Source organism: Pongo pygmaeus, chromosome 23 (assembly GCF_028885625.2).
Source record: "Pongo pygmaeus isolate AG05252 chromosome 23, NHGRI_mPonPyg2-v2.0_pri, whole genome shotgun sequence".
Classification (NCBI taxonomy): Eukaryota; Metazoa; Chordata; class Mammalia; order Primates; family Hominidae; genus Pongo; species Pongo pygmaeus.
The window spans coordinates 35,320,056-35,604,664 of record NC_085931.1 but is presented as its reverse complement, the minus strand read 5'-3'; the positions used below and the strand labels follow the sequence as shown (position 1 = coordinate 35,604,664).

Sequence of the window (284,609 nt, the reverse complement as noted above, 5' to 3'; positions counted from 1 at the left end):
CCCTTCACAATGATGATACTAAAAGAGGAAAGAGGAAATGGGGCACAGCTACCAAGAGGAATGTATGCAGAGGAAAGAGAATATAAAAGAGACACCAGTGGGAAAAAAAAATAACATGCAGATTGCTGTTGTCTGTATCTTCATCTTCTATATCACATGCCTTGGCATGTATAAGAGCTGTGATAATGGGGTGGTCTTGGGGAAAGAAAGGGTAGGGTTAGAGTTGGGATGGCAGCTTGGGCCCTGACGCTGCCGGCAGTTTAAAGCCCAGCTTGAGAACTCAATTCTCCTTCACCTCTGTGGTGCTATCTCAGGACCTCATCACTTCACCTCTGCAATTCAGGACAAGGATCCCAAGAGAGGGAAAGATGGAATGGGACAGAGCTGCAAAGAGATCATCAGTAAGAAAAAGAGAAGTTAGAAAATGAGGAAGAAAGAGGAGGAAAAAGACATGAAAAAGAAATGACAAGCAGATTGTTGCTTTCACGGTCAGAGACTTCAGTCTGCAAAGTAATTTTCTGAGCATCCAGTTGCAGAAATGAGGTAGCGTTGGGAAAGGAAAGGGCAGTGTGAGCGTGGAGGTGTGACCTGGAGAACCCAGTGCTCTTTGCAGGATACAGCCTGACCTTAGATTCTCTTCTGTCCTCATCTCAACGCTCCTCTCCCAAGGCCTCCACAGCTTCACGTCTGTGATGAGGGAGGAGGTCTAGGATTTCTGGGGCTTTTCCAGCCCTCAAAGGCAGTAACTGTAATGAGGCAGGAATCATACCTTGGACCCTGAACCAAGAACTCTATTTGGGGTGCTGTGATTCATGTTAATGACTTTTCTCTTCCCCTCACCGAAGCAGCTCACAGCATTCTGCCTCAGTGGCCCATATCCTTCAGTGTTTGGAAAAGCACATAGAAAGCGAATCTATGGCCACATTTTTAAAGGAGGTCTCAGATTCCTTCTGGCTTGTCTTTCTCCTTGACACAGACAGAAGAGGGGTCCCTTGGTGCTGAAATAGAAGCCACAGGCCCACTCAAGACGTCTGGAGAGGCTCTGGTTGGTGTTCATTCATTCAACACACACATACAAAACACCTCATTTGTGCATCGCTTTTCTTGTGGCTTGGCATAATTTATTAAACAAAGCAGATAACAGTCCCTGGGCCTGAATTCTACTCAGAATCAGGCACTCACAGTAGTCAGAATAAACAGGCCATATCTACAGAATGTTACAGGTGAAACACTCACGGCCTCCTCTACCTATGGTGGCATCCTCCCAGATTCTGACTAGAATGACGGAGCCCAGCAACAAGTATAAACCAGATGGATTTAGGGTTCTGAAAGGTCTTTTCACCCACAAAACATGGGGGAAAATATGTGGACTCTGGCTGGGGAGAGACTCAAGGAGCCCTGGGGCTCATACTTCTTATAATTCCCACCAGAAGGCTGACATCCAGGGACTTCCGCTGCAAGAGGCAAATAGTCAATGAGTTCTGTAAATGAATATTTAGGTCCCTTGCAAAGGGGACAGTTTATTTCAAGAGAGGAGACATGGGTTGAATGCTGGTATGTTTTAACTCCGCAGTACGAAGAGTTGCAACAAGTGTGGTGAACTAATCACCCAACGGCCCTTTGCTGCCTTGTCATTGTGCCTTAAGTGTAAGTGAATATATTGAATGCCACTGCGTGCACACTTTGGTTAAAAGGTTCAAATGAGAAATATTGTGTTATGTATATTTTCCCACAATAGAAAACACGCACAGCCAAGCCCAGATGCCAGTCTTGCTAGCAGCCTTCCTTTAGCTTCAAGAGTAGGCCGAGGCTCATCTGATCGCTCCAGGTATCTTGGAAGCTTATGATCGAAGTCATCTGCCTTGGAAGAGAAATTAATGGAAAGAGGAGAAAACTTGAGAATCCACACTACTCACTCCGCAGGGCCAAGAACTCTCCCTCCCGTGCACTGCTGATCCATCTCAGTATTTCCTGTGGCCACCTCCTTTTTCAGCTGAAGACTTTGCACCTGAAGGGGTTTACAGGTTTTTCACCTTGGCCCGTGTCAGGACTGATCCTCTCAGCTACTGTCCATTTCACCTCCATTCATGTCCATGCCACATCAGGCTGTGTTGTCCAGATGGAATGAATCCACCCCAAATATCCCTTTCTGGAAGAAGCCACCATTATGCTGTACCTCCAACACATCCACATACACCGAGGCACCTCGCTCAAGCAAGGTGTGTGTCCTCCAACAAAGTTTCACACTGTAAATCCAGATAACTTTTGAAACCCAAGTTTTGTTGATCCCCTACTTCAGGTGCTCCACAGATGCTCATTTGTCTACAAAACACTGCCCCAGACAATTAAATAGTCCAACATGACCAGCAGAATTTTTATGTTAATTCTGATACTGTGTTGAGAGTACAAGTGTTTTTCCCCTTAAAATTTCTGACGTTGTTATTGATAAAAGTATGTAACTGATAATGCTTTTTTTAGCTATGTTGCCAAGCACATTTACATAAAAATATACTTTTAGATTGTTTTGACAATTTGACAAAGATGATAGCAACAATGATAATCTTATTTGTTTTATGGTAATGTTTATGTGTTACTTTCATCATTTCTTCCATGTTGGGGCCTACCATACGTTGTACAGTGAAATTAGTGCTATGCATCATGATCAGAATATAAATTGGCAAAGGAAATTTAGAAAATAGTTCTCTTATTTCTTAAAAAAATTAGACCGGGTGGCCGGGTACAGTGGCTCACGCCTGTAATCCCAGCACTTTGGGAGGGCGAGGTGGGCGGATCACGAGGTCAGGAGATCAAGACCATCCTGTATAACACGGTGAAACCCCCGTCTCTACTAAAAATACAAAAAATTAGCCGGGTGCAGTGGCAGGTGCCTGTAGTCCCAGCTACTTGGGAGGCTGAGGCAGGAGGATGGCGTGAACCCAGGAGGCAGAGCTTGCAGTGAGCCGAGATAGCGCCACTGCACTTGGGCCTGGGCAACAGAGCAAGACTCCATCTCAAAAAAAAAAAAAAATTAGACTGGGAACAGTGGCTCACACTTATAATCCCAGCACTTTGGGAGGCAAAGGTGGGTGAATCACCTGAACCTGGGAATTTGAGATTAGCCTGGCCAACACAGCAAAACCCTGTCTCTACTGAAAATACAAAAATTATCCGGGTGTGGTGGTGTGTGCCCGTTGTCCCAGCTACTCAGAAGGTTGAGGCACAAGAATTGCTTAAACCTAGGAAGCGGAGGTTCCAGTGAGCAGAGATTGTGCCACTGCTCTCCAGCCTGGGTCTCAAAAAATAATAATAATAATGACCAAAATGTCATTATGCATTACATGACTGTATATGATGCTCAAAGCTACATTACTCATCATAGAAAAAAACAAAAATAACTAACTGTCCATTAACTGATAAATGAATAAACACTATCTGTATGAATACACACAGCAGACTATGAAGGAAAACACACGACCGGCATGTGCTAAAGCGTTAACTTCAAACATAGTATGCTAAATGAAGGAAGTCAGATTCCAGATATATATATGTGTTCATTTCTATTAAAGAAGGAGGAAATTTATGGAGATGGAATATCGTAGCAGTATTGCTTAGGGCTGGAGATGGGAGGGGGGATTAACTGCCAGTGGGCAAGAGAGAACTTGCACACAGTATCAATCTAATAAAGCATCAAATTGTATACTTTTCCAGTGGGTGAACTTTATGATGAGTTCACACCCAATAAAGGGCATATCTCTTGCACCCTGCCCTCTGCGGGTGGACGCCAGCTCCCAGCAGCTATCAGTGACTGAAGGTCCTTGTGATTTCCACGTGGTAGCTTCCGTCAAGGGCCCGGTGGGCAGTGGCCCTGGCTGAGTCAACAAGGCTGACAAGGCTCATGGCTGTGTTCTGGATGCAGGCCCGGCAGATGTTTGAGGGGGAGTTGGCGAGCCTGGAGGCCCTCCAGAGCACGGGCCTGGTGCAGGCGCCGAGGCCCATGAAGGTCATCGATTTGCCGAGAGGTGGGGCCGCCTTTGTGATGGAGCATTTGAAGATGAGGAGCTTGAGCAGGTAAGCATGTGTGAGAGACCCATAGGCACACATGTGTACAGGCAGCGAGAGACTCAGAGAGAGACAGGGTGACACAGAGAGACAGAGATAGGGATGGGGGGGGAGTGAGACAGAGAAACGGAGCAGCCTCTGGCTGAGCCATCCACACAACTGCCCAGTTATCAGAGGCAGGACCAAGAGTTCTACCCTGCCATTCTTAATGGAGATAAAAAGTTACTGCTTTCTGATATATGACTTTTTTTTAAAGATTAATTTGCTATAATGAGGCTGCATAAAGTAACTATATATATTATATATATATATATTTAAAACACAGTCTTACTCTGTTGCCCAGGCTAGAGTGCAGTGGCGCAATCTCGGCTCACTGCAACCTCTGCCTCCAGGGTTCAAGTGATTCTCCCACCTCAGCCCCCTGGGTAGCTGGGACTACGGGTGCCTGCCACCACAACTGGCTAATTTTTGTATTTTTAGTAGAGATGGGGTTTCACCATGTTGGCTAGGCTAGTCTCAAACTCCTGACTTCAAGTGATCCACCCACCTCGGCCTCTCAAAGTGCTGGGATTATAGGCATGAGCCACCGTGCCCAGCCTGCTTTGTACTTTATAGCACATTAATGCCAGCTCACTTTGGGCAGAATGAAGCTGATCTATGAATTATCTGGAGTCCTTACATTTTTTTTATTTTTTCTTTTCTTTTCTTTTTTTTTTTTTTTTTTTTTTTTGAGACAGAGTATCACGCTGTTGCCCAAGCTGGAGTGCAGTGGCATGATCTCAGCTCACTGCAACCTCCACCTCCTGGGTTCAAGCAACTCTCCTGCATCAGCCTCCCAAGTAGCTGGGACTACAGGCACCCACCACCACGCCCAGCTAATTTTTGTATTTTTGGTAGAGACGGGGTTTCACCATGTTGGCCAGGCTGTACTCGAGCTCCTGACCTCGTGATCCACCCACATCGGCCTCCCAAAGTGTTGGGATTACGGACATGAGCCTCCGCGCCCAGCCTCTACATTTTTTTCTAATTATTTAAGTCATACATAGTCATTGTATAAAATGTGGAAAATACAAACTCATGTGAAGACATAAAGCCACCTTAATTCCATCAGCAAAGAATAATCACTGTGAACATTTTGGCATATGATTATCATCCCAGTGTTTTGTTTTGTTTTGTTTGTTTTTGACATGGAGTCTCACTCTCTTGCCCACGCTGGAGTGCAATGGCGTGATCTCGGCTCACTGCAACCTCCCCCTCCCAGGTTCATGCAATTCTCCTGCCTCAGCCTCCCGAGTAGCTGGGACTACAGGCACCCTGACACCTCACCCAGCTAATTTTTGTATTTTTAGTAGAGACAGGGTTTCACCATGTTAGCCAGGCTGGTCTCAAACTCCTGACCTCAGTGATCTGCCCCCCTCAGCCAGCCAGCGACCCTCACTGAGGTGCAGCTCCTGGAGCAGCACCGTGTGGTGAGACCCCAGCTCCTGGGACTTGAGCTTCCATCGTGGGCACAGAGCAGTCCCAGTGGGCTTCCCTGATGTGCCAGCCCAAGGAAACCCCCTGGTGCCCACACTGGCATTTTCTGGCACCTCCAGGGGCTCGCTGGTGCTCACCTCACAGCCCTCCCATCTGCGGGGAGCCAGCCTGGCTGATCCCAAGCAGCAAATGGTGCTGCTGCCAGGAAGGCTGCCCGCAGGCTTGGGCAGGGTTTGCAGTCTTGGTCTTCTCCCCGGGCAGCAGCTGACCTGGCTGTGGACTCCTGCACCCAGTGCAGCAACCAGGGGTGCGGGGGAGAGTGGCCTGGAGGGTCTGTTCTGAGAAGGGCCCAGAAGCCAAAGATACCATAGCCCAGCCCCACTCAGGGCTCACCCGGGCTCTTGGGTGCTGCGTGTGGTGTTATTCGCCAGCTGCTCAGCATTACAATTCAAGGCTGCTGCTAAAGCTCAGGCAGATCCCAGCTGCAAAGGGCAGTTCCTTCCTCGAGCTGCAGAACGTGGCTGGAGGGGCTGGCTCGGCCCAGGGCGAGCGTCCACACTGGGGCTGAGTCCAGAGATGAGTCGTGGGAAGGTGCAGCAAGGCCTTCAAGGGCCCCCAAAGGCCCCAGAGCCCCATGGGGGAGAGGCTGGATCCAATGCCCTGGTCCAGCACCAGGCCCTGCAGGGCTGTTGGGCGGCCGCACCAGGGCCAGCTGGGTTTTGCCTGAGTCCTGGCAGGGGCATGTGTGATGTGGTTGGGCAGTGGCCCAGCAGTGGTCATTGGGAACATTCCCCAGGAGTCTCAGGGGGGTATCACAGAGACCAGCTGTGCCCTGAGGCTCTCATGCCATTGCACAGGAGGACACCAGATCAGGTAAGGAGCTTCAGCCCAGCCTGGCTCAGCTTCTGCATCCTCCCTGGAGGGTGATCCCCCGCCTGTGCCCCCAGCTTTTGTTTGGCTGAAAGTTGGGCCTTGAGGCCCCAAGCATCTGAGGGCTCTGGGTCTCTCACCCCAAAGTCCAGGCTCAGTGACCTCCCAGAGGACCCTCCTCCCCCAAAACCCCACAACAATTCAGGCCAGGACTGTGCGGTGCCTTGGCAGCCTGCGAGGGAACAACTGGCTTCTCAGACACAGTACCAGGAGCTGGACCTGGGAGTGTCCACAGGGTGCCTCTGACTGATGTCTCTGTCCCACCTAGATTGCTGTGGCCTTGGAAGTGCCCCTCAGGAAGTCTTTGTGTGCCCCCATCCTAGACAGAATCAGCCCGTCTGTCCCAGCCCTGGAACCTCCTCCAGGGATCCTGGGCCTCTGAGGGTACGGGTTCCAGGGAGATAAGGAGCTGCCCCATCTGGCCACCCCTACCCCCACAGGGTCCTGTGCCAGGCAGGTGGGAACTGGCAGGTGGCTTTGAGCCTCAGTGGTGTCTCGAGGCGGCAGGTGCCCTGCCCCTGCGCCGGCCTCCAGGCTTTTGCATGCCTGGGTTCCACCCTTGACAGCCCCTCCCTCTACACTCAGAAACCAGCTCAGGGCTGCCATCACAGGAGCCCAGAGTGTGCCCAGCCCAGACCTTGGTCCTCTGTCTAGGGCTATTGTGGGACCCAGCAAGTGTCTGTTGAGCACCTACTGTATATGCATACAGTTGAAGGGGAATGTTGCTCGGCCTCCACATTGCACACTAGTCTGGTCTAGAGAGCTGGACCAGTTTAGGGGCATCGGGGCCCATCCCCCAGGGAATCCCCACACCCACTGGGCTTTGCCCTTGCTGGCTACTCTCACGCTGCCCCCTGCTATGCACGCTTTCCAGGCCCTGGGCAGCGCTCCCTGCCGGCCTTCTCAGAAGGCCTCCCTGACCTTTCCACTGCACCTCACGCTTCCCACAGTTGTCCTCCCTCCCCACCCCCTCGCATCACCATGCCACCTTGTATCAGCCTCAGGGGGCCGCCTTTCCTTGCACTCTCCCAGGGCAGCACACAGGACAACAGCCAAGGGGACGGGGAGTGGCCAAGAAGATAATGGCCCGGTCCCCAGTGGTCTGCTTTGCCCATACTGACCCGAAGCCTGGGATGACCCCTCCTCACCGGAAGCCAAGGGAGGGCTGGATCGGCAGAATCCATCACCCAGGGGGCAGCTCCCACACACTGACTGTAAACAACTGTTAGCTTTTTGAAGAGCAAAATTGTTCTAACAGCAGAGCAGTTACTCTTTTCTGCGCTGCAAGCTGAGGGCCCCGGAGTTCCTACACCCTGCTAGCTGCCCCTCAGCCTGGGGCTGGCCCCAGACAGCTGTGGATGCCCATATGCCTGAGGCCCGGTCAGGCCTGGCACCAGCCTGTCTGGCATCCCTGGACTCAGATGCCTCCTCCAGGGAGTGACGGATCCGACCCAGGCCTGGCCTGGGGTCCCTGATACCCTCACAGGGCCCCAACAGGCCTGGAGTGTTCCTGCCCCCACTCCATGGAGAACACAGGGCAGCCCTGCAATGCCAGCCTCCTTCTTCCCCATCTTCACATCTCCACTCCCCGCACTGCTGCTGCGCTGGGGGACCTGGAGACGTGCAGGGTTTGCGGGGGCCTAGGCATGCTCGGCCAGGCCCAGCCTCAGGGATCACATGGTAGAGTCCCGCACCCCACGGCCCCTGCTTGGGATGCTCCCTGCAGGTCCCAGGAACCACTGGAAGGTGGGGGCGGGGCCTCAGAGCCCTTCCCCAGAGCTGGGGGCTTGCAGCCACCCTTTGGCTTTGGAGAAGGTGAGCCAGGCCTGTCTACCAGGGACTATTTATTTCTGCAGCAGCCGCTTTGCCTGCCCGGCGCCCTCGTTGTTCTCACCGCAGGCCCCACGGCTTGTTCTCAGTGTGCCTGTGTGTGTGCACGTGTGTCTGTGAGCATGTTGCCTCATGTATGTGTGCTGCACGTGTGTGTATGCTCGTGTGTGTGTGTATGCTCGTGTGTGTGTGCTGCCCACATGGGTGTGTGTGTGTGAGCATGCTTCCCATGTGCAAGCATGTGTGCATGTGTGTGAGAATGTGTGGCCCACAATGTGCATGTGTGTGTATCTATGTGCTGTCCATGTGCACGTGTGCTTGTGTGTATGTTGCTCATGTGTGGATGTGTGCTGCCCGTGTCCGTGTGTGAGCATGCTGCCCATGTGTGCCTGTGTGTGAGCATGCTGCCCGTGTGTGTGAGCATGCTGCCCATGTGTGCCTGTGTGTGAGCATGCTGCCCGTGTGTATGAGCGTGCTGCTCACGTGTGCATGTGTATGAGCATGCTGCCCATGTGTGCCTGTGTGTGAGCATGCTGCCCGTGTGAGCATGCTGCCTGTGTGTGTGTGAGTGTGCTGCTCATGTGTGCATGTGTGTGCTGTCCATGTGCACATATGTGTGGTGCTTATGTGTGTGTGTGTGTGAGCGTGCTGCCCATGTGAGCATGTGTGTGTGTGTGAGAGAGCACACTGCTGTATGGGCATGTATGTCTGTGTCTGCCTGCTGTGCCATGATGTGTGCCCTCCTGGGCTTGCCTGCCCCTTCATCTCCATGATGCCCTCTGGTCCCTGGCTCTCCCCCTGTACCCAGTTCCTTTCTCTCCCCCACCCTGGGCCCCCACCCCACTCCTCAGCCCACCCAGTGCTGATGGGGAATCAGGTACCAGAGTGTGTACCTCTCCCGGCCTGGCTGTGTGACTAGCAGCTGAAGATCCCTCTCTGAGCCCACTGCTGCTGCACTGTCTCCCAAGTGAGGTCTTGTGCGCCTGACACAGGCTGAGCTCAGCAATTGTGTCACAGTTGCTCCAGCCCTGAAAGGGGCCCTGAGGATAGACCCAGGGTCAGGGGTAGGCTCTAGGCTGGACAGCTGCCCACAGCACAGGGCGGGCCCAGCACCCACGCCAGATAAAGAGCCGCCAAAGGGAGCCATGGAGTGACAGGCGAGATGAGAACCCTCAACTCTGGAAGGTTTGGGTCTCCCCGGCCCCTGACCCCACAAACGAAAATTATCCCTGGGCCTGACCGCTGCTCAACTCCTGCGCCTGGCCGGCACTGCGGCTTCGGTGAAGACAGGAAATCCACACCAGGCTGAAGGATGCTTCCAGCGAGGTCAGACCCACTGTCGGGGGAGGGCATTGCGGGCGGCGGCTGGGTGGCAGGCCCGCTGCCTCCCCTCACCCGCTCCCAGGCTGAAATCAGGCCGAGGTATCCAGGCCGGCTCCTCGCGGGCCTTCTGAATACACCCAGCTGGGCCATCGCAGGGCCAGGTCCCGCCAGGCTCTGACCAGCTTTGCCGGGTCTCCGGCACACAAACCCTGAGCCTGGGGCCCAGCCGCCCGGGTCCTCGCACACGGGCAGCGGGGATGCAGGTTCCACTCCACATCCCAGGAGCCAGCACAGGGGCCAGGACACAACAGCCCTTGCTAACCAGGAAGGAGCCGCCCAGCAGAGAAGGAGCCTCACCCTCCGATCGCCCCCGCGCCTGGCAGCCTCTCCCCTCTCCCTGACCTGCCCCAGGGGCTGCCGGAGCTTCAAAGGCCCCTGCCAGGGTTCCACTTCACCACCTCAGGGCAAGGCTCATCTCCCCCTCCCAGGAGCTGTCGCCCTGGATACCACCTGCACCCACGGCAGCTCAGAGAGGCTTCTTCTGGACCTCCCAGACCCCCGGCCAGGCAGGCGACTAATGGGATCAGCACCCCCTTTCCCCAGGAGACCAGCTGGGCCAACTCGGGGACATTTGTGGATAAATAAATGAATGAACAAAAAAACAAATGCAGCCTGGCGCGGTGGCTCACGCCTGTACTCCCAGCGTTGGGAGGCTGAGGCCGGTGGATCAAGAGGTCAGGAGATTGAGACCATCCTGGCTAACACGATGAAACCCCGTCTCTGCTAAAAAAAAAAAAAAAATACAAAAAAATTAGCCGGGTGTGGTGGAGGGCACCTGTAGTCCTAGCTACACTGGAGACTGAGATAATGGCGTGAACCCGGGAGGTGGAGCTTGCAGTGAGCCAAGATCACGCCACTGCACTCCAGCCTGGGTGACCAGCGAGACTCCGTCTCAAAAAAAAAAAAAAAAAAAAAGAACAAATGCTCCAGGCCTCCCCACAGAGCTACCGTTGCCCCAGATGACTGCAGGAGGAGCTCCTGGGCCTTGAGGATGGGGAGCTCAAACCACAGGGCTCTGGACCCAGCTTTGTTCGGGTTCCCATCAGTGCCCAGGATCAGCGACAGGACAGCGATGGCCACTGTGGGCTCAGGTGCCCAAGGCCTGGCGCCAACTTCCCCACTGCACACGGCTGGGCAGGGTGTGCCATATGGTCTGCTGGAGAGGTGGAGGCAGAGGAAGTGGAAGCTCCTGGCGCTGTTTCCCAAGTTGCTCCCATCTGCCCCTGCCTGGCAGGCCGGCCCTTTCTGGTGTGGCATCACCACGTGGCTGGTTCTGGCTGGTGGGGCACGTTAGGAGTGAGGCACAGCACGTCTGGGTGCCACACAAGGCCTGAAAGCTCCCTCTCTCCCTCTGGGATCCAGCAGCATCTGAGAGGGTGGCTGGGTCATCAAATGACTTAGAAGAGGGCCTCACCCACCCACCATGTGGGGGTTTGCCGGGCCTCTGGCCTGGGTGCCCAGACGTGCAGCCACTATCCTCTGGCACCAGCCAGGGTGGCCTCTGTCCCTATTTCTCTCCTCCAAGAGGTGGCTCTGCTGCCCAGCCAGCCCCTCCTGCTGCCCCCTCCCTCTTATCTAGGTCAGACCCCCAACCCATTCCCCAGGCCTGACTGTAGAGGGATGCAGACTGCCCCCTGTGCCTGCCTGGTGACCAGTGCCCACTGTGCACTCCCCCAGGCCAGCAGAGCCTGGCACACAGTGGGTGCTCCCTAAATAGCCATGGAGGATATCACAGCCACCCCCATTTTATTCAGGGGCCACCAGCTCCCTGCCCTTAAGGCCAGCCTTTCCCTGAGCCCTAGTCTTATTTGGACGGAGGGGGGCCGTACCAGCAAAGCCATGTTTTCATTAGCAAGAGATGAGTAATTAATGCCACGGCGACTTTGAAAACTGTTTTGGTTTTTATTTTAAACTTTTTTTTTTCTATGTATAGAAACAGCACTTCCGTTAGGCACCAAATTTATTTTTTAATAAACGTGGCAGTTATTTATTCAATCCCTGGTGCTCCCTGGGGTGGCTGGCACAGGAGTGAAGAGAACTTGCCAGGGCTCCACTGGCAGGCTGCACCATGTGCCTGCCCACCCCCCAACCCCTGTGCATGGCCAGGGTGGAGGACACAGTGCAGAGGGCAGAGGTTGGTGGGCAAGGCCTGGCCAGAGGCCAGAGCTGTGGTGCAGTTGCACAGTGGCCAAGCCCTGTGACACACTGGGGCCCTGCCCGGGTCCTCAAGCTTCCCAGCGTGGAATGGGGTGATGGTACAGGGGGCCCGAGGTCTGATCACACTGCCCAGGTATTCTAGGCAGAGGCTGGGAGCTCCCCTCACAGAGATGAGAGGAGGCATGGAGGGCCCAGCAGGGCCACCTGTCCCAGGAGGGAGGGCTGAGCCAGCCATGAGGTGAAAGGCCAAGCTCCGCACCACCCACCAGGCCCACCTCTCTTTGTGCACAGAGCCTGGGACCGGAGCTGAGGCCCAGAGAATTCATGGGCTCTGTAATTCTCCAGGTCGAGAGGCAGCCAGTGTTGATTTCTTGGCTCTTCAAGTCCATCCACAAATCCCGTTACTTGGTGCTTTCTCAGAAATTAAGTCAGAAACACTTCTATTTTTAAATTACAAGTTGAGGAGAGTTTGGGCAGCAGAAGACAAACAGTATGTTGCAAGTGCACCTTCCCTGGCCAGCTGCCACAGCGCCTGAGCCCTCTGGCCCATCCACAGCCAGGGATCAGGGAATGGACCTCCCAACTCATGCCCACCTGCCACTGCCCAGCTGCATCTGCCTGGCTTGGACACAGTCTTTTCTTTTTTTTCGCGACGGAATCTCGCTCTGTCGCCCAGGCTGGAGTGCAGTGGCGCGATCTCGGCTCACTGCAAGCTCTGCCTCCCAGGTTCATGCCATTCTCCTGCCTCAGCCTGCTGGAGGAAGAGTCCCACCTCACAGTAAGAAAAGATTGCCTGTTTTTGTCCAAAATAGACATGATGCTTTGTTGTTTTATTTCATTTCAAATTGGTTCATATATGAAAATCTGGCAATATACATAACGTGATACATACCGTTTCCTGACAAGACAGTGTCAACCATGAATGGCAGCCTCAGCTTATAAACAAACTGTCTGGGAGAGGGCCTGTCCTCAGCACCTGTACTTCTTTCTTCTGGGACTAAGAATTTTCCAATTGCCAGCCAGGCGCGGTGGCTCACGCCTGTAATCCCAGCACTTTGGGAGGCCGAGGCGGGTGGATCACAAGGTCTGGAGTTCAAGACCATCCTGGCTAACACGGTGAAACCTCGTCTCTACTAAAAATACAAAAAATTAGCCAGGCGTGGTGGCAGGCACCTATAGTCCCGGCCACTCGGGAGGCTGAGGCAGGAGAATGGCGTGAACCCGGGAGGCGGAGCTTGCAGTGAGCCAAGATTGCGCCACTGCACTCCAGCCTGGGCGACAGAGTGAGACTCTGTCTCCAAGAAAAAAAAAAAAGTTCTTCCTGCTGCTCGACTCCCTCCGGGCCATCATTGTGTTTGCGTAATGAGAGAGCATGATGACTTAATTTCCCGTTTCAGACTCATAATGCTCAATACGTGTCATATGCTTATTCGGCATTTGCACAGAATCTCTGGCCAAGGGGCCGTGTGGCTCCCTTCCCACTTCTCTCTGGGCAGTCCCTCGTGGTTATGCCTGCGTCGCTGCTGCTCTTCTTCCTGCGTCCTCCACGCCAGGCTGTATGGTGCTCACCAGGAACAGGAAAGACCTGCAGGAGCAGGGTCAGCACCTGGGACCCCAGCAGGCACCTTGAGCCAGGCTCTGCAGAGCAAGGACAGCTGGGAAAGCTCCTCCAGGCCTGGGTACCATGAGTTCATGGTGGCTGATGTGCAGCAACTCAGTAGCAGAGACTGTCCCGTGAGTCCCCTAGAGGGGAGCTCCTCTGCCTGGAAGCTCCTACCCCGCAGGGACCTGGTGTGACCCCAGGAGCAGGGGGTGGCCCTGCGGGAGCAGGTCTAGAACAGCACTGCCCTGGGCCGTCTACGCCATGGCTGGGCTCCTCTTCTGCTCATGGTCCAGGCTGCCTGCACAGCTTCTGCACTGGGGGAGGGCAGGCAACACTGAGGCTTCCTGCCCTGTCTCCTCTCCTGACCTTTTGGTCTCGCATCTGTTTTCAGGAGCCGCCTCCCAGGCTGTGGTGACTCAGGAAGCGTCACTGTCCACAGCTCCTGGAGGGCTGGCACACTCCCCTGTGGCTGCAGTGCTGGGGTCATCAGCAGCAGCCGCTCTGCCCACTGCATCCAACAGAAGCCCAATCTAATCTATTAGCCCAGGGTCTCATAGGTGACACCAGCAACCAGGGCCCAGGGGTCCCTGTCTGATTTTAGGCTCCCTGCTTGGTGACAAGGCTGCCCTCTCATCATGGGGCCCAGCCCAAGCAGGAGGCAGGGTGTTACTGTGCTCCGTGGCACAGCGAGTCTGTCCATAGTGACGCAGACAGTCCATGCTGAGTGCTGTCGTAAAATTCCGTAAACTAGGTGGCGCACACACAACAGAAATTTACTTACGCTGGGAAGTATGGAGGCTCTGGGTGAGGCCATGCCTGGTTGAAGGCAGCTTCCTCCTTCACGGGCCGCTGTCTTTTTGCTGTGTCCTTGCAGGGTGCGCGTGGGAGAAGCTACGGGAAGCACTTTGGTGAGGGCTCAGCCCTTCTGACCTAATCACTGCACAGAGGCTGTGCTTCCTGAGGCCATCGCACTGGGGGTTAGGATGTCCATACATGGCTTTGTGGATGCACATTCAGTGTCTGGCAGAGGCAGCTTGAAGGGCAGTGGAGGAGGAGGGCGGCGAGCATCAGTTACAGCTGGAGACCAGCAGGGCCTGTGGCTCCTTCCACCGACAACTTCTTGACAATTTTTTTTTTCTGGGAAAAAAGGCCAAACAGATTCCTGGAGAAACTACTCCATGAAATGAGTGTGTCTAGGCAGTGCAAAGGGTGGACACTAGTGGATGTGACAGTGTCCATCACGATGGCTCTTCAGGGCTGAACGTGCTTTCCCAAATGCCTAAATATTACTGGTCAACCAGTGTCATCTGAGATGCCTTATGGGTCTTGCAGTTGGATTAGGGTCACTCACAATTGCTCTTCCAGGGACAGCCGGCATTCCATGGTCGAGTTGTGTGCAGTGATGAAGGCCGAGCCCCTCACCCACTTCAGGACTTGGAGGGCCCGGCCCAGCTCCAGAGGTCATCATAGAAGGGACTGAGTTTGCTATAACTGCTCCACACCGAGGCTGATTCTTGAAGTTCCACGACCACAGGAGTGTTGTTAAACCAGAAGTAAGCAGAGGGGACAGAAACACCAAGTTGCTGCTACAAGACCTGGGAGTGCAGATGGGAGAGGTCCACATCCAACCCCCACCTGATGCGCACTGGGAGAGCTGGGTCCCCAGGTTCTAGTGTCTGCGAGAGAGCTGTGTCCATGGATATCCTGCAGTGCAGGCCAGAACCAAAACCCAGCCCAATCGCTCTATGCTCAGTTCTCAAGAGATGATAACCAACAAAACCAAGTGTTTGATATTTGGTGGAGGCAGAGGCAGAAAAGAGCAGGTCATGTGGGAAAGATAATGTTTGAGAAGCAAAGCAAGAACAGATGATGGCAAACCTGACACTCAGAGGCCACAGGCATAATCGCTTTTTAAATTGTATCACTAACATTTTACAAATTACACCTATTTCCGTTTTTTCTGATTTCATCCCCCTCTTCCTTCCTCATCTCTGAAGCAGCAGGCCTGGCTGGGCTGCCCCTGGGAAGCCTCTTCCGTGGTGCCCTCTCTCCAGTGTGTACATCTACCTGGAGTGTCTTCATTGTCACTGCTGGAATCATGTTTCCTGTGGCCAGTCAAGCTCTGGAGACACAAACACCAGCAAGAAAGGTGTTACCCAGAGGCTCACCCGGCCTCCCTGCTGCAGGGGAGGCCATACCGGCTCCCACAGCAACTCCCTGCTCCATCCTCTGCCTTGTCAGAACTTACCTGGGCTCTCTGGAGTCAGAGGCCTTCAACGAGTCACTGCTCACATTTGCAAACTTTCACATCTAGAGAGGACCCCCTTTCAACCTACCACTCCCTGTCCTCCGGATCATTACAGCTTTCACCGCCAGCCTTATCAACGTGGGGCTCCAACCACAATGGGCAGGCTTCAGGTCCGTGATCCAATAAACAGACCTTGTGCCAAGTCAGAGCTGTTGCTGCAAGACTGTTCTGTGTGGATGGGAATGTTCTCTTTGCATTGAGTGAAGGGCTACTGGGCACTGGAAACGTGCCTAGTATGATGAGGGACTAGATATTACATTTTAAAAAAATTAAATAGACACCCCTGGCTAATGAGTGCCACCCTGGAGAGCACAGCGCTGGGGATCCAGAGATGCGGGAGACATCACCTCCCCTCCCCTGGATTTTCCTTGCAGGGTAGCTATCAATGGACAAGTGTTACCTTTCATCTAATAGAAACTTCCTGTGCACAGGCACAAGTACTGGCCACTCCGTGAGGCCCTAGCAGGGGCTAAACAGTGGATTCACATCCAGGTCCTAGAGGGCTTCACAGCTGGGGGCAACTTGTAAGCAGAGTGAAGAGCATGGCCCTGCAAACCCTGTGCTGGAAAATTAGGGAAGCCGCAGCAGAGGGGAGGGGACACCTCGCTGTCCCCAGGATCCAACCCTCGTCTCCCCTGGCCCTGGGCCACAGCCTGGAGTGTCATGAACTGCACACATATTAAGTGTAAAATTGGATAAATGTTAAATATCTCTTTATATATGTATATACTTACAATCATGGAGATGCGAGTTTTTCATTTGGAAACTGACAATAGTGGCTGTGCTGCTAGAGGGGAAATGAATCCAGGGACTACTACATAGACACACTCAGAGAACAGTGGACACATTCACACACACAGCACCTGCCCCGTGCACCAGCCTCCCACTGTCCGCAGGGGAGTCTAGCTGCTCCTTGAAACATGCCCGTCACTCTTTATCTGGAAAATCAGCTTCCATCACCACTTCTCTGATCCTCACCCTCAACAGGAACCCAAAATCAAGGGGGCTTTTCCAACTAAAGCCGAAAGGAAAGTTCCACTTTGCCTGGCTAATTTTTTGTATTTTTAGTAGAGACGGGGTTTCACCGTGTTAGCCAGGATGGTCTCGATCTTCTGACCTCATGATCCGCCCGCCTCCACCTCCCAAAGTGCTGGGATTACAGGCCGGCTGGCAATTGGAAAATTCTTAGTCCCAGAAGAAAGAAGTACAGGTGCTGAGGACAGGCCCTCTCCCAGACAGTTTGTTTATAAGCTGAGGCTGCCATTCATGGTTGACACTGTCTTGTCAGGAAACGGCATGTATAACGTTATGTATATTGCCAGATTTTCATACATGAACCAGTTTGAAATGAAATCAAACAACAAAGCATCATGTCTATTTTGGACAAAAACAGGCAATCTTTTCTTACTGTGAGGTGGGACTCTTCCTCCAGCAGCCTCTCAGGGAGGCCAGGAGGACAGAGTGGCTGGCTGGCAGTGTATTGGTAGTGCTGCTTATGGATGGCTCGGGGCCCTAGCTTGAGATGGACGCAGCACTGGCATGCACAGGTGTGGTGGGTTTGCCGCATGGGCTCAGCTGCTGCTGGGCCATCCTCCTGGGTGGGAGAGGCTTGGAAAAGAGGAGAAGGACTGGGATGAGGTTCAGAGTCCTCAGCTGTGGAGCTAGAGGCCACCTAAACCAACAGGAAATGGGCCGGGCGTGGTGGCTCAAGCCTGTAATCCCAACACTTTGGGAGGCCGAGGCGGGCAGATCACGAGGTCAGGAGATCGAGACCATCCTGGCTAACACGGTGAAACCCCGTCTCTACTAAAAATACAAAAAATTAGCCGGGCGTGGTGGCGGGTGCCTGTAGTCCCAGCTACTCGGGAGGCTGAGGCAGGAGAATGGTGTGAACCCAGGAGGCAGAGCTTGCAGTGAGCAGAGATTGCGCCACTGCACTCCAGCCTGGGCAACAGAGCGAGACTCTGCCTCAAAAAAAAAGAAAATATCGACAGGAAATGCTCAGTCTCCCCTGTGCCCAGCTGTACACTGTGATGCAACAAGAGCGTCCCTCACCTCTCCCGCCACGTTGAACTGCCGCTGAATTGCCAGTATCTCCCTGACCTCTCCCTAGACCACCTCAGCCTCCAGGGACCTACATATGCCGCCGGTGCATTTCTCCTTTGTCACATAAGGTTTCGTGATTGACGAAAAGCAATCTTACTTTGGGGGCCTGGGTCTATACAAAATATTGTGTTATATTTATTCACTAAGCCTATTTCTTAAAGATAATCAGTTACAGATATTTTGAAAATACAATGTCAGGTCACTTAAAAATACCCGCTGTTTTCCATGCGGTAGCTCTGCTTGCAGGCTTGCGTTTCTATCCCACGTGTGTGCTCCTTGGTCAGAGGCACTCCTGCTCACACAGGCAGGAAGGGCGGCTCCTCATAGAGGGAGGTGTGGGCCGGGAGCTAATGCTCTAACTCTGCTGCACCAGGGAGCTTCAATGAGGCTGATGGGCCTCACTGACCACCAGGGGTCCTGCTGGTTCTAATTCATCAGTGTCCATGGATAGCTCACAGAATCTGAGTATTTCTGAGGATTTTTTTCTGGCTTTATTGAGGCATAATTGAAAAATTCAAAAATGTGTATGTATAAAGTGTACAATGTGAAGTTTTGATATATGCAAACTGTGAAATGATGACCGCCATCAAGCTAATGAACGTACCCATCGCTTCACACTGCTGCCATTTGTTTGTGTGGTGAGGATATTTGAGGTGCACTTTCTCACAGATCTCGAGCGTGCAATTCATCACTATGAACTACGGTCACCATGCTGTGTGCCAGGTCTCCAGAACGTACTCATCGCATCACTGAAACTTTGTGCCCTTTCACCGTCTTCCCCATTTTTTTTCACTCTCCGACACCACCCTTCTACTTTGTTTCCACGACTTGGACATTTTAGGCTAATGGCTGGGCGAAAATCTGTGGTATATACACAGAGAGACGACATCAGCTATGTAAGCACAGGGGCTGCCTTTTAACCATGAGTGGTGTCTTGGAACTCCATATGCCCAGGTACTCCCAGGCATATACATGGGGGTGGATCACCCCTGCACTGTGACCAGTGAGCCTGCTGCTGAGTGATGAATGCCACCCAGTAGTCTTGAGCTTCCACATGCCCCGCCCCCCACCACTCACCCTGCAGCTCTTTCACAGAGAAGCTCAGGAGCCTGGGTCATTCTCTGTACCTCATTTTCCGAGGCGTGGGGCTGGAAAGCCCCTGGGCGAGGCTGTGGTGAGCCATGAACGCGTCAATGTGTGGAAAGCCCACAGCGGCGGTGGGGTTCCCTTGGAGAATGTTGACGAGGCACCTGTGCTGTGTAGGTGGGACACTTCCCCTGAGGAGACACACTCCCACACACATTCACAGTCACACCACACGACACCCACGCAGACCCCCCCAGAGCCCCATGCACACAAACCCACCCACCTAGAGGGACATGGCTGCTCCAGGGACTGTACAATGGGGCCACAGTTCTTTTTTTTTTTTTTTTTTTTTTTTTCTGTTTTTTTTTTTTTTTTTTTTTTTATTTTTTTTTTCTTATTCTTATTATTATTATTATTATACTTTAGGTTTTATGGTACATGTGTGCAATGTGCAGGTAAGTTACATATGTATACATGTGCCATGCTGGTGTGCTGCACCCACCAACTTGTCATCTAGCATTAGGTATATCTCCCAATGCTATCCCTCCCCCCTCCCCCCACCCCACAACAGTCCCCGAAGTGTGATGTTCCCCTTCCTCAGTTCTTTACCTGCAAAAACCGCTCCTTCCACCACCCCTGCCTCGTGGCCAGCAGGAAGCTGGAGTCAGATTCCAGGCTGAAGCCAGCAGGAAAGCCCCGCCTTTCTTTTCATCTGGATTTTTCAGCAGCAAGTCAGTGATTGCAGAATACAGACTCCTTTCCTGAGGCCACCTACAATTACAGGAGAGAAGAGACCATGAAGACCAAGTCACGTACGTGGTGTTTCTCAGGCCTTTTGTTCCCCCTGTGAACACAGAATCCCAGATGGAAAGCAGTGGTCAAAGGCCCCAGAAGCCAGCACAGATGACACCTTGGGGGAGGTGCAGGCTTTCCCTGGCGGACGCGTCTCTCTAGTTCACTGCGGCTGCCAATCACAAAACTCTTAATCCAGAGAGAACTTGCTGCTGAGCAAAACTTCTCCTTTCACACAGCTTGAAGCCTGATGTTGCCCCTCTTGACTGTCCTCTCTAACCAGTGTCTTCTGCAAGAGTCGGCCAGAGTCAGTGCAGGCTGCTAGAACAATACCGGCTGGGCGTGGTGGCTCCTGCCTCTTATCCCAGCACTTTGGGAGGCTGAGGCAGGTGGATTGCTTGAGGCCAGGAGATCAAGACCTGCCTAGACAATATGGTGAGACCCCCATCTCTACAAAAATAGAAAGAAAATTAGCCCGGTGTGGTGGTGTGTGCCTGTGGTCCCAGCTGAGATGGGAGGATCACTTGAGCCCGGAAGGTCAAGGCTGCAATGGACTCAGAAGGCACCACTGCACTCCAGCCTAGGCAACACAGTGAGACCCTGTCTCCAGAAAACAAAAACAAAAACAAAAACAAAAAAACCCAATACCATGGGCTGAGTGGTTTAAACAGCAGATTTTTCTTTCTCACAGTTCTGGAGGCTAGGATGGTCACCAGCAAGGTGCTGGCACCATGGACCAACATGGCATGATCTTTAATGTCTATTGAAGAAGCTACATACTCTATGATTCAAACCATGCGTCATTTTGTAAAAAGGCAAACTCTAGAGACAATTTAAAAAATCAGCTGTTTCCAGTGGGGTGCAGTGGCTCACACCTATAATCCCAGCACTTTGGGAGGCCGAGGTAGGCGGATCACTTGAGGTCAGGAGTTTGAGACCAGCCTGGCCAGCACGGTGAAACCCCGTCTCTACTAAAAATATAAAAATTAGCCAGATGTGGTGGCAGGAACCTGTAATCCCAGCTACTTGGGAGGCTGAGGCATGAGAATCACTTGGACATGGGAGGCAGAGGTTGCAGTGAGCTGAGATCACACCACTGCACTCCAGCCTGGGTGACAGAGTGAGACTGGTCTCAAAAAAAAAAAACAAAAACAAAAACAAACAAACAAAAAACAAACAGCAGGAAAAGGGAGAAGGAGTAACAGGTGAAGCACAGGAGTTGTCAGCAGCAGAATGATTCCCCATGAGTGCATGCAAGGTGGAGCAAGACATTGCAAATTAAAAAAAAAAAAAAAAACTGGAAAATGCACAATAATCCATAATGCCAATTAAGAAATTTAGTTAATAGGCCGGGCGCGGTGGCTCACGCCTGTAATCCCAGCACCTAGGGAGGCTGAGGCGGGCGGATCATGAGGTTAGGAGATCGAAAACATCCTGGCTAACACGGTGAAACCCCGTCTCTACTAAAAATACAAAAAATTAGCTGGGCATGGTGGCAGGCACCTGTAATCGGGAGGCTGAGGCAGGAGAATCGCTTGTACCCAGGAGGCAGATGTTGCAGTGAGCCGAGATCGCGCCAATGCTCTCCGGCCTGGGTGACAGAGTGAGACTTCGTCTCAAAAAAAAAAAAAAAAAAAAAAAGAAAGAAAGAAAGAAAGAAATGTAGTTAATAATTTCTAAATATTGTTTCATTAACCATAACAAATGCACCATACTAATATAAGATGTCAATGATGGGGAAAATGGAGGAAAGGGGCACGTGCTAACTTCAGTATCTGCTCTATATTTTTGCTAATGTAAAACTTATCTGAATAATAATGTCTATTGAAGAATCATTTGACAACACTATTTTAGGGGCAGATCTATTTCAGCAAATGTTTAACAATCAGTTAATGTCTAAACATGAGCTTCAAATGCATTTTGCTATTAAATGTGAATCAAAGCTGAGCTGTGAATGTATCTTTATGTGGCTGAAGCACTACTGATTGAATCATAAATTAAAATTTTCTTACATGAATATTATATGGCTCAGCATTTTTATTTATTTTAAATATGCAACTTTGGAACAAACCTGCAATCATTATTCTTGAATCAACGTAAGTGTTGAGTATCCACAGTGCCGTCAGCTCACCATCTGCAGGTGCACCTGTGCTTGGTCGGGGCCCTTTGTTGATTTGCTGCTGGACTCGGGCTGTATAGACTCTTGAAGGAGGAAAATGCTTTTCTCCTCAAATTCATCAGCTAAGATCCTGGGAAATACACTCACAGCAAAGAGAGCTGCTGACATCTTGTTGGCAGAAGACCAGAGAAAACAGACCATAATTTATGCAGAGCTCAAATGGTAGATCCCACTGTTCACTGACTCCCTGACAGAGCCTCTGAGTCAACACTGGGCTTCAGGAAGATCTTGAGTTTCCATGTGCACTAAAAACACCTAAGAGAAAGGTTGTGTGGAAAATGCCTTTATGTAGATGAGACGGTACAGAAAGGCAACTGAGCAGAGTGACTGAGCATGGGGGCCGGGGCCTGAGGGCCTGGGCTCAATCCCACTTAGAGCCACATGGACCAAGGAAGGTCCTGCAACCCCTCAGCCCCTGGTTCACTGCACTGCTGTCTAAACACTTTACTAGGGTCGACTTATTAGCATCATGAGGCTGAACATCATTGAACAGAGTTAAAGCTTTAGAAAATCTGGCTGATTCTTCAATGCTCCACGACCTCTCCATCATTAAATGCCTGAGAGAAGAAACTACACACTTGCTAGCAGGTGACCAGAGAGGGAACATGGATGTTCCAGGGCAGGGGAGGATGGAGGCTGGCTTTTCTTCGTTTGCCTCTGTGGGAGGCTTTACAGCTCATGGACAATATGTGCCATCGTCTCCCGTGATCCCCACGTCAGCCCTGTGGGCAGGCAGAGCAGGAGCTGTGGCCTGCCCTTTACAGTTGAAGGCATTCTCTTTAAGGGGGTCAGGCAACTTTCCAGTCACTGCACTGGTGTGTGATGCACCTGAGGCCTTGGAGCCACAGATGTCTTTACCCTTGAGACCTCCAGATCGTGCTCTGGACCCCCGAAAACGTGAACTCCCCTGACTCTCTCAAGACGTCCTGACCCAAGGTTTCAGGGAGGGCCGATGCCCTGGAATAGGTGCCTGAGCCCGGAAAAGAGCTTGGACACATGACCCGGCCTCTGTCTCTTCCTTTCCATCCCAGACCCAAAACAGGATGCGGTTTATCTCAAATGAAGCCCCTTTGAAGGACGAGGGTGATTCAAAACAGGGCGATCCTTTCCTAGCAGGCTCACAGTCAGCTGCCATGGCCTACATGTTCCCAATGATCATCAGTTGTCTGCAACGGACCCCTGCAGCCAACTGACACCTAACTGTACTAGACTTTCTAATACCCAACTGTATTAGAGAGCAACATTCCAAACTGTCACATGACCGCTTAGCTTCCCTCCATTTGACCAACCCTGGGTGAGCAGTTAATGCCCTTTAATTGATAAGTGGCACCTGGGCTGGAGTGGTGGCTTAATGGACTCAGTTTATAAAGCTTCCCGCCTCACTCAATATTGATCTGAGCCATTGTCTGTGCAGCTGGACTAAGGCCTGACTGAGGATGGGCAGTGGCTGTGCCAGCACAGAGTGGACAGATCCCTGTTCATTTCTTCCAACCAAAGATCAGTGTCTTCAGACTCCTATTTCATCCCTAGGCCCTGCAGGGACAATGCACAGAGTCAAGTCCTTTCTCCTCTTAGAGGGACCCCTCCATAGCTACAGCCTGGAGACACCACCCCAGGACTGTCCCTGAGGACCACCCAAGTCCTCCTCCCCTCTTTCACCAAATGTTCATTCAACTAACCTGATGGGTCTGTCCCTTCTCATCACTCTCCCCAGCAGCACCCTAAACAGTAGGGGTCCTGTCCTCATCCCACCGCATTTATATCCACATCAAAAACCCCAGCCTTTCCTTTGAAAAACCAAAATGTAGCACATATACACCATGGAAGACTGTGCAGCCATAAAAAATGGTGAGTTCATGTCCTTCGCAGGGACATGGATGAAGCTGGAAGCCATCATCCTCAGCAAACTAACTGAGGAACAGAAAATCAAACACCGCATGTTCTCACTCATAAGTGGGAGTTGAACAATGAGAACACAGGAACACAGAGAGGGCAACATCACACACCGGAGTCTGTCGGGCTAGGGGGCAAGGGGAGGGAGAGCATTAGGACAAATACCTAATGCGTGCAGGGCTTAAAACCTAGATGACAGGTTGATAGGTGTAGCAAACCACCATGGCACATGTATACCTATGTAACAAACCCACACATTCTACACATGTATCCCAGAACTTAAAGTAAAATTTTAAAAAAAACAACAACCTGGGAATCAACATTGCTAATGTATTGTGTTGGATTTTGGCGACAGTATTCAGAAGAGTTTGGCTTCTTTTTTTTTTTTTGAGACAGAGTCTTACTCTGTCGCCCAGGCTGGAGTGCAGTGGCGCAATCTCTGCTCACTGCAAGCTCTGCCTCCTGGGTTCACGTCATTCTCCTGCCTCAGCCTCCCGAGTAGCTGAGACAACAGGTGCCCGCCACCATGCCTGGCTAATTTTTTTTTTTTTTTTTGTAGAGACGGGGTTTCACCATGTTAGCCAGGATGGTCTCAGTCTCCTGACCTCGTGATCCGCCTGCCTCGGCTTCCCAATGTGCTGGGATTACAGACGTGAGCCACCGAGCCTGGCCCCGAGTTTGGCTTTTAATTCACGTTTCTTGACATGTCTTTTACACAATTTGCTATCATGATTTTCCCAGTTAAAAGAGAGGAGTGTGAGTGTGTTCCTGCCATAAAAAAATTGAAGTTATTTCTATTTAAAATATGAGATAGAGGCTGGGTGTTGTGGCTCACACCTGTAATCCCAGCACTTTCGGAAGCCAAGGTGGGCTGATCACCTGAGATCAGGAGTTTGAGACCAGCCTGGCCAACATGGTGAAACCCTGTCTCTACTAAAAAAATACAAAAATTAGCTGGGAGTGTTGGTGAGCATCTGTAGTCCCAGCTACTCAGGAGGCTGAGGCAGGAGAACCGCTTGAACCCAGGAGGCGGAGGTTGCAGTGAGGCGAGATCACGCCACTGCACTCCAGTGTCATAGGACTACTTATGAAAATAATGAAAATTGGTCCCTGTCTTATCCCAAATGCAAAAATGATTTGAATCACACTCTTCATATAAGATGAAAAAGCATAAAGATTCTAGAAAAATATAAAATAACATCTTTAAATCCTAAATAACATATATATATATCCTTTATATATATATGTGTGTGTATATGTATATAGTGTGTGTGTGTGTATAGTTGTTTTAGGAGATAAAAATACTAATCTTGAGAAAAAAAAATTGGTTTACATAAATATTGAAACTAGCTGGCATAGCAAAAGTCCCCTTTAAGAAAATGACTTACAAAGCACAGAATGTCTAATGTTGGCCCCGGCTGTCAACATTGCCACTGTTGCTGCTGTCCTCGTGCAGACAACTGTGGCTTTTGTTCAGAACCCTTGGATGCTGAGGGTGGCTGAGCTGGCCCTGCCTGGGCCACTGGCCCTAAACGGGACAGAGCGGGGAGGGACTGTGGGTCAGAATCACAGCCCGCTGAAGAGAGGGAGTGTATGGAGCCAGAGAAAGGGTTTAGAGACCAGCCAGCCAGGGACAGGGGCAGACAAAACCTGTAGGTTCCCGTGGATGCCCTAGAACTGGGCAGTTACTTCTGAGTGAGGCATGAAACCAGTGAGTGCTGAGCTGACAACTAATGTTGCAATTTAAAAAAATAAAAATAAACTTTCAATTAGGCTGTGGAGCCTCAGAAGGGCTCACTCACAAATGGGATATTAACAAGGTCAGCCATCCGGAGGGAAGTCTCTAAGCACATAGAACATTAAGTGTACACCCCCCACGCAGCAAGTCCACTCTTGCTGAGATGGAGGGAAATGCATAGGAGGAAGTCCTCACTGGCAACATTGTATCCACAGCAACCAGGCTGCTGAGCACCAGGGTCTATAACTAAAGTGTAGTTTAAACAATGCTGACCTGTTGGAAGTAATGGAAGAGGTTCATATGCACACATGGATAAAATTAAATGTTTAAGCCTGACAAAAAATAAAAAAGAAACCAGATGAGGCCTAAAGAGGAAAAATTATTTACTTAAATGATGCAAACACACTATGAATTCTTTAAGTATCTGTAGACATGATTTGAAAGTCAGAGTGAAACCACATTATTTACACTTGAGTTGATGACTCAGAGATGGAGGGAAACATGATCTGAAATGGTTATCAAGAAAAAAGTATAAAAGAGAGGCCTTCAGGTGGCTAATGACAGTGTTAATAAGTGTGAGTAAACTCTGTGCTTCTGGGTCTTAGGAAATGCCGACAGAAAATGCCACAAGTGCTCTACAGCCTCTTGCAGCCAGAGGGACACCTCCCTTCAACCCACACCCTCTTTGTTTAGGATTCCCAGCGGCCCTGTTACCTCTCTAACATTGTGAGCAGCTTTAGAAAGCAGGGTCAGGACAGTCACAGGCTTCCACCTGAGATGCCCAGGTGTGTCAGAGAGGCAGGAAGGCTTTGGGGTCTGAGGACAGTGTGGGACAGTGGCGGACACTCCTGAGATGGCCTCTTCCAGCTGGGAAATGACTCAGAGCCTCCATGGGAGTTCGGCCATCACGGTGCCCACTGAGTAGGTTGGGTGGCAACGCTGACCTGCCAGGACACACCTCCCACCCACTGGGTCAGCTGCGAGAACGCAGGGTAGAGAGGCCAAGGAGCAGACAGGTCACAAGCTCTTATTTAAATGCAATGGTTCTGCCCCCATGAAAGTTTTGGGACATGTAAGGCCGCTTCGGGGAGCCCAGGCTCCACAGCAGAGCATCAGGAAGCAGAGTCACATCTGAACCATACCCTGGGCTCCTGTCCTGACCCTCCTCACTCACTGCACAGGGGAGGGGAGACTTCACCTGGGGACAGGGGATCCACACTTGGCTCTGCTCCATACACCCCCTCTCCTCAGTGGGCTGTGATTCTGACCCAAAGTCCCTCCCCTCTGTCCTGTTTAGGGTCTGTGGCCCAGGCAGGGCCAGCTCAGCCACCCTCAGCATCCGAGGGTTCTGAACAAAAGCCACAGTTGTCTGCAGTGAGGACAGCAGCAACACTGGCAGTGTTGACAGCCGGGGCCAACATTACACAATCTTCACATGTACGCGCTGTGAGCATTTTCTGTCATTCTGTGCTTTGTAAGTCATTTTCTTAAAGGGAACTTTTGCTATGCCAGCTAGTTTCAATATTTATGTAGACCAATGTTTTTTTCTCAAAATTAGTATTTTTGTGTCCTAAAACAACTATACACACACACACACACACACACACACATACTCACACACTATATATTTATATCATATATATGTTATTTAGGATATAAAGATGTTATTTCGTATTTTTCTAGAATATATTTTTTCATTTTATATGAAGAGTGTGAGTCAAATCATTTTTGAATTTGGCATAATGCAGGGACCAATTTTCATTATTTTCATATAGTAGTAGTCCTGTGATATTTTTAAGATACAAAAAAAATTTGATAAAAATTCAACATTTGTTTGTAATTTTAAGAGTCTCAATAAATTAGAAATCAAAGGGAAATTCTTAAACTTGTTAACAACTATAAAAAATTAAACACACATGATAAATCACCCTAATGGTTTTATATAAGAGGTGTTCCATATAAACCAGGAACAAATCAAACTTCCTTCATCCAATGATGCAGTCTCTTGGAGTGGCTGGTGAGCGCATTTCACTCAGATCCCTGCAAGGAATATGCTGGTTTACAAGAGCTACGGCATATTCGGGAAAGCCCGTCTGTCCTTTCCAACTGCTGTTTTTATTTCTTATAAAGTCTTCTCCATCCACATGAAATTTGAAAATCAAAGTTGTCTTTTTTTTGTATTTACTCCTTGGAAATCCTGTGGGAGTTTTTTTGTTATTCTTTCTTTTCTTTCTGAGACAGTCTCCCTCTGTCACCCAGGCTGGCATGCATTGGTGCAATCTCAGCTCACTGCAACCTCCGCCTCCCGAGTTCAAGCGATTCTCCTGCCTGAGCCTCCTGAGTAGCTGAGATTACAGGCACCTGCCATCATGCCCAGCTAATTTTTGTATTTTTTGTTTTAGTAGAGATGGAGTTTCACCGTGTTGGCCAGGCTGGTCTTGAACTCCTCACCTCAGGTGATGCGCCTCCAAAATACCGGGATTACGGGCATAAGCCACTGCACCTGGCCTGTTTCTTTTGTTTAGTGTTTTTGTTTGCTTTGTTTCATGAGCTATTTTGACTACAATTTTAATATTTTTAGCAATTTTTTGGATATGTAGAAATTTCTTACTCGTGAAATATATTTTTGTATTTTGTGTGTTTTTTAGATTTCCTTTTTTAAGAGTGTTTCCAACCATAAACTGCCAAATAGAAACACACACACACACACACAGAGGCTATGAATAGGCAACTCATTTAAATAGAAAAAAATTGATTAATTCAAGCACCTATGGGATTTTTCACCAAATTAGGATTTTTATTAAAAAAATCTTTTAGTGTTACTTAGCCTACATAGGAAGAGGCTTACTTAGTTGATAAGAGTGTGAATTGATCAACTTTTTGGAAAGTAATCTGCCAGTTTAATTAAAATTATAATTAAAATGTATCATAGGTCAGTTACACCACTTTGAGAATCCTATACTACAGAAAAGAAGAAACATAAACAAAAACATCAGTGGGATCCATGTATATTGATGATTATTGAAAAGTCGTTAGTGGTGGGAATTTTTAAAAACACCTTTAATATCCATCTAATAGGGAATAGTTAAAGAAATCAGAACTTATCTATAATGTGCATTACTACACAGAAATTCAAATGATACATTTGATCTACATTAGTTGGAATTAGTGATGTCCATGTACTGTAATGGGAGAAAGTAAATTACTAAATAATGTAGGAGTTGAGCACATTCTTTAAACAAATCAATAAAGTCCTAAAAGGACATACTATTGAAAGCAAGTCACAAAATCCAGAAATGATAGGGAAAATATTGAACAATTTGACTATGTAAAAATGAAAGTATCTTCAAAACAAATATAAACAAAAGTGATGACACAGACCTTAAGAAACTTGCTAATTATGTGAAATAAATTTTTAGAATATATAAAGAATATCATTACATGAATTAAAAAAACTAGTAAAACATATCATTATGAAATTCTCAGCGAGAAATACAAATGGCCAATAAACATATGCAAAAATGCACAATCTCTCTAGTAAGTGGAGAAATCCAAATTAAAAGTGGAAATATTTCTTAATCTTAAAATTGGCCAAGATTAGCATGGATAATTTCCTCTGTAATTAAGAGTGTGTGGAAATAGGAATTCTCATATACTGATGGTGGGAGTATAATGTCATTACATTTTTTTGAAACAGATTTTTAATTTTTTATCAAAATATTCAATATTCATACTTTGCCTTAGTATTTTATTTTTAGAAATCAATCAGAAAAGAAAAAACCCACTTAGCTAAGGTACCAAAAAGATGAATATACAGGTATGCCCAGGATAGTGTAGGTAACGGTGACAAATAACTGAATCCAACTTAAAAATTCCACAGTGAAAAAGTGACCAAATTATGGTCAAATACCCTGTTGAATAATGCTGCAACTATAAATAAGAATGAGAGAGACCTATATGTACTCATAAGCAATGATCACCACATTCTATTTTATATGGAAAAGCCAGTCAGGGAACAACACACAAAGCAGGATTACGTTACGTAAAAACATGGGCATGTCTGTGTGTAAGTGGATGTGGATGACTGAGTGGGCTGGACGCTGGCGGTGATACATTTCATTCTATAGACCTAAACATTCTATAACACTAAACATTTCATTCTATAGACCTAAGCAGTATTTCATTCTATAGACCTAAGCAGTATAACAATAGCATATGTGTTTCTTATGTGATTTACTAGAAACAATTTAATTTCTCGAGTTGTAAAAAGGTGTATTTTAAACCTGTGTAAAGGTACCTGGAGATATCATCATTCAGAATAACAAAATAAAACAGCAATATAAAAACACAGATATTATTATAGTACAATGTTAAATACTATAATATTCAAGATGATATTAAAATTACATATATCTACATCTATATGCATGTAAGGATGTCAATAAATGATATTAATGCCTAAAATTAAATCGTGGTAATTTTTGCAGACCTCTGTGAATATATTAGAAACCATTGAATTGTACACTGTATGGGGGTGAAATTTATGGTATTTGAATTATATCTCAAAGTTCTGCTAAAAAATGAATGGCTTGATATTCTAGTGCTAAGGGATGGTTTTATTTAAAACATAAACTAATAGTTTCCAGTAGATTCTATTAAAAATATTACAGCAGGGATTTCCAGATCACACCCATTCCCACCTTTTTAGAATTTTTGACTACTTTCCAAAGTCTTGAATTCAATGAGGTGCAGGTGGAAGAAAGCGTTTACAAAGTCAGTGGGTTACGGGAGAGCTGGTGTGGGCTGAGGGAGAGTGGGGAGAGAGGCTCCTTTCAAATGGAAGCCTCTGGAACCCGCAGAAAGCAAGTGTAAGGTGGGGCAATCTTCTGGAAAGCTACCAGAGAAAGGCTTTAGACCCAACACTCCCATTCACAAACACAGACAGGGGCATCTCAATGTTTTCTTAAATCCACTCTTTCTATATAGACACAAGGAAATAATTAAAAGGGGATAATTCTGGTTTAGTTATTTCATTAAATTATCAACAAACAACTTTTGAAACAAAAACTATAAAAAACAAAAACAACAAAAGTGGAAGTCAATAAAATTATTATCTGTTTAATAATCTGTATCTGGCTCAGATACAGATCAGGCAAACCAGCCAAGGATGAAGCCCCCGCTGTGGATGAAGTCTCCAGCAGTAGATGAAGCCCCCAGCCTATGGATGAAGTCTCCAGTTGTGGATGAAGCCCCCAGTCATGGATTAAGCCCCCAGTCATGGATGAAGCCCCCAGCCCATGGACGAAGCCCCCAGTCATGGATTAAGCCCCCAGTCATGGATGAAGCCCCCAGCCCATGGATGAAGCCCCCAGGCATGGATGAAGCCCCCAGCCATGGATGAAGCCCCCAGCCCGTGGATGAAGCCCCCAGCCCGTGGATGAAGCCCCCAGTCATGGATGAAGCCCCCAGCCCATTGATGAAGCCCCCAGCCCGTGGATGAAGCCTCCAGTTGTGGATGAAGCCCCCAGTCATGGATTAAGCCCCCAGTCATGGATGAAGCCCCCAGCCCGTGGATGAAGCCCCCAGCCCATGGATGAAGCCCCCAGCCCGTGGATGAAGCCCCCAGCCTGTGGATGAAGCCCGCAGCCCGTGGATGAAGCCCCCAGCCTATGGATGAAGTCCCCAGCCCATGGATGAAGCCCCCAGTCGTGGATGAAGTCTCCAGTCGTGGATGAAGTCCCCAGCCTGTGGATGAAGCCCCCGGCCGTAGATGAAGCCTCCAGCCATAGATGAAGCCTCCAGCTGTGAATGTCCCGTGTTCTCCAGGAGGTTTCTTGGGTGTGTCCCGCAGCTGCTCCGTCAACGTGGCAGCCCTGTCTTGCTCATCTGGGGGCATTTTTCAAACCTGAGAAGAAATCATAAGCCCTGTGGAGACACTCAATATATTTCTCAGGGTTATCTGAAACAAAGAAAGATCAATTATTACAAAACATGGGAGACACTGGCTGCTCCTCATCAATGCCGCCCATATTACTGTAGAAAGTCAACAGCAGCCTTGAAAGTGGTAGAACCACCCCTGAGAACACAATGAAATTATAATGTATTATTACATACAAATAGAAGACCTCAGTGTGACATGAAGTTCAATAAAAAAAAAAGTACAAAAGATACATGGTAAACAGGAACAGGAAAAAAACACGGCCAGGCATATCACAAAGGTTTTAATATACTTAAAATATAACAAGTCTCTAAATATAGGGAAGAAGGCTACCAACAATCACATGTAAGCATGTTAGAGACATGAACAAACAATATAAAGGAAAAAAAACAGAAATGGCTTTTAATCTCATTGAAAAAATTTAAAAAATCACCTTAACACCACTTTAGAGACAAAATTTTAGAAGTTTCACATGTAACTATGTTAGTGTGGCTGTACACACATTGTTGCTAAGAAAGCCCCATTAGGCACCTGCGGAGAGGAATTTGGCAACATTTAGCAAAGTTGCAAAGCAGTTAACACTTTGACCTACAATCCAGCATCTTAAAATCTATCCTAAAAGAGACTGGCAAAAAATTGAAAAGACTCGTGCACAAGACCATTGGTTGCAACATTAGAAAATGTAGAGCATACTTCTAGACTTGAATGTCAATAAAAACCATAATGCAATTCGATAATTCTTATGAATAAATAATAAAATGTGTGCAAACTGAAAATTGTGAGATGCAGCAAAGAGCATTATGTGAGAGCAATCCATAAGCTTAGTTATTTACATTGGAAACTCAGAAAGGCTGAAAGTTAATTAAGCATACAACTCAAGTTAGAAAAAAGTAACATCAGAATAAACGCAGATAATGTAATGGAAGGATAACAGATGAGAAGAGAAATTGATGAAATAGAAAATAAGGACAATATTAGGGAGAAGTAACAAAGCCAACAGTTGTTTTCCAGAAAAGTCTAATACAAAAGTCATTAGTGAGATTTATCAAGAAAAAAGGGAAATAATCAAAATTCATATCAGAAATTCACAGGAAGACATAAAGAAGTAGCAGAGATTACAAAACAATCAGTGGATATTATGAATAAATATATGTATTCAAATCTACATATGTATTCATTATGTATGTAAACATATATGAATATGGATATCATGCCAATACATTTTAAAATGTGTACAAAATAGATAAAATCCTAGAAAGTATAATTTTCTAAAATGAACTCATGAAGAAATAAAAATCCTGAATAGTTCAGTAGCCTCTATGTAAATTTAATCAGTAATATAGAAGTATCGGTCTTTGTCTCTTTCTCTCCCTTTCTCTCCCTTTCTCTCTCACACACAGAGTCCTAATAGTATTATTGGTTAAATCCAAAATTACAATGGAGTTGTCATTCTAATCCGATTAAAATATTTCCATAAAATTAATGAAGGGGGCTATTTTCAATTAATCTGATGAGAATATTATCTCAATACCATACAAAAAATTAAGTATAAAAAGAAAAATGGTCTGCCAATCTTATTGAAGAGCACTGGCACAAACTCCCCAGAGGAGGAGAAGGCAATGACCACGCCTCCAATTGGAAGAATCAATACAAACAAAACAGTGAGCCCAAAACAGCATATCCTGACGCGCTCAACCTTATAGCCAATATTTTAAAAAATCCGGAACACACAGGGCCATAAGAGTGCTGTTGGAGAAATTTTCGTGAAGGAAGAAAGATTACAACTAAGTTTTAAAATGCTAGTTTTGTTTGTTTTGTCTTGGAGAGGAGGTAAAAGTGGGAGTAAAAATAGGGAGTTTGGTGTAAGGTGGGAAAAGCAAAGAAAACCCGCATGGATGGGCTGAAGGGTATGATGGGAGAACAGTGAGAAGTACCTTTGGGGAAGCAATTGGAAATAGCAGCTAAGCTTAGTCACAATGTATCAAAAGGGATTTGCTGAAGAATTAATGTGTGACTACAAACAGGGAGGTTATGGGCTTGTCAGCTCGACAGTGGGCACCTCAGTTCCACTAATGAATGATGCCGGTGTGGACAGACAGAATGAAGGACAGGCAGATGAATGCGTGGGCTTTATGTGAAACAGGTCCTCTTGGTTGTTGACAAGATACTGTTTTCAAGTTCCATTTTGCCATACTTCGAATAGCTTTTCATTAGCTAAATTTAGCCACATGTAAAATCACTAAGGCAGACACCCAGAGTTCCCACATGAAAATCAAATGTAAACCAGCTTTGACCTACTCCAACGTGATCATTGGAAGTCAGACGTTGAGATCTTTTTTGATGTTTAAAGCCTGCATATTTGCTGTATTATTATTCAGTGTATTACTATTTCTTTTGTGATGGAAACTTGGTTTGCCCCAACTTTCTATTCTATCAAAATGCTGCTACATAGAAAATCCCCATGCACATATTTCTCCTAATTGTGGAAATATTTTACATAAAAGACTCTAGACATGGGATGAAATTCGCAGGTTATTGGAATTTTAAAATAGATAGGCACTCCCAAATTGCCCTCTTACAAATTATATGAATTCATAAGCTTCCACCTGTTATGGAGTTGCCCATTTTGAGAAATCTGTGCTAAAAGGACCCAAACAATGCTGATGACAATGATCAGGATAATAAGTACGCTGGGAAGACAACAAAATGATTTAGATCTTACACAAGTCATTCTAGGTGTCTCCACTGTTCATTCTTGGGCTTTTTCCTTTTACCAAATAAAATAGCTCCTTGACGTCACATGAGTCCATGCTATGCTTAATGAGTATTGGTTAGTAAAATGCCTATGACTAGTCATCTTCATCTATGCAAGTAAATATTAATTCATAAAACACTTCAAATGTAAACAATTAATAATTAGTAAATGAAAAGTACATAATACATCAATTAGAAAAAAATCACTATTAAAAAGACATTATTTGTGTGATAAAAGAGATTGCCATTTTTGTATTTTTCTACTAGGTTAAAGAAAACTAAGTCAACTTATACAAGTGAGTTGTAAAAGCCTTTACGCCAGGCGTGGTGACTCATGCCCATAATCCCAGCACTTTGGTAGGCCAAGGTGGGCGGATCACCTGAGGTCAGGAGTTCGAGACCAGCCTGACCAACATGGTGAAACCTCATTTCTACCAAAAATACAAAAAATTAGCCAGGTATGGTGGCATGAGCCTATAATCACAGCTACTTAGGAGGCAGAGGCAGGAGACTCACTTGAACCTGGGAGGTGGAGGTTGCAGTGAACCAAGATAGTACCGTTGCACTCCAGCTTTGGGCAACAAGAGTGAAACTCCATCTCAAAAATAAACAAATTAATTAATTAAATAAAAGCCTTTAACCCAGAATGCTGAGTAAATTGGCCAAAAATGCTAACCTATGCATTTCAATACTATAGGATTCGCGTTAATAGAAATAACCAGATGAAATACTTCTGGTATTTCACCTTCCCAACCCACACGAGCCAGTGTTTTTTTCTGTGAATAACAAAAACAGCAGAATTTACTTGCCTATCCATAAGAGGTTACCACTTCTGTGTATTGCCCTGAAACAGGTGGTGGCTGGGTGAGAAGGGGGACAGCACTAGGGCAGGAGATGGGGGCTCCAGTATCGTGGGCGAGCTTCCTAAACCTCTGCAACTTTCAGCCCCTAAATGGGATGAGCCACGTTTCGCACAATGCCCAGAACAAACTAAGGATTTGACACATGACACCTCTCTGCATTGTTCTGTCATCAGCCACCACGTCCTGCACCTCCAAGCCCACTGGGGTCTGGCTGTTTCCAACACATGGAGAATGACCCAGAGCCTGGCCTCCAGCCACCATCCTGGCCTTGCTGCTCTCACTCTGCCACTGACTCCCCACGGACCAGCCTGGGTGTCCTCAGACATACCACACCCTTCACTGTGGGAGTCACGCAGCCCTCCCTGCTCCTCCCCCAGGAAGCCACAGGGCTTTCCTGCTCAGGAAGACTCTGCAAGCACCTGGATGAAGGGCCCTCCCATCCCTCATCCTCCCTTAATTTTTGTCGCAGCTCTCCTTCCTTCCGCTCAGTGCAGCACACACTGATTGATCCTCCATCTTCCCCAAAAGACAGGAACAGCACGAGCAGTAGAGAGTAGATCCCAATAATAGAAACGATAGTCAATGATTTCTCATTTTCATTGATCATCAATGAAGAAACTGTATGCTGAAGGTCATGTACCTCCTATGGGACTGCTGCATCCTCAGCCTCCTGAATTTCAGCCCAGCACCTTCCTCCCCAGCACTGCAACAGGTCAGCCCTTACCAGCATCCCTCTCTTATTGCCTTTGTGCAGAGCCAGGACCAGGGCCAGGTGAGGCCTTGGGATTGTCCCTCCCCAAAAATCTGAGAAACAATCCTTTACGTCACCAACAAAACACAGCCTTATGCATTGGTGGTCAGTCCCTCCCAACACCTCTGTCACTGTAAAGCTGGCAGCACCCCTGCAAGGTTGGCTTTCCCAGGCACTGGACCTCTAGGTGACAGAGTGTGTCCTTACCTTGAGGCCTGGGCGCCCAGTCTATCCTGTCCAATGAGCGAGCTGTGGAGAAGGGGGGATTCCAGGTTAAAGGGAGACTAGCAGGGCTCCTGCTTTTATGCTGCCCTGTTGGGAAGGCTGTTGAAGCAACACAAGGTGCAAAGCAGTGAAGATAGAACATGTTTTCATTACTTAAACCAATACATTCCACAGATGGAATAATAAGAAATGCTACATCCAAGCTAACTGAATCCAACAGTATATCAAAAAGATCATTCACCATGACCAAGTGGGTTTCATACCAGGGATACAGGGATGGTTTAACATATGCAAGTCAATAAATGTGATACATCACACAAATAAAATTAAAAACAAAAAATCATATGATAATCTGAATAGATGCAGAAAAAACATTTGAGAAAATACAGCATTTCTTTATGATTAAAACCCTTCAGCAAAATCGGCATAGAAGGGACATATCTTAAGGTAATAAAAGCCATCTGTGACAAACCCACAGCCAACATTATCCTGAACGGGGGAAAGTTGAAAGCATTCCCCCTGAGGACCGGAACAAGACAAAGATGCCCACATTCACCACTTCTACTCAACATAGTGCTATTCACTACAGCATTGGTTGTAAAACGCAAGACTGGAAACAGAACAAATGGATACCCATAATGGGTGCTTAAGTAATTTTGGGAATAGTCATAGGGTGCAGTACTTTATAGCTCTGAAACAATACAGTGGATTTACATTTGAAATGTGGAATGATAACTAAGGTGCATTGCCCAGTGATATATGCAGAGGGGCAGAGGACTTTGTATAAACACGATCATGCATCAGCATGCATTCCAGGCGCATGTTTCTATTTGCACATAGATTGTAGAAATGATATGCAAGCAAAAATGTTGACTTGGTGTTTGGAAGTTCAGAGTGGAAGGGATACTTCCTTGCTAACCCTTTTATGATATTTAGAGTTATTTCTAACCGTGAATATGTAATACATTTAGAAATCTTAGCTAACAAGAAAAGCCTCTGGTCCTGTCCTCCTGCTGGCACATATCAGGTGGACATGGCGCTGTCATGCTAATGTGTGCAAACTGAGAAAAATCCAAGAATGGGAGTCTGCTTTTTTCATCATACAAATAATTGTTAATAGAAATAGTATGATAATTATTGCTCATTGATATACCATGCATATTCTATTAGATAATAATAAATTTCTGACATTTGAACTATACTTACACATGGAAATTGAAATACATGGATGAAATATTGTGGCTTATAGAGGCAAACAATTGTTTTATTGGCATTTTACAAACTGATCATCATTCCTCAAGGCACGGGGGTCCATGTGATATTAGGTAGCTTTTTATGTTTGGGAAGGGCAGTGATGACCACAAGAATGACTTCAACTACTAAAGTACAGTGGAGATTTCAACAATGTTTTGTTTAATATTTAAATATTTCATTGTGCTCCCAGGTTTTTTCTCACCCTATTAGCTCTCACCCATATCTTGTGTGTCCCATTAATACAGATACCTCCAAATGCACCGCTCTTCCATTATATCCAGTCAATTGCTGGTTACCCTGGGCCTACAACTGGGGGAGGGCAGGGGCTGCTGGCCCCCTCCTCATCTACAGTAAGAGTCAATGAGCAGTTAAGTGGATACTGAAAACCATTTATCCTGCTGGAGTGAGAAATAAATGGTTTCTTTCTTTCTTTTTTTTTTTTTAGATGGAGTCTCGCTCTGTTGCCCAGGCTGGAGTGCAGTGGCGCGATCTCGGCTCACTGCAAGCTCCGCCTCCTGGGTTCATGCCATTCTCCTGCCTCAGCCTCCCGAGTAGCTGGGACTACAGGTGCCTGCCACCACGCCCGCCTAATTTTTTCTTTTTTTTTTGTATTTTTAGTGAAGACAGGGTTTCACTGTGTTAGCCAGGATGGTCTCGATCTCCTGACCTTGTGATCCGCCCATCTCAGCCTCCCAAAGTGCTGGGATTACAGGTCACCGCACCTGGCTAAATGGTTTCTTTCAATACGGTAATAAAATGCATCTTTTCCAAACTATTTATATGACTCAAGGCCGATCTCAATTTCAGATGTGATTAGCCTCAATTCCTGATTCTCACCAAGGTGTGTAATGTCATCCACGGCCCAGTGCAGAGGAACACAAGTGTTGCCGTCAGACTGCCAGGGTCCGATCCCACCTCCGTCACTCACCCCGGGAACTCCCTTTAAGCTAGGAGTCAACAGCAAGGATGGAAACATGAGTGCTTTTTAAAATCCTAAAAGTTCAGAGGCCGACTGTCAATTTCTCCTGCACCCCTGGGCCCACACCAGGAGAACTCTGTCTCCAGGTTGAAGTAAATGCCTGTGAGAGAGTTGTGTCCCTCAGATTCTGTTCACCACAGGTGACACTCGATGCGACCCCAAACCTCTTCCACACAACCCCAGGGGGTGCTGACTAATCCAACCCAAAGGCTGTGATGTTTGGCAGAGGCAGAAAAGAAAAGGCCAGGTGTTCCGGGAAAGACCACCTTCAAATAACACAGCACCCTCACAGCCCAGAGAGACAGTTCTTACTATTATGCCAATAAACCTGGAAAAGACCAAATCCAATTTGACACATATTTCCTTTTTCGTTTTGATTTCACGCCCCCTCCCTCAACCTCTCAGGCAGCATGGATACCCCAAAGGCCCTGGGAACTCTCTCCCATTGGATCTTACATGGAAAGTAGTTACCTACCTGCAAAATCCTCATCATCAGATATGCTCTCCACAATCAAATCTTTGGAAACACAAACATCAGGATAAGTCATTAGAGAGAGGCCCATCCACTCCTCCGACCCCAGCTGAAGCCCCAGTGCTTCACACAGGATCCCCTGGTGTTTCCTCTGGGCTCACAGATATCCCTACAACCTCTCTGATATTGTTTTATACTTGCAAAATCATTTGCTCTCACCAGACCCCAAATCCTCCTTCCCAAAAGGAGCCCAGAATCAGGTTTCTGTACCCTAGAGAGAATGTTTTTCCCTCAGGAAGTGAGTTATTTCAGGGTACGTACCATTCTCCAGTGTCAATGGCCCCTGCAATTACAGAATAGAAAACATTAGGAGGGTGAAATGTTGCCATGCGTGTCAGACAGATCTGATATTCTCTCAACAACTTGAGAAAATTAGAAGGGGTATAGTGATTGAGTCAAAGGTCGAAGTCCCCCAAAACTAGCATGGAGGACACCTGTGGAAAAGACAAGACCTTTTCCCACAGAATTTATCTTTAAAGTGCATTTAGATTGGCAGTTTCACAACTCTTAATCCACGGGGGAAAACTGCTGTGGAGGGAAACACCTCTACATTGCAGTGGATCATGGATGCTGCCATCTACCACGCCCCAGTGTGCCTGGCATGGGTTGGTGAGAGGCTTCCAATCAATAGCACCACACCAAGGCAATTGCAGAAGTCATAAATAATCCACATTGGCAGATGTTCATGTCTACATCTGATTAAACTGCAGATGACATTGATAATGCACATTGGCAGATGTTCATGTCTACATCTGATTAAACCGCAGATGACATTGATAATGCACATTGGCAGATGTTCATGTCTACATCTGATTAAACCGCAGATGACATTGATAATGCACATTGGCAGATGTTCATGTCTACATCTGATTAAACTGCAGATGACATTGATAATGCACATTGGCAGATGTTCATGTCTACATCTGATTAAACTGCAGATGACATTGATAATGCACGTTGGCAGATGTTCATGTCTACATCTGATTAAACTGCAGATGACATTGATAATGCACATTGGCAGATGTTCATGTCTACATCTGATTAAACTGCAGATGACATTGATAATGCACATTGGCAGATGTTCATGTCTACATCTGATTAAACTGCAGATGACATTGATAATGCACGTTGGCAGATGTTCATGTCTACATTTGATTAAACTGCAGATGACATTGATAATGCACATTGGCAGATGTTCATGTCTACATCTGATTGGAAAGAAGCCAGGAAAGTAACATTTCTGTTCAAGACAAAGGAAAGTGTCTTACCTTGGCAGTGTCTTCTTTTTTACAGATGTCTTGTACAGCATCCTGATTAGCAATGTCATATACAGCGTCCTCATTAGCGATGTTGTACACAGTGTCCTCATTAGCGATCTCATATACAGCGTCCTCAATAGAGATGTCACGTACAGCGTCATTAGCGATGTTGCGTACAGCGTCCTCATTAGTGATCTCGTATACAGCGTCATTAGTGATCTCGTATACAGCATCCTCATTAGCGATGTCATGTATAGCGTCCTCATTAGCGATGTCGTATACAGTGTCCTCATTAGCGATGTCACGTACAGCGTCCTCACAGGGAGCTAAGAGAACACAGAGTAAAGGTCAGTGCCCTGGTGGTGGAGACTGAATCACCCAGGGAAATTGCTTGCTGTGGTGCATGGAGGTGGCTGATCACACCATGGGCCAAGCTGATGCTGGGCCATCCTTCTGGGTGGACCTGCGCCAGTGAAGCTAAGGGACACGACTCAGAACACTTTCTGCAGTGGGAATCAGTTTCCAGGTTCAGATATGCATTATCCAGTGAAGTGGGGAAATATTAAAAAAATAGAAATTAACAAATTCATGAAAAGCCTTCCATGAGTGCAAGTGTGATTTTTTTTGTTAACCACCTTACATTCAGTATGCATTCACACATACACAATATTTTTACAAGAAATCAGAAATTTTAATTTTTGTCAGTTATGTTAAATCTAACTTAGCTGTCAACATAAAGATTCCATCTCATTTACTCTGTGGTCTCCAGAAAATCTAGCACATAGTAAGTAGACCAACATGTTTATTAAATGAAAACACAGAGCAGAGATAGGGGGGCTGGTAGGCAGACCGGGTTGCACCTGATTACCTGGATGATAATAAACTGCACAAAACTTCAGTTAGATTAATATTGAAACTGCCTTTTGCTCGGGCTCTTTTCTCTTGTGGAAGAAGGATGAGCAAGAAGATGAACATGGAAGAAATGAGAAACAGATGCCTTTGCTTACTAGCTAAGGGTCACCTTCTGTAACATGCAATAGTCTACAAGTGGCCTTGAACTCTGCCATGATTCAGTGAGAGTTTCCCTCATGTCTTCTACCCAGGTTGAAGTCCAGCGGAATTGTAACTGTCCTCTTTGCAACTTGCAAGACCACGCTGCTTCTGCATTTGCCTGTTGTATGAGATTTACACTTGTTTTAAAGCAACGTTTTGTTTCAGTTGGGCTGGTGGCCATACACTGCACTAGCCAGTCAACAGTGAGATGGCTCCTCATGGAGGAGGCTTGGCTTGAGGCTGAGAGTCTTAACTCACATGCACAAGAGAGTTGCCACGAGGGGTTGGAAGCCAGGCTAATAACCACATGCTGCACAGAGTTCCTATCTGTCCCTCCTCATCATTTTTGGCTGGCAGGATCTGAGCATTTTAGGGCTTGGGAAGATAGTATTACTAAATCTACTAAAATACATCACCCATCCTTATAGGCTTTGGCCAGTTGCTGAGCAAATTAACTTCACAACTGAAGTGGGCCACACTGGCCTTTGTGGTCCCCCACTCCTCTTAGAATTTGTGAGCGTGGGGCCTACTGGAGGGTGGGAGGTGGGAGGACGGGGAGGATCAGGGAAAATAACTGATATTAGGCTGAATATATGGGTGACGCAATAATCTGTACAACAAACTCTCATGACACACATTTACATATGTAGCAAACCTGCACATCCTGCACATGTACCCCTGAACTTAAAATAAAAGTTAAAAAAAAAAAAAGAATATGTGAGCTAACCCAAACACCTGGGGATCTTTGTGCTTTTGACACTGATGACTACGCCGGTCTGTGTGGAGATGTGTTTATAACTGCCCTGGGTTGTGTGACAACGGAGGCCACTTTACGATGATGGGCACTGTCTGAGGCCTCTTAGGCTCTGTGCTTTAGGGCTTATACATGAATGCTGGACTCCTTGCATGGTGGTGAACACCCCATGACTAAGTGCATGCCAGCGTCAGCACTGGCCTACGCTCCTGGGTTCCTGTTTTCACTTTTTCATTCAGGAACTCGGGAGCTGGGGCCACCCCCTTGGCCCTTCAGGTTCTCCACCTGAGCAGTGGGGATAAGAAGCCAGACCCAGGGATGGCTCTGGTGAGGGTGGAGGAGTCACTGTAGAGAAAGAGTAAAGGAGGGGTGGATTTTATTTTTAGAAGCGGGCACTGGCGATTGGGCTGTATAAATGGGAAATCTCTTCTGAGAAAACACACAGCCTCACCTGCACAGAAACACACACATTCACACCACACGATGCAGCCTCACACAAGACACCACCAATCCTCAAGCACCCAACTCAGCACCACCCAAAAGGGAGCACAGCTGCTTCCTCAAAAATTGGCCATAACTTTTCCCTGGGGAATTCAGGTTTTTAAAAAACACTTCTATGCTTATTGCTATCACAATCCCAGCATCAGGGTGGCTCTTCACATTGAAACCTGCAAGGATGCCACACCTTTCTTGGCATCCAGATTGTTTTCTTGGCAAGTAATTCCAGAATACTTGCTAGAGCCAAACCTCAGAGGGGCCACCTGCACCACCTGCAATACAGAAACAAGACTTTATGAGGGGTACGTCGTGTTGTGGATTGTTTGCACAAGGCTCTGTTTCTCTCAATGAATATTGAAAACTTGATCAGAAAGTGCAGTCAACTTCAAGACCCCCCAAACAAGGGTAGGATACACACTAGAAAAGATATCAGCTTCTGGATGGTGGATCTCTCAGGTCCACGTAGGTTGGCAAGTGCAAAATACTGAATCCAAGGAGAAGACATTGCTTCCAAGGACAAGGACCCCAAGGATACGGTCTACAACCTGAAGCCGTCATAGCTAAATGCCATTTTGGATTACATATCAGTTGCTAAGAGTCGCTTCTTCTGTCCCCTCAGAAAACTGCATTTACTATCTGTAATGGACATTGTCATTTTTTCACATGTAAAGTCAATTGAAAAAGAAAGACTCCAAGAAAGGAACATTTCTATTTCAAGGAAAGCAAGGCAACCTTACCCTCGCGTCGACCGGCCTGTCTCCATCTCCTCTGCCCTTGTGAGCTGGAGACTCCCCAGAGGCTAGAAGGACACAGAGCAACAGTTAGTCATAATGCTTTTGTTCATGAGATATTCAGGGAGCTCTGCTTAATGTGGACAACAGGAGTGTGTGTGCAGATGTGTTTCATTACAGGCACAGCTTGAGCTGCTGCTAGAAAATCTTCCCTTGTGGAAAGACAGGAAGAACAAGGAGCTGAGGAGCAAGAAACAGAGTCCCTGGCATTTTGCTGATGGCAACTTAAGGCAATGGGAATGAGTCAGTCTATAAATGGTACTGAAGCGCACGCTATAATTTTTTTTTTTTTTTTTTTTTTGAGATGTAGTCTCGCTCTGTCGCCCAGGCTGGAGTGCAGTGGTGTGATCTCGGCTCACTGCAAGCTCCGCCTCCCAGGTTCACGCCATTCTCCTGCCTCAGCCTCCCAAGTAGCTGGGACTACAGGCGCCCACCACCACGCCTGGCTAATTTTTTGTATTTTTAGTAGAGACGGGGTTTCACTGTGTTAGCCAGGATGGCCTCAATCTCCTGACCTCGTGATCCACCTGCCTCGACCTCCCAAAGTGCTGGGATTACAGGCGTGAGCCACGGCGCCCGGCCAGCACACACTATAATTTGATGAGAGTCTCACTGCTCACACTGTGAGGTTTGAAACCCAGCTAAATGGTTTTCTAAACCCTGTAAAACAATATTAGCTGTAGGATTTATGTCCCAAGACCATTTTTACCTCTGTGGATCCACAGTGGCTATCACTGCAGTTATGTGTTTTAGCACTTTGCACTTGAATAAAAGCAAAGTTTAGTAGACAGATTAGATTCAATTCTAGGCAAAGCAGTCTATTGTATTCATTCACTAATCCTTTGCTATAACTGCTGATGGGAGAATTAGAAATACTGAAATTATATCCTTTAAAATTAAGTAAAGCACAATTATTAATCACACAATATTTTTCATCCAGACCTCCTTTTCTTTGTCATGCATGCATATTAATTGAGTATGGAGAATATCTATGCTTGTTCAGGCTAGCCAACATAGGACAGTTTATTTCAAGAGAGGAGTCATGGGTTGAATGCTGGTATGGTTTAACTCTGCAGCACAAACAGTTGCAACAAGTGTGGTGAACTAATCACCAAACAGCCCTTTGCTGCCTTATTTGTCTTTGTGCCTTATGTGTACCTTGCAGGATTTGATTATGCCTATGTTTTGTGGTGATAATACTTTCAAGTATTCCTAAAATATTGCTTCAGTCTTATCTGTTTGGGGCCAACTGCTGAGGATTTCATACAAATTAATGAATTTTGTGCATCTAAAGTTCTACAAAAGGGGGAAATATTTGCAAGTCATTTATATCTTGTAAGAGACTAAAATGTAGAACATATTTTAAACCTCCCAAAAATCTAAAACAACAAACTAAATAAAAATCAGAGAACTTTTTTTTTTTTTTTTTTTTTTTGAGACAGAGTCTCTCTCTGTCACCCAGGCTAGAGTGCAGTGGTGTCATCTCAGCTCACTGCAAGCTCTGCCTCCCGGGTTCATGCCATTCTCCTGCCTCAGCCTCCCAAGTAGCTGGGACTAAAGGCGCCTGCCACCACGCCCGGCTAAATTTTTTTGTACTTTTAGTAGAGATGGGGTTTCACTGTGTTAGCCAGGATGGTCTCGATCTCCTGACCTCGTGATCCGCCCACGTCGGCCCCCCAAAGTGCTGGGATAACAGGAGTGAGCCACCGTGCCCGGCCCCAGATGACTCTTTAAAAATGGGCAAAAGACTTGAACATATAGTTCCCTGAAGAATATACACCCACAGATAGTGGCACAGGAAAAGCTGTTCAGCATGATTAGTCATTAGAGAAATGCAAATGAAAAACACAAGTAGACACCAATATACACCTACTAGGATGATTTAAAGGAAAGTAACTGTGAACAAGGATGTAAAGAAATTGTAACCCTGATACATTGCTGGTAGAAGTGAATAAAGTTGGCTGGGTGCGGTGGTTCACGCCTGTAATCCCAGCACTTTGGGAGGCCGAGGCAGGCGGATCACGAGGTCAGGAGATCAAGACCATCCTGGCTGACAAGGTGAAACCCTGTCTGTACTAAAAATACAAAAATTAGCCGGGCGTGGTGGCAGGTGCCTGTAGTCCCAGCTACTCGGGAGGCTGAGGCAGGAGAATGGCGTGAACCCAGAGGCGGAGCTTGCAGTGAGCCGAGATTGTGCCACTGCACTCCAGCCTGGGCGACAGCGCAAGACTCTGTCTCAAAAAAAAAAAAAAAAAAAAAAAAAAGAAATGAATAAAGTTGCAGCCACTGTGAAAACCAGTCTGCAGTGGCTCAGAAGGTTCAATATAGAACTCCCGTTAGTCCCAGGAATTCTACTCTTAAAGAACAGAGAACAGAAATCAAACAGATATTTGTATACTAATGTTTGTAGCATCACTTTTCACAGGAGCCAAAAGGTGGAAATAATCCAACCATCAATGAACAAATGAATGTAATAAAAGCAAGGTGGTCTACATTCAATGCTACATCATCCATCTGTAAAAAAGGAACACAATTTTGATAGATGGTACAAGATGGGTGGACATTGAAACCATTGTGCTTAGTGAAATAAGCCAGACATAAAAGGAATATATTGTCTAATTGTACTTATATGAAGTGCTTAGAATAATCAAATTCATGCAAGAGAAAGTGGGATAGGAATTACCATGAGCTGGAAATAGGGGGAAGGCGCTATATCGCTTACTGTGGACAAGGTATTGTAAGAAATCATCAAAATTGTGGGTGTAGATAGTGGTGTTGGTTATGAAACACTGTGAATATTTTGAATGCCACTGAGTGCACACTTTGGTTAAAAGGTTCAAATGAGAAATATTGTGTTATGTATATTTTCCCACAATCGAAAACACGCACAGCCAAGCCCAGATGCCAATCTTGCTAGCAGCCTTCCTTTACCTTCAAGACGGGGCCAAGGCTCATAAAATCTTGGTAGCTTGTGCTCAAAGTAGTCTGCATTGGAAGAGAAATTAATGGAGAGAGGAGAAAACTTGAGAATCCACACTACTCACTCTGCAGGACCAAGAACTCTCCCTCCTGTGCATTGCTGATCCATCTCAGTATTTCCTGTGGCCACCTCCTTTTTCAACTGAAGACTTCACACCTGAAGGGGTTCCCAGGCTTTTCACCTCGGCTCTTGTCAGGACTGATCCTCTCAGCTACTGTCCATTTCACCTCCATTCATGTCCATGCCACATCAGGCTGTGTTGTCCAGATGGAATGAATCCACCCCAAATGTCCCTTTCTGGAGTAAGCCACCATTCTGCTGTACCTCCAACATGTCCACACACACCGAGGCACCTCGCTCACGCAAGGTGTGTGTCCTCCAACGAAGTTTCACGCTCTAAACCCAGATAACTTTTGAAACCCAAGTTCTGTTGATCCCCTACTTCAGGTGCTCCACAGATGCTCATTTGTCTACTAAACCCTGCCCCAGACAATTAAATAGTCCAACGTGACCAGCAGAATTTTTACACTAATTCTGACATTGTGTTGTGAGTACAAGTGTTTTTCCCCCTTAAAATTTGTGACTTTGTTAACTGATAAAAGTATGTAACTGATAATGCTTTTTTTCAGCTATGTTGCCAAGCACATCTGTATAAAATATATTCTTAGATTGTTTTGAGAATTTGACAAAGATGATAGCAACAATGATAATCTTGTTTTTGTTGTTGTTGTTGTTGTTGTTGTTGTTGTTGTTGTTTGAGTTGGAGTCTTGCTCTGTCGCCCAGGCTGGAGTGCAGTGGTGCAATCTCGGCTCACTGCAAGCTCCACCTCTCGGGTTTACACCGTTCTCCTGCCTCAGCCTCCCAAGTAGCTGGGACTACAGGTGCCTGCCACCATGTCTGGCTAATTTTTTGTATTTTTAGTAGAGACGGGGTTTCACCGTGTTAGCCAGGATGGTCTCGATCTCCTGATCTCGTGATCCGCCTGCCTCGGCCTCCCAAAGTGCTGGAATTACAGGCATTGAGCCACCGTGCCTGGCCGATAATCTTATTTGTTTTATACTAATGTTTATGTGTTAGTTTCATCATTTCTTACATGTTGGGGCCTACCATACATTGTACAGTGAAATTAGTGCTATGCATCATGGTCGGAATATAAATTGGCAAAGCTAATTTAGAAAATAGTTCTAAAGGAACCAAGAAAACAACATTTACATCTTAGGCAAAGACAGGCTACTTTACCTTGGTAGTAGAGTAGGGCTTCCTTCTCACACACTTTCTGGAAGGCTCGAAGGAGTCACCCAGGGGATGTGGAAGAACACAGCATGGCTGTCAGTTCATTGGTGGTGCTACCCATGAATGACTCAGGGACTAGAACTTAGGGGTGTGCCTGGTTAACAAGCATGGATTGAGCTTCTCCTGGACCATCCTCTTCATGGACCAAGGAAGGCAAAGAAAGAGCAGGAAGGAAATGAGTAGAGCCCTTGGCTTTCCAGGTAATGGCAAATGAAAGCAACATGAAATAAACAAACTCCAAATGAACAAATACTAAAATACATGCTAGGATTCAACCACAGTGTCCTTTCACTTCTTCAGACGCTTTAAAAGCCCACAGGACTATCACTACCTTCTTGACATCTACCAAGTCCCTTTCAACCTCCACAGACCCACATACACTGCTACTGCAGTTATCATCGAGGGTATGGGGTTCTGCTCTTGTTTATGTGTGAATTTTTTAAAAACTAGATTTAATTCCATGCACCAGCATTAATTATATTTATTTATTTTCTTTGTTATAAAAATAATCGGTCAGGTGTGGTGGCTCACACCTGTAATCCCAGAACTTTGGGAGGTTGAGGTGGGCGTATAATTTGAAGTCAAGTGTTTGAGACCAGCCTGACCAACGTAATGAAACCCCATCTCTAGTAAAAAAAAAAAAAAAATTAGCCAAGCATGGTGGCATGTGCCTGTAATCCCAGCTACTCAGGAGGCTGAGGCAGGAGAATCTCTTGAACCCGGAGGCAGAGGCTACAGTGAGCTGAGATCATGCCACTGCACTCCAGCCAGGGCAACAGAGTGAGACTCCATATCAGAAAAACAAAACAAAACAAAAAGACAGGCAGGGCACGGCGGCTCACGCCTGTAATCCCAGCACTTTGGGAAGCCAAGATGGGCGGATCATGAGGTCAGAAGATCAAGACTATCCTGGCTAACACAATGAAATCCCGTCTCTACTAAAAACACAAAAAATTAGCCAGGTGTGGTGGCGTGCGCCTGTTGTCCCAGCTACTTGGGAGGCTGAGGCAGGAGAATGGCGCAAACCCGGGAGGCGGAGCTTGCAGTGAGCTGAGGTAGCACCACTGCAGTCCGGCCTGGGCGAGAGAGTGAGACTCTGTCTCAAAAAAAAAAAAAAAAAAAAAAAATAGGATTGCCTGCGCCCCTCCCCCCCAACCATGCCCCAGTGACCTCCTTGTGGATTTGTGCTTCTTGTCCCTGCAACTTTAGGTTTGTCAGATGAGAGGCCCCAGCTATCTGGGACAGGGGAGAGGCAGCAGGGGAGAAAGGAAGTAGGGGAGGGCTCCACTGGGCACAGTGTGGATCTCATTGAACTCAAACCTGTGACTTCATCTGTCACACTGGGGCCTTTGTGCCAGGGACCAGGACTAACAAAGAAAGGGGTTTCCACTCAGGGTGGGTTCTAAGCTCTTCTTGGTCACCTTCTAGCATGAAGTCTTTGAAGGTACTGCAGATGCCAGCACCTCAAAGGGGACTCTGATGGGTGGACCCAGTTGGTGGCAGGGGCGGGGCTGAATGCTGCCAGGCGGGGACTGTGTTGGGCAGCTCGCCTGAATGGCTTCAGACCTCTTGGCTTTACCTCCTAATCCAGGCCCAGCTGCAGTAAACAGACCTCGCAGGCCATGACAAGCTCCATGCGGCAGTAAGCTGACAATGGCCTGCCCTAGGCCCCCGTGCTTGCCTCTCGCTTCTAGTCCGGGACTTTGCTGATGCCACAGTGTGGGATCCCCCAGCCTCCGCCCCTCCACAGCAACCCACTCAGCAGTTACACACGCTCAGCTGCAAGTGCAAAGGCGTGAACACCCTACAGGCCAACGCTTCCTCAAAGGCAGCAGAGCCCTGGAAGCAATGCTCCCTCCTTTCTTCCCCTGGGCGGATGGTTCTGAGATGCATTTTGTAAGGCAGCTCCGGTGATCCTGGGGGATCTGGCACCCCGGCTTCCATAATGGTGAACTCAGCAATGCACGTTTGCATTGGCTTTTTTTTTTTTTTTTTTTGACACAGTCTTGTTCTGTCACTCAGGCTGGAGTGCAGTGGTGTGATCTTGGCTCACTGAAACCTCCATCTCCCAGGTTCAAGTGATTCTCCTGCCTCAGCCTCCCAAGTAGCTGGGATTACAGGCACCCGCCACCACACCCGGCTAATTTTTGTATTTTTAGTAGATACAGGATTTTGCCATGTTGGCCAGGCTGGTAATTTTTGTATCTTTAGTAGAGACGGGGTTTTGCCATGTTAGCCAGGCTGGTCTCTAACTCCTGATCCCAAGTGATCCACCCGCCTCGGCCTCCCAAAGTGCTGGGATTACAGGTGGAACCACTGTGCCTGGCCTTTGCATTGGTTTTCTTGCTGCTCCTGTTTTGCTCTCCCCCTCCCCATCCCTCACTCTTGCCCCTGGGAGTACTCGTCTCAAACAACCTCCAAGTACAACAGCCTTTCTTTGAGGCCTGCTTGCAGGGAGCCCAAACCAAAGCAGATGTTACAGGCTGAATTGTGCTCCTCCAAATTCATACGTTGAAGTCCTAACCCCAGGTCGTCAGAATGTATCTGTATTTGGAGATAGGGTACTATGGTCTGAATGTTTGCATCCCACCAAAATTCAGGTTGGAACCTAATCTCCAATGTGATGGTATTATGAGGTGGTGGCATTGGAGAGGTGAGAGGCTCTGCCCTTACTAATAAGACTAATGTCTGTATCAGTCCATTCTCGAATTTCTGTGAAGAAACACCTGAGACCAGGTAATTTATAAAGAAAAGAGGTTTGATTGGCTGACGGATCTGCAGGCTGTACAGGAAGAATGCTGGCATCTGCTCGGCTTCTGGGGAGGCCTCAGGAAGCTTCCAATAATGACAGAAGGTGAAGGGAGAACAGGTGTCTCACATGGCCAGAGCGGGAGCAAGAGAGAGTTGACAGGGAGGTGCCACACACTTTTAAACAACCAGATCCCACGAGAACCCACTCAGTATCAGGAAGACAGCACCAAGTCATGGGGCCTCCACCACCAACCAAATACCTCCCACCAGGCCCCATCTCCAACTCTGGGGAGGCTGAGGCAGGAGAATTGGTTGAACCCAGGAGGCGGAAGTTATGGTGAGCCGAGATTGCACCATTGCACTCCAGCCTGTGCAACAGAGCCAGACTCCGTCTCAAAAAAAAAAAAACAACAACCAGAAAAAAGAAAGAAATGATGGAGCACCTATTACCCTTCTTGCACAGGTTCCTGGGGAGCTCAGAGCCTATCTTTTGCAAGTGTCCTGATCCTCTTGCAGGCCTTTCACATGTGTTTCCTTCCTGGTTTCCTCCTATTTTTCTCACACCTCTGAACCTGCTGTCAGGTGAAAAATCAAGGTGGGCCCAAAATGTAAGAGCTCATGGATTTGATGGTGTTGGAGTGTCCCGGACAGTCCAGCCCTCAGGGGTGGGGAGTTGGGCAGAGAGGAAGGAGGGCATTCCAGGGGCCAGAGTAGGATTTCCAGGCTGAGGAAAGAGAGGCCGTGGGTGGGTAGAGGGTCCAGACCAGGACAAGGACAGAGGGTGTATCTGGAGGCTCAGCCAGAAATAGCTCCCTCCGGAAAGCAGGCAGGGAGTCGGGGGTTGAGCTGCAAGGAGGAAGGGGAGGAGGGAGAGAATGGAGGGATTGGTGTCCAGTGAGCCGACTCCTCCTATCCTGGCCTATCCCTAGGGGACACCCGTGGGAGACTGTGATCCTCTCCTCCAGGCTACTTTCCTACTGGTGCCGGGATTCCCCCAGCGCCACACTGAGAACCCAGGAGAAGCATCACATTATATGAGAGATAAGAAATGAAGAGAGGGAACAGGATTTCTGGTTGACAAAGAGGATATTTATTGAGGGTTTACTGGGTACAGGGAGAAGGGCTGGATGGCTTGGGATGCAGAGAGAGACCCCTACCCTGGGATCCTGCAGCTCCAGGCCCCTGTGGGTGGGGTGGGGGCTGGGAACCTATGAACATTCTGCAGGGGCCACTGTCTTCTCCACGGTGCTCCCTTCATGCGTGACCTGGCAGCTGTAGCTTCTGCGGGACCTCCACTTCTCGGGCGTCAGGCTCAGGTAGCTGCTGGCCGCATACTTGCTGTTGCTCTGTTTGGAGGGTGTGGTCATCTCCACGCCCTGGGTGATGGGGGTACCATCTGCCTTCCAGGTCACCGTCAAGCTTCCCGGATAGAAGTCATTCATGAGACACACCAGTGTGGCCTTGTTGGCTTGGAGCTCCTCAGAGGACGGCGGGAACAGAGTGACCGAGGGGGCGGCCTTGGGCTGACCTGTGTGGACAGAGGAGGGGGTGAGAGATGGCAGCGGGAGTGTGGGGTGTTGAGGAGCGCCTCTCTCTAAAGTCTCTGGGAGGGTTCATGGTGTGGCCGTCTGGTCCAACCAGGGCCTCTCCTTCCCTCCTCATTCCTTCCTTTCCACTGGAGCCCTCTGGAGAGCAGACAGCCCCGAGCCTTCCTAGGAACCCTTCCCAAGTCACCTTTCCCAGGTGTCCTGGCCCAGTCCTTTCCTCTGCAGCCTCGGTTTCCCCCTGTGTACCCAGGGCAGGCTGTGCTCCCTCCTTCCTGGTTTCTGGAGTCTGAGTTTGGAATCTAGGGGTCCCCCCGACAGCACACAAAACTGACCTGGCAGGGGGTGGGGAGGCCCAAGCCTGGCATGGCCTGGAGCTTCCCGTCCCCTGAGGCACCAGGCTGTGCCCCAGCCTGGCCCACTCAGCTCTCCTGGTGAATTGTGGGCCCCACCTAGACACACCCTGGAGCTCTGCCATTGCCCCTGTCCCCACCAGCCCGACCACAAGACCCTTCACAGCAGCTGGGTTCTTGGGGCTGCTCCCCCAGACTTTGGGGGACCACAGCCCCCATGCCCACCCCAGCAGCCTCTGATGCCCCTGGACTTCACCTGGCGGCCGTGGACTTCTCTGCACCCCCGTTTACTCCCCGCTAGTCACCTCCTGAGTCTAAGGTGCCCTTCCCCAAATGAAGGCGGGAGGTCGACCCGTGAACAGAGACACACCAGGCCCCAAAGGTGACAGGGCTCCAGGAACAGACACATCTCTGCCCTAACAGACCCTCTCCTTTCTGGTGACTGTACTGGGAGGGCTGGGCTCTGGGACCTCACCCGTCCCTCTGTGTCCCCATGCCCTCAAGACCCAGCACAGGCCACAGAGCTGCAGCCTAGACCCAGAGCCCTCTCTGTGCCCTCCATTGGTCTCCCCTCGAGGTGACCCCTGCGTCCCCAGGCCCCCGTGTGGCCCTCCCAGGCTGGATGGGCATCCAGCCCTCAGCCTAGACCCTGGGGTCCCGGGGACTGTCTCTAAGGCCACTGCAGGGCCCCTCATCAGAACCGGCCTCTGTCCCTCACTCAGACATGTGCCCTGGGAGAGGGGAGGAGCCCTGACCCCACCCAATCCCAGCCCAGGCCCCGGGACCAGGCTGTGTCCCGCTGTTGGAACCTGAAGGCGGCTGCTCCCACTGTGGGGGCCCTTCCTGCCATTACCCCGAGACTAACGCACCTCCTCCAGGCCCCATGGACAAAGGTGGGGTCAGTGCTTAAGGCTGGGAGGGCAGAGGGGAAGAAGCCCCAGAGAGAGAAAACACATTTTCCAGAGACAGGGAGGGTGGGACAGGCTGGGGAGTTAGAGCCACTTACTTAAAACGGTGAGCAGGGTCCCGCTGCCAAACACATGCATCACTGAATTATGCTTGGATTGAAACCGCCGGGGCCAGCACCTGGGGCCAGTCCAGGAGCCGCGCTGGAGCAGGAACCTGCTGGGAGTGAGGGGCACAGGGCTGCAGTGTGTAGTTTGTGACCTGGGCACAGGGCAGGGGGGTGGCCAGTCCCCCAGTAGTGTCTCTGTGCCTGTCCCTTCTCTGAGGCAGGGGCCGCCTACAGCCTTGGAGTCACCACAGCGTGTGTCCCCCTCTCTGATGCTGTTGGTGCTGATGGCAACGCTGGCCCAGTAGGTCCCAGCAACTCCCTGAGTGACACATCCCCTCAGGCAGCTGTGCAGTGTGGCTGAGGAGTCCTCAGCTGGCTCGGACCTGCCCAACCTCACTTGGCCTCATTTTAAGGGCCTCCAAAATCCGCCACAAGTGTCCCCAGTCAAGCCAGGCTGACTTCCTCCCTGGACCAGGACACTGGGTCATTCTTGACTCAAGAGGAGAGTCCTCTGCTTTTATATCTACCCATGGAGATGCAGCTCAGTCTCACTTTGTTCATGAAGCCTTTTCTGATCATTCATTCCATCTGTCCATCCATCCATCTGTCCATCTATTCATCTGTCTTTGCATCCATCTATCATCTGTCCATTCGTCCACCCATCGACCTGTCCATCCATCCATAGATCCATCCTGTCTACAAGGCACTGTTTCGTGTGCTGGGGACATGGTGTGGTCCCCCAGGCTCTCACCCCCATATCTCCCAGGTCATGGCCAACAAGGCCCTCCTCATGGTCATGTCCAAGGTCCTTCTGCTGTACCTGGTGTCTCCGCTGGATGTGACATGGGGCTGGCCCCTCTTTTCAGTGACTCTTTTCCCCTTGGGGTCTGACTCCCCTTTCCTCTTCCCCTGGCATCTGTTTCTCCACGGCCCATGCCTGGCTGCTGACTCCCCAGACCCCCACCCAGACCTCTTTCTTGGCCATCTTCACACTCTGTCCCCCACTACTGCCCACACGGTGAGGCTGGAGCCTATCCCAGCTCCAAATCCTCAGCCCCTCAACTGCCTACTGACCATGCCCAGTGGGCTACCCAACAGGAGTCTCAAACTAATCCCATCCAGAGGAGATGACCACCTTCCCCCAGCCCAGCTCATTTTCTGTCTTCATCTCATCACAATGACCATGGACGGTCTCAACCCCTCAGCCAGAAACGTGGAGTCCCTGGACTCAGTCACCTCGCCTCCCACACTGAAATGGCTTCTGCGTACTTAGCTACTGCATCTAGACATTCGTTTTTTTTTTGTTTTTTTTTTTGAGACAGAGTCTCGCTCTGTTGCCCAGGCTGGAGTGCAGTGGTGTTATCTCGGCTCACTGCAACCTCCGCCTCCTGAGTTCCTGGGTTCAAACAATTCTCATACCTCAGCCTCCCAAGTGGCTGGGACTACAGGTGTGCACCACCACACCCAGCTAACTTTTCTATTTTTTATAGAGACAGGGTTTCACCATGTTGGCCAGGCTGGTCTCAAACTCCTGACCTCAAGTGATCCACCCACCTCGGCCTCCCAAAGTGCTGGAATTACAGGTGTGAGCCACCATGCCTGGCCCCCCAAAAATCTTTACTCTTTTAAAATTATGAGAATATAATATTTAAGATAATTAAGCAATAGAGAAGTGCATTTAAGAAGTGTAATATTGGGCTGGGCGTGGTAGCTCATGCCTGTAATCCTAGCACTTTGGGAGGCCAAGGCAGGTGGATTGCCTGAGCTCAGGAGTTCCGGACCAGCCTGGGCAACGTGGTGAAACCCCATCTCTACTAAAATACAAAAAAAAAAAAAAAAAATTACCCAGGCGTGAGTGTGCGCCTGTAGTCCCAGCTACTCAGGAGGCTGAGGCAGGAGAATTGCTTGAACCCGGGAGGTGAAGGTTGCAGTGAGCCAAGATCGTGCCATGGGACTCCAGCCTGGCAACAAAGCAAGACTCCATCTCAAAAAAAAAAAAAAAAAACAAAAAACTGTAATATTGGCTGGGAGCGGTGGCTCACACCTGTAATTCCAGCACTTTGGGAGGCCAAGGCGGACAGATCACGAGGTCAAGAGATCAAGACCATCCTGGCCAACATGGTGAAACCCTGTCTCTACTAAAAATACAAAACATTAGCTGGGCGTAAGTCCGGACGTGGTGGCTCACGCCTGTAATCCCAGCACTTTGGAAGGCCGAGGTGGGCGGATCATGAGGTCAGGAGATTGAGACCATCCTGCCTAACATGGTGGAACCCCGTCTCTACTAAAAATACAAAAAAAAAAAAAAAAAAAAAAATTAGCCGGGCGTGGTGGTGGGCACCTGTAGTCCCAGCTACTCGGGAGGCTGAGGCAGGAGAATGGCATGAACCCAGGAGGCGGAGGCTGCAGTGAGCTGAGATCATGCCACCGCACTCCAGCCTGGGCGCCAGAGCAAGACTCCGTCTCAAAAAAAAAAAAAAAAAAAAATTAGCTGGGTGTGGTGGCATGCACCTATAGTCCCAGCTACTCTGGAGGCTGAGGCAGGAGAATTGCCTGAACCCGGGAAGCAGAGGTTGCAGTGAGGCAAGATCGTGCCACTGCACTCCAGCCTGGCAACAGAGCAAGACTCTGTCTCCAAAAACAAAAAAACAAACAAAAACAAAACAAAAAAAGATGTGTCATATTGATCTCTCCCTCTCTCTTCTGCTACGTATAGTCCCATTTCCTTTTATTTTTTGAAACGAAATTTCACTCTTGTTGCCCAGGCTAGAGTGCAATGGTGCCATCTTGGCTCACCACAACCTCCACATCCTGGGTTCAAGCGATTCTCCTGCCTCAGCCTCCCAAGTAGCTGGGATTACAGGCATGTGCCACCACACCTGGCTAATTTTTTGTATTTTCAGTACAGACGGTGTTTCTCCATGTTTGTCAGGCTGGTCTCGAACTCCCAACCTCAGGTGATCTGCCCACCTTGGCCTCTCAAAGTGCTGGGATTATAGGCGTGAGCCACCACACCTGGCTCCATTTTTATAATTGCAGTAAAACATACATAGCATCAATATTTCCACTTTAACTATTTTTAAACGTACAGCTCCGTGGCACTAAGTACATTTACACCGTTGGGCAACCTTCACCACCATCCATCTCCAGAACTCTTTCATCTTCCCAACCAGAAACTCTAAACCCATTAACTACAGTCCCCCATTCTTCTCTCCCCCTCATCCTGCTAACCTCAAATCTACTTTTTGTCCAAGTGAATTTGCCTATTCTAGGTACCTCATAGAAGTGGATTCAAATGACATTTGTCCTTTTGTGTCTGGCTTATTTCACTAAGTATAATGTCTTCAAGTTTCATCCATGTTGTAGAAGATTTTTGAAATTAATTTTAAAATAATTAACATTTAAAACCTATTAAGACCTATTAAAAGTAGTACAGGCTAGGCAGGGTGGCTCACGTCTGTAATCCCAGCACTTTGGGAGGCCGAGATGGGTGGATGGCTTGAGCCCAGGGGTTCAAGGCCAGCCCAGGCAACAAGGTGAAACCTCATCTCTACAAAAAATTATCCCGGTGTGGTAGTGCATGCTTGTAGTCCCAGCTACTGGGGACGCTGAGGCAGGGATATTGCTTGAGCCCAGCAGTTGGAGGCCAGCCCGGGCAACATAGTGAGACCTCCATCTCTAAAAAAATAAATAAAACAAATAAATTTACAACTAAATATAAAAAGTGATACACAATCTATTTCTTAAAAACAATGAAAATATCTTTTAATAAGCTATGAATAGAAGAGTCATTTATTTGATAGGAGATGTTTACCAGAATTCTACAGTAATAATCAGTCTTTTTTTTTTTTTTTTTTTTTTTTTGAGACAGGGTCTCCCCGTCACCCAGGCTGGAGTGCAGTGGTGGATCTCAGCTTACTGCATCCTCAACCTCCGAGGCTTAAGCAATCCTCTCACCAGCCCCCTAAGTAGCTGGGACCACAGGCAAGTGCCATCATGACTAGCTAGTTTTTATATTTTTTGTAGAAATGGGGTCTTGCTATGTTGCTCAGGCTGATCTCAAACTCCTGGGCTCAAACAATCCCGCCTCAGCCTCCCAAAGTTGTGGGATTACAGGCATGAGCCACTGCACCTGGCCCATAGTATTTCTAAAGATTATAAAAACTCATATTCATATCCCCCCGAGCATAATACCTTTTTTTTTTTTTTGAGTGGGAGTCTCGTTCTGTCGTCCAGGCTGGAGTGCAGTGGTGCAATCTCAGCTCGCTGCAACCTCCACCTCCCGGATTCAAGCGATTCTCCTGCCTCCCTCCCGAGTAGCTGGGACTATAGGCTCGCGCCACCACACCCAGCTAATTTTTGTATTTTTAGTAGGGACGGAGTTTTGCCATGTTGGCCAGGATGGTCTCGATCTCCTGACCTCATGATCTGCCCATCTTGGTGTCCTAAAGTGCTGGGATTACAGGCATGAGACACAGCAACCGGCCCATAGTATTTCTATAAGATTTCTAAAGATTCTAATATAAAAACTTATATTAATAGCCCCCCAACATAATACCATTTTTATTATCTGTGTCTCCCTCCACCTGTCACCCATCTCTTGTGGAGACCCCTTGGGCCTTCCCCATCCCAGTCTCTGTTCTGTAGGCATCACCCTGCACGTGGCTGTCTCCTCACCTGGCCCCTGCTCCTTGTAGACTTGAATTGGGGCAAATCTAGATCCTCTGGGACCTCAGCCCCAGCACAGAGCCTGACTCTGATGTGGACTCCTTGCCCAGAAGTCCGTGCAGGACACTGACACCCGGTCCCGGCCTGCCACCATGCTGACCCCGCCTCCATGGCCGGGCTCCTGGTGTGGGTCAGGTCGGCTGCCACTGCTGGAGCTCTCACCACAGCCACCCCAGCATCCTCTGGGTGGGTGGGAAGCTGAAGGCCCTCACCAATCAGGGCCCCTCAGATTGCAGAAGGGGAAACTCAGGCCCAGTGTGGCGGCTCACGCCTGTAATCCCAGCACTTTGGAAGGCTGAGGTGGGCGGATCACCTGAGGTCAGGAGTTTGAGACCAGCCTGGCCAACATGGTGAAACTCTGTCTCTACTAAAAAAAATACACAAAATTAGCCAGGTGTGGTGGCAGATGCCTGTAATCCCAGCTACTCCGGAAGCTGAGGCAGGAGAATCTCTTGAACCTGGGAGACGGAGGTTGCAATGAGCCGAGATCTCGCCATTGCACTCCAGACTGGGCGACAAGAGGGAAACTCCGTAAAACTTTGTTTGAAGAAGAAAAAAAAAAAGAAAAAAAAAGGAAACTCAGGCCCCAGAGGTGCATGTGTCAGATCGATCAGCTTAGAGGATGGGACAGAGGAGAGCTAGAGGGGAGAGCTTGGGCCTTAGAATCTGTGCCCATGAGCTGAGTGACTTGGACGGGTCGCCTCACCTCTCTGGGCTCTATCCCCATCTGCACAAAGGGGATCACAGCAGGACCTGCCTATGGGGCCACCGAGAGGGAGGTTCTGCCCCTGAAATGATAATCGCCTGTGGGTATAACATGCACCAGTGATGAACAGGCTGTTGTGTCCCAAATGCTCATAAATGGACCCAGATGCTTGGTGCTTTGTCCGGGGACCTCCCACCACATGCAGAGTGGTGGCAAGGGCTGAGGTCACACAGGGAGTTGTGGCCTCCCTAGAGCCTCTCCTGGGCTTTTTCTTTGGAGGCACTTGCACCCTGGATAAGCTTGGGTCTCCTAGGGGCTGGTTTCAGGAGGCGATGCTGGCTGAGGTCTAGTGACCCAGGGACTCCAGGAAAGGCCCCTCACACCTCAGCTGGAGCTCCAGGGAGTGGCCCCTGCCCAGTGAGGGTGGGAGTGGACAGGTGACATAAGCCAAGGGGAAAAGAGGAGGGGGAGGAGGAGAGAGGAGGAGGAGGAGTGGAGGAGGAGTGGGAGGAGGAAGGAGAGGCCTGGGCACCCTTCAGGGATAGCGGCCACCACTCCTGTGGACGTCCTGCCCCTGCCTCCAGTCCTGCCCTACCCCAAGGACTAGGGGGAGGTGAAGGAGACATTGGCCTTGGTGCCAAATGTAAGTGGGGGAAGAAATCTCACGAATCAAGATAAATAATATTTTAATATGACATTAAGCAATAAAAATTAATTCAAACAAAGATGGACAAAATCTTAACACTTTAGTTAAAGTCAGTGTGTCTGTGGCTCCCCTCCAGGGATTAACCTTCCTCCTTACCCCTCTGGCTCGTCTCCCCTTGGTCATCCTTTCCCGCCTCTGCCACCCAGACCCCACATCCCCTGGAATCTCTCACCCATTACCTGCCCCACCGGCTCCTCAGGCTGGACCGGCTGCTTCCTCCAGGGGCTCCAGGGCCCAGGGCCCTGTGCTGCAGTGCAGCTGTTGGGCGCAGCAGGCCATGGGTTACCACGGCCAGACCCAGCAGCAGCAGGGGCCACCGCTGCCTGAGGTTGGGGCCTGGCTCACCAGGGGCCTCAAGGCCCCCCTGGCCTGTCCCTGGCCTCATCGGCCCTCACGGTCGGAGGTCCCTGTGGCCTCACTTGCAGCGTGGGCTCCCTAGAGAGTGGTGCCCTGGTCCCTCTCGCTGGCAGCAGCTATCCCAGTGCACCCCAGTCCATGTGGCCCCATCCTCATCCTCTGGTCCCTGCCCCCAGCCCCCAGCCAGGCCCCTTCCAGAGTCCATGACCGTTACCCCTGGGGTTCTGTCCCAGAGGCACATCTGCCAACTGCCCTGCTGTGGTCAGGATCCAGGGCTCAACTGCCTCCCACACCTGTCAGCTTTGCCTTGCCCCTGGGGCTCTGGGTGCTTTTTTTGGGGACCTCCCACCGCAGGCAGAGGGTCGGCAAGGGCTGAGATCACACAGGGAGGTGGGCTGCACCATGGCCCCCCCAAGACCCTCCCTTGGGGCTTTCCTTTGGAGGCACCTGCACCCTGGATGGGCTTGAGTCCCCTTGGGGCTGGTCCCCGGAGGTGATGCACCTGACTTCCCTCCTTCCCCACTTCTCCGAGGGTGCCCTGGGTCTGTGCAGCATCTCACTGGGGTCCAGAGAGCTGCCCAGCAGGAGTCCCCCAGGGCTTGAGCTCAGGGGCCTGGGCTGAGGCTCCTCCAACCAGCCCTGGAGGGAGGTGTGGTTAGAGAGGAGGAAACAGGTTTGGGTTTAGCCAGAAGCCACTCAACAACGGTTCAAGTCCAGGAATCATGAGATAAGAATGAAAATGCTGTTTAATGCACCATGTTCAGCACCTCACGGACCTCACATCACACAGACACACACACACACCAACCACCCCAGCTTCCTGAAGGTGTAATTGACAAAACTGTATATATTTACCACCTACAATGCGATGCTTTGCCACATTGCGAAACGATTAAATCAAGCTGACACACACATCCGTCACCTCACATACTTATGCTTTTGTAGTGAGAACATGGAAGATCTAATCTTAGCAATTTTCCAGTATACAATACATTTATTAACTGTAGACTCCATGTTGTACGATACATCTCCAGAGTTCATACTTACCGATTTCACTCAAAGGCCAGTAGCTTCCTCCCGAGCGGTGAGTGCATCATGTCATGGCTTCTGACAGGCCCCCAGGCCCTCTCCCAGCCCAGCATCCCCCACCCTCTCCCAACATCTCAGGACCCCGTGCTTTGGTGTTGAGGGAGCAGTGGCAGTCAGGAGGGACTGAGCACCTATGCTGGGCGGCCAGGGCCAGGCTCTTTTGCTGGTGCTGCCAGAGACACCTCAGGTCACCCAAGAGTCTCAGGTTCCTCTCCTTCCTCCAGAGGTAGGGCTGGAAATGCTGCTGGCTCTGCTCACTTTCCAGGGCTGGATTGAGGTTGGTGTTGGGAGATAATGCATGTCAAAGAGTTGTTTTCTTCATCTGTAAAAAAGTAGTAACACACACAATCTAAAATTTATTATCTTGACTTTTTTTTTTTTTGAGAGTCTTGCTCTGTCGCCAGGCTGGAGTGCAGTGTGGCTTGATCTCAGCTCACTGAAACCTCCGACTCCCTGGTTCAATCAATTCTCTCCTGCCTCAGCCTCCTGAGTAGCTGGGATTACAGGCGCACCACCACGACAAGCTAATTTTTGTATTTTTAGTAGAGATGGGGTTTCACCATGTTGGCCAGGCTGGTCTCGATCTCCTGACCTCATGATCCACCCGACTGGGCCTCCCAAAGTGCTGGGATCACAGGTGTGAGCCACCGCGCCTGGCCCATCTTGACCATTTTTAGGTACACAGTTCAGTGGCATTTAACTACATTCACAATGTCATGCAACCATCACCACCATCCATTTCTAGATTTTTATTTTTTGAGAGTCTTGCTCTGTTGCCCAGGCTGGAGTGCAGTGGCGCAATCTCAGCTCATGGCAATCTCTTTCTCCTGGGTTCAAGCGATTCTCCTGTCTCAGCCTCCTGAGTAGCTGGGATTACAGGCGCCCACCACCATGCCAGCTAATTTTTGTATTATTAGTAGAGATGGGGTTTCAGCATGTTGGTCAGGCTGGTCTCGAACTCCTGACCTCATGATCCGTCTGCCTCGGCCTCCCAAAGTGCTGGGTTTACAGACATGAGCCACTGCAACTGACTTTTTCTTTTTTTTTTTTGAGACGGAGTCACACTCTGTTGCCCAGGCTGGAGTGCAATGGCATGTCTGGATCTTTTTCATCTTGCAAAACTCAAATTCTGTCCCCATTCAACATTAACTTCCCATTCCTCTCTCCCCCAGCCCCTGGCACCCACCATGCTAGTTCCCATCTCTATATTTGGCTGCTCTGGGTACCTCCTATGGGTGGGACCATATACTACTTGTCCTTTGAAAGTCCTTTTTAAACTGGAAAGTGCTGCATGTATAATACCTTCAGGGGCTTATTATTATTATTATTATTATTATTTTGAGATGGAGTTTCACTCTGCTGCCCAGGCTGGAGTGCAATGGTGCTATCTCAGCTCACTGTGGCCTCTGCCTCCTGGGTTCAAGCAATTCTCCTGCTTCAGCCTCCCAGGCAGCTGGTCTACAGGGGCCTGCCATCATGCTAAATTTTTGTATTTCTAGTAGAGACGGGGTTTCACCATGTTGATCAGGCTGGTCCCGAACTCCTGATCTCAGGCGATCAGCCCACCTCAGCCTCCCAAAGAGCTGGGATTACAGGCGTGAGCCATCGCGCCCGGCCGATTATCATTATTATTATTATTACCAGCTGACCCAGTTAGTGTGGCCTGGAAAATGTCAACCATCATAAAATCAATGAATCCTTGATACTGAGCTTCAACTGCCACTCTTCAAATTTTGCACTGCAACTCAGAGGGTATAAAATTAATTCCAATGGCTGCAACCAGCATTTTGTTAAAGTGAGGGAGCCCAGAGCTGACTCCAGCTGGAGAGCGAGCTGTTCAACGGGAGGGATGGTGAGGGTTCCTGGAATGTTGCTTCAGTTACCTGAATGAGTAGATATGCTCTGGGTAACGATGGAAGATCTACTTCTTGCTGGAAGTTTGGATGGAAAATCTTTTGGAAAGTGCTGTCCTGGAACACCTGGCCCAGCTGTCAAATCCCCTCTGGCATTTCCCCAGCGGCTGATCTGCTGTCATGTCTGAAGCCACCCTTTGCCTTAGGTCTTCCGTATCCCTATCCACGCCCCTGGGTGTGTCCCTGGGGGCAGTGCCATCCGATGGCTTGTCCAGTGCTGTGAGGCTCTCCCCAGCTTCCCTCAAGTTGAGTTTCATCCTGGAGCTGGGCCATCTCACATATCCCCTTGGCATCTGCCAGCCATGGTTGTGGGATGCTATAACAGACAGAGAGACAAACAGAAGACTTCACGTTATCTCATGGAGATCACGAGAGCCATAGTGAGCTCAGGCTCCATGGACTGATGCTCAGATCCCAGTGTCCCACAAACACTGAGAGTCCCCTCAGCGCCAAAGGCTGCATCCCAGACAGCTCCCGATCCTCGGGGAGATGGGCAAGGTGCTGAGCAGTAATGGCATGTGGACACCCTAAGAAACACTGATGCAGGTACAGGGGAAGCCTCTGGGAGGCCCCAATCCAGTCTAGCTTCTCCCCTGTTGGGAGCCTTGGTCCACTGCTGCCCCTGCCTCTGGCTCCTCTCACCTTCAGGGCTGGAGCAGCACCTGCCCTGGGGGTCTGGGCTGAAGCTGCTCCCTCCCCAGCACCCCCCTTGAGTGTGACACTCATCACTGCCTGGGACTCAGAAACTGTAGTTCTCCCAAGGACAGCCCCAGGTCTTGGGAGAGGAAGGGACTGTTTTAAATAGTGCCCCCAGCTGCTCCCTTTCAGGCCCTGCCTGACCCTGTACCTGCCATGGCCTCTCAACAGAGGCAGCCTCAGATCACATCCTTCTGTGGCGGGAAATCTGGGTCTGGCTGGATCCTGGGGACCCTGCAGGGCTGGGCTGGGCCGGGTCTCTCCAGCAGGTGCAGCTGCAGCTCTGACTACCCAAGCTCACCTCACCCCTTCCTGGACTGAGATGTGTCCAGGCCTGGGCAGAGGAGGCTGGGTCCTGCTGTCCTGCTCAGTGCCCTCCATTTTTAGGGTCCCTGGTGCCTCTGCAGCGTTCTCTGGGTCCTGCCTGGCTGTCCTCTCTCAGAGCACAAGTGACTGCCCCATCCAGTCACCTCTGCCCTGCTCCTGTGTTTGTGGGTGTCCCCCATTCTGGCCTCCTGCTGGTCAGTCCCCTGCCCAGTCTCTATGCCCCAGGCCTCAAAGACTCCGCCTGCACCACCAAGGATCCCTCTCTCTCAGGCTGTCTCCAGAGGAAATACAGGACCATTTTCCTCAGGACCCAGAAGTGAAGGCTCCAGAAACTCTCACGTTTTCAGGGTCACTGGAAGTGGTCTCTGTTATTTTGGCAGCATCAAAATATTCTTCCAAGCCCAGAAGTCTTGAGGTTTCCTTGGACGTGAGGATGATGATGTACCTACCATTACTTACGGCCAGGGTGATGTTTAATTTTATGTGTCAACTTGGCAGGGCCACGGTGCCAGATATTTGGTCAAACATTATTCTGATGTTTCTGTGGCATTATTTTGTGGGTGGGATTAACATTTAAATTTTACATTTCATAAATTTGTGAAAATTAAACAACAGTCTTTTTTTTGAGACAGGGTCTCACTCTGTTGCCCAGGCTGGAATGTAATGGTGCAATCACAGCTCACTGCAGCCTCAACCTCCAGGGCTCAAGGAATCCCTCTCACCTCAGCCTCCCAAAGGGCTGGGATTTAAGTTACCAATTTCCCTCTATGTGCTGATTTATCTGTATCCTACAAATTTTTATGTGGTGGTCTCATCATTGTTCAGTTTAAAATGTTACCTAATTTTGTTTTTTGAGTTCTCCAACTGTTGGCTTATTTAGCAGTTTCTTTTCCCTCTTCCTTTTTTTTCCCTCTCTCTCTCCTTCCTTTTCCTTCTTTCTCTCCTTCCTTCCCTCCTTTCTGTTTTAGAGACAGGGTCTTGCTCTGTCAGCCAAGCTGGAGTGCAGTGGTGCAATCAGAGCTGACTGCAGCCTCCAACTCAAGCGATCTTCCCACTTCAGCCTCCCAAGTAGCTGGAACTAGAGGAACATGCCACCACACCTGGCTAAATTTTGTTAAATGTTTTGTTAAGAGAGAGGGTCTTGCTATGTTGCTCAGGCTGGTCTCAAGCTCCTGAACTCAAGTGATCCTCCCGACTTGGCCTCCTGAAGTGCTGGGATTACAGGCGTGAGCCACCATGCCTGCCTGGCAGCGTATTTCTTAATTTCCAAATATATGAAGATGTTCTAGTTATATATTTGGTTTTGGGGGATATTTTGTGGGTTTTCTTTTTTTTTTTTTTTTGAGACAGTCTCACTGTCACCCAGGCTGGAGTGCAGTAGTGTAATCATGGCTCACTGCAGTCTCCAACTCCTAGGCTCAAGTGATCCTCCTGCCTCAGCCTCCTGAGTAGCTAGGACTACAGGCACATGCCACCACACCCAGCTACTTTCTCTTTTATAAAGATAGGGTCTCACTGTGTTGCCCAGGCTGGACTCAAACTTCTGGCTTCAAATGATCCTCTCGCTTTGGCCTCCTAAAGTTCTGGGATTACAGGGATGAGTCACTGTGTGCCCGGCCATATATTTGTTATTGATTTCTAGTTTAACTGTATGTGTTTAGGGCGCACACTCTGAATAATTTCAATTATTTGTAATTTGCCTTATGGAGACTTGTTTTGTAAATCAATATATAGTAACTTTTTGTCAATGATTCTTGTCTGTTTTTATCTTTGAAGAGAATATGTACTCTGCAACCCTTGAATGCAGTGTTCTATATATAACTCCATTAGGTACTCATTATTGTCTTTCAATCTTCTATTTATTTTTGTTTTTTAGGGTTTGTCTGCTGCGAAGGAATCATCTCCCTCAGGGACTGTGAATTTATCTGTCTCTGTAGCTCAGCAGTTTTTGGTTTCATATTTTTTGAAACTACATTATTAGATACATACAAATTTAAAACTGCTACTCTGGCTGGCGGCTTACGGCTGTAATCCTATCACTTTGGGAGGCCAAGGCAGAAGGATCACTTGAGCCCAGGAGTTTGAAACCAGCCTGGGGAACATGGTGAAACCCCATCTCTACAAAAAAATTAAAAACTAGCTGGGCATGGTGGCTTGCACCTGTAGTCCCAGCTCCCTGGGAGGCTGAGGTGGGAGGATCATCTGAGCCCAGGAGGTCTAGGCCGCAATGAACTGTGATCACACCACTGCACTCCGGCCTGGGCAACAGAGTGAGACCCTGTTTCAAAAGAAAACCAAAAAACACCATTACCTCCCTGATGTTCCCTGATGAGGTTTTTGTTTGTTTGTTTTTGAGACTGAGTTTCACTCTTGTCACCCAGGCTGGAGTGCAATGGCAGAATCTCGGCTCACTGCAACCTCCTCCTCCCAGGTTCAAGTGATTCTCCTGCCTCAGCCTCCAGAGTAGCTGGGATTACAGGCGCATACCACCATACCCGACTAATTACTGTATTTTTAGTAGAGACAGAGTTTCACCATGTTGGCCAGGCTGTTCTTGAACTCCTGACCTCAGGTGATCCACTTGCCTCGGCCTCCCAAAGTGCTGGGATTACAGATGTGAGCCACTGCATTCAGCCGAAATAAAACTTTTATTGGCATAAAATAGCCCTATTTATTCCAGATGACACCTTTTACCTTAAAGTTTCTTTTGTCTGGTATCTATATAACTACACCAGTTTTGAGTAGGAATTTCACGGTATCTTTTTCCATCTGTTTACTTTCAGAGCCATTCTCTATCCTAGCCCACCATTGCTGCACACGGGAGCTCTTCTCTAAAAGACTTACATGTGCCCTTATCATGCAAGAGTCATGTCTGTTCTCCCTGCATTTCCAACAGTTTAGTCGCATCTCTATGATGGGATTTCTAGGCCTTTTCTGTGCTGTATCTGGGGCTGGGATAGCACTGCCGGGTGCCCCTCCCCCCATGCTTCCAGGGTACATGTGCAATGTCTGTTATAGACCATGTCAGAGAGCCATCCTGTGGGTCCCAGAAACCCAACTCAAATGGCCTCAGACAAGGAGGGAGTTACCGCCTGGCATAACTGGGAATCTGGACGTGGGGCACCTAGGGTCACACGATCCCAGAGCCCTGCTTCCATTCCTGTGGGTTTCTCCCTGCCCTTTCCTCCAGTTGGCTGGATTTACTCATGGGAAGCCTTATCAGACCAAAATCCAAGGGGACAGAGAGGCCTTCTCCATCCAGGCAGAGGGGCCCATCCCTGAGGACCAGGACCAGGGCCGGGGCCTGTCTGCCTTCCCTGGGGCACAGAGAAGGGAGGGAGTGGTGAAGCCCTCAGGCCTAGGACAGGCAGCTGACCACCACCCTCCCCTCCCCACCATCCAGGCCAGGGACAATCTAAGAACCAACTAGCAATCCAGCAAGGGGACACATTCAGCAGAACCCTGGAAGGTGCCCCAGGAACCAGGCCCAAGGCCTCTGATGTCAGGGCTCACAGAAACCCAGGGGTCTACCCACCTGTGCAAGCAGTGTGACAAAGACTCTCTCCTTGAAAAAACTTGAGCCAGGCCCCTCTAAGCCTTCTCAACTAGGCTTTGACCTTGAGCTTCAGTGCCCAGCTTAATTGCATCTGCACTGCACAGTTTTAGCAAGATTCCTGCTAAGTGGGTTTAGCCATAGTCACCTACCCTCAACATCTGATCACCTTCCCTATCTGATCAAATTCCCAATCCCCCAGGTGACATCTGATCACCCTGGCCTGCCTTCTGAGGAATCCCCACTTGCCCATGCTATATTCGCATGGAGCCCAGTCTCATACCGAGGTCTCTTCTCCACTGCAGTAGTCCTGATGAAATCTGTTTTGACCCTTTTGCTACTGTCCAGTTCTAGTTTTCTTTTTTCTTTTTTTTTGAGACAGAGTCCTGCTCTGTCACCCAGGCTGGAGTGCAGTGGCGCAATCTCGACTCACTGCAACCTCCGCCTCCCAGGTTCAAGCAATTCTCCCGCCTCAGCTTTCCAAGTCGCTGGGATTACAGGTACCCATGGCCACACCCAGCTACTTTTTTTGTATTTTTAGTAGAGACAGAGTTTTGCCATGTTGGCCAGGCTGGTCTTGAACTCCTGGCCTCAGGTGATCCACCTGCTTCAGCTTCCCAAAGTGCTGGGATCACAGGCGTGAGCCACCGCGCCCAGCCCGAGCTCTGATTTTCTATAACAAGTTGGGAAGGTGCTCGGTGGGACGGTTCAGCCCACAGCAGAGAAGTCTATTCAGAATCTCTTCCTTCTTGCAGGTCACAACTGAGCTGCCCTCCTGAGAACAGAGACAGCTTCCAGGCAGGGGGCCCTACTGTGTGCCCAGCAGGTGCCTAGGGCCACCATTTAAGAGGGTGCTCACTCTCAGGTGCTGACCCTGTACTCACACAGGTGCCTGCTCCCCTCACTCTGGTCCTGGGCAGGCCCAGCACCTCTGCATCTGTCTTATGGCCTCCAACCGAACAGGCCTGTAATGAGTGATGGCTGTCGCTTCCTTTCTGCCACCCGGGTATCTCACAATTTTTTTTTAGCCAATTCTGACCCCAAATCATATGAAGAAGGGGACTGTGGGAAACTTAGTTCTAGTTTAGCCAGGTGGACACACAGGGCAAAACCACTCCAGCCCACCTTTGTCATTGTGGCATTTCTGCACACTTCCTCTAACCAGATTAACCTCCAAATAAAGCCACTAGCAACATCATGCTTCTGCCGAACATGATGAAACTAGGCTCATATAACCCGAACAAGCTAACCCTCCCACAAAAGGACTCAGGTCTATAGATCACTTCATCCATCTTCAGGTCATGTTTATTACTCTCCCAGCTGATACACACACACCCCCACCCCCACCCCCCCCCCACACCTTTGATATTCTATAACTTAGATATCAAAATAGGTTACCAGCCAGGTGAGGTGGCTCATGCCTATAATCCCAGCACTTTGGGAGGCCAAGGTGGGCAGATCTCTTGAGCCCAGGAGTTCAAGACCAGCCTGGGCAACATGGTGAAACTTTGTCTCTACAAAAAATACAAAAATTAACCAGGCGTGGTGGCCTGAACCTGTAGCCCCAGCTACTTGGGAGGCTGAGGTGGAAGAATCACCTGAGCCCAGGAGCTCGAGGCTGCAGTGAGCTATGATGGTGCCACTGCACTCCAGCTTGGGCGACAGAGCAACACTGTCTCATTAAAAAAAACCCAAAAAACATACGTATGTATGTATGTACATATATATGTGTATGTGTGTGTGTATATATAAAATAAAAAATATATAAATGTTCATATAAAATAAAAAATTTAAAACTAGGTCACTTACTAACATAAGAATGTATTAATCACAGGGAAATGAGGAGAAAGTGTTACTAGTGTTACGACAAATGCAAATACAGTCATATCAAAACAAAGAAGAAACATTTTCATTCTGAGAGTCCTCCTTTCTGTCACTCTCACGTGGCCGCAGCTGGTGCTGACTGTTTCCACTACCCATTGTGTATTCTCTGTGCCCTCAGCAGATACCTTGGTGTCACCTGTTTGGCGGGGTGACTCAAACCTTTATTCCTGAAGGTCTGGGCCATTCACGCTCCTGCCTGAATTACGTGGCTGTAGTTTGCAGTAACTTACCAGAGGACATGAAGGGACCCCGAGGCTCTCAGTGTTCCAGACATACCCTCCCTTCATCCCTCTCTGTGTAGCAGTGCCCCAATACCCTGATAGTTTGGCTCGATCCCCCGATGTCTATTGTTCTCTGGCATAAGGAGCCCAGAGTGGCCGGGCGGGCAGCCTCTTGTGGAATTGGTCGAAGGTTTCCTCTCTTGGGAATTAAAGCCTGTAAAGCAGCAGAGCCCATAGCTGTGTGGACGGGAAGCACCTTCTGTTTGCTGACTTCCAGAGCCATGAATCCTGGCTAGGGGTGAGGTGATGCCACATAATGGCTTTCTGGTTGCATTTTAGTGATTGATTTCTAGCATCGTTGCATTGTACTACAAAAGCATAACCTGTATTTCAGCCCTTTGATTTTTTTTTTTTTGAGACGGAGTGTTGCTCACCCACCCTGGCTGAAGTGCAGTGGTGTGGTCTCAGCTCACTGTAACCTCTACCTCTTGGGTTCAAGCAATTCTCCTGCCTCAGCCTCACAAGTAGCTGGGATTATAGGCATGCAACACCACACCCGGCTAATTTTTGTACTTTTAGTAGAGATGGGGTTTTGCCATGTTGCCCAGGCTGGTCTCGAACTCCTGAGCTCAAAGTGATCTGCATGCCTTGGTCTCCCAAACTGCTGGGATTACAGGTGTGAGCCACTGCACCCAGCCAGCCCTTTGATATTTGGGGACACATTCTTTTTTTGTTTTGAGATGGAGTCTTGTTCTGTCACCCAGGCTGGAGTGCAGTGGCACAATCTCAGCTCACTGCAACCTCTGCCTCCCATGTTCAAGTGATTCTCCCGCCTCAGCCTCCCAAGTAACTGGGATTACAGGTGTGCACCACCACGCTGGGGTATATAGATATAGATATAGATATCTAGATATCTATATATCTAGAGATGGGGTTTCACCATGTTGGCCAGGCTGGTCTCGAACTCCTGACCTCAAGGGATCCGCCTGCCCCGCCTCGGCCTCCCAAAGTGCTAGGACTACAGGCGTGAGCCACTGAGCCCAGCAAGGTACATGTTCTTTATAGCCTGGCATATGTGCGCTTTTGTTCCATATCTTCTTGAAAACAATATGTCCTGCACTCGGAGCATGCTCTGCTCCGTGGATGGCATAAGGCTGTCTACTGTCTTCCTCAAACCTTCTCTAGCCTTTCTCACTCATGGCCCAATTATTCCACTAATTACAGAGATGTGTAAGAATCTGGGAGCAACTCTACATCTATAGGCATCCCACAGCTGGAACGGGTCTCCCCTTGACAGGTCTGGCCTTCAGGCCTGCAGAATGGTTGAGGCAAAAGGAAGAAAAAGACACTGAGCCCCAAGCAGAGATGTGGGGGTCCTCCTCCCCCAGCTCAGCCTGGGCCAGTCTCACAGCACCCCCTGGTGGCCTCCTGCTGCAGGTCACACACTTACACCCTCAAGGACTGCACTGGAGCTTCAGACAAGGAGAGCACTGTTCCAGGCCCTGTTCCTGCTGGATGGGTCAGGTCTCTTCCTCTCCCTCCCTGTGACTCCCCTTTCTCCACCGACTACAAGGAAATGGGCTCCTGCCAGCCTTCTCATTGTCTGAGAACGTGAAATGACAAGGTCTCCTGTTGAGATCTTGAATTACTCCAAGCGCTTCCCACTTCACTTCTATGAACTGAGCTTCCCTCAACATTTCTGCTGACCCCATCCACGAAACAGGGAAGAAACCCAAGGGCAGGCTGAGCCTCAGCCATTGTGAGGATCTATCTGAGGCCTGGGGGGTCCTGTCAAGAGCTAGGTTGTGGAGCACATGGGCTCAGGGAAAATCATAGCTGGGGTGCTTGCAAAATCATTGTTTTTAGGAAATAACGTAAATACGCCAGGCGTTAAGGCAACATGAAAATATAACAGTGAGAAGCAAGAAGAAAATCGTTATGGTTGGACCCTATTTTCTCCTTTTCCACTAACCAAAGGGCTAGCTCAAACCCCAAATTTGGCCTTCTTCCCTGGTTCAGCTGCACCTGACACCCAGAATACAGCACAGGGCTGGGGAGGGGTGTGGAGGGGGAGCAGGCCCTCTGCTTCCCATGTTAGAGTAGCTAACATGGGAACAGGACTCCCCCAAACCTCCAGCCCAGGCTCCTTCTGTGGCTATGCAAGGGGTGTTTCCCAAGGCACGTCCTTCCCTCCAGCAGAAGGCATGTTCAGGGAACACAGGAACTCAATGGGGCTGGAGCATGGAGGGTCTAGAGACGGGGAGCCAGATCAGGAAGGGCCTGCAGGCTAGCCTTGACATTTTGGTTTACATGGGACTCAATGGGGGTGTTTGAGGAAGGGAATGACCCCATCAGGCTAGCAGGGTAGAAAGCACTCTGGCTGCCAAAATCAGAACAAATACAAGGGCAGGCAAGTCAGGACACTGTGCACTGGGCCAGCAGAGGGATGGCAGCAGCCTCAGGTAAGGCAGAGTAATCAGAGAGGAGGTGGCATCCAGTGATATCAAGGAGCAAGACTTGCGGGGGCTCCGTGAATTAGAAGGTAGAGGAGGAGTGGGTTTTTTATTCCAGGCTTAAGAGGAGGAAAGGACAAGAAGTAGAGAGGGCTGAGAAGCACCATCAGTATGCATAACAGGCAAGAGAAAGTCACTTGTTCACACAGCAAGTGCTACTGGGAGGCCTACTCCACAGCCTCTTCAGGGGCAGAGCCCACCCCTCCAGGGCCCAGTCTGCATAGTGGGAAAGGAAGATGGGCAGAGAGAGGCTGATATTGGGCACCTCTGGCGCAGGCCACTGATAGAAGGGAGAGGCTTCAAGCTTTAAGATAAGACTTCCAGCCAGGTGGCTCACACCTGTAATCCCAGCACTTTGGGAGCCTGAGGCAGTCAGATCACCTGAGGTCAGGAGTTTGAGACCAGCCTGGCCAACATGGTGAAACCCTGTATCTATTAAAAATACACACAGACAAAATTAGCTGGCGTGATGGCACGCACCTGTAATCCCAGCTACTCGGGAGGCTGAGGCAGGAGAATTCCTTGAACCCGGGAGGTGGAGGTTGCAGTGAGCCACAATTGCGTCACTGCACTCCAGCCTGGCAACAGAGCGAGGCTTCATCTCAAAAAAAGAAAAAAAAAGAAATTATTCCTGAAGAAACACAGGTATCAGACTTGTTAGAAAAAGACCTTAAAACAAAACCGTCTTAAATATGCTCAGTTAAGGGAAAACATGGACAAAGAACTAAAGGAAATCAGCAAAATTATACATTAATAAAATGAGAATATCAATATAGAGATATAAAAATAACCTAAACAAAAATTCTAGAGCTGACAAATACAATAACTAAATTGAAAAATTCAGTAGAAGAAGTCAATGGAAGGTTCAAGCAGGTAGAAGAGAGAATGAACAAACTTGAAGAAAGTACATTTGAAATTACCTTGTCTGAGGAGCAAACAGAAAAGAGCAAACAGGCTGGGCGCGGTGGCTCATACCTGTAATCCCAGCACTCTGGGAGTGCTGAGGCGGGCAGATCACCTGAGGTCAGAAGTTCGAGACCAGCCTGGCCAACATGGTGAAATCCCTTCTCTACTAAAAATACAAAAATTAGGCCAGGCACAGTGGCTCACGCCTGTAATCCAGGCACTTTGGGAGGCCGAGGCAGGAGAATCACAAGGTCAAGAGATCCGAGACCATCCTGGTGAACATGGTAAAACTCCACCTCTATTAAAAATATAAAAATTAGCTGGGCACGATGTCGCGCGCCTGTAGTCCCAGCCACCCGGGAGGCTGAGGCAGGAGAACTGCTTGAACCTAGGAGGCAGAGGTTGCAGTGAGCCAAGATTGCACCACTGCACTCCAGCTTGGCGACAGAGCGAGACTCCATCTCAAAAAAAAAACAAAACAAAAACAGAAACAAAAAAATTAGCCGGGCGTGGTAGCACATGCCTGTAATCCCAGCTACTCTGGAGGCTGAAGCAGGAGAATCACTTGAACCTGGGAGGCGGAGGTTGCAGTGAGCTGAGATGCTGCCACTGCACTCCAGCCTGGGCGACAGAGCAAGACTCTGTCTCAAAAAAAAAAGAAAAGAGCAAACAAAGGTGAAGGCATCCTAAGGGACTACGGGACACCATGAAGAGGACCAAGATACACATTATGAATTCAGCAAAGGAGAAGATAGAGGAAGGAACAGAGATTATTTGCAAAAATGGCCAAAAACTATCCCAAATTGGAGAAAGACATGAAACTACAAATCAAAGCAGCTCAATGAACTCCAATAGAATTAACCAAAAAAAGATCCACAACAGGACACATTATCATCAAACTGACAAGTGACAAAAAGTCTTGAAAGCAGCAGCCAAAAAAAAAAAAAGTTGGCTGGGTGTGGTGGCTCACACCTGTAATCCCAGCACTTTGGGAGATCAAGGGAGGTGGATCACCTGAGATCAGGAGCTCAAGACCAGCCTGGTCAACATGGCAAAACCCCATCTCTACTAAAAATACAAAAAATTAACCAGGTGTTGTGGCAAGTGCCTGTAATCCCAGCTACTCGGGAGGCTGAGGCAGGAGAATTGCTTGAACCCGGGAGACAGAGATAGCAGTAAGCCGAGATCGCACCACTACACTCCAGCATGGGCAACAGAGTGAAACGCCGTCTAAAAAAAAAGGTGCTTGTCATGTACATGAATTCCTCAATGAGATTGTTAATTGATTTCTCAGCAGAAACTATGGAGTCCAGAAGGGAGTGGGGTGATAGATTTAGCATGCTGGCGGAAAAAAAACCAAACCTGTTAACTGCGAATTCTACACATGTAAAAAAGTGTCCTTTGGTTACTATTAAAAACAAACTAAGATCCCAGAAATAACAAGTGTTGGTGAGGATATGGAGAAATTGGAACCCTTGTGCACTGTTGCTGGCAATTTAAAATGGTGCAGCTACCATGAACAGTGTGGCAATTCCTCAAAAAATTAAAAACAGAATTATTATACGACGTAGCAATTCCATATCTTTGTATATAGCTGGCCCTCTATATCCAAGGGTTTTGTTGTTGTTGTTTTTTGCCCAGGCTGGAGTGCAGTTGCACGATCTCGGCTCACTGCAACCTCCGCCTCCCGTGTTCAAGAAATTCTTGTGCCTCAGCCTCCCGCATAGCTGGGATTACAGAAAGGCACCACCATGCCAGGCTAATTTGTATTTTCAGTAGAGATGGGGTTTCACCATGTTGTACAGGCTGTCCTGACCTCAGGTGATCCACCCACCTCAGCCTCCCAAAGTGCTGGGATTACAGGCATGAGCCACCGCGCCCGGCCTGTATCCATGGGTTCTGCATGTTGATTCAACCAACTGTACATGGAAATTGTAGTTAGGCCTATGATAGACTGTGTCTGTTCTGAACATGTGCATACTTTTTTTTCTATCATTATTCCCTAAACAATACAGTATAACAACTATTTACACAGCAATTACATTGCACTGGGTATTACAAGTAATCTAGAGATGATTTAAAGTATACAAGAGGATGTACACAGATTATACGCAAATACCACCTGATTTTAAATCAAGGACTTGAGTATCTGTGGATTATGGTATCCTCAGTGTGTCCTAGAACCAGTCCCCTGTAGATACTGAGGGATGACTGTATACATAAAATAATTGAAAGCAGGGTCTTGAAAAGATATTTATACACCCATGTTCACAGCAGTCTTATTCATGGTAGGAAAAACATGGAAACAGGCTGGGCGCAGTGGCTCACACCAGTCATCCCAGCACTCTGGGACGCCGAGGCAGGTGGATCACTTGAGGTCAGGAATTCAAGACCAGCCTGGCCAACATGGTGAAACTCTGTCTCTACCAAAAAAAAAAAAAAAAAAAAAAAAAAAAAATCAACAAAAATTAGCCCAGCATGGTGGTGCATGCCTGCGTAATCCCAGCTACTCGGGAAGCTGAAGCAGAAGAATCACTTGAACCCAGGAGGTGGAGGTTGCAGTGAGCGGAGATCGCACCACTGCACTCCAGCCTGGGCAACAGAGTGAGAATCTGTCTCCAAAAAAAACCACACACACACACACACACACACACACACACACACTCACACAATAAGGAAACAATCAGTGTTCATCGATGAATAAATGGATAAGCCAAATGTGGCATATACATACAATGGAATACTATTCAGCCTTAACAAGCAAAAAAAAGTTCAGATGCTACAATATGGATGACCCTTAGGGATATTATGCTAGATGCAATAAGCCAGTTACACACAAAAAATACTGTATGATTCCACTTATACAAGGTACTTAGCATAGTCAAAATCAAAGAGACAGAAAGTAAAATGGTGGTCTCCAGGGGAGGGGTGGAGAGGGGATTGGAAGTTATTGTTTAATAGGTATCTATTTTTTGTTTTATGAGATGAAGGGTTATGCAGATAGATGGTAGTGATGGTTTACAACATTTTAAATATCTTTAATATCACTGGGCTGTACACTTGAAAACAGTTAAGGCTGGGTGAGGTGGCTCACGCCTGTGATCCCAGTACTTTGGGAGGCCAAGGTGGGAGGATCACTTGAACCCAGAAGTTCCAGACCGGCCTGAGAAACATGGTCAGACTTCATCTCTACAAAAATAAAAAAGTTAGCTGGTTATGGTGGCATGTGCCTGTAGTCTCAGCTACTCAGGAGGCTGAAGCGGGAGAATCCCTTGAACCCGGGAGGCAGGGGTTGCAGTGAGCCGAGATCATGCTACTGCACTCCAGCCTGGATGACAGATCGAAGCTCCATCTCAACAACAACAAAAAGGTTTGGCTCCTATCCTGCCTTCTCTGGAAAGCCATTCCTCATCATCTTACAAAGTACTCTAACCTGGTGATACATTGCAGGAGTTTGTTGGTTGTTATAAGCTATACATGGCCTTGTGATGTTTCTGTGATTCTCGCCTTACCCTGTTATGTAAATCCAGGAGTCACTCTTGATTCCAATTCCATCCAATCCATTTACTTCAGTTTTATGCTCACGCAGGATTTCCTGGGAAGAAAATTAGAGGATTTGGTTTTGAGATCATCTTAATTTTTAAATTTTACGATAAGACACAGATACCAAAAAAAAAAAAAAAAACCCACACAAAACATGAGAACTGGCCGGGCCGTGGTGGCTCACACCTGAATCTGTCTCTACTAAAAATACAAAAATTAGCTGGGCTTGGTGGCAGGTGCCTGTAATCCCAGCTACTTGGGAGGCTAAGGCAGGAGAATCACTTGAACCCGGGAGGTGGAGGTTGCAGTGAGCCGAGACAGCACCACTGCACTCCAGCCTGGGCAACAGAGCAAGACTCCATCCCAAAAAACCAAAAACCAAAACAAACAAAAAAACCCATGAACTATAAGGAGATAATTATTATTATTACTGTTATCATTACTATTATTATTTTCTAGAGATAGGGTCTCACTCTGTTGCCTCCAGCTGGAGTGCAGTGGCACAATCATAGCTCATTTGCAGTCTTGAACTCCTGGACTCCTGTCAGTGTTAGGATTACAGGCATGAGCCCCTGCACCCGACCTAAGGAGAAAATTATAAATAAAATGTGTTAATTATAATTCATAGCTTTATGAATTATAAGGAGAGCTTATAATCGTAACTACCACTCAAGGTCAAAAAGTAGACTGGCTGTGGTGGCCTATACCTAGAATCCCAGCACTTTGGGAGGCTGAGGTGGGAGGATTGCTTGAGGCCAGGAGTTCGAGACCAGCCTGAGCAACATAGCAAGACACAGACACTGCCTCTACAAAAAAAAAATCCCAACAATTATCTGGGTATGGTGGCATGCAGCTGTGGTTCCAGCTACTTAGGAGGTTGAGGTGGGAGGATCGCTTGAGCCCAGGAGTTTGAGGCTGCAGTGAGCTATGATGGCGCCACTGCATTCCAGTCTGGGCAACAGAGCATGACTGTATCTTCCAAAAAGAAAATGAAAAGAACTCTTTTCCAGCCACTACAGAAACTTCCCTTTTGTCCTGTCTCAAATACAATGACCTTCCTCCTGCTTAAAGTACCCACAATTCTGACTTCGCAGAAACCACTTACTTGGCTTTCTTTAGTTTTATTACTATCCCTGACCATGATAGTTTTCTCCTGCACTTCTGTTGACTTTCACATGTCTTTTAAGACTCTTTGGCTGGGTACAGTGGCTTACACCTGTAATCCCAAAACTTTGGGAGGCTGAGGCAGGCGGATCACTCCTGACTTGAGGTCAGGAGTTCGAGACCAGCCTAGCCAATATGGTGAAACCCCCGTGTCTACAAAAATACAAAAATTAGCTGAGCAGGTGCCTGTAATCCCAGCTACCCAGGAGGCTGGGACGGGACAATTGCTTGAACCTGGGAGGTGGAGGTTGCAGTGAGCCAAGATTGGGCCATTGCCCTGCAGCCTTCGCGACAAAGCCAGACTCCATCTCAAAAAAAAAAAAAAAAAAGACTTTTCATCTAGAGGATCACCCTCAATTCCTTTCTTTTTACTTTATTTTATTTTACTATTTTTTGTAGACAGGATCTTGCTATGTTGCCCAGGCTGGTCTTGAACCCCTGGCCTCAAGCGATCCTTCTGCTTCAGCCTCACCCCTTTTTATTCTTAGTTTCATGATGAAGAACCCAAAAAGTTTGAACTGTAGAATTCTGCACAGTCCTGGATTTTGCTGATGGCTTACTTTCAGTGCAGTTCAACTTGTTCTCTGTCTTCTGTTTTTCCAGCAATTTAGCAACTGGATCTGTAAGCTCGGACAGATTCACATTTGATCCCTTTGGCAACACTATAGGTCATATTGTGACCTTTTCTCAGGAGGGATATAATGCATCTTTGTGACTTACACTGCAAGATAAAGTTTGTATAGGGCAGGCAAGATGAATGTTTAGATTCTTTCCCATTTTTTGCCTATTTTCAAGGTAATGAATTGGCTTCTTTTTTTTGAGACAGGGTCTTACTCTTGCTGCGCAGGCTGGAGTGCAGTGTTGCAATCACAGCTCACTGCAGCCTCAACTTCCCTGACCCAGCTGATCCTCCTGAGTAGCTGGGACTACAGGCATGCACCACCACGCCTGGCTAACTTTTTGTATTTTTAGTAGAGACAGGGTTTTGCCATGCTGCCCAGGCTGATCTCCAACTCGGAAAAACAAAACAAAACAAAACTTAAAGCTTAGCCTGGCATGGCAGCACACGTCTGTGGTCCCAGCTATTTGGGAGGCTGAGTGGGGAGGATCGCTTAAGCCCAGGAGGTCAAGGCAGCAACGAGCCATGATTGCACCACTGCACTCCAGCCTGGGCAACAGAGTGAGACCCTGACTCTGAAAAAAAAAAATAATGAAAGAAATGTTGCGAATGGAAATGACAAGTGGTGGCAGGAATTGGGCACTCTATGAGACAATAAACATCCTGGATTGGAGAGTCAGGGACAGCCTCTTAGAAGAAACAGGCTTTATGCCGAGTTGAGTTAACCAGGAGGGATGAAGGGAAGAGGCTCCCAACAGAGGGACCAGTCCGTGCACAGAGCTCCCAGAACCTGCCAAGGCCTCCGCAGTCCAGATAGTTTTCTTTTTTTTTGAGAGACAGAGTCTCACTCTGTAGCCCAGGCTGGAGTGCAGTGGCGTTCTTGGCTCACTGCAACCTCTGTCTCCCGGGTTCAAGTGATTCTCCTGCCTCAGCCTCCCGAGTAGCCGGAATTACAGGCGTCCGCCACCTCGCCCAGCTAATTTTTGTATTTTTAGTAGAGACAGGGTTTCACTATCTGTTGACCAGGCTGGTCTCAAACACCTGACACCTCAGGTGATCCACCCATCACGGCCTCCCAGTGCTGGGATTACAGGCGTGAGCCACCGCACCTGACCTAGACTGTTGTTGAAGCCTGTTTTCCTCTTCTCTTTCCTCAGTTCATTTCTTTTCTTTTACACCCTCCCCAGATCATTGCTCTGCCCATCCAAAGGCTGTGGCTGGCACAGAACGGAACAGAACCCCCTAGCCTCAAGTTCCAAACCCACATTCTCCAACAGCCAGCTCTCAGATGGGAAGCTTCAAAGCCTTGGGACAGCCTGGCTGAGGCTCTCCAGCCTGGGCGCTGCCTCCAATTCCTGCCCCGGAAAACAGGCATCTCCTCTGGCCACCTCCCAAAGAAGCCTGTCTGGAAGCCTCAGGCACCTGCTCCTGGAAGCCTGTACTCTTCACCTTTGCAACAAAGGGCCTGTCCACCCAGTCCTGCTGAGCACACCCCTATTTTCCCGAGCTCTGAATTGTCCTTTGCCCACGCTGGGACGACATCTCAGAGCCTTCTGTCTGCTGCAGACTTGGCTCAACCCAAAGCACTCCATGAAATTGGGGTGTGGCATCTGCCTCAAGGAGCATTTCTACAACCTCTGCTGCCTCTACTGCAAATGAAAACTCCACCTCTGGATGCCGAATTAGAACTGCACGATTGTAAGGAAAAAAAGGGGGGTGGGCGTGGTGGCTCATACCTGTAATCCTAGCACTTTGGGAGGCTGAGGCAGGCAGGTCACTTGAGGCCAGGAGTTCGAGGTCAGCCTGGTCAACATGGTGAAACCCCGTCCCTACTAAAAATACAAAAAATTAGCCAGGCACAGTGGCTCACACCTGTAATCCCAGCACTCTGGGAGGCCCACACAGCCAGATCACCTGAGGTCAGGAGTCTAAAACCAGCCTGGCCACCACGGTGAAACCCTGTCTCTACTAAAAAATGCAAAAGTTGGCCAGGCACCGTGGCTCACGCCTGTAATTCCAGCACTTTGGGAGACCGAGGCAGGTGGATCACAAGGTCAAGAGATGGGGCCAATCATGGCCAACATGGTGAAACCTCGTCTCTACTACAAATACAAAAATTAGCCAGATGTGGTGGCACGCACCTGTAGTCCCAGCTACTGGGGAGGCCGAGGCAGGGGAATTGCTTGAACCTGGGAGGTGAAGGTTGCAGTGAGCCGAGATCGTGCCACTGAACTTCAGCCTGAGCGACAGAGCGAGACGTCATCTCAAAAAAAAAAAGTAAAAGTTAGCTGGGCATGGTGGTGGCACACATCTTAATCTCAGCTACTTGGGAGGCTGAGGCAGAAACATCACCTGAGCCTGGGAAGTCGAGGCTGCAGTGAACTGAGATCATACCACTGTACTCCAGCCTGGGTAACAGGAGTGAGACCCCATTTCAAAAAAAAAAAAAAACAGGCCGAGCACAGTGGCTCATGCATGCCTGTAATCCCAGCTACTCAGGAGGCTGAAGCAGAAGAATCACTTGAACCCAGGAGGCCGAGGCTGTAGTGAGATAGCGCTACCGCACTCCAGCCTTGGCAACACAGTGAAACTCCGTCTCAAAAAGACAGAAAAAGAAAACCACAATTTGGGTGGGTAGATATTTGGTTCCGTGAACTGTCCGGGTATGGACAGCCCTCCCATTGGGTTGGATGGGATGTTGATCTCAGATAGCACAAGCCCATCCCAGTGTGCCACCTGCCAGGGTCTCCTTCCTGATCCAGCCCAGGGCAGGCAGAGGGCACTCACTTGATCTAATAGCTGGCAGATTCCAGGTAGGATGCAGGCTCGTTGGCCACAGACCACATCACCACGGCGGGGTGATTCTTGTCTCTGCGCACTGGTTCCTCCATCACCCACAGGTAGTGATGCATAGACACGTTGTTGAACAGCTGTCAGCGGGCCAGGAGGCAAGGGACAGAGGGTCACGGTGTGGCCCGTGGGCTGGCCAGGTAGAGCAGGTGCGCGGCAGGGACTCACGGCAGCACCAGGCCCACAGCGGGACACTCACCGATGACCACAATCCCATACTGGTCACACATCTGCAGCATCTCCTCCGCGTAGGGATAGTGGCTGGCGCGGAAGGTGTTGGCACCAAGCCAGCGAAGCAGGTTGAAGTCGTTCACCAGCAGCAGACAGTCGAAGTCCTTCCCTCGGATCTAGGGGACAGCAGAGCCGAGTGACCCCTGTCCCTGTCGAAGCTGCACTTCCTCCGAGAGCCAGGACCCTGGAGAGCCACCCCATGAGCCCCCTCTCTCCAGCCCAACCACCGGCTCCACTGGGGGGACGTTTGGAGCCATTTGCCTCATTGCCCTGAGCTGCCCTCAACTGCGGGACACAGGGAAGGTGAAAGTGGAAGGTGACCAGAAGCAGCCCCCACGAGGACCCAGGAGCCCCAACGCATGGCCGCATCCTCATGCTTGTTGATGCCGTGGAAATATAAAGGTTTCCCACTGATGAGGAACTGGCTCTCGGTGACAGCCACAGTGCAGATCCCCGTACGGCGTGTAGAAGTCAGAAAAAGGCCCCAGTGACATCTGTGCAGTCAGCAGCACCTACAACAGCTGAAGCGCCAGGTGTGAGCACCTCGACAGCCTGAGCCCCATCTGGCCTGCCCTACCCTACAGCAGGAAGATCCCTCATGCACCCCAGCAGTCGCCTCTGGGCCTGCAGAGAAGCAGCAATCAGAGGCTCTGCCCTTCCCTGGCTGACCCTGGGACCTGCCCTTCAAAATCGGGCCTTCTCCTTGACCAGACGAGATGGCGCATGCCTGGAATCCCCACGCTTTGGGAGGCTAAAGCAGGAGGATCACTTGAGTCCAGGAGTTCAAGACCAGCCTGCGCAACAGAGTGAGACCCCAACTCTGTAAAAAAGGTTTTTGTTTTTTTTTTTGAGACAGTCTCACTGTGTCGCCCAGGATGGAGTGCAGTGGCATGATCTCAACTCACTGCAACCTCTGCCTCCTAGGTTCAAGCAATTATCCTGCCTCAGCCTCCCAAGTAGCTGGGATTATAGGCGTGCACCACCATGCCCAGCAAATGTTCATATTTTAGTAGAAATGGGGTTTCAGTACGTTGGCCAGGCTGGTCTCGAACTCCTGCGGCCTCAAGTGATCCTCCCGCCTCAGCCTCCCAAAGTCCTGGGATTACAGGCGTGAGCCACCAGCACGTGCCCGGCCTACAAAAAATTTTTTTTAATTAGCCAGGCATGGTGGCACGTGCCTGCAGTCCCAGCTACTCAGGAGACCAAGGTAGGAAGATTGCTACAGCCTGGGAGCTCAAGGCTGCAGTGAGCTGTGATCAGGCCATTGCACTACAGCCTGAATGACAGAGTGAGATCATCTCAAAAAAAAAAGAAAAAAAAAAGTCTGAGTCTCCCACCAAGGGTGGGAAACATCAGAAAGCTCAGAGGACCACACCTGCCCATTTACTTGTCCTGGGCTCCTGCTGAAGCCAGGGCTACCAGATGGGGGCAAAAGACCTCCCTTAAGCAAGTCCCAAACCACCATTACCTCCTACGAGTACAGGTAGGCGGGGTGTTCGTGCATCAGGTACGGCCACCAGAGGTTGGCACCCAGCACCTTCAGCTGGCCCTGGGTCCCGGCCCTGTTGTCCACGACTTTGTTTTCTGCATCCAAAAGACGCACTTCCAACTCGAACTGGTTGCTGCACTTGACGGAGATCTGGTAATTCACCAGCCCTGCAGGAGGCAAGAGAGACCAGGGCTTAGGGAGGGACACGACCCAGGTCACACAAATGGGAACGCCCCACAGCGACCAGTCCCAGGCAGCGATTTGCTTCTGTTGCTTTTTAAAAATGTTTTGAGACAGAGTCTTGCTCTGTCGCCCAGGCTGGAGTGCAGTGGCGCGATCTCAGCTCACTGCAACTCCGCCTCCCAGGTTCACGCCATTCTCCTGCCTCAGCCTCCGAAGTAGCTGGGACTACAGGCGCCCGCCAACACGCCCGGCTAATTTTTTTGTATTTTCAGTAGAGATGGGGTTTCACCGTGTTAGCCAGGATGGTCTCGATCTCCTGATCCTCGTGATCCGACTGCCTCGGCCTCCTAAAGTGCTGGGATTACAGGCATGAGTTACTGTGCCCGGCATTTTTTTTTTTTTTTTGAGACGGAGTCTTGCTCTGTCACCCCAGGCTGGAGTGTAGTGCCGCGATCTTGGCTCACTGCAACCTTGGTTCAGGTGATTCTCCTGCCTCAGCCTCCCAAGTACCTGCGATTATAGGTGTGTACCACAACGCCTAGCGAATTTTTCTATTTTTAGTAAAGACAGGGTTTTGCCATGTTGGCCAGGCTGGTCTCGAACTCCTAATCTCAGGTGATCCACCCGCCTCAGCCTCCCAAAGCGCTGGGATTACACGAGCCACCATGCCCGGTGCGTTTTTTTTAGCCAGGCACAGTGGTCACACTTGTAATCCCAACACTTGGGGAGGCTGAGGTGGGAGGATCGCTTGAGCCCAGGAGTTCAAGACCAGCCTGGGTAACATAGGGAAACCACATCTTCCGTAAAAATACCAAAAATTAGCCGGGCGTGGTGGTGTGTGCCTGCAGCCCCAGCTACTTGGGAGGCTGAAGTGGGAGGACTGCTTGAGCCAGCAGTTTGGGGCTGCAATGAGTTACAATCTTGAGGCAGGGTAGGTAGTCAAGGAAGTGACCGTGTCCTTCCGATGCACCAACCATGGTGCTGAGACATGTGATGTGTGAACAAGCATGTACAGCTACAGCCCATGTGCACCCAGAAGATGACCCAGAACATGCTTAGAATAACACCTCTTCCAGCTCCTTAGGAATTCATCATGGAAGACTCCCAGAAAGGGAGTTTCCCCAGTAATAATCAGCACTCTCATCCTTACGATCAGCCTGCCCTGAATTCTCTCTCAGGGTGAATGTATATTTTGCACTTCACTATGTTTTTTGAGATGGGGTCTCGCTCTGTCACCCAGGCTGGAGTGCAGTGTTGCAATCTCAACTCACTGCAACCTCCACCTCCAGGGTTCAAGCAATTCTCTCATCTGGTTTGAACTCCTGAGCTCAAGTGATCTACCCGCCTTGGCCTCCCAAAGTGCTGGGATTACAGGCATGAGCCACTGCGCTCGGGTTATTCTGCACTTAACTTCCAAAATACTTTTTCCTTTGCATTAAATTGCTCTATGCTGCATCACTTTTGATGTGTGATTCTTGTTTAAAATCTTTTTTTGGCCGGGCACGGTAGCTCACGCCTGTAATCCCAACACTTTGGGAGGCTGAGGCGGGTGGATCACGAGGTCAGGAGATTGAGACCATCCTGGCTAACACGGTGAAGCCCCATCTCTACTAAAAATACAAAAAAAAAAATTATCCGGGCACGGTGGTGGGCACTTGTAGTCCCAGCTACTCGGGAGGCTGGAGCAGGAGAATGGTGTGAACCCAGGAGGTGGAACTTGCGGTGAGCCGAGATCACGCCACTGCACTCCAGCCTGGGTGACAGAGCGAGACTCTGTCTCAAAAAAAAAAAAAAAAAAAAATTATTTTTTATTTATTTTAATTATTTACTCTTTTTAAGACAGGGTCTCACTATGTTGCCCAGGCTGGTCTCGAACTTTTGAGCTCAAGCAATCTGCCCACCTTGGCCTCCCAAAGTGCTTGGATGACAGGCATTAGCCACCACACCCAGCCTAAATTCTCTGAAACTTACAACTGCCGCCCCACAACAGCTGTCAATCATCTCGCCACTGCCCTTCAGCCTGGGCGACATTGCAAGGCCTCATCTCAGAAAAAGATGTATTTAAAAAAAAAAAAAACTTAAAAAAATTTTTTTTTCTTAAAGACAGGGTATCCTAGCCATGTGCGGTGGCTCACACCTGTAATCCTTGCACTTTGGGAGGCCGAGGCGGGTGGATCACCTGAGGTCAGGAGTTCAAGACCAACCAGGCCAACATGGCGAAATCCCCGTCTCTACTAAAAAAATACAAAACTTAGCTGGGCATTGTCGCAGATGCCTGTAATCCCAGCTACTCCGGAGGCTGAGGCAGGAGAATCACTTGAACCCGAAGGTTGTAGTAAGCGTAGATCGCACCACTGCCCTCCAGCCTGGGCTAGAGTGACTCCAGCTCAAAAAAAAAAAAAAGGGTCTCCCCCTGTTGCCCAGACAAGAGTGCAGTGGCACGGTCACAGCTCACTGCACCGTTGACCTCCCTAGCTCAAGTGATTCTCCTGCCTCAGCAGCTGGGACTACCCGCACGCATCACCATACCTGGTTAATTTTTTTATTTTTTTGTGGTGATGGTCTCGCTATGTTGCCCAGGCTGGTCTTGAACTCCTGGCCTGAAGTGATCCTCCTACCAGGTCCTCCTTACAAAGAGCTGAGATGACAAGCGTGAGCCACCGCACCCGGCCAAGTTTTTGTTTTTTTTAGCCAGGCGTGGTGGCCCCAGCTAACTTGCAAGGCTGGGGCAGGAATATCGCTTGGGCTCAAAAATTAGGATTGGGCCACTCCGCTCCAACCTGGGTGGCAGGGCCAAACCCAGGCTCAAAAAATTTTTTTAAATTAAAAATAGACATTAAAAAGAACACTGCCGGGATCAGCCTTCGCCTTGGGAGGGGGTTCCGCAGGAGCGCTTCCTCCTCCTCCCTCCTCCGCCCCGGCCCTCCCGGGTCCCCCCGGTCCCCCAATCCCCCAAACCCCGTGCCCACAAGCCCGTTGACTTTTAACCTCCTCCGAGCCCCCAGCTCCGGGGCGCCCAGGGAAAGGAGCCTGCGGGGGGCCGGGGCTCCCCGACTCCCACCGCCGGGCTTCTGGGCGCCTCCAGGCCCTGCCCCGAGTCCGCACCTCCCGCAGCGGCCGCTGGTACCACTGCTTCTCGAAGCCCCCGCGTAGTTGTCGGAGAAGTCGGCGAGGAAGCTCCACAGGTCGTTCAGCTTCTTGCGCTCCACGAGGGGCTCTCCCTACAGCGCCAGCGCACAGACACACAACAGCGGCCCGAGCACCGCCCCGGCCGCTGCCGCCCCCCAAGACCATGCTTCCCGATCCCCGGCTTGGCAGCCGTCTGCGGAGCTACTAGGAGCGTGAGAGGATCTCGGGGGCAGGTGCGTGACACGCCGGCCGTGCGACGCGCCTGAGGTCGTCCGCGCCATCTTTGTGGAGGGCGAGTGCCAGGCCTGGAGGGGCGGGGCGAGGCCGGGCGCTGCCCAGTGTGGCCTGTGGCTGAAACCCCAGGGCTAGGCCTTTGGGTAAGCGGGACCCTCACCCTCAGCCCCAGCCAAGAAGAGCGAGGTCTGTTCCCCACCCCAGCACAGGCTGGACGATCCAGGGCCGCAGGCCAGGACAGAACCCCTGAGATTGGTGGGATCCCCGTTTCTTCATGGGGCACCTCCCCTGCTTTCCCCAGCAGGAATCCGAGCAGGCCCCAGTGGAGCCTCTTCCCTGCCTGTTGGATGGAGCCTCTTGCAGGGATGCATGTCCTTGGGATGCAGCCCTAGCCTTGGCCCTGGGCCTGTGAGGCCCCGACCCTAACCAAGGGGCCAGGAGCTCCCTCTTGGCATTGAAGGCACATGAAGATGCAGGGAGAGAAGACAAGTACAGTGGCTCACGCCTGTAATCCCAGCACTTTGGGAGGCTGAGGTGGGCAGATCACTTGAGGCCAGGAGTTGGAGACCAGCCCGGCCAACATGGCGAAACCCCCTGTCTACTAAAAATACAAAAAGAAAAAAATAGCTGGGAGTGGTAACAGGTATCTGTAATCCCAGCTACTAGGGAGGCTGAAGCTGGAGAATCGCTTGAACCTGGGAGGCAAAGGTTGCAATGTGGCCGGGCGCGGTGGCTCACTCCTGTAATCCCAGAACTTTGGGAGGCAGAGGCGGGTGGATCACGAGGTCAGGAGATCAAGACCATCCTGGCTAACATGGTGAAACCCCGTCTCTACTAAAAATACAAAAAAAAAAAAAAAAAAAAAATTAGCCAGGCTTGTTGGCGAGCGCCTGTAGTCCTAGCTACTCGGGAGGCTGAGGCAGGAGAATGGCGTGAACCCGGGAGGCAGAGCTTGCAGTGAGCTGAGATCGCGCCACTGCACTCCAGCCTGGGCAACAGAGCAAGACTCCGTCTCAAAAAAAAAAAAAAAAAGTTGCAATGAGCCGCGATTGCGCCACTGCACTATAGCCTGGGCGACAGAGTGAGACTGTCTAAAAAAAAAAAAAAAAGCCTCGCGCGGTGGCTGTCGGCTATAATCCCAACACTTTGGGAGGCCGAGGCGGGCAGATCATGAGGTCAGGAGATCGAGATCATCCTGGCTAACATGCTGAAACCCTGTCTCTACTAAAAAACACAAAAAATTAGCCAGCCAGGCTTGTTGGAGAGCGCCTGTAGTCCCAGCTACTCGGGAGGCTGAGGCAGCAGAATGGGGTGAACCAGGAAGGCGGAGCTTGCAGTGAGCCGAGATCCGCCACTGCACTCCAGCCTGGGTGACAGAGCAAGACTCTGTCTCAAAAAAAAAAAAGAAAAAAGAAAGAAAGCTCATTGTTTTCTGCGTTCTGTTATTTCACCAGGAGAAGCACATCCCCACTTGTCTCTTACAGCTTTATTTCAGGGATGCCTCCTCTGAGTAGTTCTCAAAATGTCTGAGTGTTGACACACTCAGTTTTTTTTTAATTTTTATTTAATTTATTTAAATTTTTATTATTTAATAAATAAAAATTTTATTTATTTATTTATTTTGAGACAGAGGTTCGCTCTTGTTGTCTACACTGGAGTGCAATGGCGCAATCTCAGCTCACTGCAACCTCCAGCTCTCGGGTTCAACCAATTCTCCTGCCTCAGCCTCCCTAGTAGCTGGGATTATAGGCATCTGCCACCATGCCCAGCTAATTTTTTTTTGTATTTAGTAGATATGGGTTTCTCCATGTATGTCAGGCTGGTCTCGAACTCCTGACCTCAGGTGATCCACCTGCCTTGGCCTCCCAAAGTGCTGGGAGCCACTGCGCCAGGCCAGAGAGCCCCACTGTTTTATATGTTTTGTTGAGCCCCTAATAGTCACAGGATTTTCTGTGGATTGAGAAGTTCTCCCTCTGTATTGCAAGCCTCTGAAATCACAGAGATTTCAGAAAATCACCAGTGGCTTCGTGCTCTTAAAGCCTGGCAGAGGCTCTTGGGCAGGGTCCTGTGTGTGTTCCCAACAGCTGCTTCCTGCACAACGCTGCTGGGCCTGCACTCAGAGCAGCCCCTCCCTCAGCCTCCTCTGTCCTCAAGTCCCCTCTCAGGCTCCTGAATCAGTGATCAGGCAGGGTCTGAGGGATCCAGGATGGGAGGGAGTGAATTTGCATGAACAGCCCCTTCTTTTCCCTGGGAGCAGGAGGGAAATTAAACAAGCCTGGGACAGCCCAGCCCCATTGTGAGGGTCAGGGGCTGTGTTCACCACGGCCTGGATTCCTCTCCTCCTCATGTCCCTCTCTCTCTGCACAGGTAGGGACAGGCCTCAGAGACCCAGGGCAGCCCCAGATCTGTTTTCATCTCTTCTGGGTCTGGCCCTGAGAATCTTTACCCTGGTCCTTCACCCAGCACCAGTGACTGTGTGTCTGCGGGTTCCCTCTCCAGCCTGTGCTGACTCAGCTGCCCTCCCTCTCTGCAACCCCGGGAGTATCTGCCAGACTCCCCTGCACCCTGAGCAGCGGCTTCAGTGTTGGTGGCTGTGGGATACATGGGAGATGGCAGAAGCCAGGGAGCCCTCCCCAGCATCTCCTGAGCTACCACTCACATTCAAATAAGCCCCAGGGCTCCAGCGTCCCCAGCCGCTTCTTTGGAACCAAATATGCCCCTGAAAATGCAGGGATTCTTCACGTCTCTGGGCCCAGCTAGAGTACAAGGCTATTACTGTATGCCTGGACCAGTGATGCTTCTCACAGCGACCCAGGCAGGTGGGGAAGTGGGACAACACCTGCTGGCCCACCAGATGCTGGCCCGTCTCTTACTTTGTTGATGTTAAAATGTATCTACACCACTGATACCGCTTTGCAAATTCAGAATTTTTTCCCAGTTTATTTTTGTTTACTAAGTATGAAGACTCAAATGACCAAAACACTTTTCAAACCAACACAACTATACACAGACATAATCTTAGAGGAATTTCTGCTGCTAAATTACCCGTGCATCTGGAATTCACATCCAGAGGGCAGCCTACAGTAAGGAATTGTGTCCAGTCTGCAAATGAGCATACCTGTCATCCTCCCCCCGGGAAGCTCCCTCTTGCCCCAGAGACTCCACGGCGGCCCAAAGGAGACCCCCTGCTCTCCCTCCAGGGACTGCAGCGGGGATGGCACCAGGCCTTCTCCAGAACATTCTGGGAAGTGCGTCACTCAAGATTAGAATTCAGTTGTGGGGAAACTGTCACTGTGGGGGTTAAAATGACAGCTTCTTATCATGTTTTAGTTCACATAGTCAAAAAGATTCCAGGGGTTCAAGGTCACTCCTCGATTCTGATGCCTGCCCCAGTGGAGTTTTACAGAAGACAATAAGATTCCCACTCCTAGAAATCCTGAAGAACAGACTTCCATCTCTTGTCAAAGCAGGATGATGCCTTTTTTTTTTTTGAGGCGGAGTCTCCCTCTCTCGCCCAGGTTGGAGTGCAGGGAGGGGCCTGATCTTGGCTCACTGCAACCTCTGCCTCCTGGGTTCAAGTGATTCTCCTATCTCAGCCTCCCTGAGTAGCTGGGACCACAGGCGTGTGCCACCATGCCCGGTTAATTTTTTTTTGTATTTTAAGTAGAGACGAGGGTTCACCATGTTGGCCAGGCTGGTCTCGAACCCTTGACCTCAGGTGATCCTCCCACCTTGGGCTCCCAAAATGCTGAGATTACAGGCGTGAGCCACTGCACCTGGCTGCATTTTTTAAAAATTCAATTTATTATTAAAATATGACATATAAAGGAGAAAAACACACTTTTTACATTCATGGTAAAATAAATTATACATTAAAATGAATTACGGTGGAAAACATCGGTAACTCAGTAACCTTGCTGCTGACCTCTTATTCAGTTAAATGAGAGATAGTCTTAAAACAGCTGGTGGTGGTTCACATTAAAATCAGGGGGAAGGTGCTATTGTATGCAGATTATTTTTCCCCAATGTCGTAGATTTCTTCTGTAATTGCTTAACTCATGGTTGAAATGATAGTAAATGTACTTTTTGTTATTTCCATTTCAAATCAGAAATAGATTTTTTTTTTTTTTGAGACAGAGTCTCACTCTGTCATCCAGGCTGGAGTGCAGTGGTGCGATCACAGCTCACTGCAAGCTCCACCTCCTGGGTTCATGCCATTCTTCTGCCTCAGCCTCCCAAGTAGCTGGGACTACAGGTGCCCGCCACCACGCCTGGCTAATTTTTTGTATTTTTAGTCATTGTTGAAGTTCAAGTGAACAAGATGTATGACAAGTGACTACTCATCTGTCAGAGTGGCAGGGCCACTGAGGATGTGACAGTCATTCATCCACTCTGAAATAACTATTCAGGACCCCTAACATAGAAAGGAATATCTGGCCTTTACATGCTTTGATAAACAGGATCTATTCCTGTTAAAGCAGAGGCTTCGTTCATCTCCAAAGCTCACAGAGGAACCTCAGACCTGGGCCACTGTGGTTTCAGGGCCTGGAGGTGACACCTCCCAATCACAGAGACATTGCAGGCTCAGAGGGAGGAGCCCCTTTGAAAGAGGTGAGCAGAGTCTGAGGCATTTGTTCGAATGTTGATGAGGTCCCCAGACAACTCGCGGGCTCCCAGGGAACCCTAACTGGGGAAGAAAAGATGAGGATAAGCAGAGCCCACCATGGGTGAGAAGAGAGGAAAGTCAGTGTCTCCACCACCCAGGTCCTCAGTGTCCTTCCTCTGTGTGCCCAGCCCTGTCCTGTGTGTGGAGGGTGAGGAGAGGGAGAGAAGGAAGGGCTGGAAGTTTTATAAGAACTGGGGCCCCTCCAATGAGTAGACGAAATAGTTTAATGAGATTGGTTTTGGATTTTCCAGCTTCCCAAGAAGCTGGAATCAGATTCCCAATATAAGCTCTTGGTTGCTGTGGTGAAAATTTGTGTGTATTCATCCCCTGAGAAGGTTCCCTAACCCTTACTGTGTCTTCTGTGTGAAGAGTGCAGCTCTAAGCACTCAGGGTACTGTTTCCCAGTGAATCTTAATGAAATGTTCGGAGAATTTTTATTTCCTCCATTTAGCCTAACCAGAAACGTCAGCTCTAGAGGTAGAAGAGGTCACTCAGAGTCACCCGAGCAATCACTGCTGCATGAGCTGCTGACTCGAGGTCTAAGTGATGGAAAAGTTCACCTTTCTGCCTAGTTGCCTCTGAAAATATATCCTAAAATTAAATAAACACATTGTTTATAGCTAATCTTTCTAGGTGGCTTCATAAATCAATAAACAGACGCATATTTTCCATGTGCAGGTGGTGTGGAAAGTTCTGGGGGTCAGACCAACTCAGGAGGCTGCCCCTGAGGAAATGGGAAAGGTCCCCTGTCCATTAATGAAGTGGCCTTGGCCAGACTTCCAACCATGGTGAGGGAGGAAGGGGGGCATCCATAGCTCCTTCTCCTCCACTCTCAGGAAACCCTAAGCCAGGAAATAATTCTAAAGAGATCTAGGGAGGAGGAACTGAGAGGACAATTTGACTCAGACAGGAAGACCCTAGGACTCTCCATGGGGGATGTTCATAACTGAGAAGAATCATTGCTGGCCAGGGGACTGGAAAACACACCATCTTACATCCCTGCATTCCCGCTCCAAATGTCTGAAATCCCAGGAACCCACAGCCTGTCCTCTCACCAGAGCTCTCAGGGGCACTCCTGCTCTGTAGGAGATAGAAACTGTCCCTTCATTATCCCATTACGTCATTTTTGCTGCACACAGAGTCTTCCACAGTGGGTTCTAGTCATTTCTCCCTGTTTCCCTTCATCTCCTTTCTCCCTTTTCTGAAAGTCTGATTCCATCTAGCACCTCTTCTCTTTCCTGTGAGGCCAGTGCTCCCCGGGTCCAACCTCAGTGGTGCAGTTCAAAGGTTGTCCCCTTCCTCTTCCCCTTCCCCTTTTGACAGAGTCTCGCATCCAGGCTGGAGTGCAGTGACACGATCACAGCTCACTGTAGCCTTGATCTACTGGACTCAAGAACCCTCCAACCTCAGCTTCACAAGTAGTTGTGACCACAGGTACATGGCACCCACCTGTTTATTTTTATTTGTGCAAATGGGGTCTCATTTTGTCCCCCAGGCTGGTTTAAACTCCTGGCCTCCTGCCACCTTCCCACTGTGGCCTCCCCGCTCTACATTTTCTTCTGAGCACTGGTCTCACAGCCTCCTACAAGTTTGGTGTGCTTTGTTTCCATTTTCATTTATCTCAAAGAATTTTTGAACATCATTTGTAATTTCTGCTTTGATTGTTTAGGAGTGTGTTTAAATTTTTATATATTCCTGAATTCAGATTTCCTTTGTTATTGAGTTCTATCTTCATTCTATTGCAGAGAAGATACTTTGATTTTAGTGCTTTTAAATCAATGAGATTTGTTTCATGGTCTAATACAAGGTATATTCCAGAGAACATTCCATGTGTGCTTGGGAAGAATCTGTATTCTGTGAGTCTGTTGTAGATGTTGTCAGGTCTAGCTGATTTATAGTTTTTCAAGTCCTCTACTTCTTTATTGATCTTCTATCTCATTGTTCTAGCCAGTATTCACAGTATAGTACTGCAACTATTATTGCAAAGCTGTCTGTTTCTCTCTTCAATTCCATCAGTCACTACTTCCTATACTTGGGGGTTCTGTGGTTAGATGCACATGTACTAATTGTTAAATCTTCTTGATGAAGTAACTTATTTATCAATATATAATGTCCTTCTTTGTCTCTTGTAATAACTTTCATTGACTGACCCATCTTTCTTTTCCTTCCTGCCTTGCCTCCTTCCTTCTTTCCTTCCTCCCTCCCTCCATCCCTCCCTCATTTAAACTGTTGGCTGGACACAGTGGCTTACACCTATAATTCCAGAATTTGGGAGGCCAAGGCAGGTGAAGTGTGTGAACCCCGAAGTTTGAGACCAGCCTGGGCAACATGAGGAAACCCAGTCTCTACGACACAACACAACAAAACAAAACGTAAAATTAGCTGGTCACCTATAGGCGCAGCTATGCGGCTACTCAGGAAGCTAAGGCCAGTGCATCTATTGAGCCCTGGAGGTCAAGGCTGCAGTGAGCCATGATCACACCAATGCACTCCAGCCTGGGTGACAGAAGGAGACCCTGTGTCAAAAAAAAAAGGAAAAAAGAAAAGAAAAGTACATAAATAAACAGATAAACTGTTGGTTGGGAACCGTGTATGCACCAGGCACTAAGCTGGGGATGAGATGGGATGAAGAGTCTGGAGACTTGGGAAAAGGCTGCATCTCTGGGAGCACAGCTTTTCCTTAGTCAAAGAGGGTTCTGGAAGAGGTAGGTAAAATCCCTTGAAGTCAGGTCCTCCAGAGCTCCAGGACCCAAGGTGGAGCTCAGGGTGTGGCAAGGCAGCCAAGGGGCAGCATCAGGCCTGGTTGGGGGCTGGGGCTGGGAGCGGGTGGGATGTAGGGAGAGGGCTGTTCCACCCTCACCTGTGAGCTGCATGAACACCCAGTGCAGCCCTGAAATATGCTCCCCCTCTCCCTGGCCACATCTGTCTTGTTTTTCTCCTGTCCCACATCCCAGGCGGCAGCCTTGGCTTCTTCTTGCCTTAGTTTTTTCCCTTGTCACCCTGAGTTCTGGTTTAGATCAATGTTAGGATTAACCTTAGCCTGGGGATTCCCACGGTCAGCCAGCTGCAGGCAGGGCCACCAGAGCTGGGAAGGTGAATCCCCAACCCCCATCCCTTGGCCTGGCCCCCACCCTACTCTCACCTCAGACCTCGCTGTCCCTCCAGGCTTCCCTGGCCAACTCCTTCTCCTAGGAATCTACTGGTTTCCTGAATGGCTGGTCCTCAGGTCCCTGACCCAGCTTCTCCTTGACCAGAGCAAAGGCTGGGCCCAGGGAGGGAAAGGCACTTGCCCAGGATCACACAGTGTGTCACCCACAGGTCTGGGCACGAACCCAGGAGACAACAGCAATGGCTGGGGGTAGGTGAGGGTCCCCATGGGCCTGGTACTCCCTAGGCATTCTCGTTTAATCCCCAAAACCAACCTCTGGGGAGAGACTGTTGTTATCACCCCCTGTACAGAGGAGGAAACTGAGGCCCATTGAAGGGAGTCAAACCACCCAAGGTCAAGGGCTGCTGAGGGCTGAGCTTGGGCGGGACCCCTTTTCTGTCTGACCCTGGGGTTGGGGCTCCCACAGCAGAGACTCCACTTGGAAGAACATGCTCTGGGCTCCTGCAGACCTTTGCCAGCTGCCTTCCCTCCTCCTAGCCGTTCAGGGGAGAGGTGGCCATCGGGCTCTGTAGCCCTGACTCAGCCTGATTCTGCTCTGAGGCCTTTTTTCTGCATCCCTGAAATGGGGTCAGAGCTGGGGAATGGTAAAGGGAGGTCACCCCACCTGAACATATCTGGTGCCTGGCAGAGGGCAGTGCTCCATACGGGCGCCCTCCATACAAGTGTGTTCCATACAGGTGTGCTCTGTACAGGTGTGCTCCAATGTGAGCGTGGGCAGGCCCCTTCCTTTCCTGATCTTGGTTTCCCCATTTGTCAGTGAGAGACTCTGGGCTGAAAGTCAGGACACCCCTGAGCTGGCTCTGCCTCATTCTTTGGGATTTAACTGCTCTAGGCCTCAGTTATCCTACCTGTTAAATGGGACCATGATCCTGGCCGTGGGCCCCACAGAATCCATGAGTGGCTCAGCCGGACAAGACGTGTCCCATATTTTATAAATGGTACAGGGACAATAAGGCCACTCAATAGCGTCTCAACACAGGCACAGCTGCCTTTAGGAGGTGCAGATCTGGCCAGATCTGAGGCGTTCAGGGCCTTTATTCTCAGACTTGCTCCCTCTGGGCCCTGTTCCTGCCCCTCTGCAGGGCTCTGGGGCTTAGGACATGTCAGCCTGCTGGCCCAGCCCAGTGTGCGTGTTCACAGCCCTGGTCTACCGTCCACCCCAGAGAATTCCTGTGCAGCCCGCAGGGCCCTGCCCTGGACCTGCCTCCCTGCATCCTCTGCTCATTCAGTCTTCTTTACCAGGTAGTCATTGCCTGTGTCCCATTCAGGGCCCAGACCCCCTCTCTCCCTTGTCCCCTGCCCCTATTAAGGCCTGGCCCAGTGCAGGGCCCAGCCATATGGCAGAATGGAAGGAATTTCTGGGTGGTGAGCAGGGTGGCAGGGCAGGTAGCATGGCAGACAGTTTCTAGGGTCTCTGAGATGATCCTTCAAGGTGCTTTTGTGGGGGCCCATGTGCACCTGCCATATCCCTGTTGAGAGAAGGGGCACTAAGGTCACTCCTGTGCCTTTGCTCTCACCCATCTTCCAGCATGCCCTTCCTCCCTCTGCCCTCCAGCCCTGGTTCAAGCTCCCAGGCCTGTTTGAGGTTGACACTGCCCCCAGGCCACCTTTGCTGACATGGAATCCCCAGTATCCTCTGCCCCTCATCGTCTTCACAGAGGGTCTCATCTGCAGCCTGAGCTCTGGACTGGGCAGGGATAAGTACTCCCAGGGGACCCCAGTGCCACAGCCCCCTTCTCCCACGGTGCATGAGCAGGCACACTTCAGGTCTCACCTGGGGCTGGGCTAGGCTGATCCTGCCTTGCCTGGGACATCAGGAGATGAGGGTCTATATAGGTCAGGCCCCAGGAGGCTTCAGGGGGCTTGTGGAAGGATGGGTGTGTGTGTGTATGGACAGATATATGGACAGATTGATGGAAAAATGGATAAGTAACTGTCCAGTCTGAAGTCCTGTCCATGAAGGAGGGACCCTGGAAGGCCTCTTGGGGGCAGCTGTGCTTCCAGGTTCCTTGTCACTACCCAAGACCTTAGGGTCCCAGGGCAGCAATTGAAAGGGTCCCCATTTCCCTTTCCCTCCCTGTAACTGGCCAAGCCCCCCTGAAATGTCCAAGGTTTGGAGGCAGCAGGTGGGGTGTGACCTGCAGGGACCCACTTCCAGCTTTGGCCAATCCTACCCACCCTGGGTCCCTCTGAGCTCTGAGTGTCTGGCTGTGCCCTACAGTTGGCCATAGCTCTGCACCTAGCATTTTGAACAGTCCCTGGGGATCCCTGAGGAGGGGGTAGGGCCTGCATGAACAGAAGCTTCTGGAGCAGAAGATGCCACTTCTGACCCTTGACTGACTGTGATCTTGAGACCCTGTGTAGCTCAGGTCTGGGCATGGGGCTTGGGCATCTCGGTGCTGGATACAGGCCCATTTTCCAGCTGGGCTGGTGGAGGCTTCATTAATGGAACGCTCCCCTACCCCTATTTCCCCACCCCCACTAGCCTCCCCTCTAAAATCGATTTGGCAATTTTTCTTTCTTTTTTTTTTTTTTTTTTTGAGATGGAGTCTCACTCTGTTGCCCAGGCTGGAGTGCAGTGGTGCGATCTTGGCTCACTGCAAGCTCCGCCTCCCGGGTTCACACCATTCTCCTGCCTCAGCCTCCCAAGTAGCTGGGACTATGGGCACCCGCCACCATGACCAGCTAATTTTTTATATTTTTAGTAGAGACAGGGTTTCACCGTGTTAGCCAGGATGGTCTCGATCTCCTGACCTCGTGATCCACCTGCCTCGGCCTCCCAAAGTGCTGGAATTACAGGTGTGAGCCACTGCACCTGGCCGGCAATTTCTAATAAACATACGCTTATGCATATCAAGCAAACTCTACTCCTAGGTTTTTATCCAAATGGAATGAAAACTTATGTTTAAACAAAAATTTGTTTGCAAATATTTATACTGGTTTTATTCACCATTGGCAAGAAGCAGAAACATCTGGTTTGAACCAACACACACACACACACACACACACACACACACACACACGTGGAAGCAGCCCAATTGTCATTCAACTGGTGAATGGCTGAACACATTGTGATAACCTTCATAAATGGAATCAAGCTCAGCAATAATAGGGAACAAACTATTGATCAATAAGGTAACCCGGATGAACTGCAACATTGTTACACTGAACTCAGGAAGCCAGACTCAGAAGGTTACATACTTAGACTCCTAGTCAGCATTAAAAAGGAACAAACTAGGTTGCAATCGAGCCACCTGGAGGAACACCCAGAAAACTATGCTGAGTGGGAGAAAGCCAGTCCCCAGAGGTCACATGCTGTATGATTCCATGTGCAGAACATTCTTGAAATAACAAAATTATACAAGTGGAGACCAAATTAGCAGTTGCCAGGGGCTAAGGAGGGGTTTGGGACAGTGGGAAGTGAGTGTTCCTGTGAAAGGCCAACATGAGGGATGTTTGGGAGGGAAGTGTTCCCTTCTTGCTGTATCAATGTCAGTCTCCTGGCTGTGATCTGTTACTGTAGCTGCAAGGTGCTACCCTTGAGGGAACTGGCCGGAGTACCTAGGATCCCTCTGTATTATTCCTCACAACTGCATGAAAAGCTACAATTATCTCAAAATAAAAAGTTTAATTTAAAAAATGGTCACATCCTTTATGTTTGCATTTCTATGATATTCTGTAAAAAGCAAAAGTATAGGGTCAGAAAGAGATCAGTGGTTGCCATGGTTGGGGTCCAAAAAGGGTTTGACTATAAAAGGAACATAAGGGCTGAGAGCAGTGGCTCACACCTGTAATCCCAGCACTTTGGGAGGCTGAGGCAGGTGGGTCACTTGGGGCTAGGAATTTGAGACCAGCCTGGCCAACATGGCGAAACCCTATCTCTACTAAAAATACAAAAATTACCCGGGTGTGGTGACACACACTTGTAATTCCAGGTACTCGAGAGGCTGAGGCAAGAGAATCGCTTGAACGCAGGAAGCAGAGGTTGCATTGAGCCAAGATTCACCTCCGCACACCGGCCTGGGTGACAGGGTGAGGCTGTGTCTCTAAAACAGGGGTGCTTAGAGAAATTTGGGGGGGTGGAGACATTCTATATTTCAATTGTGATAATTACATAAGTCAGTGCTTTTTTAAAAATTATACTAGGTTTTATTAGCTACACCAAAAAGAGTAAACTTTACTGTAAATTAAAATAGAAATGTTTCAAATGTTTAAATATTTTAAAATGTTTATTATGTCATTACAGTTGTCAAAAACATATTTATCTTAAGTGTTTAATGTTCCCTACCATGGATGTAACATAGTTTATTTTACCTCCCCCTACTGTTTGACATTTAGGCTGTTTCCACTCTTCCCTCCATGAACACATTTACTTTGTGGTTTTTTTTTTTGAGACAGTCTCACTCCATTGCCTAGGCTGGAGTGCAGTGGCACAATCTTGGCTCACTGCAACCTCCGCCTCCCAGGTTCAAGCGATTCTCCTACCTCAGCCTCCCACACATTAAGAATTTTTCGCTGAAGTATTATCTCCTGAAAACAAATTTCTAGAAGTGGAATGACTTGATTAAAAGGAATGTACATTTTTATGATTGTTCATATATGTTTCTGAAATCCAGTCTCTCTCAGGCAGCCCCCGAGAATGCCCGCTACTCCCCATCAGCCTCTGGTGCCCCCAATTCAGCTTCACCCTCCCATTTCACAGCAATCTGGGCCCCTGGGTGGCTTAAACCTGTGCCTCCTCCCGGCTCCTCACCTCCCCCGGACCTGGCTAACCCCACTCTCCGCCCCGGGCCTCCCTCCTCTAATCTGGTCTACACCAGCCTCTCATCAGAAACACACAAATCTGATGATCAGTCTCCTACCCAAATCCCTCCAAAGACTCCTCCTGGATCTGAGGATAAAGGCGGGCCACAAGGACCCTGTTGTCTGTCAGCCTCTCCCTCCGTGTCCCCCGGGAGCTCCCCGCCACAGCCCTTGGTGTCCTCTCCACTGGCACTGCTGCCTTTGAGGGTCGCCCATCACCAGCCAGTGCTGCTTGATCTGTGAGACCAGTATTGGCATCCCCCCACTGCAGAGGGGGGACCCCCTCCCCCTTTATTGCTCCAAAAATGGGCCATGATCTGTCCTCCTGACTGCACAGTCCCCTTCCGTTTGGCCCATCCTCCCTGTGTCCCCCAGCCTGGCCTTCAGTAAACCTTTATGAGCAAGTCGATGAGTGGATGGCCTTGTGGGAGACCAAGCCAAGCCCTTGCTGCCTTCTGGGGACGCTTTGCAGACCACCACTTCCCTTGGGCATTTGGTTTAAAATACAGGATGTGCTGACATGATCACAGTGTTCTCTTAAACTGTTCATCAAAAAAGCCGAGGGCTGTCCTTGCTCCTCCCTCTCCTGTTCCCCCTTCTCCTGAATCTGTCCTCATATCAGTCAAACTGCCTGGGTCACCACAACACCCTCCCTGGGGTGTCTCTAGTACTGGATTCGCACCCCTGTCCACCCATCCAACTCTGGTCTTGTCAATTCCCTGCAAACAGCCTCCAGGACTCCCCAGATGAGTCTGTCCTCCAGGGATGAGTTCTCTGGGTCTGGGCCTGGCACCTGTCTAGTCTGCTCTCAGACCGCCTTGGCCCCAGGACTCACTTGCTCCAGCCCTGTGGGCCGCCTGGAGCTTCTTGAGGCTCTATGCCTGGGAGTCTCCTGCCAGGTGTCCCCTGCACCTGTCACTAATCCTCTGTGGAGACCCCTTGGGCTTTCCCTGTCCCAGTCTCTGTCCTGCAAGCATCACACTGCATATGGCTGTCACCTCACATGACCCCTCCTTTTGTGGACTTGAGTTGGGTTAAGTCTGGTTCCTCCAGGACCTCAGCCCTGGCACAAAGCCTAACCCTGATGGGGACTCCTTGCCTAGAAGTCCCTGCAGGACACTGAGACCCCGGTCCCAGCCTGGCACCCACTAGTTTTAACCCTCCCCTGACAGAGGGACTGCTGGACTGCTGGTGTTGCACAGGGTCAGCTTTCCTCATGGAAGCCCTCACCACGGCCACTGCAGGAGTGGGCATCAGGCTGCAAGGCCCTCACCAATCAGGAACCCTCACTTTGCAGAAGGGGAAACTGAGGCTGCAGAGGTGCACATGTTAGCTCCATCAGCTCAGGGGACAGGAAGAGGGAAGAGCTGGAGTTGGACTAACTAAAGCCCTATGACTTTCTCAATCACTAGAGCTGCTAAGCTGACACTATCTTTATTACCTGGTTCCTTTCAGAGTTGATATTTGGAATAAAGTAGATGGCCTTCCCTTTATTTCTGTGAAATTACATCTTGATCTAGTTGTCCCAGTCCATTGCATTTGGTGCAATTGTCCAAGGTACTCATGAACTCTGCCAGCTCTGTGATATGAGCTGAGTGACTTGGGCGGGTCGCCTCACCTCTCTGGCCTCTATCCCTATTTGTACAATGGGGATCACAGCAGGACCTGACTATGAGGCCACTGAGATGGAGGTTCTGTCCCTGAAATGATTTTCACCTGGGGTAAAAAGTTCACCAGTGATGAACAGGCCATTGTGACCCAGAAGGTTGTAAATGAACCCAGATGCTCAGTGCTTTGTCTGGGGACCTCCCACCACACACAGAGGGCAAGGACTGGGGTCACACGGGGAGAGGGGCTGCATCATGTCCCCACAACAGGCCCTTCCCAGGGCCTTTCCCTCAGAGGCACCAGCACCGTGTGGGCTTGGGTTTCCTAGGAGTCAGTCCTAGGAGGTGACCCTGGCTGAGGTCTAGTGGCCCACAGACCCCAGGGAGGGCCCCCACAACATCAGTTGGAGCCCACCACCTGGTGCTCGGGGAGGTGGCCCCTGCCCAGTGGGGGAAAGGGCGTGGAGGCGGCACACACACAGTGGGAGGAGGAAGGGGAGAGCAAGGGAGAAAGGAGGAGCCTGGGTGCCCTGTGAGGACAGCGGCCGCCATCCTCTTTGGACATCCTGCCCCTGCCTCCATTCCCGCCCCTGCCTCCATTCCCACCCCTGCCTCCATTCCCACCCCTGCCTCCATTCCTGCCCTATCCAGAGGGCTGGGGGCAGGCCAGTGAGATGCTGGCCTTGGTGCCAAATTTAACAGGGGCCAGAAATCTCAGGAATCAAGGTAAATAATATTTTAATATGATATTTAAAAATAAAAATTAGGCCGGGCACGGGTTAATTATGGGCTCATGCCTGTAATCCCAGCACTTTGGGAGGCCAGGGCCGGTGGATTAGTTGAGGTCAGGAGTTCAAGATCGGCCTGGCCAACATGGTGAAGTGCCATCTTTACAAATAAAAAAATTAGCTGGGCATTGTGGTGGGCACCTGTAATCCCAGCTACATGGGAGGCTGAGGTAGGAGAATCGCTTAAATCTGGGAGGCAGAGGTTACAGTGAGCTGAGTTCATGCCACTGCACTCCAGCCTGGGTGACAGAGTGAGATCCCACCTCAAAAACAAAAAGAAAATTTAATTCAAACAAGTTCATGTTGGACAAAATAATAACTCTTTAGTGAAAGCTAGTGTCTGCTCAGGCCCCTCTAGGGGTTGATGTTCCTCCTCACCCCTCTGGCTTGTCTCCTCCACAGGCCTCCACATTCCATAAAATCTCTCGCCCCTTACCTGCCCCACAGGCTTTTGGGACTGGACCGACCACTTCCCTCCCAGGCTTCCAGTTCCAGCTGGGAGGAGCCAGGTGGGGCCTGTTTATGGGGGAACCTTGCCTCATTGTGCTTCTCCCAGTACCTGTACCCCAGCTGTGCTATGTGATGGCCCCTTCCCATAGAGCCCCAGGTCCCTTCAAGACCCCTTGGCAGAGCCTATGTCTTCCCGTCGGCTTTAGTTGGGGCACAGCTCTTTTTGGTGTGTGAGACACTGGCCTCCACTCTAGGTCTTCCATCTCAGAGTCGAACCCAAGCTCTTCTCAAGGGCTGGTCTGACCAGGCATGAGTCTCCAACTCCTTTGAAATATTTTGGGTGGGGAGGAGGGGATTTCTTGGCTCCCCTACTCTGGGGCAGTGGCAGGGAAGAGCAGAGGGTCTCCTGGTGTGCCTGGGCCCCACAGCAGTGAGCTGCCGGATCTCCCAGGGGTGGCTGCTGCCTCTCAGGCCACTGTGCCCTGCTATGGCAGATGCGCCGAGATGCCAGATACCAAAGGCTGGCGCTCGCTGGGTCCTCTGCGCCTGCCCTCTCAGCCCCTGACATGGCTGTCACCCACAGCCTCCTGCTGGCTTCTCAGGCCCCTGGCCAGGCAGCTTCATGGGGTGATGCAGAACTTACAAGTTCTCTTGTCAAACCCACCAAGTTGCTCTGCAAAATCCTTCCTGAGCCCTGCAGGCCAACCAGCATGGGAGGGGGTGTGGCCGGTCCACCCTCAGTGCCCTTTCCTGTCGTGCAGGGGCCCACGATGTCATCAGCAAGGGTCTGATCCGCTCACTGATGTGGAAGCTGCGGAGGGAGGAGCAGCTCCAGGAGCTCATCCTGGACCCGCTGGCCCCTACCTGCAGGAGGATGCAGGAGAGGGTCTGGCACCTCCTCCCCATGAGGAAGGCAAGAACAAGAGAAGCACTGGTGACGATCCTGACACCCAGTGGTCACTGGGTGCGTCCTGTGTGCCAGACATTGTTTCCAAACCTCACATTTAGACAACCCTCCAGGGAGGCGATGTCTGCCTTCACAGGCGAGGAAATGGAGGCACAGTGTCTTGTGTCTCACTCCAGGTCACATAGGATCACAGTCTACATCCTGGCCTCAAAACTGGGGGAGCACAAAGACTCAGAGCTTGTGGTGGTTGGGGAAGTGTTTCCACACTGGGACCCTCATTGTGAGGATGGGCTGGTCACTGACCCCAGAGTCTCTGCCTTGGCCGTGGCCATGTCCCCTTGCTGGCGGGGCGGGGGGGGGGCCTCTTGCCTTCCCTAAGTCCAGGCTTTTCTTTCTCTGAGAGTCTCATTAGAGGCCCGGGTGAGTTATTTCTCCTAGTGTGGCCCCTGAACCAGACCCTGGGTGGTCTGTGGAAATGCATGTTACCAGGCCCCGTCCCAGCCCCATCATTCTTAGGTTTGCACAGAGGTCCCTTTCCGTGGGACCAGGAGAGTGGCTTTCCAGGAGAGAGCTTTCTCTCTGAAACTGCGGCCTCCCCAGCCTCCCTGCCTCCTCCTGTGTTGACTGTGACCACCATCCTTGCCATCACTTTCTGTGTCATCCCCAAGGGGAGCTCCTGAGGACAAGACTTTGCTTTGTTTGCTGCTCCAGACCCAAAGGTCACAGCAGGGGAGCTTTGGCCCCAAGTTGAGAATTACCTGGCCCAAAAGAGTGCTGAGAGGGGGAAACCCAGCTCTTGCCTCAGCGTCTCACTGCGTGAATGAATCAGGGAATCCCTGCAGCAGCAGGACAGGGTGGCACCTCCCTTTGAGACTCTGCAGGCACGAGGGTCAAAAGAGGGCTAGGGTGAGAGGGGGTGAGAAGAGGCCCCCACAAGCTGTTAGAAATTCCCTGTGTTGGTGGCCTGCCGAGAAGTACGTGGCCCTGGACGCACAAGCCATCAGCCTGCTCCTGAAGCTGCTACACTCACCCATGGGCAGGGTGTGCCTGAAGGCCACCAAGGCCCTCACCATGCTGCCAGAGGCCCCTGAGGGCTGCAAGGTCCTGCAGGCACACTTGCACACCTTCCGTGTCCTGGAGGAGGACTCTGACAGCAAGGCTTATGAGGGCAAGGCCTTATAGAAGGTGACTCAGATCGCCATCGATGTCATTGAGTGGAAACCCTGAGCCCCTCATTGGGTCAGACCTGATCAGCCACCTCTGCACCTGAATAAATGCGCTCAGTCTCTTTATTTCAAGTTGGAATGGCACTTTCTGCTCGTGGAGCACAGTCACGTCTCTTCTCACTCTCTTGCCAAAGGAGAAATGCCAGGCCCAGAAGCACCGGGTCCTGGATGATACAGGCCAAACCAAGTGCTGGGGGTGGGTGGGAGGCGGCCTTGGACTTTTGCTCTCTGCAGGGGCCAAGAGTTTTCCTCAGAATGTAGAGAGGATTGAGACCTCCATGGGCAAAGCTGAGGGTCCTGCAGTATGCACTGGCCTGCCCTTTGGGTCAGCACCCTGGTCAGCTCCACAGAAGGGCTTCACCCTGGATGAAGAGATAATCCCTTTTTAGTGAAAGCAGGTTCCCAGCTTTGTGCGCTATGATATCATCCCACTAAGCAGCCTCTGTGCCAGCATCTCCTGGGCTCCTGCCTCTGCAGTCCAGGCTGAGGAGAAATTAGAGATGCGGGAACTCATCAGCCAGGGACAGAGGTGCCTCTGTTACAAGGGGAGGGCCAGGAACACAGCCTATGTTGGGACCTAGAAGTCCTGAGCACCATACCTTTGCCTCCATTCCCCAAGGCCCATTTACCACACTATTATCAGCCTCTGGGATTTAAGAAGCTGCTGCCAGGAGAGGTATGGGAGCCAGACTGGAAGAGGCAACTGGTGATTCAACTGTAGCCCAGAGGCACAAACTGCCACCCCAGACAGCTGAGGCTGGACAAGAGCAATGGGACAGCCAGTGGCTATAAGCCCACAGTATGGAGGGAGCCTGCTGTGTTGAGACCCCACCTCTACACTGACTGTTTATCTATGGAGCCTGGGGCAAGTTGATTAACTGCTCAATGCCTCAGTTTTCCTAGCTCTAAAGTGGGGATGGTACTTATGCCTATCATAAATGGGTATGATTTTGGCAGTGCTGGGTGCATCATACTGAAAATAAGTGCCTTGTACATTGTGGGTACCCAGGAAGCCAGTTTACAGCCCCTCAGAGGAGACCCATCAGCAGGCATCTGAGGGAGCCTGGAGCCCTGCATCCTGCAGGTGCCTGGGGTCCTATGCCCAGGAGAAACTGCTCCCTCACTCCACAGCAGTCTACAGAGCACCCCCTGACCAGGGTACACCTGTTTGTGCAGGTGTCAGGAGGGAGCCCTGGGCCTCTGGGCTCTGACCTTCTCTGGCAGGACAGTAGAGGGCCGAGAACCCTGCCTTCTCCCAGCCAGGCCCTTCCCTCCCTTCCCCAAACTCACAGCCTCCTCACCACTTTCTGCCTCAGACTCAGGACTAATCTCATTATGTCCTTCATCCCTGTTTGCATCAGGGGCTGCAAGAAGCTCAGCTCACCTCCCCTTCATGGCCCTGAATACTCCTTTTCTGATTCCATCTGCTGAAATCTTTTTTCCAAGCCCTCCGGAGGCCCCAGGGCCTCAGCCTCACCCTGGAACATTCTTTCCTTTCTTGCTTGGACTGAAACCTAGCTCTCCTGAGACCTGCTTCCCCACCCTGGGTGTCCTCCTATGTGGGGCTGCTTTCCTCCCTCCCTATCCCTCATGCCATCACTGGAGTGGGACAGGTCCTTACAGACCATCTCCTATGCCTGTTCTGAGGAGCCCTCTGGTTCTGAATCCCTCCACAGGCTCTGTGGCCCTGGCCCTCTCCCCTCCCCAGCACCACCCCACCAGATTGCTCTTGCAGGGCATGACGTGGACTCCATGTGGCTGAGCCTAACCACCAGTCCTCAGGCCTCATCTTTCTTTGATCATGAGGATTTCCCCAGTGGAGCCTCACCACCTACCCCTCCCTGAAACATTTCCAGGAAATGAGACCACTTCTCTGCAATTTTGGTTGTTCAGTAATGTGCTACTGTGCTCTTTAGGAAACTGATACACATCGTGGTATGTTTAAGCTTTTAGGGAAGTGGGAGGATACTAGGGGCTGCTGTGTGAGCACCTCTATGCCATACCAAGTAAGACCAGTGAGGGAAACTGGACCGCTAAGCTGCAGGGCTACCTCCCCCTCCAGGATGCTTTTCACAACTTCCTAGATCCCCTCACTGGAGACCTTCCATGGCCTGGACTCATCTTAGGCCTCCCTGTTCTGTCCATGTGCTACTGGGGTGCCTACCGATCAGAAAATTGGCGATGCTGTCACTGAACTGACTGCCCGTGGGGACTCGTGGTCTTTGGTACATTCCAGGCTCACAACAGTCTCTGCATCCACAGGCAACTGTGGTCCTGGCTGCTCTCTGCTGTTAGGTTTCCCTTCCATTTTTACTTATTGCCTAAAGAACTTCACACAAAATTCTATTTAAAAGCAGTTTATTCCACAGTCCCACATAGAACACATCAACTATTTTAATTTTTGTCTTCTTTCCTATCACTGGCTAAAAGCATTTTTTTTTTTTTTTTTTTTTTTTTTTTTTTTTTTTTACATAGTAAGACCCACTGCGGTTGACTGTATCTGATTTTTAACCTATTAGATGGGCAATTTTTTTTTTTTTTTGAGACAGAGTCTTGCTCTGGGTAATTCTCTTTGATTCTCTCTGTTCTCATTCCACCACATGCTCTATGGACACATAATCCTTCAATTGCACTCATATAACCTGTCAGTAACTTTTCACTCCCTGAGCCAACAGCTTCTCCAGCCAAGCTTCAGCAAGACCAATTTCTGACCCATGGAGCAATGGGTAACAGCAGCCTCACTGAGCTCACACGCCCAGCTGTGGAAGGAAATTTCATTTTATGGTAATTCTATCTTGCCAGTACAGGTGGTGTAGCATGTTAGTTTATAGAGTAGCCTTTGGTGTTAAAGAGATCCAGCTCTTGGTGTCTATCCTGAGTAATTTACTTAACTGACACCCACGTTCCTCATGTGTATAATGACTATAACAAAACTAATTCTGTCTCAAAGTGATTGTGACACTTCAAGGAGGCAACATACAGAAGTGCCCACATACCCTATTTATAGCTGTTCTTATTTTCATTCTTCTCTTTTCTTTTTTTTTTTTTTGAGATGGAATCTTGCTCTATTGACCAGGTTGGAGTGCAGTGGGCACAATCTTGGCTCACTGCAAACTCTGCCTCCCAGGTTCACGCCATTCTCCTGCCTCAGCCTCCCAAGTAGCTGGGACTACAGGCGCCCGCCACCACACCCAGCTAATTTTTTGTATTTTTAGTAGAGATGGGGTTTCACTGTGTGAGCCAGGATGGTCTCGATTTCCTGACCTCGTGATCTGCCCACCTTGCACCTGCTTATTAACTACAGCCATATGTAGCAGAATGACATTTTGGTCAATGACAGAACACATGTATGACAGTGGTCCCGTAAGATTATAACAAAGCTGAAAATTTCCTTTTCCCTAGTAAAGTCGTACCTGTTGGAATGCCGGCGCAATGCATTACTTACATGACTGTGGTGAGGCGGGTGTAAACAAACCTACTGCGCTGCATCATTACAGTAAAACAACATTTCTTTTTGGTGAGCATTTTAAGTAATATGTTATACAAATGAAAGACTAACCACAGTGATGGAATTTTTAGAAAGAGATAAAACTAAGAGTGTGAGGATTTGGAGAAATGGCTACTCATATATGCTGTTAGAGGAGCAAGAATTGGTGTCATCATTTTGGAAAAAGTTTGGCATTATTTATGATAGTGAAAGATATGCCCCCTTCTAACAGTCTACTCCATAAAAGTGAGTGCCGGTGTTATTCCAAAACCACTGACAAAAATACTCAAAGCACCATTACTTGAGATAGCCACAATTAGATTAAAAATAACCCTGGCCAGGCACAGTGGCTCATGCCTATAATCCGAGTACTTTGTGAGGCTGAGGTGGGCAGATCGCCTGAGGTCAGGAGTTCGTGACCAGCCTGGTCAACACGGTGAAACCCTGTCTCTACCAAAAACACAAAAAACTAGCCAAGTGTGGTGGTGGGAGCCTGTAGTCCCAGTTACTCAGGAGGCTGAGGCAGGAGAATGGCATGAACCCAGGAGGCGGAGCTTGCAGTGAGCCGAGATCATGCCACTGTACTCCAGCCTGGGTGACAGAGCAAGACTCTGCCTCAAAAAAAAAAAAAAAAAAAAAGTCTGGAACTTAAGGGCTGAATATCAACTTAGAGAATAAAACCAAAGCCAAATTTTTGAAGACAGGAAACAGTGTGATACTATCTTTTGTGGGAAGGAACTCCAGGCTTTCCCAAAAATTAGAGAACTGGGGAGAAAGAAGCCTCATCTCAGAATCTGTGATTGGGTTGGGAAGTGGAGGCTGGAAAAGTGCTCAAGGTCAAACTTTCCTCCTCCATTCAAAGGAGACTGGGGTTTTACCAGTGAGCCCAGAGTGAATATCCACTCTGCCATCCACCCCAGGAGATCCCTTTAAACCAGGAGCGCACACTGAGGACAGAAACATTAATGTGCACTAACAAGTCCTGAAAGTTCAGAGGATGATTCTCGATTTCCCCTTGGCACACAGCACAAGGACTGTTTCTCTAGGTTCCAGGAAATGCCTGTGAGAGAGTTGCGTCCCCCAGATTCCCTTCATCACAGATGACACCCAGTGCTTAAGCCTACAACCTTTGTGCACAATCCCAAGGAGTGTTGACTAATCCAAACCAAAGGCTCTGATGTTCCACAGGCAGAAAAGAGAAGGTGCACTGCAAAGATAATCTCTCATGAACGCAGCACCCTCATAGCCCAGAGAGACAGTTCTTACCATGATGCCAAGAAACTCTGAAAACAACAAGCCAGACCTCACACATGTTTCCATTTTCTTTCTGATTTCATACCCCCTCCCTCAGCCCCTCCTCACAAGCAGCAGGGATAACCTGGAGGCTCCTGGGAACCTTTTCCCATTGGGTTTTTCCTGGCATGTAGTTGCCTACCTGGATGAATCTCCTCGTCACTTAGACTCTCCAGCGTCAAGTCTTTAGAAACAAAAACACAAGGATAAGTCATTAGAGAGAGTGACTCACCCACTCCTCCTACTTCAGCTGAAGCTGAGTGATGGGCTATTCTCCCACCCCATGCTGCTTCATACATGATCCCCTAATCTTTCTTCTGGGTCGACAAACCTTCCTACAGCTTCTCGGGTCAGACTTCTACACTGGCAGAATCACTTTCACGAGAACCCCAAGCCTCTTTCCCAGCAGGAACCCAGAATCAGGTTTCTATACACTGAAGCTAGCAAGTTTTTCCCTCGGGAAGTGAGTTATCTCATGGTACCTACCGTTTTCTTTCTGAGCTGTTATCTGCAATTATATAAGAGAAAACATTATCAGAATAAGATTACGCTGTGCGCTTCACACAGATCTGTTATTCTCTGGACAACGATAAAAAACCAGAAGGCAGTATAGTGATTGAGCCGTAGGTCAAAGTCCCCAAAGACTAGCACAGAGGATAACTATACAAAAACAAGACCTCTAATTGCAGAATTTACCATTAAGTTTAACTTTATATGCAAATGCACAATGCTTAATCCAAGGAGGAAAACTGGTGTTGTGGAAAATCCCTCAGTATTCCAGTTGATAATGGATGCTGTCATTTAAAAGCACCCTAGCATACCATGTATCAGCTGGGAAGACACTCCTACTGAATTCCAGCCCCACAAAGAGAATAGTGTTCAGTGTACATAATGTGCATAGCCAGATTTTCATATCTAAATTAATTGAGAAGTAAAGGAATCAGGAAAGCAACATTGCTGTAGAAGACAAAAAAACGGGGGTCTTACGTGGGCATCAAGATCATCATCATCATCTTCTTCATCTTTGCATCGTGGTGAGCATCTTAAAAACGGGCCATCTTTAGACCTTGTCTCTACTAAAAAAATACAAAACAATTAGCTAGGCGTGGTGGCAGGCGCCTGTAGTCCCAGCTACTCGGGAGGCTGAGGCAGGAGAATGGCATGAACCCAGGAGATGGAGTTTGCACTGGGCAGAGACAGAGCCACTGCACTCCAGCCTGGGCGACTGAGTGAGACTCTGTCTCAAAAAAAAAAAACCAACCAAACAAACAAACAAAAAAAAACAGGCCATCTTCAGGACAAGCTGGAAGGACAGATGAAACATCAGTACACTGGAGGTTGGTGACTGTTAGTCACTCGGGGAGCTTTGTGGATGTGATGTATGGAGGTGGTTAATTAACAAGCATGGACTGAGTTGATGCTGGGCTATTCCCCTGAGTGGAAGAGGGATGGCAAAGAAGTGAAGCATGAAAGACATGAGACATGCAGGCCCCGGCCTTGTACTAGAGGCATCAGGCAGCAACACAAAACAGTCACCCCCAAATGGAACTAAAATGCACACTAAGGGTCAATGGAAGAGTGCCTTCCTCCCTCTCAAATGTTTTGAAACTCTTCGAAACAAATAGCATTTTCTTAATGTATTCTTTTCTTAACGTATTCAAGACCGTGTCAGTACACTACGATCTAATTATGCTGATACTACATTTAGCATCTGTTTTAAAGGATTTATTACTTAATTAAGTCTATTTTATTGGTGAAATGGACTCAATTTTACCCAAATTACTCTACTGTATTAATGACACTTTCTTTTTCATAGAGATCATTTTAAAAATTCAGTATTAGAATGCTACAATTAAAAATAGTCATGATTTCCTCTTTGTAAGTCTTCTTCTGGAACAACTTCTACATACCCTTTTGGACCCCTGTGATCAGGGGCTTCAGCAGCTCCTGTGTCACTCTCCCTGAGGAGATTCCCTAAAAATCAGGCTTCATTCAAACAGGCCAGGCTCACACAGCCTGCTCTAACTACACCAGCGAAGCTAAGAGACGTGACTCTGAACACTTTCTGCCATGAGGATAAGTTTCCAGGTTCAAATATACATTATCTACCGAACTGGGGAAATGTATACCAATATAAATGAACAAATTCATGAAAAAAAGTCCACGAGTACGGGGGTGATTTTTAGTTAACTAGCTTACGTAAAAATTATTTTTTTTGGCCGAGCACTCTGGATCACACCTGTAATCCCAGCAGTTTGGGAGGCTGAGGTGGGTGGATGGCCTGAGGTCAGCAGTTCACGACCAGCCTGGCCAACATGGTGAAACCCCATCTCTACTAAAAAATACAAAAAATTAGCCAGGCATGGTGGTGAGTGCCTCTAATCCCAGCTACTCAGGAGGCTGAGGCAGGAGAATCACTTGAATCTGGGGGTCAGAGGTTGCAGTGAGCTGAGATCACGCCATTGCACTCCAGCCTGGGCAAGAACAGCGAAACTCCATCTCTAAATATATATATGTATATTTGATGCCTATTCATTCAGACGTATAAAATATTGGTGTCAGAAATCAAAAATTTTTTATCAGTCGTGTTAAATCTAACTTATCAGCTGTCAACATGAAGATCCTAGGAAGTAAAGAAGGTACAAATAAGTGGAAAGGCATCCTGTATTCACGGATAGGAAGACTAAACCTGACTAACACACAATACTACACAAATGATCTACAGACTCACAACAACTGCTATCAAACTGGTAACAGCCATCTGTGCAGAAATGGAAAAGATAATCCTACAACAAGCCAGACCTCACACATGTTTCCATTTTCTTTCTGATTTCATACCCCCTCCCTCAGCCCCTCCTCACAAGCAGCAGGGATAACCTGGAGGCTCCTGGGAACCTTTTCCCATTGGGTTTTTCCTGGCATGTAATTGCCTACCTGGATGAATCTCCTCGTCACTTAGACTCTCCAGCGTCAAGTCTTTAGAAACAAAAACACAAGGATAAGTCATTAGAGAGAGTGACTCACCCACTCCTCCTACTTCAGCTGAAGCTGAGTGATGGGCTATTCTCCCACCCCATGCTGCTTCATACATGATCCCCTAATCTTTCTTCTGGGTCAACAAACCTTCCTACAGCTTCTCGGGTCAGACTTCTACACTGGCAGAATCACTTTCACGAGAACCCCAAGCCTCTTTCCCAGCAGGAACCCAGAATCAGGTTTCTATACACTGAAGCTAGCAAGTTTTTCCCTCGGGAAGTGAGTTATCTCATGGTACCTACCGTTTTCTTTCTGAGCTGTTATCTGCAATTATATAAGAGAAAACATTATCAGAATCAGATTACGCTGTGCGCTTCACACAGATCTGTTATTCTCTGGACAACAATAAAAAACCAGAAGGCAGTATAGTGATTGAGCCATAGGTCAAAGTCCCCAAAGACTAGCACAGAGGATAACTATACAAAAACAAGACCTCTAATTGCAGAATTTACCATTAAGTTTAACTTTATATGCAAATGCACAATGCTTAATCCAAGGAAGAAAACTGGTGTTGTGGAAAATCCCTCAGTATTCCAGTTGATAATGGATGCTGTCATTTAAAAGCACCCTAGCATACCACGTATCAGTTGGGAAGACACTCCTACTGAATTCCAGCCCCACAAAGAGAATAGTGTTCAGTGTACATAATGTGCATTGCCAGATTTTCATATCAAAATTAATTGAGAAGTAAAGGAATCAGGAAAGCAACATTGCTGTAGAAGACAAAAAAAGGGGGTCTTACGTGGGCATCAAGATCATCATCATCATCTTCTTCATCTTTGCATCGTGGTAAGCGTCTTAAAAACAGGCGGTCCTCCGGCGAAGCTGGAAGGTCACAGAGGAAAGATCAGTGCCCTGGTTTGAGACGGTGAGTCACTCAGGGAGCTTTGCTGGATGTGCTGTTTGGAGGCGGTTGATTAACAAGCCTAAACTGAGTGGATGCTGGGCTATTCCCCTGAGTGGAAGAGGGCTGGCAGAAAAGGGGAGCAGGAAAGACATGAGACATGGAGATCTTGGCCTTGTACTAGAGGCATCATGCAGCAACACAAAACAGTCAACCCAAAATGGAACTAAAATGCACAATAAGGGTTAATGGAAGAGTGCCTTTCTCCCTCTCAAATGTTTTAAAAGTCTTCTAAACAAACAGCATTTTCTTAACGTATTCAACACCGTGTCAGTACACTGCGGTCCAATTATGATAGTACTTCATTTAACATCTGTTTAAAAAAATTGTTATTTGATCAGAAGCCTATTTTATCAATGAAATGGACTCAATTTTACCCAAATTATTGTATTAAGCACGCATCTTTTGCATAGAAATCATTTTAAAAATTAAATATTAAAATGCTACAATTAAAAACAGTCATAATTTCCTCTTTGTAAGTCGTCTTCTGGAACCAGGGTGTGTGCACAAAACCTACTGGGCCCCTGTGATCAGGGGCTTCAGCAGCTCCTGTGTCATTCTCCCTGAGGAGATTCCCTAAAGATCAGGCTTCATTCAAACAGGCCAAGCCCACAGAGCCTCCTCTCCCTACACCAGTGAAGCTGAGAGACGTGACTCTGAACACTTTCTGCCATGAGGATAAGTTTCCAGGTTCAAATACACATTATCTACTGAAATGAGGAAATGTATAATAACAAAAATGAACAAATTCAGGAAAAAATTTCCATGAGTACAGGGGTGATTTTTTGCTTAACTAGCTTACAAAAAATTTTTATTTGATCCCTTTTCAGTCAGATAAACAAAATATTGCTATAAAAAAATCACAAATTTGCCTGGGCATGGTGGCTCATGCCTGTTATTCCAGGATTTTGGGAGGCCGAGGGGGTCAGATCACGAGGTCAAGACATAGAGATCATTCTGGCCAACATGGTAAAATCATGTCTCTACTAAAAATAAAAAGAAATACCTGGGGGTGATTGCTCACGCCTGTAGTCCCAGCTACTCGGGAGGCTAAGGCAGGAGAATCAGTTGAACGAACAACGTGGAGGTTGCAATGAGCAGAGATCACATTACTGCAACCCTGTCTAACGACAGAGTAAGACTCCGTCCAAAAAAAAAATCACTACTTTTTATTACTCATGTTAAATCTACCTTATGAGCTGTCAACATAAAGATTCTAGAATGTAAAGAAGGTGCAAATAAGTTGAAAGGCATCCCGTATTCATGGATAAGAAGACTAAACATGACTAACACACAATACTACACAAATGATCTACAGACTCACAACAACTGCTATCAAAATGGTAACAGCCATCTGTGCAGAAATGGAAAAGTTAATCTAAGACTTTAATGAACTTTTATGTGCCTCAAATAACCATAGTAATGTTGAAAAAGAACAGTGTTGATGGACACACATTCATGAGACTGAAATCTACAAAAAACAGAGAAGTTCAGACAGCATGCTCCTAGTGTGGGGGCACCCATAAGTATCACAGATATAGAATAGCGAACCCAGAATTAAACGCACACACAGAGAGTCAGCTGATCTTCAACAAAGGTGCCAAGAATACACAATGGGGAAAGGAAAGCCTCTTCCAAAAATGATGGTAAAACTGCATATTCTCATTCACGTGAAGAAACGAAATGCTGACAGTGTGCTCAAGGTTGTGCTGCTCCCTCCATTTCCAAGACACTGGAGCTTTTGCAGTGAGCCTAGAGTGAATTTTCATTCTCTCCTCCATGCTCAGGGAGATGTCTTGATACCAGAGGTAAACAGCAAGCACAGACAAATGAATGTGCTGCCATGAAACCTAACAGTTCATAAGGTGAGGATCCATTTCTCCTATGCATCTGGGCACACCGCAGAAGAATTCTGTCTCCAAAATTAAGTAACTGCCTGTGACAGAACTCTGTCCTAAACCAAAGGCTTTCAGATTTTGCAGTGGCACAGGCAGAAAAGAGCAGGTGTTCTAGAAACATCATCTTTAAATAAGAAGAGGTGATCGAAAACACAGGTTACTCAAAAGCCTATAAACATAGTACTTCTCACCGTGATGACACTAAATTCTAAAAATCACAAACTTGACTTATATTTACTTTTTCTTTTTCTCTTTCTATACTCTCCCTAACCTTGCCAAGCAGCAGGTATAACATGAAGGTTCCTGGAAACATTGTATTATTAGACACCACCTGAAATCTTCCTACCTACTTGGAAAGGCATCCTCTTCCCTGCTGAGATTCTCCAGAATCCACTCTTTAGAATCACCAACATCAGGATAAATCAGTGAGAGGTGCACTCACTTCTCCTACTCCAGGTGAAGACACACTGGCTCACACAAAATCTCCTGGTTGGTCCTCTGGGTTCACATACATTTCTACAGCTCCTCTAGTCATAGTTATACACTTGCAAAATCATTTGCTCTCACCAGACCCCCAATATTTTTTAACAGGAACCCAGATTAAGGTTTCTATATATTAAAGCCAGCAAGTTTGTTTCTCAGAAAGTGAGTTAGTTCAAGGTACATACCCTGGACAGGTGATGGTAAAATCTGCAATGAGATAAAAAAAGATGCAATGAGGATCAGATCAATTCCGTCACACCCCTTACACAGATCTGTTATTCTCTTGATGACTTCAGAAAACTACTTGTAAAACAGTGGTGAGTCAAGGTCAAAGACCAAACATTCTTAGAGGACACATGTGGAAAAGACAAGAGCTTTTCCCACAGAATTTATCTTTGAGGTTGATTTAGGTTGGTAAATGCACAATGTCTAATCCAAGGAGAAAAACTGGTGTGGAGGAAAATGCCTCTGCATTGCAGTTGATGATGGATGCTGTCATTTAAAAACATCCTAGTGTGTCACATATCAGATGAAAAGAAACTCCCACTGAACTCCATCCTCACAAACAGAATTGTGTATGTTGTACATAATGTGCCTTCTCATATTTTTATATCAAAATTAACTGAGAAGGGAAGAAATCAGCTCAAGGAAATAATGTATACAGTGGTCCATTTTTAACACAAAGTGCCTTGAATTGGTTTAGGTCAGCAAAAAACAGAAGAAATAGGATATGCTAGGCTCCTGCTTGGATGGGCAATGCCTGCTTGTTGGGCACCTCATCCTCCCCACTTAGGTGCCCTCACTTGAACCAAAGAAGTTTAGTCTAAGATAAAAGTTTACTAGCCTGCAAAATAGCTTGCTTTGTCTGTTCTTATCAGCCTGCCCAGCTACTTAGGTCATAAATCAAATACTTGAAGAGCCTCTGAGCTGACCAGGATGGCAATGCATTGTGGGCTGCAACAAAATGCAGTAAGACAACCCTAGAAAAATACCTAAAGCCTCTCCCCAAAAATCAATAGGCAATACCTGGGAAGACTGTGACCCCACAGTACTCAGCCTATGAGGAACCAGGGGAGGGACCTGCACACTAGGGGATAAATTGCTTGTTGAAACTGTGCTGGGTGTGTCTGCCCATAAGGTACCAGATCTTGCAAGACTGTCATTAAAAAGTCTCACTTTCAGCCAGGCGGGGTGGCTCACACCTGTAATCCCAGCACTTTTGGAAGCCGAGGTGGGTGGATTACCTGAGGTTAGGAGTTCAAGACCAGCCTGGCCAACATGGCGAAACACTCTCTCTATTAATAATACAAAAATTAGCTGGGCATGAAGACACATGCCTGTAATCCCAACTACTCAGGAGGCTGAGGCAGGAGAATTCATTGAGCCCAGGAGATGGAGCTGAGATTGCACCACTGCACTCCAGCCTGGCCAACTGAGACTCTGTCTCAAAAAAAAAAAAAAAAAAAGGAAAAGAAAAGAAGAAATAAAAGGAAAGAAAATTTCACTTTTGCTGTTTTTCCAGCTCCCTGAGTCCATTCTTTGGGTTTGGACTGGTGAGTTTGTTTCTCACATCAGAAAACCGACATTTCCTTAGAAGACAAAGAAAGGCAGTCTTACCTGGGCCTCAGCAACATCATCATCCAAATCATCAACGTCACTTGGTGGTAAGCATACTAAACTCAGGTTGTCCTCAGAAGAACCTGGAAGGACACAGAGGAAAGATCAGTGCCCTGGTTGTTTGTGACTGTGAGTCACTCAGGGAGCTTTGCTGGATGTGTTTTATGGAGGTGGTTGATTAACAAGCATGGACTGAGTTAATGCTGGGCTATTCCCCTGAGTGGAAGAGGGATGGCAGAGGAGGGGAGCAGGAAAGACAGGAGACATGGAGGCCTTGGCCTTGTACTAGAGGCATCAGGCAGCAACACAAAAAGTCAACCCCAAATGGAACTAAAGCACACACTAAGGGTCAATGGAAGAGTGCCTTCCTCCCTCTCAAATGTTTTGACACTCCTCTAAACAAACAGGATTTTCTTAAAATATTCAAGACTGTGTAAGTACACTAGGACATAATTATGCTGGTACAACATCTAGCATCTGTTTTAAATGATTAATTACTTAATTTATTGGTGACATAGATTCAATTTTACCCAAATTACTCTATTCTATTGGTCACACATTGTTTCCTTTTTTTTTTTTTTTTTTTTGAGATGGAGTCTCACTCTGTCCCCCAGGTTGGAGTGCAGTGACATGATCTCGGCTCACTGCAAGCTCTGTCTGTCTCCCAGGTTCACACCATTCTCCTACCTTAGCTTCCCAAGTAGCTGGGACTACAGGCACCTGCCACCATGCCTGGCTAATTTTTTTGTATTTTTAGTAGAGACAGAGATTCACTGTGTTAGCCAGGATGGTCTCCATCTCCTGACCTCATCATCTGTCCACCTCAGCCTCCAAAGTGCTGGGATTACAGGTGTGAGCCACCACACCTGGCTGATCACAATTTCTTTTTCATAGAGGTCATTTAAAAAATTAAATATTAAAATACTAAAATTAAAAAGTCATGATTTCCTCTTTGTAAGTCTTCTTCTGGAACCATGGTGTGTGCACACAATCTTTTGGGTCCCTGTGATCAAGGGCTTCAGCAGCTCTGTGTTACTTTCCCTTAGGAGATTCCCTAAAGATCAGGCTTCATTCAAACAGGCCAAGCTCACAGAGCCTGTGCTACCTCCACCAGTGAAGCTGAGAGATGTGACTCTGAACACTTTCTGCCATGAGGATAAGTTTTCAGGTTCAAATATACATGATTTACTGAAATGAGGAAATGTTTACCAATAGAAATGAATAAATTCATGAAAAAATGTCCATGAGTATGGGGGTGATTTGTGATTAACTAGCTTACATAATTTTTTTTTATTTGATGTCTATTCATTCAGACATACAAGACATTTGTATAAGATATCACAAATTTGGCCAGGCACAGTGGCTCATGCCTGTAATCCCAGCATTTTGATAGGCCGAGGTGGGTGGATGACGAGGTCAAGAGATCAAGACCTTCCCGGCCAACATGGTAAAACCACAACTCTATTAAAAAAACAAAAATTAGCTGGATGTGGTGGCATGAACCTGTAGTCCCAGATACTCAGGAGGATAAGGCAGGAGAATCACTTGAACCCAGGAGGCGGAGGTGGCAGTGAGGAGAGATCACATCACTGCACAAGCAGTATGGTGAGAGAGTGAGACTCTGTCTCAAAAAAAAAAAAAGAAATCACAAATTTATATCAGTCATGTTAAATCTAACTAATCAGCTGTCAACATAAAGATTCTAGAAAGTAAAAAATGTACAAATAAGTTGAAAGGCTTCCCATGTTCATGGACAGGAAGACTAAGCATGACTAATACACAATACTACACAAATGATCTACAGACTCACAACAACTGCTATCAAACTGGTAACAGCCACCTGTGAAGAAATGGAAAAGATAATCCTAAGACTTTAATGAATTTTTATGTGCCTCAAATAACCATGGTAATGTTGAAAAAGAATATTGTTGGAGGACGCACATTCATGACATTGAAATCTACAAAAAACACAGAAATTCAGACAGCATGCTTTTAGCGTGGGGACACCCATAAGTATCACAGATAAAGAATCAGGAGCCCAGAATTAAATGCACACATACAGAGTCAGCTGATCTTCAACAAAGGTGCCAAAAATACACGATGGGGAAAGGAAAGCCTCTTCCACAAATGATAGTAAAACTGCATATTCTCATTCACATGAAGAAATGGAATGCTGACAGTGTGCTCAAGGTTGTGCTTCTCCCTCCATTTCCAAGACACTGGACCTTTTGCAGTGAGCCCAGAGTGAATTTTCATTCTGTACTCCACGCTCAGGGAGATGTCTTGATACCAGAGGTAAACAGCAAGCACAGACAAATGAATGTGCTGCCATGAAACCTAACAGTTCATAAGGTGAGGATCCATTTCTCCTATGCATCTGGGCACACTGCAGAAGAATTCTGTCTCCAGGATTAAGTAACTGCCTATGACAGAACTGTGTCCCAAACCACAGGCTCTGAGATTTTGCAGTGGCAGAGGCAGAAAAGAGCAGGTGTTCTCAGAAAAATCATCTTTAAATAATAAAGCAAGAAGAGGTGATCGAAAACACAGGATACTCAAAAGCCCATAAACATAGTACTCCTCACCATGATGACATTAAACTCTGAAAATAACAAACTTGGCTTATATTTACTTTTTCTTTTTCTCTTTCTACACCCTCCCTCAGCCTCCCAAGCAGCAGGTATAACACGAAGGTTCCTGGAAATGCTTTTATTAGATCCCACCTGAAGTCTTGTTGCTATACACTTGCAAAATCATTTGCTCTCACCACACCCCCAATATTTTTAACAGGAACCCAGATTAAGGTTTCTATATATTAAAGCCAGCAACTTTGTTTCTCAGAAAGTGAGTTAGTTCAAGGTACATACCCAGGACAGGTAACTGTAAAAGCTGCAATGAGAAAAAAGAAGATGCTATGAGGATCAGATCAACTCTGCTGCACCCCTTACACAGATCAGTTATTCTCTTGATGACTTCAGAAAACTAGTTGTAAAACAGTTGTTGAGTCAAGAGCAAAGGCCAAACATTCTAGCATAGAGGACACCTGTGGAAAAGACAAGAGCTTTTCCCACAGAATTTATCTTTGAGATTGACTTAGATTGGTAAATGCACAATGTCTAATCCAAGGAGAAAAACTGGTGTGGAGGAAAACACCTCTGCATTCCAGTTGATGATGGATGCTGTCTTTTAAAAACATCCTAGTGTGTCACGTATTAGATGAAAAGAAACTCCCACTGAACTCCATCCTCACAAACAGAATTGTGTATGTTGTACATAATGTGCTTTCTCATATTTTTATATCAAAATTAATTGAGAAGGAAAGAAATCAGGTAAAGGAAATAATGTATACAGTGGTCCATTTTTAACACAAAGTGCCTTGAACCGGTTTAGGTCAGCAAAAAACAGAAGAAATAGAATATGCTAGGCTCCTCCTTGGATAAGCAACGCCTGCTCATTGGGCCCCCTCTCCTCTCCACTTAGTTGCCCTCACTTGAACCAAAGAAGTTTAGTCTAAGATAAAAGTTTACTAGCCTGCAAAATAGCTTGCTTTGTCTGTTCTTATCAGCCTGCCCAGCTACTTAGGTGATAAGTACTTGAAGAGCCCCTGAGCTGACTAGGATGGCAATGAGTTGTGGGCTGCAACAAAATGCAGTAAGACAACCCTAGAAAAATACCTAAAGCCTCTCCCCAAAAATCGATAGGCAACACCTGGGAAGATTGTGACCCCACAGTACTCAGCGTATAAGGAACCAGGGGAGAGACCAGCACACTAGGGGATAAATTGCTTTTGAAATTGTGCTGGGTGTGTCTGCCCATAAGGTACTGGATCTTGCAAGACTGTCATTAAAAGTCTCACTTTTGGCCAGGAGGCATGGCTCATGCCTGTAATCCCAGCACTTTCGGAAGCCGAGGTGGGCGGATTACCTGAGGTCAGGAGTTCGAGACCAGCCTGGCCAACATGGCGAAACAGCATCTCTACTAAGAATACAAAAATTAGCTGGGCATGAAGACACATGCCTGTAATCCCAGCTACCTGGGAGGCTGAGGCAGGAGAATTCATTGAGCCCAGGAGATGGAGCCGAGATTGCATCACTGCACTCCAGCCTGGCCAACTGAGTGAGACCCTGTCTCAGGGAAAAAAAAGAAAAAGAAAAGAAAAGAAAAAAGAAGGAAAAAAAAGGAAAGAAAATTTCACTTTTGCTCTTTTTCAGCTCCCCGAGTCCATTCTTTGGGTTTGGACTGGTGAGTTTGTTTCTCACTCAGAAAACCAACATTTCCTTCAAAGACAAAGAAAGGTGGTCTTACCTGGGCCTCAATATCATCACCATCATAATCTTCACTTCGTGGTGGGCATACTAAATTCAGGTTGTCCTCAGAAGAACCTGGAAGGACACAGAGGAAAGATCCGTGCCCTGGTTGTTTGTGACTGTGTCACTCAGGGAGCTTTGCTGGATGTGGTGTATGGAGGTGGTTGATTAACAAACATGGACTGAGTTAATGCTGGGCTATTCCCCTGAGTGGAAGAGGGATGGCAGAGGAGGGGAGCAGGAAAGACAGGAGACATGGAGGCCTTGGCCTTGTACTAGAGGCATCAGGCAGCAACACAAAACGGTCAACCCAAAATGGAACTAAAATGCACACTAAGGGTTAATGGAAGAGTGCCTTCCTCCCTCTCAAATGTTTTGAAACTCTTCTAAACAAACAGTATTAATGTATTCAAGGTCGTGTCAGTACACTAGCATCCAATTATGCTGGTACTACATTTAGCATCTGTTTTAAAGGATTTATTACTTAATTAAAAGTCTATTTTATTGGTGAAATCGACTCAATTTTACCCAAATTACTCTGTTCTATTAATCACACATTCTTTTTCATAGATACCATTTAAAAAATGATATTAAAATGCTACAATTAAAAATAGTCATGATTTCCTCTTTGTAAGACTTCTTCTGGAATAATGGTGTGTGCCCACAACCTTTTGGGCCCGTGTAATCAAGGGCTTCATCAGCTCTGTGTCACTCTCCCTTAGCAGATTCCCTAAAGATCAGGCTTCATTCAAACAGGCCAAGCTCACAGAGCCTGCTCTACCTGTACCAGTGAAGCTGAGAGACGTGACTCTGAACACTTTCTGCCATGAGGATAAGTTTCCAGGTTCAAATATACAGGATCTACTGAAATGAGGAAATGTTTACCAATACAAATGAACCAATTCAGGAAAAAATGTCCATGAGGAAAAGCATGATTTTTTGGTTAACTAGCTTACATAGTTTTTTTTTTTTTGTATTTGATGCCTATTAATTCAGACATACAAGATATTGGTATAAGATATCACAAATTTGGCTGGGCACGGTGGCTCATGCCTGTAATCTCAGAACTTTTTGGGAGGCCAAGGCAGGTGGATCTCGAGGTCAAGAGATGGAGACCATCCCGGCCAACATGGTAAAACCACGTCTCTACTAAAAATACAAAAATTAGCTGAGCATGGACGCACATGCCTGTAGTCCCAGCTACTCAGGAGGATAAGGCAGGAGAATCACTTGAACCCGGGAGGTGGAGGTGGCAGTGAGCAGAGTTCACATCACTGCACCCCAGTATGGTGACAGAGTGAGACTCCATCTCAAAAAAAAAGAAAAAGAAAAAAAAAGAAATCACGAATTTATATCAGTCATGTTAAATCTAACTAATCAGCTGTCAACATAAAGATTCTCAAAAGTAAAGAACGTACAAATAAGTTGAAAGCCTTCCCATATTCATGGATAGGAAGACTAAGCCTGACTAACACACAATACTACACACATGATCTACAGATTAACAAAAACTGCTATTAAACTGGTAACAGCCATGCGTGCAGAAATGGAAAAGTTAATTCTCAGACTTTAATGAATTTTTATGTGCCTCAAATAACCATGGTAATGTTGAAAAAGAATAGTGTTGGAGGATGCACATTCATGACATTGAAATCTACAAAAAACACAGAAATTCACACAGCATGCTTCTAGCATCGGGGCACCCATAAATATCACAGATATAGAATCAAGAGCCCAGAATTAAATGCACACATACAGAGTCAGCTGATTTTCAACAAAGGTGCCAAAAATACACGATGGGGAAAGGACAGCCTCTTCCACAAATGATGGTAAAACTGCATATTCTCATTCACATGAAGAAATGGAATGCTGACAGTGTGCTCAAGGTTGTGCTCCTCCCTCCATTTCCAAGACACTGGACCTTTTGCAGTGAGCCCAGAGTGAATTTTCATTCTGTACTCCACGCTCAGGGAGATGTCTTGATACCAGAGGTAAACAGCAAGCACAGACAAATGAATGTGCTGCCATGAAACCTAACAGTTCATAAGGTGAGGATCCATTTCTCCTATGCATCTGGGCACACTGCAGAAGAATTCTGTCTCCAAAATTAAGTAACTGCCTATGACAGAACTGTGTCCCAAACCACAGGCTCTGAGATTTTGCAGTGGCAGAGGCAGAAAAGAGCAGGTGTTCTCAGAAAAATCATCTTTAAATAATAAAGCAAGAAGAGGTGATCGAAAACACAGGATATTCAAAAGCCCATAAACATAGTACTCCTCACCATGATGACATTAAACTCTGAAAATAACAAACTCAGCTTCTATTTACTTTTTCTTTTTCTTTCTACACCCTCCCTCAGCCTCCCAAGCAGCAGGTATAACATGAAATTTCTGGTAAATGCTGTTTTATTAGACTCCATCTGAAAGTCTTTTACCTACCTGAAAAAGCATCCTCTTCCCTGCTGAGATTCTCCAGAATCCACTCTTTAGAATCATCAACATCAGGATAAGTCAGTGAGAGGTACACTCACTTCTACTCCATGTGAAGACACACTGGCTCACACAAAATCTCCTGATTGGTCCTCTGGGTTCACACACATTTCTACATCCCCTCTGCTCATAGTTATACACTTGCAGAATCATTTGCTCTCACCACACCCCCAATATTTTAAACAGGAATCCAGATTAAGGTTTCTATATATTAAAGCCAGCAAGTTTGTTTCTCAGAAAGTGAGTTAGTTCAAGGTACATACCCTGGACAGGTGATGGTAAAATCTGCAACGAGACAAAAGCAGATGCCATGAGGATCAGATCAATTCTGTCACACCCCTTACGCAGATCAGTTATTCTCTTGATGACTTCAGAAAACTACTTTTGAAACAGTGGTGAGTCCATGTCAAAGACAAAACACTCTAGCATAGAAGACACGTGTGGAAAAGACAAGAGCTTTTCCCACAGAATTTCTTTGAGGTTGATTTAAGTTGGTAAACACACAATGCCTAATACAGAGGAAAACTGGTGTGGAGGAAAATGCCTCTGCATTACAGTTGATGATGGATGCTATCATTTGAAAACATCCTAGTGTGTCATGTATTAGATGAAAAGAAACTCCCACTGAACTCCATCCTCACAAAGAGAATTGTGTATGTTGTACATAATGTGCCTTCTCATATTTTTATATCAAAATTAATTGAGAAGGAAAGAAATCAGGTGAAGGAAATAATGTATACCATGGTCCATTTTTAACACAAAGTGTCTTGAACCGGTCTAGGTCAGCAGAACACAGAAGAAATAGGATATGCTAGGATAGGAAATGCCTGTTTTTTGGGCCCTCTCTCCTCCCCATTTAGTTGCCCTCACTGGAACCAAAGAAGTTTAGTCTAAGTTGAAAGTTTACTAGCCTGCAAAATAGCTTGCTTTGTCTGTTCTCATCAGCCTGCCCAGCTACTTAGGTCATAAGTCAGACACTTGAAGAGCCCCTGAGCTGACTAGCATGGCAATGCATTGTGGGCTGCAACAAAATGCAGTAAGACAACCATAAAAAAAAAAAATTCCTAAAGCCCCTACCCAACAATCAATATGGGACACCTGGGAAGATTGTGACCCCATAGTACTCAGCCTATGAGGAACCAGAGGAGGGACCTGCACACTCGGGGATAAATTGCTTGTTGAAACCATTCTGGGTGTGTCTGCACCCAGATCTTGCAAGACCATCATTAAAAGTCTCACTTTTGCTGTTCTGCAGGCCTCTGAGTCCATTTTTTGGGTGTGGATGGGTGAGTTTGTTTCTGACATCAGGAAAGCAACATTTCTTTAGAAGGCAAAGAAAGGGGATCTTACCTTGGCATCATCGTCTTCCTCACTTGGTGGTAGAAATTTTAAACTCAGGCGGTCCTCAGGGGGACCTAAAAGGACACAGAGTTAATGTCAGTGCCCTGGTGGTTGGAGACTGGGAGTCCCTCAGGGAGCTTTGCTGGATGCGGCATATGGAGCGTGGGACTGAAGATTCGGAGACATCTCAGAGAAACAACTGTGTTCAAGTAGTGAGCATGAGGGAGTCTCACCAGATACCTTACATCTTAGCCAGTGCCCAGACCTAATAAGACTCTTGCATTCCCAAGTCCCAGAAGATACTAACCAATCAAAAATCAGGGCTTTGATGTTTGCTGTGACATAGGAAAAACTGGTCTTCTGGGAAAGATAATCATTAAATATCAGGGCAAGAAAAAAAAAATGGTTACAAACACAGCACACAAAGCCCATGAATACAAATTGTCTCATCTCTACCTTATTGAAATACAAAAGGCACAAGTCAGACTTCTACACATACTTCCTTTGGTTCTGACTTCTTCGCCCTTTTCCTAGGTTCCAAAGCAACAGGTATCACCCAACTGCTCCCAGAGATCCTCCTAGAGTATCATTCTCTAGCTGCAGATCTGCCTCATTGCAGCTGCCCTCATGGATGCTGTCCATTGGCCAATCATTAGAGACAAAATCTCCGCAAGAAGTTATTCCAGAGAGCAACTTGCCCATTCTCCTACTCCAGGTGAGGCCACACTGGGTTACACGAGATCACTCTGCCCTTTCCTCAGTGTTGTCAGTCTTGCTGGTCTCTGTGGAGTCAGAGGTCTCTAAAAAGACATTGCTCACACCTGTCAGCCTTCAAGTGAGAAAGAGGAACTGAAGGAACCACCTTTCAACTGTTTCCTTCCACTGGCCCATTACAGGTCTCACCTCCAACCTCGCAGCCCTGAGATTCCCCTTTGATGTGCATGCTTGGAGTTAGAGGAGTTCAACAATTGGTCCCTCAGCCAGGCTCACAGCAGATGTGAAAGAGCATTCTGTGGGGATGGAAATGCTCTCTGCTGCATGAAAAGAAGGCTGCTGGGCCATTGCACGGTGGCTGTTGTGATGAGGTTCTGATTTTTTTTTTTTTCAAGACGGAGTTCCACTCTTGCTGCCCAGGCTGGAGTACAATGGCATGATCTTGGCTCACTGCAACCTCCACCTCCCGGGTTTAGGTGATTCTCCTGCCTCAGTCTCCCAAGTAGTTGGGATTACAGGCATGTGCCACCACACCCGGCTACTTTTTGCATTTTTAGTAGAGACGGGGTTTCACCATGTTGGCCAGACTGGTCTTGAACTCGACCTCAGGTGATCCACCCGCCCTGGCCTCCCAAAGTGCTGAAATTACAGGTGTGAGCCACCACGCCCGGTCCTGAAATTTTAATTGTAAATATTTAAATGTATTTAAATATGAGGAGGCACATATATGACTGAGAACCACACTAGATGGCACAGGAGATCCAGGCATGAGGAAGACGTGACTCCCCTCCCCTGGTGTTTTCTTGTGAAATAGTTTGCAGCTCTGCTCCTACCATATATTTATGGTTACTTCCTGAGCATCTGCACAAGGGCCAGTCACTGTGTGGGGCTGGGGATATGACAACAATGAGGACAACATCCAGGTCTAGAGGGATTCCAGCAGGGGGCGCATGTGCACACAGGGGAAGAGCGTGGCCCTGCACACCCTGTCTAGACAGGATCAGAGCAGCAGCAGCCGAGGGGCAGAGGCACCTCACTGTCCTCAGGAGCTCAACTTCATTTCCAGGGACCCTGACTCAGAAGCTGGGACAGCCTCCAGGATTGGTGTAGAGCTCAACAGGCTGGACAGCCTGAGAAGGGAACATTTCCACACCTGCGCTAGATCCCAGCCCAGGAGTGACCTAGAACTCATCCCAGGGATGTGTTCATTACGATGCCCATGGGGCCTAACATGTTCTCCCCAGGATTGAGCTCTGGGATAAGGACTAATGAGGAAGACACAGTCACTGCCCTGGCAGGAAACACCCATAGCCAGGGCTCCTCTACCCACCCTATGGGAAGACACAACACAGATAAGAGTTTGACACTGAAGATTCCAAACCTTCTATAAAATAAGTGGAAAGTGGTATGTTCTGGATTCCACAGAAGAGTTGCAAGGATGAGCTGGACTCTGGAATCAGTCCCCATCACTTTGCTGAGCTCCTGCTGCATGGGCACTCGTGTCCCTCCCCACCTCCCCTGCTACTCAGGAATGCTGCAGCTACAGGCCCAGTGCTAGGGGGCTCTGTCCAGCTGAAACACATTTCAGCCAGGCATGGTGGCTCATGCCTGTAATCCCAGCACTTTTGGAGGCTGAGGCGGGTGGATCGTCTGATGTCAGGAGTTTGAGACCAGCCTGGCCAACACGGAGAAACCCCGACTTTACTACAAATACAAAAATTAGCTGGGTGTGGTGGTGCATGTCTGTAATTCCAGCTACTCAGCAGGCTGAGGCAGGAGAATCACTTGAACCTGGGAGTTGGAGGATGCAGACAGCTGAGATCGCACGACTGCACTCCAGCCAGGGTGACAGAGTGAGATTCCATCTCAAAATAAACAAACAAAACAAAAAAAACCACACACACACATTTCTGGGCCAAACAACCCTTGGCCAACAGTGTCTCCTCAAGGACCATTCCTCAAGTGACTTCCAGAAGAGGCGAAAAAGAAAAACTCATCTGTCCTAGCCCCAGGAAGATCAGGCCTGGGACCTGTCTGTGTCTGTCCTGACCCTAAAGTCCATCCCTGCTGACTTGTGGCTGTCTGCTCCGTGTCAGGGAAGTGGGGACCTGATTCCTGTTCTGCCCCCTCACCAATTTCTGCTGAGTACTAACCCTGTGATATTTCTCCTCTGTTCTTCTCTTTCTTTTTTTCTTTTTTTTTGAGACAGAGTCTCTCTCAGTCACCCAGGCTGGAGTGCAATGGCTCGATCTTGGCTCACTGTAACCTCTGCCTCCCAGGTTCAAGTAATGCTCCTGCCTCAGCCTCCCTAGTAGCTGGGATTACAGGTGCCTGCCACCACACCCAGCTAATTTTTATATTTTCAGTAGAGACGGGGTTTCACCAGGTTGGCCAGGCTGGTCTCGAACTCCTAACCTCAGGCAATCCACCCACCTCAGCCTCCCAAAGTGCTGGGATTACAGGTGTGAGGCACTGTGCCCAGCCATGGATTGGAGCATTTCTAAGGCTTGAGGTAGTCATGTTCCTCTTCCTGATCATGCAGTATCTTCCTGATCCTTCCCTGGTTTGATCAAGTGCTGAGGAATGACGCCAGTACTGACAGATGTTGACCTGCACTGTTCCATGTGAACTCTTATACTTCTCAGAATCTGTGAGCTGACCCAGAAGCCTGTGGGCTTTCTATGTGTATTTCACAGTAATGTTCATGCCAACATCTGTTGTTCCGTGTACCTTTTGCTATCCAGGGTTATGTGACCAATGGGGCCCCATTTGATGACGGGCAATGTTTGGCATGCTTATAGGCCATCCAATACCACTACCAGGGGCACACATAGGTGCTGGAACTCCCTGGTATGGGGTCATATCACCAAGCCTGAGTGATGACACAGTTGAGTAATGCAGACCATCAACATTGGGACCCATTTCTAGGTTCATTTTTGCCTCTTCCATTCAGGAGATAAAAATCTGGGTTCACTCCTTTCTGCACTCTCTCTAAGGAGTACGGATATTAAACTGACCTTCAGGTACAGCTGTGGTGAGGGAGTCATTTATGTAAAGTGTATGGTGGTGTTGAAGTTTTTCTTCCTTTTTATTAGAAGAATGACATGACTCAGGAGGCTGAGATGAGAGGACCACCATAGGCCAGGAATTCAAGAAAAGTGACACTTCTACTGTGCTGGGCATGTGGATCCACATTTTTGGGGGAAAACATACATTTACAAACACACTCACAATCACTACACATTAATTCACCCCTAGCTACCTCCCAACCCTCCTGCACACAAACCCACACCATCTAAATGATACGGCTGTTTCCAGGGACTCTAGTGGATGATCACAGTTCTTCACTGAGCCATCTGTTTCTCACACTGCACTCCAGGTCCTCACTCCTATCAGGAACCTGAAGCCAGGCAGGTTCTCCAGACAAAAGCAGGCAAGAGAGCCCCCCACAACCCATCACTTAGATTTGTCATCAGCAAGGGAGTGGTCTTAGAATATATACGGTGTTAAAGAGAACAACACATACTCGGGCCTGTCAGGGGGAAGGGGAAGGGACAGCATCTGGATAAACAGCTAATACATGCAGGGCTTAATACCTAGGTGATGGGTTGACAGGTGCAGCAAACCACCATGACACACTTTTACCTATGTAACAAACCTGTACATCCTGCACATGTATCTCGGAACTTAAAAAAAATTAAATTAGGAGCTGGGCGCGGAGCCTCATGCCTGTAATCACAGCACTTTGGGAGGCTGAGGCGGGCAGATCACCAGGTCAGGAGACCGAGACCAACCTGGTTAACATGGTGAAACCCCGTCTCTATTAAAAATACAAAAAATTAGCCGGGCGTGGTGGCGGGCACCTGTAGTCCCTACTCAGGAGGCTGAGGCTAAGAATCACTTGAACCCAGGAGGCAGAGGTTGCAGTGAGCTGAGATCACACCACTGCGCTCCAGCCTGGGCAACAGAGCGAGACTCCATCTAAAATAAATGAATGAATGAATGAATGAATGAATGAATGAATAAAATTTACAAAAAATAAGCTATCTTGAATGATGGAAGAAAACAAACAATCTGACTCTTACCAAACCGGCTGGATAGGTGAGGCGAGAGAATGGGATGGGGACTCCAAAATTGGGGTATTTGAATTTTCATTGAGAAAAGGGCTCTCCCATTTCTAGATCAAAAAGCCTCAACGACAGAGATAAGAGGCAGAGTCAGCCTTTGTCTCCCATGCCCCAGACCTGGGAAAGCTGGCTATGGGCAGGAGGGAACTGGAAGCTGAGGATATCTCTGGGGATGAGGCTATTGGAAGGGGGTGGGGGTGGCCAGAGGTGTGCCAGAGGTTAAATGGCACCAGTGCCTTTTTTACCTGTGGGCGTCTTTTGGTTGCTGATGTGCTGCAGGTCTTGGCCCTCCGTGGCTCCCACATCCAGCTTGCCAGGCTCTACAGTAGTGGATTCTGATGTTGCAACAGCCACAGCCTCATAAATATCAGATTCATAACAGGGTGCCTCCTTCCCCCTGCACCAGCCACAGTTGGAGCTGATACAACAGGTCAGTATATTCCCCATGGGGCCTCTCCACGCCTCTCCACTCCTGCCTCAGCCTTCAATGAAATTGTAACTATGTTGCCCTGGCAGCCATACTACTGAGGGTGGCCTTGCACTTTTAGAAGCAGCCTGACCCCAGGCAGATCTGGGGCCTCAGCCCTTATTCTGCCACCACCTCCCAAACTAGCTGGTCTACGAGGTCGGGGACCTGCTGTCTTCTTTGAAAAATAAACGAACACAAGTGCCGAGAGGCACAAAAACTGCCGTCAAAGAGCACAGTCGGAGCTCCTCCTCCCTCCATTGCCAGCTGACTGAGGGTTGCTGGCCCTGGCTGATGCCTATAATCCACAAAGCTTCCTATGTCACCTGGTTACCAGGAAACAGCCAGGTCAGGCTAGTGTCTCACAATGTCCAGCCCCACAGCACCCCCCCAACGCCTCACAATACCCATCCCTGCTGCTGCCCACCTTGTGGCCCCCCCCCGCCCCTCCATGGGAACTGCACTACTCAGGCTTTTATTCACCCTGCGCTGCCTGAGCTTTCCAGTCCTAAGCAAAGTGCAAGGGGAGGTTGTTATTGGAAGTCACCCTTGGCAAGAAACTCAATAGAAAACCCTGGTACAGCCAGGTGCGGTGGCTCATGCCTGTAATCCTAGCACTTTGGGAGGCTGAGGGGGGTGGATCACCCAAGGTCAGGAGTTCGAGACCAGCTTGGTCAACATGGTGAAACCCCGTCTCTACTAAAAATACAAAACATTAGCTCGGCGTGGTGGCGGGCACCTGTAATCCCAGCTACTCAGGAGGCTGAGGCAGGAGAATCACTTGAATCCAGGAGGTGGAGGTTGCACACTGAGCCAAGATCGCACCGTTGCACTCCATCCTGGGTGACAAAGGTGAAACTGTCTTAAAAAAAAAAAGGAACAAAAGAAAGAAAACCCCAGTTACTAAAGTCAGTTCCACCAACATTTCTGTTTTTCTGAGTCTGACAGCTTTCATTTGCTCACCAAATGTAGTTATACACAAATTTTTGACTGCTTTTCTAACTAAATCCTTCTCTCCTGTCTTACAAGTGTTAGTTCTTGTCTGCAACTTGACCATAGCTACCCACAGGGCGCTGGTCCCACTCTCAATAGAGAGTTATGGCTGTGTATCCTCAATGAAACCCTGGGACACATCACACTTCCCTCCTCGTCTATAAAATAGGGACTGAACACATGCTTCCCAGTTCTGTAATGCTAGGACCTACCAACTCCCTTTTCTCCCTCTGTTTCTTCTTTCCATGGCAGGGGTACTCAGAAATTTATTTACTTTTTTATTTTTTGTGATGGAGTGTTGCTCTGTCCAAGGTGGGGTCTTTATAAGGGAAAGAAGGAGGCAGGAGGGTCAGAGAGCAGGTGTGGGGGTGGAGGAAAAGAAAGGGAGAAGAGGGGGGAGGGTGAGAAAAGATGGTGGGGAGAGAGGGAGAAAGAGAGAAGAGTGGGAGAGAGATTTGAAGATGCTCAGCTCTGGCTTTGAAGTTGGAGGAAGGGGCCAGGAGCCCAGGGCGTCCTCTAGAAGCTGGAAAAATCCTGGAAACGGATTCTCCCCAGAGCCCTCAGAAGGAGCCTGGCCCAGCTGGCACCCTGATTTTAGCATGCTATGATTCATTTTGGACGTCTGATCTCCAGACCAGGGAGAGAATCAACGTGTGATGTTTTAAGCCTCTAAATTAGGGGTCACTTGTGACAGCAGCCACAGGCAAGTCACACAGCAGCCATGGGAGAGACTCCCTAGGATGCCCCGAGGGTCCCTCTCTGACCCCACCCACAGAAACACAGGCCTGACCACTGCCGGTGCCCCCCACCCCTCTAACACCCTGCTCAGCAGGAACCATGCAAGAGGGGCTGGGTGTGGCTGGGCCATATTTTCTCCCCTGACATCTTCTCAGAAAGCAGCTGGAGCCCCAGACCCAGGGACCTTCACAGAGAAATTCCCAACACAGGACCTGGTTTTCTACCTGAGGCTCAGGATCCAATGGAGAAGAGTTTCCCCAAAATGATGCTTCCTCCAAAAATGGCCAGTGACACTCTGTGCCAAGCATCTGAGAAACTCTCCATGTCCCAGGGCTGCCAGGCAGTCACCTGTGCACATGTCGGAGCCCAAATCCCGTCAATAGTGAGGCCTTGGGTAAAACACATCCCCACTTTTATTTATGAGGAGATGCCTGGCCTCAGCATTGAGAAAACCAACTTCCCTCGAGCAAAGACCTCTTTAATCTCTTAGAAATGATGGAGCACACCAGCCTGAAGAACATGGTAAAACCCCATCTCCAATAAAAATACAAAAATTAGCCAGGCATCGTGGCACGTACCTGTAATCTCAGCTACTCAGAAGGCTGAGGCAGGAGAATCAGTTGAACCTGGGAGGTGGAGGTTACGGTGACCTGAGATTGCACCATTGCACTCCAGCCTGGGTGACAGAGCAAGACTCCATCTGAAAAAAAAGAAAGAATGGAGCACCTATTACCCTTCTTGCACTGGTTCCTGGGGAGCTCAGAGCCTATCTTTTGCAAGTCTCCTGAGCCTCTTGTAGGCCTTTCATGTGTTTCCTTCCTGGCTTCCTCCTATTTTTCTCACACCTCTGAACCTGCTGTCAGGTGAAAAATCAAGGTGGGCCCAAAATGTAAGAGCTCATGAATTTGACGGTGTTGGAGTGTCCCGGACAGTCCAGCCCTCAGGGGTGGGGAGTTGGGCAGAGAGGAAGGAGGGCATTCCAGGGGCCAGAGTAGGATTTCCAGGCTGAGGAAAGAGAGGCCGTGGGTGGGTAGAGAGTCCACACCAGGACAGGGACACAGGGTGTATCTGGAGGCTCAGCCAGAAATAGCTCCCTCCAGAAAGCAGGCAGGGAGTGGGGGTTGAGCTGCAAGGAGGAAGGGGAGGAGGGAGAGAATGGAGGGACTGGTGTCCAGTGAGCCGACTCCTCCTATCCTGGCCTATCCCTAGGGGACACCTGTGGGAGGCTGTGATCCTCTCCTCCAGGCTACTTTCCCACTGGTGCCAGGATTCCCCCGGCGCCACACTGAGAACATCAGGAGAAGCATCAAATTATGGGAGATAAGAAATGAAGAGGGGGGCAGGATTTCTGGTTGACAAAGGATATTTATTGAGGGTTTACTGGGTACAGGCAGAAGGGCTGGATGGCTTGGGATGCAGAGAGAGACCCCTACCCTGGGATCCTGCAGCTCAAGGCCCCTGTGGGTGGGGTGGGGGCTGGGAACCTATGAACATTCTGCAGGGGCCACTGTCTTCTCCACGGTGCTCCCTTCATGCGTGACCTGGCAGCTGTAGCTTCTGCGGGACCTCCACTTCTCGGGCGTCAGGCTCAGGTAGCTGCTGGCCGCATACTTGCTGTTGCTCTGTTTGGAGGGTGTGGTCATCTCCACGCCCTGGGTGACGGGGTTACCATCTGCCTTCCAGGTCACCGTCAAGCTTCCCGGATAGAAGTCATTCATGAGACACACCAGTGTGGCCTTGTTGGCTTGGGGCTCCTCAGAGGACAGCGGGAACAGAGTGACCGAGGAGGCGGCATCGGGCTGACCTGTGTGGAGAGAGGAGGGGGTGAGAGATGGCAGAGGGCGTGTGGGGTGTTGAGGAGTGCCTCTCTCTGTCTAAAGTCTCTGGGAAGGTTCATGGTGTGACCTTCTGGTCCACCCAGGGCCTCTCCTTCCCTCCTCATTCCCCCCTTTCCACTGGAGCCCTCTGGAGAGCAGACAGCCCCATGCATTCTTAGAAGCCCTTCCTGTCACCTTTCCCATGTGTCCTGGCCCAGCTCTTTCCTCTGCAGCCTCGGTTTCCCCGTGTGTACCCAGGGCAGGCTGTGCTCCCTCCTTCCTGGTTTCTGGAGTCTGAGTTTGGAATCTAGGGATCCCCCCACAGCACACAAAACCATCCTGGCAGGGTGTGGGGAGGCCCAAGCCTGGCATGGCCTGGAGCTTCCCGTCCCCTGGGGCACCAGGCTGTGCCCCAGTCTGGCCCACTCAGCTCTCCCAGTGAAGCATGGGCTCCACCCAGGCACACCGTGGGGCTCTGCTGTTGCCCCGTCCCCACCAGCCCAACCATAGGGCCCTTCACAGCAGCTGGGTTCTTGGGGCTGCTCCCCCAGACTTCGGGGCACCGCAGCCCCCATGCCCACCCCAGCAGCCTCTGATGCCCCTGGACTTCACCTGGCGGCCGTGGACTTCTCTGCACCCCCGTTTACTCCCCGCTAGTCACCTCCTGAGTCTAAGGTGCCCTTCCCCAAATGAAGGCGGGAGATTGACCCATGAACAGAGAGACACCAGGCCCCAAAGGTGATGGGGCTCCAGAGACAGACACATCTCTGCACTAAGAGACCCTCTCCTTTCTGGTGAATGTCCTGGGAGGACTGGGCTCTGGGACCTCACCCAGTCTCATCTGTCCCTCTGTGATCCCATGTGCTCACGACCCAGCACAGGCCACAGAGCTGCAGCCTAGACCCAGAGCCCTCTGTGTGCCCTCCACTGGCCTCCCCTCGAGGTGACCCCTGCATCCCCAGGCCCCCGTGTGGCCCTCCCAGGCTGGATGGGCATCCAGCCCTCAGCCTAGACCCCGGGGTCCCGGGGACTGTCTCTAAGGCCACTGCAGGGCCCCTCATCAGAACCGGCCTCTGTCTCTCAGTCAGACATGTGCCCTGGGAGAAGGGAGGAGCCCTGACCCCACCCAATCCCAGCCCAAGCCCCGGGACCAGGCTGTGTCCCGCTGTTGGAACCTGAAGGCGGCTGCTCCCACTGTGGGGGCCCTTCCTGCCCATTAACCTGAGACTAGCCCCCTTCCCCCAGACCCCATGGAGAAAGGAAGGGTTCTGTGCTTAAGGCTTGGAGGGCAGAGGGGAAGAAGCCCCAGAGAGAGAAAACAGATTTTTCCAGAGACAGGGAGGGTAGGACAGGCTGGGGAAAGTTGTGAGAGCCACGTACCTAAAACGGTGAGCAGGGTCCCGCTGCCAAACACATGCTTCAGTGAAGTATGCTTGGATTGAAACCCCCGGGGCCAGCACCTGGGGCCAGTCCAGGAGCCGCGCTGGAGCAGGAACCTGCTGGGGGTGAGGGGCACAGGGCTTCAGTGTGTAGGCTCTGACCCAGGCACAGGGCAGGGGGGTGGCCAGTCCCCCAGTAGCATCCCCCAGTAGTGTCTCTGTGCCTGTACTGTCTGAGGCAGGTGCCCCCACAGCCTTGGAGTCACCCCAATGTCTGTCCCTCTCTCTGAAGCTGTTGGTGCTGATGGTAACGCTGGCCCAGTAGGTCCCAGCAACTCCCTGAGTGACACATCCCTTCAGGCAGCTGTGCAGTGTGGCTGAGGAGTCCCTCAGCTGGCTCAGACCGGCCCAATCTCACTTGGCCTCATTTTAAGGGCCTCTAAAATCCACCACAAGTGTCCCCAGTCAAGCCAGGCTGACTTCCTCCCTGGACCAGGACACTGGGTCATTCTTGACTCAAGAGGAGAGTCCTCTGCTTTTATATCTACCCATGGAGATGCAGCTCAGTCTCACTTTGTTCATGAAGCCTTTTCTGATCATTCATTCCATCTGTCCATCCATCCATCTGTCCATCTATCCATCTGTCTTTGCATCCATCTATCATCTGTCCATTCGTCCATCCATCGACCTGTCCGCCCATCCATAAACTCATCCTGTCTACCAGGCACTCTTTCGTGTGCTGGGGACATGGTGTGGTCCCCCAGGCTCTCACCCCCATATCTCCCAGGTCATGGCCAACAAGGCCTTCCTCATGGTCATGTCCAAGGTCCTTCTGCTGTACCTGGTGTCTCCGCTGGATGTGACATGGGGCTGGCCCCTCTTTTCAGTGACTCTTTTCCCCTTGGGGTCTGAGACTCCCCTTTTCCTCTTCCCCTGGCATCTGTTTCTCCATGGCCCATGCCTGGCTGCTGACTCCCCAGACCCCCACCCAGACCTCTTTCTTGGCCATCTTCACACTCTGTCCCCCACTATTGCCCACACGGTGAGGCTGGAGCCTATCCCAGCTCCAAACCCTCTCAGCCCCTCAACTGCCTACTGACCATGCCCAGTGGGCTACCCAACAGGAGTCTCAAACTAATCCCATCCAGAGGAGATGACCACCTTCCCCTAGCCCAGCTCATTTTCCGTCTTCATCTCATCACAATGACCATGGGCGGTCTCAACCCCTCAGCCAGAAACGTGGAGTCCCTGGACTCAGTCACCTCGCCTCCCACACTGAAATGGCTTCTGCGTACTTAGCTACTGCATCTAGACATTCCTTTTTTTTTTTTCCTTTGAGACAGAGTCTCGCTCTGTTGCCCAGGCTGGCATGATCTCGGCTCACTGCAACCTCTGCTTCCCAGGTTCTAGCCAATTCTCCTGTCTCAGCCTCCAGAGTAGCTGGGATTACAGGCATGTGCCACCAAACCCAATTAATTTTGTATTTTTAGTAGAGACTGGGTTTCACCATGTTGGCCAGGCTGGTCTCGAACTCCTGACCTCAGGTGATACACCCGCATTAGCCTCTGAAAGTGCTGGGATTAGAGGCATGAGCCACCACACCTGGTGACACTTCTTTTAAAGCTAAAAGAAGGCTCAACATGATTAATAAACAATAAGACCACCTTCTGAGACTCCAAAACCACAAGAAGCATGAACTTTGCTTTTCTGGATTTTAATCTCAAACTCTCTTTGGTACAAGGATGTAGTGTTCAACTGGGGCTTATTGGGTGCAAGTTCCCTGCCACAGGTTCAGACCAGAGTGTTTCTACCTTAGAAGCTGGTCTAGTAATTGGTGATTGGTTTTGTGATGTAAATATAAGATTTTCTTTTGTTTACTTGATTATTTATTTGTTGAGACAGGGTCTCGCTCTGATGCCCAGACTGGAGTGAAGTGGCGCCATCACAGCTCACTGGAGCCTTGATCTCCTGGGCTCAAGCGATCCTCACACCTCAGCCTCCAAGTAGCTGGGACTACAGGCACGCATCACCACACCCAATTATTTTTGTATTTTTAGTAGAGACAGGGTTTCACCATGTTGGCCATTATGGTCTTGAACTCCTGATCTTGTGATCCACCCACCTCAGCCTCCCAAAGTGCTGAGATTACAGGTGTAAGCCACTGCCCGTGGCCTTTATTTTTTTTTTGAGATGGAGTCTTGTTCATTAACCCAGGCTGGAGTGCAGTGGCAGCATCTTGGCTCACTGCAATCTCCACCTCCTGGGTTCAAGCAATTCTCCTGCTTCAGCCTCCAAGTAAGCTGGGACTACAGGCGCACACCACCATGCCCGGCTAATTTTTGTATTTTTAGTAGAGACGGGGTTTCACCATATTGGTCAGGCTAGTCTTGAACTCCTGACCTCGTTATCTCCCCGCCTCAGCCTCCCAAAGTGCTGGGATTACAGGCGTGAGCCTCCATGCCCGGCCACACATTCGGTAATTCTTATAATAATATATTTTTGAGATGAAGTCTTACTCCACTGCCCAGGCACGAGTGCAGTGGCTCCACCATAGCTCACTGCAACCTCCTCGGCTCAAGTGATCCTCCTGCCTCAGCCTTCTTTGTTTTTTTTTGAGACGGAGTCTCGCTCTGTCGCCCAGACTGGAGTGCAGTGGTGCGATCTCGGCTCACTGCAAGCTCTGCCTCCCAGGTTCACGCCATTCTCCTGCCTCAGCCTCCCGAGTAGCTGGTACTATAGGCGCCCATCACCACGCCTGGCTAATTTTTTGTATTTTTTAGTAGAAATGGGGTTTCACCGTGTTAGCCAGGATGGTCTCGATCTCCTGACCTCATGATCTGCCTGCCTCGGCCTCCCAAAGTGCTGGGATTACAGGCATGAGCCACTGCGCCTGGCCTATTTTTATTTATATTTTTTTGTCCAGACGAAGTCTCACTCTGTCGCCCAGGCTGGAGTGCAATGGCACAATCTCGGCTCACTGCAACCTCCGCCTCCTGGGTTCAAGTGATTCTCCTGCCTCAGCCTCCCCAGTAGCTGAGATTACAGGCATGCGCCACCACGCCTGGCTAACTTTGGTATTTTTAGTAGAGACACGGTTTTACCATGTTGGTCAGGCAGGTTTCAAACTCCTGTCCTCGTGATCCACCCACCTTGGCCTCCCATTTTGCTGGGATTACAGTCATGAGCTACTGTGCCCGCCCCTGCCTCAGCCTTCTGAGTAGCTGGGATGACTGGCTTGTGCCAGCATTCCTGGCTAATTTTTAATTTTTTTTTTTTTAGAAACGGGATCTCACTATGTTGCCCAGGATTGTCTCAGACACCTGGGTTTCGAGCATTCTTCTCACCTCAGCCTCCCAAATTGCTGGGATTACAGGCGTAAGCCACTGCTGTTTCTTTCTTTTCTTTTTTTTTTTTTTGAGACGCAGTCTCGCTCTGTCACCCAGGCTGGAGTGTAGTGGCACAATCTCGGCTCACCGCAACCTCCACCTCCCGGGTTGAAGCGATTCTTCTGCCTCAGCCTCCCAAATAGCGGTGACTACAGGTGTGAGCCACCGTGTCCGGCCCGGCTGTTTCTTTTTCCTCCTACTCCTCCTCCTCCATTTGTTTCCCTCCCCCTCCTCCTCCCTTTCCCCCTCCCGACCCTCCTCCTTGGCAAGAGCCCTGGCCTGGCTGTTTCTGTTTCCTCCTCCTTCCTTTCCTCCTCCCTCCTTTCCTCCTCCTCCGCCTCCCAAATTGCTGGGATTACAGGCATGAGCCACTACACCTGGCTGTTTCTTCTTCTTCCTGCTCCTCTTCTTCCTCCTCTCCTCTCCTCCTCCTCCTTAATTTTATATTTTTTTGATATGGAGTCTCGCTCTGTCACCCAGGCTGGAGTGCAGTGGTGCAATTTGGGCTCACTGCAACCTCCACCTCCTAGGTTCAAGCAATTCTGCCTTAGCCTCCCAAGTATCTGGGGTTACAGGTGTCTGCCACCACGCCCAGCCAATTTTTGTATTGTTAGTAGAGACGGGGTTTTGCTATGTTGGCCAGGCTGGTCTCAAACTCCTGACCTCATGATCCACCCACCTCGGCCTCCCAAAGTGCTGGGATTACAGGCGTGAGCCACCGCACCCGGCTCATTTTTTCTTTTTTTTCTTTTTTTCTCTCAAAATGGAGTTTCGCTCTTGTTGCCCAGGCTGAAGTGCAATGGTGCAATTTTCACTCACTGCAACCTCCGCCTCCCAGGTTCAAGCGATTCTCATGCCTTAGCCTCCCGAGCAGCTGGGATTACAGGCACTAGCCACCACGCCTGCCTAATTTATGTATTTTTAGTAGCGACAAGGTTTCAGCATGTTGGCCAGGCTGGTCTTGAACTCCTGACCTCAGGTGATCCGCCCGCCTCGGCCTCCCAAAGTGCTGGGATTACAGGCGTGAGCCACTGCGCTGGGCCTACAGCTCATTTCTTACCACATAAAGCTTTGCACCTCTCCACAAAACTGCCATCAGGGATGCCCCCAGAAACCATTCATCCCAGGTGCCACGCAGAGAAGAGTTTCTTGTTCTCCTTTTCCCTTTACCTCTTCCCTCTCACCTCATCATGTTCATTCATTCATCCCTTTTCCATTCTCACTTTTAAGCCTTAACCTTTCAAAAGCCTGTCTTCCCCTATAAGTAATGTATTTTAACTCCCGCTATCACCATATTCTTCTCCAACCCACCAAACTGCCATCCTGAGTTTACGATAAGTCCATAAACTAAGAAGAAATGGGAAACATTCATTGCTAACTTGACAGCCCCTCATCCATTCTACGTGAGAGCACAGATCCTATTGCCTTTGAAGACCCTTTTCTTGTTTTTTTGTTTTTGTTTTTTTTTTTGAGAAGCAGTCTCACTCTGTCGCCCAGGCTGGAGTGCAGTGGCGCAATCTCGGCTCACTGCAAGCTCCAACTCCCAGGTTCACACCATTCTCCTGCCTCAGCCTCCCGAGCAGCTGGGACTACAGGCACCTGCCACCACGCCCAGCTAATTTTTTTTGTATTTTCAGTAGAGACAGGGTTTCACTGTGTTAGCCAGGATGGTCTTGATCTCCTGACCTCATGATCCGCCCGCCTCAGCCTCCCAAAGTGCTGGGATTACAGGCGTGAGCCACCGTGCCCAGCTCCTTTTTTTTTTTTTTTAAAGACAGGTCTCACTCTGTTGCCCAGGCTCAAGTGCAGTGGTGTAATCATAGCTCACTGCAGCCTCCAACTCCTGTGTTCAGGCTATCCGCCTGCCTCAGACTCCCAAGCAGCTAGGACTACAGGCACACACCACCACACCTAGCTAATCTGTTTAGTTTTTGTAGAGATGGGTGTCCTGCTACGCTGAACAGGCTGGTCTCGAACTCCTGGCCTCAAGTGATCCTCCCACCTTGGCCTCCCAAAGTGCTGGGATTACAGGCATGAGCCACCGTGCCTGGTCTGAAGACTTTTAAATGCTGCCATATTCAAGACACGTTGAAACTCACCAGTATTCGATGAGCCTGCTTTTCGCAAATGAGTAATATAAAACAGACTGAAATACCTTAAGCTTCTCAGGCTTTGTACCCTCCTTTGGAATAGAGTGTATCCCAAAAGCACATTCATAATGAGGTCCAGTTTTTCCTTCCTCCTTGGCTATGAAATAGACAAGAAAAAGGCAAGCTAGCCATTTCCATCTCACTATAGCAGACTCTCCTGTTTGCTTTTTGACCGTATTTGGGAAGCGGGGGCCTGACTGCTTTCCTACTTCCTAAGCACAACTTACTTTTCCTAGGAAATCCTCAATGCAACCTACATGGATTAAACCAGCTCCTCGCTTTGTTTCCAATATTCTTACAACCAAAGTGTCCAGAATGGGCAAGGCAACCTGAAAAAATGAGGATGGGTACATTATCCCATGAGCCAAACTGCCGCTTACACTGGTTAGTCACGAAATCGGCAAAATTCCAGATGAGCTCTCCAACCACGTATTTTCTGCGTTTTTGATCCAGACCCAGATGGTACTGCTCTAGCAGACTTTTCTGGTAGTCTTCACTGAACATCAGAGGTGGATCCTGGGATTCAAGGCAAAGAGAATTTAAGAGTCAGAACTGGCAGAATTGTAAATGTTAGATAAAAAATAAAGATCCACTTGATGGTGACCAAAATATCTATCCTCGCAGGGGGTTATAGTGACTGCAGGACTCACTGATGCTAGGGTAAAGACAGCCAGGGAATGACATAACCCAGAATTAAAAAGGAGGTTTAAAAAAACAACATATTAATTAGTAACTGCTTTATTTATAAATGTAATCTGATATTCAATTTTTCTTACTTTTCCGTCTCTATCTGCTGGTACAGTCTTAAGGCTAAACTACATTAGAAGTAAAAATATGACTTTGGGCCAGGCGCACTGGCTCATGCCTGTCATCCCAGCACTTTGGGAAACTGAAGTGGGAGGACTGCTTGAGCCTAGGAGTTCAAGACCAGCCTGGGAAACATAGCAAGACCCCATCTCTACAAAAAGTACAAAAATTAGCCAAGCATGGTGGAACACACCTGTGCTCCCAGCTACTTGGGAAGCTGAGGTGGGAGGACTGCTTGAGCCCTGGAGGTCGAAGCTGCAGTGAGCTGTGTTTGCACCACAGCACTCCAGCTTGGGTGACAGAGTGAGACCCTATCTTAAATAAATAAATAAATGTATGTATGTAAAATTAAATTAAACCAGGTTGCACATGGCAGCTCAGGTCTGTAATCCCAGCACTTTGGGAGGTCGAGGCAGGAGGATCACTTGAGCCCAGGAGTTCAAGACCACCCTAGACAACCAGTGAGACCCAGTCTCTACAAAAAGTCTAAATATTAGCCACGTGTGGTGGCGCATGCCTGTGGTTCCAGCTACTTGCGGGGCTGAGGAGGGAGGATGGTTTGAGCCCAGGAGGTTGAGCAGTGAGCTGTGATTACACCACTGCACTCCAGCCTGGGCAACGGAGTGAGGCTGTCTCAAAAAAAAATTTTTTTTAATTAAACTAAATACATTAAGTTATCCTAGTCATATGTCAAGACCTCAATAGCCACGTTCCCAAAACCTGTGGATAAAACCTAATTCCCAAAACCTGTGGATATTACCTTATACAACACAAGAGTGACTAATACCTTAAGTGGAAAAGTATGTTAAAGATTTTTTTTTTTTTTTTTTTTTTTTTTTGAGACAGAGTCTCACTCTGTTGCCCAGGCTGGAGTGCAATGGCATAGTCTCAGCTCACTGCAACCTCTGCCTCCCAGGTTCCAGTGATTCTTGTGCCTCAGTCTCCTGAGACTACAGGCGTTCGCCACCCTGCCCAGCTAATTTTTTTGTACTTTTAGTAGGGACAAGGTTTCACCGTGTTGTTCAGGCTGGCCTTGAATTCCTGGCCTCAAGTGATCTGCCTGCCTTGGCCTCCCAAAGTGCTGGGATCACAGGTGTGAGCCACCATGCCTGGCCTTATTTGCATTTTTTTTTTTTTTTTTTTTTTGAGAGGGAGTCTTGCTCTATCACCCAGGCTGGAGTGTGTGGCGCGATCTTGGCTCACTGCAATCTCCACCTTCCAGGTTGAAGCGATTCTCCTGCCTCAGCCTCCTGAGTAGCTAGGACTACAGGCATGCACCACCATGCCCGGCTAATTTTTGTATTTTTAGTAGAGATGGTGTTTTACTGTGTTGGCCAGGCCGGTCTCCAACTCCTGACCTCAAGTGATCCACCCTCCTTAGCCTCCCAAAGTGCTGGGATTACAGGCATGAGCCACTGCACCCGGCCTAAAGTATATTAAAGATTTTGAGAGGAGGAGATGATGCTGGATTATCTAGATGTGCCCTGAATGTGATCACAGTGTCCTTGTAAGACTGACACACAGAGGAGGGGACACACAGAGCAGAGGAGAAACCAGTATGACTATGGAGACAGAGACTGGAGTGAGGCAGCCACAAGCCAAGGAATGCTGGCAGCCACTGGAAGTGGGAAGAGGCTGTGAAAATTGTCAAAATACAGCTGCGGCCAGGCACAGTGGCTCACACCTGTAGTCCCAGCACTTTGGGAGGCCGAGGTGGGTGGATTACCTGAGGTCAGGAGTTCGAGACCAGCCTGACTAACATGGTGAAACCCCATCTCTACAAAAATACAAAAGTTATCCGGGCATGATGGCGGGTGCCTGTAATCCCAGCTACTAGGGAGGCTGAGGCGGGAGAATTGCTTGAACCCAGGAGGTGGAGGTTGCAGTGAGCCGAGATTCTGCCACTGCACTCCAGCCTGTGCAACAGAGCAAGACTCCATCTCAAAACAAAACAAAAAAACAAAAAACAACTCTGAAAAATAGAGCCAGGAAAAGGCCATGAAGAGAGGACTCTCGTGCACAAGTGCCCCATTCTCGGCTGGGTGCAGTGGCTCATGCCTGTAATCCCAGCACTTTGGGAGGCTGAGGTGAGAGGATTGAGGTGAGAGGACCGCTTCAGTCCAGGAGGCTGAGGCTACAGTGAGCCTTGACAGTGCCACTGCACTCCAGCCCAGGTGATAGAGCAAGACCCTGCCTCAAAAAAAACAACTCACAACATTACACAAAGGCCATCACAACCTTACACAAAAAATACTTCTGCAAAGACATCTGCCCAGGAGTGGCCTGTCCAGCCTCAGACTAGTGTCACCCTTATCACTGATCCTAGTAGGATGATTATTTCAAAACAGTTATATACCAAAGCTAAGCTATGAGGAAGCAAACACATAAGAATGATATAATGGGCCAGGCACGGTGGCTCATGCCTGTAATCCCAGCACTTTGGGAGGCTGAGGTGGGTGGATCACCTAAGGTCAGGAGTTTGAGACCAGTCTGGAGAACATGGTGAAACCCCATCTCTACTAATAACACAAAAATCAGCCGGGCATGGTGGCATACGTGGGTAGTCCCAGCTACTCGGGAGCCTGAGGCAGGAGAACCTCTTGAACCGGGAGGTGGAGGCTGCAGTGAGCCAAGACTGCAGCATTGCACTTCACTCCAGCCTGAATGACAAGAGCAAAACTCCATCTCAAAAAAAAAAAAAAAAAAAAAAAAAAAAGGGTCCAGAGCCAAGATGGCTGAATAGGAACAGCTCCAGTCTACAGCTCCCAGCATGAGCGACGCAGAAGATGGTGATTTCCGTATTTCCAACTGAGGTACCAGGTTCATCTCACTGAGGAGTGCCGGACAGAGGGTGCAGGACAGTGGGTGCAGTGCACCGTGTGTGAGCTGAAGCAGGGCGAGGCATCGCCTCACCCGGGAAGTGCAAGGGGTCAGGGAATTCCCTTTCCTAGTCAAAGAAAGGGGTGACAGACGGCACCTGGAAAATTGGGTCACTCCCACCCTAATACTGTGCTTTTCCAACGGGCTTAACAAACGGCACACCAGGAGATTATATCCTGCACCTGGCTCAGAGGGTCCTATGCCCACGGAGCCTCGCTCACTGCTAGCACAGCAGTCTGAGATCAAACTGCAAGGTGGCAGCGAGGCTGGGGGAGGGGCGCCCACCATTGCAGAGGCTTGAGTAGGTAAACAAAGCAGCTGGGAAGCTCTACCTGGGTGAGGCCCACCACAGCTCAAGGAGGCCTGCCTGCCTCTGTAGGCTCCACCTCTGGGGGCAGGGCACAGACAAACAAAAGGCAGGAGTAACCTCTGCAGACTTAAATGTCCCTGTCTGACAGCTTTGAAGAGAGTAGTGGTTCTCCCAGCACGCAGCTTGAGATCTGAGAACGGGCAGACTGCCTCCTCAAGTGGGTCCATGACCCCCGAGTAGCCTAACTGGGAGGCACCCCCCAGTAGGGGCAGACTGACACCTCACACAGCCGGGTACTCCTCTGAGACAAAACTTCCAGCAGAATCATCAGGCAGCAGCATTTGCAGTTCACCAATATCCGCTGTTCTGCAGCAACTGCTGCTGATACCCAGGCAAACAGGGTCTGGAGTGGACCTCCAGCAAACTCCAACAGACCTGCAGCTGAGGGTCCTGACTGTCAGAAGGAAAACTAACAAACAGAAAGGACATCCTCACCCTCCTGAGTAGCTGGGATTACAGGAGCGTGCTTTTTGTATTTTTAGTAGAGACAGGATGTCACCATGTTGGTCAGACTGGTCTTGAACTCCTGACTTCAGGTGATCCTCCCGCCCTGGCCTCCCAAAGTGCTGGGATTACAGACATGAGGCACCGCGCCTGGCCTGGTTTTTAATTACGAAGAAAAAATTACTATAGTCCCTTTGGTATCACCCACATTGGCAAAATTGCAGTCCCCCTCCACTCCCCGAAGCCACCAGAAATGACTGCTGTTGTCTACAAAGCCTACAGCTCCGATTTCATCTCAAGATGTGTCCTACTGGGTGACAGCAAATGTCATTTTTTAAAGGCTTGTATCTGTTATAAGCTTGGGAAATATTATCAATGGCTTAAGAGGCTCTTTTGACAAAAGAAAACACTGTTCCCTGAAATCACCTGGGCTGTATTCACGGGAATCTTTTCCTCGCCCTTTGGGTACATCGGACAAATGATCAAGGACATCAACAAATCACTGTTCCCTGCATTTGAATGATCACAGAATTTTTGCATGTTCTGTAAATGGGCTAAAACTACTGGAAACTGATTTCTTTTCGTCATCTCCAGGGCAGCTTGCCCAACGTGCCGTGATTATGATGTCTTAGACTTAACTACTTAAGGTAACATAATTACCAAATTCCTGGAAACGCAAAACGTCCTCAGACAGGTACCGGATTATTCACATCCAACCTGATGCAATTAACCACGTCTCAAGAAGAAAGGACATTCCGTCGGCCTCGGGCGCCGGCCACAGCAGAAGCAGCACCTGCAGCAGGCCCGGGGTCCGCCGCCTGTGGCCCCTGCTCCTCCGCGCTGCGCCCTCGGGGCCACCGAACAACGCTGTCCCCGCCCCAGGCAACGGACCCGGACGATGGGGCGGTAGCCCCAGCCTCTACAGGAGCACGGGAAAGGCAAGCATGAGGGTCGTACCCGGCCTGTCTGCACACAGACAAGCCGCAAGCGGGATCCCAAAACCAGCTGAACCCCAACATCAAGGGACGAAGGCCCGTGGGTCTCGACAGCGAAGCCTGCGGGTTGTCCCAGGAGCCCCGAAGCCCAGAACGAGGACGGCGCGGGAAGGGAAAGGCGCAGGCGCGGGACACACTGGAGGGGCCCAGGAGCAGGGACGGCACAGGCGCCGGGCCTGCCGGGATCTGCGGGGATGCCCGGGCGCGGCGCGCGGGCGGCGCTGAGGCGATAAACCAACCCGCCAGCGAACACTGCGGGAACCCGGCGGTGGCTCTTACCGCGCGGCACCGCATCGCTCCCTCGCAATCTCCTGGTTTGAGCTGGGCAGTAAGCTCACCCGGTGGCTCAGCCGAGACCCCTTGAGTCCGGCCTCAGGGAAGCAGCCAACCCCACAGCGCTGCTTGCCGGGCCCGCCCTGCCTCCCTTGCGGCCCCCGCCCTTGGCCTGCCCCTTCGCGCCCAGCAGGGCTGCGGCCGTCTGCGCAGGCGCCGTGGAGGCCCCGCCTATATTCCTTCACTGCGCAGGCGCCGCTGTCCCCCCCCACGCCCCACCCCCTCCCCTTCCCCCATCTCCAGCTCGCGTCCGTCTGGGCACTGGGTCGCGCAGGCGCCGTGCCACTTGGCCGGTCAAGAAAAAAGTAGCCGGCCAGCCGGTGCGCATGCGTTAGGCCTTGGGCTGGAGCCTGGCAAGGCGGGTCCCTTCAGAGGCCCCAATGGGCCCAGCGGAATGATGTTGAGAGTCCGCTAGTCCCAAAGGTTCTCCTCAGCGTGTTTACCGTGTGCCAAGGACTGTGCTCTGCATGAGCCAGACACTGGTGAGGAAAACACAAAGCCCTGTCCTCCTGGCACTCCCGGTGCATAAGGGAACAGACAAAAAAATAGGCGAGCAACATACATATATGTATCTGTACATACACACATACACACATATGTGTATCTGTACATACACACATACACACATATGTGTATATGTACATACACACATACACACATATGTGTATATGTACATACACACATACACACACATGTGTATATGTACATACACACACACATGTGTATGTGTACATACACACACACATACGTGTATGTGTACATACACACATGCACACATACGTGTATGTGTACATACACACATGCACACATACGTGTATGTGTACATACACACATGCACACATACGTGTATGTGTACATACACACATGCACACATACGTGTATGTGTACATACACACATGCACACATACGTGTATGTGTACATACACACATGCACACATACGTGTATGTGTACATACACACATACACATACGTATATGTATATACACACATACACATATACGTATATGTATATACACACACATATACGTATATGTATATACACACACATATACGTATATGTATATACACACACATATACATATACGTATATGTATATACACATATACATATATACGTATGTACACAGATACACATATATGTATATACACAGATATACATATATGTATATACACACATATACATATATGTATATACACACATATACGTATATGTATATACACACACATATACGTATATGTATATACACACACATATACGTATATGTATATACACAGACATATACGTATATGTATATACAGACATATACGTATATGTATATACAGACATATACGTATATGTATATGTATATACACACATATATGTATATATACACAAATACATATATATGCATATGTATATACACACATATACACATATGTATCTGTACACACACGTATACATATATGTATATGTATATACACTCGTATACATATATGAATATGTATATAAACACATATACATATATACGTATATGTATATACACATATATACATGTATGTATACACACACGTGTGTGTATATACACGTATATACACGTGTGTGTATACACATATACATATGTGTATATACATATATACATATGTACACATATACATATATGTATATACATATATACATATATACACATATGTATATGTATATACACACGCATATATACATATGTGTGTATATACACATATATACATATATATGTATGTGTATATACACACACATATATACATATATGTGTGTGTATATACACACATATATACGTATATGTATGTGTATACACACACATATACGTATATGTATATGTATACACACGTATGTACATATATGTATATGTATACACACGTATGTACATATATGTATATGTATACACACGTATGTACATATACGCATACGTATATGTATATACACGTATGTACATATACGTATATGTATATGTATATACACACCTGTATACACATATGTATATGTATATACACACCTGTATACACATATGTATATGTATATACACACCTGTATACACATATGTATATGTATATACACACCTGTATACACATATGTATATGTATATACACACCTGTATACACATATGTATATACACACCTGTATACACATATGTATATGTATATACACACCTGTATACACATATGTATATGTATATACACACCTGTATACACATATGTATATGTATATACACACCTGTATACACATATGTATATGTATATACACACCTGTATACACATATGTATGTGTATATACACATATATACACATATGTATGTATGTGTATATACACATATATACACACATGTATGTATGTGTATATACACATATATACACATATGTATGTATGTGTATATACACATATATACACATATGTATGTATGTGTATATACACATATATACACATATGTATGTATATGTATATACACATATATACACATATGTATGTATATGTATATACACATATATACACATATATACACATATGTATGTATATGTATATACACATATATACACATATATACACATATGTATGTATATGTATATACACATATATACACATATGTATGTATATGTATATACCCATATATACATATATGTATGTACATGTATATACCCATATATACATATATGTGTATATAGATATCTGTGTGTGTATATATGTATATATATAAAATATTAAAGAAATTCTGGTGGAGTTCGAGTTCCATCGGCCCCCATCCGGGCCACCCTGCCGCCTTAGTGGCTGCTCCTCCCCAGAATGCTGATGCCTAAGAGAAACCGGATTGCCATTTATGAACTCCTTTTTAAAGAGGAAGTCACAGTGGTCAAGAAGGATGTCCACATGCCTAAGCACCTGGAGCTGGCAGACAAGAATGTGCCCGGCCAGGCGTGGTGGCTAACGCCTGTAATCCCAGCACTTTGGGAGGCCGAGGCGGGCGGATCACGAGGTCAGGAGTTCAAGACCAGCCTGGCCAAGATGGTGAAACTCCGTGTCTACTAAAAATACAAAAATATTAGCCAGGCGCGGTGGCAGACACCTGTAATCCCAGCTAGTCGGGAGGCCAAGGCAGGAGAATTGCTTGAACCCAGGGGGCGGAGGTTGCAGTGAGACGAGATTGCACCCCTGCACTCCAGTCTGGGTGACAGAGTGAGACTCATCTCAAAAAAAAAAAAAAAAAAAGAATGTGCCCCGCCTTCATGTCGTGTAGTCCCGAGGCTACTACGTGAAGGAACAGTTTGCCTGGAGACTTTTCCACGGGTACCTTACCAATGAGGGTATCCAGTATCTCCATGATTACCTTCATCTGCCCCTGGAGATTGTGCCTGCCACCCTACGCCGCAGCCATCCAGGGACTGGCAGGCCTCAGTCTAAAGGTCTGGAGGGTGAGCGACCTGCAAGACTCACAAGAGGGGAAGCCGACAGAGATACCTACAGAGGGAGTGCTGTGCCCCCTGGTGCCGACAAGAAAGCCGAGGCTGGGGCTGGGTCAGCAACTGAATTCCAGTTTAGAGGCAGATGTGGTCGTGGACGCCGTCAGCCACCTCAGTAAAATTGGAGAGGATTATTTTGCATTGAATGAACTTACAGCCAAAAAGACTTTAAAAAAAAGAAAAAAATTGTATTATGTCACAAATGAACCCGTTGCAATGATCATACAGGTTTTTTCCTTTGATAGTTTGTACTACTTTAATAGTTTTTTCTTTTATTACATCATCTTAGTCTCTTAGGAAAACCCCAACTTGGTCATGATACATGTTTAATCCATTGCTGGATTATTTGCTAATATTTTATTTAGCATTTTTGCATATATGTCCATAAGAAGTTAGTCTATACTTTTGCCTCCTTGTACTATTTATGTCTGGTTTGGTTTTAAGCCTATACTAAATTCACAGTGAGTTGGGGAGAATTCCATTTGCTTCTTTTTCTGGAAGATTATGTAGGCTGGGGTCGTGTGCGGTGCCTTTTGTCTGTAATCCCAGCACTTTAGGAGGTCAAGGTGGGCGAATCATGAGGACAGGGGTTGAGACCACCCTGGCTAACACGGTGAAACCCCGTCTCTACTAAAAATACAAAAAATTAGCTGAGCGTGGTGGCGGGCGCCTGTAGTCTCAGCTACTCGGGAGGCTGAAGCAGCAGAATGGCGTGAACTCGGGAGGCGGAGCTTGCAGTGAGCCGAGATCGCGCCACTGCACTCCAGCCTGGACGACAGAGCGAGACTCCATCACCAAAAAAAAAGATTATGTAGGCCAGGTACTGTGGGTCGTGCTTGTAATCCTAGCACATTGGGAGGCCGAGGCGGGCAGATTACCTGAGGTCAGGAGTACGAGAACACCCTGGCTAACGTGGTGAAATCCCGTCTCTACTAAAAATACAAAAAATTAGCCAGGCACACCTGTAATCCTAGCTACTGTGGAGGCTGAGGCAGGAGAACTGCTTGAACCTGGGAGGCGGAGGTTGCGGTGAGCAGAGATCACACCACTGCGCTCCAGTCTGGGCTACAGAGGGAGACTTCCTCTCAAAAATAAATAAATAAATAAATTATATTTTAAAAATTCTGTAGAAGATAGACTTTCTGTTCTTTTTAATGTTTCCTGGACTTATCTATAAAATCATCTGGGCCAGGTGCTTTTCTTTGGTTTTGTTTTTTGTGAGATTTTTGACGGGATGGGATACAGATTTTAAAATAAACATTCAATTCCTTTAACGGTTCTAGATCTAGACAAACTTTTCTCTTTCTTCCTACTTCGTTTTTATGAAGTTGTATTTTTCTTTTGAGATGAAATTTCTCTGTTGCCCAGGCTAGACTGCAGTCACCCCATCTCGGCTCACCGCAATCTCCGCCTCCCAGGTTCAAGTGATTCTCCCGCCTCAGGCTCCCGAGCAGCTGGGTTTACAGGCGTGTGCCACCACACCCAGCTAATTTTCGTATTTTTAGTAGAGTTGGGGTTTTACTATATTGGCCAGGCTGGTCTCGAACTCCTGACGTCAGGTGATTTGCCAACCTCGGCCTCCCAAAGTGCTGGGATTATAGGCGATAGCCACCCCACCTGGCCTGAGTTATATTTTTCTATAAAACTGTTTTGATATTTTAAAAAATCACTGGCATAACATGGTTTATGTAGTGTCCTTGTGATTTTTGTCTTAATATTGTGTATTTATTTATTTATTGAGATTGAGTCTCACTCTGTCGCCCAGGCTGGAGTGCAGTGGCCTGATCTTGGCTCACTGTGACCTCCACATCCCAGGTTCAAGCGATTCTCATGCCTCAGCCTCCCCAATAGCTGGGATTACAGGCACCTGCCACCACACCCAGCTAATTTTTGTTTTGTTTTGTTTTGAGATGGAGTTCCACTCTTGTTGCCCAGCTTGGAGTACAATGGCGCAATCTCAGCTCAGCACAACTTCCAACTCCTGGGTTCAAGCAATTCTCCTGCCTCAGCCTCCTGAGTGGCTGGGATTACAGGCATGCACCATTAGGCCAGGCTGATTTTGTATTTTTAGTAGAGATGGGGTTTCTCCATGTTGGTCACGCTGGTCTCGAACTCCCGACCTCAGGTGATCCGCATGCCTCAGCCTCCCAAAGTGCTGGGATTACAGAGGTGAGCCACCACGCCTGGCCATTTTTGTATTTGTAGTAGAGACGGAGTTTCTACTAAACTCCGTCTTGACGTTAGGAGTCCGAGGTCAGCCTGTGCAAGATGGTGAAACCCTGTCTGTATTAAAAACACAAAAATTAGCCAGACCTGGTGGCTCATGCCTGTAATCCCAGCTACTAAGGAGGCTGAGGCAGGAGAATCGCTTGAACCCAGGAGGCGGAGGTTGCAGTGAGCTGAGATCGTGCCATTGCACTCCAGCCTGGGGGAGAAGAGGGAAACTCTGTCTCAAAAAAAGAAAAAAAGATGAAAAGCTTGGAAAAATATGGAAGAAACCAAATGGATTTCTAGTTCCTAAGCAAATTGAAGACACAGTCATAAAAGTGCATTAAATTAATAACCCTCTTTTTTAAAATTTGTTTTAAGACAGAGTCTCGCTCTGTTGCCCAGTCTGGAGTGCAGTGGTGCCATCTCGGCCCACCACAACCGCCGCCTCCTGGGTTCAAGTGATTCTCCTGCCTCGGCCACACAAGTAGCTGGGACTACAGGTGTGAGCCACCATATCTGGCTAATTTTTGTATTTTTAGTAGAGACAGGATTTCACTATGTTGGCCAGGCTGGTCTCCAGCTCCTGATCTCGTGATTCGCCTGCCCCGACCTCCCAAAGTGCTGGGATGCGTGAGCCCCCACACCTGGCCACTACTTTTCCTTTTCTTTGTGTGTGTGTGGTTTTTTTTGGTGTGTGTGTGTGTGAGATGGAGTTTCGCTCTTGTTGCCCAGGCTAGAGTGCAATGGTGCGATCTCAGTTCACTACAACCCCTGCCTCAGCAGGAGAGCAGGAATCTTCAGCGATCCACTGGCGGATCTGCAGTCATTGTGGGCTCCTGGTCATCCCATGACTTTTGTGTGGGTGCCTCTCCTTCCAGTACCTATCCCGCGAGCGTCCCCCAGCCTCCCGCCATTGCCAGCAGGTGCTGTGATCGCGCCATTGCACTCCAGCCTGGGGGACAAGAGCGAAACTCCATCTCTAAATTAAAAGAAAAGGATGAAAATTTTGGAAACATATGGAAGAAACCAAATGGATTTCTAGCTCAACTAAATCGTAATTATTCAGTGTCTATTTTTTGCAAGAAACCATATATTTCATGTCCACAATCAGGGCCACAGTCCCAGCTCTCTTGTGGGTGTTTCCTAAGCAAATTGAAGAACACGGGCATAAAAGTGCATTAAATTAATAAACCTTTTCTCTCTGTCTCTCTCTCTCTCTTTCTCTCTCTTTTTGAGATGGAGGTTCGCACTGTCACCCCAGCTGGAGTGCAGTGGCGAGATCTCGGGTCACTGCAAGCTTCGCCTCCCAAGTTCATGCCATTCTCCTGCCTCAGCCTCCGGAGTAGCTGGGACTACAGGCGCCCGCCACCACGCCCGGCTAATTTTTTGTAGTTTTAGTAGAGATGGGGTTTCGCTATGTTGGCCAGGCTGGTCTCCAACTCCTGATCTCCTGATCCGTCCGCCCCGACCTCCCAAAGTGCTAGGATTATAGGCATAAGCCACCACGCTCGGCCTCTTTTTTTTTCTTTTTCTTTTTTTTTTATTTTGAGACGGAGTTTTGGTCTTCTTGCCCTGGCTGGAGTGCAATGCTGCGATCTCAGCTCACTGCAATCTCCACCTCTGCAGGAGAGCAGGAATCTTCAGTGATCCCTGGGCAGATCTGCAGCCATTGTGGGCACCTGTTCTTCCCGCGACCTTTGTGCCTGGGTCTCAGCACGTGCTGAGATCGCGCCATTGCACTCCAGCCTGGGGGACAAGAGCGAAACTCCATCTCAACGGAACCCTTAAGGTCGTTCCGTCACTGGGGCCATTATGAGCTCACGCACCCACTCCCTCAGGTTTAGAAGGCGCGTTGCCCTGCAACAGAAGGAACTGCTGGCTTAGACTTCGGCTGAGTTGGCAGCTCCACGAGGACGCTCAGAGTCCAGCTCTCCAGCGTTCAAGCATCCGACGGTTCCCCACTCCTCCCAGGAGCGGTTACCTGGGCACTCTGTGCCCCTCATTCCTGTCGGGGCCCAGGCTGAGGACCTGCTAGTAGGGCTCAGTTGCCTGGAGTCCGTTCAGCCCATCCCCCAGTTCACTTTGCTTGTAGGATCTCCCCGTTGCTCCTGCCCCTGGACTGAGTGGCAGGCCATCCTACAAGCACCCGGACACTTGGCATCAGTGGTGTCAAGACAACTCTAAGAAGGTTTTCTGTGATCCTGCAAGACCTGTGTTCCTTCCCGGTGATTCTGCCTTCAATTTGATTGCACAGGTACCACAGCAAGTCAGTGCTGCGTGCGCCGAATTCCAGGGGGTCCCCTAGCTCAGCCACTCCACTGAACACAAGGACTCTCTGTGGCACCCAGGAGCAGGTAGTCACCCCTTTGGGGCCCACAACAGCCGGCGGTCCCCAGACTTGTGGCCAGGGAAGATAGTATTGAGCGCTCTCAAGGAGAGCGGGGCAGGGATGCCTGAGCAGGACAAGGACCCTAGAATCCAAGAGAATCTTGATGATCAGAGAAGGGTCCCCAAGGTCACCGGGGATGCACGGTCTGCATTTCAGCCCCGGCGGGACAACGGAGGCCTCTCTCCCTTTGTGCCCAGTCCCGGGACTCTGCAGAGAGACCTCCATGCCCAGAGGTCAGAAGTCAGATATAACCAGAGATCCCAGACCTCCTGGACGAGCTCGTGCCCTGAACAAAATGCCATCTCGAGCTCCTACAGCTCTACGGGAGGCCTCCCGGGGCGAAAGCGGAGGTGGGGGCCAGCCTCATCCCACTGTCAGTTGACCCTCAGTTCCTCAAAGACAGTGAGTGAGGACAGACCTCAGGCTGTCTCTTTGGGTCACACCCAGTGTGAAAAGATGGCAGATATAGCACCAGGGCAGGCACTGGCCCTCAGGAATGGCTCCCCCAGATCCCAGGCCTCTAGGCCCCGTAAACGCAAGCTTCCCCTGCCACCACACAGGCAAGGGGATCCTCTGATGCTGCCACCTCCCTTAGAGCTGGGGTTCCGGGTCACTGCCGAAGACCTGGACCTGGAGAAGGAGGCGGCATTCCAGCGCATCAACAGTGAACTGCAGGCTGAGGCCAAGGCCATCTCGGACTGTACACTGTCACGGCCTTCCCACACTTTGTCCTCACTTGCAACAGGGGCTTCTGGTGTGCCCGCTCTCTCTAAAGCACCCAGTATGGATGCACAGCAGGAGAAACACAAGTCCCAAGACTGCCTGGGCCCAGTGGCCCCCCTAGCTTCTGCTGCAGAGGTCCCCTCTACAGCTCCTGTGTCTGGGAAGAAGCACAGACCACCAGGCCCCCTGTTGTACTCCTCAGATCCCCGTCCTGCCACTTCTTCCCACTCACGGGACTCAGCCCAGGTCACCTCGCTGATTCCTGCCCCCTTCCCAGCTGCAAGCATGGATGCGGGCATCAGAAGAACAAGGCCTGACACTTCTGCTCCTGCAGTTGCCGCAGCAGCCCCTCCCCCCTCCACATTGAACCCCACCTCGGGGTCACTACTGAATGGAGTGGATGGAGGCCCTTCACATTTCTGGGCCACAGCCACAGTTGCAGCAGGTGCCCAGAGGTCAGAAGTCAGATATAACCAGAGATCCCAGACCTCCTGGACGAGCTCGTGCCCCGAACACAATGCCATCTCGAGCTCCTACAGCTCTACGGGAGGCCTCCCGGGGCGAAAGCGGAGGTGGGGGCCAGCCTCATCCCACTGTCAGTTGACCCTCAGTTCCTCAAAGACAGTGAGTGAGGACAGACCTCAGGCTGTCTCTTTGGGTCACACCCAGTGTGAAAAGATGGCAGATATAGCACCAGGGCAGGCACTGGCCCTCAGGAATGGCTCCCCCAGATCCCAGGCCTCTAGGCCCCGTAAACGCAAGCTTCCCCTGCCACCACACAGGCAAGGGGATCCTCTGATGCTGCCACCTCCCTTAGAGCTGGGGTTCCGGGTCACTGCTGAAGACCTGGACCTGGAGAAGGAGGCGGCATTCCAGCGCATCAACAGTGAACTGCGGGCTGAGGCCAAGGCCATCTCGGACTGTACACTGTCACGGCCTTCCCACACTTTGTCCTCACTTGCAACAGGGGCTTCTGGTGTGCCCGCTCTCTCTAAAGCACCCAGTATGGATGCACAGCAGGAGAAACACAAGTCCCAAGACTGCCTGGGCCCAGTGGCCCCCCCTAGCTTCTGCTGCAGAGGTCCCCTCTACAGCTCCTGTGTCTGGGAAGAAGCACAGACCACCACGCCCCCTGTTGTACTCCTCAGATCCCCATCCTGCCACCTCTTCCCACTCACGGGACTCAGCCCAGGTCACCTCGCTGATTCCTGCCCCCTTCCCAGCTGCAAGCATGGATGCGGGCATCAGAAGAACAAGGCCTGACACTTCTGCTCCTGCAGCTGCCGCAGCAGCCCCTCCCTACTCCACATTGAACCCCACGTCAGGGTCACTACTGAATAGAGTGGATGGAGGCCCTTCACATTTCTGGGCCTCAGCCACAGCTGCAGCAGGTGCCCAGAGGTCAGAAGTCAGATATAACCAGAGATCCCAGACCTCCTGGACGAGCTCGTGCCCCGAAGGAAATGCCATCTCGAGCTCCTACAGCTGTACGGGAGGCCTCCCGGGGATAAAGCAGAGGAGCGGGCCAGCCTCATCCCACTGCCAGCTGACCCTCGGTTCCTCAAAGACAGTGAGTGAGGACGGACCTCAGGCTGTCTCTTCCAGTCACACCCAGTGTGAAAAGACAGCAGATATAGCACCAGGGCAGACACTGGCCCTCAGGAATGGCTCCCCCAGATCCCAGGCCTCTATGCCCCATAAGCGCAAGCTTCCCCTGCTGCCACGCAGGCAAGGGGATCCTCTGATGCTGCCACCTCCCTTAGAGCTGGGGTTCCGGGTCACTGCCGAAGACCTGGACCTGGAGAAGGAGGCGGCATTGCAGCGCATCAACAGTGAACTGCGGGCTGAGGCCAAGGCCATCTCCGACTGTACACCGTCACGGCCTTCCCATGCTTTGTCCTCACTTGCAACAGGGGCTTCTGGTATGCCCGCTGTCTCTGAAGCACCCAGTATGGATGCACAGCAGGAGAGACACAAGTCCCAAGACTGCCTGGGCCCAGTGGCTCCCCTAGCTTCTGCTGCAGAGGTCCCCTCTACAGCTCCTGTGTCTGGGAAGAAGCACAGACAACCAGGCCCCCTGTTCTCCTCCTCAGATCCCCTTCCTGCCACCTCTTCCCACTCCCGGGACTCAGCCCAGGTCACCTCGCTGATTCCTGCCCCCTTCCCAGCTGCAAGGATGGATGCGGGCATCAGAAGAACAAGGCCTGGCACTTCTGCTCCTGCAGCTGCCTCAGCAGCCCCACCCCCCTCCACATTGAACCCCATGTCGGGGTCACTACTGAATGGAGTGGATGGAGGCCCTTCACATTTCTGGGCCACAGCCACAGCTGCAGCAGGTGCCCAGAGGTCAGAAGTCAGATATAACCAGAGATCCCAGACCTCCTGGACGAGCTCGTGCACCAAGCGAAATGCCATCTCGAGTTCCTACAGCTCTACGGGAGGTCTCCCGGGGCTAAAGCGGAGAAGGGGGCCAGCTTCATCCCAGTGCCAGCTGACCCTCAGTTCCTCAAAGACAGTGAGTGAGGACGGACCTCAGGCTGTCTCTTCGGGTCACACCCAGTGTGAAAAGATGGCAGATACAGCACCAGGGCAGACACTCGCCCCCAGGAATGGCTCCCCCAGATCCCAGGCCAATAGGCCCCGTAGACGCAAGTTTCCCCTGCTGCCACGCAGGCGAGGGGAGCCTTTGATGCTGCCACCTCCTTTGGAGCTGGGGTTCCGGGTCACTGCTAAAGACCTGGACCTGGAGAAAGAGGCGGCATTCCAGCGCATCAACAGTGAACTGCGGGCTGAGGCCAAGGCCATCTCGGACTGTACACCCTCATGGCCTTGCCACACTTTGTCCTCACTTACAACAGGGGCTTCTGGTGTGCCTGCTGTCTGTAAAGCACCCAGTATGGATGCACAGCAGGAGAGACACAAGTCCCAAGACCGCCTGGGCCCAGTGGCCCCCCTGGCTTCTGCTGCAGGGGCCCCCTCTACAGCTCCCGTGTTTGGCACGGAACACAGACCACCAGGCCCCCTCACGTTCTCCTCCTCAGATCCCCCTCCTACCACCTTTTTCTACTAATGGTACTTCTGGTACTCAGCCCAGGTCATGTGGCAGATTCCTGCCCCCTTCCCAGCTGCAAGCATGGACGGAAGCATGAGAAGCCCACAGCCTGGCACTTCTGGAGCCAGTTCTAGCCCTACAGCCGCACCCACGGTAATTCGGAGTAGAGTCGGATCCACGTCTGCATTCCGTCAGAAGAAAATCTTTTAAGAGAAAGGACCAAAGGAAATAGGGCATGAGGGGGCCTGAACACCCAGGGGGCCCCCCAGGCAGAGCACTTCCATGGTGACCGTGGGACCTGGCACGGGGAGCAACTCTGTTGGGTGGCACTTCTGTCTTTACTTTCCATCACATCCCTGGGGGACCATTTAAACCGACGCCTGCAATTGCAAGTCGGGGATCCAGTGCCACTGCAAACAAGGCAGGCTTCACGTGCAAGTCTGGGCCGGCCTCTGACCCTAGCAACTCCACTTCCCGCATGGGCACAGCAAGGAGGAATCTGGCTTCTAAGGCTCCCTCATGCGCTGTCAGGAGTTCTGCTGGACACAAGTCCAATGCGCCATCCTCCAGCTCATCCTTCTCCATGTCGGGCTTTTGAGCCCATCATAAATTCCTAGAGTGAGGTCCAGAAGAGTTGTGTCTATGTTTCCTTCCAATATTTTTGTAGTTTCGTATCTTAACATTCACATTTCCGTCTGGAATCTATCTCGAGGTGATTTTTCTATATGCTGAGAGATAAGGGTCCAGTTTCATTCTTCTGCATGTGGCTATCCAACCCTCCCAGTACCATTCATTGAAGAGGGTGTCCTTTCCCCAGTGTGTGTTTCTGTCGGCTCTGTCAAAGACCAATTGGCTGTGAATATGTGTCTGTCTTTCTGGGTTATCTCATCTGTCCCATTGATCTAAGTGTCTAGTTTTATGCTAGGATTATACTATTTTGGTTACTATGCACTTGTCAAAAATTTTGTAGTCTAATTTGCAGTGAAATGGGATGCCTCTAGTTTTGTTGTTTTTGCTGAGCATGACTTTGGGTCTTTGAGCTCTTTTTTGGTTCTTTTTTTATGAATTTTAGGACTTTCCAGTTCTGTGAGTGATGACATTGGTATTTTGGTAGGGGTTGTATTGAATCTCTAGACTGCTTCGGGCAGTATGGTCATTTTAATGCTATGAATTCCTTCCACGAGCATGAAATGATTGTCCATTTCTTTCTGTCCTCTTAAACATTTTCATCAGTGTTTTGTAGTTTTCCTTGTAGAAATCTTTCACCTCCTTGGTAAAATTTCTTCTGTGGCATACATCTTTCCATGTTGTTGCTATTGTAAATGGGATTGCCTTCTTAATTTCTTTCCCAACCAGACCATTATTGGTATATAGAAATGCTGCTGATTTTTTTTGTTGTTGTTTTTGATTCTGTATCCTGCAAATGACTGTATTAATTTATTTATCAAGTCTAGGGGTTTTCTGGTGGAGCCTTGATATGTTTCTAGATCCAAGATCACATCTTCATCAGACAAGGATAATTTGATGTCCTCTTTTCCAGTGTGGATGCCTTTTATTGTTTTCTCTTGCCTGATTGTGTGATGTGGAATAGGAGTGGTGAGAATGGGCATCCTCGTTTTGTTCCTGTTTACAGAGGAAATGCTTTCAACTTTCCCCTATTCTATAATAGGTTAGCTATGGCTTTGTTGTATCAGCTTTTATTATTCTCAGTAATGTTGTTTTGTTTGTTTGTGTTTTTTGAGACAGAGTCTTGCTCTTGCCACCCAGGCTGGAGTGCAGTGTTGTGATCTTGGCTCACTGCTACCTCCGCCTCCTGGGTTCAAGCGATTCTCCTGCCTCAGCCTCCTGAGTAGCTGGGATTACAGGTGCCTGCCACCACACCTGGCTAATTTTTGTACTTTTAGTAGAGATAGGGTTTCACCATGTTGGCCAGGCTGGTCTCGAACTCCTGACATCAAGTGATCCACCCACCTCAGCTTCCCAAAGTTCTGGGATTACACGCATGAGCCACTGCACACAGCCCTACCATTTTAAGGTATGTTTCTTCTATACCTAGTTTATTTGTTCCTTTTTTCAAGACATGGTCTCACTCTATTTCGTGTTGGAATACAGTGGCAAGATCATAGCTACATCTTTGAACTCCTGGGCTGAAGCCACTTCAGCCTTCTGAGTACTGAGACTACCAGTGCATGTCACCAGAGTTGGCTAGTTTTTATTTTTTGTAAAGATCTATGTTCCTCAGGTTGGCCTTGAACTGTTGATCTCAACTGATCCTCCCAACTCAGCCTCCCAAAAGCACTGGGTTGACGAGCACGAGCCACTGCCTGGCCCAGAGTCACATTTTAACATCACATCCTCACTGCTGCGCTCAAGTTTTGGCAGTGACTGAAAACGCTAAGGGAGAGTTTCTGGTCAGGCCCGGCCCCGTCTGTGCATAGGAGGGGAATGGAAAAATGGCCTGTGGATGGTTCTTTTGGAGAAATGGCCAGACAAGCACTGAGATGCCGTTTCCTGGAAAACAGGGCCGTGCGATGTCCAGCCCAGCTGCCAGGTCCAGGGCCCTCGGCACCATCTAGTCTGGGAGCTTATTCAGAAGTGGCCTCATTTGCCCAAAGCAGCTGGTTTCCCTTCCAATCTGGCCCCATTTGAGAGATGCAACTGGGCCCTGTCTTCCAGGAAACCATTTCAGTGCGTGCCTGTCTTTGTCCCCGCGCTGGCTGGCCTCTCTGAACTGTGAGAACTTGGGTTATGTGAGGCTCTGCCTGTCAGCTGAGCATCATGAAGCAGCTCTCTTCTGTTCCAGTGAGGCCAACCAGGCTCCAACACCCCTGCCCCTGGTCTGCACAATGGCACTCCAGCTTGGGTGACAAAGTGAGACCCTGTCTCTAAAAGAAAAAAAAAAAATCGGCCTGCAAGCATGGGTTTGATTTTCAAACAGGACCTGGAGGGTAGGGACAGACGGTGCTGTCACCCTTAGGTGCTGAACACTCAGAAATGGGCCAGCGGCAGCCCTTTCCTCACCTGCAGACACCAGATTGGGCAGAACAGCACGTGGCACTGGCAGCTCTTGCAGTGAGGGCAGAACCCAGCATGAACCCTTCTGCCTGTGGGAGGGGCTGCTGAGGCCTGCGGAGGCCAGGATGGAGGCTCGTCCCCTTGTCCAGCCCTTGGCGTGGTCTCCACCAGGTCCCCAGCCCACCAGTGCAGGGCGCCCCTGAGCCTGCTGTTGCCATGGGCCCTGTCTCTACCCAGGACGTCCCCACACCCTCGCAGTGTCAGGGAAATGATCATGGTGACGGTGACACTCCGCAGGCAGGGCTGCTGAGAGAAGCTGAGAAGAGTCACACTGCAGGCAGGGGCCCGTGTGACAAGCCCCTCTCACCCCGAGAGAGCTGACCAGGCAGCTCATGAGCAGAGCCACATCCCGGAAGTCCGAGAAACGTCCCGGCTGGGCTCAGCCACCTCACTGGCCACGGGCAGCCTTTGTCGTGTGAGCCTTGCTCTCCTGGGGAAGCTCAGGCTGACGGCTGATGTGGGCATTGCCGAGGGTAACCTGTGGCCCAGTGGATATGGCTGGGTCTCCTCAAGCTGCATTCATTCAACTAGGATCCAGGGTGCACACCCATCTCCAGCCCAGGGCAGCTCCCCTGTAAGCTGGGTGAGCTACTGAAGCCAAGGCGGGAGGCGGCTGACAGCACCCACGGCCCATGTGGAGGTGATGGAAAGGCTGGACTCAGCAGCAACACCAAATCCCGGACCAGACAGAAACCACCCAAGACTGAGGGGCTCGTGCCAGAGCGCTGGCCACAGGTAAGAACCCGGGCCCAGGCTGTGTGTGGAGGGAATCCTCCATGTCCCAGGGCTTAGCATAGCAAAGGAAGACCAGCCGGGTCAACCTGGTGGCCATCTGTCCCTGTCCCACCTGCAGAGTCAGAACAGCCTCTCCCCAGTGGGGATCATCACTCTCTGCCAAAGCAACAGTGGTCCCTGCCCCAACCAGACTACCCGACTCAGTGGAGTTATGGATGCTGCTCCAGCATCCTAACACTGCCCAGCTGGCGCCTGCCTGTGCTCACCCACACCCCCCAGGCCGGCCTTCCCTGCAGCCTGGGCTTGGCCACCTTGGCCTGATTGAGCACTGAGGCCTCCTGGGCACCCAGCCCCATCACTGCACCTGCTGCTTCTAGCCCCACCTCACCGGCTCAGGGGTTCTTCCCAGTGGCGCTGATCATGAAATCAACACGCACGCAAGTCGTCTCAGGAAACTTTTTAATGAAAGTCTCAGCAGTTCTTTCCCCCACGGTGGTGTGTAGGTGGCTGAGCTCAGATTGCAGCTGCTAAGACACCAGCCACTTACCGAGAGAAAGCCAGGCTGCTTCAAACCCCGGGCCCGAGGCAAAAAAGCATCATTTCTGGTCGGGGAGTCTGGAAGCCATGCCTTGTGGGAGGTCACACTGGCATCTAGGCCTTCGCCTGCATTGCAGAAGGAGAGCTGGGTCCCCCTCCTGGAGAACGCTGCATTCCCCAGCCCCACACCGGCTTTGCCACCACACAGGCTTTTGAGGCAGGAGGCGGGTAAGACGTAGCTGTAGGCCCAAAGCAACCATCAGCCCTGGGACCCTGCGGGAGAGGAGCACTTTTAGAACATGGAAAAGTGTGGTCATCCCATCATTAGACAGCACACATCCTACATAAATAAAAAGTCGTATGGGGAAGGAGGTTGGGGAGGGAATAAAAAATTGGCACAGACATTGATAGACTGGTTTCCAGTTTCCAGGTAACAGATGCACATCATGAGACCAGAGGAGACCGAGACAAGGGCTGGATTTGGCTTTTCTAAGCAACATGTGTTCCTGCGCAGGGCTGAATGGTCGCTGAGACAGAGATGGAAGCCAGGGCATGGGAGCCCACCTGGCCCAGATAGGTACAGAGAGCAGAGGCTCCTGTTCTGTCCTCGCCACCCATGAGGGTGACACTGCTTGTAAATGGTGGCTGTGCTCTCCCAGCAAGAAAAAAGCACAACTAAATCCACACCACACACAGACGCAGACAGAAAGCCTTCAAGTGGCTCTGTTTTCTGCTCCCTGCCTCACCAGGTCCACAAGCAGAGAGGAGTGTCAGGCGCATGGCCCCGCTGTCACGCTCCCCAGTGAACTGAGGGCTCAGCAGGAGCTGCCCACTGACACACAGGGGACACCCACTCTTCCCACCTTGGGAGCGGTTGCCAGACAGAGCCGCACTGGGTGCTGGTGTCATCCAGGGACCCCACACACTTCCATAAATGTGATCCTGCTTCCCTCTGGGCAGCTGCATCATCTCCTCCTGCAGGACCATCTGGAAACTTGGCTCTCAGTTTGCTCTCCCTTCTCTCCTCTGCCTGCCCCAAGCCCCTCTTTCTAAAAAAGGGATGCAATGTTCATGGGGTTATTTCTTGAAAATACTTGGCGGCCTCCACGCTTCTGTTTTCTTTGAGCCAGGTGGTCAGGATGGTTTACGAAGAATGCCTGGGCTCCCCCGCAGGTGCCAGCAGATGGGGTAGCAAATGGTCCTGTGCCTCCACCTGCTCTGGGAGGGAGTCTCCCGTCTCTAGGCCTGGCCCCTTCCTAACCCTCCACGTATCCTGTTCTCCAGAGACTTCGGAACCCACTCCTGAGAACAGCGGAGCCAGGTGCTCAGAGGAAGACCAAATGCTGCCAGGACACGGATTGTCCAGGGATTACATTCCAGCATCTTATTAGGTATCTGGATCTGTTGGGAAAAAAATTAGAAAGTATGTATAAAACTTAAAAATATTCAAGTATCAAAAGGTTATTTAGGATGAAAGTTTTAAAACAAGTCATCAGCAAGCTGCTACCACCAAGTGGAGACTTACACAAAAGCTGAGCAAGTCCACTGAGCTGAGAGGACAGAAATGAAGTCACCTGTGCTGCGGCAGGGGCAGGGACACTTGGGGCAGGGAGTGTGTGGGCAGAGAAGCCAGAGAAGTCCAGGCCTGTGGAAGCCAAACAGGAGAGCGTGGGCCGGAAGGGCGGTCAGGATCGGGGGACGAGGTCGCTCTCCCTGGAGAAGGAACCCTAAAGTGTGTAGCCTGGGATTCCCTCCCTGGGGGTCCTGTCCCCCGACATTTCATGGGCCTTCTGAGCTGCCTTCCAAGGAGGACAAACACGGCAACAAAAGACCCATTTCTGCACAAAAATCCTTCTGGAAAGAAAAAGAAGAAAGCCAAGAATGGAGTCAAAACACTACCCAGTGCTGACTAAGCCTCTCAAACCCTGTTCTAAGTGGAGTGTGGTTTCTAAGTCAGGGAAAGGGAAGAGGCCCCACCCACACAGGCCATGGCCCCCACAGGATGAAGCAGCAGCGTTTATTCAAGATACAACAGTGAGGGAATCCGGTCACGTTCCCTTCTCCCCAGAGAGGGCGCTTCTTGACAAGCCATTCAGTAGAAATCTTTTAGACTCTATAAGTTCAGTTCATAAAAACCACTCCTTTCACCCTGTCTCCCAGGGCCAGGCCTGGACTCCGAGATGAACTGGCTTGGGGCGCCCTCAGGTGGCCACATAAAAACCCACAGTCTGAGGCCAGCCTGGGGCTTTCACACCTGGGCGGGATCTGCCCAGGCCACCTGTCCTTCTGCTTTGGGCCGCTGTCTCTTGGCAGATGGCCTGACACTTGGGAGTGGCCCAAGGATGCCTCAGAAAATCTTGATTCCCACTCTACAGATGGCCCGATTAGCCAGAGGTTTCCAGGCTGCCTGTCCGCCTCCAGGAGATGGACTGGGACCTTTAGACATTGGTGGAGAACAGGATACTCTGTCTCTTGCTGTCCAGGGCAGGGATGGCCTCCAGCCACAGGAAGCACCTGGACCTGCCCAGGCAGAGTGGGGAAGAGGAGAGTGGCTCAGAGGGGGGCTCACAGCTGCTGGTGGGGAGGTCTTTGGGGCCCAAGCCCCCAAGTCCACCTCAGGTGCTAGAAACCCCTGCTAGTGTCATGAACCCCTTACAGTGAGATGGGGGTGGGGTGGGGTCCTGACAAGGCATGACTTGTTGGGTGGGGGGTGGTTATTTATTTTAGAGATGCCCAGGGCCTTGCTCTGTCCCCCAGGCTGGAGTACAGTGGCTCCATCATGGATCACTGCAGCCTCTAACTCCTGGGCTCAAGCAATCCTCCTGTGTCAGCCTCCCAGATACCTAGGATTACAGGTGTGTGCCACAGTACCTGACTAATTTTGCTTTGTATTTTTTTCTAGAGAGGGGGTTTGCTACATTGCCCAGACTGGTCTCAAACCCCTGGGTTCGGTTGTCCTGCCTCGGCCTCCCAAAGTGCTGCGATTACAGGCATGAGCCACCACACCCGAACACTTGGGGTGATTTTAAGCCCCCAGCAAGGTGCACCAGCAGGACCAGGAGGTGGCCTGTGCACCCCCTATCACTCCCATCCATGCAAACCTAGGCAAGTCCCTCTCTCTGAATCTCAGCCACCACCACATACAATGCAAGTTGGAAAGATGGGCAGGACTGGGGGTGGGGCAGGCAGAGGCCACCTCTGTCAGGCTGGGGTGGCATTGGCTAGAGACTATCTTCCCATACCTGAGACATGACCTCCAAGGACCTGCTGTCAGTCATGGTGATGGCTTGGATTGGCAGGGAGCTTGCTCTCTTTCTCGGAGGGCTGGAGCAGCGTGGGGCCAAAGACAGTGGCAAGGTTGTGCAGGGACACCTCATTGACTGCCTCCTTCTCTGCCACCCTGTAGAGGACTGAAGCAGAGGGTGCTGTTTCAACGCCACCACCAGGAGAGAGGCAGAGGGGCTGTGCTGTGCTAGAGTCCTCAGGGAGGGAGTGACCTCGACCCTGGCTGTGCTGCAAGCTGACTCCAGCCTTGGTACTTCTGGATCTCAGTGGCCCAGGACAAGGGGCCAACTCTGGGCTGGTGGGGAGGTCTCCACCTTGATGTGACTGGGAGGGAAGAGGGGGGTCCAAGTGCACTGCTGGCCATGGCCAAAGCTCTGAGCTCTTTGTTAAGGCCACAGTGCAGAGGGAGGAGGGTGGCAAAGAGGAGAGGCAGGGGTGGGGGTGGCAGCGGTGCTAGTCCTTAGAAGCAGTGAGTTATTGCAGATGGGGGTCGGGGGAAAAGGTCCTTGGTGCTGGGGGTCTGGTGGGAGCAGAGGGGCACCCCACAGCCTGGAGACCTGGAGTCCTGGGCAGCCACAAGAGAGCTGGGCTACCTTTCCAGGTGGTCTAGAAGGAAAAGGAAGGTGAGCAGGTTGGCCTCCGGCAGGGACAACAGCAGGTTGAGCATGCAGCTCTTCTTTGCAACTGGGTCTGAAAGAGCTGCAAGAGGCAGTGGGTTACTCCTCTGGGTTACAACAAGCCGGAGACCTCTCCCGAGGTGGTCACATGGAGCGCCCGGGACACGAGTCCTTGCGCAGTTTAGGCTCATCATCATCATCACACCCACAGCTCTGGCCACCAGTGAGGACCCTGTGAGGGGCACCTGTGTGAGGTGTGAACCACCTGATCACCTTTTCTCTACCTCGCAGGGGTCAGCAGCAGCAGGGTACCCGACCATGCCAGAGGGGGCATAGCTCGGTTTCCCACACCTCACTTTTCACAGCCTCCAAGGGCAGCAGTGCACGTGGAGGAGACGTCTCCCATGAGGCCAAGGCCTCTAGTGCTCACCGATGCCCTCTGCGAAGTTGGGGTAGAACTCGTCAGTGAAGAGGGGCCCGGGCAGCTCACGGAAGTATAGCTTCAGCGTGCCTGCAATGGCGTTCACGTCCATCTCGCTCATCATCACCGACACGTCCTCGTTATGTGGAAAGAGCACGGAAATGCTGCGGCCTCCTTGAGGATCCCGAGTGAGTCGCCCGCCATCCCTGCCTTGGCTAAAGCACCGTCCCTGCCACGCTGACCACTGTGTGGTCCCTCCCAGGCTTTGAGCAGCTCACGTGACTCCTCCCAAGAGCTGTGCATGGTTCTGTGTCTGCAGAATTGATAGGGGTGCGTGGGCATTCCCATTCCTCTCCCCTGCTTGGCCCGATGTGATGGCCAGGAGGAGGCCAGTGTGGCAGGACACAGCGCCTGTGTGGGGACTGGGTGGCTCTGCCCTGTACACAGCAACCACCCCTGCACCAGTGTCTTCCCATAGCAGGAAGGCCGGGGGAGAATCTGACTGGTTTCAGTGTTTGAACCGGTGTCTTCCTTTGGACCCAATTGGCCATTGGTACTTACCTCCCTACCACAGGCCAGGTCCATTCTGGGCCCCCAGAGGGAGCTGAAACTACCACAGGGCCCTCCCAGGGATGCTGGGCATTCTAGGGGTCCTGGTCAGGGTGGGTGGTGTGTGCTGCAAAGAAGGGTCTGCAGGCACAAAATCCTGTTGCTTTGAAGATGCTGGGAAGGACCCTCTGGGGTCTCAGTGCCCTCCCCTGGCATTTGAGGCACATCCGGGTCCTTCAAAGCCTGTGAAGGTTGGTGAGATGGAGGCGGAAAAACTGGCTTCTATAGAAGCTGTTTGTACAACTCTTGTTTTCTCTTTTTTAAAAATAATAAAACAGTAAATGAAGAAAAGACACAGAGAAGGATGTGACATGCCTGGGCCATGGAGCGCTCTGAGGTCTCATCGCGGACACCACTGCCCACACCTCCATCCCGTCCTGCGCAGGCCGACACTCACTGACGTTGAAGGCTGCCTTCAGTGCCTGGATGTCTGCGGCCACTCCGGACACGCGGTAGATGCCCACCTCCTCCATGCCTCGGCGCTCGATCTCCACACACTGGCGCGTGATGTAGGGCACCTTGGACCTCTCTCTCTTGCGGGAGGAGGGAATGTTCTCAGTGTCCCAACAGTCCTGCTTGGGCCATAACACAGGAGACCTGCTCCCTATCTGCACACCCGGAGGCGGGGTGAGGACGGTGACGAAGGTACCCAGGTCTGGGGCTGCACACAGGGCCTTCTGCATGCCTGTCCTCCCTCTGCAAGCTCTGTCCTCATTGCATGTACTTTCTCAGGAACCTTTCAAGCGGCCAGAACCCCTGTGAATCACACATGATCTTTGCGGGAAGGTCAGGAGGCCTGTCTAAGTCAAGTCAGCACAGGAAGGGCATCTGACAGATTCCAGGCCTGAGGTTAGCAGCCTGTGCCCCCAGCTGGGAGATCAGACCCAGTATTGGTCCTGCCACCTATGTGCTGTGTGAGAGGAGAATCCCTGACCCCTGCCCTAGGCCTAGGCCTTAACAAACATCTGACGAATGAATGAAGGGTTGCCTCAGCACCAGTGCTCCAAGTCCTGTGATGCTAAGTGCTTTTCTCCTCTGAGTCTTAGCAATGGACAATTCCAATACCACCACACAGGACACTAGAGTAAGAATACTTCAAAGTTAGTGCTGTGCTGAGGCCTTAACTTTAGTTCTGTTTTGCAACTGGATTTAGGAGCACATCAAAGCCACTTCTCAAGCCACCCTCATTAGCAGGGCTTATTTGGAGGAGCTGCTGATGGAGTCCTCGCTGCTCATGCCCAGAGCCCTCCCAGAGTGCTATGCAAGTGGCTGCCATGCAGTTGGGGGTGGGACATGGTGTTTAGACACAGATAGGAGTCCAGGGTATGACTGATGGAGGCCCCGGCCCACGTGACCAGCAAGGTCAGGGGCCCAGCCGGATTCCATCCTGGGGAAGCAAATGAATTCTCAGAGGAAGTGGTCTGTGTCTGCATGAACTGCTCTCAAACCCACAAACAGGCTTCTCTTGCCAACTGACCCATGACAAAGGGTTCAAGATTGTTTGAAATAAAAAAAAAGGGAGCAGGGAGGCAGTAGGTCCTGCAAAAGTAAATTGTTTATTTTACAATAAGAAAGTGATTACATATTTCATTTTTTTTACAATGGTCAAAAATTAGAAGTGATTGTGAAGATGATGTCTACCTGCCTTGCTGATGAGTAGGATGTGATTTGGCTCTTTAGGAAACTGAATTTGCAGAACTTAAGAATATTGATTTATAAAGGGCATGGCCATTGACCCAGTCCATCTTATGCAAACCTGGATTCCATAAATAATATTTAAAAATGAAAGTATTGGGGTGGAGGTTGCAGTGAGCGGAGATCGCGCCACTACACTGCAGCCTGGTCGACAGAGTGAGACTCTGTCTCAAAACGAAAAAAGAAAAAGAAGAAGCCATTCCCAACGTTGCTCATCAAATTATGACCATAAATTTCCAGGATCAGACTAACGGCTAAAGAGACTGATCCATCAACACCAAGCAGAGAATAAAGCAGATTTCTTTTTTTTTTTTCTGTTTTGGAGAGCCTCTAGGAACTTGAAAAATACATATACCACACTCTTAAGACCCGGTGGTTCTTAATCAGGGATGTTCATTAAAATGCTGGAAAACTGTAAAGACTTCTAGGTCCCACCCAAGGAGATTTTGCTTCTGATTGACTGGCTAGTGGCCTGGCCATTGGTATTTTGAAAAATCCCTCCAAGTGATTCTTTTACATCCCAGATAGAAAACCCTAAATTAAAGGTGAAAAAAACAGACACCAAGTAGCATTTAAATAAATGTCAACTTTAACTCCACAAAACATCTGGTTGCATGTGGACAGAAAGAGAAGGAAAGAGGGCCCTATATCTGGATAACTTAGAAATGTGCTCCCCCTAGCAAGATATCTACCAAAATTAAAACCATATTTGAGGATGCTGGTGCTGCGAGCAATACATAAATGATGCATGTAACGTCATTTAATATGATCTTACTTTTAAAAATGAGTAGAATGGTGTTTTCTAGCTGTTAGTTTTTCCAAATATCAATATAGAAATTAGTCTTCTGCAGCTGCAGAGGCAATTCAGTTTCCAGCTTGCTTGCGTGTGGCCTAGAGCCATAACATGGCCCAGGGCATCTCTGATCCACCCCTCCCACAACCACCAAAGCCAGAGACAACCAAATGCCTTGGACCATCTGGTGAGAGAGGTAGCTGCATGGCAGTAAGAGTCCTGCTCTGAAATGACAAGAGCCTTAAGGCCTAGTGTTGACTTACTGCTAACTTGCTGACACTGCACACTTGCTGAGTGATCTTGGGTGAATCCTTTCACCTCTCTGAGGTTCACTGTGAAATGAGAGGTCAATGGTCAAACTTAAACACCTTCAGAGGTTGGGTAATATCAGTGAGTAAAATGGACCAGGCACAGCACAAAGCGGAATGGTGCAGACTGTGGCAAGTTGAGAACTTATGCCTCTGTAAAGGGGGCAGCCACCACTCAGTTACTACAGATTACTCCCTCTTTGCTGAGGACAGTTGCACAGGTAGTGCACTGCAGAAGGGTAACACCTTAGAGGGGTGTCATTTGCATCACAGATGCAAAATTCACGGGTGAAGACTGATGTAGTTTGTCCCTAAAGTTTTGCTTTGATTTGCAGATATTTATCCATGGCAGTTTCCTGAAAGCTGTCTATAGAAGGTTTTGAGGAATGGGCACCTTTTAATTTGCTACTAAACTAAACCCCAAGGGCCCATTATATGCCAGCGTGGTCCTAGAGATTCCACACTCATTCAGTTCCTTTCCATCATAGGAAGTGGGCATTATAATATCAGGTCCACTGATATTATAGGCTACAAAACCCCCGGGAGAAAGCTTGATCTGCTGCAAACTGGGCACACAGTGCCTGAGCTGAGTGCAGACGGGCTCTCTCCACAGGGACAGCTCAGAGGAGGAGGCGCTTGCTCAGGCTGCTTAGTGTGACTAGGAGTTCACCGAGAGTGAAACAGATCTTCATACAAGGGAAAACAGGCCATGGGGATGCTCAGCCCCTTCCAGGGCAAGGCATTGAGATTGTGGGCACTGAAGTGGCAGCTGCAGGTGTAGAGGTGGGTGTGTGTCCCAGGCCTCCCGCAGGGAGGATGTACGGGGCCCTCGGGTGATCCTCCTCCATCTGCTAGGGAGATGCTGTGCCTATTCTCAGTTCTCCTATGAGAGACTCAGCTCTGGCAAAGTTCCAGGACAACTTCTAGAACTTGAGACAGGAGCCCTTGCAAGGGACATTCCTGGGCACCTGGAGGAAGATGACAGCAGAGGAATTAGGGAAGGAATGGAGTGGTACCTGTCTCAGAGGTGGCAGACAGGGACAGGGACAACTGAACCGCAGGCTGTGGCAGAGGAGGAGATGGCCCAGAGTGTGTGGTAGGTGGAGGGTGACTTTGAGAGAGGCTGTGAAGCTACCGCTGACAGGGGTGAGGCAGGTGGAGAGCATATCTGAGGGGCTGCAGTGGGTCTGGTTGTACTTTTGTCACATTGTGGTCATGACACAACAGTGTGGAAACAGGTTAGCACAATTTAGAGACAATCAGGGCCACAGGCTTGTTTTTGTCTCTAAAAGTGTAATGCAGGTGTCATCCACCAGACAGAGGACTTGGAAAAGTCATTCATTCATTCTTTAAACACTTATTTAAGGAAGGCCTGACATTTCAGACACTGGGGATGTAACAGAGGTTTGGGGACAAAGCCCTGGTCACTGGAGCAGGAGGAGCTGGGCACAGAATGGGAATGGAGATGACCCCAGAGCACACCCCAGGATTGAAAACTTTCTAATGTCCCCTAGAAGAATTGACTCTAATTTAGAGTAAGGGTTATTCAAAGATCTTTCCCTCCCCAGCATGCAGCTTGGGCTGAAGGGGCATCTCAGTGGCTGCAGGGCCTATGGGTGGCAAAAGCTCCAAGACACCTTGGTTCTGACCTCACATGGGTCCCAGGTGGAAGAGCAGGCACTGGGGAGAAGGGCACAGCCCCTGTCCCAGTTGAGGATACAGCAGCTGGTGATGGTGGTCATGGAAGTTTCCCAATCAGATGCCCCTCCAGGAGAACCTGCAGGAGAAGCAGAGGTGACTGATGTCCTCCTGCCCCTAGGCTGGATCCAGGCAATGAGGATCCAAGGGGTGGCCACAGCCAGGTCTTCCCACAGGAAGCAGGGATGCTCTAATGGGCACCCCCATGTGAAGATCTACTCAGTCTGCTGAGGCTTTTTCTGACCTGCCTGTGGTCTGGGGCTCTTCATACCCACCCTTCCCCCACCCTCTGCTTGCACAGGGGTCAGAGCTGTGAAGCACCCTTCCTATGCCAGTTCCTTTCCCATGTGTCTTTCACCAGTATACTTTGTCTCCCCCAAAATAACTTCTGTATGTAATCCCCTCTTGTCATCTGCTTCTCATTGGCTCCACACTAAGAAGAAAAAGAAGAAAAGTAAGAAAAAGAAAGAGAGAGAGAAAGAAAGAAAGAAAGAAAAAGAAAGAAAGAAAGAAAGAAAAAGAAAAAGAAAGAAAGAAAGAAAGAAAGAAAGAAAGAAAGAAAGAAAGAAAGAAAGAAAAAGAAAGAAAAGAAGGAAGAAGGAAGGAAGGAAGGAAGGAAGGAAGGAAGGAACAGTGACAGCCAGCCAAGAGCTCTTAGTTGAACTGGTCTAGAATCCTGGCTTTCCTCTCTTCTGCCAACGTTCTACCATGAGGCCAGGTGCTCCTGGCCTCAACCCTCCTTCATCCACCTTCTTCATGACGATCGAGCAATAGGGAGAGATGCCAGTTCATTATGGGATAATGATCGAGCAATAGGGAGGTGTTGAAGGAGAAGCACTCATCAATAGGGAAAGATCCCAGTTCATCTTGTGGGTGTTCCACTCTGAGGAACAGGAGGGACCATCCTGCCCTCCCTGGACAAAGCCTGGCTTCATCAGCTTGAGACGGGACCGAAGGGCTGGTTATGTGTAAACGTTGGAGGTACTTAGACAAGTAGAATTGGGGAATTGGAGGGGAGCAGATGTCTGAATTGAAGCGAAAAGGAAGGACTGCAGGCTCCCAGCTCCCCATAGCTTTGTAAGTCACCATTGTCTTTCCAGCACAAACCAAAATCTCCTCTCACCACCACTTACCCTGGAGAGAGTGTCCCTGCTAAGCCAGTACTATCTGCATGTCCTGTGCAGAGATAACCAGTCTGAAAGCTTCTATTAGCATTGGCTTAACTTGGAGACTTAGTGGAGAAGTCCGTGGATCTGAGAAGCCCCCAAGTTCCTCAAGGGCAATGGCAAAAGTGTCTATGAGACGGCAATGGTGGGGAGCAGTGAACTGGGCAGGAAGGAAAGAGGTGTGATCTACATCCACATGGGAGAAGCATGCTGCTGCACCATGAGAGACAGTAATAGTCAAGCAGCAGCCCGGGGAGCCTCAGAGAGGCCACATGGACAGAACTTGAAGGCTAAGATGGGTCTCAGTCCCGTGACGGTCAAATTTTATTTCTCAGCATGATTTTGTGTTTTCTCATTGATGGACACTGATGTAAGCATCAACATAATAATAATCCACACTAATTCCTTCAGTGCGAGACAGAGTGACCTTCTGAACAAAGGCCCCAGACAGTGAGGGAGAATGAGTCAGCTGTCCACACCAATAGGGAAATTCGATCAGGAGTTCCCCGCTATGGCTCCGTTGCTCACCCTCAGCAGCAGCCACCTGCTTATGTAGATGACACAGTGAGAGAGAATGAAACCAGGCCACAGGAAAGGTGCTGTGGAGTCTGTCTCCCAGGATCTCATTTCAGTGACTCTGCTGCAACATGTGCGGTCACAGGGCAGTAATGACATGTTGACGGCTTCATGAATGTGCCGTAGCAGTGATCAGTCACTTTCTCCAGTGCCCTAGAGAACCTTGAGTGATTCTCCACCTGGCCTGGTCCATCTTGGCTGCCCTTTCAAAACCAGCTTCACAGCACAAGTACATACTTATTTTATTTTTTATGTTTTAATCTATTTTCATTGAGGTGAAATATACATATATAATTTACTATCTACAGTTTATAAGTGCATGGTTATTTTAAGACTCCATATAACACAAAAGTACATATAATTTTAAAAAACTTTACATTCCTTTTTTCATCTTCTACCCTGAAGGAACTCTCCAAAGTTACTTTTCCTCCCCAACATCTAATAGTGTCTACAAGGAGCCCACACCATGTCTTCCTATAGGTCCATTGGACCGTCCCTCAGTACACTGAATAGGTTGGAGGAAGTTCACAGGTTTGTATCTTGTTTCCCTATGGGCTCCCACACAATGCAGTCCTCAAGGTTCCTGTCCTGTGCTAAATGGTAAAAATCAGCACAGAACCATGTGGAACACTGAGGAAATCACAAACATAAGTGGCATATATTTTGTCATAAATCTATGACTCCAGGGCCCATCTTTTAGATGGTGGATAAGAATCCTTCCAAAGCCCCAACCAGACGTGTGGTGCTCATCTTAGGTGTTCATCTTTTTCTGGCCCCCAAAAACCTCTCAATCTCATTCGTTTTTTACCAATTACTTCTTCATTTTGTATCTAAAATTGCTCCTTTTGCTTTTTTTCACTTAGGAATCTATAAAAAGACACCATCATCTCATCCTGAATTAGTTCCTCTGAAACATAAGTAGTGTGCCTGTCTCTGGTGTTGCCTTAGTTTACCTTGCAATCCATTCTCCATTCTGCACCTGAAGAGCTCATAAACACCAGCTAAGGATTTACTATCTACAGTGACTCCATGTGGCCTCTGTGGACATGTGCACACTTCTCAGGATCTGTCCTCTTCATGATCTGTTTACATTATACCTTTCTGTCGTCTGGACACATCTAGAATCACTTCCCCTAATCCTGTCCCCGCTGAGATCTGCCATACCCAAGCCAAACACAAGTCATATTAATTAGTTAAATGAACAGCTGTTTTATCCCTATTCTTGGCAAATGCTATTACCAACACCTGGAATATTCTATCATCTCTCCTCCTTATAGCTCACCTCCATTAATACTAAAGATATCATATTAGATCTCTTATTAGGCCTCTAAGGTCAGGCATCTGTGACCTAAAGCTTTCCCATCACAAACCCTGTCTGGGGAGTAAACTCCATAGGTGTCCCCATGCAACTTTTAATTCTCCTCACATCTGATGATGGTGAGTGGCAGAAACAGGAGGAGATGGAGCTCTAGAGGCAGCATTGAGAAAGTTGGCCTTTGGAAAACTACAGAAGGAAGTTGTGTTGTGGCATTACTGCTCCTGTGCTAGAAATGACAGCAAGGGGTCAATGCACACTGTAATGGTGCAAAGTCCCCTTAACTGATCACCACATAGAATTGAAAGACTGTTGGCAGAAAAGATGAGTAAGTGAACCATCTTTTAGCTACTCCAGGCATCCTTGTTTTTATCAGTTTCTCTGTGAAATGAAATCAGAGGTTAAGTAAACATATCTAGACTCTCTGTTCTTTATATTTACTATTAACAATCTATGTAATGCTTATCATTAAACAGATCCTAAAATACTTTAGAATTGGGCTGCACGTCAATATTAGTCGAATGAGAAATTCTAAACAGTCTTAACTGAATTTGTGGAGCACTGTTAGTACTCCCAACTTTAAAAAGGTCCTTTAGTTAAGAGCCCCTTCAAACGTCCAATAGTGTCCACAAGGAGCCCACATCATGCCTTCCTAGAGGTCCACTGGGCAATTCCTCAGCGCAGTGAATAGGTTGGAGGAGCTCACAGGTTTGTATCTCATTTCCCCGTGGGCCCCCACACAATGCAGTCCTCAAGGTTCCCGTCCTGTGATAAACAATACACATCAGCACAGTCCCCAGGCTTCAGCCCAGAAGTGGTGAGGGAGGCCATGTTGTTTGACTTGTACCCAGGGAAGAGGAGAGGCTTGATGGTAAATGTATCACAAGATAACTCATAAAGATACAGAGGGAGAGATGTGGTATTTTTGGAGAGAAAATTGGAGAAGTCATGAGTAGACAAGTCCACCTCCAGCATTCAGGCAGGAAATTGGAGAGAGCTGATGGGGACAGGCTGAGAGCTGAGCCAGGGTGGGGTCACTCTGGGGAGTTTCTGTATCACTTCCCCATGGGTCTGGAGAACTGTGTGATTACCGTCGCTATCACAAGAATGACAGTAGTAGTTGACCTTATCCTCAGACTGCAGCCCAGAGATGGTCAGGGAGGCAGAGTTGGATGGAGCTGCTGGAGCCAGAGAACCAATGTGTAACACTGAAGGGTCTTCAATGCATTAACACTGAAGGGTCTTTTGTTATCATTGTAGATTATGGTGGTGGGGGCACTGCCCAGGCGCTGATGGCACCAATGCACATATTTGCTCTCAATGCTACCACTGCTCCAGGTGCCGAAGATGGTGTTCTTTTGTCCCAGAGACCCTGACAGAGTGGGACTGAGTGAACACATCCTCCCACCAAGACCCTGAAAGAAGGGAACAACACAGAGAACAGTGAGGACAGATCAGGCCTGCTTCCCAGAGAGGAGGGAAAGGTCATCATCGCAGGTGACATCCAGGAGCTTCCCTTGAATTCTCTGCAGGCAGCCACCTGTGCAATGTGTGAAGAAAGGGAGGATGCATGGAACCCAGGCCACAGTGGAGATGCCCCAGGCTCTGCTGCCCGAGTCCATGGCCAGGACTGAGCCCACCATCACCGCTTATCCATCACACTGATTCTAAGGGTGGGAGGACTCCATGCAAATCTTCCCCATTTCTGGAGGCTGTGCAAGCCCCTCCTTTAACCTCAGTCTGAACTACAGCTGAGAAAAGGAAACACTGTAGAAGGAGAAAGACTTTCACCCCAGAGAGGGCACAGCAACACCTTCCTGAAGCAAGAAAAAGGGGGCTTTCAGCTGAGGAGCCCTAAGCAGGTGCTTAGCCCACAGCACCCTCTGGTAAATGTGGGAGTCATGTGGACTTCAGGCAGGCACTGGTTCCCAAGGCTCCGGCCCCCCACACCACCACCACCACCACCAAAATTTCCATCTTTTCAGATTGGCTTCTGTCATTTAGCAATATGCACGTAGCTTTCTGCATATTCTTTTGTGCCCCGGTACCTCCTGCTTACTGTAGAATAATACTTCATTCTATCGGTTACCAAGGCTTGTGGATCCATTTGCCTATTGAAGAACACATTGGTTGTTTTCAAGCTTTGACAATCATGATTAGAGTAGCTATAAGCATTTGGGTACAGGGTCTTGTGTGGCACATGTTGCTCATTTAGTTACATAGCTAGAAGTATATTCAGTTCAGCTAGGGTTCTGAATTGTAGGCTAAGAGTGTGTGCAGCTTTTTTAGAACCTGCCAACATGAGATCACCAATATTCTCATGTATTGGAGAGATATGTCCTCACTCTGGAATATGCTAAGGCAAGGAGGGAGGTGACAGACAATTTTGTTAGAATGGTCTCTTTACACAAGAATGATGGATGTGGATTTTGTGTTTAAGGCTTGGATAAAGAGTCAGTGACCTCGAAATCACATGAAAGAATATGCAGAAAGCTTACTGTGCACTGTCCTAGAGTCATCTAGTTCCTGAATTTTGAGAAGCAAGTAATAGGTCACTCGGGCCTTCACTGGGGAAAGTGATGTTCAGAACCATGTCACCTCAGGTGCACACTGCAGGTGACAACACAGTCTCAACCCAGCCATCCCCCATCCCACGCCTGCTGCAGCAACATTCTCCACACTCTCACACAAAAAGGGTTATCTGGGGCCAGGCGTGGTGGCTCACGCCTGTAATCCCAGCACTTTGAGAGGCCGAGGTGGGCAGATCATGAGGTCAAGAGATCGAGAACGAACACGGTGAAACCCCGTCGCTACTGAAAAAAAAAAAAAAAAAAAAAAAAATTAGCCGGGCGTGGTGGCACATGCCTATAGTCCCAGCTACTAGGGAGGCTGAGGCAGGAGAATCGCTTGAACCCAGGAGGTGGAGGTTGCGGTGAGCCAAGATTGCACCATTGCACTCCAGCCTGGGCAACAAGAGTGAAACTCCATCTCAAAAAAAAAAAAAAAAAAAGGATTATCTGTGCATTTACTCAGGTCTTCTTTAAGACCTGCATCTAAGCAATGTTTTATGACTTCTAGTGTGTAAAACAACAATTTTTGTCATACTTATCCTAAAGTATTTCATGCTTTACGCTATTTTCAATGTATTGACTTTTCAACTACTGATGGTTCCTTACTGATATAGAGAATACAATTCCCATCTGCATCCCTGTATTGTATCCCAATGCTCATATTAAAACTCTCAGACCAGCAGCATCTCTGAGTTACTTCTAGACTCTGGGCTGAGATGAACCCCAACCCACCCCTCTTGCCTTCTTCAATGTCAACCCTGAGAGATTTTACCCCTGAGCAAGGGATGTTGCTTGTGAAATGTGAGCAAGGTAGGACTTTGTTAGACCTACTTGTCCGTGGGAGCTCCAGTGCTGTTGATGTGACAACAGATGTCACCCCCTGAGCTAGATTTGGTCAGAGCCACCAGCAGGGGTGACTTCGCTAGGGCAGGAGAGTAGAGGGGAGGTTTTTGTCTTATTCCTCATGGGTCTGGAGCAGTGTGTGAGTCTTAAGAGTTGCCGTGCCATGTACCACAGTAATAGTCAGCCTCATCCTCAGGCTGGAGCCCAGAGATACGCAGAATCCCTGCATTGGCTGATGCATCATTGGAGCCAGAGAAGCGGCTGGGAACTCCAGAGCCTTGGCCCTTATCGGAGTCTGAGTGGTAGTACAGGAGATACCGGGGAGGGTTCCCTGGCTTTTGTTGGTACCAGCTTATCCAGAAGTCCCCAACACTGAAGCCACTGCTCAGTGTGCAGGTGAGTCTGGCTGATGCTCCAGAAGATGCAGAATGGGAAGATGGCTCAGTTGGCACAGGCTGGGAGAGGGAACCTGAAAACACAGACATCATGGGTGATAAGGCAGTGCCCAGGGTAAAGCTTCTCGTAGGTCTGAGCCAGAGGGGATGGTGTAGGTTGGACACTGAGACTCAGTTTATAAGGACTTTCCCTACCTGTGCAGTGAGAGAGGAGCACGAGAAGAAGAGTCCAGCCCATAGTGGACACAGCCCCTGAGCCCTAACAGTGGGCCTGGGCTGCCCCAGGTCTCCTTTTCTTCTCCATCCTCTGCCAGAGGAGGGGCTGCTCATGCAAATATGTTTCCATCCAAGGACTGCCCAGCCCCTCCCTGAGCCCTGGGGCTGAAGCTCAGCTCACATGCAGACTGAGGAGGAGGAAGGTTTGGTTTCCCCCTTGGGAGGGCCCTGGGAAGAAGCACCTGCCGAGACCATATGCAGGTCTCTGCTTAGGGGACTCTGCCAGGCCAGAGAGGACACAGCTCCTGAGTCCCCATCATTGAACACGGGGCACAGGTTCCTTGGAGTGAATGGTTCTTACTAAGCAGCTGTGTAGGGACCATAGGGCAGTCCTGCAGCATCCCCTGCTGGTTGCAAGGCACACACCTCCTGATATAGTGTGGATGTGTGTCCTCTCTCAATCTCCTGTTGAAACGTAATCCCCAATGTTGCATGTGGCACCTGGTGGGAGGTGGTTGGGTCATCAGAGGATTCCGCGAGGCTTGGTGCTGTCCTCATGACAGTGGGTGAGTTCTTGCAAGATCTGATTGTTCAGATGTGTGGAACCTCCCGCCTTACTCTCTTTCTTGCTCCCACTCTGCCATGAGAGATGTCTGCTCCCACTTCATGTTCCACCGAGTAAAATCCCCTTGAGATATCCTCAGAAGCCAAGCAACTGCAGGCACCATAACTCTTGTACAGCCTGCAGAACCATAAGCCAATTCAAACTCTTTTATTTGTAAATTTCCCAACCTCGAGTATTTCTTTGTAGCAATGCAAGAATGTTCTAACACATATACTTGGTAAATAAAGTATTGCTAAAAGATACCTGATAGTACAAAAGCAGCTGTGGAACTCAGTCATGGCCAGAGACTGGAAGGGTTTGGGGGGCTCAGGAGAAAACAGTGTGAAAGGAAAAGTAAATCTTGGGACCCCACTCAACCTGGGAACTGCTTAGAGTACACCTGCCTCCCATTCTATTGAAAGTCTCCCCTCTGCTCACTGAGATAAACACATACCTGATTGCCTCTTTTTGGAGAGGCTCATCAGAAGCGCAAAAGAATGCAACCATGTGTCTCTTATCTATCTAAGACTGGAAGCCCATTCCCTGCTTCAAGTTGTCCTGCCTTCACCTGGAGCCCCTTTCCAGACTGAACTGATGTACATCTTACATGTTGATTGATGTCCCATGTCTCCCTAAAATGTATAAAACCAAGCTGTACCCCTACCACCTTGGACACATGTCGTCAGGATCTCCTGAGGCTGTGTCACAGATGTGCCTTCTCAACCTTGGCAAAATAAGCTTTCTGAGTTAACTGAGACCTGTGTCCAATTTTGGGGGTTCACAACAGGAAGAGTAGAAAATGTTTCAAACTTTATAGAGACTAGTTAAATGGTTGTGATCAAAATGCTGATGGTGTTATGAACAATGAAGTATAGGCTGTCAAAGTCTCAGATGGAAAGTGAGTAACTTATTGGGAACTGGGGCAAATATCTCCCACGTTATGCCTTAGGAAAGAGTTTGGCTGAATTCTATTCATGGTCCAGGAATCTGTGGAAGTTGGAACTTCAGAACAATCAAGAGTATCTGGCAGAAGAAATTTCTAGGCAGAAAGAGTTCAAGATGTGGCCTGGCTGTGTCTAACAGCCAATACTCAGATGTGAGATCAAAGAAATTACTTTAATTTGGAATTTATATTTAAAAGGAAAGCAGAGCATAAAAGATTGAAAAATTTTCAGCTTGACTATGTGGTAGAAAATAACATCCTCTTTTCCTGAAAAGAATCCAAGTGGGCTGCAAAACAATCACTTGCTAGAGGTATTTGCATAACTAAAGAGGAGCCAAGTGTTGATAGCCAAGACAATGGGAAAAAGACCTCAAAGGTATTTCAGATATCTCTGAGGCCGCCTCTCACATTACAGGTCCTGAGCCTAGGTGAACTGAATGGCTTGCTGGGTCTGACCTAGGGCCCCACAGTCCTGTGCAGCCTCATGGCTTATTCAGCTCCAGCCTTGGCTCAAGAGGCTCCAGATACTGCTATGCGGCCAGGAGTTCGAGACCAGTCTAGGCAACATAGTGGAGCCTGTCTACACACACACACACACAGACACACACACAGACACACACACATTTAGCCACGGCAGCACGCACCTGCAGTCCCAGCTACGCGGGAGACTGAGGCAAGAGGATCATTTGAGCCCTGGAGGTTGAGGCTGCAATGAGCCGTGATGGCACCATGCAGTCCAGGCCAGGCAACAGAGCAAGATCTCATCTCTAAAAAAAAGAAAAAAAAGTATAGCCCATCACTAACCCATGTTATTGAAACTGCCTTTGCAAAAGTATAACTGAGGAAATTATGACAGTGAAAGAAATCAGAGGTAACTGACTCCATCTTGCTTCTAACCTTTAAGCTGTCCTTCTTCATTCCTGGGTGTAGGCTGAACTAACTTTGGGAAGGAATTCTGAAACAAAATTGGTAATAGCGCTTTCCCGAAAAGACGACCTTCTTGCCTAGGGACCAGTCCGCATTTGCAGGACTAACAAATTAGCTACAAGGTTAAAAATTACCATTTAGGCCGGGCGCGGTGGCTCACGCCTGTAATCCCAGCACTTCGGGAGGCCGAGGCAGGCTGATCACAAGCTCAAGAGTTCGAAACCAGCCTGGCCAACATGGTGAAACCCCGTCACTACTAAGAACACAAAAATTAGCTGGGCATGGGGGCACATGCCCGTAATCCCAGCTACTTGGGAGGCTGAAGCAAAAGAATCATTTGAACCCGGGAGGCGGAGGTTGCAGCAAGCCGAGATTGCACCACTGCACTCCAGCCTGGGTGACAGAGCAAGACTCCGTCTGGGTGGGTGGGTGGGGGAATAAATTACAGTTTAGGGATCATGCCGCCTCTGGCTCCAAGAGTCTGAACCTCCCCAAATTGCTCCTGGGGATAACATCACTGTTGTAAAACTTAAGATCAGGGCTGGAGATATTTGGCAGACCCTACACACCATGGATCAGCTAACACCACCCAGACTGCTAATCTGGTTCAACCAGTTCTGCCATCGCACCAGGAACAGAAGACAGCAAGAAAAACTCACTTCTACCGGCTGTGATTCCATTTTCAACCTGACCAATCAGCACTCCCCACTTCCCAAGCCCCTACCCACCAAATTACCTTTAAAAACTCTGATCCCCTTGGTCAGGCACCGAGGCTCATGTCAGTAATCCCTGCAGTTTGGGAGACCGAGGCAGGTGGATCACTTGAGATCAGGAGTTCAAGACCAGCCAACACGGTGAAACCCCATCTCTACTAAAATCGCAATAATTAGCTAGGTGTGGTGGCACACGCCTGTAGTCCCAGCTGCTCGGGAGGCTGAGGCATGAAAATCACTTGAACGCAGGAGGTGGAGGTTGCAGTGAGCGTCTCAAAAAAAACAAAAAGCAAAAAACAACAAACTGTGATCCCCGAATCCTTGGGGAGACTGACTTCAGTGATAATAAAACTCCGGTCGACTCTGCATGAATTACTCTTTGTCTACTGCAATTCCCGTCTTGATAAACAGGCTCTGTCTAGGCAGTTGGCAAGATGAACTCATGGTGCGGTTACGTTACCTCTCTAAACCAGTGACAATTCCTGCTAAGCAGCGTTGTATCAGCCCACTCCTTATCTTCTTTTTTACTTTTTATTTATTTTCTTGAGACAGAATCTCACTTTGTCGCCCAGGCTAGAGTACAGTGGCGTGATCTTGGCTTACTGCAGCCTCCACCTCCTGGGTTCAAGGGATTCTTCTGCCTCAGCCTCCCAAGTAGCTGGGACCACAGGTGCGTGCCACCACTCCCAGCTAATTTTCGTTTTGTTTTGTTTTGTTTTGAGACGTAGTTTTGCTCTTGTTGCCCAGGCTGGAGTGCAATGGCACAATCTTGGCTTACCGAAACCTCTGCCTCCAGGGTTCAAGCAATTCTCCTGCCTCAGCCTCCCAAGTGGCTGGGATTACAGGCGTGTGCCACCACACTCAACTGATTTTGTATGTTAGTAGAGTTGGGGGTTTCACTATGTTGGCCAGGCTGGTCTCGAATTCCCAACCTCAGGTGATCCACCTGCCTCGGCCTCCTAAAGTGCTGGGATTACAGGTGTGTGCCACCATGCCCGTCCTCCTTATCCTCTTTTGCCTTTAAAAAAACTGCTTTTGGGGCCGGACATGGTGGCTCACGTCTGTAATCCCAGCAGTTTGGGAGCCCAAGGTAGGTGGATCACAAGGTCAGAAGTTCAAGATCAGCCTGGCCAAGATGGTGAAACCCCATCTCTACTAAAAAATACAAAAAATTAGCTGGACGTGGTGGTGGGCACCTGTAACCTACTCGGGGGGCTGAGGCAGAGAACTGCTAGAACCCGAGAGGCAGAGGTTGCAGTGAGCCGAGATCACGCCACTGCACTCCAGCCTGGGCGACAGAGCAAAACTCCATCTCAAAAAAAAAAAAAAGAAAAAAAAAAAACCTGCTTCTGGGCCAGGCACGGTGGCTCATGCCTGTAATCCCAGCACTTTAGGAGGCTGAGTTGAGAGGATCACTCGAGTTCAGAAACTGGAGGCCAGACTGGGCAACATAGAGATGGGGCAACACCATCTCTCTAAAAAAAAAAAAGAAAAAACTGCTTGTAACAAAGGTCAAATGAAGCACTCCCCAAGCAACTTGGAAGTGTGTTTGGGGCAATTGTTCTCAACCTTGGCCCAAATAAACTATGTTAATTTTGCCTCAGTTTCTTTCTTTAGGTCGACAGTCCCTGTAACAATACACCAGAGGCATAGGTATAAAAAGATGGCCTTACCTTTTTCATTAGTGTGGAAAATAAATACTGTGTGTGCAAGGTAAAAAAAATCTAAACAATTCAGGGAACTAGCCCCTGGCTAGGGGACATTGAAGCTGTGCTCAGCCTTTTGCTTCTTTAAACACTGCTGTACTGTGTAAATAAATTCAGGTTAACCTGGAGGAGAAATTCACACAAGTAGATTGGCTGGTCAAATGGCACAAGAATTTTCTGTCTAGAGTTGTACTGGTGCAATCTCAGCTCACTGAAACCTCTGCTGGGATCAAGCGATTCTGCAAATATTCACCCATTCTGAATTGCCTTTTCACTGTTTCAGTGATGTCTTTTGTTGAATAGAATTTCTTAATTTTCATAGAGTCCAATTTATCGTTTTTTTTTCTTCTATAGTAGTTTTTGTGTCCTGTTTAAGAAAAATTTTTGGTATGCAACAAAATAAAAAAACAGAATTAAAAAAAGAGAAGCATTTGCCTACTCTAAAGTCACAAAGATATTCTCTTTCTTTCTGTAAACACTGCTTAATATTTTATTTGATTATTTATTTATTTGTTTATTTTTGGAGATGGAGTCTCACTATGTTGCCCAGGTTGGTTTCGAACTCCTTGGCTCAACTGATCACTCGGTTGCTGTATTTTTAGTAGAGACAGGATTTAACCATGCTGGCCAGGCTGATCTCGAACTCCTGACCTCATGATCTGCCTTCCTCGGCCTCCCAAAGTGCTAGGATTACAGGCGTGAGCCACCACGCCCGGCCTGTTTGTTTTTGAGATGGAGTCTTGCTCTGTCACCCAGGCTGGCGTGCAGTGGTGCGATCTCAGCTCAATACAACCTCTGCCTTCCAGGTTCAAGCAATTCTCCTGCCTCAGCCTCCCAATCAGCTGAGATCACAGACGCCTGCCACCACACCTGGCTAATTTTTTTGTATTTTTAGTAGAGACAAGGTTTCACCATGTTGGCCAGGCTGCTCTTGAATTCCTGACCTCAAGTAATCCACCTACGTTGGCCTCCCAAAGTGCTGGGATTGCAGGATTGCAGGTGTGAGCCACTGTGCCTGGCCTATTTATTTGGATACTTATTTTCTTTTTTTTCTTTTTCTTTTTTTTTTTCTTGAGACAGAGTTTCACTCTTGTTGCCTAGGCTGGAGTGCAATGGTGCGATCTCGGCTCACTGCAACCTCTGCCTCCCGGATTCAAGCAATTCTCCTGCCTCAGCCTCCTGAGTAGCTGGGATTACAGGCACGCACCACGACGTCCGGCTAGTTTTGTATTTTTAGTAAAGATGTAGTTTCTCCATATTGGTCAGGCTGGTCTCGAACTCCCGACCTCAGGTGATCTGCCTGCCTCTGCCTCCCAAAGTGTTGGGATTACAGGCATGAGCCACCGTGCCCGGCCTTGATTCTTATTTCCTATGTAACTATTTAAGCGATGAATTTTCCTCTGAGCCCTTCATTAGCTGTACCCTTTAGGGTCTGACCTGTGCTGATTACAGTGTTACTTGATGATGCCACCCTTTTGGTGTTGATTTCCTCTGTGTAACAAGATGTTTCAAGAGCCAGCTGTAAGAGTCTCTGGCTGGGCTGGGAATGCACACTGGCTGGCACTGCTGGTGGTGCAGAATCGATGTGGGGGCAGGGCCTGGGCAAGTCCCCCAGGGTGGGATGAGCAGGGAGGGAGAGGAATGGGCTTCCTCCAGGACCCCAGGAACCAAGGAAGTCTCCGCACTACCTCCAGGCAGGGTCAGATGTGCATTTTCCAAAGCTTATTGCATTAGGAGTGGGGAGTAGACTGTGGTGGTGCCAACAGCAAAAAGACGGAAAGGAGAGAAGGAGGTGGAGCCAGGGCTGAACCATACAGCTGGAGGGGAGAGGCAGGGTTCTACAAGTAGCACAGGAGGGAGGTGAGGCGGGCACCACAGAGCTTCCAGCTGCCTCAGGGCTGACTTCCATTTGGCATGTTGAGTCCAAGGTGCCTGTGCACCTTGTCCAGATGCTCTGGAGGTGGTTGCTCGGGTATGTGGGTCTGAGACTCCAAACAGCTGGGCCAAAGCCGACATGGAGATCCATCAGTTCACAAGTGGTGAATGAGCCTTCTCGGGTGGGTGGCAGTCCCAGGGTGGCCAAGGGTCCAGGGAGTGCACCCTCACTCTGCAGGTGAGTCAGAATCAGTCACCACGGAGCCACGGTTGCATCCCTGCTGGGGGGAACAGGAGCCCCTTTTCCTCTCTCCGATACGCAGCGACAAAGTTATCATGCTCTGTGGGTGCCGCTGGGAGGCACTGATGGGAGAGACTGGCCAGGCCTTCCAAAGCAAGCTCCAGGCAGCGTCCCAACACCCCGGCCCAGGCGCAGGTGTGGTCTGGGAGCACAGAGCCAGGTTCCCACCGTGGGGCACCTGAGGTTTGTGCCTAGCAGCCTCCCCCTCCTTTGGTTCCCTTTTCCTTTTTGGCCCACAAGGTTTGGGATAGGTGGCTGCCGCCAACAGCTCTCAAGGTGGCCCCACAGACCTGAGCCAATCACTTCTCCTCAGCCCTCCCCTGCCCATGAAGACTGCTCAGAGGGGCCCCATTGAGAGCTGGATCTGGGACTTCGGTTAAACTGCAGGGGGAGAAGCTTTGTCACCCTGCAGAGCATGAAGTTCAGTTGAAGCCATTGGGATCATGGCCTGGGAGCCTATCTAGCGGGAGGCTACCACGTGGAGGGCCCTGACAGTGTGAGTTCGGCCTCTGGATCCCACCACACTGAAGTACTCCAGAGACTCCTTTCCCTCTAAACCCACCAGTTCTGCTCCCTGGACCCCTGACCCAGCCCTGCTGCTTTCAAAGATCTGTTTTCCACTGCCTCCCAAAGCCAGATCCCAGGAGAAGCTGGTGGTCTCGCATCTGCCTGAATTCTGGCAGCGGCCCACGAGAGTCGGTGATGATGGCAGGTCTGCCCAAGTGGTGGGCCGGCTTGGCCCCCTCATCTCAAAGTGAGCCAGGTTTTGCTCCCAGACTTTCCTCCTAGTCTGCCAGACCACCTCTTCTAGCCACGCAGTCAAGCCCAGGTTAGGAATTAGCCCCATCCAGCCCCTCTCCCACATACAACCTCCAAATATATCCATATCCCAATCCCTGGAACCCAAGATTAGACCTTATGTGGCAAAAGTGACTTTGAAGATGTGATTCAATAAAAGATTTTGAGATGGGGAGATTATCCTGGACTATCCAGGTGGACCTACTATGCCCCCAAAATTCACAGGTTGAAAGCTAATCACCAATGTGATACTATTAGCAGGTGAGGCCTTTGGGATGTGGTTACGTCATGAGGGTAGAGCCCTCATGAATGGGATTGGCTCCCTATAAAAGAGACCCCAGAAGCCAGGCATAGTGGGCTGCACCTATAGTCCCAGCTACTGAGGAGGCTGAGGCAGGAAGATCTCTTGGGTACAGGAGTGAGCTATGATCACGCCATTGTACTACAGCCTTGGTGACAGAGTGAGACCCTGTGTCTAAAGTAATTAAATAAAAGAGACCCCAGATAGCTCCTACCTTCTTCCACTGTGTCAGTTAGAAGGTGCCATATATGAGGACACGGGCCCTCACAGGACATCAAATCTGCCAGCACCTTCATCTTGGACTTCCCAGCCTCCAGAGCTGTGAGCAATAAATTTCTGGAAAATGCTATAAGCCCCCGACTTTCCAGTATTTTTGTTACGGCAGCCCAGGCAGACTAAAACCACCTCTGTGGCACATTTGGGGTGATGGAGGAACAGCCGATGTTCCCAGGAACCAGCTGAGGGGCAGAAGTTCCAGATCCCTCTAGTGAGATCCCCAGAGAGCGCCATGTACCCGCCCTGCAGCTGGCAAAGCTGTTTATGGAAGTTAGGGGCCTGTTGGTTTAGAGCGGCCATTCTCAACCAGGGGGAGGTTGCATTGTCTTGAGACAGTTTTGGTTGTCATGAGTGGGTGTGTGTGGTGGCGAGTGGTACTGCATCACACAGGCTGAGGCACGGGATGCTGCTCAACATCCCGCAGTGTGGGGACAGCCCCGCACAACAAAGAATCATTTCATTCAAAACGTGGATGAGGGCCAAGCACAGTGACTCACACCTGTAATCCCAGCACTTTGGGAGGCCGAAGCAGGAGGATTGCTTGAAGCCAGGAGTTTGAGACCAGCCTGGGCAACATGGTGAAACCCCATCTTTACAAAAAAAGCAAAAAATCAGCCAGGCGATGTGACGCACACCTGTACTCCAGCTACTTGGGGGCCTGAGGTGGGAGGATTGCTTGAGCCCAGGAGACTGAGGCTGCAGTGGGCTAAGACTGCACCACTTCACACCAGCCTGGGTGATAAACTGAGATCCTGTCTCAGAAAAAAAAAATTAGCTGAGCATGACAGCGTGCATGGTGGTTTGTGCCTGTAGTCCCAGCTACCTGAGAAGCTGAGTTGAGAAGATGGCTTAAGCCAGGGAGGCGAAGGCTGCAGTGAGCCAAGATCGTGCCACTGCATTCCAGCCTGGGTGACAGAGCCAGACCCTGTCTCAAAAAAATGACAGAACAGACTCTGTAGCAATAAGATACCAAATTATAAAGAGGACCCAAGGCCAAGCCAGGCAAGGGTTAATTCATGCACCCTGCACTTAAAGAATAAACTATGTTCTAACAGCAATGAGGCTTTCCTTTTTCTCCAGCAGCAACAAGCACCGGCCTGAAGCAACATTAATACACTTCGCAGCTCATCCAGCTCACAGATGCCGACTTATTGACCCCCTGTTCTTCCAGCCATAACTACAGCTCTGACCAGACAAGAGACCAATTTAATTAACTTTCTCCTGATAAGAGACCATTGACCATGAACTGGCTCTGGCTGGTTTTCAGAGCCTGCTCACTTGCAGGCCTTCAGGCCCTGAAAAGATCTTTTGACAGATGGGGCCTAATTGTAATGCATTTTATTTTATGGTTTTTTTTTTTTTAGATGGAGTCTCGCTCTGTCACCCAGGCTAGAGTGCAGTGGCACCATCTCGGCTCACTGCAACCTCCGCCTCCTGAGTTCAAGCAATTCTCCTGCCTTGGTTTTCCAAGTAGCTGGGATTACAGGCGCCCACCACTGCACCTGGCTAATTTTTACATTTTTAGTAGGGTTGGGGTTTCTCCATGTTGGCCAGGCTGGTCTTGAACTCCTGACAGGTGATCCACCTGCCTTGGCCTCCCAGAGTGCTGGGATTACAGGCATGAGCCACTGGGCCAGCCTTGTAATACATTTTAATGTTAAGTTTCCACTGTCTCCAACCTACGGGTGAACATGGGTCCTATGTTACATGCATGTTTGTTCAATACATGTGTCAGTTCTGCCTTCATGAATATTCATAGCTCTTTCTGCAATATGTTGAATATTTATGTTTAGCCAACCCCTTCGGCATACAGCTCCTGCCCCAACCTCTCCTCCTTAGATGTGCCTATCTCTGGTTTCTGCCAGAAGCTATGCTTTTGAAAGTGGCGGATGGCCACCCTGCAGGCTGTAACCCTTTATAAAAAATAAAAGCGCCATTGTGGCTCATACCTGTAATCCCAGCACTTTGGGAGGCCAACGCAGGCGAATCACTTGAGGTCAGCATTTTAAGACCAGCCTGGCCACACGGTGAAACCCCGTCTCTACTAAAAACACAAAATGAGGCAGGTGTGGTGGCACATCCCTGTAATTTTAGCTACTTGGGAGGCTGAGGCAGGAGAATCGCTTGAATCTGGGAGGCAGAAGTTGCAGTGAGCTGAGATCATGCCACTGCACTGCAGCCTGGGCAACAGAGTGAGACTCTGAAGAAGAGAGAAAAGAAAGAAAGGAAGAAAGAAAGGAAGGAAGAAAAGAAAAGAAGGAAAGAAGGAAGGAAAGGAGGAAAGGAAGGAAGGAAGGAAGGAAGGAAAGTAAGTCAGGGGATGGGGGAGAGCTTCAGGAAGAACAGCTACTGGACACTGGGCTTAATACCTAGGTGATGGGTTAATCTGTGCAGCAAACCACCAAGGCACGTGTTTATCTATTTAACAAACCTGCACATCCTGCACATGGACCCCTGAACTTAAAATACAAGTTGGAGAAAAAAAAATGAATAAATCTTGTCAGGGATAGTGGCTCAAGCCTGTAATCCCAGCACTTTGGGAGGCCAAGGAGGGAGGATGGCTTGAGACCAAGAGTTCAAGATGAGCCTGGGAAACATAGTGAGACCCTGTCTCTACAAGAAATTTTAAAAATTGGCCAGGTGTGAAGTTGCACACCTGTAGTCCCAGCTACTTGGGAGGCTGAGGCAGGAGGATGGCTTGAGCCCAGGAGGTTAAGGGTGCAGTGAGCCATGATTGCACCACTGCACTCCAGCTGAATGACAGAGCAAACTCTGTCTCAAAAAAAAAAAAAGCAAAGAAAGAAAAGAAGAAATAAAAAAAAAAGACTCCTTTCTCAATTTATAAATTGTGTGATTTTTTTTTTTTTTTTTTTGAGATGGAGTCTTGTTCTGTTGACCAGGCTAGAGTCAGTGACACAATCTCAGCTCATTGCCCCCTCTACCTCCTGGGTTCCAGTGATTCTCCTGCCTCAACCTCCTGAGTATCTGGGACTATAGGCATGCGCCACCGTGCCCAGCCAATTTTTTTGTATTTTTAGTAGAGACAAAGTTTCACCATATTGGCCAGGCTGGTCTCGAACTCCTGACCTCGTGATCCACCCACCTCTGCCTCCCAAAGTGCTGGGATTACAGGCATGAGCCACTGTGCCCAGCCACTATCAATCTTTTAAATAGATCCTAACAAAGGGCATCCATCAACCCAAAGATGCTCCGAGGAAGCTGAGTCTCTGTCTAAGGATGGAGAGGGAGTCAGCCAGGAGAATTCAGCCCCTGGAGCTGCACCATGGGCTTCTGTGGGGAATCAAAAAAATGTTTATAGGCCGGGCATGGTGGCTTATGCCTATAATCCCAGCATTTTGGGAGGCCAAGGTGGGAAGATTGCTTGAGCTAAGGAGTTCAAGACCAGCCTAGGCAACATGGTGAGAGACCCTGTCTCTACGAAAAACAAAAAAATAAAAACTATCCAGGTGTGGTGGCACACACCTGTAGTCCTAGCTCCTTGGGAGCCTGAGGAGGAAGGATCACTTGAGCCCAGGATGTCAAGGCTGTAGTGAGCTGTGATCGCAACACTGCACGCCAGCCTGGGCAACAGAGTAAGATGCTGTCTCAAAAAAAAAAATTATATATATATACATATATATATATATATACACACACACACACACAGATAGATAGAGAGAGAGTAAAAATTACCACCAATGCCCTAGTGCCCCAGAAGAAAATCACTTTACAGACTGCCACAGGAAAAACAACCTCTTTCACAAATAAAGTTGCAAATATAAGTTACAAATCACACAAGGAAAAAGTCACCATGAGGGAGAGTCTGAGAGGCCCCAGCCAGGAAAACTCACGTCTGAAAAACGGCATCAACCACAGACCAGAGACCAAGATGCTGAGATCCTCAGCCTGGGAACAGTGTAGACAACACCTTGCTCTCTGTCTTGGAGGCCACAGAACTGACCTGGAGGCCACTGACAGCCTCACCGATCAAGGTCCCCAATTCCTATGCCCCCAAAGTTGAAGTGTACCTGGCCTAAGAATCTCAGTGACTGAATTCCTCCCAGGTGGCTTTGAGCAGCACGACTTGGGGAGTGGGCTCTGCCCTAGGCATCCAGCTCGGACCTCAGCCTCACCTGGCTGAAGCTGGGCTCGTACTCCACACAGCCCTTGCTGTCGACGTGCAGGATGGGGGCTGCAATGGCCGCTCTCAGGTCAAAGCCAAGCCACAGCTTGTTCATGATGGCCTGGGGGAGAGATGAGGGTTGCAGGGAGAAAGGGGGTACCTGCTACCCTACATCAGCCCTCACATCCCCACTCCACAGAGAGTCAGACAGTATGCTGCCCAGAGAGGAGACACTCGAGCCAAGAGACCCCCAGACTCACCTGGGCCACGGCAGAGATGATGAGCTCCCCACCAGCCCTGCCAATCACTAGCTTCGACCCCTGGGCTTTGTTGATCAAGATGGAGGGCACCACGGAGGACGGGGAAGGCTCGCCTGGAACTGGGGGCCAGCACCTTCCGGGAGCTCCACCCACCCTGTCTCCACTCACTGCTGAGCAAACAGCGGCTTGGCGAGTGCAGTGACCCATCCAGGGGTTAGCATGCAGCCCCAGCCCAGCCCCCTCCCTCCTCTCCCCTGGCGGGGGGCCCTTGTGGACCCCGGGTGGGAAGCCTTGTTCTCACCAGGTGAGGGGGTGGTGCCGGAACCCCGGGGGCATCGCTCGCATAAATCCAGGAGCTTGTTGTTGAGGATGATGCCTGTCCGTGGTGAATACACCATCGCTCCAAAGCTGCAGCCGTGGAGGCAGAGCCTGGGCTAGGACCCGGGGCTCCCACCAGACACCACTTGCCCTGCACGCCTTGCAGGACCCCCTCATTTTACAGCTGCCCCGAAGCATGCTGGAGCCCCTATTTTCTCCCTGGCACCACCCAGGAGGGGTCCCCAAAGACCCACCTGTGCCCCCACATCAGGGTACCTTTCTGAGTAATGCCTCCCATTCCCAGCTAAATCTTGGGTCGGGGCCACCCCAGCAGCAGCCTTTCCAGCCAGAGATGTCAGGGGTGGGGGCCTCTTTTGAAATAGAGGAGGAGAAAAAGGGCAAAAGCAAGGTGCTGCCTTATGGGGACAAGTGAGGGGACATGGGGCTGGGGGAGTGCAGGTCTAGGAGAGGAGGAGTGAAGCCATCCACCTTCCCCCAGGTCCTACGCACGGTGTGTTGATGGTGCTGGTGGCAGCCACGGCGCTGCCATCCTCCCCCAGCACAGACACATGGGATGTGCCTGTCCCGTGGCCCCAGGCCTCGGCCAAGCTGTAGTGGCTGAGCTGGTGGTCCCCCTGACCATCGATCTGTTGGCGGATGAGCTGGGCCAGGGTCTCCCCCAGCAGGTCCCGGGAGGCATTCTGGGGTGGGTGGGCAGGTGGCAGGGTCAGTGAGGGACCAGGCGGGATCCCCAGATCCAAGGGCAGGATGAACTCAGCCCCCATGGGGGCCAACTCCAGTCTGTCCTCTACCTTGTGGCCAGGCCTCCCTCAAGCCCAGCTAGGTCTAGACTCTGCTCACCCTCCAGGTCCTTTGAGATATGGTGCCACTCCTGCACCTGACCCCTGTACCTACCACCCTGGGATCCCTTTCATTCCTGCCCTGGCCTAGAACCACATACATATCCCTCTAACCTCCCCCTGCCAGGCCTGACCCTCCTTTCATGCAAGTCCTCAGCAGGGGAGGAGGACAGCCCACCAGCCCAGAAACCTCAGCAACCTCACCTGGAGCTTTGGGTGGCTTCGAGGGTCCCTCAGCCTCCACCTCTGCCCCCTGGCAAACTTGAGCATCTTCACAAGGTGGTGGTACACGTTCACCCTCCCTTCAGGCCTGGCCACAGACTCTGCTGAGAAGTTGAACCCTGGAGAGGGGTTGGGACACAGGTTGGGGTCACCCTATGTAATGGGTTGAATGTTGCCCCCTGCCCCGGAAAGATCCACCCACATCCTAATTCCCAAAACCTGTGGATATTACCTTATACGGCACAAGAGTGACTAATACCTTAAGTGGAAAAGTATGTTAAAGATTTCTTTTTTTTTTTTGAGACAGAGTCTCACTCTGTTGCCCAGGCTGGAGTGCAATGGCGTGGTCTCAGCTCACTGCAACCTCCACCTCCCAGGTTCTAGTGATTCTTGTGCCTCAGTCTCCTGAGACTACAGGTGGTCGCCACCACGCCCAGCTAATTTTTTTGTATTTTTAGCAGGGACGAGGTTTAGCCATGTTGTTCAGGCTGGCCTTGAATTCCTGGCCTCAAGTGATCTGCCTGCCTTGGCCTCTCAAAGTGCTGGGATCACAGACGTGAGCCACCATGCCCAGCCTTTTGTGTGTGTGTGTGTGTGTGTGTGTTTTGTTTTTTTTTTTGAGAGGGAGTCTTGCTCTATCACCCAGGCTGGAGTGTGTGGCGCGATCTCGGCTCACTGCAATCTCCACCTTCCAGGTTGAAGCAATTCTCCTGCCTCAGCCTCCTGAGTAGCTAGAACTACAGGCATGTGCCACCATGCCTGGCTAATTTTTGTATTTTTAGCAGAGATGGGGTTTTACTGTGTTGGCCAGGCTGGTCTCCAACTCCTGACCTCAAGTGATCCACCCTCCTTAGCCTCTCAAAGTGCTGGGATTACAGGCATGAGCCACTGCCCCTGGCCTAAAGTATGTTAAAGATTTTGAGAGGAGATGATCCTGGATTATCTAGATGTGCCCTGAATGTGATCACAGTGTCCTTGTAAGACTGACACACAGAGGAGAGGACACACAGAACAGAGGAGAAACCAGTATGACTATGGAGACAGAGACTGGAGTGAGGCAGCCACAAGCCAAGGAACGCTGGCAGCCACTGGAAGTGGGAAGAAGCTGTGAAAATTGTCAAAATAGAGCTGCGGCCTGGCACAGTGGCTCACACCTGTAGTCCCAGCACTTTGGGAGGCTGAGGTGGGTAGATCACCTGAGGTCAGGAGTTCAAGACCAGCCTGACCAACATGGTGAAACCCCATCTCTACAAAAAACACAAAAGTTATCCAGGCATGATGGTGGGTGCCTGTAATCCCAGCTACTGGGGAGGCTGAGGTGGGAGAATTGCTTGAATCCAGGAGGCAGAGGTTGCAGTGAGCCGAGATTCCACCACTGCACTCCAGCCTGTGCAACAGAGCAAGACTCCATCTCAAAACAAAACACAAAAACAAAAAACAAAAAACTCTGAAAAATAGAGCCAGGGAAAGGCCATGAAGAGAGGACTCTCATGCACAAGTGCCCCATTCTCAGCTGGGTGCAGTGGCTCATGCCTGTAATCCCAGCACTTTGGGAGGCTGAGGTGGGTGGATCACATAAGGTTTGGAGTTTGAGACCAGTCTGGAGAACATGATGAAACCCCATATCTACTAATAACACAAAAATTAGCCAGGCATGGTGGCACACATGGGTAGTCCCAGCTACTCAGGAGGCTGAGGCAGGAGAACCTCTTGAACCGGGAGGTGGAGGTTCCAGTGAGCCAAGACTGCACCATTGCACTCCACTCCAGCCTGAACAACAAGAGCAAAACTCCATCTCAAAAAAAAAAAAAAAAAAAAATGATATAATGGTGTCCGGCATGCTGGCTCATGCCTGTAATCCCAGCACTTTGGGAGGCCAAGGCAGGCAGATCACCTGAGGTCAGGAGTTCAAGACCAGCCTGGCCAACATGGTGAAACCCTGGCTTTACTAATAATACCAAGAAAATTTAGCCAAGCATGCTGGTGGGCACCTGTAATCCCAGCTAGTGGAAGGCTGAGGCAGGAGAATCACTTGAACTCAGGAGGTGGAGGAGGTTGCAGTGAGCTGAGACCACACCATTGCACTCCAGCCTAGGCAAGAGTGAGACTCCATCTCAAAAAAATTAAAAAAAAGAAAAAGAATGATATAATGGACTCTGGGTACTCAAGGGGAAGAGTGGGAGGGGAGGGGGATGAGGGATAAAAGACTACACACTAGGTACAGTGACTGCTTGGGTGATGGGTGCAACAAGATCTCAGAAATCAGCATTAAAGGCCAAGTGCAGTGGCTCATGCCTGTAATCCCAGCACTTTGGGAGGCTGAGGCAAGTGGATCAATTAAGGTCAGGAGTTCAAGACCAGCCTGGCCAACAGGATGAAACCCCGTCTCTACTAAAAAGATAAAAGTTGGCTGGGTATGGTGGCTCATGCCTGTAATCCCAGCACTTTGGGAGGCCAAGGGGGGGTGAATCACCTGAGGTCAGGAGTTCAAGACCAGCCTGGCCAAGATAGTGAAACCCCATCTCTACTAAAAATACAAAAATTAGCCGGGTGTGGTGATGCATGCCTGTAATCCCAGCTACTCAGGAGGCTGCAGTGAGGCGAGATCACGCCACTGCACTCCAGCCTGGGTGACACAGCGAGACTCTGTCTCGGGAAAAAAAAAATTAGCTGGGCATGGTGGTACATGCCTGTAATCCCAGCTACTTAGGAGGCTAAGGCATAAGAATCACTCGAACCCGGGAGGTGGAGGCTGCAATGAGCTGAGATTGCACCACTGCACTCCAGCCTGGGTGAAAGAGCGAGACTCCATCTCACAATAAATAAATAACTAAAAATAAAAAGAGAAATAAGTAAAAATAACAACCAAACAACAAAACAGCACAGTTTATCCAAAGAGACAGAGACTCTTAGAACTGAGAAAAAGGGCCCTGTTGGGCTCTAGGAGACCCACATCCTGCTCTCAGGGTCACCGTCCCCTACCCAGAGGCTACTAAGAGAATCCAAGAAAAGAACAGGTGGCTCTATCCACCTGGGACACCCTGTGCCCAGGCAGCCTGCTTACACACCCCGTGCCCAGGCAGCCTGCTTACACGTGGGGAAGCTGAGTCTCAGAGGGGCTAAGGTATTGCCGAGGTCCACTTGCCCGGTTTCCAGGGCCCATGCCCCCATGCCCTGCCCTGCTTACCTCCCAATCTCCGAGCAGGGCTTGGCATCCGCAGCTGAACAGGCCTGGCGTACACATGGTTGTCAGGTTCCTTGGAGGCCGAGGGCAGCCAGAGACAGAGGCCGACAATGACCAGCACCAGGACCACGGCCAGCAGGCCCAGCACCACTACCTTCATCTTCGTGACTCTGCTGCATCCACGGGGCAAGGAGCAGGGTCAGGCCCAGCCTCAGACACTCCCTGGCCCCTCCCCAACAGGGCACAGTCTAAAGTCGGGCCTCAGAAACACAAGCCCAGTGTCTCCTTCCCGCCTCCCAGAACGTGTGCATGCTGTCCAGTCCTGGGGGTGGACACCTCCAAGGAGGAGCAGAGGCAGGGAAAGAGCAGGAGCTGCCAGAGAACCCATAAGCTTACCTAGTCCCAGAAGGGGCAAGAGGCCAGCCAGGGGGTGCCCAGCAGCGCTGGGGGACAGTGGAAGGCATCTACACAGGGTGCAGGACAGGCAGGCCTCTCACAGAGGTCCAGCCTGGCCAGGAGGACAGGGAGGCTGATGTCACAGCAGCAAGGAGGCACACGGTGACTCTGCACAGTAACTCAGCCTGTCACCAGGTGACTGAAGTTCACGCAGCCCTGGGAGGGCCCCGGGTGGGAGGTGTTGTGAGCCGGGGAATGGGGTTCCCACTGCCCAGGCTCAGTTCCCTCCAAAGGGCGCTGTCTGCCCACGAGCCCCTCCAGTGAGCCCCAGCCTGGGTCCCTCTCTGGCTCTCCCTGTCCCTGTTCAGAACATCTGAACTCACAGCCAGTGTCCCAGAGATGGCTCTGGAGATGGTGGAGTAGTGGTGCCCCAGGCAGTAGACCAGAACCCAGCCTAAGGGGCCTCACCACACGCTGCTGTCAATGCTAAAGGTGTGTTCCGGGAACGTGGCCTGGGACCCTGAGTGCAGACTTGTTCTGCTGCCCATCCAGAAACATTAGCACCCCAGGCCCAAGGAACCACCTGAACAGCCCAGAAAGGCAGGGCCCAGAGAGGGCCTGAGCTGGCCCAAGCTCACACAGCCCAGCAGTGCAGGCCTGGCCACTTGGTAACTGCCCCAAGTTACTCATGTTTCTGACCAGCCCACCAAGAAGTCTGAGCCAGGAACAGCCACGGGCCCAGCCCAGGGGACCTTGGACAGTTCTGCCCATTCCCCTGTGGCCTCATCTGCCAAGGATCTGGGCCAGAGGCTCCCTGAGTCACGGCTCCCTCCCCTGCTCCTGGGCCTGCTGTGCCTACAGTGCCGGAGAGCCCCTGCAGCCTCCACCTGAGGTCTATTTCATGCCCATAACACCTACCCCACAATCATCCTTCCAGGCTGCCCCAGCTGACAGAAGGGGACATGAAGGCTGACCCAATATTGCTGCCTGCCTGGGTCACATAGGCCTGTCCTGTCATCCACTGCTCTCAAATGGGCTCTGGACAGAACCCACCAGACACACAACTGTGAGACCCGCAATAGCCCTAGGGTGGAGGTGCTATGACCAAGCCCTTTCCCAGGCTATTCCTCCCCGTGAAGATCAGGGTGACTGGGAAGATGACAGGGCAAGAACCAAGGCCCCATGACCTGTCCCTGAAGGCTAGACAGCAGACAGGAACATCAGGGGATTTGGCCCTGCTAAGTGGCTGCATTCCACGGCAGTCAGCCAGGAGGGGTCTAAAGTGGAGAGCCACAGGGCTCTGTCCCCTGCCCTAGCCCGCTCAGCAGTTTCCTCTCTGCCTGAGAGCATATAAGACATGCAGGATTCACAGCAGCAGGTGAGCAGGAAGAATGTCTGAGTGGGCAAAGGATGGCCCAGACCCCCGCAGCTGACCCCAAAAGGAAAACCCTGGGCTGGGGAAAGTAGGGAGACAGAGCTGCCTTCGATGGGGCACAGCTGAAGCCTGGCAGCAGCTGAGGATTCCAGAGAGGGGAGACAGGAGGGGAGGCACTTTATCAAAGGCCATGTCAACAGAGGTAGGGCCTACAGAATGAAGGAGATTTTTCCTTGCATGCTGAGTGTGTCACATTTTGTCCCAGTCAGCCCTCTACCCCATGAATGCAGACAGGGCACCTAGGGGGAAGTGGGTCTGGGGAAGCCATGTCACCCGAGGAAAGACTGCAGAGGCTGGCCTAGAAGTCTTCTGCAGACCCCACAGCTCTTGTCCTGGGCACATAAGGTAGTGAGTTCCCTGTCCCGAAAAATGTGCAAGCCTCACTCACCCAGAGACACTGACTCTGGTGTCAGTACCACCCACTTCCAACACACGTGCAAGCATGCACACACACAACTGAGCCTAATCTAGGCTGAGCAGAGCAGCTTCCCAGGATGCAGCAGAGAGAGGAGTATGAGGAAGAGGTAGACATGGCAGCCAGTCTGAAGTTTCCTGGTTAATCCTTCAACCCAGCTTGATGGCTTTGTCACCACAACCCCAGAGCCACAAGGGTGAAACCGGAGCACAGCCCCAACCCCATTCACAGGCAGGAAACTGAAGCTTAGACAAAAGGGATTTACCGAGGTCAGCTGGCCCCAGGAGGTCTGCAGACCTGCAGGTAAGCCCAGGACCCATCCATCCCTTACCCTGCCAGCCCCCAGAATGGAATCACCATCCCTGGGTATGAGAACGCACAGACCTCTGTGGCTTCCCCAGGCCTGTCTACATCCCTGGACCAGACGCTTACTACCCAGACCTGGAGCTGGAATCCATCTTCCACGCTGTCTACCCTTGCGGTGCAGAGTTGAGAATTAGAAAAAACACTCCTTCACTAATATTTAATAAGCACTACCTGCCGGAAACCTGTTGAAAGAACTATATATATATCCTCATATATATAGCTGATAGGTGGCAGGCGCCCCCTGGAGTTGGGCAATGATCCCTTGCACAACCGGCCCTACCCAACCCCAATCCACAGCCACTAACAGAGCCCAGGAGCGGGGCAAGCATGGCCCAAGGACACAGGGTCCCCCAACCCCATCACAGCTCTGGCTCTACTCCAGAGCTGACCCCCCACCCCCACTCAGGGCTGCCAGATCCTCCCGGGTCTGTTTCTTCATGCTGCACTCTTCCCTCCCTTTTTTTTTTTTTTTTTTTTTTGAGATGGAGTCCCACTCTGTTGCCCAGGCTGGAGTGTAGTGACGCGATCACGGCTCACTGCAAACTCTACCTCCCGGGTTCAGGTGATTCTCCCGCCTCAGCCTCCCGAGTAGCTCAGATTACAGGCACACACCACCACGCCCAGCTAATTTTTGTATTTTTAGTAGAGAAGAGGTTTCACCATGTTAGCCAGGATGGTCTCGATTTCTTGACCTTGTGATCTGCCCGCCTTGGCCTCTCAAAGTGCTGGGATTACACACATGACCACTGTGTCTGGCCCACTCTTCCCTCTCAATTCCAAGAAGCCATGGCTCTCTCAAGGGCTTCTTCAAATAAGTCAGGTGACTCTGCCCCAGCCCTCCCTCACCCACCGGCATACCTCTCTCAAACCCACTTATCAGCCAAGAAACAGAGGCCCCCCCCAGCCTAGACGCAGTTGGATAAAGAACCCAGGGCTCTCCCCACCTGTGGGATCCCTCTGCAGGATGTGCCCACATGAGTTGCCCCCTTCACCCTGAAGTGCAACTCACTCCCACTGCACAGGTGCATAAACCAAGGCTCGGAGAGGAAGAGGAACTCCTCTAGAGCACAGCAAGCATAAGGCAGAGCTGAGAATGGAACTCAGGCCTCCAGACACTCCTGGGAGTCCCCTGGCCTGAGCTTCCCCACCTATGATGTCCAGCAGCTCAGAGAGGGTGAGTGGCTCCTTTGGGTCACACAGCACTGGGCCACAGCCAGCTGCCCTCACTCGCTGGCTCACCGGACTCTAGATCTGGTCGTCCAGCAGCACACCAAAACCAAGCTAAGATTCCCCGCTGTGACCCAGCTCCTCTTCCCCGCCTCCCCCAGCAGCCTGGGGGCGGGCAGTGTGGTGCAGGGGAGGCATTAAAGGCACAAGAACTGCTGCAGTTGGGACAAGGGCTAGCTCCTGGTCCTATCCCTGGGGCTGTGATCTGGGACCGCTGCAGGTCTGAGTCCGGTGGGGTCTCAAACCCTGAATGAGAGACCTGAGCTCTGACGGCCTTGGTGGGGCTGAATGAGGCCGGGTTTCAGTGGAAGGCAGATTAGACCAAAGGTTCCCTGGGAGATGGGGCCACAGAGCTGGGGTGCAGCCAGATGCCCACACCAGGAGGAGCTGGAGATCTAAGCATCTGAGGCCCCACAAGGTCTGAGGAGCCTAGATCACCTCTACAACCCCAGGGCAGGGGATGCCTCTCCTAACAGGCCCTCTCCCCAGCTTGCAGGGGTACAGGTGGGGCTCTAGGAGATGTCACTCCAAGGACCCTGGTCACCTCGACTGAAGGGAGTCACATGATCCAGGAGGGTCCTTCCTCAACCCCCAATTTCAGGGGTCTGAGCAGACAGGCTGACAGAGGACCCCAGACAGCGGAAGCAGTGGGATGAGGCCCATCAATCCATCACGCCCTCACCTGCTCTGCCCCATTCAATAAGATGCGGTGGGTGCCCCCACAGGGCTGGCAGGCCCAAGCCTCTCGGCCCTCAGATCGAGGTCCACACATGGTCTGCAGCCTGCCAGAATTGTCACTCTTAGCAAGGCTCACGCTTACATTCCTTCTTTCATTCCTTCATTCATTCTCCCATCAAATCCTGCCCCCTCCAGATTCTTCTCTCAAGGAGCCCTGACCTGGCCGGGCAGGAGACAGTATGGTCACCCCAGGGGGAAGAGCCCTAGGGGAGGGACAGACACCAGAATAGGGGCCCTGGGAATCCAAACCGAGCTGGGATTGGATTTGGAGAGGACCTGCCAGGCAGAAGGAACCACCTCACCCTGAAGGCCAGGAAATGGAGCCTTTTCCAGAAAGTGAGGGCTGCAGGGGACCTCTTGACCACCCTAGGCCCTTCCTGAGCCCCGAGGTGTCAAGGCTGGAAAAGGAGGTGGCCAAGCTAAGACCTTCAAGGCCAGGCCAATCTGGACTTTGAGAGCCCTGGGAGACTGGTGAATGTGTCACCGGGCCCAGTAACCCATTAACCCTGGCTCACTATTAAGACCCTGGTGGGTGTCCATTAGCTCCCTGGCCGGTTTCAGGAGCCAGGCAGAGAGCAGGGGTCATGGGAAGAAGAGAGTGCTGATTGGGGTGCTAGGTGGAGGCTGGCTGAGCTGGCTCTCTTGTGTCCTTGTTCCTTGAGGCGCATTCCAGGGCCAAGCTGGCCTCCAGCCAGGGGCAGCTGCCAACACAGCCCGGGGCGGGTGCCGCCCCACCATCCTAGTGACTTTCATCTCCTTATCACTCCTGTGTACTGGCACCAGCAGCTCACAGTGCCTCGGGGGCCTCAGCCTGACAGGAGGCTCAAGGGGCCAGTCCAGTGCCTGGCTCAGCATCCAGCCACACTGCTCCTCTGAGAAATGGGCCCACTGTGGCCTCCAAAGCCCTGTCTGTTTCTACGGGTTGGGATCTGCCCCACCTCTGTATCTGGGAAAACAAGGCCCTGGTGGGGCAAGAAGGGAGCTCCTGGCATAGGAACCTGCAGCCTGAGAGGGGAAGGGACCTGCCCAAAGCCACTCGGCAGGACAGTGACCCATGACACCAGGAAGGCTGTGCAAACCACTTCCTGCAACTGGCGTCTCATTGCAGCCCCACCCCACTGACAGGTCCAGGAAGCTGACCACACTGAGTACCAGGAATCACCCGGAAAGCCTCGTGCCCTGAGTGGACCATGGCGGGTCAGGGTGGGGGGGGCACATGGGGGCACGACATCCTGAACTGCAGTCACGAGGCTCACAATGAGCGAGCAATGAGGATGGGTCCAGATGCAAGCCGTGCCTGGCCCATACTCCAGAACCACTGGAACAACATCTCAGGGACCCCTGGGAGCCAGAAACCCATTATTATCCTGGACATTTTGTGTCCCCTGCTGTCCTGCACCAAGGAGACACTTGGTAAACTGGCTAAATAGAACTGACTTCAAATCCAAGCATCATAGCATCTGAGTCAATATTAAGATCACGGAATCTCAAGTGTTTGTTCTCTGATCTTCCAGTATCCCAGAAAGGTCAGCTTACATACCTTTCCCAATGGGGAGCTCACTACCTCCAAAGACAGTGGGACTATGGTTGGTTTGCGAGTTCTTCCCAACATTAAGTGCCAATTTGCCTCCTTGTAACACTTGCTGCAGGTGGGCCTGGCCTCAGATCCTGCCCACTGTCAAAGGCCACAGAGCAGAGAAGCAGGGGCCACCCCAGATCCTGTACCTGGCCACAGATTCTCTGAGCCACAAAGACCACACTGAAGGGATGGGAGGACGACTTCAGCTCAATGAAAGGGCTGGTGCCACTCAGCTGTGATGGAAGGAGGTCAGCACAGGCCAACTGTGGGCATGGGCAGAGCTCCTGTGCCCCCAGAGCCTGGCCAACACCCCCAGTGCCATTTGCAGCATCTGTTATTCCAGCACCCACCTGTGATGTGAGGACACAGGCTGGAGCACGGCCAAGTGCGTGGGCCCTTCAGAACTGTCAGCTTGTGAATGTCTGGGAGCACCCAGCAGCAGGGCTGGCCTGGCACTTGATGGAACAAGTCCAACTCCCAAACTCAGAGGCAGGATGGCAGAGGCATGGGCCCTAGAGTCCCTGGGTTCAAACTCAACCCCAGCCACTGACAGTGTGGGTATCACAGCAGCCTTTCCCTTCCTGGCCTCAGTCTCCTACCTGAAGAGCAGGGATAACTAGAACAGTTGCTGGGTGGATTCCTTGAGACAGCCACGCGCAGACTGTAGGGAGCATCTGCTACTTTCAAGGCCTCACAGGGTCTTGCCAGGCTCTGACACTGGGCCTGTAGGAGCTTCTCTCCTTTCCTGATGAGCAGCTCAGAGCAGGGGCCCAAAGGGCACCCATCCTGGCCGCCCTGTCCTCCCTGCCCAAGACACCCTCCACAGGTAGTATTATCACATCACCTGGTAATTATCTGCAGTGTCTGAAAGCTCCAAGGAGGGTCTGGGGGTGCAGGAAGACTGTCCATGCCTCAGCCCTGACACTATCCCACGTCCTGGTCTCCAGGAAAGCCAACCCGAACCCGCTCCTGTCTCAAGGCCTCCCTGGTGACACGCCCATGCCCACCTGTTCACACACAGCCCCCTGTGACTTCACTGATGCCAAAACTGCCCAGCACTTTCCACACACGCCATGTTCTCATCTGGACTTTTGGGGACCTCCCCCTGCCTCACAGCAGCACCTTCCCAACCTCCCTCGCTTCTTGGATACTGGGCTCAGGAATGCTCTCACTGATGAGTCTGGGCCCTGCTGGCTAACGTTTCAGACACACCAGATGGACATGCCCAAGCCTGAGCTAAGCAGCTGCCTCCCCAGACCTCCTACCACCAGGGCAGCCACAGTCTAGCCCTGGGCAGCTGCCCCTGCATCCTCACTGGTCCTGTCCAGCTGCTCCCACCTCTATACCCCACTCCTAGCCTCACCTGACCCCTAGTCCCCATGGGCCACCCCTCTCACCTGGAGACTCCCAATCATAGGTCCCAGCCCCCCTGCTGTTTCCCTACTGCAGCCCTGGCAATCGGCATGCAAATCTGAGCACACCCCTCCCCTACTGGAAAAAAAACACTCCAGAGGCCCCCCTTGTCCTACCTTGCTGGCACCCGTCCTTTCCTCCTTTTTTTTTTTTTTTTTTTTTTTGGAGTGGGGCAGCTGGATATGAACCATCCTCTCCTCTTGCTCCTTCCCGGTCTTTGGGACTTTGCACTGACTCCATTATCATGGAGACACTCTTCAGACACCAATCACAATGCCACCTCCTCCTGAAGCCCTCTGGCACTGCACCTCACTCTGCAGGCCGGCTGCTACTGCTGCCTCCTCCACAGTATCCACAGTGCACAACAATCTTCACTGAATGGATGGATGCCAGCTGTCAGGTGGCTAGCTGTTTTTACTAAAATGCATCTTCTAGAACTTTACACTGAATCTACCTAGCCACCTGACAGCTGGCATCTCTTATCTTGTAATCCCAGCACTATGGGAGGACGAGGTGGGTGGATTACTTGAGACCAGGAGTTTAAGACCAGCCTGGGCAACACAGTGAGACCCTGTCTTTAATTTTTTAATTACATATATATTTTTTACAAGGCCAAAGAGGACAAGGTTTGGGGAGCTTCATGTGGAGGCCAACAGGAAGGTGAATAAGAACTCATCCATGGCCAGGCGCAGTGGCTCATGCCTATAATCCCAGCACTTCAGGAGGGCGAGGTGGGTGGATGGCTTGAGCCCAGGAGTTCACCACCGGCCTGGGCAATATAGAAAGACCCCATCTCTACAAAAATAAAAAAAAAATTAGCTGGGTGTGGTGGCACATGCCTGTGGTCCCAGCTACTTGGGAGGCTGAGGGGGAGGATCACTTGAGCACGGGAGGCAGAGGCTGCAGTGAGCTGAGATAGTGCCACTGTACTCCAGCCTGGGCAACAACAAAAAAACCCAACTCATCCATGTGTCCAACTCCACCAGGACAGAAACTTCTGTACTTGGGAGTCTTCCAGTCTTCGCCTTATATTATCTCTTCATCTGACTGTTTATTTGTAGCCTTTATTTATTTTATCTTTTTTTTTTGTGATCTGCCCACCTCAGCTTCCCAAAGTGCTGGGATTACTGGCGTGAGCCACATATACCACATGTTCTCACTTCAAGTGGGAGCTGAGCACTGGGTATACATGGACATCAAGATGGAACAATAGACACTGGGGACAACCGCAGGGGGCTGAGAGGGAGAGGGGCAAGCACTGAAAACCTACATATTGGGTCCTATCTGGGTGCTGGGGATCATTCATACCACAAACCTTAGCACTGCACAATATACCCACATAACAAACCTGCACATGTACCCCTTGAATCTAAAGTGAAAGTTTTTTTAAAATCTCATGGGATTCTTTGGCGGAATTAAAAGAGGTTGAGTCCATCCATGCCCCATTCAAAATCCAGGAGTGGCTTACAAATGCTCTGGTTTTAGAGCTTCAATATGAGTTTTGTAATACAACACAAACAGGCAGAAAGGAACTGTATTCAATATACTTGAAACGAACCATCGCATATAAAATAAAACGATACCATTTGTGGCCAGGCATGGTGGCTCACATCTGTAATCTCAGCAGCACTTTGGGAGGCTGAGGAGTCTGGCGGATCGTTTGAGGTCAGGAGTTTACATTCCTACCAACAGTGTTTGAGGGCTCCCCTTTCCCCACATCCTCACCAGCGTTCATTATTGCCTGTCTTTTTGACAAAGGCCTGTTTTAACTGGGGTGAGATGATATCTCATTGTGGTTTTGATTTGTGTTTCTCTGATGATTAGTGACGCTGACACAACACTGTGCCCTCGGTTGGCCTTAGCTCACTTATACATCTAACATTCACACGACTAAAATAGTCCCTATGAAGCCAATAGTGCCACTGGTATCACGTAGAAGGATACAAGACACACAACACCGTGTGCCAGCAGATGTATCCTGCCTGTGTCTTTAGCAGGAGTCCTCATAGCTGTCCACACTTCAGGCCAGGAGCTCTTCTCTGGATCCTGCTCCCCAGGTGACACCTCACGTGCAAAGCAACAAGGTCACATGGGTGGACACAGGACTACCCGACTTAGAAGCCTGTGTCCCAAAAAGGAAATGAAATTTCTTTTAACAGTCCCATGGTCAAAGTTTTCAAGGGTCCCAGCAACGGACATGCCTAGTTACAAACACCACTGCGCTCAGGGAAACCCAAAGTATGGTTTACCTCTTGATTTTTTCTCCAAAGCCAGCCACGAAAAAGTTGACCACAGACTTCAAAACATTTCTAACAATACCAAAGTCCAATTGATGGCAGACTTCAAAAATTACGATTACTCTTCTCTAACTTGAGATGCCCCCATTGTTTTACAATTCATTCATAGCTCTCCCAATTCAGATAATGATGACCAACTTCTGGGCCATTTTTATTTGTAGTCTGGTAACCCAACACAGATGACATTCCACCTTTTCCAGGTTTCCAAGGGAACCGACTCGGAAAGTTAACCCAAGTTCATATTCATTTCTAGAGAAAAATAAAAAAACTTTTCTAACTTTATTCATGCATACGCAATACAAGGGTCTGTGGAATTTCTGAGAGACCTTCAAACTCACTGCCAAATTTTCAAGAGCTGTGACAAACCTTAATGTCAAAGAAAGACTACTTTCATAGCAGCAGAACTGCCATCACATCTGTCAGCTGGATCTGCCATGGGCTTTTTTTATGTCGTATCAACTGCTTCCCCATGTCTCTGAGTTGTTGAAAGTATCACAGCCACAAACACATTTGTTTTTCTTTCTCACTTTTTTTTTTTTTTTTGGTTGAGATGGAGTCTCAATCTATCCCCCAGGCTGAAGAGCAGTGGCGCAATCTTGGCCCACTGCAACCTCCGCCTCCTGAGTTCAAGCGATTCTCCTGTATCAGCCTCCAGAGTAGCTGGGACTACAGGCGTATGCCAGCACGCCTGGCTAATTTTTGTATTTTTAGTACAGTGTTTCACCATGTTGGCCAGGCTGGTCTCAAACTCCTGACCTCAGGTGATCCACCCGCCTTGGCCTCCCAAAGTGCTGGGATCACAGGCGTGAGCCACTATGCCCGGCAAACACATTTCTACTTCATGCATACATATGACAGGTGGGATGAACCTGCCCCGGGGCCCCCGATGGTGCTCATGGGTAGAGCAGGGTGATCCCCAGGTCCTAAGATGGCATGCTTGGATGCTGGCATCAGGTGGTCTGGCCTGTTGTTAGGCCCCCTGATGGTGCAAGCACATGCCAGAAGTGGAAGGCAGGGCAGGTCTATCCCCAGGTCCCTGGATGGAGTACTTGGGTACTTGTGGGGTGGGCGTTCTCTGGGAGGGGTCAGCCTGTCCTTAGGCCCTGTGGGAGCCTGCATGGACACAGGTTGTGGTTGGTGGGCTGGGGTGATCCCCAGGACCCTGAATGTCATCCTTGGGGACCAGGGGCAGGTGGGCTGGGTCTGTTGGCAGTCCTCCCTATGGTATGTGTGTGTGCCAATGGCAAGAGGTGGGCAAAGCAATTTCCAGGCTCCCAGGTGGCTTGCTTGGGTGGCAATGGTGGTGACTGGTTGTGAGTGGGTTGAGTCTGCATTCAACAGTCAACTCAGAAACCCCAGATGCCATTTTCCATGCCAACTGGCCTGTCCACCACTCAGAAAGGCCCTGGATACTGTGCCATGTGGCTGGCCCCGCATTGGGCCAGGCTTCCACGGGAGGCAGGAGGTCTGGGCCCTGCCCTGGGGAGGGAGAAGAATGGTACACAGGCAGTGGTCATTGAGCGGAAGAGACGGAGTGAGGAGAGGATGCTGCGAGGCGGTGTGTATAAGGAATCATAGAGCTGAAGGTGTTCATCTGACATATACCAGAAACTAACATAAAGTAGGAAAATACACAAAACCAACTAATCCAACAAAACTTGGGCAAAGAACTGATAGACATTTCTGAAAAGAAGGCAGGAAATGAACAGGTAAAAAAAAAAAAGCTTGCCCACATCACTAATCATCACAAAAATTTAAATCAAAGTCACACTAAGAGAGTGTCCCCATCCACACAAAATGAATGTTGCCAAAAGCAAAAAGAGAATTTTTAAAAGGCAATCACAAGTGTAGATTTACAGAGAGGGAAACTCTTTGACACTACTGGTGGGAATGTAAATTGGTGTACACATTGTGAACAATAGTTGGCAGTTCCTCCTCAAACTAAAAATACAACTACTACGTCATCTAGCAATCTCACCACTAGGAAATACAAAGTACATGGATGTATTATGCTCCCTGACTACAAATGACATAGAAGACCTATAGTGATCCAAACAATATGGTATCGGCATTAACACAAAAATACACAACAACAAGACACAACAAGGGAGCCAAACACCAAACCCAAATTCATATATGATGGACCCATTTTTAACAAATATACCCAGGGGATGGGAGACCCCGGGCTGCCTTCGGTCGGGGCTGCAAAAGTGTCCTGGGGGAACCTGTAGCCACCTCTCACCTGGGCTCTGGATAGTTTCTACTCCATGAGGATTTCCAGAGTTTCCCCTCAGCCACCCTCAGAGTCAGGGGGGCTTCCATGGGGCTGCGACCTTCTGTCCCAGTCTTTCCTGTCTCCATGACACACCGTGTGACCTACGTATACTGCAAGATGTAGGCGCGTGCATTGAAAGCGCACAGTTAAGATGACCTACAACCGATGCTACTCTAAGTCTTCCAGAGATTTTTCAGATATCCCCAGAGTAAAACAAACTAGCGACATCCCATGGTTTTGCAAACCACAACCAACAACTGCACAGAAACAGCTCCCTATGCACCATCAGACACTCTCCAGACCTGCCCCTCACTCACAAATGTAACAAAGCAGCATGAACCCAGGCAGTCTTCACTTCTAAGGGCCATATAACAACTTCTATCTGTCAGGAAGCCTTTGATCTGGGCCAGGCTGCTGACCCACAGGGGTTAATTGTGCCTCTCATGCTGAGTGTTGTTTCCCCTCACTGGGCTAACCCCCACCCTTCCACCAAGAAGGGCCCCCAGGGAAACTGCTGTTTGACATCCAGGAGCCCATGTGGAACGTTCCAGCAACCTGGATGGCCTCAGCCACCTCTAGTACCAGCCTTTTCCGCTGTGGGGCTCCCTTCCTGGCTCTTGCTCATGCAAATCAATCTAAAGTGGCTGAGCTGTCCTGCTTCCTCAAGCCTCCCGGGTCACCCTGATGGCATAGGCAGGTGTCTGCATTCAAGAATGAGGTACCCACAGGCTGATTTCCTTGGTGTGGGGGACAATGCCTGGGGCCTCCAGACAGCCAGCCCCGGGTAAAGAATCCAGCTCTGACACAGCTCAAAGACTGTGTGGTGGACACTAAAAAAACTAAAAAACTTAGCCGGGCATGGTGGCACGTGCCTGTACTCCCAGCTACTTGGGAGACTGACTGAGGCAGAAGAATCACTTGAACCCGGAAGGTGGAGGGTGCAGTGAGCCGAGATCGCTCCATTGCATTCCAGCCTGTACAACAGAGTGAGACTCAGTCTCTAAATACATACATAAATACATAAAAATTCAAGACGTTAAACTATGAAAAAATCCTGCACGAGAATCTAGCAAATATCCTTCTCGACAGAGGCTTTGACAAAGCATTTATATGTCAAGTCCCCAAAAGCAATGGCAACGAAAACAATTACTGATAAGTGAGACCTAATACACAAAAGAGCTGCTGCGCAGTATAAGAAACTACCAACAGAGTAAACAGACAGCCTATAGAATGAGGGAAAATATTCCCCAACTATGCATCTGAAAAACGTCTAATATTCAGGATTTATCGTAAAGACCTTAAACAAATAAAACCAGAAAAAAAAAAAACAACTTATAAATGGGCAAGGGACATGAATACACACTTAAAAGAAGGTGTACCAGTAACCAGTGAGCATGAAAACATGCTCGATTTCACTGATCATCAGAGAAATGCAAATCAAAAACATACTGAGATACCATCTCACGCTGGTCAGAATGGCAATTATGACACACAGTCCACAACAACAGAGGCTGGAGGGGCAGATGAGCAAAGAAATGCAGGTCCACTGTTGGGGGAAATGCAAACTAGTCCACACCCCCTGGAGAGCAGTGTGGACATTTCTCAAACAACGTAAAAGAGAACTACCACCCCACGCTGCAGCCCCACTCCTAAGGATCTACCCAAAGGAAAATCCTTCCATCCAAAACACACATGCACTCGTATGTTCATGGCAGTACTACTCACAATGGTAAAGACATGGAATCAATCAGCCTTGGTGCCCATCAGCAGTGGATCAGAGAAAGGAAATGTGGCACATACATACCATGGAACACTATACAGCCATAAAAAACAAACCCATGCCCTTACCACAAACACGGGCAGAGCCGTAGGCCATTATGAACAAAAGGCAAGAACAGAAAACCAAAATTTTCAAAACAGCTTACAAAGGTCAGTTGTGAATATTCTCTCCACAGAGAAATCATAACTGTGGAGCTCACAGAGATGCCAGACACTGCAACTTCATTATGATGCTACGTTTATATAGATCAAATTGTCCCTTGCACCCGCTGGTTATACACACATACTCTGTGGCAATGAAATTGCTATCCCATTTTGGTAACATTCATTCCCACCGGAGTGAGATGATATCTGAGTGTAGTTTTGATTGACTTCTCTTGAGGATCAGTAATGTTGATTCAGAATCTTTTACCTGTGCATCCATCTCAGGTCTTCAGGTCCTTTGCCCAGCCTTACACATCAAATTGAAACAAGTTCACAATAACATGGCAAACATCACTCACCACAAGCAAAATGTAAATCAAAACCACACTTAGATACCATCTCATTCTAATTGAAGTGAGTGTTACAAAAAAAGACAAAAAAACCTTGAAAGAAAGGCAAATGCTGGTGTGTGTTTCCAGAGAGAGAGAGAGAGAGAGACACTCTTCTCCATAGTTCGTGAGAAGGTAAACTAGTACACACGCTACAGAAACCACTTGGAGGTTCCTCCAAACCTTAAAAGACTCCAACTAGCATTTCAACCAGCAATTCTACTACTAGGAATACACTCAAAGCCATTGAAATCAGGACACCAAAGATAGATCTACCCACCTGTGTGGATTCCAGCACTGTTCCCAAGAGCCAGTATAAGCAATCAACCTACCTGCTTATCCACAGATGAAAGGATAAAGAAGCTGCTCCACATGTACACACTGGGATACTCTTCAGACAAAAAACCACAAAGAAATCATATCGTAGGGAAAACATATGGTTGCACCTGGAGGACATGACCGTAAATTAAACGAGCGAGGGGGAGAGAAACAAACCTTGAGTCATCTCACACATGCAGAATCTGAGAAACTCTATCTCAAAGACCTGGCGAGGACAATATTGGACTCCAGAGATTGGGGGAAAAGAGGGGTAATGGGCAGGAATTGTAAATGGGTACAAAGTTACACATAAATGAGGAAGAAAATTCTGTTGTTCTATTCCACTGCAGGATGAGCAGGGTTAACGGCATCGGCACATCACTTTCAAAGAAGCTTGAGAAGAGAATACTGAAGGTTCTCACCATACAGGAATAAACAATGGGAAAAGGTAACAGAAGCACTAAGTACCCTGATTTCATCATTCCACAATGTATGCATGGACCGTAACGTTGAAAGCAGATCGGGGATTTCTCAAAGAGCTGAAAACAGAACTACCATCTCACCCAGTAAAAGCCTACTCCTGTGCATCTACCCAAAGGAAAATTAATCCTTGTATCTAAAAGACACAGGAACTCGTATGTTCATGGCAGTGTTATTCACAATGTTGAAGACATGGAATCAACCTAGCCATCAACAGTGGATGAGAGGCCGGCACAGTGCCTCACACTTGTAATTCTAGCACTCTGGGAGGCCGAGGCAGATGGATCACTTAAGTCCAGAATTCGAGACCAGCCTGGGCAAAATGGTGAAATCCCATCTCTACAATAATACAAAAATTAGCTGGATGTGGTGGCAGGCATCTGTAGTCCTATCTAATGTGGAGGCTGAGGTGGGAGGATCACCTGAGCCCAGAAGATGGAAACTGCAGGCCACTGTCGTAAGTGAACTAAGGCCCAAATAGAAAACCAAATGCCACAGGTTCCCACTTATAAGCGGGAGCTAAACTTCGAATGGACTCAAACATAAAGAAGAGAACAACAGACACCTGGAATGACCACCAGACCCTCCCCCCAAAAAAAAAGGGAGAGGGAGCACGTGCTGAAGACCCACCCTGTTGGCCCTCTGCTCACTGCCTGTGTTACGGGGTTGCTGGGACCCCAAGACTTAGCGTCATGCAATCAACAGATGTTTAAAAAAAGATAAAAGAAAAATCCGAGGTTAGAAGCAAAGAAAATAATAAGTGAAAAGACAACCTGTAGTTATCCAAACAATCCATTATTGTCACAAACATGGAGCGAGGACCTAAGTGATAGAATGAGGTAGCCAAATACCCAACCCAACATGATATATAGGGAACACATTTTTCTTCTCTTCTTTTCTTTTTTTTTTGAGATGGAGTCTTGCTCTGTCACCCAGGCTGGAGTGCAGTCACGTGATCTCCACTCACTGCAAGCTCCATCTCCCGGGTTCATTCGTGTCTCCTGCCTCAGTCTCCCGAGTAGCTGGGACTACAGGCGCCCACCACCATGCCTGGCTAAATTTTTGTATTTTTAGTAGAGACAGGGTTTCACCGTGTTAGGATGGTCGTGATCTCCTGACCTCGTGATCTGCCCACCTTGGCCTTCCAAAGTGCTGGTATTACAGGTATGAGCCACTGTGCCCAGCCTGACTAAGCATATTTGTTAAAAGAACACAATGGGGAAGAGAGAGTCTGTTTTATAAATCGTTCTGAAAACTGAATATTCCTATGCAAAATAATGAAACAGAACGCTTATTGTGCAAAATATACAATAATGCACTCAATATTAATTAAAGACATATAACACAAAACTTGAAACCATCTTCTATAAGACACAGGGTGTGGGTATATGTAGTAGGTCAACCTGGATCTACGCTCACAGTTTACAAAACAACAAAGATAAAAACATAGAAAAAAAACAAACCCTTATTAACACAGAGTAGTATGCTCATAATCTTCTTCTTCATCAGTCACCAACATGACAGGCAAAAAAAATTATACACATGCGGGACTATATCAAATTCTATATCTTGTGAGCAATGAAGGAAACAATAAATAAAATTTTAAAAATCCAAAAAAAATGATAAGAAAGTATGGGAAAACATGCAGCTGATGAGGGGTTCTTTTCAAAAAAGTATAAGCAACTGGCCGGGCACAGTGGCTCATGCCTGTAATCCCAGCACATTGGGAGGCAGAGACGGGCAGATCACCTGAGATCAGGAGTTCAAGACCAGCCTGGCCAACATGGTGAAACCCTGTCTCTACTAAAAATATAAAAATTACCTGGGTGTGGTGGCGCATGCCTTTAATCCCAGCTACTTGGGAGGCTGAGGCAGGATAATCACCTGAGGCAGGATAATCACCCGAACCTGGAAGGCAGAGGTTGCAGTGAGCAGAGATTGCACTACTGCACTCCAGCCTGGGTGACAGAGCAAGACTTTGTCTCAAAAACAAACCAACAGACAAAAAGCCCAAAAAGCGTAAAGAATGACTACCAACAGGCAAAAAAATGAAACAAAACAAAATGAAAGAGAAACTACCAACCTAACCAACATTAAGGAGAGGAACCTAAATAAACTTTTCAGTAAATAACACAAAAATAATAACAAGTTTACACACCCTTGGTTAAAATAACTAATCACAAAATGACGTAAACCAGAACAATGTAAATACCATGTCACCCTAAGTAGGATGAATATTACAAGAAATTTAATACATGAAAGACAAATACTGGTGTGGATTTCCAGAGTGGGGAACTTCCATCCACAGTTGATAGGAATGTAAGTTAGTATACACGTTACAGAAACCAGTTGGATATTCCCCCAAAAATTAAAAATACAACTATCATTTTATCTATCACTTTCAGGCTAACCACTCTCATGCTAAAATACATCTGAAACCACCAAAGACCCTGAATATGCAAAGCTATCCTAGAAAATACAAACTCCGTTGTAGGTCTCACATTCCCTGATATCAGAATTACTTTTAAGAGCTATCTCCTTATTTAAACAATGTGGTAGTGGCATAAAAACGGAAACATGCACCCACCTATGGACATAATTAGGCAGCCAAAAACTAAACGTAAATGAGTATGCAGTCAACACATTTTTCAAAAGAACACCTAAAAGACAAAATGTTTAGAAATGGCCAATCTATTCAATTAGTAATTCCGAATAAACTGGCCATCCACATAAAAATGAATGAAGTGATATTACTGTTGCAAAATACACAAAAATTACCTCAAAAGAAATAAAAGACCTAAACACAAGTCCCAAAAGCATGAAACTCCTAAAGGAAGACACAGACTGAGCTTAAGTTTAGGCAAACCTAAATGAATCTATGTTCACAGGATGTAAAGCAAACAAGAATTCGGAAAAAAAAATAGAAGGAAAATGCTCACTTCCAATAACATGAGTTGAAAATTCTTATTTTTTTTGCTGGACCTTACCTAAGAAAAATAATCACTGCAAACTTAAAAAAACACAACAACACGTGAACACCCCCCCCCCGAAGAAACACTGCACAGTAATGAAAACAATGCACCAACCAACAATGAGAAGACATTCTTCTGATAGAAAGAACATGACGAGGAATCCTGTATCTGAAAGGGTTTGTTATCTGACATGCAGCAGAAACCAACACTACTAAGGAGCTAAACACAAAAACTCAAGTACCCCAGACAAAACGGGGTAAAGACCCCGAAGAGACATTTCTGAAAAGAAGATATGAAATCCACTAACAGGTAAAAACTTTGGTTCTCAACATCACTAGTCATCTCAAAACTGTAAATAAAAATCACACTCAGATACCAACTTTCTCTAATTAGAATAAATATAACCAAAAAAGAGACTACCATTTCATCTAGAAATTCTGATAGTGAGTATATGCTTAGTGAAAATGAAATCAGTATATTGAAGCAATAGCTGCCTTCCTAGGTTTAGGGAAGCACTACTCACAGTAGCCAAGGTATGAAGATCAACCAAATCAACCTAACCTGTCCATCAACTGATAGAGCAATGAAGGAACTTCAGCACACAGACACAATGAAATATGCTTCATCCCTAAAAATTCATGGCCTGATGTCATTTGCAGCAACCCACATGATCCTGGAAGACATCAAGTGAAACGAAATCAGCTAGGCAGAGAAAGACAAACACTGTATCTCATCTAAACCATGTGGGAGCTAAAAGAAAGTATCTAATTGAAGGTGAAGGTATGACAGTTGTTATGAGAGGCAGTGGGGAGGAGAGGGAATGGGCAGTCATTGGTAATGGGTGCAGAGTCATTGCTAATGCGTGCAGAGCTGCGCTTCCAGGGGAGGAATCAATTCTGCTGATGTGCTCCACAGCAGGGTGACTGGTGGTACCAATACGTCAGCCTCTGTTTCAATACAGCTAGAAAGAAGGACACTGAAGGTTCACAACACATAGAAATAAAAACTAGACATGGGAATAGACATGACAAACACCCTGATTTCATCATTCCTTAGTGTATACAAGTAGGAAAAGATCCCACTGTGCCCCCTAATTTTGGACATGTATTACAAAACAAATTTTAGAACTAAAAATAAGCAACACTAAAATACACACAGATCCATGAAAGTCCCTGAAGATCCAAAGCAGTTCCCAGAAATATAAACGTGGCTGGAGGCCTCGCTTTTCACAATGTCAAATTACATTGAAAAGCTAAGGTTATCTAAACAATAAGGGAGAGTCATAAATAGAACCATATGCCAGTGGACACAATTAGGCAGCCAAGACATGAACCTGAATGTGTAAGTCAACACATTTTTCAAAAGAGCCCCCAAAACACAAAATGGAAAATGGCTAGTCAATTCAGTAAATGATTTTGAGAAAACTGGAAATCCATATACAAAAGAATGAAATAAAACCTTTGTGTTCCACGCCACACAAAAACCCTATTCAAAATTTTTTCAAAATCCAAACAGGACACTTGCAAATATAAAACTTCCATGAGAAAACCTAGGGTGAGCATCACTTTTGGGAAACCTGAACCTTCGCGCATGTGCAAATAGAAAAGAAGATGCAAATACAAAAGAAGATGCAAATAGAAAAGAAGATGCAAATAGAAAAGAAGATGAAAGAAACACAGAAGGAAAACACTCACTGCCAAAGGAATGAATCTGAAATTAATTTTTCTCTTGATTGGACAAAAAACCACTACCAACAGAAGAAAAATAAACATGTCAGAAGACAAAAAACTGGAGCTTCTTCACAGGAATTTTTTTAAAATGAAGCAAAACAGCAGGCCTCCTAGAAACTGGGAGAAAATGATAAGTAATCACATATCTGAGAGAGGTTCATATTGAATATTTACCAGAAACAAAGACTACCAAGGAAGAACACACACACACACACACGCACACACACACACTCCAACCAAAATTGGGCAAACAAACTTAAAGGTCACTTTGGGTAAGGACACACGAAACTAACAGGTAAAAGAATGGGTTCTCCACCTCACTGGTCACCTAAAACACCTCAAATAACACTGGAGCCCTACCTGTCACCATACAAAAATTAACTCAAGATCAATGAAAGAATTCAATGGAAGACCTCAAGCTATAAAAATCCTACAAGAAAACCTGGAAAATAACTTCCTCCACATGGGCTTTCCCAAAGCATTTATATGGGTTGGCCTCCAAAAGCAATTGCAAGCAGCAGCGAAATGCGCAAGTTGGGCCTAATGATCCACAGAGCTGGGGCGCAGAAAGAAACTGCCAACGGAGTAAACACACAGTCACATCATAGGAGAAAATGTTCCCATACTATGCATCCGACCAACTTCTAATAGCCAAAATACACAACAAGGACCTTAAATAAGTCAAAACACACAAAAATAATCCAATTTAAAACATGAGACCCTGTCTCAAAAAAGAAAAAAAAGTAGAGGGAAAACCCAACAGAACAAACCCAAATAATGTAAATAGAAGGGAGCACAAATGCAAATGGAAAGTAATGAAAGAGCTCTTCCTGCTGAGCCTTCCCTGAGGGATGGTGGCAGGGACAGTGACAAGGGGCACAAAGCTGGATATGTCAAGCTGGCTGCCCCAGACATGACTCCCTGTGACCCTGGATTGCTCTCCCCTGAGTCTCCAGAAGCTGCAAGCACCTTCCCCCAGGGCCCTCAAACTTCCCAGGCTCATATCAAGAGCCTGGCCTGGGTCTTCCCTGCCCACATCAACCCTCACCTGCCAACGCCTCTTCCTAAGGGAGCCTCCCCTACCCCCAACCCCACCCCGCCCCCGCTCAGCTCTGGGGATTACAGCAGCCCACAGTGGCCCCGGGGCTGTCTCTGTGGGACTGTTGGATGCCACTCACCACTGAGCTGAGACAGCAGGAGAGCAGAAGCTTGGACAGGGCCTTCCCAGCATCAGAGAGCCAGGGGAGGGTGCCCTGGATGATCTGCTCCCCACAGCTCCTCCGGAGGGGGACGCCCTAGCCAGTGCGGGCATAGGGCCTGCTCTGTCCAGCTGCCCTGTCCATCTTGGTGGGACATAGAGCCTGGAGACCTTGGCTGGGCAGATGCATAAGATGAGGGGTGCTCTTCCCAGCCTGTGCGGCAGGCACCAGGGCTGTGGGCAGTACTGTCCAGTCTGACTCTGTCACTCAGTCAGGTGAAGCAGGGGCAGAGGAAAACCCCCAGATTCTTCGGATCTGGCCTGCTTGGCCTTCGGAGCAGGGTAGGGGTGGGACCTGGGGCCTCATCCTCCAAGCGCTGACTGCAGACCGACTCCTCCTTACCATGGCAGCATCCTCTCTCTTCTTTCAGCACAGTCACTCCTTCCTGAACAGCACTGGCGGGGGCCTCGTCTTGGTGCAGAGCTCACTCAGCCCCATCTCCTGCAGCCTCTCTCATGGTGGCCAGATGTGGTCCCCGTCCTGGCCCTCGAGACGACCCACTGGGCAGCTGGGTGCAGGCTCGGGGCCCAAGGAATGGAATTCAGAGGAAATGCTTTGTGGCCACAGTGGTCTTGAGAGAGGTGGGTCTGTCTCTACCTGGGGACTGCATCATGGAAGGCCTCACTGGAAGGCCTCAGCTGGGTGAGAGGGAACCCAGAGATGCACCTGCCTTCTTCCTCAGCTTGCAGCTCTCCAGGTCCCATCTGTGCTTAGCCCACAAGCAGCAGAGGTGCAGAGAGGCCCAAGCTCAGGTGGCTACAGGCCAGCTGGGAGGCTGGGACAGTGAGAGCCAAGGATGGGCAGTGGCTAGGACAAGAGCCTGGGAGCTGGGCAGCCTCTTGACATCTCCATCCCTCCTTGCCCTTGTTTTGGAAGACAGAGATGCTAAGGTAGGAAGAAGGCACTGAGGCCCCAAAAGGAAAGTGAGATGCAGAGGCCAGGCTTGGGTGACAGGAAGTGGCAGCTGTCTCAGCTGTTTCGGAAACACGGGAACTGGTTTCTCAGTCCTAAAGTGAGGGTTTCCCAGTCCTCATGCCCCCACAGGCCAGGATCCTGCAGTGAGTGTGTGTGGCCATATTTAGACAGCATGTGGCCTCTGCCGGCACTGTCTGGAGACAACAAAAAAGAGTACTGGAGAGTGGACATTGGAAGATTCTGTTAAATTCAAGAAAAAGAAACGTTCAAAAGCGCCCAAGGGGCCCTCCCAGGCCAGCTCACAGCTCCAGGGGGGCACCCCAAGCATCTCAAAGCCACAGAACAGCCACAGCAATGTCCCCTGGGAAACAGCACCACCTGCCACTTGCTATGGCTGTGACCTGCATCTCGGGTCTGCTCTCTGTGCATCTTGGCTGGAAAACAGCTGGGAAGGAGGCCACGCTCTCCTCCAGGAAGTGTGGCCCAGCGGAAACTGCATTAGCCAGGCACACACCAGCTGCCCGACCTGCTCAGGAACAGCATGGGCCACACGCCTGACCAAAGGCCTCTCCCCAGCCCCTCTTCTCCCTTGGAGATCAGGACCCCGGAATTGCTCTCTGGAGATCTGGCCAATAACTGTGGACCCCAGAGCTTCCTTCAGACCCTGCTGTGGCGCTTGTCGATCTCCACGCCTTCTCTGCTGCATCCCTGCTTGACTTCAGCCTTACAGCACGTGGGGTGTGACCGGTGTGAAGGGTAGGAAAAGGTCACCCCCTGCCTGCAGGTGAGGAGGAGGTGCCCAGGCAGGTGCGTGTCTGCAGCACGGAGAGACCAGCGCTCACCAGGCCTGGTGCTTGGCATACTCGGGCCTGCCAGCATGGGTGCGTGGAGTCGGTTTGTGGAACAAATGGGGCCTTGTCATGGCAGGAGATGGGGAGCCGCCCTGGGCCTGGCCTTTGGTCTGGTAGAGATGAACACCTCAGGCTGTGTAGTACCTGGCCCTCAGTCTGTCAGAGATGAATACCTCAGGCTGTGCAGCAGCTTCAGTGTCATCCAACACCACACTACCCTGGCAACGCCTGCCCACAGTGACTTGGAGAAGACGTCCATGTCAGCCCCTGAGCTGTATAACTCAGTGGGCCAGCATCTGCCTGAGACAGGACTCCTGGGAGGGGCTGGCCATTGTGCCTCCTGACTCTGTTGCTCTCAGCTCCCTACTGTGCCATCGGGTGCTCTCTGGACAGATGCTTCCAGGACAGGCTCTTCTACAAAAGAGGGGTTACCTCCTGGGCCTGGAGTCACACCATAGACAAGGAGGCTTTTGGATACCTAAGCAGGGTCACTCTGCACACATCTCATGAATGAAAATCCTCTTTAGAAAATGCATCAGCCTTCCTTGGGGACCTGTTTGCTTCTAGGGAGGGCCTCACCTCTATCTCCCACTCCCCTCTCCACATAATACAAGAAATAGAAACAACAGTATGAAAAAATGAAGAGGAACAAGAAAATGATGATAAAAACCAAACTGGAAGAAAAGAAATAGAACAGGCAAGGGAATCAGGAGGGCCATTATATCTTTTGTCCCCTCCCTGATACATAAAATTTTAGAAAGTCTAAGACTATCCCAACAAAAAACAAGCAAAAAGATTCACAAATAGTCACCACCCAAACTTTGTTAATAATGACACAATGGTGCCACTCACGCCTGGCTCAGACCCCAGCAGGAGGAGGGCGCCCTCCAGATTCTGCAGGAGAAGCGGGGAAGACTCCTCCTTCCCCTTGCTGTGCCTCCATGGCTGCCATAGAGGCCCACTGTACAGCACTCACAGCTTCCTACCCACCCCACCCCAGGCCAGGCCAGGCGGGCCAGCCCTGCAGGGCTCCTAGCTGCCTTCCCGGTCCCCAGACTTGCTGTTGCTGCCACCATTAGCGCCGATGCCAATAGAGCCACCACTGCTGTCGCCTTCAATGCACCGGCCCATCCTACAAAACTATTACCTCGCCACTGCTGCAGCCCTGCCCTTGCCCTGGCGGTAGCCAGCTGCCCTCCTACCGCTTCGGTGCTCTGTAGTCTCCATCGCAGCTACCAAACGCAGTGAGGCACTGCAGTGCTACAAGATCCAGCCTTCAGCATGTGACAAGTGGCTCCACCTCCTGGCATGGAGCAACTGGGCAGGCAAAGCCAGAAAAGCCTACAACAGGATGCAGAGAATGGTAGCATTAGAGCCTCACCTTGTCATGCAGGCCACGGGGTGGCAGGAGCCAGTTTCAGCCAAAAGACTCACACCAATCCTCCAAAGTCCAGCCTCTCGTTTTGGCCCAAGTTGGCCAGGAACTGGGGCCTGGGGTGGGGACTGGAGACACCACAGTGCCCGGGCTTCCCACTCCACAGGAACCGCTGGGCCCACCCTGGCTGTGCTCCTCGGGAAGCAGGAGCAGCAGAAACTCAACCCCAGCCAGCCCTCCCGACCCAAGTGCCGGTTCCCCTTCCTGATCCCTCCACCCTCAGGGGCCCTGTCACCCTGTGGTGTCTGTTACTGCATGCCCGGGGGTCCCAGGTGGTCTCTGCAACACATAGAGAAAGAGCGGGGGCCTGGGAACCACGCAGGCTCTCCGGGCTGGGCGGTGCTCAGGATTTCCGCGGGAACACTGTGCCCCAGCCACATTCCAGAAGGAGGACATCGCTGTCTAGAGTCTGGAGTCGGGGAGAGGAGAACCGCTCTTCTGACCACCGCTGTCACTGACACCTCCGACACCTGCCACCAGGGTGGCAGTGCAGCCCCTAATAGTGCCCCTAACCAGCCGCCAGCAATGTAGCCCCCAGATAGCACCCCAATACCCTGCTCCCCACCGCCGGCAGTGTAGCACCCACTGGCAACTGCAACCCGCCCCTGCCTCAGACACTGCAGCACCTGATGGCACCCGCAACTCGCCCTCTACCGTGGGCAGCATAGCGCGAGATACTGCCCCCAACCAGACCCCTGGCACAGAGAATGACGCCCCACACTGTGGGCAGTGCAACCCCGGATAGCACCCTAACCTGCTCCCCACCAGGAGCAGCAGCCCGGGATAGTGCCCCCGACCCACTCCTTGCCTGAGGCAGTGCAAATTAGGATAGCACCCCAAACTCTCTCCCCACCTCAGACAGTGCAGCCACGGATAATGTACCCAACTCACCCCTGGCTCAGGCAGTGTACCCCCGATAGGGCACCCAAACCGCCCCTGTCCAAGCCAATGCAGCCACAGACAGTACTCCTGCCAGCTCCCTACCAGACAATACAGACCCCTAACCCATCCCCCCAGCCACGGGCAGTGTATCTGGCCTTCAATATCGCCCCCAACCAGGCCCCCACTCACTCTCCAGGGGCAGTGCGCCCCAATAGCATTTCCAACAAACCCCGTTACTTCTGCCTCAGTGTAGGCCCCAGATAGCACCCTCAACATTCCCCTCCCCTCCACTAACAGTGTATCACCCTACAGTGACCCTAACCCATCCCCCACCACCAGCACTGCAGCCCCAGATAGTGCCCCCAACACGCTCCGAGCTATGGACAGTGCAGCCCTCGATAGATAGTTAGCGCCCCCATCCAGCTCCCAGACGCAGGCAATGATGCCCTGGATATCACATCCCCTGCCCACCGCAGGCAGTGAAGCACCCAATAGTGCCCCCCAACAGGCGCCTCACCTCTGGCACCCGATAGCGTACCCAACCCATCCCCGACCAGAACACTGCAGCACCCGATAGTTCTCCCAACTCGCCCCCACACCACGGCCGTGGGCAGTATATCCCCGAATAGTGCTCCCAAAACTATGCACTGCGGCGGTATTGCTTAGAATAGTGCCACAACCCACCCCCAGCCAAGAGCAGCGCATCCCCGGATAGTGCCCCCAACCCACTCCCCTCTGAGCGCAGTAACGCCCCAGATAGCACACCCAACACAGGCAGTAATGCCCTGGATAGGACCCCCAGCCCAACCCCACGGGGTCCCTGGAGCCCTGAGCCCTGGGCCCTGTCCCCGTCCCCCAGGGAAATTCTTGCCACTTTGGGCAGTGGCCCCGTTTGGAGAGACACGCACCATGGATGGGAGCCATAGACTCCACAACCCCCACCCCTCCCCGGGTCGGGCACGGGGGCTGAGGGATAAGCACTGTCCTCCGCCATGAGGACCCAGCCTCTTCTTCGGCCCCGCGTTTTTTTCCCACGGCCTGCCTCAACCTCCCCCTGGAACCCTGGGCGCCTGTCCCCATCCCCCAGGGAACTTCTTGCCGCTTTGCGGTGCCCCCGTGGGGAGAGACACGCACCCTAGGTGCAAGCCAGGGACTCTACGACCCGGGGGCGCGGGGTCTGTAAGAAGGCACTGACCTCCGCCGTGGGAACCCAGCCTCTTCGGCCTCGCGGCTTTTTTCCCGCAGCCTGACTCAACCTCCCCCTGGAATTCTGGGTGCCTGTCCTCATCCCCCAGGGGACTTCTTTCCGCCTTGGGGATCCCCCCAGGGCGGGAGAGACGCGCCCTGGGTGGGAGCCAGGAATTCCATGACACCTCTGGGTCCGGCGCGGGGGCTAAGGGGAAGAAAATAACCTCCATCCCGGAACCCCAACCTCTTCTTCCGCCTCGACGCTTTTTTTCCACTGCCTGCCTCAACCCCCCCCCCCGTAACCCTGGGCGCCTGTCCCCGTCCCCCAGGGGACTTCTTGCGGCTTTGGAGTGCCCCCATGAGGAAAGACACACACCCCGGTGGGAGCCAGGGACTCCATGACCCGCCCGGGTCGGGCGCGGGGTTTGCCAAGAGGACACTGACCTCCGCCGGTGGACCCCAGCCTCTTCTTCGGCTTCGCCACTTTTTTTCCGCGGCCTGCCTCAACCTCCCCCTGGAACCCTGGGCGCCTGTCTGCGCCTCCTGGGGACGCTTCTTGCTGCTTTGGACTGCCCCTGGGGGAAGAGACACGCACCCTTCGTGGAAGCCAGGAACTCCCTGACCCTTCCAAGTTGGGCGCGGGGCTGCTGGGAAGAAACAGTCCGGGGACCCCAACCTTTTCCTCGGCCTCGCCGCTTTTTTCCTGCGGCCTGCCTCAACCTCCCCCTGGAACCCTGGGCGCCTGTCCCTGTCCCCAGGGAACTTCTTGCTGCTTTGGGGTGCCCCTGCGGGGAAAAACACTCACCCTGGGTGAAAGCCAGGGACTTCAAGAGCCCCCACCCCCCGGGTTGGGCGCGGGGTCTGCCGAGAAGGCACTGACTTCCGCCGTGGGAACCCAGCCTCTTCTTCGGCCCCGCAGTTTTCCGCGGCCTGCCTCAACCTCCCCCTGGAACCCTGGGCGCCTGTCCTTGTCCCCCGGAGGACTTCTTGCCGCTTTGGGATGCCCCCCGTGGGGAGAGACACGCACCCTGGGTGGGAGCCAGGGACTCCACAACCACCCCCCTACCCCAGGGTCGGGCGCGAGGGTTACCAGGAAGGCACTGACAGTACGTCCTGGGATAACGAACCTATCCCGCCACCTTTTTACCATTCTGGCTGCGCTGTAGTCTCCCTCGAGGCCACCAACCGCAGCAGCGAGGCGAGCCAAGGAAGGCTCCAGCCTCCAGCGTGCACGGCGAGTGCCTCCTCCTCTTTTTCCTCTAAGCCGAGAATGTAGGAGCTACCCAACCAGATGCAGAAGAACCTGTAATGACAAACCTTCTGGCTTGGCATCCCTTATATATGAGGTTTAATGCAAATGAAGTTCCTGAACAACATGTTCTGATTGGATGAGAGAAACCTCTAGGCCTACTCTGATTGGGCTTTGTTATCATGTTCTGATTGGTTATTCTAAGACTTCCTCTCATCCAGTCAGAACACGAAAATAAAGCCCAATCAAAATAGACCTAGAGCTTTTTCCCTCATCCAATCAGAACATGTAGTCTAGGAACGTCACTTGCGTATCGTTGGTGAGAGAAAGTCTTGCCATTCCAGGAGCTACTGCATCTGCGGGCCTGTCTGTTCCGCTCGCAGCTTAGAGGAGGCGGCGTCACCGGTCGCATGCTGGAGGCTTGAGCTTGCAGCAGCATGGCTCGCCTCGCTACGGTTGGTCGCGGTGAGGGAGAGTACAGCGCAGCCAGAGTGTTAGAAAGGTGACTGAGTAGGTGAGGTATCCCAGGCCGCACTGCCTGCGGCGGGGGAGGGGGGGCGAGGGGCTGGGCGGGCGCGGGGCGGGGGGGCAAGGGGCTGGGCGGGCGGGATGCGCTATCAGGAGCTACACTGCCCAAGGCGAGGACCATCATGGGCTACACCCCTGGTGGTGGGGGTCATGTTAGGGGCAGTATTGGGTGTTGCATTGGCTCCAGCGGGGGAGGTTTGGGTGCGTTATCCCTGGCATCATTTCCCACAGCGGCAGTGGGGCTTGGTGGGTGCGCTATCCGTGGCTGCGCTGGTCACGGAGGGGCACGGGTTGGGGGCGCTATCTGGGCCCTCAGTGCCCATGGCGGGGAACTTGTTGGGTGTGATATCTGAGGCGTCACTGCCCATGGCTGGGGGCTGGTTGGGGGCGCTATCTATGGGCTGCGCGGCCCACAGCCAGGAGCGTGTTGTGGGCGTTATCGGGGCGGACTGCCAGTGGCGGAGGTGGGGGGTTGGGTTGGATGCTATGGGGGCGCTGCGCTGCCGGGCAGGAGTGGGCTGGGTGCGCTATCCGGGTTTGCACTGCCGGCGGTGGGTGACATATTGGGTGCACTATCAGGGGCTACACTGCCGCGGTGAGAGGCGTGTTGGCGGCGCTATCCTGGGCTACATCCCTGGTGGGGGGGGACTTGTAAGGGGCGCTGTCAGGTACTGCACCGCCCGTGGCAGGGGGTGGGTTGGGTGACCCACTCCGGGCGTCACTGTCCGAGGCTGTGGTCTAGTTGTGGGCGCTACGCCAGGAGACATTTTCCGTGGCGGGGCGGGGCGGGGAGGAGGTGGGGGCAGGTGGGGGCTGGTTGGCGGCGCTATCGGTGGCTGCACTGACCATGGCAGGGAGTGGTGTGGGGGCGTTATCCCGGGCTGTGCTGTCCGTGGCAGGGAGCAGGTTTCGGGCGCCATTGGGTGCTGCGGTGTCCTAGGCAGGTCGAATTAGGGGCGCCTTTGGGGGTGCACTGCCGGTGGAGGGAGGTGGAGGCGTCAGTGACAGCGGTGGCCTCCAAGAGAGAAGCGGTTCTTCTCTCCTCGGACCCTAGACTCTCGCCGGCCATCTCTTCCTGTTCGTGCTTAAGTGTGGCGGGCACCCGGCGTTTCCGCGGGAATCCTGAGCACCGCAGGGGCCCCAGACCCACCCCTCTTGCTCTGTGTTGCGGGGACCGCCTGGGTCCTCCAGGCACGCAGTAGGCGACAGGGTCCTGTGGATGGAGGCATCAGGAACGGGAACTAACGCATGGGTGGGGCGGGCTGGCTGGGGTTGAGTTTCTGCTGCTCCTGCTTCCCGAGGAGCGCAGCCAGGGTGGGCCCAGCGGTTTCTGTGGAGTAGGAAGCTCGGGCACTGTGGTGTCTTCAGTCCCCACCCCAGGCCCCAGTTTCTGGCCAACTTGGGCCAAAAGTAGTGGCTGGTCTTTGGAGGGTGGGTGTGAGTGCCTTCGTTAAAACCGGCCCGGCCACCCTGTGGCCAGCATGACAAGATGAGGCTCTAACGCTACCGCTCTGCGGATCTTGTTCTACACTTTTCAGAGTTTGCCCGCCCAGTTGCTCCGCACCTGGAAGGAGTCACCTGCCGCTCGCTGGAGGGGAGGCCGCGGGCACTGACGCACCATTCGCTCCACGTTGGGAGGCAGTCGCGCGCCAGGCCGCAGAAGGTCAGCCCCGGGGCTGGGATTCCGCAGCCAGCCGGGATCCGGACGTGCTTCTTGGTGTGACTGAAGGAGAGTCGAGCCGTGTGTGGAGTGTGAATGCGTGTGTTTTTGCAGACAGACACTGGTATGTATGGACGGCGTGAGCCGGTACTGCGATCCCGCAGAGCCATCCAGCGTCACAGGTTGTGCTGGGGAGGTGGAGTGACCGTCCTCAGAAACCCCCGCGGGTGGGCGCTGCACACACGTCCACCTATAGGGTGTGTGCGCGTGCGTGAGATGTTCAGCCCCTGTCAAAGTCTGGCGAGGGAAGCTGACAGGGATGGATGTCAGAGATGATGAGCTGTTTACAGGTGGCGGTAGAAGGAAAACAGCCAGGAGCCACAGAGGACCCTGTAGTTAGGCCAGGTTTGCAGTTTTTCCAGAAAGGGCTGAAACCCCATCCAGTCCTCACTCCAGCCTGTGCCTGTTGCAGGGAGAGGAGCTAGGGTGGTGGAATGCTGGCTGAGAGGCCTTGAGGGATCTTTGGGAGCGGGACCTGCTTCCAGCCTGATGCTCCTTTCCAAAGGCATGGATGGGTGTGGGGGTGCTAGCCCTGTGTGAGGGTCCAGGGCAGGCGTGTTCAGAAGACCGCAGGAGTCCGTGCAGACTGTTCTCTGGCTTTGCCAGTGCCAGGTACTGGGTGTCTGGTCCTGGGAGCTGGCTGAGGGGCACCCTTCTTTTCTCTCATTTTTTTAATAATTCTTCCTGCATCCTTGTTAACAAACCTGAAGGGCACTTTTTATGCCAGTGGGGTTTGCTGGGATGTGCCCCTGTTGAGTGGTTCTCATCAGAGAAGTCTCCATAGGGAATAAGAGAGTTGTCCTGAGCCAGGTCCTAGGGCTCTCGGGTTCTTTGCATGGGTTGTGACCGTGGGGCCATTCCTCAAGCCCCATAGGCCTCAATTTTCCATGGTGCACTGCCCCCCCCGTTTTTCCTGCTGTGGGGTGGGGAGTAAACAGCTGGCACAGCTGCCTGGGGCAGGGAGGCTGGGAGGTGGGGAGTGACTCAGGGCCTGTGAGGTCTTGGGCAGCGATTTTTCAGAGGAAAGTCCCGGCACATCTTCTCGACTTGGAGAGTCCAGGGGTGAGGTAGGGTGGGCATCTGTTGGATCTGGCTGTTCAGGCTTCCGGAAGCTGCCTCAGGTCCCTCTTCCCTTCCCAGATGTCGAGGAGTTGGTGAGGGATGGGGCTAGGGGGCCTGCTAGCGGGGTGGGATGGGGGGGCTGGAGCTGAAGAGCTACAGCAGCCACTCTTGGCCCCTGTGGTTGATGTTTGTGGGCAGAGACAGATGCTAAGCTTGGGTAGTGTCGGGCAGATCTAAGTGGGACTGCTCAGCTCAGCATGTTGAGGCGATTTGGTGGGAGGTGGTCTCAGTCTGAGAGAAGAGGACCCTGCTGCTGGAGGCACGCTAGCAGCCCTCCTCAGCCTCTTTCCCATGAACCTGTCTGATCAACTTCAGCTGAGCCACCATGCCTCGGAATGACTTGAGTCTTGAGGGAAAGGGACCTTGGTATGGATGGGGTTGGTGGCAGGGTCGCATAGTGGTTAAGCATGAAGGTCCTGCTATCACTCAGACCTGGGTGTGAGTCCCAGCTCCAGCACCTGCTGGTGTGCCTCCACCTGCATTCCCCTCCATGGGAGTCCGAGAGAAAGGCTTGCAGGCTGTGGCTTATTTGGGAAGTGATCTCAGGAAACAAGGGCAAGGATGGGATTTGAAGGAGAGGAAGGGAAAGCAACTATGTGAGTATTCCCACCACTCTTCCTGGGCCATCTCCCGAGGAGCCTTACAGACTGAGAACTGCTCTGTTGGGGAGAGAAACAGGGAAGCATTTATCCATTGGCCCCATCCCCTGCTGGACAAGGGTGGCTCCGTGGACATTAACTCCCGTGTGTACTTCCAGATTGCGCATGTGTGGGGCTCTAGTGATTTCCTGTGTGCCTTCCACACTGCAGCTTCCAAGAAGGCCCAGCATGGCCTGACATGAAGCACTGTCTCATTGTACCAGTAAGATGCTGGTTGGAGCCTGCAGGGACCTGGTCGTTGCAGAAGTGGTTGGAGTGAGAGGTGGGGCCGGGAGGGCTTGAATAGCACACTGAGGTGTCTAACACTGCATGATCTTGGGCAAATTACCTGACTTCTCTGAGCCTCGATTTCCTTAGCTGGTTGTTTTGCATGTTAATAAGATACATATTGAATTTTTTTTTTTTTTTTGACAGGGTCTCACTCTGTTGCCTGGGCTGGAGTGCAGTGGTGTGATCTTGGCTCACTGCAACCTCTCAGTGCTTTGGTGCCTGTCTAATAAGAAGTTCTGCCCCTTATCTGATCTCAGCCTGACATGCTGCACTTTTTTGGGTATGTTTTGTGTTTTTGCTTCTCTATTTGTTGCAACCCTTCAGGGCTTCCACATGGTTATAAGGGGATTGCTGTCTACCTACTCAAAATCCGAAGCAGACACAGGGTCACCCAAGGCAGGTGTGATGCCAAGGCAAGGATTCTGCTTTGGGGGAATTGGCCCGAGACAAGGTTGTGCTGAGCCCCTGGCCCTGCCCACGCTCTGGTTCTGGACTTGTGGCTTGCTCTCAAGGCCAGCTGGTTTCCACTCCTTTCCCTGGTTCAGATCCAGGATTACTGTCTCCTTTTTGGACTATGCTGGGGCTGCTGCCCGGGCTCTCCCAGGCCTGGGTCAGCAGATGGGAGTGGGCACCTGGGAGGACCCTGGCACAGCCAGGGCCCTGCTGATTAGATGGCTGGCAGTGAGCAAGAGCAAGAGGGGAGAGACAGGGAGTGACAGGCAGCAAGATTGAGGTGTGCCTGTGCACGTGTACACATCTGTGCTTGGCGTGCACGTGTGGCCCCAGATAGCTTGTTGCTGGATTGTGTGTTTGGACATCTCTGGGTGGCTACGTGTGGTTCTTCTGAGCGTGTCTCTGTGTGTGCACTGTTGGATGCTCTAGCTTGTTCATGGGTACTTGTCTCTGGATATGTGTGCCAGCCACCTACTAGGTGCTCTTCAGGGTTCTCGAGATTGTGCCCATCTAGATGGCAGGTGGTAATTTTTCCCTGCAGGACTTCCTGTCCCCACTGAGGCTCTCTTGTGTCTTCTGCCATGCCCTGTTCTGCCGTCTCCAGGCTTCCTCACCCTGTTCCTCCCTTTGCCTGAGGAAGTTGCTTCTGCCCCTCTGGCTGTTTGGGTACCCACTGCCTTCTGGGCAGGGCCTGAAGAGGGACGGCAAGTCCAACCTCTAGCCCTGTCTTCCCGAGTCTGAGCTGAGGATGATGGGCTTAAGCTCTGGGTTGAGGAGATGAGTCAGGGATGGCTGCAGGGAGTGGGCAGAAGTGGCGTGTGTGTCACCATGCTGCAGGGAAGTGTGTGCTCCTGCCCCCCTCCACCTGACCCGCCCTCAGTGGCTTGGGCACCAGTGCAGCTGTGAGAAGGCTCCGTCACCTGGCTGTTCATACACTCTTCCGCAGTAGCCTTGGTTGGCACAGTTTCTGATGGGGAGCAGGGTGGTCTCTGGGGCTCTGGGCATCCACTGGGGGGCCTTGGCCTTAGGATAATTCATCTCAACATAATCATTGGTATTTATGTAATTCTTCCTGCACCAGGCCCTGGACTACTCACTGTACATGTAATCAGCTCATTTACTCCTCAGAACAATCCCATCCCAGGGGATAGTAGTCCTATTAGGTGGAAAAGCATTCCTGGCCAGACATGGTGGCTCATGCCTGTAATCCCAGCACTTTGGGAGGCTGAGATGGGCAGATCACCTGAGGTCAGGAGTTCGAGACCAGCGTGGCCAACATGGTGAAACCCCGTCTCTACTAAAAATACAAAACATTAGCCGGGCATGGTCACATGCACTTGTAATCCAAGCTATTTGGGAGGCTGAGGCAGGAGAATTGCTTGAACCCAGAAGGCGGAGGTTGCAGTGAGCCAAGATAATGCCATTGCACTGCAGCCTGGGTGACAGAGTGAGACTCTGTCTCAAAAAAAAAAAAAAAAAAAAAAAAAAAAAAGAGCATCCCAATTTTATGAGGAAGTTTTCCCATTTTTTGAGGACCTAGAGGCTCAGAGAGCCTGGGTGATTTCAACAAGGTCACACAGCTAATTAGTGATGGAGCCAGGTTCTGAACCCAGACCTGTTCCTCTGCTGTTTCCTCCACTCTTCACAAAGCTGTGTCCATCTCATCTTGGCAGTCTCCGTCTCAGAAAGGCCATCCCAGATCACCCCGTCTACACAGCATTCCCTAGCCATCTGGTCCCATTTGGATCAGATCACACAATTGTAAATACCTGCATAAAGGTAGCCATAGCCCTCTTTTATCCTCTACTTCCTAACCGCCTCTTCCCCACCTAGAGCAGGGATCTGTCTGTCTTGTTCACTAAAATATTCTTAGGACTAGCAGACAGCTTGGAATACAGTAGGGATGCAATAAACATTTGATGAATGAATGAATTAGTGAATGAAGAGAGGTCTGACTTCAGACCTAAGCTTGAAATCCCTTCTATGTACTGTCTTATACAGCAGGAACCATTGCAGAGTGGCAGGAGCACAGGCTCTGGAGCCAGCTTGCTTGGTTCAAATTCTGGCCCTGCTAGTGGTTCTGGTTATCTAATGCTGCTTAATAAACCACCAAAAGCTTATGGCTTAAAACAATGGTGACATTGATTTTGTCCATGAATCTGCAATGTGGGCAGGATTCAGTGGGGATAACGCTTCTCCGCTCAGCATTGTCTGGAATGGTTCAAGGTCTAGAGGCTGAAGTCATTTGAAGGCTCGGTTGCTTACACGTCTGGCGTCTGTTGCTGGCTGTTGGCTTTGGGTCAGTTCCTCTGCACATGGGCCTCTCTACGTGCTGTCTCCACATGCTAGATTGAGCTTCCTCCCAGCATGGTGGCTGAGCTAAGGCACAAGCATGCCCAGAAAGAGAGCCAGGTGAAAGCTATTTCACTTTTTATTTTGTTTTATTTATTTATTTAGAGATGGAGTCTCACTCTGTCACCCAGGCTGGAGTGCAGTGGTGCAATTTCAGCTCACCGCAACCTCCACCTCCTGCGTTCAAGCGATTCTCCCACCTCAGCCTCCCAAGTAGCTGGGATTACAGGCGCCCGCCATCATGCTTGGCTAATTTGTGTAGTTTAGTAGAGACAGGCTTTTGCCATATTGGCCAGGCTGGTCTTGAACTCCTGACCTCAAGTAATTGCCCGCCTTGGCCTCCCAAAGTGCTGGGATTATAGGCATGAGCTACCATGCCTGGCCAGCAGTTGATTCTTTTAGCAGCAAGTACACTTGCCCATTGATCCCCTGGCCACGGGTGAGGCTTGGGTCTCCCCAAATGACAGGGTCTGTCCTCAGATCCCAACCCACTGTCATGTAATCCAGGAGGCATCTTACTGTGCAGAGCCCTGCTGAGAATGGGGCTTGTAATGAGGAGAGAAGGGGGAGCTTGAATGGAAAACGCTTTTTCTGTCCTAGTTTATTATCTCATTCCAGGTCAGCCCTGCTCCCTTCAAGGGGCCTGGGACAAGTGTTGCTGATGGAGATACCACGAGGCTGGGGCTCAGACAGAATTGCTCTGGGCCTGGGGCTGGGGTGAACCCCACCAGGATCCCCATCTTTATCCAGGGAAAATCAGGATAGCGAGCCCTGAACATGCTGTGTTTGAGCTGAGGGAGCTCGCCGCCTCTCCCCATCACTGCCTCCTGCTTCCACCTGAGTCACTCTTCATCTGCCTGAGGCATCATCCCCCTGCCTCGCTTGCTAGCCTCGGGGAGGAATCTCAGGGTTTACTCCCTGTGGCCCAGGTTGGGGCTGCTCCTGAGCAGGGCGTTGGGAGGGAGCCCAGGAAGAATCTGGGGGTTTGCTCCAGCCCAGCCTGGCAGCATCTCCCATCTATCGCAGCCCTCATTTAGGGCCTGCTTTGCCATGAGCCTTCCCTGAAGAAACGGCAAAAGGGCTCAAAGGGAGGCTCTGGGTTTGAATTCTGCTGTCACCTTCCAGCTCCGTGACCTTGGACAAGTCTCTTAACCTCTCTGAGGCTCCAGTTACTCAGCAGGAGGGAGACTGTGGTATGGTGAGGATGAAAAGAAATAAAAAGTATGACATCTTTTTTTTTTTTTTTTTTTTTTTTGGTGACGGAGTCTTGCTCTGTCGCCCAGGTTGGAGTGAAGTGGCGCAATCTCAGCTCACTGCCACCTCTGCCTCCTGGGTTCAAGCGATTCTCCTGTCTCTCCCTCAGCCTCCCAAGTAGCTGGAATTACAAGCACCCACCACCACATCTGGCTAATTTTCGTATTTTTAGTAGAGACGGGGTTTCACCATGTTAGCCAGGCTGGTTTCGAACTCCTGATTTCAGACAATCCACCTGCCTCGGCTTCCCAAAGTGCTGGGATTACAGGCGTGAGCCACTGTGCCTGGTTTTTTTATTTTCATTTTTTTGAGGCAGAGTTTTGCTCTTGTCACCCAGGCTGGAGTGCAGTGGTGTGATCTTGGCTCACTGCAACCTCTGCCTCCCGGGTTCAAGCAATTTTTTTTTTTTGAGACGGAATCTCACTGTGTCACCCAGGCTGGAGTGCAGTGGTGTGATCTCGGCTCACTGAAAGCTCCGCCTCCCAGGTTCACGCCATTCTCCTGCCTCAGTCTCCCGAGTAGCTGGGACTACAGGCTCCTGATACCGCGCCTGGCTAATTTTTTGTATTTTTAGTAGAGACGGGGTTTCACTGTGTTAGCCAGGATGGTCTCAATCCCTTGACCTCGTGATCCACCCACCTTGGCCTCCCAAAGTGCTGGGATTACAGGCGTGAGCCACCACGCCCGGCTGGGTTCAAGCAATTCTCCCTCAGCCTCCCAAGTAGCTGGGATTAGAGGTGCCCACCACCATGCCTAGCTAATTTTTGTATTTTTAGTAGAGATGGGGTTTCGCCATGTTGGTCAGGCAGGTCTTGAACTCCCGACATCGTGATCCACCTTCCTTGGCCTCCCAAAGTGCTGGGATTACAGGTGTGAGCCACCGCACCTGGCCTGAAGTTATTCTTCACAGATGAAAAACCTGAGGTGGAAGGAGTTTAAGTGGTTTCCCCACAGCTACGTTTAATATTAGAACTGAGGCTGGAGTCTGGGTGTTCTGACACCAGGTGGTGGTTGCTTGTATGTTGCAACAATGAGGCTTTCCCCCTTCCCTCAGACCCTTTTGCCAGAGAGCAACATGGCTGCCATCCTACATATAAGCCCAAGAAGATGCTCCCTTTCCTCCTTGGACCACCCAAGGTTGCCTGCATAGGGCGCGAACGCCCACCTTCTGGCCTGTCCTGTGAGGTGCCAGGTGCCCTACCTTAGTAGGGGAGGGCTGGAGTGACCCAGCTGCATAGGTGTGGGCAAAGAGTTGGCTGTGTGATCTCCTTTAGTGAGAAGCGCCTTCATACAGCCCCCAGCATCCAAGCGTTTCTTTTTTCTTTCTTTTTTTTTTTTTTTTAACTTTTATTTATTTATTTATTTTTGAGACAGAGTCTCACTCTGTCACCCAGGCTGGAGTGCAGTGGCACGATCTCTACTCACTGCAACCTCTGCCTCCAGAGTTCAAGCTATTCTCCAACCCCAGCCTCTCGAGTAACTGAGATTACAGGCACCCGCCACCACGCCCAGCTAATTTTTGTAGTTTTTAGTAGAAGACAGGTTTCACCATCTTGGCCAGGCTGGTCTCGAACTCCTGACCTCAGGTGATCTGCCCACCTTGGCCTCCCAAAGTGCTGGGATTATAGGTGTGAGCCACCATGCCGGCCTTTTTTGTTTTGTTTTGGTTTGGTTTTTTTGAGATAGTGTTTCACTCTGTCGCCCAGGCTAGAGTGCAGCGGCGCAGTCATAGCTTACTGCAGCCCAATGGGCTTAAGTGATCCTTCCATGTCAGCCTTCCAGGTAGCTGGGACTGCATGTGTACAGCAACCATGCCTGGCTAATTTAAAATTTTTTGTACAGATGGGGTCTTACTATGTTGCCAGGACTGGTCTCAAACTCCTGGGCTCAAGCAGTCCTCCTGCCTCGGCCTCCCAGAGTGCTGGGATTACAGGTGTGTGCCACTACACACTGTGCCTATTTTTTAAACTTGAATTTTTAGGGTATCTTCATATATTAACAGATATTAAGTGCTACCCCATTATTTTCAGTGGCTACGTAGTATTCCATTGTATGCTTATTCTGCAGTGTAGTTAATTTTCAGTTGGTGATCATTTAGATGATGATGATGCTGCTGCTTATTATTTTTTTCAGAGAGAGTCTTGCTCTGTCGCCCAGGCTAGAGTGCAGTGGCGTGATCTCGGCTCACTGCAACCTCTGCCTCCCAAGTTCCAGCGATTCTCTTGCCTCAGCCTCCTGAGTAGCTGGGATTACATGGGCGTTCTACCACCCCTGGCTAATTTTTGTATTTTCAGTAGAGACAGGGTTTTACCATGTTGGTCAGGCTGGTCTTGAACTCCTGATCTCAGGTGATCTGCCCACCTCGGCCTCCCAAAGTGCTGGGATTACAGGCGTGAGCCACCACACCCAGCATAGATTATGTTTTGAATTTGCTATTACAATGAAATGATTAACATCTATATCCATAGATCTTGTCAACTTGTATGAGTTAACCTGTGCAATAAATTTTTAAAAACAAAATTGTTGACACAAAGGGTATGTGCACTTAAACAATTTTGATAGAGTGTATTAGTCAGGGTTCTGCCAACCAATAGAACTAATAGGAGATGTATACATATGTATATAGGTGTGTGTGTGTGTGTGTGTGTGTGTTAGATTTATTATGAGGGATTGGTTCATGCAGTTTTTTAGGTTTGTTTCTTTATTTTGAGACAGAGTCTGGCTTTGTCGCCCCGGCAGGTGTGCAGTGGCACAATCTCAGTTCACTGCAACCTCTGTCTCCCTGGTTCAAGTGATTCTCCTGCCTCAGCTTCCCAAGTAGCTGGGATTACAGGCACCCACACCAGGCCCAGCTAATTTTTTTCTATCTTTAGTAGAGACGGGGCTTTCACCATGTTGATCAGGCTGGTCTTGAACTCCTGACCTCAAGTGATTCACCCGCCTCGGCCTCCCGAAGGGCTGGGATTACTGAGCCCGGCCAGGCGTGAGCCACTGTGCCTGGCCAGGTTCATGCAATTTTGGAGGCCAAGAAGTCCCACGATTTGCTATCTGTTAGCTGGGGATCCAGGAAAGCTGGTGGTATAGTTCTAGTCCAAGTCCTAAGGCACAAGAACCAGGAACGCTGATAGCTGAGGACAGGAGAAGGGTGTCTCAGCTAAGGCAGAAAATGATCTCTCCTTTCCTCTACCTTTTTGGTCTATTCAAGCCCCAAGCCTTCAGTGGATTGATGTCCGCCCACATTGGTAAAGGGGCATCTTCTTTAGTCTACCAATTCAAAGGCTAATCTCTTCCAGAAACAACTCACAGACATACCCAGAAATAATGTTTTATCAGCTATGGAGACATCCCCTAGCCCAGTCAAATTGACACGTAAAATTAACCAGCACAGAGATACTGCCAAATACCTACACATTAATGGGATGCTCATTTTCTTCTACCTTTACACTATTATCAATTTTTTTTTTTTTTTTGAGATGGAGTCTTGCTCTATTGTTCAGGCTGGAGTGCAGTGGCGCAATCTCAGCTCACTGCAATCTCCACCTCCTGGGTTCAAGCAATCCTGCCTCAGCCTCCTGAGTAGCTAGGATTACAGGCACACGCCACAATACCTGGTGAATTTTTTTGTATTTTTGATAGACAGGGTTTCACCATGTTGGCCAGGCTGGTCTTCAACTCCTGATCTCAAGTAATCTGTCCACCTTGGCCTCCCAAAATGCTGTGATTACAGGCATGAGCCACTGTGCCTGGCTTTTTCTTTTTTTTTTTTCTTTTTTTTTTTTTTTTGAGACGGGGTCTGCTGTCTGTCACCTAGGCTGGAGCACAGTAGCACAAACATGGCTCACCGTAATTTCTGCTTCCTGGGCTCAAGTGATCTTCCCACCTCAGCCTCCCAAGTAGCTGGGACTATAGGTGCCTGCCATCATGCCCCACTAATTTTTGTATTTTTTGTAGAGACGGGTTCCATCATGTTGCCCAGACTGATCTCGAATTCCTGAGCTCAAGTGGTCCACCTGCCTCGGTCTCCCAAAGTGCTGGGATTACAGGCGTGAGCCACTGCACCTGACACTATCAATTTTTTAAAAATTTTATCTAATGGGTAAAAGTGATACCTTGTTATTATTTAAAATTTTCAATTGTAGTAAAATTTGTAGCTTCTTCAGTTCATAGACATGTATTGCTAGCAACTCTCATGGTAGAAGGGCCTTACTAAACAGATAAAAATAAATTGTGCAGTCATTTTGGGAAACTGAGGTGGGCAGATCACCAGAAGTCAGGAGTTCAAGACCAGCCTGGCCAACATGGTGAAACCCCATCTCTACTAAAAATACAAAAAGTTACCCAGGCATGGTGGTACGTACCGGTAGTCCCAGCTACTCAGGAGGCTGAGGCAGGAGAATTACTTAAACTCGGGAGGTGGAGGCTGCAGTGAGCTGAGATTGCACCAGTGCACTCCAGCCTGGGTGACAGAGTGAGACTCCATGTAAAAGGAAAAAAAAAAAGAATAAATTGTGCAATCGTGGTATATGTCTGGGCCCTGCTCTTGGAACTCAGTTTTCACACCCTATTATTGCAATCTGCAATCATCTTGCTTTTCAGCACTTGTGCAATGGGAAATTCAGTCTGGCTCTTGAAATAGTGCAGGCAGGCGGTGATCTGTGGACCGTAAATCACTGTGCAGATACTAGATGCTGTGTTTTTCTTAACCCCAAGGTGTGAATTCCTAACTTATGTGGGGTTGCTGGCTCTGAATGCCCACTGTGCCCTGTTTCCCTGGAGACCAGTGTCTTTCTCCATCATTCTTTTTTTTTTTTTTTTTTGAGACGAATTCTCCCTCTGTCGCCCAGGCTGGAGTGCAGTAGCGTTAACTCAGCTCAGTGCAACCTCTGCCTCCCGGGTTCAAGCGATTCTCCTGTCTCAGCCTCCTGAGTAACTGGGATTACAGGTGCCTGCCACCACACCTGGCTGAAATTTGTCTTTTTAGTAGAGATGGGGTTTCACCATGTTGGCCAGGCTGTTCTCCAACTCCTGACCTCAAGTGATTCGCCCGCCTTGGCATCCCAAAGTGTTGAGATTACAGACGTGAGCCACACCCCCTGGCCTCTCCATCATCCTTTATCTTCATGTGATTTATGAAAGATACAGAAGCCAATGTAAGTTTCCCCTTGGATGAATAGTAGACTGAAGTTTCAAAAGAGTAGATGGCCTGCCCTCATTGACTTAGAGGTGGAGCTGGGATGAGAGCTGAGCTCCAGGGGATTAGTACTGGGGCCGGATGGGTACTGTTTGGAAAGGGGAGGATCTGGGTCAGACCACCTAGCTCCTGCTTGTCTCAAGACACCTGTTTTCTGAACTTCCTGTAACTGCCTCATCCCCATGCCTGGGAAAGGAGCTTGTCTCATCTTTCAGCTCCCCCCGGTGGCTATGAGGCCTGAGCTGCCCAAGCAGAGGAAACCACATTGTCCCTTCCTCCCGTCCTGCCCCAAGGGCCAGGGGACATAGTGGAGGGTCTGCTGCTGACAGGAGCCTGGACTGCCCTCTCCTCCAAGCCCAGCCAGCTTTCTTGGCTCTACCTGCCTCAAAAGCCCATAGAGGCCGGGCACTGTAACTCACTCCTGTAATCCCAGCACTTTGGGGAGGCTGAGATGGGTGGATCACCTGAGGTCAGGAGTTCGAGACCAGCCTGGCCAACATGGCGAAACCCCGTCTCTACTAAAAATACAAAAATTAGCCAGTCGTGGTGATAGGCGCCTGTAATCCCAGCTACTTGGGAGGCTGAGGCAGGAGAATCGCTTGAACCCGGGAGGTGGAAGTTGCAGTGAGCCAAGATCATGCCACTGCACTCCAGCCTGGGTGACAGAGAGAGACTCTTCTCAAAAAAACAAAGATGCTATCTTTCTCCTCTTTCCCTATGTCTGTCAGTTCTCTTCCCTGCCTTCCTGCAGGGGAGTTTCATTTTCCTGCACTCTCGAATGCCCCAGGCTTTCATCTCATGCTTTAGCAGGGGAAGCCTCCTGGGAAGGTATCTTGTTGGGTTCACTTAGGTTTCCTGAACCAGTCCCCGCAGCCAGGAGCAGATGAGATGCCCTGGTTGGCCAGGCCTGGTCAGGTGCCCACTTCTGACCCTGGAGGCGGATTGAGTGCAGAGGTGTTCTTCTCAGAAGGAGGCCAGATGGAGGCAGGGCAGGCAGGACCCAAGGTGTCCACCAGCATTTCCTGGCTATGGGTGGGTGCCACTGGGGTAACAGGCACTTGTGGCACTCTGGAGTGGCCATCCAGTGGGAAGCCAGTGGCCTGAAGCCACCCCGGAGCATGAACCCCACAATCCTAACTTTCCTGGGGCAGAAGTGAGGGTGGGGGGAAGCCTCCAGGCTCCTGCTGGGGGCTACCTGCCTTGGAGGAAGAGTCAGCCCCCAGCCCTGCACTGGCCCAGGACCCTGAAGCTGCTCCCACACCTGTACTCCCAGGGGTTTGAGGCCCCTGTGGTATCCCCTGGTGTGAAGGAGTCAAGAAAATAGAAATCCTTGTGTCCTTGGTCCACAGCCTGGGGTTGGCCCCTGGCACCTCAGCACAGAGTCTGGGACCTTCACAGTGGTAGCAGCAGGCCCCAGAGAGGAGACTTCAGGGAGAATTGGTGGGAAAGAGGCCAATGGCACCAGCTAGGCCGTTTTTTTCTCTTTCTCCACTGCTTGGGGGTAGGCAGGGCCTGGGTCCATATCTGTGCCCACCCACCCCAGTGTCTGTTGTAGTGTATGGGCCACATCCCTTTGAGAGACTGCCATTAGTAAGTGCCTGCTGTGTACCAGGTGTGACCAGCACCAGTGCATGCAGAGATGAGCACTAGCCCTGTGGTATGAGGCAGGACACGCTAGCCCTGTTTGCGTGAGGACTAGCACCCGAGCATGTAGAGATGAGGACGAGCCCTGCGATTCAGCTGGGAAGACAAATACACCCGCACATGGGTACCACCCACCCACCCCACACTGCCAGTGTGAAGCATGGCACTGCTCTGACCTCTGTGTAGATACTTGGGGGGGGGGGGGCTGACAGGTACAGATCTGTGCCTGTGTGTGTACCTGCAAATGCCCCTTGCAGTGTGCATGCAGTGTATGTTCATGAGTGCCTGTGAGCACAAGTCTGCATTCTGTGCGTGTGTCCAGTGGGGATTTGTCAGTATATGAGCAGTGTGTGCAGGTGTCTCTGTTGAAGCCTATACGCTGTCGCATGTGAGTGTGCATTGTGCATGAGTGTGCAGCACTGTGGTTAGGTGTGTACAGGTGTCTAATACGTATGTCCAGATGCAGATATATGTGTGTACCTGGGTGTCCTGTGCATGTGTGTGCCCATGTGTGCATCCCATGTGCCCGTGCCCACACGTGTGCATGTACACTTAACATCCATGTGTGCTAGTGGAATGATGTGTGTGGCTGGTTCCTGGCATGTGCCGAGCCATGGTGGAGCAGGCAGGCAAAGGTTCCTGTCTCAGGCAGCCCTCGGGAGTGGGTGTGAAGAGCCCCAGTGCTCAGGCGCCCCTGAGGCTTCCAGCTGGATCTTTCTGTCACTCCTGGGTGTGGCTGCGGGAATCCTTGGGGTGCCTTTGGGTCCCAGGAAGCTGGGGCTGTGTGGGCCGGGCTGCTAACTGGGGCTGTGGAGCAGTCTGTCAGCTGAGCCGTTTCTAGAGCTGTGAGTTCCTCTGGGTATGGGGAAGCTGCCTTCCACAATCTCCTCGGCATATCTTGATGCCTCCTGGCGTGCAGGACACACCTCCCAGCCCTGCAGCCTCACCCATAGGAAGCTCAGGTTGGGGCAGGTGAAGAGGGAGGTGCCATGCTGGACACCCCGCTGTACCACGGCCCTCTTGCGGACAGCCCCAGGGACATCGCTGGGACCTGGGGTTCTGCAGCCACAACCATGTTTGGCTGGAAGTGCAGCGTCTCCTTTGGGGGCTTTGGATGGTGGGTGCCAGGCGGGAGAGTAGTCGAATGATGGGGGAGGACTTAGAAGTGAAGTCTTGTTAAGTGCATTGGTGGCCAGGGGAACAGAGGAGCTTGGGCTGTGCCTGAGAGCAGGGTCTGCCGATGCCCTGGGAAGTCGAGATGCAGGATCCTGGTGGGGACATCAGAGACTGTAAGCCTTCCCCCACTGTCCCTGGGCACAATCTGCTGGCAAATCCTGGAGGTCTGCACCTTGTGTGACTGCAGTTGAATGTGTATGTCTATGTGTCCGCAGGTTCTCGCGCACGTGTGTGTGTGTGTGTCTGAGCCTGTGTGTGCAGGCCTGTGTATGTGGCTGTGACTGCCAGTCTGTGACCATGTGTGAGGTGTATGCATGTGGACACCCATGCACTCTGTGTCTGAGTAGCTGCCTGTCTGCACCTCTGGCCTTCTGTATCTGTGTGTGCTCATGTCTGTGTGTGCTCATGTCTGTGTGTGCGTGTGTGATGCTCCTAGTCTATGCCATGGGTGTGGCCTTGTGGTGGGGGAGTCTGTGACCTGCTAAACGTCTGGTCTGCCCGCTCTCTTGGGGGTGGGTTGTGAGAGGAGGTCTCCCACCTGCACCCCAGGCAGTCCACCCTAGCTGTGTCCTAGCCTGAGCAGCTTCATCTGTCCCCAGCCTCCTGTCTGGCCTTCTGGCCACTCTTGCCTCTGAGCTTCTGTCTGGGATGAGGGATGTGCTCTTTCCTCCCCGGGGGACAGAAAGTAGGCACATGGAAGCCAAAGGTTTGTCTCTGGTTCCCAGCACTGGCAGTTTCTCCGCAGCTGGCGAACAGAGTCTGGTGGTTTTCATGATCGGTTTCCTTTCAGCTCCTGGGCTGGGGGCATTGTCAGAGGGTTCTAAGGGAGGTGGCCAGGGGTGGCCCGGTGTGGAAAATGGTGGACTAATGGGGGTGGCACAAAGGGCGAGGGAGAGAGGGGCTGTGTTCCTCAGTAATTTTTTGCTTCCAAGTGTGTGTGGCTTTTTATTTCCTCCTTCCTCCTCTTCAAAAGCACTTTGCCATCCATCCTCTGGCAGGGAGGGACCATGGGCACTGTATATTTGGCAGACGGGATGGTGCAGATGAGAAGATGGCACAGTGTGGCTTGTGTCTGCTCTCGGGCCCTCCCTCATGCCTGGGCCTGGGAGCTGCTGCCCTGAGGGTAGGGGCCAGTGTACGGGAGGCAGCAGAGGAGTTGGCTTCTGGTTGGGAGGGGTGTGTGTGTCTGGGCTGGGAGCCATGCAGGGCAGGGCCCAGCAATGAGACTGTGCCCTCTAAGGCCCGCCTTTCTCTGGGAGGTGTGGAGCAGATGAAAGGCTTGTCTTCACAAAGCTCCCTGAGGACGGGTCCAGGTCTCAGCCTAGCTTCATTCCATATGAAGCCCCCTGTGTTGAGACTCACTGCTCCAGAGTCCAAGGCAAAGCCGGGCCTGAGGTTTGAATCTGTGCAGGTGAGGAGTAAGACGGGAGTGTGGCTGGCCAGGGCTGCCTTCAAGGCAAAGCCGAAGGTGGAGGAAGAGCCCTAGGATGTCCCAGAGGTCCCCATGTGCTGACTCAGTGTCCACTGGACTGTGGGTTCCAGGAGGGCAGGCCCTGCCCCATCACGTTCACGTGGAAGCCTGGGATGTCACACAGGCTCAGTCGATGCTTGCGGACTGGACTCATCGAGGTCTTTTGCACACAGCAGGTGTCTGCTTGGGGCCCATTGAGTTTGAGGGGGTGGCGGGGCCTTCCGGGCTTGGAAGGTTAGGGCATGGTTCGGGGACCGGGGCTGCTGTGACCGTGGTGCCTGTGGACGTTGTGGTGGGCAGGGCTGACCAGAGCTCAGAGGTCCATGCCCAGGAGCCCAGGTTCCAGCGCTGACTCCACCTTGACCATTGAGGAACTGGAATGGGACACTTCCTCTCTCTGGGTCTCAGTTTCCCCATGTGTCAGTGGGGGATTTCTGCCTTACCCACAACACAGGGCTGTTGTAAGAATTGAGATTCCTTGAGGAAATGTAAAACCTAAGTACTTACTGTTAGGGGTTGCCATTGGGTGGCTCTGGGTTACACGCATTAGAGCAGAGGCTGGGGCTCTGAGTCCTGCTCAGATCTGGGGGTCTGTGGGTTAAATGGGGGAAGAGGAGGGTCTGCATCTCAAAGCGGGTGGGGATTCCAGGGTGAGACCCTCAGAGACCAGTAGTGGAAGTCCCAAGGAAGGGACTGAAGAGGGCATGTGGGGAAGAAACTGGGAGAGACATGGGCCAGGCCCCTCGGGGTGCCACTTGCTTTGCTGTTGGAACTGAGATCAGAAGGTGCTGGGAGTTTACTCAGAGTGAAAGGACCCCGCCCCTAGCTCAGAGCCTTAGGGTGATTTGTGGTTTGGCCCAGCTCCATGTCCGACTCCCCTGCCCTGCCCTGCCCTGCGCTCCTTCCCTTCCCTTTCCCACCCCTCCCCTCCCCGCCCACCCCGCCCCCTGGAGTTGTGCATGTAGGAAGCTTGAGGCATAGCTGAGCTGGCCAGACAAGGGTGCCAGAAAGAGCCTCCAGGGTTTCCAGCATCCTGGAGCTAGTGGCAATTTTAGTGAAGCTGATAGTGATGGCGACACTGATGATAGCATTGGTGACATCGACAGTGATAGTGACACGAGTAGTGATGTGACAAAGGCAGCGTCAGTGCTGGTGGCAGTGCTGACAGTGGTGGTCATGACCCTTCCACAAGAGGAGATGCTGACAGTGGGAGTGCTCCGCCAGCAAAGCCGCCTACCACTGCAGTGGGTAGTGGGAACCTACCTTCTGCTCCACCACCAGCCAGCTTCCCCCATGTGACCCCGAGCTTGCCTCCCCTACCTGCCCTGAGACCCCACAACAATGCATCAGCCTCTCCCCCTGGCCTGGGGGCCCAACCACTACCTGGTCATCTACCCTCTCCCCATGCCATGGGGCAGGGTATGAGTGGACTTCCTCCTGGCCCAGAGAAGGGCCCGACTCTGGCTCCTTCACCCCACTCTCTGCCTCCTGCTTCCTCCTCTTCTGCCCCAGCTGCCACCATGAGGTTTTCTTACTCATCTTCTAGTAGTAGCCCTGCAGCAGCCTTCTCTTCCAGTTCTTCCTCCTCTTCCTCTGCCTCCCGGTACCCAGCTTCCCAGGCATTGCCCAGTTACCCCCATTCTTCCCCTCCCCCAACAAGCCTCTCTGTCTCCAATCAGCCCCCCAAGTATACTCAGCCTTCTCTCTCATCCCAGGCTGTGTGGAGCCAAGGTCCCCCACCACCTCCTTCCTATGGCCGCCTCTTAGCCAACAGCAATGCCCATCCAGACCCCTTCCCTCCCTCTACTGGGGCCCAGTCCACTGCCCACCCACCAGCCTCAACACATCACCATCACCACCAGCAACAACAGCAACAGCAGCACCAGCAGCACAGAAGCTCTGGGCCCCTCCTCCTGGAGTATTTCCCTACCACCTGGAGGGCGGTAGTTCCCAGCATGCACACCCTTATGCCATGTCTCCCTCCCTGGGGTCTCTGAGGCCCGACCCACTAGGGCCAGCACACCTGCCTCACCTCACAGCTAGGTGTCCTACAGCCAAGCAGGCCCCGGTGGCCCACCAGTCTCTTCCTCTTCCAACTCTTCATCTTCCACTTCTCAAGGGTCCTACCCGTGTTCACACCCCTCCCCTTCCCAGGGCCTTTAAGGGGGCATCCTACCCCTTCCCACCGGTGCGTATGGTCACCACCTCTTCAGCTACCTTTTCCACTGTTATTGCCACCGTGGCTTCCTTGGCTGCAGGCTATAAAACAGCCTCCCTACCTGTGCCCCCACTGTACGGAAAGAGAGCCCCGTCCCCATGGGCCTACAAGACAGCCACCCCATCCGGATACAAGCCTGGGTTGCCTGCCTCCTCCCAAACGGGGTCCCCACCGGGCTATCGAGGCACCTCACTACCTGCAGGCCCAGGGACCTTCAACCTGGGCTCGCCCATCATGGGACCTGGGCCCATGCCACCTGTGGAGCCCTCAGGCCTGCCATCTCTGCCACCACCACCTGCAGCCCCTGCCTCAGGGCCTCCTCTGAGCGCCATGCAGATCAAACAGGAGCTGGCTGAGGAGTATGAGAGCCCAGTGCCCCCAGCCCACAGCCCCTCGCCCCCTCCCAAGGTGGTAGATGTGCCCAGGCATGCCAGTCAGCCTGCCAGGTTCAACAAACACCTGGATCGTGGCTTCAACTCGTGCATGCACAGTGACCTGTACTTCATGCTGCTGGAGGGCTGCAAGCTGGCCAAGAAGCAGACAGACCTGGTGGAGAAGGTGTGGTGGCGAGGCCAAGCAGCACCCACGAAGAAAAAGAGCGCCTGCCTGCAGGAACGCGAGAAAGAGCACGAGCGTGAGAAAGAGCGCGAGCTCGAACACAGCGTGAAGTTGGCACAGGAGGGTTGTGCTCCGGTGGAGTGCCTATCTCTGGGCTCAGTGCCACATCGTCCTCCATTTGAACCAGGCAGTGCAGTGGCTACAGTGCCCGCCTACCTGGGTCCTGACACTCCAGCCCCGCACACTCAGTGAATATGCCCGGCCTCCTGTTATGTCTCCTGGCAATCACAACCATCCATTCTACGTGCCCCTGGGGGCAGTGGACCTGGGGCTCCTGGGTTACAGTGTCCCGGCCCTGTACAGCACTGATCCAGCTGCCTGGGAGAGGAAACAGGAAGCCTGTGAACGAGACCTCCATGACTGCCTCAAGCCTGGCTTCGAGGTGCAGCCTAGAGCTGGAACCCCTTACATGGGGTCCCTGGGCCAGACTTGGATAACTTTCCCCAACATGGGGGCCTGGCTCTGCAGCCTGGCCCACCTGGCCTGCACCCTTTCCTTTTTCATCCGAGCCTGGGGTTCATCTGAGCCTGGGGCCCCTGGAGCCAGAATGTCTAGTGCTGGCAGCTGGGACAGCCCTGCGGCCTGACATGTCCTATGCTGAGCAGCTGGCAGCTGAGAGACAGCATGCAGAAAGAGTGGCGGCCCTGGGCAATGACCCACTGGCTCAGCTGCAGATGCTCAGTGTGACTCTCCATCACCACCAGCACTCCCACTTCCACTCACACCTGCGCCTGCACCAACAAGATGCTATCCATGCAGCCTCTGCCTCGGTGCACCGTCTCACTGAATCCCTGGCCTCAGGGTCTCACCTGACCCGGATCCCCTATCCAGCTGGGACTCTCCCTAACCCCCTTCTTCCTCACCCTCTGCACGAGAACGAAGTTCTTTGTCACCAGCTCTTTGCTGCCCCTTACCGGGACCTTTCGGCCTCCCTTTCTGCCCCGATGTCAGCAGCTCATCAGCTGCAGGCCATGCACGCACAGTCAGCTGAGCTGCAGCACTTGGCACTGGAACAGCCGCAGTGGCTGCGTGACCATCACCTGCTGCACAGTGTGCGGCTGCCTGTCAGGAGGATGACTACAGTCACCTGAAGAAGGAAGGCGACAAGCCACTGTAGAACCTGCGATCAAGAGAACACCATGGCTCCTACATTGGACCTTGGAGTACCCCCCCACACTCCCCCCGCCCTTCCCTTGGCCTGCCACCCAGAGCCAAGAGGGTGCTGCTCAGTTGCAGGGCCTCCGAAGCTGGACAGAGAGAGGGGGTGAGGGAGAGACAGACAGAAGGTCAAGGCCTCGTGTGGTGTTCAGAGGTGGGGAGGAGGCGAGGGTAGGGACAGAAAGTGCACAGAATCTTGGACCAGGTCTCTCTTCCATGTCCCCACTGCCTTCTCCCCCCCGGCCCCATGCCCAATCCCCATGGCTACCGCCCCTACCCCACCCCGTTGGTGTGATTATTTCATCTGTTAGATGTGGCTGTTTTGCATAGCATCGTTTGCTACCCCTGACCCTCCCCGATCCCTGTGTGCGCGCCCCCTCTGCAATGTATGCCCCTTGTCCCTTCCCAACATTAATAATTTATATATAAATGATTATATGATGCTCTTAAAAGAACATCCGAACCAAAACCAACCAAACAAAAACATCCTGTCAACTTCCCAGAAACAAGAAAAAAAAAAAAAAGAGAAAGAAAGATAATTGTATTTCCTATCACTTTAATTTTTATGCGAAGTCCCAATTCTCTCAGTGACTTTCTGACATTCCCCACCTACTAGGACCTGACTAAACACCCCAGGGTGTGTGTGTGCATGTGTGTGGTGTCAGCCGCTCATCAAGTCATTTGTTGCCAGCTATGTCAGCATGGGCAGCCTGGCCCTGGGGCTTTCTGAGGCTTCCATGCCAGACTCAGGGTCAGGGAATTGCCTGCCTCAGTTTACCGTGTGTCTCTTGGTCCATCTGCTGAGGTCCTAAGCAGGCACAGCACTCTCCTAGAACCTCTGACCTCTCTCCCCTCACCACCTTCATTCCTTTCTCCTCTATGTTTCCGGCGAAACTGTTTTTTCTGCATCCTGACCCCCTTTTTCCTTTGAGACTTAACCAAAGTATAGCCGACTTCCAGCTGCATCCTTCCCTTGGGGCAGTGAGTACTGGCTAACCGCCTGCTCCAATGGAGTGAATTGAAAAAGAGGGAAATTCTAGGAGGAAAAAAGCATTGTCCTCTAGCTCAAAACATTCTCCCGGCACATGTGAATTAGCTGATACGTGGAAAGTTTTTCCAATGAGTTGCCCTCCTTCTGAGGCAGCTTCTCTGGGTTGTCACTCCCCCATCTCGGCAGAAGGTTTTTCCTGCCTGGTCTCCCTCTGTCATGCCATTCAGTTGCCAGCACTGGTTGTGTATCCCCTGGATGCAGGTTCCTGGGCAAAGTACAGCCAGTCTTAAGGGTTGGCATAGAAAAGGGTCAAAATAAGAGGCTTCCCACTTTGGTTGCTTTTTCTCAGAAAGATGAGGCTGGGCAGTTAGCAGAGCTGGGATGGAGGACAGACTGTTCCTGCCCTTTCAGAGCTTTCAGTTTCTCTGTTGAGCTGATGCCAGGAGGCCAGGCACGGTGGCTCATGCCTGTAATCCCAGCACTTTGGGAGGCCGAGGCAGGCGGATTGCCTGAGGTGAGGAATTTGAGACCAGCCTGGCCAACATGGTGAAACCCCGTCTCTACTAAAAATAGAAAAAATTAGCCGGGCGCAGTGGCGGGCACCTATAATCCCAGCTACTCTGGAGACTGAGGCAGGATAATTGCTTGAAACTGGGAGGCGGAGGTTGCAGTGAGCCGAGATCGTGCCCCTGCACTCCAGCCTGGGCAATAAGAGTGAAACTCCATCTCAAAAAAAAAAAAAGTCTAGAGCTGATTCCAGAAGTACCATGGAGCAGTCCTGAAAGACTTACCTGCAGGAGGTGGCCTCTAAAGCAGCTCTTAAAGATGGGGCAGGACAGTGGGACCCCCATGTCTGTGCTGGCTTGGCATGGTGTGTGCATCAGTGCAGACACCATTCAATCTGGAGCTGTCAGGGCAAGTCACCCAGGGCAAGATGCTTGCCTTCTCCGGGCTTTAGGTTTCTATATCTTTTGTCCATTGGGCACAATAATGTCTGGCTTTTCTAGAGCACATTTGCATACTGAGTGAGATGCCAGGCATGAAGCAGAGTTACTAAGGTGTGTAGAGTGGTAAGAGTGTTCTTTTGGTGCTGTTTGGGGACATCTAGTTCAATCTCACAAGCATTTATCCAGGGAGGGCCTGTTTGTAAATACAATATTTGTAACCTGGAAGTGACACCAGTTACAGGGTAGAGTGAAAAGCTGGGGGCATGGGCCAGTGTTGAGATTGGGACCCCAGTGGGGTCTCTGGGTGATATCTGGGAAGGTGACATTGGGATGATGGCTTGGTACAGTATGCAATACTGTGTTTCTAGTTTTGTTGTTTAAGATTCCTTTGATTGCAAGAAATGAAAACCCAGTGTCATCTGGTTAAGCAAAAGATGGAATTTATGGGAAAGAAAGCAGGGTGCCCCAGGGAGCCCAAGGGAGGAAGCAGAGCTGGAGCTCAGGAGCAGCTGAACTAGGAGCTGGAAACCTGTTGCCATCAAAATCCCAGCTAGCTTCTTCGCAGACATTGATAAGCTGATCCTGAGATTCACATAGATGTTCAAAGATAATCCTGAAAAAGAAGAACAAAGTTGGTGGACTCATTCTTTCTGATTTCAAAATGTATTGTGGCCAGGCACGGTGTCTCACACGTATAATCCCACTTTGGGAGGCTGAGGCAGGCGGATCATTTGAGCTCAGGAGTTTGCGACCAGCCTGGCCAACGTGGTGAAAACCCGACTCTACTAAAAATATAAAAATTAGCCAGGCGTGGTGGTGCACACCTGTAGTCCCAGTTACTTGGGAGGCTGAGGTAGGAGAATCACTTGAACCCAGGAGGTGGAGGTTGCAGTGAGCTGAGATCACACCATTATACTGCAGCCTGGGTGACACAGTGAGACAGTCTCAAAAAAAAAAAAAGTATTGCAAAGCAATGATAATTAAGATAGTGTGGTACTCACATGAAGATGGACAGACAGATTGATCTAGTAGAATTCAGAGTTCAGAAATAAGCCCTTGCATTTCTGGTGAATTGATGAGGCAGCCAAGTCCCCACTGTTGGGGCTCCTGAGTCACCAAGATGCCTCCTCCCTCTACCTCTGCTGAGTGAGGCATCTCTCCTTCTACAGCAGCTCACTGCATTCACTGCCACATAGCAGATACTCCTGGGCTGCATCCGATGCTCTCTGGTTGCCTTGGCTCCCTCCCCAGGGACCTGGTGTCCTTGACACCTCCCCAGGCGTCCCTGAGGCATGCAGCTCTGACGATAGGGGCCTGGCTTCACCATTATTAAGCATTGACTGTGTGCTAAGGCTTCATTGCACTGTTTTCCTGAGGCTTTGCAACCACCTCATGAAGCAGGTACCATTATTCGCTGCATTTTACAGACGAGAAAATGGAGACCTGGAGAGTTTAGGAAACTCATTCAAGGTCTTCAGTGAGGAAGTCACAGAGTTGGGATTTGAATCTGGGTCTGTGCTTTGTGGGTGGAGCTGAGTGGTTCTCAGCACCTGCCTCCCACCCTGCTTCCCCATTTTCTTTCTCTGATGTCAGGGGCTGTGTATATAGAGTCTGTGGCCGGAGAATGTACCTGTGCCTCCACAACACCATGGGTGAGAAGGCCCCTGGTTTGCTGGGGCCCATCCCCTTGCTGGAGGCCCAGATTGAATGGGATCCGTGGTGCCTTGATGAGTTGGACACTCAGAAGCAAGGATTTACTTAACCGAAGTGTAGGGGTAGAGGGGCCATGGAGCCACACTGGAACGCTGGAGAGGAGGTGGCAACAGTACCCTGCAGGAGAAGGAGGCTTACGTGTGGGATATACCCCCAGGTTAACACATGGGCAAATCGTTACCCTTTCTGGGTCAGTTTCCCTGTCTGTAAAATGGGAGGGTTGGATTAGCGTCCAGCCTGCTCTTTTTTATCCTTGACATTCTAGGAATTTGCATTCATGGCTTGGGTCCTTTAGATTTTCATCCTATCCCAGTTCTGGAGATACAGGTTCTGCCCTGAGTGTCCCTGGGGGAAGCCACAGTTTAAAGCCCAAATGCATTTCCTTTGCAGATTGAGCCCAGCCAGCTAATTCCCTTGGGCTAGTTTAGGGGTTTTTTCTGCCAGTCTCAAACCCAGGGTCAAGTTCTAAGAACTCCGTCCCTTGGGAGGCCTAGAATCTGGCAGTTGAGTGGGAAGAGGATTGACCTTGCAGACAGTTTCTGCCACCTAGACATACCACCTGAGAAATAACTTCATGATAGAAAGGACCGTGTTGGTTGAGGTGGTGTTTCACATGTGTAATCCCAGCACTTTGGGAGGCCGGGGTGGGCAGATTGCTTGAGCCCAGAAGTTTAAGACGAGCTTGGGCAACCTGGCAAAACCCCATCTCTACAAAATATACAAAAACTAGCAGGGTGTGGTCTCAGTTACTAAGGAGGCTGAAGTGGGAGGATTGCTTGAGCCCAGGAGGTTGAGGCTGCAGGGAGCTGTGGTCACATCACTGCATCCCAGCCTGGGTGACAGAGCGAGACCCCATCTGAAAAAAAAAAGGTCCATCTCATCTGGGCTTCTGCCTCAGTTCCTACCCCATTCACTATGCCACGGAATCCTTCACCATCCACCTGACCTTAAATTAAATTAAATTAAATTAAATTAAATTAATTAAATTACCCGGGCGTGGTGACTCATGCCTGAAATCCCAGCACTTTGGGAGGCCGAGGCAGGTGGATCATCTGAGGTCAGGAGTTCAAGACCAGCCTGGCCAACATATCTAAACCCCGTTTCTACTAAAAATACAAAAATTAGCCAGGTATACTGGTGCAGGCCTGTAATTCTAGCTACTGGGGGGCTGAGGCAGGAGGATTGCTCAAACCCGGGAGGCGGAGGTTGCAGTGAGCCAAGATCATGATACTGCACTCCAGCCTGGGTGACAAGAATGAAACTGTTAAAAAAAAAAAAAAAAAAAAAAAAAAAAAGGAAAGAAAAAAAAGAGAAGATAACCAACCTGCACAAAAATTAGAAGACTAGTACAATGAACACCTGTATGCATCTAGATTCACCACTTTTCACATTTTGCCCCAGGTATTCTCTCTCTCTCTCTCTTTCTTTCTCTTTCTCTCTCTCTTTCCCTCTATAGTGACAGTAAGGTAGAGAAAGTAAGCTGCAGACATCATGGCACTTCACAACTAAATCCTTCAGCAGGTGTTGACCCCAAATAATGTCATTCTCTAACCTAACTGCAATATTATTATTTCACATAAGAACATTTATATTAACTTAATAATATAATCTATTATACAGTCCATATCTAAATGTCTCCAGTTGGCCCCTAATTGGAGCATGGACTGTATGTTAGATTACATTATTAACTTATTTTTTGTTTCATGAGACGGAATTTCGCTCTGTGGCCCAGGCTGGAGTGCAATGGAGCAATCTTGGCCCACTGCAGCCTCTCCCTCCCTGGTTCAAACAGTTGTCCTGCCTCAACCTCCCAAGTAGCTGGGATTACAGGCGCTTGCCACCATGCCTGGCTAAATTTTTTGTATTTTTAGTAGAGACAGGATTTTACCATATTAGCCAGGCTGGTCTTGAACTCTTGACCTCAGGTGATCCGCCCGCCTCGGCCTCCCAAAGTGCTGGGATTACAGGCGTGAGCCACCGTGAACTTACTGTTAATGGTCACTCATTGTACATGGTTGTCACATTTCTTTTGTCTTTTTAAATACAGAACAGAGCTGGGTGTGGTGAACTGTAGTCCCAGCTCTTCAGGAGGCTGAGGTGGGAGGATCATTTGAGCCCAGGAGTTTAAGGCTGCAGTGAGCTATGATCACACCACTGCACTCCAGCCCGGGTGACAGAGTATGAACCTATCTCCAAATAAATATAGAACAGCAGACCTGGCAAACCACTGGCGAGGTGTGTTGGTGCATCTGGGTGTGTTTGATGTTAGGAGGTAGCTCCAGGGGCTCCTCCTGGGAAGGTGTCCCATAGCCCCTTTGGGGGGGTGCTCCCTGCAGGAGAATGAGTGGTGTGGCCGGCTCCCTTGCCTGAAGCTGTTATTTTGTTCCCTCTTGTGTTTCCTTGCTCATGGGTAGAGGTCTCCTGTGTTCACTAACTAGGTTACTAGTGACAGAAACCTCACTCAAACTGGCTTAAGGAAAAAAAACTAAAGGAAAAACAAAGTCCATGAAAACTTGTGTAATTGGTAAGGTTAAGAACACTGGCTTTGGCTGAGTGCGGTGGCTCAAGCCTGTAATCTCAGAACTTCGGGAGGCCGAGGCGGGCAGATCACCTGAGGTCAAGAGTTCAAGACCAGCCTGGCCAACATGGTGCGTGGTGGCAGGCACCTGCATTCCCAGCTACTCGAGAGGCTGAGGCACGAGAATCGCTTGAACCCGGGAGGTGGAGGTTGCAGTGAGCTGAGATCACACCACTGTACTCCAGCCTGGGTGATAGTGATAGAGGGAGCCTCAGTCTCCAAAAAAAAAAAAAGTGGTTTCAGGCCCAGCTAGATCCAGGCAGGTGCAGCAACATCAGACCATCTATTTGTGTCTATCTCTTGGCTCTACTTTCTGCATTCATTTCATTCATAGGCACCTCTCCTCCCATGTTGTAAGGCAGCCACTGGCAGCTCCAGTCTGCCGCTTTGCAAACCTCAGTGGGTATAATTAAGCTGCTTCCTTCTTTAGTACCTGTAAAAATTCGGCATTCACTCTGTTTGGACCGACTAGATATATGTGCCCATTCCTGAAGAAATCGTAGTGAATTGGTGAATAGAATACATGAATTGAGGCCAGCAGCGGTGGCTCACACCTGTAATCCCAGCACTTTGGGAGGCCAAGACAGGAGGATCACTTGAGGCCAGGAGTTCAAGACCAGTGTGGGCAACAAATTGAGACCCTGTCACTACAAAAAAATTAAAAAATTAACTGAACATGGTGGTGCACACACCTGTAGTCCTAGTCACACAGGAGGCTGGGGCAGGAGGATTGCTCACGCCCAGGAGGTTGAGGCTGCAGTAAGCTATGATTGTGCCACTGAACTCCAGTCTGGGCGACAGAGCAAGACCCTGTCTCTGAAAAACAAACAAACATGAATTTGAATTTGAATTGGCAGCCTGCATCATGTACCTACCCCAGAGCTCACGCTGGGTAGGCTGAGAAAGGGACAGCCCCATCTAAATCACAAAAACCAACAGTGGCATCAGAGTGCTCCCCAGGGGAGCATGAAGGCACTGTCAGCCAGATGAAGGGGCCTGGGCATGGAGCAGGCAGAAAGGCAGATTCCATGGTGACAGGCATCGTGAGTCTCTGGCTGAGTCAGCTCCTCGTTTCCTGGGGCTCCATTCCTCTTCATTTTGGGTTTTATGGAAGTCAGTGTCCACAGGACCATTTGTGTCTGGGTCTCAGCTCTGCTTCTTAGTAGCTTTGCTATCCTGAACAGAAGAATTAGCCTTTCTAGGTCTCGGTTTATTCATCTGGAAAGGAGGATGATGTTCGTGTTCCTTCTTTTTTTTTTTTTTTTTTTTGAGACAGAGTCTCGCCCTGTCGCCCAGGCTAGAGTGCAGTGACATGATCTCGCGATCTCGGCTCACTGAGACCTCCGCCTCCCAGGTTCAAGCAATTCTCCTGCCTCAGCCTCCTGAGTAGCTGGGATTACAGGTGCCCGCGACCACGCCCAGCTATTTTTTAATAATTTTAGTAGAGACAAGGTTTTGCCATGTTGGCCAGGCTGGTCTTGAACTCCTGACCTCAGGTGATCTGCCTGCCTCGGCCTCTCAAAGTGCTGGGATTACAGGCGTGAACCACCATGCCTGGCTGTTATTCTTTATTTTCTTCCATCCACACGATACTGTTCACACTTAAGGAGTAGGGTATTATATTTCCTTTTTTAAAAAAACAAAAAAAGAGAGAGACAGAGTCTTGCTGTGTTTCCCCGGTTGGGCTCAAACTCTTGGGCTCAGGCAGTCCTTCTGCCTTAGCCTCATGAGTAGCTGGGACTACAGGCACAAGCCACCATGTCTGGCTTATATTTACTTTACCTTCTATTTATGAGAAATGATTATATCCATTTATGATAAGAACATAAAGTCTTGGCTGGACACTGTGGCTCATGCCTGTAATCCCAGCACTTTGGGATAGGTGAATTGCTTGAGGCCAGGAGTTAGAGAACAGCCTGGCCAATATGGTGAAACCCTGTCTCTACAAAAAATATGAAAATTACCTGGGTGTAGTGGCCTGGGACTGATAATCGCTTGAACCTGGGAGGCAGAGGTTGCAGTGAGCCAAGATTGCGCCACTGCACTCCAGCCTGGGTGACAGAGTGAGACTCCGTTTCGAAAAACAATTTTTTTTAAATTTTAAAAATAAATAACACAAGGTCTTTAAAAATATTAATTTAATTTAAAAATTAAGTCCATTTAAAGAAAAATGTTAAGTAGAGAAAAGTTAGAAGAGATATGGGGACGTTTTCAAAAGCAGGAAAGCCATCCTGGAATGGTAGATGTCAGAGAAACGCTGAAGGCAGGAAGATGTTGAGAGTATGGACTGGGAAAATGCCTGGGCCTCAGTGTCAGCTCCTGGCCTGTTCCCCAAATCCCCTTAAGACAAGGAAGAGGCAGTGACTGATGTGGTCTCTGAGAAGTCTCAGACACAGCGCAGAAGGGCCATGGCTACCCCAGGGATGGGTGCGATGACTCCCTGAGGCCATGGCTTTCCTCCCTCCCTTCTCTCCTGCTCCTCCTGACCCCACAGCATTCCCAGCAGTTTCTGACAGGCAGGTGATAAGGCCTGGGCCAGGGAGGCTGTGGCAGCTGCCCGTGCAACCAGCCCTGTGTAGCGCAAGTCTCTACAGCTCAGGGTCTGGAAGGCGGTACTAGGTGTTGGGTCCTTCCACCCATGTTACCTGGTTTCCTCCACAACCCGGGTGAGTATTGGGATCCTTCTCCTTGTTACTTGAGAGGAGACCTCTACAGGTCACCACTTGGTCAGGAGCCAGGCTTGGTTAATAGGTGATGATTTGACCTCCCACTCTTGAATTTGAAACAAGTTACATTCATTTTTCTAAAAAGTCTTTTAAAAATATGAGTTAGTCAGGTGTGGTGGCTTGCCTGTAATCCCAGCACTTTGGGAGGCCGAGGCAGGCAGACCACCTGAGGTCATGAGTTTGAGACCAGCCTGGCCAATGTGGTGAAACCCCGTCTCCACTAAAAATACAAAAACTAGCTGGGCGTGTTGGCAGGTGCCTGTAATCCCAGCTACTCAGGAGGGTGAGGCGGGAGAAACGCTTAAACCCAGGAGGTGGAGGTTGCAGTGAGCCAAGATTATACCATTGCACTCCAGCCTGGGTGACAAGAGTGAAACTCCATCTCAAAAAAATAAAAATAAATGAATAAAATAAAAATATGGGCTAAACGCAGTGGCTCACACCTGTAATCCTAGGGCTTTGGGAGGCTGAGAAGGATCGCTTAAAGCTAGGAGTTCAAGACCAACCTGGGCAACAAAGTGAGACCGTCTCTCTCTCTTAAAAAAAAAAAAAATTAGCTGCATGTGGTAGCACGTGCCTGTAGTCCCAGCTATTCTGGAATTCTTGGAGACTTAAAGCAGGAGCATTGCTTGAGCCCAGGAGGCCAAGGCTGCAGTGAGCCGTGATCGTGCCACTGCACTCCAGCCTGGGTGACCTGAGTGAGATCATGTCTCAATATAAATAAATAAAAATACGACTTTATCCCACCCTCTTGGATTGGCATGAAATACAGTATTTTTAGAGCCTTCCCCTCCCTAGAGTTGTTTAAAAGCCTTGGGTTCCCTAAAAGAGACCTTCGAGTTGAGACGCTGCTTTGATGCCTTTCCTTGGCAGGCTGGTGGTATGAGACTGGATATGAGCATCCTTTATATGCCCATCTGAGTTTATGCCTCTGGTGTCAGGGCTGAGGGTAGGTCTCCATCACTGAGACCTCGCTGTTCTGCCCTCCCCTCCCCTCCAGCCAATCCAATTCTTTCAAGTCAAAAGCCTGGGAAAGTTTTTCTGGGGCAGAGGAAGCTCAGGCTCCAGAACACAAAATCCTCCTTTTCTCTCTTCCTCCTTTCATTCTTTCCCCTTCTTTGCTTTCCATCATATTTATTGAGGGCTAGCGTAGAGCAGACACCATCCTGAGTGTGGGCTGGGGAGATGATGGTGATGACTAAGGTGTGCACCTGGTCTGCCTTCATGGAGTTTACATTCCATCAAGGGCCGGGGGGCAAATAGACCAAAAAAACAAGCACACAGACAAATCAGCAACAACAAAAAAACCCCCAAACTTCAACCTGGAATAATTAACATGAAGGAAACAAGCCAGCGGCTAGGTGCAGAACCACTGAGGGTGTGCCGTGTAGGTGAGTGGTCAAGGAAGCCCTCTCTCAGAGGCAACATTTTTTTTTTTTTTTCGAGACTGTCTTGCTCTGTCACCAGGCTGGAGTGCAGTGACACAATCTCGGCTCATTGCAACCTCGGTCTGGGAGGCGACGTCTACGGTGGAGAAAATGACTCAGTTAATTCCCCCCCATCCCGCCAACTTTTTTTTGTTGTTGTTGGGTGGGTGATGGAGTCTCGCTCTATCGCCCAGGCTGGAGTGCAGTGGCTCAATCTTGGCTCACTGCAACCTCTGCCTCCCGGGTTCAAGCGATTCTCCTGTGTCAGCCTCCCGAGTAGCTGGGATTACAGGCACGCGCCATCCCGCCTGGCTAACTTGTATTTTTAGTAGAGACGGGTTTCACCATGTTGGCCAGGTTATTCTTGAACTCCCGACTTCAACTGATCCGCCTGCCTCGGCCTTCCAAAGTTCTGGGATTACAGACATGAGCCACTGCACCCGGCCTAGTCTTTCTAAAAACTCTTGCAAACAGCAAACAGACACAAGTCAGGAGGAAAAACGGAGAGCCAGAGAAGTTCTGCAGATGGGAACGGAAAGCCTCAGGTACTCGTTCTCATGTTTGTCAATCTGGGTTATCTGGTTTCCCAGTGAGTGGCAGAGGTGACAGCAGTCACTGCGAGGACATGAACTCCAACAGCACAGCGAACAAGGCCACTTACAGATGACTTTCAGGGTGCTTTCGCATGCATTAACATTTACTTGTCTTTTTATTTTATTTACAAAATTAATAATAGTACAAAACTGATACATAGTTTTTTTTTTTTTTTTTGAGACGGAGTCTCGCTCTGAGTGCAGTGGCAAGATCTCAATCTCAGCTCACTGCAACCTCTGCCTCCCGGGTTCAAGTGATTCTCCTGCGTCAGCCTCCAGAGTAGCTGGGACTACAGGCGCCCGCCACTACATCTGGCTAATTTTTGTATTTTTAGTAGAGAGGGGGTTTCACCATTTTGGCCAGGCTGGTCTCGATCTCCTGACCTCGTGATCTGCCCACTTCAGCCTCCCAAAGTGTTGGTATTGCCTGTGTAGCTGGGATTACAGACAAATGCCACCACGCCCGACGCCCAGCTAATTTTTATATTTTTAGTAGAGAAGGGGTTTCACCATGTTATTTGTTCAGGCTGGTCTGGAACTCCTGACCTCAAGTGATCTGCCCACCTCGGCCTACCAGAGTGTTGGGATTACAGGCCTGAGCCACTGTGCCTGACCAATACCTAGGGCAGTTGCTTGAACCAATGAGGCTCGCGCCCGGGACATGCAGGGGCGGGAGGGATCACGTGGTGAGTGCGCAGTGGTCAGGCCCGGGGGTGGGGGTTGGGGGGGGGAGCAGGGAGGGTGGAGTGGGAGCGCCCCGCCCGCCAGGAGGAAGCGGGGTCGCAGTGAAGTTAAGTTGGTCGTCGAACCTGTGTGGAGTCAAACTCCCAGGGCCGGGAGAGTCAGTATTCTTGGGGAGCCGACCCCAGCCCGCCCTGCAGCCGTGCTTGGCCATCCTTCCTCGGACTCTGGGGAGGCTGGGGGCAGAATCCCGCCTCATTCCGCTCCGTCCACACGCCCCCGCACCAGGACTAGGGCCCGGAAGATGCGACCGGGGGCGAGGCGGGCGCCGGGCTCCGGTGCCCCCTGTAAGTTTGGGGCGACCAGGAGGGGACCGCACGCAGGCAGTTTCCTTTGGACTGAGGACGTGCGTTTCCTCTCGGTGCCTGTTTTCTCTCCGTTTTTTGGTTTTTGTTTGTTTGTGTTTTAGACGAGTCTCGCTGTGTTGCCCAGGCTGGAGTGCAGTGGTTCGATCTCGGCTCACTGCAAGCTTCGCCTCCGGGGTTCACGCCCTTCTCCTGCCCAGCCTCCCGAGTAGGGATTACAGGCGCCTGCCACCACGCCTGGCTAATTTTTTTTGTATTTTTAGTAGAGACGGGGTTTCACCCTGTTAGCCAGGATGGTCTGGATCTACTGACCTCGTGGTCTGCCCGCTTTGGTCTCCCAAAGTGCTGGGATTACAGGCGTGAGCCACGGCGCGTGGCCTCTCTCTCCATTTTAAAGACAGTGACAGAACCGGGGAAGTATCCCGGCCGGGCGGGGAGGGCAGCAGACGCCTCTGCCTGGGGAGAGAGCCCTGGGCCCCCGACTGGGGTGCGGGCGGGGCCGGAGCAGGAGCGGACAAGGGGAGGCCGGGTGAGGCTGGGGCCGGGAGGGCGCCTGGGAGCCGGGCAGCGGGGGTCGCGGGAGCGCTGTCCGCTTCTGCCCGGTACCTGCGCCCCACGCCCTCCACCATCCGGGTGGCCGAGGTTGGGGCGCGGGAGGCTGGGCCGGGGTGGGTCCCGTTGCGGTGGCACGAGCGGGAGCCGGGAGCTGCCGGCTCGGGCAGCGCCCGGAGCGAGCCTCGCAAATGCCAGCGCCGGGGGGAGCGGACGGAGGTTGCGCCGTGGGACCTGAGGAGACGCTGAAGGTCCCCAGCAGGGAGTTGGGGGAGCGCGCGGTCACCTGACTCCTGGGGCGTACCTAGGTGGGGCGGGGCCCGGCCCTGCGAGGCAGCGGCCGGGGGCCCGGGCGCAGGGGCAGGGTGCGGAACGGGGGCAGTGGGGACGCGCGATGGGTCGGACACCGCCCTTGGCCTCGCTAAGTCCCAGCCCGCAGGGAAGAGGCATTGCTGGAAGGCAGGGATCCGCGCCGCCAAGGTGCTCATCTGACTCCTGCACAAATCCCGGAGACGGAATAAAGAGAAAAGATAAACCCTGTCAGCGCCGCCTGCCTCTTTCCTCCGCTCTTCTGCCAAATTCCAGTTTACTTTGGGGTGGACTTTTCCAGTAGGTGTTGGTTGGAAAAAAGCCTCCCCTCCAGGTAACGTCGCGGGGAGCGAGTTCAGAGCTTTGCCCCAGACACTGACTGGTGCAAGGGAGCCTGGGCAGGATCTTGGCAGAATAGGAGGGCGACTAGGAGGGCCCATCGAGGTGGATCCCTGACAGAGGGACCCCAAGGCCGTCGTCCCCAGACCCTGCCTTTGCAGACTGCGGCCCCTTTCCCGAAGCCTGCAGCCGTGGATAGCGTTGATCCAGCCCGAGCGGCTCAGTGCGCTGGTGTTGCCCTTGTCTTCTCTGCAACTTGGCTGAGCCCGAGGTGCCTGCCTGGCAGCGATCTGCTTGCTCTGCGCTGGGTGCCGGCAGGTGAGGAGCAAGTTTGGAGGCTGCTCACTTCCCACCCACCCCCTCGCCTCACCGCCAGGGGTAACTTAAGGCTTTTCTGTCTTTGTCTCTTCATCTTTTTTGAGTTTTCTCTTTTGTGTGCTCTTGGGTGTTGAAAATAGTTTTATCTAGCTATTTCAGAAACATTTGGGACGACCTTTGTGGTGAGAAGTGTGAGTGTTGGGGTGGGCAAAGGAGGTTCTGGGGAAGCTTTTTGGACTGCAACCCTCAGTTGCAGGTCTGACATCCACCAGACGTCAAGGAGCTACCCAGGCAGGTCGTTGGCACAAAGCCACCCAGTTCTGCCAGGGTGCATGGCAGAGCCTCCAGCAATGAGGGGAGGGGAGTATGGAAGCTGACTGCCCACAGAGATGTTGCCAGGATTTGGGGGTAGCTTCCAGTGACCCTGCCGGATCCTAATTTCCAGAGGAGTTTTGGAGTGGTTAATACCGCACCCTGTAAGACACGGGCAGTGGAGACAGAGACACTTGGAGGTGATCAGCAGCCCTTGGACTTGCCCACAGGCTGAACTTACCTGGGGTGATGGTAGGCAGTGAATATAGGGGGTCTTTGAGAAGCTGGCATGAATTGCCTTTGTGGTAGGTTGTCCCCCATTCCTCTCATCCCTCCTTGCTGTAATGTAGAGTAACAAGATGTTTCCACAGCACAGAATGACTTCCCAGTGAAATGACATGAGGTGGTTAAACATGAAATAACATTGAGTCTCCTAGTGAGAAAGTTCCTCCCTTTTCAGTTCTCTGCGAATCCTTGTGATTTCTTTTAGGGGAAAGTTTCAGATTGGTGCTAGTCTGCCTTTAACACCTTTTAAATGCTTGCTAATCTTCCTTTCGTAATAAAGAGCAGACCTATGGCTCAGGTCCTCAAAGTGGGGAACAGTGCCTGACTAGAGCTTAGGTTGTTTTTGCTTTTGTTTCATTTATTTTTAGGATTCTTTCCTGGTTAATGGTCAGTGGTACTGATTTTTTTTCCATTTGTGGTAGTGATATAAAGCATCACTTTAAACATATGAAGTCACAAGAATGAATCTATTTATTTATTTATTTATTTATTTATTTTGAGGTGGAATTTCACTCTGTAGCTGAAGTTGGAGTGCAGTGGCGCAGTCTCATCTCACTGCAACCTCTGCCTCTGGGGCTCAAGCAATTCTCAATTTCAGCCTCCCGAGTATCTGGGATTACAGGTGCCCGCCACCACGCCCAGGTAATTTTTTATTTTAGTAGAGACGGGTTTCACCATGTTGACCACGGTATCTTGAACTCCTGAGCTCAGGCAGTCTGCCCGCCTTGGCCTCCCAAAGTGCTGGGATTACAGGCGTGAGCCACCGTGCCTGGCTGAAATGAATCTGTTTAATAGAAATGGTAGTAATAATAGTACAAGTATTATCAAATATAGTGGAAATCGTGTAAGTGGTCTAGGAATGGCTGATGCCAGGGGCATGTGTGTCTAGCAGAAGAAGCTGCCGTGGGAACTCTGGAGCCCATCTTCCCCTGGACTTGGATTCCGTTCTGTTTTCTGCCCTTCAGCATTTTATCTGTGGAGTGGTGGTGAACAGGTTAGCTCTCTAAAGCCAGAAGGATGTATGGGATGGCTGGTCTGAGATAGCCTGGGCCTGCTTTGAGGGCTGAAAAGGAAAATGTGTTTGATAGAAAAGCAGATGGATGGGACCGGTTCCTGATTCTGAGTATAGAATGGGTGGCGGTTGGGGGTTGGAGATGAAAAGTCCCCTGCACAGAGAGCTAGAAGTTCTCTTCCTGGCTCATCTACTGACTGTGGTGTGATGATAGATTTCATCTCTGTGAGCCTCCGTTTCTACCTCCCCACAAAGGGCTCATGAGGCTCAAGTCAGATCACATGAGTGGAGATGCGATGGAAAGGTACTAAATGCTGCATGGGGGCGAAGGGGGTTGATCAGAACTGTTCCCACTTTTCTCTCCCTGAGCCTGTGCCCCTGGTGACCAAGGTCAGATGTCTGGTGGTGACAGCCCCACCAGTAGCAGTCAAGACTAGCCATGCGGGGGCCAAAGAGGCAGCCAGGTGGGTATGAGCCTGGGCAGAACTAGTCTGTGTGGGAAGAGGCGGTGGGGGGGGGTGGGGGGGGAAGGCACAGGGAAGGACCTGGATAGGGACAGGGAGGGATTGGCTGGGGCCAGGGTGCCTCAGGCCCATGGAGTCTTTTATTTCTTCCTGAATGTGCTGTGCTCTTGCCTGCAATGCAGGCAGGCATTAGCTTTCCCAGCCCCTGGCTTCATCTCATTGTTTTGTTGCTCCAGCCATCCTGATGGCTTTGGCCATGGACTTAACCTACCCAAGGAGAAAGTGATTGGTTTCATCATGGTGCTAAGTGATCTCTCCTTCCCTTGCTGTATCTGGAGTTTCTTTGTTTTTAAGCATCTGAAATCAATGCAGTGAACACTATTGACCTTTGTTCTGCAGGCGCTGGTGGCCATGGGAGGCCTGGAGCAGGCTGTAGCTGCCAGCCTCTCTTAAGCATTCCCCAAACTCCATGCTGGGTGTTAAATTTGATGAGTTCTTCCTTCCTCCCCCTCTCATCACAGGGTCAGGTCAGGCTCAGGCCCCTTCTCATCCTTCCAGAAGGCTTGATCCATCCATCGGTCTTCCCAGCATCTTTAATTGACAGGCTTGTGCAGATAACACTCTTGACTCTTAGCCTTAAGGGTTGAAATGGTTATGCGTGGCTTGTAGTGACTGCCTAGTGGTCTTTGTCATCCTCCTGCTCTCTCCAGGCCACTTGGAAATACTGCGTATTAGGGGACAGGGAGGTGTGCCAGGCAGGGCAGTAATGAGACAGATGTCCCATATAGTCCCAGAGCTAGGAGACTCCCAGACAGTCTTGGTAGTTCCCAAGAACTGTGCGCCAACCTCCAACTTCAGTATCCCTTTTCAAGAAATGGTCATGGTTCTCATCATCTGGGATTTGACTGTGCTCTGCAGGAGTGGTAGGGCAGCCTGGAGGTTATGCCTCTTTCTGCCCATCTTCCCGGGTTTCTGGCACATGGGATCCTGTAAAAGCAGTGCTGTGTCTGAGAGGGGATTGGAGTTGAGCATGGCTCCCAGGAGACACCTGGATTAAGCGTTCCTCAGAGACTGGGGTTTGGAAACCACTTTGATTTTCAGAGCCTGCTTCTTATAGATGTGGGTAGTGGGGAGCTTGGCTCTCCAGGCGCCTTTGGTGGGAAGGACAGAGGCAGAGGAACACAATCAAAATACGTACGTTCTTGGCCGGGCGCGATTGCTCACACCTGTAATCCAGCACTTTGGGAGGCCAAGGTGGGTGGATCATGAGATCAGGAGTTCGAGACCATAATGGCCAACATGGTGAGACCCTGAAACCCTGAATCTACTAAAAATACAAAAATTAGCTGGGCGTGGGGGTTGCGCGCCTGTAGTCCTAGCTACTTGGAGGCTGAGGCAGGACTATTGCTTGAACCCAGGAGGCAGAGGTTGCAGTGAGCCAAGATCGCATCACTGTACTCCAGCCTGGCGACAGAGCAAGACTCCGTCTTTAAAAAAAAAAAAAAAAAAAAAAAGAAAAGAAAAAATCAAATCTCACTGGGCATGGTGGCTCGTGCTTATAATCCCAGCACTTTGGGAGGCCCAGGAGCTCGAGAGCAGCCTGGGCAAAATGGTGAGTCCCCATTTCTACAAAAAAATATTAAAAGAAAATTAGCTGGGCATGGCAGCACATGCCTGTGGTCCCGGCTACTCAGGAGGCTGAGGTGTGAGGATTGCTTGAGCCCAGGAGATCAAGGCTGCAGTGAGCTGTGATGGTGCCACTTCACTCCAGTCTGGGTGTCAGAGCGAGACCCTGTCTCAACAAATAAATTTTAAAAATCTTATATTTACCTCGCAAAACCAATACCAATTACTAGACCAGCTTCTAACACTCTGGTCTGAACCCCTGGCAGGGAGCTTGCACCCAGTAAGCCCCAGCTCAGCACCACATCCTTGTACCAAAGAGAGTTTGAGATTAAAATCCAGAAAAGCAAAGTTCACGCTTCTTGTGGTTTTGGAGTCTCAGAAGGTGGTTTTATTGTTTCTTAATTATATTGAGCCTTCTTTTAGCTTTAAAGGGAATGTCACCGGGTGCGGTGGCTCATGCCTCTAATCCCAGCACTTTGGGAGGCCGAGGCAGGTGGATCACCTGAGGTTGGGAATTCGAGACCAGCCTGGCCAACATAGTGAAACCCCCAACTCTACTAACATACAAAATCAGTTGAGTGTGGTGGCACACGCCTGTAATCCCAGCCACTTGGGAGGCTGAGTCAGGAGAATCGCTTGAACCCTGGAGGCAGAGGTTTCGGTAAGCCAAGATTGTGCCATTGCACTCCAGCCTGGGCAACAAGAGCAAAACTACGTCTCAAAACAAAACAAAACAAAAATTAGCTGGGAGTGGTGGCACGCACCTGTGGTCCCAGCTACTTGGGAGGCTGAGGCAGAAGAATCCCTTGAACCCAGGAGGTGGAGGCTGCAGTAAGCCAAGATCACGCCACTGTACTCTAGCCTGGGCGACAAAGTGAGATTCTGTCTCAAGAAAATAAATAAAAAGTAAAAAAGAAGATAAGGAGTGGGCTGATACAACGCTGCTTAGCAGGAATTGTCACTGGTTTAGAGAGGTAACGTAACCGCACCATGAGTTCATCTTGCCAACTGCCTAGACAGAGCCTATTTATCAAGACGGGAATTGCAGTAGACAAAGAGTAATTCATGCAGAGTCGACCGGAGTTTTATTATCACTGAAGTCAGTCTCCCCAAGGATTCGGGGATCACAGTTTGTTGTTTTTTGCTTTTTGTTTTTTTTGAGACGCTCACTGCAACCTCCACCTCCTGCGTTCAAGTGATTTTCATGCCTCAGCCTCCCGAGCAGCTGGGACTACAGGCGTGTGCCACCACACCTAGCTAATTATTGCGATTTTAGTAGAGATGGGGTTTCACCGTGTTGGCTGGTCTTGAACTCCTGATCTCAAGTGATCCACCTGCCTCGGTCTCCCAAACTGCAGGGATTACTGACATGAGCCTCGGTGCCTGACCAAGGGGATCAGAGTTTTTAAAGGTAATTTGGTGGGTAGGGGCTTGGGAAGTGGGGAGTGCTGATTGGTCAGGTTGAAAATGGAATCACAGCCGGTGGAAGTGAGTTTTTCTTGCTGTCTTCTGTTCCTGGTGCGATGGCAGAACTGGTTGAACCAGATTAGCAGTCTGGGTGGTGTCAGCTGATCCATGGTGTGTAGGGTCTGCCAAATATCTCCAGCCCTGATCTTAAGTTTTACAACAGTGATGTTATCCCCAGGAGCAATTTGGGGAGGTTCAGACTCTTGGAGCCAGAGGCGGCATGACCCCTAAATTGTAATTTATTCCCCCACCCACCCACCCAGACGGAGTCTTGCTCTGTCACCCAGGCTGGAGTGCAGTGGTGCAATCTCGGCTTGCTGCAACCTCGGCCTCCCAGGTTCAAATGATTCTTTTGCTTCAACCTCCCAAGTAGCTGGGATTACGGGCATGTGCCCCCATGCCCAGCTAATTTTTGTGTTCTTAGTAGTGACGGGGTTTCACCATGTTGGCCAGGCTGGTTTCGAACTCTTGAGCTTGTGATCAGCCTGCCTCGGCCTCCCGAAGTGCTGATATTACAGGCGTGAGCCACCGCGCCCGGCCTAAATGGTAATTTTTAACCTTGTAGCTAATTTGTTAGTCCTGCAAATGCGGACTGGTCCCTAGGCAAGAAGGAGGTCTTTTCGGGAAAGCGCTATTACCAATTTTGTTTCAGAGTTCCTTCCCAAAGTTAGTTCAGCCTACACCCAGGAATGAAGAAGGACAGCTTAAAGGTTAGAAGCAAGATGGAGTCAGTTACCTCTGATTTCTTTCACTGTCATAATTTCCTCAGTTATACTTTTGCAAAGGCAGTTTCAATAACATGGGTTAGTGATGGGCTATACTTTTTTTTCTTTTTTTTAGAGATGAGATCTTGCTCTGTTGCCTGGCCTGGACTGCATGGTGCCATCATGGCTCATTGCAGCCTCAACCTCCAGGGCTCAAATGATCCTCTTGCCTCAGTCTCCCGCGTAGCTGGGACTGCAGGTGCGTGCTGCCGTGGCTCTGTGTGTGTGTGTGTGTGTGTGTGTGTGTGTGTGTAGACAGGCTCCACTATGTTGCCTAGACTGGTCTCGAACTCCTGGCCGCATAGCAGTATCTGGAGCCTCTTGAGCCAAGGCTGGAGCTGAATAAGCCATGAGGCTGCACAGGACTGTGGGGCCCTAGGTCAGACCCAGCAAGCCATTCAGTTCACCTAGGCTCAGGACCTGTAATGTGAGAGGCGGCCTCAGAGATATCTGAAATACCTTTGAGGTCTTTTTCCCATTGTCTTGGCTATCAACACTTGGCTCCTCTTTAGTTATGCAAATACCTCTAGCAAGTGATTGTTTTGCAGCCCACTTGGATTCTTTTCAGGAAAAGAGGATGTTATTTTCTACCACATAGTCAAGCTGAAAATTTTTCAATCTTTTATGCTCTGCTTTCCTTTTAAATATAAATTCCAAATTAAAGTAATTTCTTTGATCTCACATCTGAGTATTGGCTGTTAGACACAGCCAGGCCACATCTTGAACTCTTTCTGCCTAGAAATTTCTTCTGCCAGATACTCTTGATTGTTCTGAAGTTCCAACTTCCACAGATTCCTGGACCATGAATAGAATTCAGCCAAACTCTTTCCTAAGGCATAACGTGGGAGATATTTGCCCCAGTTCCCAATAAGTTACTCACTTTCCATCTGAGACTTTGACAGCCTATACTTCATTGTTCATAACACCATCAGCATTTTGATCACAACCATTTAACTAGTCTCTATAAAGTTTGAAACATTTTCTACTCTTCCTGTTGTGAACCCCCAAAATTGGACACAGGTCTCAGTTAACTCAGAAAGCTTATTTTGCCAAGGTTGAGAAGGCACATCTGTGACACAGCCTCAGGAGATCCTGACGACATGTGTCTAAGGTGGTAGGGGTACAGCTTGGTTTTATACATTTTAGGGAGACATGGGACATCAATCAACATGTAAGATGTACATCAGTTCAGTCTGGAAAGGGGCTCCAGGTGAAGGCAGGACAACTTGAAGCAGGGAATGGGCTTCCAGTCTTAGATAGATAAGAGACACATGGTTGCATTCTTTTGCGCTTCTGATGAGCCTCTCCAAAAAGAGGCAATCAGGTATGTGTTTATCTCAGTGAGCAGAGGGGAGACTTTCAATAGAATGGGAGGCAGGTGTACTCTAAGCAGTTCCCAGGTTGAGTGGGGTCCCAAGATTTACTTTTCCTTTCACACTGTTTTCTCCTGAGCCCCCCAAACCCTTCCAGTCTCTGGCCATGACTGAGTTCCACAGCTGCTTTTGTACTATCAGGTATCTTTTAGCAATACTTTATTTACCAAGTATATGTGTTAGAACATTCTTGCATTGCTACAAAGAAATACTCGAGGTTGGGAAATTTACAAATAAAAGAGTTTGAATTGGCTTATGGTTCTGCAGGCTGTACAAGAGTTATGGTGCCTGCAGTTGCTTGGCTTCTGAGGATATCTCAAGGGGATTTTACTCGGTGGAACATGAAGTGGGAGCAGACATCTCTCATGGCAGAGTGGGAGCAAGAAAGAGAGTAAGGCGGGAGGTTCCACACATCTGAACAATCAGATCTTGCAAGAACTCACCCGCTGTCATGAGGACAGCACCAAGCCTCGCGGAATCCTCTGATGACCCAACCACCTCCCACCAGGTGCCACATGCAACATTGGGGATTACGTTTCAACAGGAGATTGAGAGAGGACACACATCCACACTATATCAGGAGGTGTGTGCCTTGCAACCAGCAGGGGATGCTGCAGGACTGCCCTATGGTCCCTACACAGCTGCTTAGTAAGAACCATTCACTCCAAGGAACCTGTGCCCTGTGTTCAATGATGGGGACTCAGGAGCTGTGTCCTCTCTGGCCTGGCAGAGTCCCCTAAGCAGAGACCTGCATATGGTCTCGGCAGGTGCTTCTTCCCAGGGCCCTCCCAAGGGGGAAACCAAACCTTCCTCCTCCTCAGTCTGCAGTGTGAGCTGAGCTTCAGCCCCAGGGCTCAGGGAGGGGCTGGGCAGTCCTTGGATGGAAACATATTTGCATGAGCAGCCCCTCCTCTGGCAGAGGATGGAGAAGAAAAGGAGACCTGGGGCAGCCCAGGCCCACTGTTAGGGCTCAGGGGCTGTGTCCGCTATGGGCTGGACTCTTCTCCTTCTCGTGCTCCTCTCTCACTGCACAGGTAGGGAAAGTCCTTATAAACTGAGTCTCAGTGTCCAACCTACACCATCCCCTCTGGCTCAGACCTACGAGAAGCTTTACCCTGGGCACTGCCTTATCACCCATGATGTCTGTGTTTTCAGGTTCCCTCTCCCAGCCTGTGCCAACTGAGCCATCTTCCCATTCTGCATCTTCTGGAGCATCAGCCAGACTCACCTGCACACTGAGCAGTGGCTTCAGTGTTGGGGACTTCTGGATAAGCTGGTACCAACAAAAGCCAGGGAACCCTCCCCGGTATCTCCTGTACTACCACTCAGACTCCGATAAGGGCCAAGGCTCTGGAGTTCCCAGCCGCTTCTCTGGCTCCAATGATGCATCAGCCAATGCAGGGATTCTGCGTATCTCTGGGCTCCAGCCTGAGGATGAGGCTGACTATTACTGTGGTACATGGCACGGCAACTCTAAGACTCACACACTGCTCCAGACCCATGAGGAATAAGACAAAAACCTCCCCTCTACTCTCCTGCCCTAGCGAAGTCACCCCTGCTGGTGGCTCTGACCAAATCTAGCTCAGGGGGTGACATCTGTTGTCACATCAACAGCACTGGAGCTCCCACGGACAAGTAGGTCTAACAAAGTCCTACCTTGCTCACATTTCACAGGCAGACATCCCTTGCTCAGGGGTAAAATCTCTCAGGGTTGACATTGAAGAAGGCAAGAGGGGTGGGTTGGGGTTCATCTCAGCCCAGAGTCTAGAAGTAACTCAGAGATGCTGCTGGTCTGAGAGTTTTAATATGAGCATTGGGATACAATACAGGGATGCAGATGGGAATTGTATTCTCTATATCAGTAAGGAACCATCAGTAGTTGAAAAGTCAATACATTGAAAATAGCGTAAAGCATGAAATACTTTAGGATAAGTATGACAAAAATTGTTGTTTTACACACTAGAAGTCATAAAACATTGCTTAGATGCAGGTCTTAAAGAAGACCTGAGTAAATGCACAGATAATCCTTTTTTTTTTTTTTTTTTTTGAGATGGAGTTTCACTCTTGTTGCCCAGGCTGGAGTGCAATGGTGCAATCTTGGCTCACCGCAACCTCCACCTCCTGGGTTCAAGCGATTCTCCTGCCTCAGCCTCCCTAGTAGCTGGGACTATAGGCATGTGCCACCACGCCCGGCTAATTTTTTTTTTTTTTTTTTTTTTTTTAGTAGCGACGGGGTTTCACCGTGTTCGTTCTCGATCTCTTGACCTCATGATCTGCCCACCTCGGCCTCTCAAAGTGCTGGGATTACAGGCGTGAGCCACCACGCCTGGCCCCAGATAACCCTTTTTGTGTGAGAGTGTGGAGAATGTTGCTGCAGCAGGCGTGGGATGGGGGATGGCTGGGTTGAGACTGTGTTGTCACCTGCAGTGTGCACCTGAGGTGACATGGTTCTGAACATCACTTTCCCCAGTGAAGGCCCGAGTGACCTATTACTTGCTTCTCAAAATTCAGGAACTAGATGACTCTAGGACAGTGCACAGTAAGCTTTCTGCATATTCTTTCATGTGATTTCGAGGTCACTGACTCTTTATCCAAGCCTTAAACACAAAATCCACATCCATCATTCTTGTGTAAAGAGACCATTCTAACAAAATTGTCTGTCACCTCCCTCCTTGCCTTAGCATATTCCAGAGTGAGGACATATCTCTCCAATACATGAGAATATTGGTGATCTCATGTTGGCAGGTTCTAAAAAAGCTGCACACACTCTTAGCCTACAATTCAGAACCCTAGCTGAACTGAATATACTTCTAGCTATGTAACTAAATGAGCAACATGTGCCACACAAGACCCTGTACCCAAATGCTTATAGCTACTCTAATCATGATTGTCAAAGCTTGAAAACAACCAATGTGTTCTTCAATAGGCAAATGGATCCACAAGCCTTGGTAACCGATAGAATGAAGTATTATTCTACAGTAAGCAGGAGGTACCGGGGCACAAAAGAATATGCAGAAAGCTACGTGCATATTGCTAAATGACAGAAGCCAATCTGAAAAGATGGAAATTTTGGTGGTGGTGGTGGTGGTGTGGGGGGCCGGAGCCTTGGGAACCAGTGCTTGCCTGAAGTCCACATGACTCCCACATTTACCAGAGGGTGCTGTGGGCTAAGCACCTGCTTAGGGCTCCTCAGCTGAAAGCCCCCTTTTTCTTGCTTCAGGAAGGTGTTGCTGTGCCCTCTCTGGGGTGAAAGTCTTTCTCCTTCTACAGTGTTTCCTTTTCTCAGCTGTAGTTCAGACTGAGGTTAAAGGAGGGGCTTGCACAGCTTCCAGAAATGGGGAAGATTTGCATGGAGTCCTCCCACCCTTAGAATCAGTGTGATGGATAAGCGGTGATGGTGGGCTCAGTCCTGGCCATGGACTCGGGCAGCAGAGCCTGGGGCATCTCCACTGTGGCCTGGGTTCCATGCATCCTCCCTTTCTTCACACATTGCACAGGTGGCTGCCTGCAGAGAATTCAAGGGAAGCTCCTGGATGTCACCTGCGATGATGACCTTTCCCTCCTCTCTGGGAAGCAGGCCTGATCTGTCCTCACTGTTCTCTGTGTTGTTCCCTTCTTTCAGGGTCTTGGTGGGAGGATGTGTTCACTCAGTCCCACTCTGTCAGGGTCTCTGGGACAAAAGAACACCATCTTCGGCACCTGGAGCAGTGGTAGCATTGAGAGCAAATATGTGCATTGGTGCCATCAGCGCCTGGGCAGTGCCCCCACCACCATAATCTACAATGATAACAAAAGACCCTTCAGTGTTAATGCATTGAAGACCCTTCAGTGTTACACATTGGTTCTCTGGCTCCAGCAGCTCCATCCAACTCTGCCTCCCTGACCATCTCTGGGCTGCAGTCTGAGGATAAGGTCAACTACTACTGTCATTCTTGTGATAGCGACGGTAATCACACAGTTCTCCAGACCCATGGGGAAGTGATACAGAAACTCCCCAGAGTGACCCCACCCTGGCTCAGCTCTCAGCCTGTCCCCATCAGCTCTCTCCAATTTCCTGCCTGAATGCTGGAGGTGGACTTGTCTACTCATGACTTCTCCAATTTTCTCTCCAAAAATACCACATCTCTCCCTCTGTATCTTTATGAGTTATCTTGTGATACATTTACCATCAAGCCTCTCCTCTTCCCTGGGTACAAGTCAAACAACATGGCCTCCCTCACCACTTCTGGGCTGAAGCCTGGGGACTGTGCTGATGTGTATTGTTTATCACAGGACGGGAACCTTGAGGACTGCATTGTGTGGGGGCCCACGGGGAAATGAGATACAAACCTGTGAGCTCCTCCAACCTATTCACTGCGCTGAGGAATTGCCCAGTGGACCTCTAGGAAGGCATGATGTGGGCTCCTTGTGGACACTATTGGACGTTTGAAGGGGCTCTTAACTAAAGGACCTTTTTAAAGTTGGGAGTACTAACAGTGCTCCACAAATTCAGTTAAGACTTTAGAATTTCTCATTCAAGTAATATTGACGTGCAGCCCAATTCTAAAGTATTTTAGGATCTGTTTAATGATAAGCATTACATAGATTGTTAATAGTAAATATAAAGAACAGAGAGTCTAGATATGTTTACTTAACCTCTGATTTCATTTCATAGAGAAACTGATAAAAACAAGGATGCCTGGAGTAGCTAAAAGATGGTTCACTTACTCATCTTTTCTGCCAACAGTCTTTCAATTCTATGTGGTGATCAGTTAAGGGGACTTTGCACCATTACAGTGTGCATTGACCCCTTGCTGTCATTTCTAGCACAGGAACAGTAATGCCACAACACAACTTCCTTCTGTAGTTTTCCAAAGGCCAACTTTCTCAATGCTGCCTCTAGAGCTCCATCTCCTCCTGTTTCTGCCACTCACCATCATCAGATGTGAGGAGAATTAAAAGTTGCATGGGGACACCTATGGAGTTTACTCCCCAGACAGGGTTTGTGATGGGAAAGCTTTAGGTCACAGATGCCTGACCTTAGAGGCCTAATAAGAGATCTAATATGATATCTTTAGTATTAATGGAGGTGAGCTATAAGGAGGAGAGATGATAGAATATTCCAGGTGTTGGTAATAGCATTTGCCAAGAATAGGGATAAAACAGCTGTTCATTTAACTAATTAATATGACTTGTGTTTGGCTTGGGTATGGCAGATCTCAGCGGGGACAGGATTAGGGGAAGTGATTCTAGATGTGTCCAGACGACAGAAAGGTATAATGTAAACAGATCATGAAGAGGACAGATCCTGAGAAGTGTGCACATGTCCACAGAGGCCACATGGAGTCACTGTAGATAGTAAATCCTTAGCTGGTGTTTATGAGCTCTTCAGGTGCAGAATGGAGAATGGATTGCAAGGTAAACTAAGGCAACACCAGAGACAGGCACACTACTTATGTTTCAGAGGAACTAATTCAGGATGAGATGATGGTGTCTTTTTATAGATTCCTAAGTGAAAAAAAGCAAAAGGAGCAATTTTAGATACAAAATGAAGAAGTAATTGGTAAAAAACGAATGAGATTGAGAGGTTTTTGGGGGCCAGAAAAAGATGAACACCTAAGATGAGCACCACACGTCTGGTTGGGGCTTTGGAAGGATTCTTATCCACCATCTAAAAGATGGGCCCTGGAGTCATAGATTTATGACAAAATATATGCCACTTATGTTTGTGATTTCCTCAGTGTTCCACATGGTTCTGTGCTGATTTTTACCATTTAGCACAGGACAGGAACCTTGAGGACTGCATTGTGTGGGAGCCCATAGGGAAACAAGATACAAACCTGTGAACTTCCTCCAACCTATTCAGTGTACTGAGGGACGGTCCAATGGACCTATAGGAAGACATGGTGTGGGCTCCTTGTAGACACTATTAGATGTTGGGGAGGAAAAGTAACTTTGGAGAGTTCCTTCAGGGTAGAAGATGAAAAAAGGAATGTAAAGTTTTTTAAAATTATATGTACTTTTGTGTTATATGGAGTCTTAAAATAACCATGCACTTATAAACTGTAGATAGTAAATTATATATGTATATTTCACCTCAATGAAAATAGATTAAAACATAAAAAATAAAATAAGTATGTACTTGTGCTGTGAAGCTGGTTTTGAAAGGGCAGCCAAGATGGACCAGGCCAGGTGGAGAATCACTCAAGGTTCTCTAGGGCACTGGAGAAAGTGACTGATCACTGCTACGGCACATTCATGAAGCCGTCAACATGTCATTACTGCCCTGTGACCGCACATGTTGCAGCAGAGTCACTGAAATGAGATCCTGGGAGACAGACTCCACAGCACCTTTCCTGTGGCCTGGTTTCATTCTCTCTCACTGTGTCATCTACATAAGCAGGTGGCTGCTGCTGAGGGTGAGCAACGGAGCCATAGCGGGGAACTCCTGATCGAATTTCCCTATTGGTGTGGACAGCTGACTCATTCTCCCTCACTGTCTGGGGCCTTTGTTCAGAAGGTCACTCTGTCTCGCACTGAAGGAATTAGTGTGGATTATTATTATGTTGATGCTTACATCAGTGTCCATCAATGAGAAAACACAAAATCATGCTGAGAAATAAAATTTGACCGTCACGGGACTGAGACCCATCTTAGCCTTCAAGTTCTGTCCATGTGGCCTCTCTGAGGCTCCCCGGGCTGCTGCTTGACTATTACTGTCTCTCATGGTGCAGCAGCATGCTTCTCCCATGTGGATGTAGATCACACCTCTTTCCTTCCTGCCCAGTTCACTGCTCCCCACCATTGCCGTCTCATAGACACTTTTGCCATTGCCCTTGAGGAACTTGGGGGCTTCTCAGATCCACGGACTTCTCCACTAAGTCTCCAAGTTAAGCCAATGCTAATAGAAGCTTTCAGACTGGTTATCTCTGCACAGGACATGCAGATAGTACTGGCTTAGCAGGGACACTCTCTCCAGGGTAAGTGGTGGTGAGAGGAGATTTTGGTTTGTGCTGGAAAGACAATGGTGACTTACAAAGCTATGGGGAGCTGGGAGCCTGCAGTCCTTCCTTTTCGCTTCAATTCAGACATCTGCTCCCCTCCAATTCCCCAATTCTACTTGTCTAAGTACCTCCAACGTTTACACATAACCAGCCCTTCGGTCCCGTCTCAAGCTGATGAAGCCAGGCTTTGTCCAGGGAGGGCAGGATGGTCCCTCCTGTTCCTCAGAGTGGAACACCCACAAGATGAACTGGGATCTTTCCCTATTGATGAGTGCTTCTCCTTCAACACCTCCCTATTGCTCGATCATTATCCCATAATGAACTGGCATCTCTCCCTATTGCTCGATCGTCATGAAGAAGGTGGATGAAGGAGGGTTGAGGCCAGGAGCACCTGGCCTCATGGTAGAACGTTGGCAGAAGAGAGGAAAGCCAGGATTCTAGACCAGTTCAACTAAGAGCTCTTGGCTGGCTGTCACTGTTCCTTCCTTCCTTCCTTCCTTCCTTCCTTCCTTCCTTCCTTCTTCCTTCTTTTCTTTTCTTTCTTTTTCTTTCTTTCTTTCTTTCTTTCTTTCTTTCTTTCTTTCTTTCTTTCTTTCTTTCTTTTTCTTTCTTTCTTTCTTTTTCTTTCTTTCTTTCTTTCTCTCTTTCTTTCTTTTTCTTACTTTTCTTCTTTTTCTTCTTAGTGTGGAGCCAATGAGAAGCAGATGACAAGAGGGGATTACATACAGAAGTTATTTTGGGGGAGACAAAGTATACTGGTGAAAGACACATGGGAAAGGAACTGGCATAGGAAGGGTGCTTCACAGCTCTGACCCCTGTGCAAGCAGAGGGTGGGGGAAGGGTGGGTATGAAGAGCCCCAGACCACAGGCAGGTCAGAAAAAGCCTCAGCAGACTGAGTAGATCTTCACATGGGGGTGCCCATTAGAGCATCCCTGCTTCCTGTGGGAAGACCTGGCTGTGGCCACCCCTTGGATCCTCATTGCCTGGATCCAGCCTAGGGGCAGGAGGACATCAGTCACCTCTGCTTCTCCTGCAGGTTCTCCTGGAGGGGCATCTGATTGGGAAACTTCCATGACCACCATCACCAGCTGCTGTATCCTCAACTGGGACAGGGGCTGTGCCCTTCTCCCCAGTGCCTGCTCTTCCACCTGGGACCCATGTGAGGTCAGAACCAAGGTGTCTTGGAGCTTTTGCCACCCATAGGCCCTGCAGCCACTGAGATGCCCCTTCAGCCCAAGCTGCATGCTGGGGAGGGAAAGATCTTTGAATAACCCTTACTCTAAATTAGAGTCAATTCTTCTAGGGGACATTAGAAAGTTTTCAATCCTGGGGTGTGCTCTGGGGTCATCTCCATTCCCATTCTGTGCCCAGCTCCTCCTGCTCCAGTGACCAGGGCCTTGTCCCCAAACCTCTGTTACATCCCCAGTGTCTGAAATGTCAGGCCTTCCTTAAATAAGTGTTTAAAGAATGAATGAATGACTTTTCCAAGTCCACTGTCTGGTGGGTGACACCTGCATTATTACACTTTTAGAGACAAAAACAAGCCTGTGGCCCTGATTGTCTCTAAATTGTGCTAACCTGTTTCCACACTGTTGTGTCATGACCACAATGTGACAAAAGTACAACCAGACCCACTGCAGCCCCTCAGATATGCTCTCCACCTGCCTCACCCCTGTCAGCGGTAGCTTCACAGCCTCTCTCAAAGTCACCCTCCACCTACCACACACTCTGGGCCATCTCCTCCTCTGCCACAGCCTGCGGTTCAGTTGTCCCTGTCCCTGTCTGCCACCTCTGAGACAGGTACCACTCCATTCCTTCCCTAATTCCTCTGCTGTCATCTTCCTCCAGGTGCCCAGGAATGTCCCTTGCAAGGGCTCCTGTCTCAAGTTCTAGAAGTTGTCCTGGAACTTTGCCAGAGCTGAGTCTCTCATAGGAGAACTGAGAATAGGCACAGCATCTCCCTAGCAGATGGAGGAGGATCACCCGAGGGCCCCGTACATCCTCCCTGCGGGAGGCCTGGGACACACACCCACCTCTACACCTGCAGCTGCCACTTCAGTGCCCACAATCTCAATGCCTTGCCCTGGAAGGGGCTGAGCATCCCCATGGCCTGTTTTCCCTTGTATGAAGATCTGTTTCACTCTCGGTGAACTCCTAGTCACACTAAGCAGCCTGAGCAAGCGCCTCCTCCTCTGAGCTGTCCCTGTGGAGAGAGCCCGTCTGCACTCAGCTCAGGCACTGTGTGCCCAGTTTACAGCAGATCAAGCTTTCTCCCGGGGGTTTTGTAGCCTATAATATCAGTGGACCTGATATTATAATGCCCACTTCCTATGATGGAAAGGAACTGAATGAGTGTGGAATCTCTAGGACCACGCTGGCATATAATGGGCCCTTGGGGTTTAGTTTAGTAGCAAATTAAAAGGTGCCCATTCCTCAAAACCTTCTATAGACAGCTTTCAGGAAACTGCCATGGATAAATATCTGCAAATCAAAGCAAAACTTTAGGGACAAACTACATCAGTCTTCACCCGTGAATTTTGCATCTGTGATGCAAATGACACCCCTCTAAGGTGTTACCCTTCTGCAGTGCACTACCTGTGCAACTGTCCTCAGCAAAGAGGGAGTAATCTGTAGTAACTGAGTGGTGGCTGCCCCCTTTACAGAGGCATAAGTTCTCAACTTGCCACAGTCTGCACCATTCCGCTTTGTGCTGTGCCTGGTCCATTTTACTCACTGATATTACCCAACCTCTGAAGGTGTTTAAGTTTGACCATTGACCTCTCATTTCACAGTGAACCTCAGAGAGGTGAAAGGATTCACCCAAGATCACTCAGCAAGTGTGCAGTGTCAGCAAGTTAGCAGTAAGTCAACACTAGGCCTTAAGGCTCTTGTCATTTCAGAGCAGGACTCTTACTGCCATGCAGCTACCTCTCTCACCAGATGGTCCAAGGCATTTGGTTGTCTCTGGCTTTGGTGGTTGTGGGAGGGGTGGATCAGAGATGCCCTGGGCCATGTTATGGCTCTAGGCCACACGCAAGCAAGCTGGAAACTGAATTGCCTCTGCAGCTGCAGAAGACTAATTTCTATATTGATATTTGGAAAAACTAACAGCTAGAAAACACCATTCTACTCATTTTTAAAAGTAAGATCATATTAAATGACGTTACATGCATCATTTATGTATTGCTCGCAGCACCAGCATCCTCAAATATGGTTTTAATTTTGGTAGATATCTTGCTAGGGGGAGCACATTTCTAAGTTATCCAGATATAGGGCCCTCTTTCCTTCTCTTTCTGTCCACATGCAACCAGATGTTTTGTGGAGTTAAAGTTGACATTTATTTAAATGCTACTTGGTGTCTGTTTTTTTCACCTTTAATTTAGGGTTTTCTATCTGGGATGTAAAAGAATCACTTGGAGGGATTTTTCAAAATACCAATGGCCAGGCCACTAGCCAGTCAATCAGAAGCAAAATCTCCTTGGGTGGGACCTAGAAGTCTTTACAGTTTTCCAGCATTTTAATGAACATCCCTGATTAAGAACCACCGGGTCTTAAGAGTGTGGTATATGTATTTTTCAAGTTCCTAGAGGCTCTCCAAAACAGAAAAAAAAAAAAGAAATCTGCTTTATTCTCTGCTTGGTGTTGATGGATCAGTCTCTTTAGCCGTTAGTCTGATCCTGGAAATTTATGGTCATAATTTGATGAGCAACGTTGGGAATGGCTTCTTCTTTTTCTTTTTTCGTTTTGAGACAGAGTCTCACTCTGTCGACCAGGCTGCAGTGTAGTGGCGCGATCTCCGCTCACTGCAACCTCCACCCCAATACTTTCATTTTTAAATATTATTTATGGAATCCAGGTTTGCATAAGATGGACTGGGTCAATGGCCATGCCCTTTATAAATCAATATTCTTAAGTTCTGCAAATTCAGTTTCCTAAAGAGCCAAATCACATCCTACTCATCAGCAAGGCAGGTAGACATCATCTTCACAATCACTTCTAATTTTTGACCATTGTAAAAAAAATGAAATATGTAATCACTTTCTTATTGTAAAATAAACAATTTACTTTTGCAGGACCTACTGCCTCCCTGCTCCCTTTTTTTTTATTTCAAACAATCTTGAACCCTTTGTCATGGGTCAGTTGGCAAGAGAAGCCTGTTTGTGGGTTTGAGAGCAGTTCATGCAGACACAGACCACTTCCTCTGAGAATTCATTTGCTTCCCCAGGATGGAATCCGGCTGGGCCCCTGACCTTGCTGGTCACGTGGGCCGGGGCCTCCATCAGTCATACCCTGGACTCCTATCTGTGTCTAAACACCATGTCCCACCCCCAACTGCATGGCAGCCACTTGCATAGCACTCTGGGAGGGCTCTGGGCATGAGCAGCGAGGACTCCATCAGCAGCTCCTCCAAATAAGCCCTGCTAATGAGGGTGGCTTGAGAAGTGGCTTTGATGTGCTCCTAAATCCAGTTGCAAAACAGAACTAAAGTTAAGGCCTCAGCACAGCACTAACTTTGAAGTATTCTTACTCTAGTGTCCTGTGTGGTGGTATTGGAATTGTCCATTGCTAAGACTCAGAGGAGAAAAGCACTTAGCATCACAGGACTTGGAGCACTGGTGCTGAGGCAACCCTTCATTCATTCGTCAGATGTTTGTTAAGGCCTAGGCCTAGGGCAGGGGTCAGGGATTCTCCTCTCACACAGCACATAGGTGGCAGGACCAATACTGGGTCTGATCTCCCAGCTGGGGGCACAGGCTGCTAACCTCAGGCCTGGAATCTGTCAGATGCCCTTCCTGTGCTGACTTGACTTAGACAGGCCTCCTGACCTTCCCGCAAAGATCATGTGTGATTCACAGGGGTTCTGGCCGCTTGAAAGGTTCCTGAGAAAGTACATGCAATGAGGACAGAGCTTGCAGAGGGAGGACAGGCATGCAGAAGGCCCTGTGTGCAGCCCCAGACCTGGGTACCTTTGTCACCGTCCTCACCCCGCCTCCGGGTGTGCAGATAGGGAGCAGGTCTCCTGTGTTATGGCCCAAGCAGGACTGTTGGGACACTGAGAACATTCCCTCCTCCCGCAAGAGAGAGAGGTCCAAGGTGCCCTACATCACGCGCCAGTGTGTGGAGATCGAGCGCCGAGGCATGGAGGAGGTGGGCATCTACCGCGGGTCCGGAGTGGCCGCAGACATCCAGGCACTGAAGGCAGCCTTCAACGTCAGTGAGTGTCGGCCTGCGCAGGACGGGATGGAGGTGTGGGCAGTGGTGTCCGCGATGAGACCTCAGAGCGCTCCATGGCCCAGGCATGTCACATCCTTCTCTGTGTCTTTTCTTCATTTACTGTTTTATTATTTTTAAAAAAGAGAAAACAAGAGTTGTACAAACAGCTTCTATAGAAGCCAGTTTTTCCGCCTCCATCTCACCAACCTTCACAGGCTTTGAAGGACCCGGATGTGCCTCAAATGCCAGGGGAGGGCACTGAGACCCCAGAGGGTCCTTCCCAGCATCTTCAAAGCAACAGGATTTTGTGCCTGCAGACCCTTCTTTGCAGCACACACCACCCACCCTGACCAGGACCCCTAGAATGCCCAGCATCCCTGGGAGGGCCCTGTGGTAGTTTCAGCTCCCTCTGGGGGCCCAGAATGGACCTGGCCTGTGGTAGGGAGGTAAGTACCAATGGCCAATTGGGTCCAAAGGAAGACACCGGTTCAAACACTGAAACCAGTCAGATTCTCCCCCGGCCTTCCTGCTATGGGAAGACACTGGTGCAGGGGTGGTTGCTGTGTACAGGGCAGAGCCACCCAGTCCCCACACAGGCGCTGTGTCCTGCCACACTGGCCTCCTCCTGGCCATCACATCGGGCCAAGCAGGGGAGAGGAATGGGAATGCCCACGCACCCCTATCAATTCTGCAGACACAGAACCATGCACAGCTCTTGGGAGGAGTCACGTGAGCTGCTCAAAGCCTGGGAGGGACCACACAGTGGTCAGCGTGGCAGGGACGGTGCTTTAGCCAAGGCAGGGATGGCGGGCGACTCACTCGGGATCCTCAAGGAGGCCGCAGCATTTCCGTGCTCTTTCCACATAACGAGGACGTGTCGGTGATGATGAGCGAGATGGACGTGAACGCCATTGCAGGCACGCTGAAGCTATACTTCCGTGAGCTGCCCGGGCCCCTCTTCACTGACGAGTTCTACCCCAACTTCGCAGAGGGCATCGGTGAGCACTAGAGGCCTTGGCCTCATGGGAGACGTCTCCTCCACGTGCACTGCTGCCCTTGGAGGCTGTGAAAAGTGAGGTGTGGGAAACCGAGCTATGCCCCCTCTGGCATGGTCGGGTACCCTGCTGCTGCTGACCCCTGCGAGGTAGAGAAAAGGTGATCAGGTGGTTCACACCTCACACAGGTGCCCCTCACAGGGTCCTCACTGGTGGCCAGAGCTGTGGGTGTGATGATGATGATGAGCCTAAACTGCGCAAGGACTCGTGTCCCGGGCGCTCCATGTGACCACCTCGGGAGAGGTCTCCGGCTTGTTGTAACCCAGAGGAGTAACCCACTGCCTCCTGCAGCTCTTTCAGACCCAGTTGCAAAGAAGAGCTGCATGCTCAACCTGCTGTTGTCCCTGCCGGAGGCCAACCTGCTCACCTTCCTTTTCCTTCTAGACCACCTGGAAAGGTAGCCCAGCTCTCTTGTGGCTGCCCAGGACTCCAGGTCTCCAGGCTGTGGGGTGCCCCTCTGCTCCCACCAGACCCCCAGCACCAAGGACCTTTTCCCCCGACCCCCATCTGCAATAACTCACTGCTTCTAAGGACTAGCACCGCTGCCACCCCCACCCCTGCCTCTCCTCTTTGCCACCCTCCTCCCTCTGCACTGTGGCCTTAACAAAGAGCTCAGAGCTTTGGCCATGGCCAGCAGTGCACTTGGACCCCCCTCTTCCCTCCCAGTCACATCAAGGTGGAGACCTCCCCACCAGCCCAGAGTTGGCCCCTTGTCCTGGGCCACTGAGATCCAGAAGTACCAAGGCTGGAGTCAGCTTGCAGCACAGCCAGGGTCGAGGTCACTCCCTCCCTGAGGACTCTAGCACAGCACAGCCCCTCTGCCTCTCTCCTGGTGGTGGCGTTGAAACAGCACCCTCTGCTTCAGTCCTCTACAGGGTGGCAGAGAAGGAGGCAGTCAATGAGGTGTCCCTGCACAACCTTGCCACTGTCTTTGGCCCCACGCTGCTCCAGCCCTCCGAGAAAGAGAGCAAGCTCCCTGCCAATCCAAGCCATCACCATGACTGACAGCAGGTCCTTGGAGGTCATGTCTCAGGTATGGGAAGATAGTCTCTAGCCAATGCCACCCCAGCCTGACAGAGGTGGCCTCTGCCTGCCCCACCCCCAGTCCTGCCCATCTTTCCAACTTGCATTGTATGTGGTGGTGGCTGAGATTCAGAGAGAGGGACTTGCCTAGGTTTGCATGGATGGGAGTGATAGGGGGTGCACAGGCCACCTCCTGGTCCTGCTGGTGCACCTTGCTGGGGGCTTAAAATCACCCCAAGTGTTCGGGTGTGGTGGCTCATGCCTGTAATCGCAGCACTTTGGGAGGCCGAGGCAGGACAACCGAACCCAGGGGTTTGAGACCAGTCTGGGCAATGTAGCAAACCCCCTCTCTAGAAAAAAATACAAAGCAAAATTAGTCAGGCACTGTGGCACACACCTGTAATCCTAGGTATCTGGGAGGCTGACACAGGAGGATTGCTTGAGCCCAGGAGTTAGAGGCTGCAGTGATCCATGATGGAGCCACTGTACTCCAGCCTGGGGGACAGAGCAAGGCCCTGGGCATCTCTAAAATAAATAACCACCCCCCACCCAACAAGTCATGCCTTGTCAGGACCCCACCCCACCCCCATCTCACTGTAAGGGGTTCATGACACTAGCAGGGGTTTCTAGCACCTGAGGTGGACTTGGGGGCTTGGGCCCCAAAGACCTCCCCACCAGCAGCTGTGAGCCCCCCTCTGAGCCACTCTCCTCTTCCCCACTCTGCCTGGGCAGGTCCAGGTGCTTCCTGTGGCTGGAGGCCATCCCTGCCCTGGACAGCAAGAGACAGAGTATCCTGTTCTCCACCAATGTCTAAAGGTCCCAGTCCATCTCCTGGAGGCGGACAGGCAGCCTGGAAACCTCTGGCTAATCGGGCCATCTGTAGAGTGGGAATCAAGATTTTCTGAGGCATCCTTGGGCCACTCCCAAGTGTCAGGCCATCTGCCAAGAGACAGCGGCCCAAAGCAGAAGGACAGGTGGCCTGGGCAGATCCCGCCCAGGTGTGAAAGCCCCAGGCTGGCCTCAGACTGTGGGTTTTTATGTGGCCACCTGAGGGCGCCCCAAGCCAGTTCATCTCGGAGTCCAGGCCTGGCCCTGGGAGACAGGGTGAAAGGAGTGGTTTTTATGAACTGAACTTATAGAGTCTAAAAGATTTCTACTGAATGGCTTGTCAAGAAGCGCCCTCTCTGGGGAGAAGGGAACGTGACCGGATTCCCTCACTGTTGTATCTTGAATAAACGCTGCTGCTTCATCCTGTGGGGGCCATGGCCTGTGTGGGTGGGGCCTCTTCCCTTTCCCTGACTTAGAAACCACACTCCACTTAGAACAGGGTTTGAGAGGCTTAGTCAGCACTGGGTAGTGTTTTGACTCCATTCTTGGCTTTCTTCTTTTTCTTTCCAGAAGGATTTTTGTGCAGAAATGGGTCTTTTGTTGCCGTGTTTGTCCTCCTTGGAAGGCAGCTCAGAAGGCCCATGAAATGTCGGGGGACAGGACCCCCAGGGAGGGAATCCCAGGCTACACACTTTAGGGTTCCTTCTCCAGGGAGAGCGACCTCGTCCCCCGATCCTGACCGCCCTTCCGGCCCACGCTCTCCTGTTTGGCTTCCACAGGCCTGGACTTCTCTGGCTTCTCTGCCCACACACTCCCTGCCCCAAGTGTCCCTGCCCCTGCCGCAGCACAGGTGACTTCATTTCTGTCCTCTCAGCTCAGTGGACTTGCTCAGCTTTTGTGTAAGTCTCCACTTGGTGGTAGCAGCTTGCTGATGACTTGTTTTAAAACTTTCATCCTAAATAACCTTTTGATACTTGAATATTTTTAAGTTTTATACATACTTTCTAATTTTTTTCCCAACAGATCCAGATACCTAATAAGATGCTGGAATGTAATCCCTGGACAATCCGTGTCCTGGCAGCATTTGGTCTTCCTCTGAGCACCTGGCTCCGCTGTTCTCAGGAGTGGGTTCCGAAGTCTCTGGAGAACAGGATACGTGGAGGGTTAGGAAGGGGCCAGGCCTAGAGACGGGAGACTCCCTCCCAGAGCAGGTGGAGGCACAGGACCATTTGCTACCCCATCTGCTGGCACCTGCGGGGGAGCCCAGGCATTCTTCGTAAACCATCCTGACCACCTGGCTCAAAGAAAACAGAAGCGTGGAGGCCGCCAAGTATTTTCAAGAAATAACCCCATGAACATTGCATCCCTTTTTTAGAAAGAGGGGCTTGGGGCAGGCAGAGGAGAGAAGGGAGAGCAAACTGAGAGCCAAGTTTCCAGATGGTCCTGCAGGAGGAGATGATGCAGCTGCCCAGAGGGAAGCAGGATCACATTTATGGAAGTGTGTGGGGTCCCTGGATGACACCAGCACCCAGTGCGGCTCTGTCTGGCAACCGCTCCCAAGGTGGGAAGAGTGGGTGTCCCCTGTGTGTCAGTGGGCAGCTCCTGCTGAGCCCTCAGTTCACTGGGGAGCGTGACAGCGGGGCCATGCGCCTGACACTCCTCTCTGCTTGTGGACCTGGTGAGGCAGGGAGCAGAAAACAGAGCCACTTGAAGGCTTTCTGTCTGCGTCTGTGTGTGGTGTGGATTTAGTTGTGCTTTTTTCTTGCTGGGAGAGCACAGCCACCATTTACAAGCAGTGTCACCCTCATGGGTGGCGAGGACAGAACAGGAGCCTCTGCTCTCTGTACCTATCTGGGCCAGGTGGGCTCCCATGCCCTGGCTTCCATCTCTGTCTCAGCGACCATTCAGCCCTGCGCAGGAACACATGTTGCTTAGAAAAGCCAAATCCAGCCCTTGTCTCGGTCTCCTCTGGTCTCATGATGTGCATCTGTTACCTGGAAACTGGAAACCAGTCTATCAATGTCTGTGCCAATTTTTTATTCCCTCCCCAACCTCCTTCCCCATACGACTTTTTATTTATGTAGGATGTGTGCTGTCTAATGATGGGATGACCACACTTTTCCATGTTCTAAAAGTGCTCCTCTCCCGCAGGGTCCCAGGGCTGATGGTTGCTTTGGGCCTACAGCTACGTCTTACCCGCCTCCTGCCTCAAAAGCCTGTGTGGTGGCAAAGCCGGTGTGGGGCTGGGGAATGCAGCGTTCTCCAGGAGGGGGACCCAGCTCTCCTTCTGCAATGCAGGCGAAGGCCTAGATGCCAGTGTGACCTCCCACAAGGCATGGCTTCCAGACTCCCCGACCAGAAATGATGCTTTTTTGCCTCGGGCCCGGGGTTTGAAGCAGCCTGGCTTTCTCTCGGTAAGTGGCTGGTGTCTTAGCAGCTGCAATCTGAGCTCAGCCACCTACACACCACCGTGGGGGAAAGAACTGCTGAGACTTTCATTAAAAAGTTTCCTGAGACGACTTGCGTGCGTGTTGATTTCATGATCAGCGCCACTGGGAAGAACCCCTGAGCCGGTGAGGTGGGGCTAGAAGCAGCAGGTGCAGTGATGGGGCTGGGTGCCCAGGAGGCCTCAGTGCTCAATCAGGCCAAGGTGGCCAAGCCCAGGCTGCAGGGAAGGCCGGCCTGGGGGGTGTGGGTGAGCACAGGCAGGCGCCAGCTGGGCAGTGTTAGGATGCTGGAGCAGCATCCATAACT

General features: G+C 50.0%; 5 protein-coding genes, 4 long non-coding RNA genes, 4 pseudogenes and 1 gene segment (V, D, J or C); 6 read left to right on the top strand and 8 right to left on the bottom strand.

Annotated features, from left to right (window-relative positions):
• Positions 1-51,283: 51,283 nt before the first annotated feature.
• LOC129023012 (immunoglobulin lambda-like polypeptide 1) lies at positions 51,284-59,966 on the bottom strand. Of its 2 annotated transcripts, XM_054469414.2 has the most exons (3): positions 59,448-59,966; positions 53,120-53,238; positions 51,284-51,744 (listed from the first exon to the last, which is right to left on the bottom strand). In XM_054469414.2, exons 1-3 carry the CDS (start codon positions 59,651-59,653, stop codon positions 51,425-51,427), a joined length of 645 nt encoding a protein of 214 aa, XP_054325389.2. In that variant the 5' UTR covers positions 59,654-59,966; the 3' UTR covers positions 51,284-51,424. The 2 variants fall into 2 exon arrangements, with proteins under 2 accessions (XP_054325389.2, XP_063518986.1); XM_063662916.1 differs by lacking the exon at positions 53,120-53,238.
• Positions 59,967-60,599: 633 nt separating this feature from the next.
• LOC129022991 (aspartate-rich protein 1-like) lies at positions 60,600-130,659 on the bottom strand. Of its 17 annotated transcripts, XM_063662899.1 has the most exons (24): positions 129,727-130,659; positions 124,650-124,714; positions 123,563-123,584; positions 120,809-120,885; positions 119,371-119,392; positions 118,314-118,343; positions 116,504-116,586; positions 115,072-115,093; positions 112,344-112,426; positions 111,844-111,865; positions 111,500-111,541; positions 109,553-109,641; positions 109,052-109,073; positions 108,708-108,749; positions 82,603-82,790; positions 81,103-81,655; positions 80,841-80,983; positions 80,195-80,316; positions 79,790-79,885; positions 76,744-76,853; positions 76,240-76,322; positions 72,302-72,422; positions 62,598-62,943; positions 60,600-61,036 (listed from the first exon to the last, which is right to left on the bottom strand). In XM_063662899.1, the coding sequence occupies exons 1-15, from the start codon at positions 129,926-129,928 to the stop codon at positions 82,606-82,608; spliced, it is 1,008 nt and encodes a 335-aa protein (XP_063518969.1). In that variant the 5' UTR covers positions 129,929-130,659; the 3' UTR covers positions 60,600-61,036; positions 62,598-62,943; positions 72,302-72,422; positions 76,240-76,322; positions 76,744-76,853; positions 79,790-79,885; positions 80,195-80,316; positions 80,841-80,983; positions 81,103-81,655; positions 82,603-82,605. The 17 variants fall into 17 exon arrangements, with proteins under 17 accessions (XP_063518969.1, XP_063518968.1, XP_063518972.1 ...); XM_063662898.1 differs by lacking the exon at positions 72,302-72,422; XM_063662902.1 differs by lacking the exon at positions 72,302-72,422 and having other exon boundaries at positions 79,790-79,882.
• A 2,364-nt stretch (positions 130,660-133,023) lies between these two features.
• LOC129023000 (immunoglobulin lambda constant 6-like) lies at positions 133,024-145,382 on the bottom strand. The segment is given in 4 exon segments: positions 133,024-133,482; positions 134,876-134,991; positions 140,781-140,926; positions 145,338-145,382. Coding segments are annotated over 4 exon segments (627 nt in total).
• Positions 145,383-149,029: 3,647 nt separating this feature from the next.
• LOC129023002 (small ribosomal subunit protein eS10-like) lies at positions 149,030-149,822 on the top strand. Its single transcript, XM_063662940.1, has 2 exons — positions 149,030-149,146; positions 149,481-149,822. The coding sequence occupies exons 1-2, from the start codon at positions 149,030-149,032 to the stop codon at positions 149,820-149,822; spliced, it is 459 nt and encodes a 152-aa protein (XP_063519010.1).
• Positions 149,823-155,331: 5,509 nt separating this feature from the next.
• On the top strand, positions 155,332-161,888 carry LOC134739269 (putative POM121-like protein 1-like). Its single transcript, XM_063662890.1, has 2 exons — positions 155,332-160,113; positions 161,685-161,888. Exon 1 carries the CDS (start codon positions 156,036-156,038, stop codon positions 158,094-158,096), a length of 2,061 nt encoding a protein of 686 aa, XP_063518960.1. The 5' UTR covers positions 155,332-156,035; the 3' UTR covers positions 158,097-160,113; positions 161,685-161,888.
• Positions 161,889-162,335: 447 nt separating this feature from the next.
• Positions 162,336-166,631, bottom strand: LOC129023007 (breakpoint cluster region protein-like; annotated as a pseudogene).
• On the top strand, positions 162,900-165,530 carry LOC129023015 (uncharacterized). The gene is made up of 3 exons (XR_008496628.2): positions 162,900-163,002; positions 163,710-163,816; positions 165,328-165,530. It is a non-coding gene; the product is annotated as an uncharacterized LOC129023015 (long non-coding RNA).
• LOC134739271 (uncharacterized) lies at positions 165,802-169,398 on the top strand. The gene is made up of 3 exons (XR_010125891.1): positions 165,802-165,960; positions 166,619-166,936; positions 167,636-169,398. It is a non-coding gene; the product is annotated as an uncharacterized LOC134739271 (long non-coding RNA).
• LOC129023020 (uncharacterized) lies at positions 168,895-172,286 on the bottom strand. The gene is made up of 2 exons (XR_008496636.2): positions 171,803-172,286; positions 168,895-171,121 (listed from the first exon to the last, which is right to left on the bottom strand). It is a non-coding gene; the product is annotated as an uncharacterized LOC129023020 (long non-coding RNA).
• Positions 172,287-173,818: 1,532 nt separating this feature from the next.
• LOC129023011 (glutathione hydrolase 5 proenzyme-like) lies at positions 173,819-217,904 on the bottom strand. The gene is made up of 11 exons (XM_063662892.1): positions 217,475-217,904; positions 196,347-196,516; positions 193,142-193,278; positions 192,588-192,778; positions 192,061-192,167; positions 191,760-191,929; positions 191,510-191,620; positions 181,124-181,246; positions 179,359-179,674; positions 178,310-178,790; positions 173,819-176,323 (listed from the first exon to the last, which is right to left on the bottom strand). The coding sequence occupies exons 1-8, from the start codon at positions 217,606-217,608 to the stop codon at positions 181,241-181,243; spliced, it is 1,026 nt and encodes a 341-aa protein (XP_063518962.1). The 5' UTR covers positions 217,609-217,904; the 3' UTR covers positions 173,819-176,323; positions 178,310-178,790; positions 179,359-179,674; positions 181,124-181,240.
• Positions 177,907-178,954, bottom strand: LOC134739281 (immunoglobulin lambda variable 5-52-like; annotated as a pseudogene).
• A 6,500-nt stretch (positions 217,905-224,404) lies between the features above and the next one.
• LOC129023019 (uncharacterized) lies at positions 224,405-272,876 on the top strand (annotated as a pseudogene).
• On the top strand, positions 240,258-255,757 carry LOC129023146 (atrophin-1-like; annotated as a pseudogene).
• Positions 272,877-277,306: 4,430 nt separating the features above from the next.
• LOC129023017 (uncharacterized) lies at positions 277,307-283,841 on the bottom strand. Of its 2 annotated transcripts, none has more exons than XR_010125892.1 (3): positions 282,889-283,841; positions 279,769-281,377; positions 277,307-279,069 (listed from the first exon to the last, which is right to left on the bottom strand). It is a non-coding gene; the product is annotated as an uncharacterized LOC129023017 (long non-coding RNA). The 2 variants fall into 2 exon arrangements; XR_008496633.2 differs by lacking the exon at positions 277,307-279,069 and having other exon boundaries at positions 281,347-281,377; positions 282,889-282,995; positions 283,703-283,805.
• Between the last annotated feature and the right edge of the window lie 768 nt (positions 283,842-284,609).

Excerpts from the sequence above, each read along its gene's own strand:
- LOC129023012 (XM_054469414.2), bottom strand. The coding sequence starts at position 59,653 with ATGAGGCCAGGGACAGGCCAGGGGGGCCTTGAGGCCCCTGGTGAGCCA. Across the intron at positions 53,239-59,447 it reads CTGAGGAGCCGGTGGGGCAG|CAGGTTCCTGCTCCAGCGCG; the intron begins GTAATGGGTGAG and ends CCTCACTCCCAG. Across the intron at positions 51,745-53,119 it reads GACCCTGCTCACCGTTTTAA|GTCAGCCCAAGGCCGCCCCC; the intron begins GTAAGTGGCTCT and ends CTGTCCACACAG.
- LOC129022991 (XM_063662899.1), bottom strand. The coding sequence starts at position 129,928 with ATGGGGAATATACTGACCTGTTGTATCAGCTCCAACTGTGGCTGGTGC. Across the intron at positions 115,094-116,503 it reads ATGATGTTGCTGAGGCCCAG|ATTTTACCATCACCTGTCCA; the intron begins GTAAGACTGCCT and ends ATCTCATTGCAG. Across the intron at positions 109,074-109,552 it reads ATGATGATCTTGATGCCCAC|ATAACAGCTCAGAAAGAAAA; the intron begins GTAAGACCCCCG and ends ATATAATTGCAG.
- LOC129023002 (XM_063662940.1), top strand. The coding sequence starts at position 149,030 with ATGCTGATGCCTAAGAGAAACCGGATTGCCATTTATGAACTCCTTTTT. Across the intron at positions 149,147-149,480 it reads TGGAGCTGGCAGACAAGAAT|TCCCGAGGCTACTACGTGAA; the intron begins GTGCCCGGCCAG and ends CATGTCGTGTAG.
- LOC134739269 (XM_063662890.1), top strand. The coding sequence starts at position 156,036 with ATGCACAGCAGGAGAAACACAAGTCCCAAGACTGCCTGGGCCCAGTGG.
- LOC129023011 (XM_063662892.1), bottom strand. The coding sequence starts at position 217,608 with ATGCCCGCACTGGCTAGGGCGTCCCCCTCCGGAGGAGCTGTGGGGAGC. Across the intron at positions 193,279-196,346 it reads CCCTGCTCGGAGATTGGGAG|GGTTCAACTTCTCAGCAGAG; the intron begins GTAAGCAGGGCA and ends ACCCCTCTCCAG. Across the intron at positions 191,621-191,759 it reads TCATCTCTGCCGTGGCCCAG|GCCATCATGAACAAGCTGTG; the intron begins GTGAGTCTGGGG and ends TCTCTCCCCCAG.